Source organism: Astatotilapia calliptera, chromosome 4 (assembly GCF_900246225.1).
Source record: "Astatotilapia calliptera chromosome 4, fAstCal1.2, whole genome shotgun sequence".
Lineage (NCBI taxonomy): Eukaryota > Metazoa > Chordata > Actinopteri > Cichliformes > Cichlidae > Astatotilapia > Astatotilapia calliptera.
The window spans coordinates 9,405,269-9,693,626 of record NC_039305.1 but is presented as its reverse complement, the minus strand read 5'-3'; the positions used below and the strand labels follow the sequence as shown (position 1 = coordinate 9,693,626).

General features: G+C 38.2%; 10 protein-coding genes and 1 non-coding gene across 28 annotated transcripts; 6 read left to right on the top strand and 5 right to left on the bottom strand.

Annotated features, from left to right (window-relative positions):
* Positions 1–114,814: 114,814 nt before the first annotated feature.
* kdm8 (lysine (K)-specific demethylase 8) lies at positions 114,815–134,160 on the top strand. Of its 3 annotated transcripts, XM_026164493.1 has the most exons (9): positions 114,815–114,829; positions 117,165–117,276; positions 129,426–129,910; positions 130,646–130,818; positions 131,580–131,712; positions 132,279–132,329; positions 133,432–133,581; positions 133,681–133,773; positions 133,858–134,160. In XM_026164493.1, the coding sequence occupies exons 3-9, from the start codon at positions 129,449–129,451 to the stop codon at positions 134,020–134,022; spliced, it is 1,227 nt and encodes a 408-aa protein (XP_026020278.1). In that variant the 5' UTR covers positions 114,815–114,829; positions 117,165–117,276; positions 129,426–129,448; the 3' UTR covers positions 134,023–134,160. The 3 variants fall into 3 exon arrangements, with proteins under 3 accessions (XP_026020278.1, XP_026020277.1, XP_026020279.1); XM_026164492.1 differs by lacking the exons at positions 114,815–114,829; positions 117,165–117,276 and adding an exon at positions 128,059–128,149; XM_026164494.1 differs by lacking the exons at positions 114,815–114,829; positions 117,165–117,276 and adding an exon at positions 128,165–128,341.
* Positions 134,161–136,508: 2,348 nt separating this feature from the next.
* LOC113020475 (UNC93-like protein MFSD11) lies at positions 136,509–147,723 on the bottom strand. Its single transcript, XM_026164490.1, has 13 exons — positions 147,180–147,723; positions 146,748–146,803; positions 146,543–146,650; positions 146,382–146,461; positions 145,200–145,296; positions 142,462–142,520; positions 142,190–142,334; positions 141,210–141,259; positions 139,268–139,333; positions 139,058–139,183; positions 138,789–138,963; positions 138,567–138,702; positions 136,509–137,408 (listed from the first exon to the last, which is right to left on the bottom strand). Exons 1-13 carry the CDS (start codon positions 147,267–147,269, stop codon positions 137,256–137,258), a joined length of 1,341 nt encoding a protein of 446 aa, XP_026020275.1. The 5' UTR covers positions 147,270–147,723; the 3' UTR covers positions 136,509–137,255.
* A 1,983-nt stretch (positions 147,724–149,706) lies between these two features.
* ubfd1 (ubiquitin family domain containing 1) lies at positions 149,707–156,974 on the top strand. Of its 2 annotated transcripts, none has more exons than XM_026164488.1 (8): positions 149,707–149,782; positions 150,074–150,193; positions 153,124–153,393; positions 153,510–153,718; positions 153,798–153,863; positions 153,980–154,085; positions 154,164–154,246; positions 156,553–156,974. In XM_026164488.1, the coding sequence occupies exons 2-8, from the start codon at positions 150,178–150,180 to the stop codon at positions 156,661–156,663; spliced, it is 861 nt and encodes a 286-aa protein (XP_026020273.1). In that variant the 5' UTR covers positions 149,707–149,782; positions 150,074–150,177; the 3' UTR covers positions 156,664–156,974. The 2 variants fall into 2 exon arrangements, with proteins under 2 accessions (XP_026020273.1, XP_026020274.1); XM_026164489.1 differs by having other exon boundaries at positions 149,720–149,782; positions 150,083–150,193.
* Positions 156,975–158,454: 1,480 nt separating this feature from the next.
* On the top strand, positions 158,455–160,165 carry rmi2 (RecQ mediated genome instability 2). The gene is made up of 2 exons (XM_026164487.1): positions 158,455–159,120; positions 159,780–160,165. Exons 1-2 carry the CDS (start codon positions 158,832–158,834, stop codon positions 159,929–159,931), a joined length of 441 nt encoding a protein of 146 aa, XP_026020272.1. The 5' UTR covers positions 158,455–158,831; the 3' UTR covers positions 159,932–160,165.
* A 382-nt stretch (positions 160,166–160,547) lies between these two features.
* Positions 160,548–181,827, bottom strand: zc3h7a (zinc finger CCCH-type containing 7A). Of its 2 annotated transcripts, none has more exons than XM_026164485.1 (23): positions 181,631–181,827; positions 180,242–180,344; positions 175,775–175,814; positions 175,376–175,579; positions 173,570–173,728; positions 171,465–171,545; positions 170,149–170,202; positions 170,023–170,062; positions 169,584–169,927; positions 169,244–169,496; positions 169,113–169,147; positions 168,879–169,023; positions 168,581–168,739; positions 167,238–167,443; positions 166,496–166,596; positions 166,155–166,336; positions 165,929–166,002; positions 164,031–164,167; positions 163,843–163,948; positions 163,634–163,742; positions 163,410–163,543; positions 161,360–161,523; positions 160,548–161,270 (listed from the first exon to the last, which is right to left on the bottom strand). In XM_026164485.1, exons 2-23 carry the CDS (start codon positions 180,307–180,309, stop codon positions 161,081–161,083), a joined length of 2,985 nt encoding a protein of 994 aa, XP_026020270.1. In that variant the 5' UTR covers positions 180,310–180,344; positions 181,631–181,827; the 3' UTR covers positions 160,548–161,080. The 2 variants fall into 2 exon arrangements, with proteins under 2 accessions (XP_026020270.1, XP_026020271.1); XM_026164486.1 differs by having other exon boundaries at positions 164,031–164,164.
* Positions 181,828–186,280: 4,453 nt separating this feature from the next.
* pla2g10 (phospholipase A2 group X) lies at positions 186,281–190,954 on the top strand. Its single transcript, XM_026163671.1, has 4 exons — positions 186,281–186,402; positions 186,927–187,095; positions 187,775–187,881; positions 189,142–190,954. Exons 1-4 carry the CDS (start codon positions 186,366–186,368, stop codon positions 189,288–189,290), a joined length of 462 nt encoding a protein of 153 aa, XP_026019456.1. The 5' UTR covers positions 186,281–186,365; the 3' UTR covers positions 189,291–190,954.
* Positions 190,955–194,239: 3,285 nt separating this feature from the next.
* Positions 194,240–194,311, bottom strand: trnat-cgu (transfer RNA threonine (anticodon CGU)). Its single transcript has one exon. It is a non-coding gene; the product is annotated as a tRNA-Thr (tRNA).
* A 4,236-nt stretch (positions 194,312–198,547) lies between these two features.
* axin1 (axin 1) lies at positions 198,548–228,535 on the top strand. Of its 12 annotated transcripts, XM_026164472.1 has the most exons (13): positions 198,548–198,699; positions 199,535–199,620; positions 202,221–202,406; positions 207,793–208,764; positions 213,933–214,073; positions 214,696–214,792; positions 217,231–217,368; positions 220,515–221,053; positions 221,142–221,306; positions 221,493–221,732; positions 222,130–222,213; positions 224,992–225,141; positions 225,237–228,535. In XM_026164472.1, exons 4-13 carry the CDS (start codon positions 207,869–207,871, stop codon positions 225,361–225,363), a joined length of 2,577 nt encoding a protein of 858 aa, XP_026020257.1. In that variant the 5' UTR covers positions 198,548–198,699; positions 199,535–199,620; positions 202,221–202,406; positions 207,793–207,868; the 3' UTR covers positions 225,364–228,535. The 12 variants fall into 12 exon arrangements, with proteins under 12 accessions (XP_026020257.1, XP_026020262.1, XP_026020261.1 ...); XM_026164477.1 differs by lacking the exon at positions 199,535–199,620 and having other exon boundaries at positions 202,224–202,406; XM_026164476.1 differs by lacking the exon at positions 199,535–199,620.
* Positions 228,536–238,080: 9,545 nt separating this feature from the next.
* Positions 238,081–248,401, bottom strand: galr2b (galanin receptor 2b). The gene is made up of 3 exons (XM_026164468.1): positions 248,232–248,401; positions 244,597–244,979; positions 238,081–239,951 (listed from the first exon to the last, which is right to left on the bottom strand). The coding sequence occupies exons 2-3, from the start codon at positions 244,968–244,970 to the stop codon at positions 239,186–239,188; spliced, it is 1,140 nt and encodes a 379-aa protein (XP_026020253.1). The 5' UTR covers positions 244,971–244,979; positions 248,232–248,401; the 3' UTR covers positions 238,081–239,185.
* A 15,561-nt stretch (positions 248,402–263,962) lies between these two features.
* On the bottom strand, positions 263,963–271,383 carry zfand2a (zinc finger, AN1-type domain 2A). 3 transcript variants are annotated; one of them, XM_026164470.1, is made up of 10 exons: positions 271,196–271,383; positions 270,561–270,658; positions 270,373–270,467; positions 269,200–269,331; positions 268,966–269,117; positions 268,702–268,830; positions 268,517–268,592; positions 268,338–268,414; positions 264,435–264,565; positions 263,963–264,287 (listed from the first exon to the last, which is right to left on the bottom strand). In XM_026164470.1, exons 2-9 carry the CDS (start codon positions 270,613–270,615, stop codon positions 264,454–264,456), a joined length of 828 nt encoding a protein of 275 aa, XP_026020255.1. In that variant the 5' UTR covers positions 270,616–270,658; positions 271,196–271,383; the 3' UTR covers positions 263,963–264,287; positions 264,435–264,453. The 3 variants fall into 3 exon arrangements, with proteins under 3 accessions (XP_026020255.1, XP_026020254.1, XP_026020256.1); XM_026164469.1 differs by having other exon boundaries at positions 264,481–264,565; positions 271,196–271,382; XM_026164471.1 differs by lacking the exons at positions 263,963–264,287; positions 264,435–264,565; positions 268,338–268,414; positions 268,517–268,592; positions 268,702–268,830 and having other exon boundaries at positions 268,962–269,117; positions 271,196–271,382.
* A 10,965-nt stretch (positions 271,384–282,348) lies between these two features.
* On the top strand, positions 282,349–286,773 carry uncx (UNC homeobox). The gene is made up of 3 exons (XM_026163670.1): positions 282,349–283,037; positions 283,556–283,731; positions 284,538–286,773. The coding sequence occupies exons 1-3, from the start codon at positions 282,779–282,781 to the stop codon at positions 285,576–285,578; spliced, it is 1,476 nt and encodes a 491-aa protein (XP_026019455.1). The 5' UTR covers positions 282,349–282,778; the 3' UTR covers positions 285,579–286,773.
* The last annotated feature ends 1,585 nt before the right edge of the window (positions 286,774–288,358 follow it).

The window sequence follows — 288,358 nt, the reverse complement described above, 5'->3', positions numbered from 1 at the left end:
TAAGAGAGGGGGAAAAATCTGATGTGAAGGACATTTCGTTCTACTCCGAACCATTCTTTCATTGGCTGCAACCTTCAGCATTAGGGATCGCTCAGTGAGGGCCATCTGGTCAAGGGCTTCAGTAACAGATACATTATTTTTCAAATCAATACCACCACATCCCAGAAAGCACTGCTTTGAAAGAAGACTAATTTTGTTATCAATCCGTGTAGGTAATGATCCCATTAATTCAGTGTTGATTCATTTTCAGCTGAGTGGATATTAACCTTTTGCCAGTAATCATTAATTTTCTGTGGGAGAGGTGTGGTATGTTGTGATTGGAGCGCCATAAACAAACCAATTAATAGGCTCCTGACATTAGAGGTGCTTCATGATGTCCAGCTGACTTCTTAGACTCAAATGATTGATTTATTGATCCCTTTACGCCTCAACCACAAGGACTGCTAATCTCTCGCCCCGCATGGTAAATTTTGCAGAAGTGACAAGGGGGGTTATTTGTTCTGTTTTGCCGAGCCATGCATGCAGTTTAAATTATCATGCTCTGAATACTCATAGGTTTTTAGGCAGGGATTACTGTGCAACACCTGGTCACCACAACCCAGTGTGCCTCAAAGTAAGTGCAGTTAAACTGAGGGCACTAATTATAATCCTTTTAAAGTTAAAACATTTAAAGTGTTTAATTTTAAAAAGCATCCTTGTTATCTTCCACATGTTTATACACAGTAAATTCGCGTACACTGTCATTACACTACAGCTATTCATGCACACTCTTGCATAGTAATTAAACTCGCCTCTGAAGTGAATTTCTTAAAATATGCCTCTCTGACAACTCCCTGTATGAAAACCCAAATGTTCACGACCATGCGAATTTAAGCTCACACTGTGGATCTTTGCTTGGGATTCACCCTGCATTTCAATTTTGGATATTGCCTAATGTAATGCTGTGAATAACATTTAATGTGTGTTCCTTCTGTTCATATGTGCCACACTTCAGCTTATGGGCTTCCCATAAGAAAATCGCACTCACTCATTTTTTTACTGACTCTCATGAAAGACCGCTACAGCTAACAGGAGTCCAGTAAATCCTGCACCAAGCAGGGAGATTTACAGAAACAAGACAACTGGAGAAAAGGGTCCATAAACTGAATGTGCCATGAATTCTAAGGTCTGATGTATTGCTGTAAATTTTAGTAGGTATTGGTAAATCCAACATTCTGGTTGTACGTGCAGAAGAAAATGTTTATTGAATAAACTGATTTTTTTTTTCCTTTTGCATTAAATTATTTAAATGTGTGCAAAGTTTGAAGAAGATAAGGAACACTGTGTACTGTATGTCTGACTTTAAGTCATAAAAAGAGACAATAGCTTAAAGGAATCAGATCACAGTGTTTGGGTGGAAGAAGAATCGTCTGCGTAGGTAGAAGAAAGAAGTGAGTGTGTTGCTTAACAGCAAGAATTAAGACAGGCAGAAAGTTTCACACTTCAGGGAATCAACACCCAGTGGCCCATTGTCTAGCACTAATGAGGGTATTGTGTGTGTGTGTGTGGGGGGGGGATTTTATGTGTTTGTTTTCCAAATATTTTGCAACATAAACATATTATATATCTCAGCATGAAAAAAGTGGAAATATTATGTAAATATAACATTTTTTGAAAAAATGACTTAAAGTAATGGCCTGTCAGAAATGTAATATTTTGTAGAAGCATATTGTACCCTGTAGTTTTTTGAAAACATAATTTTTGGCATAAAGACGGACAAGAAGACAAGGGAAGCTACGGTGTAGGGAGAAAATACAGGCAAAACGTAAGTTGATCCATAGTGGATTTGCACTAATGAAATATAAATGAGAGATAAATATGTGGATATAGGTTTCCCACCATATTAAATTGAACCCCAGTCAAAGTTGAACAATGAGGCTGACAGCTGCATCTTTCCATCCTGTTTGATTGCTCACTCTCTCATCTGGTCATGACAACTGCTTACATTTTCTATCAGCACTAATCTAGCCCCTAATTGTTGGCGTATGATAAACTATCCACTTCACGTCTGTCAGTCTGGAGATAGTGTTTGAAGGAGTATGCTTGACCCCGCAAGTGGCAGGTATATTTCTTAGGTTGTGTAAAAGCATCGCAGCTCTGAATGCAAATGGGGCCTGAATCATGACTCGAGGCCTTGGGAGATGAAGAAACTTCACATCTAGCATTCAGTTTTTCTCTGACAAGATGGTTGAACTAAGGATCAAGTTATTCCTCCACCTTAAACCACGACTTTTTTTACATCTTAATTCAAAATGTTCATGCATTTTCTTTTCAACTCAAACTTTTTATTCCTGCTCTCTGGTCTCATAAAAGTGAACTTTAACAGACTTAATGCGTTTTTAAAATGTATAATGATTTTGCCCGTACATGCAGTAGGTTCGCTATCAGACTGACTGGGACTTGCCATTAAAATTAATGCAATTTAAAGCTGTGAAAAAGTCTTGTAGTAAATTCTTATGTAACAACAGAAGCACCTGTCAATCTTGATATTAGCAATCAACTCTTAACCAAAAAAAAAACTGTATTGTGCATTATATAAAATTTTCAAAACATATCACTGTTAGTCTGTTATCCTATTTCATTCTCGGTTAAAATTCTTCTTAGTACTTACTTCCACTCTTGCTTTATTTCTTGGTTGAAATAAAAAGTCTCTGTCAATGCTGAGAGTTGTGAAATACTCTTTAAATAAAAATGTGATTATTTTCATTGGAACAATATAAAGCTGATGATGACTCTGATTCAATCTTTTAGATGGTGGCAGCACGTCAATATGTTTGTTCACTGGACTGAATCTGTTGCAGCTACTGCATGCCAATGCTGACAATGCATAAATGATGCAGGACTCAAACTCATGTCAGATTTTTGCCTCAAGCAATCCAACTCCTAAGCAGAACACTTGAAGAGCAATACTAAAATGGGGTGAAAAAAAGATGGTTAGTGCATGAAAACATCATTAGTCTCCAACTAGCATTCATGCTCTTCTTAAAAAAACATGCTTGTTTATAGATAAAGTTATTATAAGATATTAGTTTTTTAGCATCATGAAGGCATCAGACATTGCCAACATGCTAAATAACAGAAAAGATGAATACAGCCTTTAAAAACACAGTAACCACTAGCTACTTCATTAGGTACATGTGTTCAAATATTTTTTAATGCAAATATCTTATGAGCCAGTCACTTTGTAGCAACCCGATGCACTTAGGCATGTAAACAAGGTTTGAAACAACAAGAATTGTGATTTAATAGACATCAAGCGTGGCACTGTTGTTCCCAGCTGGGATGGTCTGAGTATTTCAGAAACTGCTGATCAATTGAGCTACTTATAGCAGTGTATGCCAACAACACAACCCAAAAGATCAAGCTCTTGTTCCCGTGTGTGTGTTTCTTAGACTCATTGAGTTGAGAAGATTGAGAAGATTTAGACAGGTTTAATGAACCTACTTGAGATTACAGAAGCAAGTTGGTATTCCTGACCTGCTGTCCGTACTGTCAAACCGAGAACACTTTGTTAATGTTTTCAACAAATACTACCATTGCCCATCTGCTGGAATTTGTGTATTTTACAGCAAAGAGTTGCTGTCAAAGCCTGTGTTTTTAATCAAGAAAAAAGCGGATTCCCAGGAGATGCAAAGATTCTGCGAACCTATTGATTAAACTTCTTGAGAGAACTGAAATGGCACAAAGTATAGCACAGGTAAAAGCAGCTAGGAAGTATGGAGGTTTAAAGGTAAATCTTTCTACCTATAAAAAAAACACACATATTGAAGTAGAATATAACCCCTCTTCCTGAAAAGAGTTTGGACACTACCTTCATTTGAAAAGTTAAAAAAAGCTTATCATTTAATTGAATAGAAATGACAGCAGAAGAAATCATAACAGATAGTGAGAGTTGGAACTGTGCTGCAGAAACAACTGTGTCCTATAACAGTCCAAAAGACAACGCAGTGCAGGCAGGGACATATGGAGGAATGAGCTGTGGTGATCCGTAGCTAGTGAAATCACCCTTAGAGCAGATTTATTTGTTATGAAATATGTGGAAAACAGACCAGACTCTTTTATATTATTACAGTAAGCATACCTTGCAATTATTGTGCATATGCATAGCTTTCATTGATCTGCTTCAGCAGGATGTTGTTTTTTTTTCGTGCATAGGCTACAAGGTTAAAATCCTCTGCGCATAAACACCGTTTGTTGTTTGCCTGATATGCAAAAAGGAATATATAACAAAGAGAATATGCCCTTACAATGAGAAATAAAATCATTTAGAGTAAGTCTGTCAACAGTGAGCTGAATATAGCTCATCGCTATGAGTAAATGTCCAAAGGCATTTACAGTGTTGTGACTAGACTCAAATGGGAGCCTGCGGCCAAGAGCAGACAAACTAAAACATTTTGAAAACCATTTCAGCTTCTAAAAAATAAAGAACCCTTCAATATCGCACCTTAAAATGTACTTTATTTCCTGACCCATTTTTTAAAGGTAGCAAAAGAAAACAAGTTGATGGCGGTGGCTACCTGGGCTACCAAGGACAATGGTGTTATTATGTGTGTCACATCATGTGTACATGCACCAGAAAAAAGACTTGTTTTCACCCTGTGGGAAATGGTTAATAAATATACTGTAATAATAGCCTTCCATGTCACGATACAGAAATTAATAACTATTAACTATGTAGCACCATAGGGAAAATAAACACACATCCCAAACACACAGCCAACACAGCCTTTCACCTTCCTATTTTAACACTGACTCGCAGGCAGTGAGCTTCTAATTCTGAAGAATGTGATGTGGCTCAGAGTCAAACCCCATGAATATCCATTTGCAGTGCACATAGGTATAGTCATCATCACTAATACCAAGAGTCAACCGTTGCTTATGTAGAAATACCACAGTTTTAATTTCTTTTAATGTAACAACTATGAATAAAATATCATCCTCCAAAGATGAAAAAACACGATCTCTCAATAAACCAGACACCATCTCTTTTTTTTTATTAGTTTATGTGGCTTAATACTTCAAAGAAATACACTGAACATAATAAGGCCAGAAAAAAAAAGAAAATCTTCAGTGTTAAAAAGGTAAAAATATTAATAGTTACACAATAGTACATCAGAGAGAGAACATTACATAGAATGCATGTTAAAGCGCACCATTCCTGATATCATTTAATGAGCTTGATACAAAATGCGAACCCATTTCCCCGCTGTCCCAAATTACAATGGACTTTGATTGTAATGACATTTTCTTCCACTTTGAATGGAAATCAGTAAAAGAATGCAGAAATCATTTTACAATAGGTTGTAAAATAGGACAGATTATCCCATTAATCAGACGTATTTAGCAAATATTTCACTTTTTTTTGTCTCTGGAAACCACTGCTGTTAGCAATGTAAGTGTGAATCCGTGTGCATGTATGTTTAAATGTCTCTTTTTTTTTTGCGGAGGCTTACATCAAATATTCGTGAAAGAAGCACAAGAAGTGTCTCCGCTGTTTATCAGAATTAGACGTTCAAGTGCTGAGCTCTGTGAGACTCGTAGAACAAACTGTCCCGTGCATGGAAGAATATGCTTAAAATGCTGTTGTTACAAAATACTATTTTCATTCATGGCAGGAGTTTTACCTTCAGCAAATCAAGGTTATACTGAGCGACAGAGGATAACTCATCATCTGCTTTTGTGGAAGAAGTGTTCGCTCTTTCAATGACAAAACATCAACTCTCACTGGCTGCTGTGTGCTTTAGATGACGAGGTCAAAAGGAGATGGCAGAGGAGTCTTAATTAAAAGTCACTGGTGATACCACCCAAATTCAGCCTGTCGAGTCATTTCTTTACTGACAAAGAATCATTACATTAGATGTCAGAGTGGATCAATATTCTGACAGGGTGAGCTACCCCAAGTCCCATCTCTCTCTCCAAACCTGTGCATTGACTGTAAACCTTAAGCAACAAGAAGGATGAGGTCAAAGATTTGTTCAAATCAGCACCTCCATCCCCGCAGCTAAGACAGGGGGAATCACTCTTCGTTTGTTGAGGCAGGCTGTACCAGCGAGGCATCATTAAATTCCTTCTCACTGCTTATTGTGCATAATTCATATTCAGCCGCTGAAATATAAATGTTGCTGTGTTGCAGAAACTCTGCTAGACCGAGGCACAAGATGAGGGCCAGAATCAAATCCCAAGTGGGAATCCAGGTTCAAGGAAACGCGTACGGGTGAGGGACTCCTTTGGACAGTTTTTGGATCCCCTGCGGCAAAATCAATTTTAATGTTATCCTGAAACGCACAGGGCACAGGCAAACAAAGAGATCCATTTAACTGCTGTTTATGTGAAACATTTTCTTATTCGGAATATGCTGCGTAAGGAAAAGATCTCAGACAAATAATAACACTTTTTAGATTCCACATATTTCATACACAGCAATATATGAAAATGCATCAAAAAAGACAAATTTCAAGATATTTGAAATAAAAGAAAAACAATAAGTGAAACTGATGTTTGCTAAGATGTGTAAACCTAAATACTGATATGCTTAAGTGGTGAGCAGATGAACAAAATCTATACATGTGTAAAAATACTAAACTTTGGGAGAGGAAAATATGCATTTATCGAAATTTCACCTATTCCTGAAAAAGCTGGTACACAAAAGTGTAAATGTAAACAAACATAAACTTGTAACTTATGTTATATCTCAGATATTCATATACAGGAGGTCTTGCCTGACTTGTCATTAAAAAGGGTCCAAATTCTCTAGTAGTGCATCTAGGTGAGTAGCTACACCACACCAGTACAGTCATCAGTCCCACGCATAAATGGGAGTTCTCACCTCAGATGTAACTTTACTAACAAAGAATTCAGAAAGCCAGTGCCCCCAATTTAGCCTTTAATTGCAAAATGAATAATTATTTAAGGGTCTGGACAGGGTCAAGATTACGCAGTCAGATTTCAGAATAAATCAAAAGCCAATTTGTAAAAATCACTTCATAAATCACTAAAACATATTATAACAGCTGAAGCAGGATAACTACCACTAATTTTGGAAATAGAAGGGAAAGCTGCGATTATTGGCACTAGATCCAAAGAAGTGATACCACCATACAAAGTTACAGAGAATCAGATCACAGCAGAGAAGAGAAGTCTTATACATCCAGGTTATAGAATGCAGCTTTTTGACCCTAGTTAATCCTCACTTGCATCCTGTCTAGTACTGCCTGTGTGTAAATGGTAAATTGCTCCGAATCTGTAAAAGTTGTTGAGCATCAATGGTGCTTTCACAGAGGTGCAACTCACTCTTGACTTTGCTATATTCTCTGATGTTGGTTTTAAAAAGTGTACCCATGCAGCAATTTCACAATTCAGAAACGGTGTCAAAATTAAACTAAGCATTAAACAGCAGAAAGATAGATTTATCAGTCAGCCGGAGCACATAGCGGATAATTTAGAATGCTAAAGACAGATTATATATGATTTATGCAGTGGGCAGGGATTTAACTCAAAATGTATGCTTTTATCGGTATGTGTTTACTGGATGTGTAAATTAACAAATGTTTGGTTATGCTTTACCATAACAACTGTGCTGCTATTGAAGTGTTTACAACTTGTGTGCTCTCAGGGATCAAGGTTGCCTGGAAAAAATGTGAGGAGAATTTTGGATATGAAAAACAGCCAAGATGAAGATGACTAGTTGGGATACTTGGTAGCAGAGGTGTGGACTCGAGTCACATGACTTGGACTCGAGTCAGACTCGAGTCATTAATTTTATGACTTTAGACTTGACTTGAAAAAATGTTCTAAGACTTGTGACTTGACTTGGACTTTTACACCAATGACTTGGGACTTGAATTGGACTTGAACCGGTTTACTTGAAAAGACTTGATATTTTACCCCAAATATAAAATTTAACATGCATATTATATGGAGATTGAAAATGTGACGTCATTCACGGGTAGAACCGCAAAGGATTCTGGGAACTCGTGGCAAGCGGTACTAGCGCACGCAGGCTTTCAATTAAAATCAGTCACACAGCGATAAAAAGAAACACAAAAATGTCAAGAAGCCGTTGTATTATTAACTGCAATAGCCGGTCGCACGACAGCCACGGGAAGCCGACGGGTAAAGAGATCGGTTGTTATCGGATTACGTCGTTGAAGAGAAATTGTTCGAGCCATGTTTCCGAAGTAACAAAGAGGCGACTGGATTGCAGCCATTCAAAGACCAAATATAACGTCCCAGAACACTCCAGCTCACAGGTTAGTCTGCTCCAAGCATTTACACGAAGGTCAGTCTGCTGTTGTAGTTAATGCGTCATTTTCATAACATAATTGGTGATATAGGTTACAAGCAAGTCTGGCGCTGAACAGAAATTGTCGCGCTATGCTCCTTTATTTATTGTGCATAAATAGTGAATTGTCCTGACACAATATTGCGTTTCGCTTCTGTTATTATGGTACATTGACAAAAACATATACTTTTATTCACAGGATAAAACAGGTTTTTTGTATCACTAATTGCCCAGTACGATTACAGCATACAGTATTATTGTCACTGCTACATTTCTGTGATGCTACCAGAAATTATTTCCACTACTAATTAATTACCGTTGAGCTCAAAGGTCCTATTAATAAATGGTTAAGGAATGTGTATTTATGACGACAATTTGTGAGACTGGTAAACTTATGATACGTACGATGGTCTTTCGTTCTACACGGTGCATTTCAAGGTCCTGCACCCATCCGTCGGTAAACTGTACCTGGGCTTGTTGCAGTGACCTGAAGTTACTAAACTTCATGAGTGTATGCACTCACTCCAAGAACCGTATAATTATAAATATGCATATAAATATGCTAAGATGAGATAGCTGACTTCATCTAACTAGCAAATGTTTTCCAGGCTACGTTGGTGATACAGTTTTTTTTAATGTGTATGATATTTTTGTCATGCGATTTTAAAGCTGGTCCTACAACCGCATCCAAGAATAACATGCAGCGTATCTCAGAACTGTCGGTGAAAATTATTCTTGGAGCTAAGTTTAATTGAGCTGCATTTTAAAGAGGTGCAATTTCACAATTTGTGTATATTTTCTAAGTTCACTATTTTGTCATGTGTTGAGAAAAACACAGATTTTAAAATTACATGGTCTAATATTTACATTTAGCATAACTGCAACATTATTTTTTCGTTTTTTTTTTTTTTTAAAGACTGGAAAGGACTTGAAATTCAAAGTTTCAGACTTGTGACTTGACTCGGACTTTTACACCAGTGACTTGAGACTCGACTCTGACTTGCCTGACATTACTTGAGACTTGACTTGAGACTTGAGGATAAAGACTTGAGACTTACTTGAGACTTGCAAAACAATGACTTGGTCCCACCTCTGCTTGGTAGTACGCCCACATATACATTATATCTTCTAATACTATATATACAGAACTCTATATAGTTTAACATTTCGCAACTGCATTCTAAAACTCATTTTCTTTTCTTTTCTATATAATGTGTCAGATTCCCATGAGACTGTGTAATTTGTCTGCTGCGGTAACTTGTAGATCAATACAATGTTGATGTGTTCTTGTCTTATACACAGAAATCTAGCTCCCCCAGCTTTGCTTGCATTTAGGTGAGCTGCCTCTCTTTGTGCACTGATCCCTACAGAATGATTCACTGTCCTGTCGCTCTCCTACATCCTACCAAATCCTTCTGAGTTGGCCTGTTTTCAGCCCCCTGAAACATTATCAGTCAACAAGCATCGTGTTCACCATCAACCGTGAAGCATCATTTATGGAAACATTACATTTTCCAGCTGTTGGTGCTTTCCACTACCAAAATGAAAAACTTCCAAGAATGAAGTGCCACCTGCACCCAAAATAATGGACTGGAATTGTATCTTCTCGCAGTATTGTGAACAAAAGATTTTAGAGATTTGTTTGTGTCACAGGTGAATATTGTACAAGCTCTCACATGCTTACAGTAGTAGATTTCCAAGGTTTTTTTGGTCGTGTGTGTGTGTGTGTGCGCGCGCAAGAGAGAGAGAGACAGAAAGAGAGACAGAGTGTGAGAGAGATGGTCAATTAGCAATGGCTTTGAGAGCAGGTTACTTTCTGGCTGTAGCATAGTATTAACCATGGGAGTGCAGCTTGGTGTGGCTGATCCTATCTATGGCACTCATTCATTTTACCTTTCCTGTCACAACACTGTGGGGCAAATGCTTGTAATGAATAATATACCAGGAGACTAACAGCAGGCTAATTACAGAATAATGAATGAACCCCCATTTGCCTACAATGTCAGGAAAAAAAAGACTTGCAATATGCTTGAAATCACCCCTGACCATCCCTTGAGTGTAGTCACTCATGCTAGCATATAAGCAGGCTTGAGTGTGTATACAGTACTGTGAAAAAGTCTTGAGCCACTAGTCATTTTTTCATATTTTGCGAGGAAAATTGGAAATTAGAGCAGCAATTTATTGAAGCATGTGTTAACATGAATGGAAATCTATAGTGTATACTGCATGGTGGATGAAAATGTGACAGTACTTTTCTGTGTCATAATTCCATCAATTGTTGATGCAAAAATACTATTTTGTGCCTGTCACACTGTATTACCGTTAGCCTTTTTTCGTAGATTTAACATTAAAGCAGTAGGAACAAATTATGGTTTTAGCGAAAGGATGCTAGTAACAAAACGCCTAAAGAAACAATCTAAAAATTGTTCTTTTCCCCTTTTATGCTTTATGATTCATAGGTCAGCATTAGGTGATTTAACAGACAAAAAGAAACACACACACACACACATCCACATCTCAGGGGTTTGGTATGTGTGTGATCCTCAAGCTTGTCCTCTACTAGAGCTCTGGGACTTTGAGAGTTCTATCTTAGCTGTTCCTAGGACTGCAGTCTTCTGGACAGAGACTTCTGATGCTGTGCTTCAGATCTGCTGGAGCCACTCTTCCAGTTTCATGGTTACAGCTTCTAATGCTCTTGTGAACTTTACTTTCCACATTTGCTCCAATTGTTCCTTTAGCCCTCCTACTTCTCTATTTTCTTGTGCTCCTAATTCCATATCTTGCTGTTCGCTGGGATTGCCACATCTATGACAACTGCGGTCTTCTGCTCCTTGTCAGCCACTACTATGTCTGGTTGGTTGGCCAACAGCTGGTTGTCAGTCTGGAACTCAAAGTCCCACAGGACCAAAGTCCCCATTGTTCTCAATCAGCTTTGGTGGTGTCTCCCATTGAGATTTGGGGACTTCCAGTCCATTTGCAGCACAGATGTTCCCTTACACTATCCCAGCCACTTTGTTTTGTCTCTCAGTATATATGCTGCCCTAGCTTGCCTCCTACATCCTGCTACTTTATTTTCAGTAGTCTCCAGGTCACCTTTGCATAGCCTGCAACTTGGATCCTTTCAGATATAGGAGACTCCTGCCTCTATGGATCTGGTTCTTGGGCCTTTTCTTGTGCTGTCATCATCACAGTCTCTGTGCTGTCCTTTAAGCCAGCCTTTTCTATCCACTTGTAGGATTTCTTGTTGTCAGCCACATCCTCTGTCTATTGATGGTACATCCCATGCAGGGCTTTGGTTATCCATGACAGTTCCTCCTCCTGTTCTTCATCACTGTCTGTCTTCAGCTGCCCGAGGCACTCTCAAAACAGCTCATCTCAGATGTATTTGCAGATGCTTTGTGTTTCATCCTGGATTGTGGCTCTGACGTTCACTAATCGTCACTTTGCTTTTTTTCGTTACTCATAGAGCCTCAGGGTGCTGGACTTTTGGGTGGAGCTGTTGGGAGTTTTTATGTCCTGACATCAGTGACATCTACATCCTCCTGTGGCCAGCTTGTTTTTTTAATCTGGGTATCTGATCACCAGTAGAGTTTATTGATAATCCAGGTCCTCTAACTAAGGTAAAAAGATCTAACATCATCTAGTTATGAAGTCCTGACTAATTGACTGACCGTTGCCAGTGCATACCTACTGGAAAAGAACAGAATGAAATCAAAAACTCTATTTAACTTAAAGAGAAAGAATATAGAAACAATTGTGTTATCCAGTTTGTCTGTTGATAACCATATTCTAGAATCTTTTTATTGAAGTGTTTGTTTGGAGTAACATTTTGTAGATTTTAGCTATGCTGGGATAACATAGTGTAAAGCACAGTAAAGAATGATAATATTTTAATATAAAGTACATAATGCAACCAACTTAAAAACTTGTTCTTTTGTTTGTCATTTTGCCAGATAAAATTAATTTAACAAACTCAGTTCCAGCTATTAACTGTAATCTCAGTCATTCTAAAAGCTACCTCGCAAATTTAAACTGTGGTCCACTATACTGCAGTTTATTCAGACCCACAGGTGAGTCTGAGGGCGTCACAGTAGCAGAGCAACAAATGCATCTCCTTTGATGGGACTTTATGAGTGAACTAGAGGAGTCATATCCTTGGTTGTATAGCTGCCTGGAGTCTGGCTGCCATATTCATCCTCTGCTCAGTAGATGCATCTGTTATAGCAGGTGGCTGGGCATCATCTAGGTCAGTTACACTGATCTTTTCTACTCATTATGGTCATGCTGCTCAGTGTTGTTCCCATTGTGCTGTCGAATATGGATCTTCAGCTTCAATAGTAGCTCTCTTCTATTCATGTTATAGCTCAGAGCTACCAGGTTGTGGTTTCAAATCAAACAAATTTCAATATTAGATAAAGATACAATGAGTAAATACAAAATATACTTTTTTAAATGGCTAAAAAGTGGTAATGTTTGCTTTTACAAGTGAAAAACAGTGTTAAAGTGTTACACACTCCCCCCTCTCCACCACCACCATACATACATACATACACATACACACATAAACAAGTCACCCTCATATAACCAGTATATTATTAAGTCTTTTGAAAACATAGCCTTCATAGTGTGTAGTCATGTTTGTTTGACATATACAATAATATATCAAACAACTGTATCTAATATCACAGGCCTGCCATCCCTTATCACAAGACTGAAGCTCAACCAGTTTACAGGCAGAGCTAGAAGGTATTTGTATGTATGTGACTTTTTTTTGTCTCCTTTTGATTATTTCATTGTAGCTCAGACGCCATATGATTTATAGCACAGAGTCCAGATTGTTAGAAAAATTATTTTACTTCTCTCACAGTCTCAGCAAGGCACCTGCTCAGCACTAACGATTCAACCACCAGCATTTAAACTAAAGAAAGAACCAAATGCTACGGCTTAAAAAAAAAAAATCAATCGACATTCCTTTGAGTTCAGCAGCAGTAGCCATCATTATGAGATGGTGGGATATGGACATTTTGTGGCTAACTCTGAACATTTTGCAGAATAATTTGTTGAAAACATATATGTCATGTGGAAGAAAATCACTTTATGCATCCTGTGTTCCACTGGATTCGTGTAATAGAGTGAAAGGCACCATCATTATCCCAATACAGTCCCTGCTACACAACGGTCACATCAAGCCACTGCTGAGAAATTGAGTGTTTTGCTTTGTACTGCAGGCATAGTGTGCTATTCATGTTTAAAGTCCCATTGATTTAATTCCTGTCAATGAACAGTGTTCTTTTCAATCAGGCCTTGCTCTCTTATATTGGCCAATGTACTGCCGCTAATTCATGTTTGTTAAAGTCAGACCGGACTGACAGGCCTGTTTTGTGTTTCGCTGTGTGACCTAAAAAAAAATTCCCTGATAATGGAATCATAATTGCTCATGTTCTTGCCGTTCTTCCATGCTGTGCCCTGGTATTTTTGATCTAAAGTGTCACAATGATCTTTTAAATGTAAATTATTTGAATTATATCTTTAAAGACAGAGCATGAAAGAACATGGCAAATGAGAACCTTGTGGCTCAGGGGTCGACATTATTTTTCACCACTGACAAATATATATATATTTTTTTATTTAATTTCAATGTCACTAGGGCTTCTGTAAATCATTATCTGTAAAAATCTGTAAAAATCGTAAGACGCCTCGGTGCAGATTAGTTCAAATTAGTTTAAAAAAGCTACAAACAAAAAGGAAAAAATCTGTAAAAAAGTAAAGGGGTTTGTTTTGAATATTTAGTAAAATTGTATAACTGTCCAGATATGAATCACTTAAAGGTAGCAGAGCTGCTGAGACCTTATTCCAGCACTCCACCTCTACCATCATACTGTTGTACGTGCTTATTTTAAATCCAAAGGCTGCCATGTTTCGCATTTGCCTGAACTGGGGAACAGACTTTCACAGCAATGAATCTGCCTGCTTTGAAATGAGTGCTGAAGGCAAATTTCATAGCTTTTTCTCACCACAGTTTTTGCTGATAGTTCATACCATATGAAAGAATGTATAAATGTGTTGTTGTGCATACAAGTAAGAAAATGATTATTGTGAAGCTTATGCACGTTTCCAGTCACAGTTTCAGACTCTCATTCCTGCAACTCATCTCCTCCCTATCTCTGCCTCCCCCTGGTCACTCAGAGCTTCTTCCAAACCTCCATCTTCAGCGCCACTGCCACCAACATCTAGACTCTGGGTGGTCCTGCCCTAATTCCTGTCACCACTGGGATTCTGCTCTGCATCTGAGTCTAATTGCCAAATAGCTTAATTGAATTCTGTATCTCAATAAATCTTGTTGAGTTCTTCCAAATCATTTCTCCTTATTGAAATGCAAGTTGCAAGTTGGACGAGTACATGTTGAATGATGCCAGGCTAAGATGTGAAGTGTGTGTATTTGCAAAATAACAGCAATCCCCTCCACAGTAAGGTATCCTACATTTCTGAGATCCTCTAACCTGGACAAGTTTGTTTGTTTGTTTGAAGACCTAATGGGACAAATATTAATATTTGTCCAGTAAATTTATTTCAGTAATCAATAGCAAAAAAGAAAAACATGCTTTTTCTGCGTTAAATATTGATGCAATTAGAAGTAATTTGCATGATTCAAACATTATTTAATTAGTTTACGTGTTCAATTTAAATATTCTACTCCCAATATTTTGCACCTTAAGAAAGCAACTCCCAGAAATACATATGCATACATATGGGTCAGTCGCAAAAATGTCCCTCTACCTTACTCTTACAAGCAATGTTGTCACTCCGTTCGCTTTGTAAATACCAATGGTACTTTTTTTTTTTACATTTAAAACCCAAGTTGCACTGGTGCAATGTGTTAGTAAAATTGGCCCATAGTTTTCTAGATAGTGGTTTTTTTTTTTTAATCTCCAACAACAGGAGATAGAACTGAATGTTTATTAAAACCGACTGCACTATGAGGAGCAAATAAATGGCACCGCCTTCTCTAAGCCTGAGCAGAAATTCTCTGAGTCTTCCTGAATGTAACCAGCATGAATCTTTATCAGGGCACTTATTCAGGGGCACATTCCATTTAAGAAGATTTGGTGACAATTTCCTATCTGGTAATAGAAACAGAACTTTCAAAAGATAATGTGTTTTTAGAGAAAGGGAAAGTGAGATGTGTCTGAATATCATTAGTATACCTTCTGTATTTCCCAATATATAACATCACATTACAGTACAGTACATTAGAGTGTCCTTTTAGTATTATCTTCATAGCTGTAATCAAGGGTAGGTATGTTACACTTTTTTATAGTTAGCCATTATTACTGGCAGCATCGGCTTATTTTTCCCCATTCTATGTGTGCATTGGCTTTATCAGTATATACTATATGTTGCAAAAGCCAGCTCCGTTTTTTCAGATCATATTAGCCATACCAAGCATGTGTCATGACCATTTTTGCCTCACTAGCTTCTTGAGATCCTCGTGTAAGATCAGCTGGAAACTACTGGGACACAGTGACTGAGGACTGACCTTGTCTGGGACAATCTTTCAACGTTATTGAGCGGAGATGGCGGTGACAGTTGAGAAATGCTGTGTTACACCAGTGAGAGTACATCATTGGCTAAAATCGTCTTCATATTGACCTGCCTGAAAAGAATGGGCTCATTTTCGCTGTGGTCAGAGTGGCAAAAATTGTGATGGGGATACAGGACAACTAGAAACAGCTGGTGTGTGTGTGTGTGTGTGTGTGTATTTGTCGTATCTCGAGCGTTTAGCTTATCATGTAACTTTAGGATGTTCTTGACTTACTTGATTAACACAGCAGCAAGAAGTTTTGTCTTTGTGCCATAAAACAGATAAAATTTCAAGGCAACATGAGAGCTTTGAAAGTCTGATGAACCTTTTACTGATTATAGTTTTCTTAAGCTGTCAAAATGTGTTTAGAATGAAGGCCTCTCTCCTTATTAGTGACTGCAGATATTTCTCATGGAGATACACCTTGTCATTAGCTGGCAGTTTAATAGCTTTTGAAGTTCATTGTTTCTAGCTTTGAGATGATTTCACATTCTGAAACCTGTACTGTCAACATCATAGCATTTGCAAGTGGGTGAAGATAGGAATCCACAGCAGTTTGATTCTTAAGTTTTCACTGCATTATAAGCCCTTGTCTACTAAACCAAACTAGTATCACACAGCATCTTTAAGGCACTGTTTTTTGCTCTCTTCTCATCATGCAGGGAACTTTAGGATCATGCAGTGCAGTCTACACAAAAGCTTTACAATTCAATATGTGTACTTTGTTCAAAGAAATGATGTCCAGCATCTGTGAATGATGAAATCAGTTACAGTTGCAATGATATTTGTTTTCCTTTTGTCATATCCCAGGATGTACGATCATCAAATTTTGAAAAGATCAACCAGGTACACGAAAGTGGAGATATGCTTTGATGTTATATAAGGAAATATAAAAGGGAGGCTCTTTCTGCTGCCTAGACAGTATTATAGATTAAAACCTCCAGGAATCCCAGTCTAGACATGCAAGAACCAAACATGTACCTATATTACATATAAACAGTCATTTCAACTGTTGGAACATTTTGGAAATGTTCTTTTATCAGCTGTATATTGAAGATATTATTGTATTCTGTTGGTTAAAGCGTTGATTTACCCAGCTATAATTTGTTATTGTTTTTAATTTGAACTTTAATTTATACTTTATGAGAAATAGGGGAAAAACGTGATGTATTAAGGTAATTAGATCATATAATTAGTGGAGGAAGTCTACAGTTGTTGGTGGCAAAAGAGTGGTCAACAAAAATAACACAAAATACTGCGAGTTGCAACTGATAGAAGTTGTTTAAAATTAACTAAATTGTCAAATACTGCGTCCTGTGATCAGTTAATTTTCTTACTGTCCAGTGTAAACAGTACTGCAATTATATGACTTTTAATGATAGTCTTTGTTAATTCATTCATAAAATTAAGCACAGCAGTTATCTCCATGTACCATAACACACGGTAAATAAACTGATGTTGTAGTTGATGCTGATATAGCAGTAACAAAAATATTCAGTCAATGCATTGTTTCATTTCTCACACGTGTACATTTCCAGAAAAAAATCCGCACACAAAAGCCAATACAGAAATTTCTCCTTATGTGCTTATGTCAAATCTTCTACAACCGCGATTAGTAGTTTAGTATTTCTGAGCCCAGTTTTTTAAATTCTAGTGCCCTATAGGTCTGCATCACTGCCCCTCTGATCAGGGTGGATGACGGCTTTCTGTCCCGACTCTCTGCAGTACAGCTAGGGTGCTGTTTTCCATGTTGTTCTGCACTACTGATCCCTATAAAGTACAGCTTTGTGCCAAGGCACTGTGGCCAGAGATAATAGCTATTCCTTACAGGGAGGATAAGGAAGATGTGGGTTTTAGTTATTTAAACTGCATTATACAAACACACAGAACAAGTTAAAGGAATCTGCAAATGTGGCTGGTATAAAAGCCTTGCAACACTTATTATAAGATTATGGTTTCCCTGTAGTAGATCAGGTCAGAAAAGGTCTTGGGTTTAAAAATAATAATAATAACAAATGTCAGCAGTTCATTGAAGCAGCTGTGCATTGTGTTTTCGGTTACTCTGTAATTATGATTAATTAGTCATAAATTTGGTAAGACAAAAAATAGAGTATTATCAGCTATTCTGGCTTGCTGTGGATGTTAAACACAAGTTGCCATTACTATCAAAACAGACTTGAAACACAGTAAATGAGAAATATCATCAAAAGAATCTTTTATACCCCTCATGTTATCCTCAGAATGTGGATTAACTTAATTTCAGTGGGTTTGCACTGGCAAAAGTAAGTTGAACAACTGTAAATCCATCTATAAGTCCCCTTAAAAGTATCAAAAACCAGAGGTTAAGGTTACTGTGGCTTCATACATACTGTACACCCAGATAGAATCTGCTGAAGATGCTGACCTCATCTTTTTCTGAGCATACTGTAATGATTTTTACTTTAAAGTTAAGACTAAGAATATATAGCAACTGCTTTTGTTGACACTGAGCCTAAAGTCTGTCCTGCAGAGGCCGTAATACCAAATCCTCAGTAAATCCTTGAGTCCAATTAAAATGCACCAAAGAGACTGCTTGTTAGGATTTGGTTGCTATAAGGCAGCATTTGAGAATGAAATGCAGAACAAAAGTGCCATGAATTCTAATCAAAAGATAAAGTCTGAGTTGTGATTGTTGAGCAGGGTTTTTCTTGTTGACCTCTGTTTAACTTGTATGTTAGCTTTAGTTCTTTGGATACAACTTAAGCGTTGTCACCATGCTGTTCAATGAGTTACAGTCTTGGTTAAAAAGGCTACAGCTTTAATTACCCCTTAGTAATTATATGCTTTGTATGTTAAATGAAGTGAATCAGAAGCTATTAGAGGCTTTCACCTGCTGACATGGATTACATTACAATGAGAACAAACTTTACAAAACTTACAACATTTTGTCTTATTTGTCAATATGCAGGCAGCATTTAGAGTAAGGATTTACCCTTTTGTTAAAAATGATGACAAGCCTTTTATCTTTCTCATTTTTCTGCATTCAGATGAGCTGGGTCTGTTTGTGCTGTTGAGATGTTTAAAAAAACAGAAAATTACAGCCATCCGTTAAAGCAAAGTTGGCTCATGGTTCCTGATTGCAAAAGATTTAGTCATTTGCAATTTGTTGCTTTGCCTGTCTTGACGAGTAGAGTGGGGGGCGGGAAATTAGTAGTAGCCACCAGGCAAATCAAACGCTTCTGAATCTTTGGCAGTGGCAGGAAATCCTGTCAACTCTGCCAAACACACTGGCAGTAAGCCACCTATCATTTCCACATTATTTTCACCTTTTGAAGTTATTTTAAATAGTGGAATTTTATCATCAAGGCCAAAGATAAAATGAAATCAAGTACAGTGTAATTATGTAACTAACAGGGGCAAATTGCTAAGAATAAAGCAAGTTTGCTAAAAGCAAGAGGTCCTGTAGGTATAACATTGAAAAATAAGGATTTGTTGAACAACACATTCCAGTGTCCTGCATAGAGATGGCACGATACCACTTTTTTATGTCCGATACCGATATCATAAATTTGGATATCTGCCGATACCGATATGAATCCGATATAGTGTTTTTTAATCAACAAAACTGTTTTTTTAAATATCTTGCTGCATTTTGTATAAGTCCATACTCAAGTTTAAAACAACATAGTTCAGCAATACTGATCAGTCTAATAAACTCAAACCTACACCATCCTCCCTATTCTGGTATTTTAAAGAGTACTTAGCGTAAATATTAAGCAACCTAACTAATATGGTTCCAACTCCCAGCAACAAAAATAAATAAATAAAAAATAGGGAACCGCCCCTCACGCTTCACCTCATGATGCTTAATTGACGTAATCAACCTTAATTTGATGCAGTGTGAAAAAAAAAATGCACAGAAATCAATTATTTTTCAAGAAATATTAAATAGATTCAACATCTTTCTTCAACAAAATTGCAGACTGCACAGATGGTACCTTCCCAAAGGAAAAAGTACTATAGCTTACTAGGGTATATATATTAGACTTAATAGTCACTATATACAGTAATTGACTTGTCTGTGAAGGTTCTCAGTCATCCAGGTCATCGTAGTCAAAGGAGCTTGCAAAGAAAAGCGTCTGGACTTCTTTAAGTTGCTTGAAGACGTTTCACCTCTCATCCGAGAAGCTTCTTCAGTTCTAAGGTCAAATGGTGGAGAGTCCCAGATATAACCTAGTGGGAGTAACCCCCCACAGAGGGACAAAAGGACCCCCTGATGATCCTCTAATCGCCTGAGCCAAGGTGTGAAACTGGGTGTGGGTCCCAATCAGCCAGAGTTTCGGGTGTGTTCATTGTGAAACCTGGCCCCACCTTGTCATGCGAATTCCTGAGGTCAGATGGCCCAGGATGTGAGTGGGTGTTAAGGCGTCTGGGAAGGGATCTCAAAACTGGATTATAGATGGCAGAGAGTTGGTATCGTAAACCCCCGCCTCTGTTCAAAGATGGTCGCTCACAGTGGACATAGATGGCTTCTTTCACTCCTCTTTCAAACCATCTGTCCTCTCTGTCCAAAATGTGAACATTGGCATCCTGGGTCAAAATCAAGACACAAGAAGTGGAATCCTTCACTGCGCACTGTGGATAAAAACATCAAGTTCACCAGGGAAGACACAAAGGACAACTGTTTGCCTTTCCTGGACTGCGCTGTGCACATTGAAGAGAACGACAAACTCAACATTGAAGTTTACCGGAAGCCCACACACACGGACCAGTACCTCCTCTTTGACTCCCATCACCCTTTGGAACACAAACTTGGAGTAATTAGGACCCTACACCACCGGGCAGAACATGTTCCCTCTAAGCCTGAAGGAAAAAAGAAGGAACACACACATGTAAAGGAAGCACTCAAAACGTGCGGCTATCCTAGATGGGCGTTCTTAAAGTCAGCAAAGAGGCACAGAAAAGAAGATCAGACACCAGCGAGGGAGGATAAGAAGGACAGACGCAACAACATTGTCATCCCCTATGTAGCCGGTGTATCAGAAAAACTCAGGAGAGTTTTCTCCAAGCATGACATCCTGTGCATTTCAGACGCAGCAACACGCTCAGACAAAAACTGGTTCACCCGAAAGACAAAACGCCAAAACACAGACTTAACAATGTGGTGTATGCTGTACAGTGCAGCGAGGAATGCTCAGACCTCTACATTGGAGAGACCAAACAGCCACTTCACAAGTACATGGCACAACACATAAGAGCCACCTCCACAGGACAAGACTCAGCAGTCCATCTGCATCTTAAGGATAAAGGACACTCTTTCGAGGATGCCAATGTTCACATTTTGGACAGAGAGGACAGATGGTTTGAAAGAGGAGTGAATGAAGCCATCTATGTCCACTGTGAGCGACCATCTTTGAACAGAGGCGGGTGTTTACGACACCAACTCTCTGCCATCTATAATCCAGTTTTGAGATCCCTTCCCAGACGCCTTAACGCCCACTCACATCCTGGGCCATCTGACCTCAGGAATTCGCATGATAAGGTGGGGCCAGGTTTCACAATGAACACACCCGAAACTCTGGCTGATTGGGACCCACACCCAGTTTCACACCTTGGCTCAGGCGATTAGAGGATCATCAGGGGGTCCTTTTGTCCCTCTGTGGGGGGTTACTCCCACTAGGTTATATCTGGGACTCTCCACCATTTGACCTTAGAACTGAAGAAGCTTCTCGGATGAGAGGTGAAACGTCTTCAAGCAACTTAAAGAAGTCCAGACGCTTTTCTTTGCAAGCTCCTTCGACCATTAATTGACTTCTATTCATTTTACATCAAATTAAAACTTTGTGTGTCAGATAATTATTGATTAAAAGCTAGACATTTTAAATGAGAATAAGAAAGAAAAGTATGTCTTTGTGCCCCCTTTTCCCTGTTAATGCCCTATCGGCCCCCCTGGCTAAACTTTGCTAGATCTGCCCCTGCACAGTTACCAGCGTCAGCTACGTAGGAAAAGATCCTGGTGTAGAAAGTAATATTAAATAAATTCTAACAACAGCTAATCAAGCTTAAACGTGCTGCTGTTGTTCAGCTGCTGGTTTCCTCTTTCTGGTGCAAAGTGGGCCAAAAACAAACAAGAGAAACGGACTCGCGACAGAAAAGCCGATCAGCTGATCATTAAGCAGTTTCATGATTGAAGTAGCAGCAAGAAGAGGCAGTCGCTCCATATATCGTTTGTTAAGCTTAACGCAGGAATGCTTTACAAACATTCAGAGATGGACTTACACACTTGCTTTACTTCTCTCGGGGATAACTTTGTCGGAGATGAAATGCCGGGTTGCTAGCGAAGCTCCACATGCTATCCAGACCACCGACAGGTCCCGCATGCCACAGCCGCTCTATCACGTGATGCATACTGCTCCGACGTGCTAACGTTCTGAGGCGTGTTACGGCGTGTTGCAAGTTTTGTGAGGTGCTTTCGTGATATTTAATGGATCGGATTACATTTTTTATTTTTCTCCGATATCCGATCCAGTAATTTAGGTTAGTATCGGACCGATACCGATACGTAATATCGGTATCGGCAGTCGCTCCTGTGGGTGCCTTTGGTTTCATTCTAAACACTCTCAAAACTTACATATATACAGTACAGCACTTCAGAGTCACATTGCTAGCGATCAAAGATTTATGTAAATTTGAAAAGCTGAACGCATTCTGTACTGTACAGGATACACGGCACAAGATTGATTGACAATGATTGACAATTCACAATGAGTGAAAAAAAGAAAAAGAAAAGCCTGCAAAATTGCACAAAAAAAATCTGCGAAACCGCGAGGCTGCGAAAGGTGAACTGTGATATAGCAAGGGACCACTGTATAAGCAAGGTATTGTTTGGTTGACTTTTACTGAGTCAGTGCCTACATTTGAAATGTGGCTACAGTATATTGTACCATATCGTTAGCTTCATAGCATAATTGCCTAAGTCATTTGACTTAGTCAAATGACTTAGGCACTTATGCTATGAAGCTAACGATATGGCAAAAAGAAAAAGACATATGAAATATATCACCATGGTATTTTTTTTCTTCTGTTGTTCTATTCTGACACTGATATGTGTAATTCAATCACAATTGTTTGCCCCTTACACTGTTAAGGACTGGAAAATGATGACCCAAATGTAGATGCTTGGACACACTGAGTGAACCAAAAACACGCCTTTAATTCCATATGTGAAAAGTCCAGTAAGAAGTCCATATCGTTAGCTTCATAGCATAAGTGCCTAAGTCATTTGACTAAGTCAAATGACTTAGGCAATTATGCTATGAAGCTAACGATATAGAAATCTAAAGTAGAGCAATAAACAAAAGCCAGGCAAGAAAAACACAGGCTAGTAAAACTGACACTGCAACACGCTTGTCAGGGGAAATAGGATGGGTGAAACGAATCAACCATAACGAGACATGGGAAGTAAAATTGAAGACAAGACACGAGGGACAAGAGCCTACCAAAACAAAACAGGAAGTGACTGACTACAAACAGAGACAAGTCCTTAACATATAAGACTTTACATACGAGAAGGATGTAGAAGCTGAAAACCAATGAAAACACAGAAAATGACACCAAATAAACACTAACCAGAATACTGATATCAGCGAGCAAGAACAAAGGCTCACAATCCAAAGGATCAAATTCAAATCAAATCAAATTCAAATTTTATTTGTCACATACACAGTCATACACAGTACGATATGCAGTGAAATGCTTAGACAACTGCTCGTGACCTAAAGAAAAAAAAAGACCATGAATAGGATAGGAAATAAATATGAAAATTAAAATGAAGGGTAAATTTAACTAAGAAGGAATAAAATAAAATATAAAAATTAAAGTTAAAAATAAAATAACTGTACAACAACAAATTAAAATGAAGGGTGAATTTAACTAGGAAAGAATAAATAAAATATAAAAATTAAAGTTAAAAAATAAAATAACTGTACAACAAAATACACAAATACACAATATAGAAATGTATAAGAATATATGAGGAAATATAGAATAACAGTACTAAATGGTAATGAAGAAATATAATGTCCAGGGTTGTGCAATCCACATGTGTAAGTGTCTTGTGCAGTGCAAATATGCTTAAAGTGATTTATTTAAGTGACTTAGTGATAAAGTGATTTGATTAGATGACCACGCAGTGTAGTTGTGCAGTGGCCACTAGTGTAAACAAATGTCCAGTGTGTGTGTAAAAACCATATGTTTGGGTCAGTACTGTGTGGTGGTGTGATTGAGAGACCGTATCGCCTGCGGGAAGAAGCTCCTCCTCAGTCTCTCTGTGTTGGTCTTCAGGGAGCGGAATCGCTTTCCTGACCTCAACAGAGAGAACAGTCTGTTGTTGGGATGGCTGAGGTCCTTCACGATCTTCCTGGCCTTGGTCCAGCACCGCCTGCTGTAGATTGAGTGCAGGTCAGGGTGCTCGGACCGGATGGTGCGCTCAGCTGACCGCACAACCCTCTGTAGAGCTCGTCTGTCCTGCATGGTGCTGTTCCCGAACCAGGTTGAGATGTTTCCCTTCAGGATGCTCTCTATGGTGCAGGAGTAAAAGTTCCTGAGCACCTTGGAGGGCAGTCGGAAGTCTCTCAAGCGTCTGAGGTGGTAGAGACGCTGTCGGGCCTTTTTCACCACGGTGTTAATGTGACAGGACCATGACAGGTCCTGTGTGATGTGAACTCCGAGGTATTTGAAGCTGTCCACTCTCTCCACTGGCCACTCGTTGATGACTGGGGTCTGGTAGTTCCTCTCCTGCTTAGTGCTGAAGTCCACTATCAGCTCCTTTGTCTTACTGACGTTTAGAAGGAGGTTGTTCCTCTGGCACCAGTTCTCCAGATTCCTAATCTCCTTCAGGTAGGCCGTCTCATTGTTATCAGAGATCAGGCCCACCACGACGGTGTCGTCAGCAAACTTGATGATGGTGGTGGAGCTGGTAGTGGCCACACAGTCATATGTGTACAAAGAGTACAGCAGGGGGCTCAGAACACACCCCTGGGGGGCTCCAGTGCTGAGAGTGGTGGAGGCCGAGACATGTCCGCCCATCCTTACTGCCTGTGGTCTGCCAGTTAGGAAGTTGGAGATCCACTGACACATAGTTGAGCTGAGTCCCAGATGCTCCAGCTTGGTGGTGAGTGTGGAGGGAATTATGGTATTAAATGCAGAGCTGTAGTCTATGAAGAGTATTTTAACATAATTCCCCCTTCGAGTGTCCAAGTGAGTAAGTGATGTGTGGAGGAGATGAGAGATGGCATCGTCTGTGGAACGATTTGGATGGTAAGCGAACTGTAGTGGGTCCAGTGTGTCTGGTAGTGAAGAAATGATGAAGTCTCTGACCAGGCGTTCAAAGCACTTCATCACTACTGAGGTGAGGGCTACAGGGCGATAGTCATTGAGAGAAGCAGGGTGGGGTTTCTTCGGGACAGGAACAATGATGGACTCTTTGAAGCAAGTGGGGATCACCGACTGAGATAAAGAGATGTTGAATATCTCAGTGAAAGACACTAAGGAACATGGAAGTCAAATAGAGCAGTAAAGAATCTGAGACTTAACCACGACATCTAACAATAAACAAGAATTCAAAGTCTCTCAAAATTCAGAATTAATGGACCAAAACCCAGGACCATGACACTTTAAATTACACTAACACGTGAGCCTGGTACCCAGGACCATGGACATTTGCTTTGATATGTTTTCTCTAAAGAGAGATGCAAGCTGAACAACTTTTTTATATATATATATATATATATATATATATATATATATATATATATATATATATAACTATTTTTACATTCAGCTACTTCAATTAGGCTTAAAAATACTTACTGTGGTTTGTGCCATTCTGCATGTAGCTCTGTTACCATAAGCTGACCTTTCAAATGCAGACAGTTTCTTCTTGCACAATCACATTCAATTAAGAACTGGAAACATGTTCTTTCTTTGATGTTGTGTCATCATCTGTAATAACTTGCATATTACATAATGCATTATAGCATTATTACATTGCATATCACTTTCCTTTATGGTTTCTCTTTTGTTGTCTATTTTTATTTCATCCACGTTCTGTATCCTGCAGTGTATTTTGATGATATGTTGTTTATGTCCATCTCCACTGCAATTATTGGACTCTCAACAATTTGTATTATTTTTGTAGCCACAGTTTCCGGCCAGTTGCATTACAAAGTGATTCAGCTACAATAGTGTGTAAGCAAGTATAAGGAAAACATGTAGTACTTGAAAAACAAAACAGTTTTATATAATTGAGTCACTATTATCTATAGCTGTTTAAAGGAATAGAATGAAAATGGTAGAGCTTGTTTAATCAGTCTAATATCACGGGGGAGAATGTTGTAAAGGGTTGGTGAAGACAGATGGCACACAGTCCCCTCTGATTTATAACCCTGTCCTCAGGACAACCAGAAACTAGTGAGACGACCTGAGAGGTTTCACATGGGTAGAAATTTTGAAGCGCATGCAGCGTATTCTCCCCATGCCTCTAAATGCATTCCTGCATGTTTAAGCCATAATCTACAGCAGGTTTTTATAATATTTCTTAAGTTAAAAAAGACTGACCAAATTACTTTGTTTTGAACTGAAATTGTTTTCTTATTGTTCTATTGGTGATTTTTGTGTATTAAAAAATAATATCCTGGCAACAGTATCGATTGGAAAACACTGTAAATGCTGTTTTAGGCAACTGTCAGCTAGCCAAATGTTTAACAAATAATTAAGACACTGCAGCCAGTGGATTATTAAAATTTATTTCAATATGCAAGATCTCAGTTTTGAATGCTTGATTTCTCAACCCCCCCCCCCCCCCCCCCCCCCCCTTTTAGCATCTTTTTAAAAATGGTATCCGCTATCCTGTTTGGTGTATTAGCATCTAATTGCCTAAAGGCACTAAAACCTCACACACACACACACACACACACACACACACACACATATACACTATGAAAAATATCTTAATATCTTAACTTTTTTGTATTCACTGTCACGTCTACTTTATATAGCCTATAGCACATTTAAACAACAGAAGTTGATCCAAAGTGCATTAAAGACAAACACATTTACATTCCAGATCTCCAAAAACTCAGTTTACGTGAAAAGCTGAAATGTGTTATTCAATGTATTAACACACACAATAAAAAAATCTCAGTGATTTAGTGGTCATTAAATGTTTTCAGAATTATTAATAATGATTCATCTTAGACATCATGCCCTACTGCTTTTATAAGTTAAAAGCATCAGTATTGGCACTGTATTTATTTGTTATCGGATCAACTCCAAAAAGGTTAAAAGATAGCTTTAAAGGAAGCATACTCAATATTCTTCTTTTAGTGAGAATACCGAGTACGGTAGTAAGGTAAAGTATATTCAAGGTATTGAGCAAAAGATATTGCACTAATGAAGCAGATTTAAATGTAAAACCCCAAATTATATATTTATGTGTTTGAAACTTAGATATATAGTTTATTATTTTCTTCATTGTTATTAATCACAAAGGTTTTGCTATCGTCTTCTGCTGTGAAGCTCAAAATATAGCATTGTTTTTACTGTAAAAGATTTCAGCTTTAACGTTACAGGAAAAACACTGTATAGCATTGCTAGGTGCAATAATGAAATTCAGGTTAGCATTCTGTCTAAATTATCTTGAATTATGATAAGTCATTTTCAGTACTGTTGTACTTGCAATAGCTGAAATGATTAGCAGTCCTGAGGCAACTCTTTTATTCCAATTTTATCACATATATATAAGTTTAAATGGGTACAAAGGAGGAAGCTTTTACATCCCAGGTCTCACGAGATTTAAAATTGTTCTGTATGACAGACAAAAGCATGATAGGGACAACACCATTTTGATTTGTTGCTTTGATCAGTGAAGCAGGCGAGAGCGTTCAATTAAATATTTTACTTTGACATCTATCAGCAAAATGTAGTCCCAGGACTGTAGGCCATCATACACCAGATTCTTTTACAAGAGAAGATCTTCTAATGACAAGAAAGACATAATGGTTCTCTTATTGTCATCACACTTCATATGGCAGCTGAATGTACTGTCTTACTTCTAGTTTTATCACAGATATTATTTATTCAGCCTCGCCTCAGACTGTAAGTCTTTTAAAATGACTTATCTGTATTGGTGCTAGCTCCACATTTTTGGATATGATGCACGCTTGCAGATGCAGAATCCTCCACTCTGCCAGCAATCACTATACCACTTGAATACCATTTAGAATAACACTTTGTTATGCAAATACATTGCCAGATGGCTTAAGATCTTTTCCTATTTGAGTCCTACATGATAGCAATATTAACACCTAAAGAACAGTGTTTGAATCTATGATCAAACTCCTCTACCCTTTTTTTCCTGTTTTGTACTCAATATATATTATTCATGCATTTGTAATCATACAATCATGATGCTAATGCAGTTCCAAGATATTTGCACCATCATTAAAAAATGAAGGTGTCCATATGTAAATAGGCTGTAGGTTCTGTAAAATATCATTCAGGAAGAGAAGAAAGAAAGAAAAGTGCTAACCTTTGTGTGCTCTCGCTGCAACAAAGCTGTGCCAAGCTGAGGTTTTATCAAGCAGAGTTGAGGTCAGAGAAGTGTTGCAAAATAGTTTCTCAGTCAGTGTGAGAACGAACTGAGAGACATACATATAAATATATATACATAAATATACAAAATTTGTATAAAAATGTAAATGTAATTCTATGAAAGAAAAGGTTCATGTTAATGTTTGACTAGGATCATAACCATATGGACAACAGACATGACATGGAATCAAGAGAACACAATATAAAACAACGGCAAGATCCAAGAAGAAAGCACTGACAACACACACAACCAAGATACTCGTTTTTGTAAAAGCACTATAGTAAACACAAAAGTTACTATAAAGTTATTGAACAATAATCAGTGAAACATAGGCAGTGCAGTAACATAGAACAAAAAAATGAATGTATAAACAGGTAAAACATTTAGCATTTGGCCATACCGCTGGCATCTCAGCAGAACCTTAACACTGTTCCATAGGTCACTACACATCCTTGAAATAAGTGGACTTTTAGCTAATAAACTTCTTTGTAAATGCTACATGAGCTCAGAGCTCTAACAGCAGTCCAAAAGAGTGGGCAGAGCACCTACTTCTCTGGTCAGATTTTATTGTTTAGATTATGTTTATGTGGGCTGAGTAGAAATAAAAATTACACTATTAAATGAATGACACTATAAAACCCTGACTTCTGTGAACAGCTGCAAATAAATGCGGCAGTAAATAGAAGAATTGATTTTATTCTGTTTGTCTGGAACAGTCAAGTCTCTTCCTAAATCACAAAATTGAACCCGAAAAGAATTGGATGTTTCTGAGTGAATGGTTAATTTTCTGGATGTCAAGCTAGTGTCAGTTGCTAAATACTGTTGAACCCTCCAAGATATTTAGGGGGGGTTGTTTGTTTTTTCCATTAAAGACAAAAAAGCATGCCTTTTGTGGACAAAGTCTGTCATGTTCTAATTTATCTACATAAGTGCACTTAAATGCTTCTTCTTCTTTCGCTCCTCCACATGGTTTTGAATGAGGCGCTCACGGGGCTGTGGCTCCCCACACTCCCTAGCAGATCAGTACATGGAGAAACCTTTGGAATGCAAGCATGCTGATCCACACAGGTATGCACACAGGTGTACACACGGGTATTCACAGACGCGGACTACACCTTTCTTGGTTGCTGCCTCAAAGCACATTCTGCGCTGTCTATCTTGCGTGCTGCACAATATCGTTTATTATTTAGTATCTACTGATATCTACTGCTAGCTAGTTTATTGTGATGGTGCCGTTTTTTTTATTATGTTGCTCTTTGTTGTTTGCTTTCTCTTCTGTTTTTTTTCTCCATACAGGTGATCCAGGTGTTTTATTTTTTTTGTTTGTTTTTTTTTCTTTCTTCCCCCCTTCTCACCGTCTCTTCTCCCCTTTGGTTTTCTTTCTCTCCCTCTCTTTCTTTCATTCTTTCTCCCTGTCCTATCCCCCAGTCATGTCTGTCCCGTTTGTAGCAACTGAAAATAAAATAAATTCATAATTATAATAAAGGTCAATCAAATGGACCAATATGGCAAGGCCATGATGATCTACTTGGTAAAATAAATCCGCTTGGCATCTTTCTTGGCCTTAAGACAACAATTCTGATGGCTAAAGATCCAAACGGGACACAAAAAAAAAAAAAAAAAAAAAAAAAAGAATGAGGCACTCATTAGCATTTTATACTCCAACCGCTGCTGCCCCTTGAGGTGGTGGAACACATAGGCTCATATTATTTGCTCACTGTCAGCTGAGACTTCATTAAAAATCTAATTACAGATTTTAATTATAATCCTTGGATTATAGTTTTACATTATCACTTTAATAATCATATTCACTTAACTCTGTGTTAACATGTCATCAGAGAAGGAACTCGGAGTATCTGATAAATACAAAGACAGTAGCCTACTTTTGAATAATATACACTGTATGTGTACAGCCAAAAAAAAACCTTTAATAAATCTGTTGAGGAAATAATATTTTAAAATGTGTCAAATAGTTAGATGAAACTGATTAAAATTACAAAAGGTGACATCTCTGTTTTTAAATAACCAAATATTTTCTTTTTGAACTGTGTGACATGTTCAGCCATTGTTATTCTTGTTATTCTTATTCTCACTTATATCATGTATAAGCACAGAAGCCTATAAGTGAGTTAATAATGTTATAAGGCTGCAAGTGCAGTGCTGTTAAACTAAGTATCCCCCCATACACACACCCTGATTGTTGATTTAAAACATGCAAGTGTGACAAATATGTAAAGAAAAAAAAAAAGAAATACAAAATCAGGAAGGGGGCAAGTACTTTTTCACAGCATTGTAAATAGCACCAAGTGGATAATGACTGTTTATCCAGCAGATTTACGGAGAGAAAATAAATAAATCCAAAGGTAGAATTTGCTGTGAATGTAGTTTACTGAAAGTTATACTAAGCAATGCTGTGTCCACGCCTAACATGAGGGTAGTCTCCTGTGAGACAGTCAGCGGCTGGCTGTAACCACTAATTTCCCCTATCGTGCCACGAGTGTGTCGGCCTCTAATGTGATGAAACCAGCCGAGTGCAGAACACTGTATCAAACTGGCAGCGTGCCAGAGATAACACAGTTAGGGCAGCTGAGACGCTTACCCCTGTTGCAGAATCTCTTAAGAAAAGTTAAACACACCCTACATTTTTACACAGAGACAGCCAATCATGCTGATAACAGCTGAGACCTTAACACTGTTGCATATTCTGAGGCAAAATTAGAGAATAAAGCAGCTGAGGCATGGAGACACCTGGGTTCTTAGGGCAGAGTCTGCCTAATCTCTAGGTAGCTTTGCCAAAAGGGTTATAGATGATCTAACTGGGCATCTAAATGGAGTGCAGTTATGAGGGTTTTTTAAAAGCAAAAACAACATATAACAGTAACTCAAGGTATAGACGTTAGCCTTTTTAAAAATGAATTCTATGCCAGGTTGGACAACTTTCATCTGAGGTGATGTCCAGAATCCCAAAATCTCATCTTTTTATGACTTTCTAACTTTTAGCATTTTTCTGATACAATTTGTAATACAAAAAAAATTACAGCTTTAATCTTTTTTATTTGAAAAAATATATATAGACATCACATGCTATAACAGCGATCAATAGTTGACTTATTTCCGTTACAGCGTTACACCTGTGCAGCTCTTAATTAAGCAATCAACTCAGTCTACAACCTCTATCTAATGAATGACTTGCTATTTTTCTGTCTAAAACCATGATTATGCAAGTGTGGTTTCAATCACTCGGTTCCCCCTTTGCTTTGCTGATACTTAATTTGTATGCAGCCACTTACATTGCTTGCCCCTAGCAGAGCAGAGGTCCATATAATGGTTTATTCCAAGAGAGCTGTTTTGAATATTTCAAAGGGATGCAACAAAACCCAGAGAAAATTCGGATCTGTACAGATGGATTAATCAATGCTTTGGTAGCTCACAAAGGAAGCCTGCATTAAGTTCAAAGGGGGAAACTTGTTAGCCAAACACACATGGGGGATGCTGTATTATCTCTAACTTCTCCTGAGCTGCAGTCTATGCTTCAGGTATTGACATTTTTATGGACTCTTGTTATCGATCTGTGTGAAATGTAGAGTGTTTAATTAAAGAACAAAGTTATAATAAAAAGGAAAGGCAGTTCACATTTACGTTTGTCTTTGTTTTCGTTGCCCTGAAGTGCTAAAAGTGGAGTATAAAACAAGGACATATATCTCTTTTTGGTTGTATCCTCCTCTGAGACGCCCCTCTCAGAGTTTAACTGAGATCTTGTGCTTAATTATGCATGTAAAATGTTGTCAGAGGAGTTATCCCCAAAGTATATGATCCAGCTTTTCCCCTGTCACCGGTGAAACATAGGATCTATTAATTATTCTAAAACGATTTCTGCCACAGAAGTATTCACTCTAATAAATGACTATTGTTATGACACATTCAGGAAAAAAATGAAAGCGTGGTCAAATATCAAGTAAAGGATCTCTCTGTTTTCTTTTTTTCATTAGAACAGGTATTGTAAGATGCAAAGCTAGAATAAATTAGCTCAATAAGATTTTAAAGTAACTTTTGATTGATGCAAGATGATTTCACTCTGGTTGGTGTTGTGAATGACTAAAGCACATATCACCAGAAATTAATTTGAGAGGATCCTTTCATTTCATTGATCTGTATTCCTCGGCTGACATTTCTGTCTTAGCGAGCTAAATTTTCAGGCTCAGAATGAAGAAGTGGTTATTCTGAGAATTTATCTCTGCTACAGTTAATTTAGCTTCCTTTCAGACCAATATGAGGATGCTTCATACACTGTTAGAATGTTGGAATTAATGCTGGAATTAATGTTGTTAAATATTAGAATTGATATTGGAAACAGGGTGTGGTGTGGTGTGATTGCAATTATCAGTGAGAGTGTCAGAACACCTGCACTCTCACTAATATCGTTAAAGTTGTCATATAAAAACATTTTAACAGAAATACTGGCTCTCATATTTTTTTAAATGTTATCTTAGTATGTGACAAATCTGTGCCTCATGTTTTTAATCATTCCCAAAGAATAAAAGAAAAGCTTTACATTCAAAGAAAATATCATCCTACGCTCATTTTAAGTGCAATTCATGTGTATTGAAGTCATTTCAAAGGGTATGACAGCTTTAGAACTTATGCATGAAGCTCATAAACAAGATTGTGGCGTACCTATGGCGCAGTCAGATTTAGTACTCCAAACACGTCATACTGGAGCACAACAAGGCTGCCTAGCCTGAATGCTTAATTTGTGGCCAGTGGGATGCTTTATCCAGAGATATAAACAAGTGCAGGCCCTATTGCATGCACTGTCACGTGGGGCAAGCATGGGCTGAATTGTTAAACAGTATATGGAGCCTCCTTGTTAACCTCCAGAGCCAGATTCCAAGCGTTCATTCAAGAAAGACCCCAGACTTTGAAAATCAAGTTATGCATAGTAATTGAAATCCTAAGTCCAAGGATCTGGGTAGAAATATAGATTATGTTTCTTCTTTAGTTTTCTTTCTTAGAAACACAACAACAAGCCCCTGTAAATTCAAATGAGATGAACAAAACAACAAATAACAAATTAATAAGACACGACTTTCACTTGAGCATCCAGTTTAAAAAAAAAAAAAAGATAAAACCTGTCTTGTCTTAACCTTACAAATTAATGCACTCTGCATGACTGCATGGCCTGTAGTATTTCACTGAAGAGTAAAATACCAGTGGTTCAAGATAATGGGCAGAATGGGAGGCATAAAAAAATATCACTCCCGGAAAAGAAAGTAAAAAGTTAGAGCCTCCAATATGAAACTCACTGATGTTTGCACAGTTTCAGGATTTAGTATGTTTTAAATATCCACTCCTTGTTCCATGAAATCATGTGTTTATTTACTTTATAGGGATAAATATAAGACATAAGCATGGAAAGCTAATAAATAAAGCAGTCTTTTTCAATTCATGAAAAACTTACCAACACATCACACAGCCTACAGCCTACAAACAAGTATTGTTATCATTTTGCATCATTATTACTATGTGACTATAATACAATACAATAGAAATCATCCCAGCACTAATACATGTATTTTTACGTTTAAACATTAGATTTATTGTCAGTTGAGTTCTGTTAAGCTCGACGTATTGATCTTCAGAAGTAAGAAGGACAGCTGTCCAAAGAAGGATTTATAAAAGAAGACCGCATGGTCTCTACAGACACACATCTTGACTCACAGTGATAGAAAACCCTAACATCACACTGAAGGGTAACGTAGCTAAAGTCATTAAATAAAATGTCCTTTTAAGAAGTTTTCAGAGATTTGAGCAGGCCAATTGAAGTGAAAGCGGTTGTCATTTCTGGGACATTCTGTTGAGCCAACAAGGTGACAGATAAAGTCTCAATTAAAGATAACATCCATCAAGTCCTATCAGTCTTTAAATGCTATTGCATCACAGGCTAACTGACAATTTCTGAGAGGAGAGGGCTCCAGTATAAAACACACTAAATTATTCAGTCTGCAGATCACATAAGCCGAGTTCTATACAGTTTTAGCACATGCCTGACTACTGATGTTGAAATTGCTTAGAGATCCATTATTTTCTTTGGGTTTTAACTGGATTAAAACTGTAACATTTACAAAGCAGAAGGGCACTCTGAGAATGCATCCTCCATGAAGGCCAAAGGCAAGGCCAAGGCCAACACTGTTTTAGAGTTGGGGGAAAAAAACTCCACTAAGATTTAATGGGTTCGTTTGCCTCTGTCCCAGCTCTTATTGAGTTTCATGAAATTCAGTTTGGTAATCTTTCTGCAATTCTTCTGATACACCGAGAAACAACTAACCCAACAGCAATGATAACATACCGGTGCTTTTTTGTTTGTTTTTAACACATAATGGCAGTACAGACAGCTAGATGGCTAGATTGATAGATATTTTACATTTCACTGGTTCATTTTGAGAATGACAGACGTGTATAGTGTTACGACATTCTTGGACAACCTGTTTGGCTGATGGGAGAGTGTCTGCTGTGCTGTCTGGCTCTGCATGACATCATTCACACAAATGTTCCCTGCCAGTGGTGGAGTGTGCAGGTTTTCAATCAAATCAAACCTCACCCACTAATTTTACTAATCAGCATGTCTTCAACCAGACAGAGAAGAACAAATCAGCTGGTGTTGAATTTGGCTTGAATTGAAACCTGCATATCTTCCAGGGTGCAGGACTGGACCCCATTGGCATAGAGGAAGCATGGCAACACACCTCAGTGATCCATGGCGTATCCTTGTACAATGGCTCCACTGAATGTTACATTTGGTGCATTAAATTAATTTCTTGGCTGTCTCCCACGACTCTGATGGTGCTGTTTGATGGGTGTAAACTGACGTCTGTGTGTTAAGAACCTGTGAGGATTTACACTCAACCATTTCATCCACTACAATGTAAATTTGAAAAAGAAAATGTTTTAAGTTTCTTTAAAATAAAAGAATTTTAAGGATATCAGTTTCATTTGATTTTTTATTTTGCTTGAAATATTAATTATTTTTAATTTATCTAGAAAAATAATCTCTGAAAGTGATCTGTGAATCTGTGAAGCTCTGTAGAATTAGCAGAGTTTTTTTAAACATATTTCTGAAAGGTGGACTTGATTTATTTTTTTTATTTGATTCATCAGCTGTATCTTAACCTCCTAGGACCTGGCGTCCACATATGTGGACATCACATTTTGGGTTATTTAGACCAAAATACTCAAATTTGCTCTGCAAGTGCCTGATATCCACTTATGAGGACATTATACTGCTACTGTTCTATCAAAATTTTAAACGAATATACTCATTTGTGGCTCTCATTTTTCTTAGAAACAAAAATCAGGTAAAAAAAAAAAAAAAATCTGTCACTTCTTTGTTTTTACATTCATTGGGCCCCAATCGGCCCAAATATCAAAGAGAAATTAAAAATGCATGCTGTGGAAGAGTTCGGGTCTTAGGAGGTTAAAGGAGACTACAAGGTTGAAGTCATTGTAGTCCAGTGTGTACTGAGAGTGTCTCTCAGTATGCGATTGTTGTTCTAGTGGTGGTGAAATATTGAGGATATTTTTATAGTTAAAGTATAAAAGCTTTATAGCTTCAACTCTTTCAGGACTGTTGAAGTAGCATCTGTTGTACTTTTTATTCACCTTAACTGTCTTAGAAATCTGTCCTTGCCTAGAAAACCTTCATGTTGTGCAAGGTGTTATATACTATGTGTCTTGTCTGTGTGTACTCACCTGAACATTTATCCCCCTTTGCCTTCAGAATTTGCTTAATTCTTCATAGCATAGTATCAAAATGTTCTTTGAGTTATCCCTCAGAAACCTTGATCCATATTGGCATGATAGCATCACATAGTTGCTACAGATTTATTGGCTGTACATTCATTATGTGAATCACTTGTTCAACTATATGCCGATAGTTCTGTACTGGATTAAGATCTGGTGACTTAGAGAATGAATCATGAATAAATTGTCAAGTTCAGGAAGTCACTTGAACATGAAGTTTACATTTGGTCAAACATCACCAGCTGCTAGCATCTCCTTCTTCGTAGCCTGGTTATATTCAACAGTGCAGCATTCTCAATATCGGTGAAACAAGTTTTTAATTTCCACCTTTAGTACGAACAGTTTTCTTGCATATTTTGTACAGTACTGTGCTTTGATTAAGGCTGTGGCTCCCTATTTATGTACTGAATTGTCAATGGACACTGACATTCAGCTCTTGCTCTCCGACATGCCTGTGTTGTGTTGTTGTGGTATGCACTAGGAAGTGGAAACGCATGGCATCGGTAGAGCAATGATGCAACATAAGGTTTTTCTAACACGTAAAGATTTGTACCGGTGTTATCGCTAATGATCTGATGCCTATATATTTATTTAATAAATAAATATATAGGCTGACGAGGCGCCACCAGATGTCACATCACAAAAAGTATAATTCAACTGCTTTACAAGAAAAAAATTAATTAACAATATTCCTGCAGAACCATTATATGTAATCACTGGTTATTGTTATGAGCAGGAGCTTGCTGGTGCCACAGAATAATTACTGGGGAAAGTATCACTTATCTAGGTGCCCTGCTATCTATAAAGTGCAGGTAATTCATAACCATCAAGCTGAAAGTACATAGTTTTTATTGCTAGTGTTAGAACGTGAGCACTACTCAAGTACATAGCAAAGGTTTATATAATTCATGACTTAGTATTTTGACTTTATTTGAACTCAGTATTTATTCTCTCAGTAATGTGTTTTTTGTTTCATAACTGTTCTTTTGTATTAAAAAACAAACAGTGTGTTTCTTGAAAATCTAATAGTAGAAATGTTATCCTGAGGCAACTACTCTCTTGCAATCCCTTGACGTTAGCCCCAGTCTGACAGGCATGTAAAATATCTGTTTACATTATAAGTTGACAACAGTATGCTGACATCTCCATTTCCCATGTGACCACACGAAATAACCCTGTCAAAAGTATATTGCAGTCCATACTTATGACATTTTGTTCTCTTCAGTTGTACAAGGTCATCGGGGTGAGGCTCTAAACATGCTCTGCGGTGAGATGCCTTTGGTGAAACTTTAATAAAGCCTACAATCATTGATAGTGACTACAGTTTCCAGGCACATTTTTATCATGTTCAGGGAATAAATGGAAAAAGGAAATCTATTTCTGCTTAAGTCTAAGCGAGTATGGACCACTTATTCAACTCATGCACAAAAAGGAAAAAATAAAAATCTCCCCTAACAGCATTCAGTTCTGTGAGCTTTCAGTCAGCGTGTATTAGATTTATCACTTTCTTGTCCCTACACCTTCTTGATGCCTCCAGAGTACAGCTACATTGGTATGGGAGGGGAGGCCTAAGCTGTAACTATGACATCTTTCTTGGTGCATTATCTTCACACTCAATCTCCTTGGGGTAGATGGAGTGCACAGAGGAAGTGCTTCCACCAGTTAAGTCCTAACATGTAACCAGACATTGCTTTTAGGGGTCGGCTGTTAACAGGGTTGACAATGCTCTTTTATAGCCTTCAGATTGAATATTCCCCGAGTCTCCCACAGCAGAGGCCATGTCATTACAGCTGATAGTTCCATTATTTTTGAAAGAGCTGGCAGGAATTTTTATGCTTTGTATTTTCCCTGCACTTAATGGCTGTCAGTGTTCTTATACTTAGTGTACATACATTCACAAGGACATTTCTGGTTACCACAGCTGGTGTTCTGTGTGGTCTCTGTCTATATTCATATTCAGGTTTTCTAGAATACAACGGACATACAACCCACAGTTTTCTCTGAAAGTAGGAACCCTTAAGGAGGAAGAACAAATATCATGAATGAATAATAAAAATATTATAAAGTGTCACATGACCTCAGAATTGAATTCAATATTCTGAGGTACAATTGAAGACAGCCTCAATCCTGGTAGAATAGTTGATACAGTTCTACAGATCCAGATAGCAACTGTAATGTTGCAGCGCACCTGCAAACCACTTTGCAACTCATCTCCAGCCCACTTTCTTTAATGTTGTAACTTAACCATGTTAATTAAGCTTAAAAATGTTCTTGCTACCGACCTATAATCAACTAACTTAGGCTTTGAACCCATAACTGCAGTGTTAGTCTTGGGTTACCACAGAGAAGCACTGTATAAGTATCCTGCAGGTTGAGGAAAAAGGTCAACCTATGAATGTGTGTCAAAACTATGAGTAAAGATATGATTAACTATGCTGGGTGTTTTGCTCTTGGGCTATATGAGTTACGATTGGGTTGTTTCATAAATAACAGAAGTCCATGTTTAAGGATGGAGTAGACAATACACTGTGCCAAATGGCCCTGAGTTTCCCTTGTTGCCTCCTCTCTACTACTTCAGTCCTCCTCTTCTCTGCTCCAAATTACTTCCTGGAGGAGTAGAGGGGGGAAAAACTGCAGGATCCATCTCTGCTGGGTTCCTCTCTAATCTGTGAAATCAGCACAGGAGGAATGATTTAAAAGAAAAAGTACCCTCTCCCTGGCATAGTAGAAAAAAACAAACTACATTTCATCATGCAAGCCGACAATATCAGCTCATCCATCAACTGAAACTGATTTTTGTCTTTATTCAGTTATGTAAAGAGGAAAAAAGTGATGGAATGTGATGAAATTAAAAATGCAAAGAGCACGTAGAGAAAGAAGTGGGCATATTAGAGGAATGTGTAGGAACATAATAGAATGAAAACACAAATTTACACATCTGGCAGTGTACAAATTAGTTACAGGTCCTTGATGATGATGATACATAGTGAATGAGACTGTTTTTCCTTATAGGACTAGAAGGAATGTAAAGCAGCATAATTGTAAACAAAGTATTTCCAAATATTGCCTAAAAATACAAATTTGAAAAAAGATCATAGTCCTCTGGTTACAGTAAATAAATGAATAAATAGAGGGCTGAGGGTTTATTTATACTCTTTCTGTGTCATTTGTGACTTTCACAGAGGTATTTCCTCTTTTCTTTCTTTTACAAAGTTTAATTGAGGATGTTTGTACAGTATGTGTCTATACTGGAAACAGGACTATATAATTATAGCTAATATAAGGAGCTCTCTTATACACCAAATAGACCTTTTAAAGCCTTTTTAATGAGATCCATAACAAGTACAATTACATGTATTAATTGGCTCCATGTAAGAATAAATGAGAATGACAGCGTAATTAAAAACTATGGTGTTAATTTCCCTAAAGATAATGTACTATACGGTACATTCAAAGTCATTGATTTAATTGCTGAAATTATCTTCAGGCAGTTTTGCTGCTCTCACCTTAAAAGGTTACATGTGTGCAAGAAACCCTGAACAGAATATATTCAAGAAATATCAGGTTTTAAAATTACAAAAAGTGAAGAGAAATACACATTTTCCAGGTAAAAAAAATATATTTGGAAACCTAGATTCAGATTGCTAATGAAAATATCATCTTTTATTGATGCCATATACTCAATATTTAGAGTATCTGTTGAATTGTTCACGTAGGCATTAAAAAAATATCACGATCCAAGAAACAGCATGCTTAAAAGGCAGGACCGAGCACATTCTGTTCGTGATTAGTCTGATATCTATCGACTAATCTGTTTGTGTCTACACATTCCACATCATTTCAATTAAAATAACCCAATAGATAAGTAAAAGTAATGAGTTCTTTAGATTTGTGAGAGAGACAAAAGTCCAGCATATAGTGCTGTTTTCAAATTCCCCAAAGCCTCTTATAGAAGAAGAGACAGTCTTTGGAGAATACTATGCAAATCTTTCCACAGCGTGACTAGATCAAAAGTTGGGACTCGTCTGCTGTACGTTGTGAGCAGACTTTAGTGGAGAACAGTGGATAATTAGATAATTAAGCAACAGCTCACGTGATCTGCAGCTGCAGCAGCAAGGGGAGAGCTTTTGTCAAATCAAATTCCCTGAATGTTAATGTTATGCAGTTGTGCCCAGAAACTGCCAATGTTTGTCTGATTATCCACTGTTTATTGCCATGATGGGATTCATTTTTATTGCTACACAATTTCTCCGATATTACTGCAATTATTAACTCCTGGTGAGAAGACATCCGATTTGGACTTCATCAATCGATGAAGTGGCTGATATATATGTCCCACTAGGCACCTTCAGTACATACTACCTGTCTCATTAGAATCATAAACTAGAAAATCAAGTTTTCCAACATATACTTTGTTTTATGAAAGAGTGTCTTTTAACACCAACTGTGGTTTGAACTGTGAAGGTTCTCAGTCATCCAGGTCATCGTAGTCTAAGGAGCTTGGAAAGAAAAGCGTCTGGACTTCTTTAAGTTTCTTGAAGACGTTTCACCTCTCCCAATCCAGTTTTGAGATCCTTTCCCAGACGCCTTAACACCCACTCACATCCTGGGCCATTTGACCTCAGTAAATCACATGATAGGGTGGGGTAGGGTAGGTTTCACAGTGGGTTCATCCGAAACCTTGGTTGTTGGTGACCCACACCCATTTTCACACCTTGGCTCATGTGATTAGGCAGATGATCAATAGTGGGTCCACGACCCTGGGTTTAAATCTGGGACTCTCCACCAATTGGTCTTAGAACTGTAGAAGTTTCTTGGTTGGGAGGTGAAATGTCTTCAAGAAACTTAAAGAAGTCCAGAGGCTTTTCTTTCCAAGCTGCTTAGACTGCTTAATGTATAGGAATTTCTTTTACTTACGTATTAATCACATTATTTTATTGTATGATGCCTTGGTGCCACTGGATTTTAACAAGTCTCACACTCATACAGTAAGAAAAATGGTGGGGGTCTAGTAAGGAAGTTGGGGGAAGCAGACCACTCCACAGGAAGAGTCTTTTGTCTCTTCGAGGGCTCTGGGAGGTAGCAAGGGAGTGTGAACCTTAAGGTGTGAAACGGCTGTGTACTGCCTTTTGTTCCTGGATAAGGTATTTAACTGAGAGCCATGTTAGACTCAGGGAGACTCTGCTGACCGTCTGCCCCGCAGTCATGTAGGCTCTCCACAAGCTTGGTTGTCTGTTCTTTGTGTGTTTTGATTAAAGAATGTTAGCTACTGCTCACCGCTCATCTGCAGGCTTTATTTAAATGGAAAACTTCCACAACACTAACCAAGTAGGTAAATCTAGCCAAGTACTTTTAGTGCCTAAACTTATGTCCAATAAGTTTTTTTTTAAATAAACTGCATCTGAACAAGCAGTTAAAGTAGACGTGAAATACATGTAGGCTTATTTACACCATGGAGCCCTACTCTCATAGATTTAAATCTGTCTGAAGCTGGATTTAAGAAATAACTAATTAAAATTACAGTTTTTACAACATGTTTAGCACCATCTTATGCCAGTACAGAATGTTACGTCACTGGGTTGGTTGATTGGTTGAGGCTAATAGACGTACATTAGTTTATGTTAGCTAGCTAGTAACAGAACTCCTAACTTCATGAAAAACAAGGACACTAAAACCAAAAAGCAGGCTTTTTACTGCCACTGGCTGCAGCAATGAACTTTATGTAAAAAAATTAAGGATACAAAGTCCACTTTCATGCTTTGCATCTATAGCAGTAAGTGGTTATTCACTGTGGCTAGCTGAACTGAAATGGGAAAATCCACCTACTAATGTTACGGTTTGTAGAGCACTTTATGAATGAGGACGGTGTGGAGGAGCTTGTTTGAGCCAGGTGAACACAGCAGCACAAAAAGTAAAAAGTAAGTCTGTGGAATTCAAAAGATAGATCTTCTGCTCAACTGACAGCCAATCAGAGAATCAGATTATCACTTCAGACGTTAATGTAGGTTTCTTCTTTTTTCTGTTTTAATTTTTGTTTTATTACTTCCTGCAGCATGAGTGCCTCTGAATTTATTTAATGTTCACCTTAGGTCATATTAGCTGCTAACAATATGTGTGGAACTTATGTCATTTCATTAATTTGAACAACCAGAATCACTTCAAGGTATCAGTGGTCCTCACAGATTATCTCTCCAGTCATTCTTGTGTGTGTTATGTCTTGTCCTTATATATGTCCATTTGATTTAATGACTAGGGTTTGTTTCAGGATATTTTCAAAGTCTGTTCAGGCTTTCTTCATTTCACATTTCTTTTAAAACTGTAGCTTACTTTACTTCATAATGCATGTAACGTTTTAGTATTTATATCTATGTTATATTTTAATGATTGGTACCCATGTGTAATTAATGCTAGAAAAGATTTGAAGGTCAGAACATGCACTCTTTTCTCTTACTTGGTAGCTGCTACATTTCTCCTAGCATTTTGTGTGCTTAGTCTCTTTCGTCTTCTTTTTATGTTTATGATTGCTGCCACATATTGTTTTTCTTTCTCCTCTGAGCCTTTATACCTAGTTGTATGAGGAAACAATTCTTTCAGCTTGCTCATCATGAAAGTCTTCATATCTGAGCACTTTAGAGAAATGAATTGTTGTGTGGGTGGTTGCGGTACATAATTTTCATTGCTTAAAAATCAATTTGTGTTATAAGGAAGAGTGCATTTTCGTGCATTTTATAGGTACATGGTTGTGATTTAAAAACTGGTCACTGTTATATCTTTTTATGCCTAATAATGTTTTTTCTCCTAAAACACCTGGGGACTGAAATCTTTAGTAAATGACTCAAACAAGAGTAAATGGTGCATTTATTGGGAACCTTTTCAGCTGTGGAGTAATACATATTGGGTACATCAGAATGGCAGCAAAATGGTGTATCTACAATTGACTCAGAGTGTGTGTTTGTTTTTGTGAGGAACGTGTCATCCCCTGAAACAGTACGGTTTACTCAGGTATTGTATCTATTTTTACAGTTTTGGCAACATTAATTACAAAGGAGAGTACATAATGTAGTACAGGGCTGGACTGGACTGGACTGGGACACAAATTTGGCCCTGACATTTCTGATCACAAGCTTTTAGCAATGGCTCATGGCCAAAACAGCCATTCATTTGACCTGAATCCTTGAATCTCTCCCTTCCTAATTATGTTCCTCCATCTATTTTCTTACCATGTTAATTTCAAATTCTTTGTTTCTTCCTCACTTCTTCCCTCCTGTGAGGCCTGGATACTAGTTGTTGGTGATACTACTGTTCACAGTGTAGCAGCAGCCCCGACAGCTAACATGTCGGTTAATTTGACACATTTTGCAGGATCTATTTGTTTTTATTGTTTTCTCTCAGCTTTTCAGCTCCACCTTTCCCCACTTCTTCTATACTAAACTTTTTCTACAAGCTGTGTGAGCACCAGAGATGGGCAGTAACGTGTTACTTGTAACGCGTTACTGTAATCTGATTACTTTTTTCAAGTAACGAGTAAAGTAAGGGATTACTATTGCAAAATTGGTAATTAGATTACCGTTACTTTCCCGTAGGAACGCTGCGTTACTGCGTTACTAAAACCGTGATTTTTTGCGAGAATGTCTCATGACAGTGACGTAAGCGAGTGAGCCGTTGGTGACAACAGCTGTCTGCAGATCAACAATGGATCATATATCGATTGTGGGAGAGAGTATGAGCATGCAGCGTTTAAAGCATGGAAGTACTGACCTTACTTTGAGTTTGATTCCATAAAAAGTGACAAAAACATTAGCGTCCGTTGTGCGTGGGAAGAAAACTTTTTACAGTGAAAAAAACCCCTAAACTTCCAAACAAGCACCGAGTGCGCAACGACGTAATGGGAAATTCACAGAGAAACTCGCGGATTCTTCAACTGACCGCGGCACACCTGCACCAGGGTAAACCTCCGCCTACCCTACTCCTGCTTTACAGGTGAAAATAGAGCAACAGCACCGCTGAGTCTTTGACTTTATTTATTTTCTGCTGTGTTTTACTTGCATCTATTTGAAAGAGTGAGTGTAAACACAAAAAATATTTTATTTTATGTTTTGGAATGTGCAGAAAATAGGTTTAAATGTTAAACTAATTTATTCAAGTCAGAGAATGTTGCATATAATTACATTTTTGCTTGATGCATAAAGTAAAAAAATTAAAACTGATAAAACAAGTTAAAAAAAAGAGACGTTTCCATTTGATTACATTTTGTATGATGGATTATGTAGAAAAAGTAGAATTGGGCTGAAAGATCTATCGCTTTATCACCTCTTCAGGTTGTAAATCGTGTTTTTAAAAAGTAACTAAGTAACTAAGTAATTAATTACTTTTGAAAATAAGTAATCAGTAAAGTAACGGGATTACTTTTTTGGGGAAGTAATCAGTAATTTGTTACTGATTACTTTTTTCAAGTAACTTGACCAACACTGGTGAGCACATAGCAAAGGTAAAGGAGGGGACAGTCACATTAAGAGATGTGATTGAACAATCCAGTGTCAGTAATTAAAATGAACCAATAGGCTGATCTCAGTCCTTGTACGGCTGGTACACAGGGGTATTTCAGGCCTGCCCATCAGCCTAAAAGTGTGTCGGCCCACCGGGAAACTGCCCAGTATGCCAGAGTGCCAGTTCAGCCCTTGTATGGTAAATGCAGTACTATTGTGATGGTGATCATTTTTGGTGCTTGTCTTGCTGTCACTAACGGTATTTCATCAGTCTAATTATTTCACTGAGAACACAGCATTACCAGCTGTTGATATTTCATAAACAACGATGCTTTAAGGATCACATGCACTGGAATACAGAATTTCCCGTTGAACTAAGCAAACTTAGAAAATTTAAAAAAACACCCTTCACATAATCATTTCTAGAGACAAATGGAAATCGCACTGAGCACATTGTACTTACAAATCCCAGTTTACTATGGACTCCATTATAACTCATGTGTCACTTCTACAGTAAGACTCCTGCTTAGGTCCAGGTTAGGCCAATATGTTGATGTCACATATGCCAGGGGTTTTGTGTGCGTTATTTAAAGTCTGCCAAGAGGTACACAGAGGGAAGTGTGTGTCATCATCACTGCTGAATCTAGAACCACTTGTTTCACACCATATAACAAACCTGCCACCCCCTGCAGTGTGCGCTGACCAGCTACAAAGCACCGTCTTCCCAGCTGCTGCACAGAGCACCTCAGGCACTGTTTTGTGCCAACAGCCATCACACTTCAAACTGTACAGAGCTTTCTGCCCTACTGGCCCCAGCCTTAGCCAGCTAAGAGCATGCTGAGAAAGGATGTCTGCAAATGCTCTTTCTGCTCTGGGCTACTCTATAAGGCTCTGCTTACAGAAGTCATATTTTCTTCTAATGCTAAATGCATTGTCACATTTTCTAAATGTCCATCTAAATTGTATTTCAGTCGCATTAACAATGAATGCAAAATGAGGAGGCTCTATCAGAATAATGTATCGTATGAACACTTACTAGACAGCTTAATGCTTCTGTTCATTTGTGTAACCTCCTGTAGAGCTGATAATGAGGGGATAATGGGAATGGGGACACTTTTTTTGTGCAGATGTTCTGCAATTTTCACTGCATGCACTGATGATGAATATGAGGGGGGGAAAAAACAGTATCATGTCGTCATGATCTTTGCAATTACTGCTGCAATTTAAGATTAAAGTTTCATAATCTAATTATCATCTAATCTATACAGTCAACATTGTAATAAAGAACCATATTGACTTGAGCATTATTTAAACTGAAGTTCATTAGAAATTTACCAAATGCGTTAGGTTTAATGAAAAAAGAGGGGATAGAGAGGATGGCGGGGGCGGGGTAGCGTGAAATATGTATTGCCTCATCGTGGCATCAGTCATGTTTACTTTGCTCCTCCAAAACAGTGTTCAGGGACATCCTGCATACACTACTGGGTGCTCATTCACATTACATCTATATGTCTTGTGCTGAACGTGTTCTGCTATCCCGTTTGCGCTGAGAATTCCCCTTGTTTACTTAATTCTTAATTCTTAGAGTGACTGTTTACAGTCAGTTAATAATACCATATGCATCATTTAACACTCATCATTTGATGATTCCATGGTTCGTTGCAGGCGTAAAATGAGTGTGATGTAAAATGTCAGTGGTATTGGCAAATGCATTTTACCACAATGCTGAGTGATCATAGCACATTTTAAATCATTTGACTTGTATTTCAAAACAGTAGACGGTAATGTTTTTATTTTAAACAAATATCTGAGTCACATCGGGTCATTCTTGCATTTTTTTAAAAGCAAAACACAATCAATGGCTAAGGATCATTTTTTATGTTACAATGACAATATGTTACTCTGTGGTATAGTGCTGTCCAATACTGCAAATTTTACATATCAGAACATGACAAAAAATAATCTGGTCCTTAGCAGGTGTTAAAATTAGGTAAGTACAGACTCAGATAAACTACAAAACATAACATATTGCATAGTATGCAATGGTGTCATTATTAATTTAATAAAAATAAAGCCAAAATGTAAGTACATTCTTATGGGTAAGTAGTTAATTAAATGCACTTGACTGAAGTGTGAACACTACTATAAAAGCAGTGGTCTGGAACATTCAGGTACAGTACATATTGATGCAGTGCCAAGAGGGAAAGGCATCACCGGTGATGTTCAAGAAGCAGTGTCCCATCAGCCATGCAATGGGTCTAAGGCCAATTCCAAACAATCTGCAGTCCATCGTTCTACAGTGAGAAGATTATTGACAAGACAAAAACGTTCAATAGCAGTTTTCCAGAAAACTGCAAAAAAAAAAAAAAAAATAGAGAGAGATTTTTTGTTAGCATTTCAAATGTTAAAGTTCATGATGGTACAATTAGAAAAAACTGTTCAAATATGGCTTGTTTGGAAGGGTTCCCTGGAGAAAGTACCTTCTTTCTAAAAAGAAAGGTTGCATCTCAACGTAACATAAGTATTAAGGATTTTGGAATAATGTTGTTTTCGAAATCTGTAAATTAAAGATTTTTTTAAAAATCTCACCACTACATTAAAGTTGGATAATTACTGGAAAAATAAAATGGTCCTAATTTTTATTTTAGTTTTTACAAATTTGCCTACATAGATTACAGTGGAATGATTTGATTTAAAAATCATAATTAAAATTATGATTTCAGATTCATCTAATTAAAATTTCAGTAAATGATGCAAACTGACTTCATTTATTTCTCTGTCCTCTGAATTAAAATGGAGGTTTGCTCATCATGTACCTGTTGTCATGGTGAATTGTGGAATTGGAGCTGCACTGATGATCGTGTGCTTTCTCTGCTCACCTACTCACTTAATTCAGGATGAGCATACTCAGAGTTGGTGATCAAGTCAGAGTTTATGATTTGACTCTCCTACATCAAATAGAATCACAAGAAGGGCCATAATATTCATATCATGACCTGGTATTAAATAAATAACTTGTGTACTTTCTTGTTACCCGCACTGTGTGTGTGTCATGTTTTGGCTGTGTTTAATGGTGTCTGTGTGTTTATCTGTGACTAAACAGGAAGTGTTTATGTTCTGCAGAGTACAAATTGACACCCATATTTTAAAATTCCCTAGAATGCAACACTCAGTCGTTGTAGTGTCAATAACAAGCAGGAAAATAAGCTTGAAGTAAGAAATAAAAATGCTCGAGGTCATGTTTTCTCCTTAATAGCATAAACAATATTAGGTCTAAAGCTAAGTGTGTAGACAGCTGAGCTGATTAAAACAGAAGCAGGTTTGTTGTCATGCATACATGACATGAATGACTGAAAATACAACTGAAATGCTTTCTATGTAAATACAGTACAAAAAGATTAAATGTACACATTGTCTACTTAGGCAGAGTCCCAGTGTAAGTTTTGCAGTTACAAAGTCTGACTTCTTTAAATGTGCAAAGAGCCTCAGCCAGACATGGAGTCTGAAGTTCATTTGCAGTTTTCAGGATTTAGAAGTGTATAAATTATATGCCGTTTCCTACCTATCTAATCTGTACGTGGATTTATACAGAAGGTTTCTTATCACTTCTTTGCATGTGGGTACATTAATCTTAACAGTCACGTGACTGGGGCCACAAAATTCTGGCACACACAATAAAGCCCTCATGGCATCATATAAATGTCTCTAGGAATCTTTTTTATAGCTACACCATGTGAGCAATATATAAACCAATACACTATTGATTAGACATGCGGAAATCTACCTCAGTACATGATCTGAAATCTTGTCCTGGTAGGAAGGAAGGAAAGCAAATGAACCATAAGCCAGAATAAAGTTTTATGTAGCAAAAATATGATGAGTGACAATGTTTCCTGTTCTTGTTCAATAATCTTTTGAAGTTTTGTTTTTTTGTGATTTTCTGAGTTCATGTCGTTGATGATTAAGTATTTATCCCAGTAGCTGAAAATGTGTATGACATGTAGGTAAGAACAAGTTGACTGCCTCAAAGTGTTGGATAAAAGCTACCATAAGAACTGATACTCTCACTTATGATTCTAGGGAAATTGTTAGGTGTGTCAACTACGCACCACTCTGTGTAACACTCTGTAAAATAGACCAATCATCAGATCAACCCCTTGATGGTGATGCCCTGTGATTTTTTTTCTGATCTGTCACCTCAGTGATTAAGGTCAGACTGACTTTCCCAGCCAGTTAACACTTCTATCAGACTTTCTATGGCTGTAAAGGTCACAGCACTTATGATACTAAATGAGTTATCAATTTTTCTGACAGTCTCCTCTCCCTCACGTGCCCTCAGAAACCGTGACCACGCTTCCACACGATGAAAACAAAACATCATTAGCATCCCAAGGAACTGGCACAAGGATTACAGCTGAAGTTGTGCGATACAGTTGATGTAGAGCATGACCTTGACAAGAAGGGACCAGATGGCTCACCTATAACAAACAATCAGGGAACTGAACATATGTTTGCATCGTGACCTGGAACTGGAGACACGCCAGTTTTTTTCCTTTCAAGACTGTTTCTAAGAAAAGGATGTCTGGTAGGATGACAACCTGTAAATGTTAAGTGAAAGCTCAAGAATAGCACTTACTTCAGAGTAGGTACTTTCACGGCATAAAGGGAACCCTCGGTGACTTACGCATGCTGTAACTGATCCAGATGCCATTGTGTGTCGATTTGCTACCAAATAAAAGCAAAACTTTTTTTTTTTTTAAATGAACCACTGGTAAAATGGTAGCCATGAAAACAACACCTCTTATAGTTAGTTTTTTTTAACAGAGAACAAAACACAAATACGTGATGAGAAATGAGCAATGTGCAATTGAGAAAATTACAAAAATAAATGTAATTTTGATTAATCTGTGGAAAATGTAAAAACATAAATGATGTTCTACTACCTCCACAGATGGTAGATGGTTGTTAGCTATCAAATGGACATTGATAGTAACATAACTGTTTGGTCCACAAACAACTAAATGTCAGATTTCCAGCCCTACTTGCACATCTGCAAGCTGCTTTGCAACCTGCCTCTCCCCCAACCCAGACCTAAGCCATGCCTTTTCTTTTGACTGTGTCAGCCCTGACTGACATTTTAGAACCATCACAATCTAGTTCGCTGTGATCACACTTAGCTTTTTATGAATACAAATCCCTAAGTATATGTTGGATCATCTTCATCTTTCCAAGTTTACCTAACAAATGGACGTAAAAATACATTTCATTTTCCCATAAAAAATATGAATCCCTTGCTTATATATTATTTATGTTGTATGTTGAGAGACCAGAAATAATAAATAATCAGACGATGCATTTAAAAGTTTTAATGACAATAAAAGTTCATCAACAAATTATCTAGTAAATGTTACAATCTTACCTGACAGCAGGTATCCACAGAACTACCTTGAAACTCTTGTTCGTTCCAATATTTTTCAGCATATGTCCTGCAGCTCAGCATGTTCACAAAGTGTAAAAGGCAACTAGTATGTATGAGAGCTGGTATCAACATCAACTGAGGCAAGTCAAGCAAAGAGTTTGCAGTACTGAACTGTCTTTGCAGCAACTGCACACAGAACCCGGAGGGACTGCTTTCTTGCCTCTCATTGCACTAGTGAGTTTTCACCACATTTTAGGCTGTAATTCATCCATTTAATTGGATTGTTGTAACTTTTTTTAATATATAAAAAAATAAAATGTGGGAGAAGGGGAGATTTATAGGTGTAGACCTGCACACTAATAACTTGTATTTCTGAGATAGTCCAAACTGTACATACTGGATGTGTTCTTAGAAACACAAAAGTAGAAGGATTCAGTCTGCTCAAAGATTGCTAGCAAAGAAAACCTCCATCCATTTTATAAACTAGGCAAAGTATGGTTTCACTTTATGTTCTGTTGTTATACTGCTGTTAACCCGAAACAACCCAAATTTTATTGCTCATTAAGGGAAGATCATTATGCAGTAAATGCAACAAAGGACAGCGGAAGGAAGGAAGGACAAGTTTACTAGTCGAGATTAATTTGTTTACTTGCAGAATAAAACATACCCGTGCACTGTCAGCACAACAATGTTTATTTACAGCAGGGCAGGTGTGATGGGGCTCAGGCCTGGAAACAGGGCAAGATTGTGGGGTAAAGCAGCAGCACCACTAAAGAGAGGAGAAATGGAGGTAGGTCAAATACATCCACAGCCAGGTGTGCTAAAGCAGTGTCTCAGGAAAAGGAAGGTCTGTGGGTGAAAGAGGAGGACGTGTAGAGCGCTATGAAGAAAAAGTACATTAAATTAATCATAGGTGTAGCTTGCAGTATGATGTGTTACCTTTTTCACTGGCTGTAAGCTCACTCCTGGAGCTTGACTGTTGTATTCAGGAATAGTTACACTGATGCATGCTCTATATTATCCATAAGAGTTTCATTTGCACATATTCCACTATTTTTTTTTCTTAAGTATCTAAAACATTTCTATGTAATTTCTAAAACATCACAAGTGGTTTAACTGTTAACGTACTATTTGTGCCCATTGTTTCATCATTTACATCTGCTGATGATGATGACATTAAAATACATTGTTTTTATATTGTTTGTGTGGTCTTTGGTTGTTACCAGGTGCTTTAAAAATGGAAAAAGCAGCAAAATGCAACTTTCTCACAGCAGAAGATGGAGTGCAGATGTTGATGAATTGAGAAATTAAAGTGACAAAAGAGCTTTGAATCCAGGGTGTGCCGTTTTTTTTAGATAATTACAAAAAACAGACTCCTGCGACAGATTGGCGACCTGTCCAGGATGCTCCCTACCTCCCTACCTCTCACCCTATGACAACCACCCCAAAGGGAGAAGTACATTAATTTGATACTGTGTCATGAAGTTTTATGCATTCGGCTTTGCATTTCTTAGACCCTTAAAAATTGCTGATCCAAGGTTAAAGTCTGGGAATCAATTTAAGCAAAATTTATTCAGGACTTATTCTTAAATGTCTCACTTTTTTACTGGCATTACAGGTGTGCAGCTGTACAAGTTGTTACAGTGGTGCAGTAGTTTTTAGTGGAACTCATTTTAGTAACAAGTAACAAGGTTTTTGTTTTTTTAATTTGTTTGTTTGTTTCCAAAAGCACATTAAGTTCTAATCCATGTTAGTGACTGTTGTTACAAAATATTGGAATCTGTGTTTTCGTGACTTGGTAGAAATATAGTGAAATATATTAATTCTACAGATTTGTTAGCAGCACATTAATGCCTGGATGATACAGAACAACTGGTTTAAGACGGTCACAACTGACAGTCATTAGAAGATTTCGAATCTAAAAGGTCAAAGTCTGCAAAGAAGAAAAAACCTTATCTGACAAACGTCAGGCCCATGGATTCAAGCATCATGAGTTTTCTCTTCTATGATGACAAATTCGTGCAAAATTTTGTTTTCTGCTGTTCATGTCCATCCACCTCAAGTGTGGATATGTGTGTTCCAAGATTTTTCCGCTCGCACCGTCATGTGTGGTTATCCAAAATCAGAATATTGGACAGTTTCAGAATTTTTTTTTCCTCACTCTGACAATTAATGTTGATGAAAGCTCCTGAATTACATCCGCACGATTTCATGCACTAGAATACTGCTAGACTTATTATCATAAAGCATGGGCCTGAGCATTAACACTGAGTCACAAATAGTTGCAGGATACAGCCTGTGGTAAAAGTGAATTGAGAAACTGCTCAACCTTGTTCCTTGGAGACCACACCAACAAAGCCTTTTTGTTTGTTTGTTTTCTTGTATTATTTATTTATAACCGGTGTGGTTGCAAGGTTGTATTCATGTTCTAACAATGGAAAGGGTGAAAGGTGTTGATCGTTTTATACCATCCTGCTGCTTCAGTGACCTTTCATAAAGCCGAATGAACTGTAACTGATGGGGATATAACTGCACGTTTTATAATTTACAAGACTGTTCATGAAGCAGTCTTACAGCAGTGAGGGTTTGACTGGCTCCTCATGCTTGTCTATGTGAGTTTTTTCAGGTTAACTGACAAGGAATCACTTATTTATGTACATTTCCATAGAATTATCTGTCTTCACATGTATTTTAATTAGAGAAAATATACAATCATTTTAAAGCAAAGAAAGAGGAACATAAGAAAATGAGACTAATCAAATTGAGTTTAAGGATAAAAATCTAAAGATTCCAAGCACCATAGAAAGGCTGATAACAGGTCAACAGTTAGAATTACAGATAACTTGTGTTTTTGTTTTGTTTTTAAGTTTCAGCTGACATGCAGAGGCTTGGTGTGTCAGAAGATGATGCAAGTGGTAGGGTGACATGCAGACAGATGATCTGCTGTGGCAACTCATAAAGCAAGAAGAAAAAGAAGCAGAAATTGATGTACATGGATCCTTCTCACAAACAAGCAAATTAGTTTTCCAGTTAAATCTAATAAAAATTCATGTGATGATATAAATCCTCTTTCTCATGAGCAGTTTTTCATTTTAGGTCTAAATACATAAATACATAGAAGGGTTTACTTCTAACTAAGCAGACAATGAGTCTTTAGCACAAGAGTAAGGGCAAGCCTAACAAATCTTTTCAGTGATTAAAAAAAGAAAAACAGCAAAAAACAGCAAAGTATGCATGTACATTTTTTGTTACAAATGGTCATAAATTCACTTATTTTCATCTGCATCATACTACAGAACACGGCAGTGAAATGATCTCTAAAGCCGTCAAATGCTGAATGAAACAAATCAAGTATCAAGTCTGAGTTGCGGGTTTGGAATATCACCGTGGCTTCACCTGCATATTTTCTTGCTGTGTATGAGCGGAGTCTATGAATTTCTGGATTTCTTGTGTCCATTAGGTGCAGGTTTATTGATCGTCCTCTGCTTCTTTCCAATATTACACTGACCCAGACATTTTGTGTCAGCTCACATAAGCAGCTTAGCCACTAATGAGCTACCGCATCAATTGACTGTTAGATTTTATTCTAGTCTGCTGTTTCTATTTCTAAACTCAAGAAGTCATATTACCTGCATATTACATTACGATACCCTGTGCATCGGCTCTGAAAGTTACAGCTATAATAACTTTCTCTTTGAGAACACATGTACCCACTTGAATGAAGACACTTGTTGACATAATGCCTTCTGTAGAACCTTAATCCTGTCAATCACCCATCAACACTTAATCATAAATCGGACTGTAACCCTGAAACCAAACCTTAACCGTAAAACAGCTGTATAAATGAATGCCATCTAAAATGCTCAAACTTCCACAAAAGAATTGCAGTCTATCGTCTAAAAACCAAACTGTTCTCACAAAGACAGTTGTTTAAGCAAGCACACTCGTCAAACTGTCTGTTGATTGAAGCTGCCTTGTGTCAGTATTTGAAGAGAGCGTGGTCTGTTATTCATGTTTTGTGTGACCCGAGGGAGAAAAGAGTTCTTCTAAATGCAAAAGCACAATCATTTTAATGGAATAAATTAAACTGCTGTCCTGATTTTTTGGGGGGTGTTGTACATCTCAACCTAATTCAACATTGAAACATATTAGGACTATTGAATGAATTGCAATTTTCAACAGTTTTTGGTACGTTAATGCTTCTATTTTGTAGTTTTTCAGAGATATGATTAAAAAGAGATATTGCATTATTCACTATCTTTTATTCATGCATGGCAAAGATCTTACATGACTGCTGATCGGCACGACTGTGTGGTAAAAAGCTAATTTACATACATACGCTCCTGGGGGAGCAGATACTGTCTGCTGCATGTGAAGGAAGCTTTAACAAAACTTAATAATGTCTGTGTGTACAGCAGCACTCACGTATAGGAGTAGAGTTTATGGTCTCACTGAGAGAGTGAAGAAAGGAGAAGTGAAGAAAGTCTTCTTTTCTGTTAGATTTATAAGCTAAACCAAATTTCTGTGCTACTAGGATAAAATTAGTTTTTTTAAAATAGGGTTTTCTTTGTTTTCAAAGTAAGTTTTTGGATTATATCAGAGGATTCTTATCAAACTAACTGAATTGTTGGTTTCTGTGTTTTTTGTCTGGTTTGAGTTCACATGACACAACTGAACCAGTGCAACCACCAAGATATGCAGTTGTGGTCAAAAATCTGCAAACACACAGGGTTGAATATTATGGTAATTTTGTTCTTTTTCCAGGGTGGCAAACAGCAAACAGCATATGTCTTTAATGATTTTAAAAAACAGGAATTGGGTTCACAAGTTTGATTTAGTTTGGGGATTCTCTAATCAACAGAAGGTCAAAAGAATACATGTTTTGCTAAATGAAGCTGACACAGTGTCGCAGTCACATGTTGGAAACTATAGGGATTGTATAGTAACCTTTTGTATTTTCAAATAGCTAGGACATTTTAATCTGATAAAGACTATTTCCACATATTTCTTTAAATTATGACACTCTGATGATTAAGTGCCAAAATAAAAGTCTTTAAAATAATATTAGCAGCCTGTAGTGCATCAGTACCCTTTGCGAGTCACATTTGGAGGCGTGATCCAAGTTTTAAAATATTTTTATTACCGTGATCTTTGACCCTCTCACACTGTAAATATACTTGCTATTTTCCTCCCTTTTAAGTCATGTGGCCTGAACGACTGTGAACCCCCACAATATATTGTGTTATATAATGTTTTTTTCTCACCTTTGCTTAAACTTTCAAAGTGTCTAGTGACAATAAATCAGCTGCACTAATGCAAGTAAACTACTGAAATAAATTCAAATGTGTGTTTTCCTGAAGTCTGCTGGGAAATTAGTATTCTTGTGAATAATAATTTGTGTCCGGTGCTTGGTTTTATGAAAGCATCTTAATGTGGGCATTAACATTTGAACCCTAATGATTCTGTGCAGCATGAACTCATCAGGACATTAGACACTAGGGAGACCCCTTCAACCCGCTGGTTATGCTTATATGCTGTCATCTGTTGAATGCTGAGGAAATACACGAGGGGATGAAACTCCTAACAGAGATGAATATCTTAAAAGTAATGTAAGAACTTTATAAGAGCTTTTGGCAGTAAGGCCTCCTTTTTGTTTTATGTATTTAACAATGATTCATAAAGAAAATCAAATTCATATTTCATTTTATTTTTCCATTTGTTTCTTATCTTATTTACCTGGCACTGCATTAGCTGGTGAAACATGGTCGGTAAAGCCTCCAGTCCTTTGTTGCTGCCAAATGTAAATTAAAATGTGTCTTGACTGGATATTTGGGATATTTTTTATATACATGTAGTGTCAGCTTTATATGAAATTTAGTTCATTTCCTCAGTACAGGCTCGAGTGCTGGGTGCTCCCACCTTCTCTTATGAATACAGAGACACGGTGCAATGAAAGCAGCATGGGTCAGTAATGCAAAATGGATTGTGCAAAATTTATTTTAAAATTATGAACTCTTTCTTTAATTTACCAGCCAGCACACCTTATACATATATAGAAAAGTTCTAAATTTACACTTGAAGTAATTCTAAGATCATAACTAAGCTTTTTACAGCAGGATAACAATCCCGATTACACCTTTCATACCTGTGACCTATGACTCTCAAAATAACTTAAATAGGTACCACAAGCATTTTGATTCCTCCGTTTTTATCCCAAACCATAATCAAATAATTCTGCTGCCTAAACCTGAATGAACCACAACTGAACATGATAAGTCATTAACTCTTGTTTTCAGTTCATGCTGCTGTGGTGCCAAGGGTTCATGACTGAGCATCAGTAAAGGATGAGTTGGAATTGCATTACTTAAATAATTTCCCCCACAGTTATAGCAGCTACATAGAATATGTACTTTATCTCTCAAAGTTGTTGTTTGTTTTTTTGGTTAATGTAAATCAATCCAGGGATTGAGGGAACTCTTTTGGAGCTCAAGTTACTTTTAAATGAGCATCCCCCCAAAAATCTGTCTTTCTCTGTTGTCTGTTTTTCTCTCTTTGAAAAGCACATTTGAGCCATCGGTTTTGCTTTGGAAGAACTGGCTTTCTGCCAGTGTAGTAAAATATTAACAATTCTTCTGTTTCACCTTATTCTCCCCCTAACTCCTCCATAGACAAATATTGATGAGACTGTCTCCAATCAGTCATCCTACAAAGTCTACAGCGCTGTGAGAAGTACCTTTAACTGCAAAAACAAGCTTTCCCCAGGGTTTGCTTAGCCTGCACTGGATGAGTCATCATATCAGTCACAAGTTTCCGCAAGAACTCTATTTAATGCACTTCCTGTATTAAGTACTATTCATTTTGTCAGCTTTAAAATGATAGTGGGGGTAAAGAGCACCTTCTACACAAAGAGGAGGTTTAAATCTAGCAGCCCTTCTGCACTACCACAGTTGGCATTTTTTAAAGTTCACCAGAGCTCCAGTGGCTGCAGGGTTAGTGTGATGCAGATGCAGCCAAGCAGAACTCCACTTGGCACAACATCAGTTCATTCTTAACACTACCTGAGGCACTGCTTTGACAGATTATCTGGGATGATTTTACTCTTTTATTTAGTATTAAAACAATTAACCCTTGACTGCTGTGATTAAAATGGAATTAGCCTTTTAATTTCTGTTAACTTTAATGATGGCTGTTGTTGGCCAAGTCTGAGAGTCTTTTTGCACGTTGTTTTGTGTTATACATTGTTGTATTATATAGCAAGCAGGTCTGGCCTGGATCTGGTATCAAGCCGGCACTGCTGGCTGACTTCTGACATGATAAGACGTATGTCATCCAGATATAGGCCAGGCCTGGCGTAGATGGCACTGTTTATGCGATGGCATGCCATATCTGGCCCGATTATGGTTTGGTTTATGTGGCCCAGGCCCATAGAAAACAGGTCTTCCCTGGATCCGGCATCAAGCTGGCACTTCTGACTGACCGGTAGAGTGTATGCCATGTGTCATGGCAGAGTGTATGTCAACCAGATGTGGGCCAGGTCTGGCAATGATGGCACTATTTATGTTCCCAACATTTCAAATGCAGGTTTGAAAGGTTTGTGAGTGTACACTTTATCCAAAACCTCGTGAGCGTTTACTCATATTTACTACTGAGTGGCTGTAGCTCAGGAGGTAGAGCAGGTCACCTACTGATTGGAAGGTTAGTGGTTCGGTCCCTGGTTCCTCCAGTCTGCATGCCAAGAGTGTGACTGTGTATGAATGTAGTTAGGAAGTGCTCAGTTTAGAGAAAGTGGGTAAATGTGGCATGTTACACTTTCAGTAATCTGGGATAGTGAAAAGTGTTATATAAGATCAGTCCATTCACTGTCTGAACAGAGTTTTGTCATGTTACTTTTCCACTATTATGCACATGTTGTTATTACATGGCCTAATTAAGGTACACATTAGGCTGACATCTAGGGCCAGAGCTGAAACTGTTCTGGGCCAGCACAGGGCCACCAGTGTGTTTGCAACTGGCCTTGTACTGGCCCATGTGTGGGCCATCTCTGGCAAACCAGTTCTGGGCCACCAAAGGGCCGTCAGTCTTTGTGGCATGTGGGCCATGTGTAAGCACATTGTGTCAGCCAGATCCGATCCATACCAATTTTGCTATGTGGGTATGGTTTAGTGTTGTGCAAAAACTGCACAAGGCCTCAGCAACCTTTATGTTTCTGCACTTGTGCTGCCGATTTAATAAATGCACACATTCTAGTTCATTCACTTTCTAACCAAGAATTTGATAAGAAAGTTGATTCTGCAGAGTAAATGTGAGTTTTGTGAGTTTGTCCAAAGGTAACAAAATTTGCTCACTATTACTACATCTGTTATCAAAGCTTGCTTATTTAATACTTACAGCACTGAAAAGTATAAATGATAAATTGATGGTTACGGAACATTTTGTTAGTATTAGTCTTTTTTTTTCTTCACTGTGAGATTGTGCAGCAATCAGCTGAGACTCCAGGAAGTTACTGTTCTCAGCCAAGAAATCTTTCAGCAAATAACCCACTACCACTTTAGACAGAGCCAAACTATCCATTTTCCCATTTCAGTTTTTCTGCTAAGCTGCTAGAACTGCTAGTTGCAACTTCACATTGAACTGAGAAATACTAAAGGGATAGTTGTTGTTCCCAAAATATCAATCTACTTATTGACATTGGTTGCACTTCTATGGTAAAGACACTTTCCCCGAACAAATACGCCTATACAATGAGGTTTATGGAGTAGTGTAAAAAAAAGAAACCAATAAACTTGCAGTATATTTAGTACTAGGTGTATATATATATTTTAAGCCAGAAGCAACCTTTTTCACTTTGCTGTAAGGGGTGTTGTTAGTGTTTCCCCCAAGACAGGGCTTTCTTACAATCTGCAATTTTCTTGTCAGTTGTCTTGTTGCCTTTTTCTGCAACTGTCGGAACTCCAAAATTCTGCCATAGCGCAGATTTAAGGTTTGACAGCAGCTCAATTTCAGTTTAACCTCAGTCTCCTGCAGGTTTGTCTGCTCTATAATGAGTTCAGCCAGGCTCACTGCGAGACTGGTGACCCATGTTAGGACTTAGCTAGCAAACTAACAGATCTTTGCTCAAGCATCAAACGGAGTTAAGCAGTTAGATCATTCAGACATTAAAATTGGGAGAAAACACTAACAATATCCATAACATACACCTACCTAGTGGTCTGTGCGATTCACTGAGCGTTGTTTAAAAAGGCAGAGTGTATGTATTGCTCAGCATGTTACCTGATTATAAACAGAGCAGTATTCTTTTTATCTGAATGGGATGTACAAAACTTTATGTTTTATGTCTCTATGGAGGAGAAACGCAGGCAGGAGGCCTGACTCTGGGTCCCCTTGAATGAGCTAATATCAGAAAAGGAGAGATAATGAAGCTGTTTTGTATATTAAATGAATAAGAGAGCATCACTTGGGTGCTCAGATGTTTTTCACTGAGTGATATCAACAGAGGTCATTTTGTGAATCCAAAGACATTCGGAGCAGAACTGTACAATGCATCATTATGAGTGGATAACATGGTGGCAGACATCTCAGTATCTCTACAAATGTGAAATTAATTTTAAAAGGAACACCATCTGCTCTTGGCAGCTTATTTAGTCCATGTGATTCTCACCTCCTGGACAAGTGTGTAATGGTTTCCTGTTGGAGGAAACAATGACCTATCCATTAAAAGGCTCTTGGTACTTCTGTGAGAAGAATACTCCTATCATACTCACTGATAATGTTTTCCTCCAACCCCTAGATCCACTATAAAGATGTACGAACAACAACAAAGGCTGTGTGTGCTCTCTGCTGTTGAATTTGTCATGCGCCACTGTTTCAGTTAAGAGGGTCATGATAATTACTCCAACCCGGTTCCACATGTAACTGATGCTATCATGTGATCTTGTGATCCGTTACTAATCTTTAAATTCAGGCGCAAACAAAAATCAAGAGGTTTTGTGCCATGAACTCCAGTCAACATTGGAAGTGTTGTTATTTATAATATAAAGTCTACATCTTGTGTTCAAACTCAGTCTCCATGCTGGTAATATCAGATATCAGAAACATAGCTGAAATGGTGGCAACAATTTGGAGATTGTCTGTGGTTTTGTAATCTTTCATGCGAATGCGTAGTCAGAATGAATGGTGACAGGGTGAATAAGCAAAGGATAAAGAAAATGGAAAGATCTGCCAATTTCCCACATGGGAAAAGCAGTGCTCATTTTCCTGGCTCCTACCTGCTTGCACAAATGTAGGTGGTGTAGTGCTTTCTCTAGTGTGTGCTTAAGCAGAACATGAGGTACAATGCATTTCTTTGGCATGAATGAAACATGCATTTGCAAGAAAATGTCTGTGAGCAAGTAGGGGTCTGTCATACAGTTTGTCCAAACCAAATCTTGTGCTTTCAAATAAGGCACTGCCTTGGGCAGCAATTGATGACAGCTCAAAGTGATGTCTTAAAAAGGTGATTTAAGCCCAGTGTAGGTATCCGTGGTATTACTCTTACATTAAATCTCAGCCATTGGGACAGATGGCTTCTTATAAAGAAACATCAAGTGTATCCCAAATGTTCTGGTCACACATTTTTGTAATTAAAGGTACTGCTCTACAATCTGTCCAGAGGACCAAATATACAGTATATAATGACTCACAACCTCTGTTGTATAACAATCTTTTTGTTTATCTTCAGCTCTCCCACTTACGATTGGTGTGATACTGAAGGCCAACAAAGAACAACTATCCTTGGTGTTTGAGGCAGGCAGAGCTGAACTGGAAACCATGGCAACACAGTGCTTGCCTCTCTAATCCCTTGGCCCTGCCAGAGAGTAGACAAATACCTGCGCATGCCCCGGTCTATTCAACACCTGCATAAAAGAAAACCTTCCCATTCTGCACGATATGAAAAAAAACACAAGGGAGAATGGTTTTGATGGACTGTATCTCTATATCACACACACATGTTTTTTTATCTGCTGTCTTTGGTGTTTTTCATAAAGCACTGACAGTCTGGATACACATTTTCCCCCTAATCACATGTAACAAAATAGCATTTACCTAAGCATCTCCAGATGATTTTTATTAATAATAATAATAATGTATACTTTATTGATCCCCTTTGGGAAATCCTTCTCTCGTGGGGCCACCACTCTACCTACTGAGATAGGTAGTAAAAGTGGATAATTCCTGAATATTAAGAATCTCCTTTGCAATCGTGCCCTATAGGCTTAGATAGGTAGCTTTAATGTACATGTGAAGTAGTCTGGCTCAAGTGTCAGTAAAGGTGGTCGGCAAGCAGCCTCAGCAGATATTTCGGGTTCCCAGAGATGAGCAATTTATTTACACTAAACTCAATTATACATGAAACTCCCCCAAATTAACTCATAACAGAAAACGAAAAACACATGGCCTAGGTAACCCAACTCGCCTCTCCTACCTCATTGCAATCAAACTGAGACTTACTATATATAGGGCTGTCAATTTACCTTCAGTTAGTCTAGCCAGTACCACCAACTTGGTTAAGAAATCTAAAATTCAATACAAATAGCTCAGAATCACATAAAGCTCACTGTTCTCCTGATTAAGTCATTTACACAGCTAACTGGCTTGATATAAGAAAAAAAAATACACTTCATAATACTGAAAACAAAGAAAAGGAAACATTCCTACTGAAAAAACACCCCTCCTTTTGGTTTAGCCTTTATTCAGATATGACATCACTTCTGTAACTTTACATGGTCTGCCACTTTGTCACCATGCTGCTGTGGTTCTTAAATGCTTCTACTTTGTAACAATCTACTTGCAACTGATAGCTGAATATCAACAAGAGAAGAAATTTCACAAAGTGACTTGTTGCAAGGATGGCATCTTATTACATGCTACATGTGAAAACAGTGAGCTTTTTAGAACAACCTATTCTTTCACAAATGTTTGGAAAGGAAGACTGCAAGGCCGCGATGCTTGATGTTCTACACCTGTGACAATGGGACTGAAATCTGGATTCAGATATTAAGAAGTGTGTCGCAATACTATAGTATAGCATGTTTTTTTAATGGTAAACTGATAAAAGCACAGAGAAAAATGCCAGCACCACAAAGAAGGGTCCTGTTAACCACTGTAGACCAGGCTTACGGAAAAAACAAAAGGGGAAAAAAGATTTGTGTGGTATATGGATGCTTCTTTTCAGGGTTGTTTTTACATTTTAGCTCTTTACATTTTGTATAGAATGTACATGCTATAAAAAGCTGCTATAGTTTAATGAAACTGTGAGCTATTGCTATAAATAGTAGATGAAAATCAGCATAAAAATATGTTGCTGGTGGAGATCAATTTACAACGTTGATGAAAAAGTTTATTTTAAACCTGCATCATATCCACATTAATTAAGAACTATACTCTAACTTATCTGCAGTATCTCACACACACGTGCACACCTTCACACACCAAGCTAACTTTTGCACATTACTCATAGTTTCGCACAATACTCAGTATTTTGCACATTTCCACTTGTTTCTATTGTCTGCCTTGTGTCTGTATCATTCTGTTCTGTCTACTGTTGCACGGTCTTGTCTTGGTTTTTTTGCAATTTTTCACATTGCACTTTATGTAGTCCTGTGTCCATCTGTTATATGCCATATGTAGCACCAGGGTCTCAGAGAAACGTTGTCTCGTTTCACTCTGTACTGTACCACTGTACATGGCTGAAATGACAATAAAAGCCACTTGAGTTGATTTGACTTGAAAAGTTACACCCTATCTGACATATATAAGTTGATGTACTGTTTTTAAAGGATAACGAAAAGTTATGCTTTCACCCAACCCAAAAGTGTAGCCATTGGATGTGTTTCGAAAACATTGGGGCTCTATGCCATATGGGAATAACCTTAATCAGTTGTTGCTACTTATTAGTAGCATAAAAGGAAAAAATAAATTAAAAAAACACCACAATTTTTCCTCTAATAAGACAGGGAGAAGTAATGTGTTTTAGCCGGTCACATTTATCTTTCATATTGTCTTGTGATAAGTGAACCAGAAACTCATTTTAATATCAAAGAAATGATTTTTAAAAAAATAGACGGTTCCTTGATTTGTGTCTTGAGTTGATGTCCTTGAACCTTTTTTTCCCTCTCTTTTTCTGTCCATTATTCAAGATGGATAGTGGATAATGTGATGGACTGTGTAATTGCATCTGTGATAAATAATTAGTGCAAAATGGCGCTGTTAGCAAATTCTAATTAAAATTCAAATGGTGAAAAAAAACGATGGGATTGACTTACATGACTTTACAGTGTCAACATGACCCTCTGTGTGGAAACACCATCCAGGCATGGAAGATGAGTGTCGCAACAAGAGGACCAAACAGTTTTGAGCACCATTTGAAATTTAAAGTAGCTATAAAAAACTTTTTTTTTCCCCCTGTGTTCCTTTTCTTTGTGTCTCTCCCATTCTCTAACAAACATTCACATCAATTCTCTGACAGAGTTCAATGTTTTCACTGTTTCTAAACACACAAACCAACAAAGAAAGTTTCTTCACAATAGGTAAATCAGCCCACCTTTACCCTTATAATCAAAATGATAAAGGAGGCACAGACAGTCAACTATTTCATCAACTCCAAATAAAACAAGAAAACAAAAAAAAACAATCTAAAAGCATTTCAGATTTTGCATACAAGGCTATCTTGAGTACAGCAGATAATTGTAGTTCAGTCATGCTGTAATTAGCAGTTTGCAAATGTTTCAATCAGTTTTGTCACTCATTTCGCTGATTCTTCCTTGTGCCAAGATTGTATTAGGCTCATGTCATGGAAAATATTAATTCTCTGTAAAAAACATAATTCATAACTCTATCATATGCAATACAGAAGAGTGTTTAGATGTGGATAAACCTCAAGCAACAAAGAGGAGTAAAAAAAATTTCAAATAAAAAATAAGACACTGTCCTCGAGCTTTAGTTGTTTCAGCGATTACACATTATGACACAGATGTGTTTACATTAAAGTGACACAGCCCTCTAGCAGCGTGCGGAGTTATAACTTTTTCTCAGAGCAAAGACAGAAATGGTGAGATGGTGCTTGCAATAACTTGTTGCAAGCACAATCAAGTGCTGTTTGTTCTTACCATGATGTTTAAGGGATGAAAATTTTAAATTCAGTAATTTTAAAAAAGGTGTTTTGTTTGGGTTTTTTTTTACACAAATTGTGAGCTTACATAAAACTATGACACTATTACACTGGTAACTGTAAAATATTAGTTATTACATCATTACAAAATGTTAAAACAGGGACATAAATAAAACATGTCAATTAATACATAGATGTAAAATGAAAAGACAAATAAAATGGCAAATTGGAGTGCTGAAAGAGAGAAATAAGCATGCATGTTTTAACACTCAGCCCCGACTTGGCAACTGAGAAAAATGTGCATTCTCTAACCAGTTGCCAAGTGGTTGCTGAAATTACTCTGTGAAATCATCTGAAAAGAGGGTGCTGCATTAAAAAAGACAGCAACAAGTCATGGGTTGCTTTAGTCGTGGATGCATGTGGACGATTGGAAGATATCAGCTTCTCTAACACTCCCAAAATTGATGGTAGCCAAACTTGAAAAAGTGTGACCCAAACCAGAGAGAGAGACTTTTCACTATCAAAATAAAAGTTGTCTAACCAATAATCCAAAACACCCAGCTTTTACTTAAAGGTCTTAAAACAGTCTTGGTTTCTGGTTTTAGTTGCACACGTTACAATTTCACAACCACTTATAGCACTTTTCCACTAGTACCTATTTACCTCAACTCGACATCGTTTAACTTTGTTTCAATTGAGTACCAGCTATTGCGCGTGGTGTTGTTATAGCAACACAGCTGAAATTCCATTTGTCATTTGGGTGTTGAGGAAATGGCTTCGTGCTGCTGCTGTGTATCGCTTTTTGTCAAACTCAGAGATCACAATGTTGTTTTCTTGTGTAGTAATTTCCCTTGTTGTCAAGTTTCAAAAATGGTAGTTTTGATTTTCATGAATGAGTTGCTCTTATGACTCATCAAGTGACACCACTGAAAATTGGTGGCATGCAGTCTGTTGACATCACATTTTGTGCCTCAGCTTGCTTGAAACCCTGACTGAGTAGGTAATAAAAAAGCACCTGGTACCAGGTATGATCACCTAATGGAAAGCCCTAAAAGCTAAGTCGAGCAGAGCCAAATAGGTACTAGTGGAAAAGGGTTATTATGGAGTAGTTTGGCAGCAAGCAACTTCCAGCAATGACTCAACCACTGGTTGATATCCTTTTTCTAGTGACTGGGGCCTAGCAACTGATTTCACAGCAACTTCCAGCATCTTCCAAAAACCACTTGCAACTATCTTCATTTTTTTTCCTAGCAATAGGTCACCAACCATGCAACACAGAGCACCTGTATAAAAAAGCCCAAAGCCGACTGTACTTCCTCAGGAGGCTGAGGTCTTTTAACATCTGCAGGAAGCTCCTGAGGATGTTTTACCAGTCAGTGGTTGCTGGAGTACTTTTCTATGCTGTGGTGTGCTGGGGGAGCAGCACAGCAAAGAAGGACTCATCCAGGCTGGAGAAACTGATCAGGAGGGCTAGCTCTGTGGTCGGCATGAAGCTGGACACTCTGGTGACAGTGGCAGAGAAAAGGACATTAAAGAAACTGATGGACATTATGGACAATGCCAGACATCCTCTGCACACGGCCATTAACAACCAGAAGAGTCTGTTCAGTGACAGGTTGCTTCTCCCAAAGACAAGAACTAACAGACTTAAAAACTCCTTTGTCCCACACGCCATCAGACTGTTTAACTCCTCCCTGGAGGGGAGAGGGAGGGGAAACAGGAGGACAAAGGAGGGGGGAACAACTAAGCTGTAGTGCCTCTTCACCTCACTGTGCAATACCTTTTGTGCAATACTTTTGTAAATAGTCAACAGTGCAATAGACTCAATACTTGAAATGTGCAATTCACTTGTATTTTTATTTTTATTCCTATTTATTCTATTTATCCCCTTCGTATATTTTATTTATATTGTCTCTGTATTTATATATATATATGTGTGTGTGTGTGTGTGTGTGTGTGTGTGTGTGTGTGTATTATATATATATATATATAATATTCTGTAACTCTGTAACTTCTGTCGGTGCTGTGCTTTTTTGGAAATCGAATTTCCCAGAGGAACCCACCCGAGGGATTAATAAAGTTCTATCTAATCTAATCTAATCTAATCTAATCTAATCAACCAGTCTCTAAGCCTGTCTCACTGATGACCAGTGTGATTGGACTGGGTATTAGTTAGTTGAGTGAGCTACAAACAAAGTAATCAGGTAACTAGGGAGTTTCTCGTTGTTTTCTTACAGATGGGCACAACCTCATAGCCTGTCTGACAAACGTGCTGCTGAGTAACAGAAATTCTGTAACATTACTTTATAATTTTGCTACTACATAATAAAACAGTATAATGTTTGGGAGATTCTTTATTGAGTTGATAAGCTGATATTCTGGGAGTATTATTTAAGTGGCTAATAATGGAAGGTCAAAGAAGATAGGGGGGCAGGCCATCCTGCCTGTGTCAAAAAGCAAGACAACTTATTACTTGTGAGTTCTGTGATTATAATTTACTAAATGTTATTTCTGTATGCATAACAAAGTTCAACTCACTACCGCTTGAGTGCTCTGGTTGATATAAACAAAGTAGTGTAGCAAATCACCACCCACATGTCTCTTGCAATCATGATAGCAAGGGCCCTCACTCCTGTAATCCTGGCACAGCCACAGCGGTGTATACCATCTGCTACCAGACTTGGCATGTCACCTGCAACATCTGCTGCTTGACCTCTTTATAGGTGACTCTCAGTTAAAGAGTGTGTCCTCTCTGCTGGTAATGTTCCCTCGCTGTGCTGTCCTGATCATATAGTAACAGATTACACAGCAGCCGATTCACCTCAGACTGTTTTAGGATTAGGCCTCATCTCAGTCTGCCCGACCCTGCCACTCAGCGACACTGTCATGACTTTAATTTCACTTTTGCTTCTTTCATCAAAAGACACAAATCTAAATCGAGTAGATTTCTTGACGCACGAGGGAGAAAACAAGACACAACATGTGCACAGCCTCACGTTTCCACTATAACACTCCACCCGCTGTGTGTTCAGCACATTGATCAGTTACAGTGTTTTTCACTCCGACGTTAGCGCCTGCAAGGTCGGAAAAGTGTGACAACATTAGAGGGACACACAGGGAGCATATATTGTCCACGGACATCACATGCCAAGGAGATGAAACTTAAATGAATGGAACAGCTGCAATTTGCAGAAGTGAGGCTCAGTGTGATTTTGTCTTGATCTCTGCAGCAGAGCTGACAGGCAGAGGCACAACAGCTTTTTGTTTGCCAGGTCACAAGATGGTTTACAAGGGAAGCACATCCACCACTAATGGAATGAATAAAATGATTTATTTAGTATGTGCTTCCAGGATATTTGATATGCTTGGCTACGTTTAGCCCATAGCCTCATCATAATGAAACAGCAAGCAGTCAGAGTTGCAGAAAAGGCATCTTACTGGAAGAGAAGAGAAAACTCCGCCTGAGGCTCTGTTAAATGATGCTCCTAGTCCACAGTCACACACTCATTTCTTTTCTTGTCAATACAATGCTCAGTGGCAGAAAAGGGGAAATACATCACTGTATCTGATTGCAAATTAAAGATTTGCTTAAAACAAGTATCATCCTTATTGCACACTCGCATCCATTCTTATTAAAGTGCTATCAAAATGTTCAAATAACCAATTAAAGTGAAATAATTTGAGATTTTAAAAATGCACCAAACAATATTTTGATAAGTGTAATAAATAAAGCATGAAATGCCCTTACTTTTAGTCTTAGTCATAGCCACACATCTATGGGACTATATGTCAACTTTATTTATGACATAAAACAAACTAAACAGAAACTAAAAGTATCACCAAAACAAATAAAAATAAACCGAAACTAAAAATGTTTAAACAATCAAACCTAAATGGAAACGTGCAGACTCATTTTGGAAACTAACTGACACCAAACTGAATTTAAATAAATGAATACAAAAATAATCAAACATTACTCTGGCAACAGTCATGTTGAGAACTTGGTTGCTGTCAATACTGCAGTTATTTGCTTTTAAAGAGAGGAGAAAAAAGACCAGAATTTTCCACCATGGTTTTTCAATGTGGTTTCTGGTTACAGTTTTGTTAGCAGAATTGTGTCCAGAAAATTCTGGACATTCATTTTTATGAGTCTTTTCCCCCTTGACTCCTCTCAGTTGTAGCTTCTATGGGTAATAGTATTTTTTTACATGGCCTACAGAAAAACAGAAAAGGCTGTAGAGGAACTGCTTCTGCTTTCATCATTTTCCTTTTCTCTCAGTCCAGACTGTTCAGGGTCCTTACTGGCTCAAATTAGCTAACAGTGTGCCTCAGGGGTCCGTTTTTGGAACAGTTGTTTTATCTTTATATGTAGCTCTAATTGGCCAAATAGTTCCTAAACACACATCAGTGTCTTGGTGTAAAATCTAGTAAACTTTCAGACTGTACATCTTTAAAGACAGTGAAAGTAAGCTGGAGACTATGGCCTTTAACCAGGCACAGTCAGAGAATGTGTTACTGTATTTTTTTATGTGTTGTATGGGTTATGATTAAGCCATAACGGAGAAATATACTGACCAGTAACCTTTTAGCTACACCTTCCTTACTAGATTACTAAATTGGACTCCATTTTGCTTTTAGGGCCACCTTAAACCTTTGTGGAATAGATTCAACAAGGTGCTGGAAACATTCCTGAGAGATTTTTGCTCCATACTGGCATGAGAGCTTCACATTTGTGAAGTAAATCTCCCATTATACCACATCGAAAGGTTGGATGGAGATCTAGTGACTGCGGAGGCCATTCGAGTATAGTGAACTCACTAAGAAATCAGTTTGAGATGATTTGTGACATGGCGCGTTATCCTGCTGGAGGCAGTCATCTGAAGATGGTGACACTGTGGTCATTAAAGGAATGGGTATGGTCAGGCTGTGGCATTTAAATTATGCTTATTTGGTACTAAGGGCCAAAACGTGCCAAGAAAATATCCACCACATCATTAAACCACCAGCAGCAGCCCGAATGGCTGATACAACACAGCATGAATTCATGCTTTCATGTCATTTATACCAAATTCTGACCCTGCCATCGGAATATCACAGCAGAAATCAAGACTCATCAGAGCATGAAGTATTTCTGCAATCGTCTGCTTTCCAATTTTGGTGAGCTTTTGAGAACCGTAGCCTCAGTTTCCTGTTCTTAGCTGACAGAAGTGGCACTTTATGCTGCTGTAACCCATTTGCCTCAAGATTTGACATTTTCTGCACATTTTGGTTGTAAAAAGTGGTTGTTTGAGTTTCTTCCGCAGGTTGTATTGATGATGTCTACATACCAAAATATACTTAAACGTACGTTTGTGTGCTTATCGAGGTCCCTGAAATCCCTGAAAAAACAATTCCCAAAAGAAGGTTTTTTTGTTAATACAGAATCAACATTAACAGCACCTGACCAGCACTGGAGTCAGAATGCAGCCTCAAGGTTTATGGCAAACAAAATTTTAGAAAATCTCTTTCTTATGTGACCTCTCAGTCCCCCTTCGGTTTAGTACTAGCCAACATCATTGACCTTGTGTTGACATCAGAACCACAGGGAAAGTGCTCGTCTGGTCCGAGGTCAGAACAGAGCACCACTGATGGCCTTTGCCATCATGGCGCGCAGGGTTTCATATTATCTGCTTGGCAAGCTCGGGCTGTCGCAGCTTTTTTGTTTTCTCGTTTGGTTGCAAGTCTTTCTCTCCATTTAGTGAGTTCTTTTGCACATGTCTTAAACATATATCCCTGTATATTATAAATGCACTTCATCTTCTTCAGGCAGACTAGAAATATCATATTCATGTATGCGATCAGTGTAAGCTTCATTACTGGACCTTTTACACCATGTTGACATTTTTAAATCAGTGTTGTACAGAAATGAACTCTTCTTGCTTCAAAAAGCTTAATTGTGGTCTATTAGTGATATTGTAGTGTTATGTTTGCCCCATTTGGTAGCTTCATTTATTGAATATTAAACATAGTACAGTACTAATATTTCAGATTGAACTTGATCTAAAACAAATAATTTGATACAATCTTATAAAAATTGATACTGTTAATCCTGGAAGTTAACAATAATTACTAATTTAGCTAGTTTTTTAATTTAGCAGTTTTTTCTTATTTATAGCTTTTGCATGATCTTCTGGGAACTATTTTTTGGGAGTTACATCACATGAGAAAGGCTTTGCTTGGAATCAAAATAAATAGAAACACGTTTTCTCTTCATTTTATACATTTAGCACAGAGCTATTTATTGATGATTATTTGTTTTATCTTAACATCCAGGGATTCATGCACATTTTAATGTCCTGTTGTCAAAAAAGGAAAGGAGTTTCCCACATTCACAGCACAGTCCAATCCAGTTCACAAAGAATACAGAAGTGCCATAGCTCTTGTGTTTTGGGTAGCTCCATGGCTTCCTGTTATTAAATATTGAGCAGCAGAACCCTAATTCCTGCTTGGAAAGCTGTTCATGAGCAGAATAGTTCCTGTTAAATCTATCTGTAACACCAGGTCGGTTTCGCAAGGTGCACAGTTTCACCTCTGTCAAACTGATCAATTCATGTGTTGTGCTGTTTTATTATTCATTATATGTACTCTTCCAGTTATCATTATATTGTTATTTAAAAGTAACCCTGTCTGACATTTTTAATTTTCCATTATCGTCTTTTTTTTTTATGTATTCACTAATCATAAAACTATGGCTTCCTTCTGGTGGCAGTAACAAGCTGTAATTTTTTTTCTAACTGTTTGCATACTGCCTTCCCCTTCTAACACTGAGCAGAACTCTATCTGTCTGTCCACAGGGATCCTCCTGGCACTGCCTCATCAATAACTTGGCTTACTGACAGCGTCTGCTCGCTGACTACAAAACACAACAGCAACAAATTAAATTCTTAATGAGTGCAACCTATCACTAATGATGGTGGAAACTCAATGCAGTGCTCCGTATCATTTGTCAGCAAATTTAACTAAATGTACTACAATATATGGCAATTAAAATTTAAAAATAAGTGGTAAATTATTCATTAACATGGGAATACTACTGTTGCTTCATTCGAGTGATAGCAAAGGCATGCTAAATGCTCCGCTGGTTGTATTGTGCTTACTAATATAGCTATTTTCTAGTTTTTAGAATTAGTAACACTTAAGTGAAGTATCTTGAGGAGCAAACAGACAAAAAGAAAATCTTTTCTAAGATTGTAAACAGTGTTTTCCAGTATGTTTTGCAGAAATATTTACTTTCTATGGTGGGACTATAAGTGACTTGACTTAAGACAATTAACCAGTCAAAATAAAAGTTAGTGAATCCTGTCACCCTGAGGTATTCACTCTGGTAAATAGTCGTCAGGTTTATTGTAAGTATGATGCAGAGGACATGGATCCATTCATCAATAGTTCAGAGTATGAACAACAGTTATAATAGCAAATATGGCCATAACACGTGGTCAAACCTGTTAACCTTTAAATGCAGATGTTTGGGGGTTTTTTAATTCAAAGAATTTGTGAAAGACTGAGTAGTTGAAAACTTGAGTGTGGTTCTATAACAGGACAGAAACAGTACAGAGTGGGGTCACCAAGTGTTGAGGATCATAGCATGTACATCACTAACATTTTTCTGACTCAGTAACTACAGAGTTACACACTTTTTCTGCATTAACATCAGCAAAAAAAACTGTGTGTGCTGGGAGCTTCATGGCATGAGTTTCTATGGCTGACCAGCTCCTGTAGGTATAATAAATTGGTGGCCCAGTACTTTTGTGCATACAGGTTGAATATCAGTTCTGATTAACAAGGAATTAACAAGAAAAGGAAATTTGTATGAGGGTTCACAGTTCTGTAGACACAGTACATTACACAGTAAACACAGCATACAGAACAGGATATGCCACTACCAAAGAAATCCCAGCCACTGCCTTTCTACTATAGGGTAGATCATCAGGTATTACAGGTCTTTCAAAATAGTCATATAACCCCGACCAGGAAACCACAATCCGATTTTTTTCTTTGCTGTAGTCTAAAATGTGTTTAACTTTAGTTATTATATCTTTTTTTTTACCACTTTAATTCTGATGGTGGATTCAGATTGAGTAACAAAACATAAGGTTTCACAGGAATAATACATACGTGTATATACTCAGGTGGATTTTTATCTTGAGAACATCAGGCTTGCTGTTTCTTTACTAAGACGCTGCTGCTGATTTAACAAAAACGTATTAAAAAAGAACAAGCCCTTTGGTGTGAGGCAACCAAAAAGGCCACAATTACCGGTCGAAAACACATTTACAATAGGATGCAGAATTTTTATTTCTGTCATCAGTGAATTGTTTTAAATTATTCAGAGGAGTAAATGAAGAAGAAGCAGCCGCAGTGGGCTGTCAGAGGAATAGCTGCAGGCGACAGGATGCACACTTCCAAACCATGAGCAAGGAAACACACTTAACTGTTCCCTACTGTCGTGTTGAAAACTGCTTACTTTGTGTGTAGCATGAAATCAGAACACATTTGCAATCATTTCCAGCTGGATTCTTTATTAGAAAAAAAGGGAAAACTAAACTAAAAACATGAGTTTGTTTGTTGTTTCGCTTTAAGCAGATACACTAGTTGCTCTGTTTTATTCCAACAGCTGCTCGGTGAGCATTTATTGTTGTATTAAATTGCACATTCAGTCTCAGAGGTTACAACTTTAAGACAAAAAGTATAGCCATTGCTTAGGATAAAATTCACACTTGATCACAAATGTGGAGTTTCTGATGGATTTTTTTTTTTTTTACAGATGTCCCTCACACACATAATATTTTCCTTTGCAGCTTTGCAACAAATCAAGGATGTCTCCCCTGTGTGACGGCACACAGGCTTCTGGAAAATAACATGAACTCTAAAGAAATGGTGCCAGCTTTGAGATGAGGCATAATCACAGTTGTTGATGCAAGAGCAGAGCTTGCAATTCCTCTGTTCATTAGAATAAAAAAAACAGAATATACATCAACTTGACACAAACAGAAGTCTTACAGTCTGGCATAATTAATCACTCCCTGGCACAATCTAGATCTAATGGGCTATCCACATTGTAAACAGTTTATCATAAGATGCTTTGGAGATGTAAAACTCTGCACAAGCATAGCACATGTGAAATGTCTTTGTTATTGCGTCAAAGACCGAAGAAGTAGGAGGGAAGCTTTCCACCGACAATGTCGTAAATAAATCAAGTGGGGGGAAAAAAAGAACGCCACAGAATTAGCATGATGTTAAAAACATGTTTTCAAGCTTCCACTCTGGTGACTGTATGATTATCTTTCTGCAAGCAACATGAATACAGTGTGGAAGAGAATCATAATTGATGTATCCAGCATTACATGTAGCACGGGTGAACCCATAGACTGCACAGTAAGTGCTAGTGCATGATTTCTATGACAACCTTGAACTGAGAAGTGTTCCTAAAACAAAACAAAGATACATTATCTTAAAAATAAACTGAAAAGTACATGAGACATTTAAAGTACCCACACTGCTGGAAAACATTAATGGTGATGTGACGTGTTTTGAAGACGTATGTGCTTAACAGTTGCTGTTAATAGTCGCTGGACTGATGAGAGGGTGCGATAGATGTTGCGTGTTGCATTCTTCAGGGGACACAAATCAAGCTTCCATTGTAAGCTCGTCAGTCATTGCTGTGTTTTGGCAAAGTGCTCCGCTCACACAGTTGGATGCTGGCAATACACTTCCGCTGTGTCAAAATAATGATAGGACACTGCAACATTTTAGCCTCATTATGAATGTTCTTTTTTTGTCTTCGGTTGCCCTTCAGCAATCCAATGCACAGACACGGAAGCCAGAAATGCATTTCATAACCAGAGATTAAATTATAATTTTAAATGTCTAATTTAACATGTTTGCATCATATGTATATTGTTTTTGTGATAGGAAAACTTATACGCTCATACATTAAAGCATGGTGAAATTACATGAAAATATCAGAGTGCTAGAATTAAAATCTTCTCCAAATGTCAGGGTTTTAATTGACTCTAAAACATGTTTGAGGTCACACATTCATTTTATATTCTTATTCCTGTGATTCAAAACAAAATGTATCAGCTTGAGTGATGAAAGAAATTAAGTGACCCAAACGCTGCATGTAACTATCTTTGGTTATTAAATCAACTGAGAGATATTTAATATGTTCAAGGATTATTAAAAGTGTATTCATTAATTAAAAGTTACTTTTTTTTATTTTAATCAGATAATGTATGTCAGTTATCACATTTTTCTTTCTTTAGACTAAAAATTCTTATGGACACTTTAAGCAATATTAAGATAAATCTTTGAGCAAATTACGATTAATTAATCTGGGCAACATTATTAGTGTCTGAAAAGGCAATGTTAATAATAAATCTATGTAAAATGGACATATTGAATCAGCCTGTTCTTGTTCTTTGGATGTTACCTAATGCTTTTGTCACACTAGTATGGCATGGCCCATTTATGCTGAAGGTGTCCTTTGGCATCTGGGTCCTGTCGCATTGGGTTACAGCTCTAGTGACACTGTAACTCCCAATTCATCAAAGAGCTAGTTTTAATGTTGTAAACAGGAGTATTTGACCCAAAAACGCAATCTTTTCATAAGCCTAACTAAGTAGTTTTCAGGGCAAAACCTTAACAGCAAGTGTGAAATGTCCTTTATGTTTGTTTGGAAACTATACAGCAGGAGCTCCATGGGCAGCAGCCCAGTGGGCAGATTCAGTTACTGTGCTTGCCAAGTGGCAAATTTATTTACAGAGCGAGTGAAACCAAAAGTAAAAAGTCAATGTCAAGAGAAACAAATCAGGAAAGCTTGGAAAAGCAAAATGAAGTGTAAAAACAAAACAAAATTAAGTTCTTCTGGCTTCTGTCACACAGACTCTGTGACCCGCTTACAACCATGGGTCTCTAAAGAAAACATGTATTGCCAAACTGGTTGATAAGTGTTTCTTAACTGTCTGTGACATGATTTGCTTAAGTCCAAGTCATGCAGGACTACATACCAGTCAGTGACCCCCTGGCAACGTCTGGTTGCTAGGGGTGAGTGGTTGCTGAAGGTTGTAAGCAGTCACTAGGTGGAATTGGTTGGAAGAGGTATACAGCACCAAAAAATCTCCTTGCAATTGTTTTCACCCATATTGTGCATTGAAGACAACAACTTGTCTCCAAACACTTGCCAACTTCTCAATGAGTGGTAGTGAAAGTGTGAATCAATCCTCTTTTAAAGCATGTTGTTAATGCACAACTTTTACTTTGAAAGCATGGGTTCTTTGTTTCTAGTTTACGTAGCACATACATTCCAGTAAATTCTGTCAAATTCCAGCACAACTGCAAATTAGTTAGCCTCTTACATGCAAACTAGGGGTAACCACTACAACCTGCTATCAACCAAAGCAATGGCGAGGAGGTTTGACATGAGCCACATACTCTAAAGTTTCAATGTCAAGGTTCAAAGCTATGCAAAAGTATAGTATGAAAATGATCAGTTAGAGCTGGATTAAAGAAACTAACAACTCCCACAAGATTACATTCACTGGTGCCAATTTATTTATTTATTCTTGTCTTTAGATGTTCTTCATCATAAAAGCATTTGTGACCAATTAGGCACAAGTGTTGTTTATTTGCAAAAGCAGGTAAACATTTCTATAAAGTACAGACAATGTCAAGTGAATGAAGTGAAGGCACTATCTGAAGATTCCCTTTCTCTCACAGGTAGCACAAAATAGGAAATGGTACACTTCAGTTGGAAATGCTTCATTTGGCTTAGGTGATGGAGCTGCCTGAGTAGACCATGCAGGAGAAAGTACACATGATGCCCTCTCACTGTCTGTGAATTCACCGGCCTATTACCTGCACTATTGTCGCATCAACTTTTGGACATCATGCAAAATTTGCACCACCAACAGGTAATGTAAAAATTCAGCACGTGTATGAAATTAGCATTGCTAGCTGAATTCAATTCTATAGCATTGCTGGACCAAGCAAACAGACCGGAACTTCTTCTCAACAGAGGCGGAGCCAGACATTTGAAACACCCGGGGCTTAGCCCTAAAGGGTAGTATGCATGTGGGATTATTATTTTAGAAATGACTGAAAGACTGAAAGATTAATAGGCTCTGTTTTGAGTTTTGTTCAAAAAAGAATGACTTCATATAGGAAAAAAATATATCACATATGCAGGACACCATAAACTAGTTTTTTAATTAAGCAGCAAGGCAGAACAAAGTCGGGCCTGTATCAAGACACAAGGACTAAACCCCAATTCAACCAGACCAAGAACTGATCTGGAATTAAAACAGGACTACAACAGTTCAAAATCAGGACTACTGAGGACTTAACCAAGACAGAACCAGAATCAGAACTAGATGATAGTAGCACTAAAAATCATCATAGACCTGCACTACACTTATTTTTTAATTCTACCAAAGTCCACTATTTAGACTGAGAAAAGTTTATGTAATTATTTAGCCTTGTTGTGCAAACAAGCCTGCATAACTTAATATAGAATTTGAAAAATAACAAACCTAAAAAGAAACACTAGGTACAAGATACATGAGTACCTATGATACGGTGATACTTTTGGTAAACAACCATTTGACTAACATGTGTGTCTCACCTGCTCTTGTTCCATCTCTGTTCTGTCCTCATTCTCCTCCATCTCCCTCTCTGCTCCTCTCTCTCCCTCTTTGTGCTGACAATCATCAAATATACAGTTGAAACCAGATATTTACACACTCTTCAGATAAAAACACTTTTTTAATTGTAACATCAAATCAGACTAAATGTTTATTTTTTTAGATTGATAAATATAAAAAACATTTGTTAATTTTAAGAGTAAAGAGATAAACTGTCTGTATTTCTTAATTGCAAATGGCACCAAATTGTATTCAAAATTGAGCCACACTTATGGAGCTCCACAGTTCTTTTCCTGGTGTTTTGGTTGACATCTCTTGATTTTCCCATTTCAAAGAAACAGGCTGTGTTTTGCCTTATATGCATCCACAGCTGTGCTACCAATTTACTCACATGGACTCTGCTAACCTATCAGAAGCTTCTTCAGCTCAGAATGGAATCGTCTGGAGTTTTCTTATTAATTAACAATAAACTTAGTGTATATGTACTCCTAAATTTGATGAAAGTGATAAAAAATAGACAGCTCTGTCTCTCTTTATTCTGACATTTAACTAATTCAAAAGATATTTCAATATTTATCCAAAACAAAACAAGTTTACTCTAAATTGATGTTGTACAGTAAAAAAATGTTCTTGTGTTTTCCATAAAGTGTATGTAAATATCTGGTTTAAACTGTGAATATACTGCTGTGTATTGAAATTCCTCTTGTTTTGCATAGAAATATACTGAACAACATAGTAAGCATAATATATAAAATAACATTTACCTCAGTTTTTTTCTTTGAAAGAAGCCTCTAATGTCCATTCTTATATTTCAGTACATAACTGAAACCGATTTAGTCGGGGAGGGTAAGAACTGAAAATATGAAATAAACACACGTAAGCTAAGACTCTAAAAAAATAGCATTTGTTCTGCTTTTCATTTCGCCATTTGTTGATTCACTTGAAGAGCAAGTAACGTAATATTGGTCAAGTGATCAGTTTGATATCAATCTTTCGTGGTTCACCGTCATATTTACATTATTTGTACGGTACGAATGATTTGCTTTGGTACCTGGTCAAACTTAAGCTCTCCTTAGTATGGCTAGCTCCGTTTCTCCAACAGCGCACACAGGCAGCAGCTGCCCCGCCCTCTCGCTCAGTCGCTTAGTGCCTGAGCTTGGATCATACCAATATCAGGGGGGATTCACGCACAGTCGTAAATTCCCTCAGTGTGCACTATGTGCTTCGAATATTGTGTGTACTTTTTGTTTTATACAGTTGTCAGCCAGGCATCTAACTATGAAAAAATTGCACTCCAAAAGACCCCGGGCTTCTGACAAAACAACCCGGGCTTAAGCCCAGTAAGCCACCCTCACGCTCCGCCCCTGCTTCTCAATTCAGAAAGCAAAATTTTACAATATTTTCATTCTATGTCCCAAGTTACATATCTCTGTCAAAGCACTAGTTAATAAAAAAAATTCTCTTCAGCATCTGGGAAACCTCCAGGCAGCGTGAGAACATGTGAATTACTAACTGTCTCACATCTGTTTGTGAGATTTTTCTTCTCAGAGGAAAATAAAAACAAGCCATCAGTCTGCCATCTCTATCTCTGAATTACTTCTAAGTGGCTGCTGTCACTAACGTGCACACTGAAATGCCACAACTTACCGATCAGCACTGATTTTAGAGAATCACAAACCGCTATAACAAAGTGAGTTCCTCTCTTGCAACATTTGTTTTTCTTCACCTGTTACTGGGCTAAATTATCTGAGACATTTCTAAGACAAGGAGCTGATGCATTCATGAGTCAGTGTGGTTGTTATTTAAATATTTATACGTCCCAGTTTGGAAAAAAGAGTGCTCTCCCACACAATTTGTGACTGGCCAATGTGTGCTTTAAAACTCACTGGATCAGAAAAAATGAGCGGCTAATTAGACTGCTGTTGCTGGCATAAGTTGCACAGTCCCATTGATTCCTCCTTTGGGGTGGGAGTTTCTCAGTAGGAATCACATGCATACACTTAATATTTATTTGAAACTGTACAGCTGGAGCTCCACAGGCACCAGCCCAGACAGGCCGATTCAATTTCCGTGCTTGCAAATGGAAACAGGATTGTCCAAGTGGCCAATTTATAGACCTTTCTGAAGTCCAGAGAGGCTGTGTACTTATAAATCACTGGATGTATATATAATTATGTACTTTGCGATGAAAGGGATCATCCCTCTTGGCATATTAAACATTTTACTGCACTACAGCCTCTCTTATCATAGCCTTCACTGTGGTTGTTTTGGACCCCCTGTCTGCACACACAACTCAAAAATGGCATCACTGGGAAGCCCATCTGGAAAACCTCTTAGCGCAGATGATGAGCTGATTTGAAACTTTGTCGTCTTGTGAACAAGAGAGAGAAGAAGTGCCACATTCAGAGAAAGCCAAAATCACAAGCTGCAGTTGGGCTTTTTTCCACTACCTTCACCCTCACGAGCCAAATTTCAGCAACAGTGGTTACACAATTTGTTTGACGTCACTTTTTGTGAACTTCTAACAATTATATTCCTTTCTGGGGCTGCAAGATTACACAGTTTCAAAGTGTTGCCTGAATACAACAGAATGTGTTGAATTCCCACACCCACAGTCCTGGAAACAAAAACACACTTGGTGTATACCTACACATACAAAAATGCGCACATTTTTAGCTATTCCCCATTGTTTCTTCACTTCCAATATCGCTTTTAGCTCAAAGAGTAGAGGAGTAGGAATAGGTGTTTGCTGGATCAATCCCACACTGACACAAATATAGCAGATAAAGTAGGTTTCGACTTGAAAATTTGACAACTAAAATAATTATATTCATATAATTTGATATTTTTAATATTTTTACCATTTTTTTTCTCCTACTGAATGAAGCTGGGAGTCTTGTTAGCTTTGTATTGGAAGCATAGAACAACAGCAAAACATTTAGTCTTAGATGACTTTCAGTGTGACTGAAAGGGACTTCAGATGACTGTGATTATGATCAATTCATCATCTATTGGGTTTTACTTGCTTCTTATAGAATCATATACATATATATATATTAAAATTTAAGGGCATGATGATACATGTGCTATATATTAAGCTTGGCTAGCATAGCATTAGAATACACAAACCACTCTGCTGCCTTCACCTCTCTTAAAGATGGTCATCTACTGTAAATCAATAACCCCCCTCGCTATCGGCACGACTGGGAGCTGACTCAGCCTAATTACCCTCTGGTCCGACCTTTAAATCACACAAATGAGAACAAATAAATAATGACTAGTTAAAGTACCTCTGTCCTATAGCGCTCCCATCAAAATGGCCATGTACAAATGAACTGAAAATTTATGGAAATGTAACAAGCAAGAGAGGAGGGTCTTGTGTTTTGGGTGACAAATTGAAAGCCATTGAACACCCTAGAACTGTCTGCCTGAGTGCCAAGTAAGACAGTTAATCTCTACGCGGTCCTGGCCACTTAATTCCTACTGAAATGTGGCACACTCACCCCTCTCCTTCCTATTCCCCATGTTCTTTTTCCCTTATCACTGTAATTTGGTGTGCAGTGACAATGGGGAAATTTGACAGAGCTATTGACAGTAGCTATTCCACAGTGGGCTAATAACCTCAAGATTTCAGACAATGAGGGGAATATTAAATAGGATTATACTGTGGCCTGAACAGAATAATACAGTAATGACAGGAAAAAGGACTGATAGCATGGTGTATTAGGGCACCATCACCCCAGGTGTGTTTCTTTAATTTATTTTATGTGATCGTTTGCTTTTTTTTTTTGTTCACAGTTCAAAGATAGGGCTTTCCGTTTTAGCCTGAGTTAAATTAATCACCAAGGACAGAAGATTCAGTCTTCACAAACTGTGGATGACCACTGTTTAACAAATGATTCGACTGTAGCGGTGACTCACCTCTATGAAGTGTAAGGAGTACCCGGCATTGCCTGTTGTACCTTTCCTGTCACCATGTCTCAGATGATTAATAATAATAACGTTTAATGAAATTTGCACAGTTGTCCCACGTGCACAAACATGCACAAGCACGCGCAATCTAACACTGGCTAAGCTCATATCGATCCTGCTGCTGTATGATGCCTCTTTAATGAACTCAGAGGAGGGACTGCAGTTTCATTACTTAAGTGTTTTGCATCAAGTGTGCGATAAAACTCAACTTTGCTCTTCTAAATCTAAATTTTAGAATGAACCAGTGGTGGATAAAATCTATTTAAAATGTGCCAGCAATGATCACTGCTGGTGTGATAGCCTATGACTTTGTGTGAATCTCACAGCTTTCCAAAGTCGGCAAACTTCACATATTTCAAAGCATTGTTTTGACAAATCTGACATCTGACAGCTTTATTAAGGATTTCTGGGAATTTTCTCTTGTGCTTGTCTGAACACAACATGTTCTGCTTTAAAGCTGCTGCTGTAGTACACATTGATCTGTGCAGAGGTTGTGAACACTAACAAGGGCCAATCAAGGGTTCTTGCATTATGGATATAGGATATTTGACTCATATGGAGAGCTAACAAGATCCTGGAGTATAAAAGCTCTTGGGACATGAACAATCCATTGTGCTCATCCATTAAAAGTTGGGAGCTTAATTACTTATTTTATATTTTAAAGATTATTTAAAAAAAAAAAGCACAATCTGGTACATCCCAAAAAAGTTTGTTGGCCTTTTGCTTTTACTTAGAGTGTGTTAAAGTCTGTACTGAAATTAAATCTGCAGTCAAACACTACTAAACACCTGGCTTTAAGGTTGAATTTATAGCACTGAGATTCTATGTTATTAACACTAGTGCCATGCTCACTGTACAAAATGATTACAGCTTTCCATCCTTGTTTCTGCACTACCATTAAACTATTCGTGGCTGATCTCAGTTTTACTGAATCTCTGATATAATTTGCACACACATACTCTACTGTTTAATTGATATGACTTTGAAGGGGGCTCATTTTCAAGTTCATTCAAAAAGACTTCTCTCTTCTAAAATGCAGAACCTTATTTTCGTTTCCAGCTCCATGAACTTGTTCTACCCATTTAATTATTTTGTTCAACTAAACTGCTGAACTGTGTATTAAATAGTTAAAACTAGCTCTACCTTACTGAATTAGACTGGGCTCTGAAAACTCCTTCCACCATTGGTCACAATACAATGTTAAATTATCTGCATTCGATTTACATCTGAGTAAATATGAATTTCTGTTTGATAAGTTGTATAGAAACAGTTCTGACTACTGTAGCTTTATTCATTTAGCAATCTATTAATAAGGTCCTTCCCTGACTTACAGTTTCTCACTAACAAAGCTGATGACGCTGATTGCTGGGTGTCATTCTGTGGTGACAATGCGAGCTGAGGCTCTCATTCGCCCTGTGGGTCATTAATAGCTCCTTAGGAAATGTTGCTGCATGGTTCTCATTTATCCATTAATCCTCTTTAATTAATTCTCTTTCATTTACCTTCGTTAGAAAAAATTAGTAGCACAGGTTTCACTTAATTTGACAAATGCTCTTTTGCTTTATCCCTTGATGCTCGGTGTGCAACAAAGTGTGTGTGCGCGCGCGTGTGTGTGTTTGCAGCTTAAGTGACAGGACGATTAGTCTGAAGTGACTAAATTGAGTCATCTGAGAAAGTTGTAACCAAAGTAGGAATTATGTTTTCAAGATTTGATGATGGAGCCTCCGATTGTTAATCTTAATCTAAACACTAATTATCAAGAAACAGAAGATGAAATAAGTTTGTTAGTCAGCAGGTTGCTGGAGCTGTCCTAAACTGTTTGCCCTCCAGTACATTTTGTTTTTACACCACAGAGAATCCTGATCCTTTGAGCTCCTTGTCTCTTCCCCAACATTTATACGCTTTTTTTTTTTTGTAAAGCTCGAAAAGCAGTCCCAGAGGTTTCAATTAGAAAAGTGTGGTGCATCTGAGTGTATTCACTTTAATAGCAGAGTGATCTCCCGAGTGTTGTAGAAGGGTACTGGTGGAAGTGTTCTCTGTCTCTAACATGGGTTAATTGGGTTTCTTTCAGCTTCAGCCAACAATCGTACATTGAAAAAATGAAGGAATCGTTTTATTGTGAGCTGTACATATTGATGTGTTTCTTCTGATCCACATAAAGAAAAACCTACACTGTTCAGAAGTGAGGTCGCCAGCGCCATGGGTATACTTCACAAAGCTGCTGACGAGTATAACAATGAAATGATTTTTGATACTTTTTTACTCTTCTCACACAGAGTTGCATTCTTATAACATTTTTTTTTACCCAAAGTCATAGAATCCATAGCTGAAAATGAATGTAAGACTACAGATTATTCACAAACTGCCATGTATTCATACTAAGTGTCGGTTACTGTTGACTTTTGGCAAATAAGTGTGTTTTCAATGTGTCTTTAATTCTACTTCGGATTAAGAAACACTAAACTGGAAGTGCGTTAAACTGAAGATAAAAACTATAAATATAAAAAGGATAAAATTATGTTTTATTTTGAAAGCTTACATTAAATCTGAGATTGCAGTTTTAAGTTAACAATAAATATAAAGCAAATGTTGAACACTCTAAATTAGCTGCATTAATACAATCATAAATTGTAAAATAAATAAATAAAAGTGATTCTTTAGTGGAAGCTGTGTTAAAGCATAAATCAGTGTAGTGTTTTAAGAGCACATAAACCTACTGAATGGCCTGTGTTAATTATCAGGCTCTCCATCAATTGGCAATGAAAGCAGAATATGAATATAACATTCGTTCCGTTGCGGCAGAACGACTTCATCAATAGCGCTTGTCCATTTTTCATGATGAAGTGGCAAATAAACTTCCAAAATGGACTCCATTTTCCCTTGTCTCCTCCTTACCTCTGTCCCACATCAATCATCAATGCTGTCATCATAAAGAAAGAAAACTGAGTGAGAACTGAAGGGTGTCTTTAGAACAGGGACCAATAGGAAATTGCCAAACTTTATCTAGATTGTACCTCGAGGTGCTGTAGACTTTCTAATGCTAATAAAAATAGATGACGACGGTGTTTTAAGTAGCAAAAACCGGAGTGTCTGACAAATGGAAAGACTGCTAAATTACAGATAACCTCTTGTTCTAAGATGAACACAGGTGGCAACAATACTAAGTTGCATATGTTTAAAACAGGAAATAAGACTGAATATAGTTCTGAAAAAATGCTTTAAAAAGAATTCTTATTCTATTTCTAATCCTTTGGAAGCGCTCTGGTATCTGAAGCACTTTTTTTTAATTAGTTTTATCTGAATTGAGGCAAATCAGAAGAAATGTCCTTTACCCAGTTTCAAGTGAAGTGGAACGACTGGTGATGGAGTTGTAGCACTGATGGAAGAGATACAAATCTCTGTTAAAGGCAGACATTCTGTATTTACTGCTCTCACTGTAAATGACCTTCTAGCATGACCCCCGCTTTTGTGGCAGGATTTTGAGTTCATTGTCATGTTTGAAATGTTTTATATTTTGTTATTTATATTTGGGGGGGTTGTGTGTTGTCTTGACCACTACTTCAAGGTCAAGGTCAGACGTCACGCTTTCTGAGAATGTTGTGAATGTGATAACTCAAGGAAGGTGTCACAGAATTTTTAAATTCATACCATAGGTGCATCTACTAAAAATCTCAGATGAGTTCTAATCCTGATGATCTTGACCTCAAGCTCAAGCTCAGATGTCAACTTTTATGAAAATCACCTAGGATTTTCAAATTTATACCCTGGGGTGAAACTGGCGGCACCCAATATTTATTAGTTTTTATTAGTGGTGTGTTGTATTTTGAATTCTGTTTGCTTCCTTTGCCTGCTTTATGCAAATTTTCTCTGTTTTCATCTTTATTACCTTAGAAGAGTTTTTGTGTTTTGTTTAACTCTTAGTAAATAAGAATTTATGCTTAGATTTTCTATTCTTGCATCCTGGACTACTGTTTGATTTTATCAATATTCTTGTTTCATCTGGTTTTTCTTTATCTTTTTTCTAGGGATTATTTTAGTTCTTTGTTTCCCCGATGTCTATAATTTACTGTGCAAAGTGTTGTTGTCCTGCCTCTGTCTTGCTCTGTATTTATGCCTCAGTAAATTGGGACTTCCTTTTACACTACTTGTTGTTACTCTTCTTTGGTTAGTACTTGTTCTTTACTTTGAAGGTTTGTTTTCTATCATGTCCCGTTTCAGTTTTACTTCCTGTCTGTTTTCCTTGACTGTGTTCACCTGTTGTTTATCGTGTTCAGCTGCCTCTCATTTCATTCCTACGTTAAATCATTGTGTGTGTGTGTGTGTGTGTGTGTGTGTGTGTGTGTGTGTGTGTGTGTGTGTGTGTGTGTGTGTGTGTGTGTGTGTGTGTGTATAAATAGTCCTGTTATTCCTTTGTTCAGTATTGCTTTGTCCGTGTAGGCTGTGTGCCACTGGCTGTGTATTTTGGTTTCATGTTCTGATTTCTTTTGGGAATCCTGCTTTTTTGTTCCTTATTCTTTCATGAATTCAAATAGTCTGGAGTTTTTGTTTCTTCTGGACAATGAGCAATAAATTCTTACTTGTTGTTTTTACCTCAGACTCCTGTGTACCACACTTGGGTCCTCAAAAACAGCTAATGCTGCGCACAGCTCACTGTAATACCTCCATGGATTTAAGGATGTTGCCTCCACTCAAAAGCTGCCAATTCTGAAAATAGGCCAACATTTCAGATGCATATGCTAGTCCAGTCTATATTTAACCATGTCTGCAGTCATAAGTTTTAAAATCATTATCTTACACTAGCTGGCAATAAAAGTTTAAATTGCAATATCTCCTACCATAATATAACAATAACAGCAAAGTATAACACTTTTTTTTAAATGCTAGAATTGTGAAGTGCTTCAAAATTACTCAAAGACAGGCAAGAAATAAAACTGTGAGCTTTTTAAAAAATAGAATAGGGTGTTAATGTACAGCATCTCTATAGAAAACCTAGCTTGATATTATGAACTTGGCTATGAATAACAAGTCATTTGACGGGTTGTTGCAACACATTTTTTGCTTTTCAGGTGTCATTTCAGGCCATGTGCTTTTGACAGAAAAACCACCCTGATCCTTTTAATTCCATAAAATAACACCGAGAAAGCTTAAAATGTTGACACATGACACATGAAAAGGTAACTGAAGTGGCATACCATTAATAAAAATAACATGGTACACTTAATGTTATACCTTATAACACACTGGCATGCAGTAGTGTATTTTAACACAATTTATTGCCATTCTTTTTGTCATGTACTCAAGATTTACCCCCTTAGCAGTATTTACCCACATAATGAAGAAGCAAAACACAAAAGTTCATGTTATAAGCAGCTAAGGTGTTGGATGGCACACAACTTCTAGCAAAAAGACAAGTAAGCAAGCAAGCAAGCAATTTATTTATATAGCGCTTTCAGATCAGCCCCCAGCTGAACACAAAGTGCTGCACACTTGACATGCCAGAAACGATACATTGAACAAGTAAAAAAATAGAAATAATATAAAATAAAGAAAAAATATTTTTAAAAAAATAAGATGAAAGTAATGTCTGGCTGTCTCTGACTTTCCATGTTTTATCACTGTTTGGTTAGAAATGGAAACAAGACTGTGATTATGAATTTATGTGAAAAAAAATCATATTTGGAGTTGAAATATCCACTTTCACAACATTAATCATGCTAAAAGGTGAATATCACCTATCTGTGATGAGCTCCTCAGACATTTCCTCGGTTACTATGGTTACCTGTCCTTGGTCACCATGGTTATGCGTCCCACAACTGTGACGAAACAATCAGAGCACTATTGCTTACAGTCTCATGGTTTCTATTTCAGACACTATGGGACTTCTTTTGACTCTGGAACGACCGTCTACTTTGAAAGATGATGCTAAAGAGGTGCAGTGCACTGTTCAAGCGTTAGTATGTGACGACCTGGGTGTGGAGAACAGGTTGATTTAAACGTCTAGCAGCATTAGCTCAGTGTCTGAAGACTATGGGATAATTTTCTGTTAGTTTGTCATTACAAGGATCACCTTTCACACTTCACATAGTCATTGCTGCCAAACCCAGTGACTGTTGCACCTTTAAGGAAAAAAGGCAGCACAGTTTTGTAGCACTAACTGTGATTTATGGAGATCCAGGAGCAAGAGAAGGTGGGAGTCATAATACAAGGACACAGTGAACAGTTTGTAAACAAGCAATCTGATAAAACTGATATAGCACAACATTTCTGGTGGTTTTACATAGTCCTGGTGTCGTTTTGTGAGCATTAGTGGGTTTCATGGGGTAAAACTGCAATTACATTTTACTAATTACATTTTCAAGCCCAGGTAGCATCTGTGGAGACCAGTTGGCTTTGCCAAAAAAAAGGCTACGGCTGCTAAACTAGAATCATGCAGCAAGAGAGTAGCTGCTGTACAGGAATCTACAGCTTCCCACACAGAACAGAAGTTGAGAAACAATAGATGTCAGAGCAGCACCAGAGACTTCCCATGGTGCAATAAAACCACATGAGCAGAACTGAACACTGACAATAAAAAATAGAATCGATGGGAGTGCTTCACATTTCCTATTCCATTGACAGATTATTTCATGGATCACGGCAAACAAAACTGTGGCTCATTCAACAGAGGGAGTGTCTCAGCTCCCATTCTCCAATATGCTCTTTTGATTACTTTAAAGCTGACGCTGTTTAAGCTTTTGTCAGGAGTAGAATTAGACAGACAGCACAGGTCATGGGAACGTTGCAGTCTGACATAGTGCAGATGCCAAAAAAGAGACAGGCAGACGGGGAGATTCACATAATCTAAGTAATTATCAGACGTAAATGAACAGAAAGTGCAACCATCTCAAACGAACAAAGTGATTTCACAGATCACTGATGCCCTTTTCTGGAGATGGCAAATTAATGGCTGCACTATATATTTTTCCTGTGCTGTGCAAGTCCTCCGGAGTGCAATAACACTGAGTGTAAGGGCTTGCCATCAGAGAGGTGAAATCGTTTTCTGCCCTGGACACAGAGTAAAGTGAATGGGGGAATTGATAATGGGATTCACTTAATTGTAAATTAACAGAATCTTGTTAATAGGATTCTGTTAATTTAAGATTTGTTTCCTTATTGATTAATTTACTCCTTTTCCCCCCCCTTTCCTTTTTCTTTTGCTGTGTATGTAAAATGATGTTCAATGATAATTACCACCAACCTTAAATTACGAAGAATTGACTCTGTAGCATATCATTAATCAAGTTGACGATCAGGAATAAGGATGGAGATTTACTACACGCTCACAGTTGTTGCCAGCAGCCATAGGTAAAATCTTGGTATTTCAAATTGGTATTGATGCAGTGGTGTGAGTGTAATACACCGCTGCATTGATGTATTTTACGTTTAGGTATTTTTCATGATCGGAACATATGTGCATTTCAGATAAGGGTATAAATGTCGCTGTTACTAAATGACAAAGGATCTGGAGGAGGCTCTTTAAATACAATCTATTGGATTAGTTTGGATCAGTTTGTTCAGTCAATACACAACAGTAAATTCTGAAAACACTTCAGGTTAGAACAAGCAATTTAAATCTTTAGAAAATCCTGCTGGGAGCATACAATTTATTATCCTGTAGAAGCTGACTCTTTGAATCTGTATCAACATAGTCAGTGCGTTACAGTGCATTCTGTAAAATTTAAATACTGTTTGTCACAACCCACCATCCACAGTCTTTTCCTATTCAATCTTGCCAAACTGCCAGGGTGAATCATGGTTTGTTTGTATTTGTACGTTCTGGCACACAGTCTGGAGGTGTTAGCGGTGGAGGTGGGGGCAACAGGTACTAGCAAGAGAAACAAGTTGGAAAATATTTGTGCACTAGTTGTGCCTGAAAACATGTAGGGGAGGTCCTTCTGAGAAACACATCACCCTTCAGTATTGACCCACACTCCGGTTGCCTTTCACAAATAAAAAAAGAAGAAGAAAGAAATACTGCTATGTAGGGTTTCCATGCATTAATCCCATCAGTGGTATATTTAACAAAGATTAAATAAGTTTCAAATGATTGATTAATCGATGTCTACAATAGTTTTGGGGTTTTTTTTGCACTATAACTATAACAGTATAACTATATAACTATAACAGTGTTATAGTCTAAATACAGATATGCTACTTATATAGGGATTTTTTTTCTTTTGGGATTTTTTTTTGTACCTATGTTGCACCAAATGGCAAGCCAAAACTACAACTTGTGTTCGTATGTGTCTAAGATAGCCTCTACAGAAGCCTCCGGGAGGGGGCATCTAAGTATGTTTTCACAAGTGCACAAGGTTTCTTCTATTTTGCAATAAGCTCCACAATTCTCTAAATGTCCAAAAAGCAGTAGTTGCCTGTGGTTACGGTCTAGGCAGCCCAACTATTTGTTAAAACATTGCAGATATGTTTATTTTCCAAGTGCCTCTTCAGCTTGCTGGCACCGTGTTAGCATTAGCCAATATCCAATATTTTCTGAGACATGATGCAAGCAGGTTGTGGGCATGTTGATATCCCAGTGCAGCTGAAGTGATGAGACCATAAACTATAAAAATCATAAACTGTAAAAGATTTCTGGTTCTTTAAGTCTATAGGAACTTGATTTCTGACCTCATTAAACACTTTTGAGGTTAATAGTTTGATATGCAAGTTTTAACTGAGGATAAACTGAGACTTCGGGTGGGTATAACTTGAATGATAAGCACTACCATCCAGTGTCTAGCATGCAGTGTTTCTTGGTTTCTCAGTCAGCCAGTCTCTCATCATGTCTGGTTTCTAAAACAAGATAATAAACAAAATAAACTATCACAACTATGCAGATGACACACAAATATATATCACAATGTCACCAGGAGACCGAGGCCCTGTACAGGCTCTTGGTAAATGCATTGAGGAAATCAATGACTGGTTGTGCCACAATTTTCTCCAGCTAAACAAAAACAAAACTGAGGTAATAGTCTTTGGCGCCAAAGAAAAACGATTACAGGTCACCAGAGAACTTCAATCTATACATCTAAAAACCACAAACCAGGCGAGAAATTTGGGTGTAGTGATGGATGCAGACCTAAACTTAGAAAAACACATTAAGACAATAACAAAGTCAGCTTACTATCACCTCAAGAATATATCAAGGATAAAAGATCTGATGTCTCAACAGGACCTGGAAAAACTAGTCCATGCATTCATCTTTAGTAGGCTTGATTACTGTAACAGCATCTTTACAGGTCTACCTAAAAAATCAGTCAGACAACTACAGCTCATTCAGAACTCTGCTGCTCGAGTCCTCACTAAGACCAAAAAAGTGGACCACATCAGTCCAGCTCTGAGGTCCTTACACTGGCTGCCTGTCCGTCAGAGGATAGACTTTAAAGTTCTGATGCTGGTCTATATAGCTCTGAATGGTTTAGGACCAAAATACATCAATGACCTCCTGACCCAGTATGAACCATCCAGATCCCTCAGGTCATCTGGATCCGGTCTTTTATCAGTTCCCAGAGTCAGAACCAGACACGGAGAAGCTGCATTCAGCTTTTATGCTCCTTATATCTGGAACAAACTCCCAGAAAGCCTCAGATCAGCTGAAACACTCAGTTTATTTAAATCCAGGTTGAAGACTCACCTGTTCTCAGCTGCATTTGAATAAAGCACCAAATCCACACTTTAAGCTTAAATTTCAAAACTTACATTTAACTACTGATTTTATCTACTGTTCTGATTTTATCTGTTTTGATTTGATATACTGTTGTTTGTTTGTTTGTTTGTTTGTTTGTTAATTAGTTAGTTAGTTTATTTGCTTGTTTTATTCAATTTTAAATCATGCTTTTTATTTGTTCTTGTTTCTAATGTCTCTGTAAAGCACTTTGAATCACCTTGTTGTTGAATTGTGCTATACAAATAAACTTGCCTTGCCTTGCCTTGCCTTGATGAAAAGGCTCAACTTGAGATTTCACAAGTGGACTTCATTGCTGTGTCCATCCTTTATAAATAAACTTTTTTTTTTTATACTTGTGCAAGCTTTATCAGTTGTTTCTACAGTTTTGCTTTTTATCTTGTTTTTAAATAGTACTTCATAATACAGCTCACAACAAGGGCTGTCATTTGCCTAGAATTAAATGGAATTTCAATGGTACTTTATATTAAATTACAATATATATTTATCTACAAATACTTACCAGTACATACACGCTAAAATACGTTTTTACAATAAATCTGATATTTTTAAAAATGATGTCAGACAATTTGACCCCTTAGACTGAACTCTCATATTTCATGCTTCTTTCACCACTAGTCCCAGCACTGTCTGTGAATTCATCCATGTAACTGCTTCCACAAGTTTCACATCCAAGTGTCCATCTTCACAGGAACGGACCACACTGCGTATTATGTTTTTTGCAAATTTGCAGCCACTATCCGTTGATGGCATGACTCAGAGCAGCCTCCATTTCACGCATTTGCATCTGCATTAAAAAGCTGAGTCTGTTTCCGACGTTTTAGGATTCGACCAGTTAAAACTGGGGTGGTGACGTCATGATGTGGAATCATTTGGAAAAGAGGGATCTTAAAAGGAAGTTTTAACTGACTGTAAAAAAGAATTAAAGTAACTACAGTAAATTACTTCCAGTTCTTAGAGCTCACTGGTTATTTTACACTTTGGGTTTTCTAGACTGGGTTAACTGGTTGTAGCTTTATAGCCTATGAGCTGTGCATACCTGTTATATGTAGTGCTCAGCTAGAAAGAGACAACATATATTTCCCAAATGGCATCCTGTACTTTAAACACCCTGCAAGGGTTTAATAAAGTAAAACAGGATAATCTAGGGGCAGTCTGGGGCCTGAGGTTGACTTCTTAAACACTAAGTAAGACATCAGTGGCTATAAATCACAATTACTTTCTATTAGTCTTGACTGTTTATTTCTACAGTTCATGGACTGAAGCAACACATATGAAAGGGCAATAAACAATGATATATATGTATATATATACACAGCAGCCAATCTATGTGTGGACAGCTGCATATTTCAAACTGTTTGTGCACTAGTGTCATAAGTCTGATTACTCCATCACTGCAGATGTCACGACAGTCGCCATGTCAGAGAGATCTGGGCTTGAAAACACCCAGAGCCCATTGTACACAGACAGTAGAGGAAGATGCTTAACAGAGTGGTTTCAGAGGGGTGTGAATGTTGAAGAAGAAGACTTACTCAGGCAAGCATAATGCCATATGTCATATTACAGGGAGAAACCTGGAAAAGTCATCTAAATTTTTCATGTAAATTGTTGCCTGTTTTGACAAACGCAAGCATTTAATCTGCCTTTTAGAAAAGCAGAAACAAACAAATAAAATGTAATTTGACATTTTGAACTCATTTTTTACTAACAATAAAAAAGTATGTAGACTCGTGGATTTATGACATGATCAGATTAAAAGAGAATCAGTCCCACATTAGGGACCAATAATTAAAGAGTAGTAGGTGGAATATGTATCTACAAATAGGTTACAATTTAAATGCTATTAAATGCCAGCTGTCCAGGACAGCACCCCAGCAAACTTAACTTAAGAAGAGACCCCTTCATCATCACACCCAAGAATCCCAAAAATGTCATCGCAAGATCTGCAGGTAACTTTTGTAATTACTTGCATCCTAACAAAATGCATTTGTTGTATAAAAAGCAAAACAGAACCCAAACTACAATTTGCCAGACAAAGACTTTCACATCTTCTAGATTAACATGCTCTAAGCATTATTAGGCCACAATAACACTATATGTTTTGTGCGTCCAAAAAAGAAAAAAAAAAAGATCCACATACCCAAGCATTTGAAGCATCGTGGTTTTTAGGCAGCCTCCAGTTACGGATTCAGCTTTTATTTCTCTGTGATATGAAAAAAAAGTCCTTGAAGATAATGTGGGTTCTTATAGAAGTTTAAGTTGAACCGGACTCTTTAAAAGGATAATGATCCTGAGCACACCTGCAGATCCACAGAGGAATCCCTCTAAAAAAGAAATGGAGTGTTATGAAATGGCTTAGTCAAGCAAAAAAAGAAAAAGAGAGATGTCCAGAATTAGATGCCATTAAAATGTAAGGCAATAAAACTATCAAATATCTTGCAAGAAAAATTCCTGCAAGCGAACGTTACAAACTGGACAAAAAAATTTAATGCAAACATAATGATGTTTCTGATAAGGGGAGCATGCCGGAGTTCTTGGGGCATGTTTATGTTAACAATATTACATCTTTTGCTTGATAAATGATAGAAAAGCCATTATATAGGGTTGCCCAAATATATATATATATATATATATATATATATATATATATATATATGTATATATATATATATATATGTATATATATATATATGTATATATATATATATATATATGTATATATATATATATATATATATATATATATATGTGTATATATATATATATATATATATATGTGTATATATATATATGTGTATATATATATATATATATATATATGTGTATATATATATATGTGTATATATATATATATATATATATATATATATATGTATATATGTGTATATATATATATATATATATATATATGTATATATATATATATATATATATGTGTATATATATATATATATATGTGTATATATATATATATATATATATATATATATATATATATATGTGTATATATATATATATATATATATATATATATATATATATATATATGTGTATATATATATATATATATATATATATATATATATATATATATAAAAAGAACTGGTAAAGATTTCTTATTCGCAAAAATTCAGTCCACGATCACTTTAGTTGATGGTTTTTCACTGCACTTTGAAGAACATAGGGCTCAACAAACAACGATAGTGAGGGATGGAAACTTTGACAGAAAAGTGGACACTAGTTTGATGTGTTGAAATGTTATGATTGTACATGTAACAGATCTGTTGTCAGACACTTCTAAGAGCGCCGCATATGACTTTAGGCTATTAGCTTTCTTTGGTTTAATGTCTTTGATACCCAAGCTCTGAAGCTCACTTTCGTCGCGCCTTACCTGTGAAACTGTCATGTTCTTGAGGTTTTCACAAAAATATTCTAATTCTAATCATAATTGTATGTTATAAAATAAAGTAAAATGTCATTTGGTATCAATTTAACTTGTCAGACTAAGACAAAAAAAAGACTCAGAATTTAAAGAAACATTATTTAATAAGTAACATGGTTTTTTTTGTCATAGTGTCCTTTTCCAATTATTCTGCCCTGTCTGAGGAAAACATTGATTACTTCTCTGAACCTTATTTAAGATTTTGCCCAAGGGTCTAGAAATGACTTTAATCCTCTCCCTTTAGTCTTTTTGAAAAGCAAAACAAAGGAACTGATTTGCAGCCTTTGAGATGTAAGCCTTCTAATCAACAAAGAGTCCAGTAAATATTCTGGCCTTTTGATAGCATCCACACGTCTTCCTTCAGCACAAAACAATAAAGTGCTCCAGTCGTTTGATCAAAATGATTGGTCAGAGCACACGCGTGCCACCAATTATTTTAGCCAAGGTTAGGAACATAAAGGAGAGGGAGATATCTGTGAACCGCTTCCCTTCAAACATTCGGCTCTCTGTACGACACAATTTTAGTGTCGTCTAAGAACCTTCATTTCAAAACGCTACTGGAAATGATCGGCTTAACCGTACAGCCTTTTTATCTTTGGTCTGCTCAAATTCCAGTGTAATTACACACACTGAAGAGACAAATCACAAAATTAAACCTACACGCTGCCACCATCGAAGGTGCCCTTATCATTCTGTTCAAACCAGCTCGTACTGCAGAACCGGGACTTCTGCTGAGCATCACCCAAATGAAAGAGAAAAGGTTTTAGCCGCCCTCACAATTAGAAGGAGACACTGAGCTGAGTTTGGCTTGATTGCCCGAAGTTATTAGCTCACGGTAATTAAGTCTGCATTATTCTCCCTCTGACATCAAAATGATTTTTTTTTTCAGTTCTCTGTCATTGCAGGCCGGGCATTTGCTGGTCTGACTGGTGGAGATACCCATGAGCCGACCCTGTGAGGGGATGAAGAAACAGAGCCAGTAGGAGGAGAGGGGTTGACACAGAGACGCGGCGACTGTCCTCAGCAAAGTTGAAAACCTTGACTGTGACTTCAAAGGTCTGTCAGTGTCTCAGCAAGATTTTGATTAGAAGGCTGTGGGATTAAAATGCTGGCTCGAATTTAAGAATAAAAATGTGTCAATGCTATCAGTTTGTTTATTTGAAATTTTTAGACCTCAAATAATTAGACTCTACTTAGCTGAACAGATAAGAAAGGCCTTCTTCTTCCTTAACAATGCATGAGAAGAGTGAGTGCCCACACTCTGTTTGAATAAAGCAAATAGATGTGAAATACAGGTTTAAGAGTATAACTGTTCCTTCTAAATCTTTAATGCTGAGAAGTGAAAAATGCATAACAAATAATTGATATCGTATGTACCACAGTAAGTCTCACCATTCGTAAGTTATTAAAGTCCGAAGGATAGGGCGACTATAGGCAATTAAAACAGCAGCATTATTGCTGACACCACCACCTCAGCTGGGCTCTGCGGATTATACTCCTGATTTTTTTTTTCAGAGGAAAAAAGATGACTACAAGGATACTTATGGCTTTTTGATCTGTATTTGGCTTGAATATGACTTTGTAATGGAACTTTACTTCCTCAGAGAAAAGAGAGAAGGACCTCGACTGTGACAATGTTTCCAAGACGTGCTGTATTTAAATAAAAGTCATCTTAGCCAATATAGGAAACACTGGACCCATGACAGTTTTGCATTTATAAACAGAATTGCATTGGCATTCTCATATAAGTCTATGTAAACATCCAGACTGAAGCTGGAGTGGAGGAAATTGAAGTTGGGATACTAAAAAAAAAAAAACAGCAACGCAAACAACATGAATATATGCTGTATATTTTATCACTGGTTCCATACCTTGAAAGTGCTCTATAATTCAGTTCTTGACTCTTGCAAGTGCAAAACCCTTTTTCTGAAAGCGACAATAGTATACAACACATAAGTCTCCCAAAAACAAACAAGGCAAGTGCAGGAACATATGTACTGTAAAATGCACTGGAGCCGCCGTGGGACTGCACAGGCTCTACTTGTTCTGTCAGAGCAGCATTGTGCTGGCTGAGAAGTCAGCTAAAATAAACACAGCTTTCTCGTCTCACAACTCTGGTAAAAGCTCATAGCCCTTTATTAATTCAAGGGCCTTTACTGTGTTTTTTTGGATGACTCCAGGTTTGCCTGTCAGTGTGTCTGTGGGTAGAAATAAATTACAAGCACACATGGAGCTCTATGCACCAATATCTGCAACCTTATAGCCCCAAATTTGTTTTCCTTTTTTCTCTTTAGCAGTAAATTCAACACTTGTTTTTACATAAATGTGTAAATCACATTTGATTTTATTGACCAAAACTGGGCACCACCTGTGTATCAAGCAGCAGGTCAGATTCATTGTAGTACAGAATACAATAACAGCATTTAAGATTGAGATACTTCAGTAGTTTCTTTTCATATATTTGCATATAGAATTTACAATGTACTGTGCATCTACTTGACCCAGTGTGAGCTTATAAAATACAGCTTAATGAGCAGAGGCTTATGGTGGCCCAAAGGTTAAAGCAGCAGGCAAGCAGCAAGTTAATGAATACTCGTTGCTTTTCACTCATTCGCCATCTTTGAGGTGCCCTTGAGCAAGGAATTTAATCCTGCTGAGTAGCCAAGCCTGAGACTGTGGGTGCACTGTAGAGCCTCCAGGCCTGACTGTGCAGAAGCTGTTAGGCAAGCAGTTAAAGTTTAAATATTTGGTTTGTAATTAAAAATGTGTAGATTTTGTTCATGTCACTGCTGTCACAGAATTGTCTTTTCTCGTGGATCCAATGGGGAAATTATTCTATTTTCAGTCTCTAATTTTTGTTATCAAGTTAAGTTATTCAATGTTTGATGTATTTTTATAAAATATATGCTTGTTGGGTAGGCAAAATCCACAGGAATACATTATTAGTCCTTTCAGAAATTCCATTTGCGCCTTGTGGTGAGTGTCAAATATAACCAAAAAAAGACATCACAATTACATACATTAAAGACACTAACAACAAGAAAGTGTCGCAGTCATCACCTAAATCAAATAGTATGTGCGAGTGACACCTATATCATACCATATCATATATCACCTGGATTTGTTCAAAGGAGTTATAGTATAAGTTATAAAAGACCTCTGGGCACAAGATGTTCGCAACGCGGGCACACTGTACCTCCGTCCCAATGAAAGTAAGATGTCACCATAAATTAGGTGTGATGCATCATTGAGGGTGTCTGGCCCCTTTCCCACCATACATAACTCTCAATACTCAATACATACGATGTTGTTGGAGATCTGCAGTCTTATTGCCCTTGTTTACAATCCTATTGATTTTGTTCTTAATAACCACAGAAAGTGAAAAATACCAGGAAATAAAACTAAAAGTTTAAATTATCTCTACAAATTAAAAAAAAAAATATGAAAGGAACAGCATACGTCTTTCTACATCAAACTGTCTTAACTTCCACATGAACTATTAATGCAAAATTGCAAAATGGAATCACAAAAATCCAAACTTGAGTTTGAAAAGAAAAGCGACTGGACTTCTTTGAGTTTCTTGAAGACGTTACATAGACCAGTACCTAATGTTTGACTCCACCACCCTGTGGAACACAAACTTGAAGTATTTAGGACCCTGCAACCGCATGCCGAAAATGTTTCCACTAAGGCAGAAGAGAAAGAACAGGAACACACAAGGAGTGCTCAGACCTCTACATTGGAAAAACCAAACAGCCACTTCAGAAACATTTGGCAGAGCATAGAAGAGCCACCTCGACAGGACAAGACTCAGTTGTACATCTGCACCTAAAGGGTAAAAGTCACTCTTTCAAGGATGCCAATGTTCATATTTTGGACAGAGAAGACAAAAGAGGAGATGAAAAGCGGAGTGAAAGAAGCCATCTATGTCCACTGTGAACAAGCATTCACAGAACAGATGGGGTGGCTTACAACACCAACTGTTTGGTACCTATAATGCAGTTTTGAGATCCCTTCCCTGACGCCTTAACCCCCACTCACATCTTGTGTCAGCTGATCTCAACAGGTCACATGACAGGGTGAGGCAAGGACTCAAGGATGCAAGGTCTGCTGATAATGACCCACACCCTTTTTCCCACCTTTCCTCATGTGATGAGACACATGATCAATAGTGGGTCAATGAGCCAATATAAGGACAACTCCCAATATGGTTTCGAATCTGGCACTCTCTTCCAGTTGGTCTTAGAATGAAAGAAGCTTCTCGAATAAAAGGAACATCTTCAAGAAACTCAAAGAAGTCCAGTTACTTTTCTTTTCAAGTTCCTTAGATTCTCTCTATAACTATTTTTTTTAACACTGACCTTTTGTCAAAACCTTTCTGAAAAGTTACTCAGTGTTCAAACGTCTTGATGCATTCTCAATCATCCAGGAAAGTAAATATCAGTGTTCAAATATATTTTTAACACATCTCGAAACACCTCAAAGAAATGTCGGAGTGATTGTCACAAATGTGTTGTGTTTTTTATAGCACTTATGTGTAGCTCACAATTTTGAACTGAGTGCTTCCTAATGGTAAACTTACAAACACGTACTTTCAAATTGAGAGGAATTGTATAAATAAAGATCAAATACCGTCATATCCTCCTGAGAACCGAGGAAAAGAGAATCTTCCCATTGAACTTTTTTCTGATTTCCTTCCTCTTTGGAGGTAATAGAGGCCACCCAATCAATGGAAAACCCAGGATGTCCTCTATTTAGTACATCAGGACTTGGTAGGGCAGCTCAAATAAAGTCAAAGATATAGACCAAGAACAAATGTCCATTACAGAGCACATAAATGAAAAGGCTAGTTTTTAGGAGGGTATAATTTAAAAAGCAATCCAAGAGGGGGAAATAAATGTGGGATTGCTGTTTCTTTGCTCCCATAATCAAGAAATATCACCTTTCTACATTTTGTCAGGATACTGTAAGGAATTGTGACTTACATACTTGTGACAACACTCACAGTCAGGTGTATTATAATACTGCTGGATCACAGAACACCCTAACACTCTGGTGCACCAGTTGTTTTGTTTCCAGTTCTGCTGAAATCCCTTTTGTCATTCACCTCAGCCTCTGCCTCACTCAACCTGCTGTCTCTCTGGCTCAGAGTGACTTGGCTAAATTAGTTAAATAAACCGGAGAGACAGCGCGAACACCACAGACCGATTGTTGTTTGCATAGTCATCCTGGAACATGGCATTCTTAGTCTGATCTTTTCATATCACTGCTCTGAAGCCACAGAGCTCAGAATAAATTTGGCTATAATACTGATGATACTGTATTGATTTCAGTTAGCTATATTTGCTATTGAGATCTAAAGTTGTTGTGCTTGCGAGCTATGCACTCATATTTACTTGATGTGTAACTGTTATTCTGGCAGTTTTCCATTCCTGCTATCCAGCAGTTTGCAACAAGAATCGACAAAAAAGGGTGACAGATAATAACAGGATCAAATCTTAATCCTTCAAAATATTTTTGGCAGACATACAAAAAAGTCTGTGGCTCTTCAACAGTCCATTTGATATAGCTGAAAATCCCCTCCAGCGGTCAAAGCTGACAATGTGAACTCTCAACATCACAGTTGTAGTCCTATTTCACAGTTAAAGTATGTGGAAAATCAGGCCAAAAAACCTTCTAATGTGCACTGTCTGAATACTCAGAGAGCTCTGAGTGGATGACTTCACAGATATTTGCTTGAATCTTCACAGTTTTTCCTCCTAAAGTGTAAAAGTTGTGGAAGAAAATCTGACCACAATCACATCAAGCAATCAGTTGATATGAATGTAACTCCATCTCTCCAGCTCTCCAGGGCAAAATACAATACTGACACATTTCTATCCACACACTGTTGCAATAAAAACCTCAGAGAGCTGTTGTTTTTCTATAAGCTTTGAGCTGAGGGAGGTTTGAGTAGATTCTTGTCTTTTGCTGTAAGGATGCACAGCCTGTAGAGCTCCAGGTGCCCAGTTACTTTGGCAACATGAAGCGATAGAGCTGAGGAGATGGACTCTCCTGTTTACTGAACATTTGCTACTGAATGCGTTGTCCTGTCCACCCATGCATTATATATTAAGACTGGTGACCAAGATCCAATACAAGATACATTTAGCATGAAAAAAGGAGTGTTAAGTAAAGCCCAGTGACAAATTCAAGGAAAAAGCCTGAAGCCTTAACCCTTTACATTCAGTTGAGCCACAGTGTGTCTTATATACTGTGGAGTTTGGTGCCATGTTTAAGCTAGATCTGTCCTCTTAGAACAAGTTCTTCTAAGGGAAGATCTAAGGACACAAAGCTAGCTCTTTAAGCTACATCTGTCCCCTTGTTCTAAGGGGACAGATCTAGCTTAAAGATCTAGCTTTGTGGGTCTTTTCTCTTGAGTGACGATCCTTATCCTGTTATTATTCATTTCCATCTCTTGTAGTATCACAATACCCCAAAACAAAGGGCAAAAGCGGTCATGCAACATTGTGCTGAGAATAAAAAGTATGTGACTCTTATGCCATATAGCCTTCACAATCACCAGATTTCAAACCAAGAAGCATCTACGGATAATTTTAGAATGATTTGTCCCCCATCATCATCATAAATACCCAAAATAAACATTTAGAAAGAATGGTTGTGCATCACTTAAAACATTTGAAAGCTCAATTTTACTATCTTGAGTACATTTTCTCTCTTTCTGATCCTTAACTTAGCTTGGTATTATGCAAATTGTTTAATTGGTTGTCATATTCAATACATTGTTTTTGAAAGTGGTTTTCAGTGCAGAGTAGTTCATTATCCACTCATTCAGTTGGCTACATAATCAGAGTAATCTGAGGATCAGACAGTATCTGCTCTTTTTGAATCAGTCGCTTTCAGCTGGATGAGAGGAGGATTGATCAAGCCTTGGAATCCATCCAGGCATCATGTAGACTCTATGGATGACTCCTCTTAATCCACAACCATCATGCCACACCGTTTCTAGCCTTTGCTGCAGTCTGTGCACATCTGCAATACCCCAAGAGACTTTCACAAATGATCCTGTAACAGATCCCTGAGCTACTGCCCTGTACATCCACCTCTCCTTGGTGGTCCCACTCCCCAGGGAGAGATGTCCTGCAAAAACCACTCAGTTATTCAAGGCCTAGAAATAGGCAGGGTTTGTAAAAACACCGAGTTGTGTAGACATCTGTTTGCAGACAGTGTGTACTCCTGAATGAGTAAACACCGTGTACATCACTCCTAGCTGTGCTGCTGAGCTCTGATACTTTGTCATCTTCACATCACCGAATTTCCTCCGGGTGGTCTCGTGGGATAAAGTCACTTTAGGCACCTGTGCTGATATTTTAGACAACAGCCCAGTGTTTGGATACATGGACACTTTGATGGGAATTTTAGCTGAAAATCCTCCCACAATTTGAACTGGGTGCATTTAACAACATAGCTGAGCCTCTCAGATGTGTCTTCTACTCTGCTTTGATGATAGTCAAGCCACGCTATCCTTGCTGAAAGATCTCGCCTTCAGCACCTGGCTGTCACATCAGTGATGATTCTCTCCTCCCAGTGCTTAGAGCTTTAAATGTCTTACAGCCGTTCTCCTTTGAGGCACACAGGGTATAATTGTCACTCAGTAGGAGAAGTTGAAGAAGCTGAAAAAGTCAGTATAAACTGAGTGAAACATGAGCTCGGCATAGTGAGGCCTGGCCTATCAGCGCCAATAACAAGAGAGCTTATGGTCCATCACATGCGTCTGTTCTGCACATGCACCTTGCTCCTTTTTCCTACAATGTTACTGACTTGTAACTTCGTACTGCTAAGGCACCTCCTCTTGGACAAGTTGTCAGAAGAACCACTGCTACCTGTCGATCCAGATACACCTGGCTCAGTAGCTGAATGCCATGCTGTCATCTTACTTGTAGTATTCTGAATTCCCAGATGGCTGGATTCTCCCCACTCCCTTCTCCCTATCCCTTCTATAAAGCCACAAAATCACCCAACAATGCAGTTGCACCCAACAATGCACCACCACACAGTACTGACCCACACATATGGTTCTTCTTACACACACACTGGACTTTCTGGACTTTGGTTTTGCACAACACTGGTCACTATATTCTTCATTTCCAGTTAATACTTGTACAGCTGCTGTTATTGTGTATATATTTATTTAGATTTAGATTTCTTCATACATTCTTATATAGTTCTATATTGTGTATTGTGTATTTTGTTGTACAGTTATTTTATTTTCAACTTTAATTTATATATTTATCTTTATCTTATTCTTCCCAGTTAAATTTACCCTTCATTCTAATTTGTGTTGTACAGTTATTTCATTTTTAACCTTAATTTATATTTTATTCCTTCCTAGTTAAATTTACCCTTTTTAATTTTTCATATTTATTTCCTTTCTTATTCATAGCCTTTTCCTTTTTTGTTTTCTTTAGGTCACGAGCAGTTGTCCAAGCATTTCACTACATATCGTACTGTGTATGACTGTGTACGTGACAAATAAAAATTTGAATTTGAATTTGAATTTTATTTTCTCATTGTTGCTATGTTGGATCTTAAGGGGGACCCCTGCATTGTAGCCCACTACTGTTTGTTGAAGGAGTTTGCCACTGGTCTAAAACTAAACTAATCTTGACATTACATAACCAAGGTTTCCATTGATAATGAGTAATATCAGCTCAAAAACCTTCAACTGTAACAGTTCCTGCTCATCAACATTGGAATTAGCAGTTTTTTGGAGGCGATAATGACATGCAAAAATCATGATTGACACGCAAATTAATAAACAGAGATGTACTCAAATATTTTTGTTGCCATTTTAAGTCAAATTTGTAAACCTAAAGCTGCATCCTAAATAAAATTTCTACAAAATGTCTTGCATGTCTGAGTTAGAAGCATTGGAACCCTCAAGCGTTTGTTCATAATGTCATCTTTCTTCATTGAGGGGGGGGGCAATATCATACACAAGCATAAATAATATATTGTTTTTAGTTGTTGCAGGGGACTCGGAGAGTGCAAACATGACATATTAGAAGCATTGCAGTTTGTACTTGTTCTTGCTTGCCTCTCACAACATGACTATTTTCACACATTCACTTCTGCACAAGGGGCTTCTGTCAGAGTTATGATACCAAACAAGTTCAAGCAAAATTCTTCTGAGATACAGCGGGATAAATGATGTCCAAATTTCCTGCACTGTATTCCCAAACAGACTTGTCTTGCCTCTCTAATCATCTATGAATCAATATACCAGGAGTGCCAGCATGAGTCAGTGTGCAAAAACTACATGAAACAGAAAAATCACTTCACTTTTTCTTTGCTTTGATACTTTTTAGCCTTTGGTCTGTTTGTAATGAGGGACAGGTGTGTGTTATGTACCATATCAAAAAATTGTATGATTTTTATTTCTCTACAGCAGCATCTAATTTAGGAAATGTTGAATATATTCAATTTTGATAGCTCCAAGTTTTTATGTTACAGTGTCAATATTGCATCACATTATCTTAATTTTAATGCATAAATATTCATGGTAATATGATTTAAAGACAGGTGAATTACTCTAGCCTTTAAAATTTTTCCAGTATGTCATTTAATGCATTTTGCAAGAGCGTGTTACTGACATGTACACTGATTTGGGTAGAAAAAGTACACCTTTTGTGCCTCCACTGAAATTGGGAGGGTAAGTAGCAGCCAGGTGCTGACCAGAAGCACTTAATTATCATCAGCAAGTGTGAACTTTTTGGCTGGTGAGGCGTGTGTTAACAACAATGCCACAATCTTTCCAGCAGCAGACGTCCATTTAGGCGTAGCACGCAGGTGTGTGTTAACAACAATGCCGCAATCTTTCAGGAGCAGACCATCCCAGCAAATTCACTGCAAGGTCAGATGCTCAGAGAAATTGAAAAAAATGGGGGGGAAAGAGCTATATCTGAGACTCTAAAGGCCTGAGATAGCTGGTTAAATGTTAAAGTTCATGACAGTGCAGTTAGACAAACACAGAACAAGTGCGCCTCGTTTGGAATGGCAGCCCTTTCTTTATTACATGACTATATAGGTAAACCATAACACATGAAGATAAACACAATGAAAATAAAGTTACGAATTCCCCTTTTATCATACAGGTGTATATCTAACTGAACAAAATCTTGCATACTAGTTTTTAATTATATACTTATCACATTGTACCCTGGGATTTTTCCAAGGGTACAATCTGAGATTAAGTCCAAACAATAACGCATCTGAAACCTTTGTCTGGATTTTTTATGATGGTAGTTTGAGATGGAGTGAGGGGGGTGGGTCCACTACCACAATGGCTGTGATAGATGCAGTTTCACTCCCATGCTATAAGGCTCATACTTACTCACTGGTTTATTGCAGCATTTGGTGCTTTCTCGGAGGCTGCATCGAATGATGGAACATGCTGTGTGAGATAGATTTGCTCAGTGACCCTCTTCGTAACACTAATGTTCATTACTAGCTAATGTGAAACTTTGAAGTTCCCCAGATGGTGTTGGTTGTTATTATTCATGCTCACTGTTCAAGCTTCATGACCTGTAAATAATATTCTAAACTGTGTTGTTTTCAAAGCTGAAAGTAGGGGAGCCCCGCCTTTTCAAATTTTCAAGTGTCAGTTTCACTGGCTCTTTTAAATACATAGCAACACTGTTGCAGGCGAGCAAATTGTGTTTACTGTTTCAGTGCCTTATTTATTTATGGGATAGTCACAGTAAACTGAATGACTTTAATTATTCCATGTTGGATGGTGGCACAAATCTGCACTCGCAGAGAGCGAGAGTGTGCAAACACCAGAGCATGTAAACATTAATAAACGTTAGTGCACCAGCAAGCCCACTATAAAGTAAAGACGACGCATGAATACAGTCAATAAGCGTGACAAAACTGAAACGATGAGAAGATTTAAAAAACGTAATTCCAGGTCACATACATTTTAATCTTTAGGCAGGAGGAAAAGAGAATACAACTATTAAATCCCCTCTATGCTCTAAATACTCCACAGGCTATACACTAATACACTCTGAAATGAACAGTTTCAAGCTGAAGAGCACCAAGTTCCAAAAAAGAAGCATAAATTACAAAGATGACCTTTAATTTCAGAGAAGACGTAATAGGTTAAATGTATCAAGTTAAATATACCTATTTATTGAGTCATATTGCTCTGATGCTGATGTTCATGAATCATTAATCCTAAGACAAGACTTAATTACCAATGTCAGTGTGGAAGAAACAACACCAGCAATAATATCATGGCGAAAACTACATATGTCATTGTCAGCTAGTAAGGATAAATGAGCACACATTACGCTGCTAAGAGGTATTTTTAGCTTATAATAACATCAGGCCTGGGCTTTGCTTAATTTGCCTAATAGAAATAGGATTTCCGCTGAATGTGAGACCCTCCTGTTAAATGTGCCAGCCAAATTTAAGTAGACCAAGTATGCATATTTGGATTTTTCTAAAGAGGATAAAGGTTGAGAGTCAGCTCTCGTTTCTTATCAGGGTTTGCTGGTCATGCTATCTGCCACTATCTTGGTCCCATTCTGGCCTGTTAAATGGATTACTGTTAAATCTGTTATGTTTTGGGTGGCATATTTAGCTTATCACTTGCTGTGAATTTGAGCTGTTGAATTTCTCCGCATAGTAATTTGGATGAATAAAAGAGTCTCTTTAGTATGCAGTATGATGGCTATTAGACTAGCATTACACCTCAGGAATCAGAAAGAGAGCTACTGATCCTGACTGATCCTGTGCTCAGGGCTGGCCTCTGCTGCCAGCACAATGATTCATTCCCTCATAAGCTACATTTATGCAAAGGATAATATCTGAAGATATAAATCCAGATTCAGTATATTTAAACCTGCAATATTTCTTGCAAAGGCCAAACTCTGTTACAGCTTTAACTGTATAGCCAGAGTTTTACCTGTGTTTTATTGGCTTTCCAAACAAATTAGCTGCTTTTTAACAGACAGCATGTAGTCTGTAAATCTGGTAATTCTGCTTTATAGAATCCTGAACCTGAACAAATTATTCTTCCAGTAAAAATAATTACTCTTTTTTTTTTATTCATTGCAATCCTCCTTTTCATTTTTGTTTCCTCTCTTCTTTGTTTAAACATCTAACTTGCAATACAATTTAAAGTCTTTATAGCTTTTATCAGCTTTTATCAGAGATGGGTGTTACAATGCATGTGCACATCAATCACTTCAGCTGAAATTCCAATGCAATGACAGAAACACCTGCAGGAAAAATTGCTATTCCAACACTGGCTTCCAACACTGGCTACAGCTAACCTGCTAACCCCTCCTCCCAAAAGGAAGATGAACTTAAAACATGAAAGACAGTGTGACAACATGTCAATATTGCATAAGCATACTTACAGAAGTATTATCCCTTGCTTTCCATTCTTTTCTTGGGTGGGTAAGCTGCTGCATTTTAACTAACTACACTTTACTGCAATATAGGGAGTATATTTGCTGTAGTGGTTGGATAAGTTGAGTAGATGATGAAACAAAGAGGTGTGTTACGAAGCTAGATTACTGGGTTAGTGAGGTATCTTGAGCTTTCAGTTTTTAGTGTCACACAAGTGGCTCTTTTTACCTAGTTATGTCATCATAGCAACTTATGCTGAACACATAACCTTGTCTTGAGGAGTTTTTGTGTTCAGAGTTCTGCTTTAACTGTGGTTTGAAGCACCACATTTCACTTTGCTTGCTTGTTTGTTTGGTGTATTTGCAGTGAAGATTCTCTGTTGAAGGAATTATAGATATATACCTGTAGAGGCTTACACTCTACTGGTACCAAATGTGTGAGAGAGTCGGAGGAATTCACATGTCATTTATGCAGAAAATAAATGTTTTTAATGGTTGATCTTAACAGATCTGTCTATTTATGGGCTTATATTACTAACAATTAAACTGGCCAAAAACAAATATCTCACATGAGTGCACTGACGTATCAAAAATGTATGTATCAGAACTGAAATTTGCAGTTTTCATGTTAGAAATAAATGCTAGAATGAACAGCATACAAAATAAATATACCAATTATAGATTAATAATTTCTGCAAAATTGCTCTCTTGACTGGGTTTCTCTTTGTATTTTCATAATATGAAACACGCTTCATAATATACAGTGTAATTTGTTCGTTGGTTAGCCTGCTGTTAACTGTACTGAGAAGGTCAGCTGGCTGCAACTAGGGGTAATTTCTTCTCATTTTTATATAGGGTGTGAAGTGCTAGTATAGTGAGAGGTGGAGGGGAAGGGCTGTATTTTCAGAATAAATTAGGTTTTTTGTTTTTGTTTTGGGCCAGAAGTTCCATTCTAGCTTCTTGCCCATGGGATCATTAGTAATGTATGGCAAAGGCAGAAAAAGAATACAACAGGCTATTTAATAATAATTGAAAATACTCCTTTCAAACAAAACATATTTACTATACTGTGGTCTCAAGCTACTCCTTATTTCTTAATATTTTACTGGGAGAATGCAAAATAAATGAAAACAGTCTGAATTCTCTTAGGCAAGATGTTTTGTTCTTTAAGTAGTTGTTAGGAAAAGTTCTCCAAGATTCTTGAAGGATGTTCAGAGATCTTTGGATGTTGGCTGCCTTTTGTTTTCTGACAAGATGAACTGCATGAATAATGTTGAGGTCTGGGCTCTGGGGAGGCCAATCAATAACTGACAGGTGTCATTCTCAGAAATGAACCTGTTGCAAATCAGACACTTTCCAGATGGTATTGCATGGTTGATCATGCAGTACCATAAACCAGCTGTTCTTCACTAAAACATCCAAGGTGTACTCTCAGTAGCAGAAGAACAATACAAGAACCACCAAGACTGAAGATGGAGCGATACTGGAAGAGCATATAGGAGGATGCAACAATGACAATAATGCTCAGTGGCTAGTGGATGTAAGAGTGGACCACAGCAGCCATCCTGAGCAGGATACAGTAACCATCAAAGTAGCAGACATCCAAGAAAACGGTCCTGACATGATCATCACCTACTGGCAAAAGAAGCTAACTGCACTTCATGAGCATCTGGCAGCACAAACAAACAAGCTACTAATGGATGAAATGCACCCGCAATGGCTAACTGAATGGCTAACCCCAGGCTGGCTATGCAAAGATACCCCTGAGACAATTCAGCACATAACAACGGGCTGCAAGACGCTAGCAGCCAGGGCATATCTAAATCCATAAATGGCTGGCAGAGTATACAGCAACATCTTTGCCCAGTACGACCTACAAGTCCTGAGGTCAAAATAGGATATGCCCCTAAGGTTGGTTGAGAACGACCAAGCTAAGATCCTGTGGGACTTCCAGATATAGATGGACAAACTGGTGATGGCTAACCAACCGGGCATAGTAATGGTGGACAAGCAGAGGAAGGAGGCCATATTATACCAAGTGATAGTGACCTAACATAACATAAGAAGCTCAAGAAATACCTAGAAATACCAAGGGCTGAGACAAGGGCTAGAGAAGATGTGGAGGATGAAGGAAACAGTAGTCTCCATGGTAACTGAAGCACTCGGAGCAGTGACCTCCAAGCTGGGCAAAGTGGCTCAAGCAGATCCCAGGAAGCTCCCAGGGCTCTGGTAGAGGACCCGAGCTTGAATGATAGGACCGCCCATATGTATGTGTACTCATTAATCTGTTTTACAGATTCACAGATTAATGCATGTGGAATGAATTTAACGCTTTCAGTGGATAAAAAAAAATAAAACAAAAAAGCCTATATTTTTAATCAGAATTGTAGTCAAAATTGAGAAAAAGAGAAAAAAAAATATTGAGAAGAGACACAGCTGAATGCATTGGAAGTCTGTTTCCAAAGGATGAACGGTGATTTTCCAAAATGGTTTTCCAAAACATATTGTGGTGACAGACATATCGCTGCCTCAACTGTGTTGACACGTAACATTTTTGTGTATTTATCATACCTCGTTGGACATTTTGGCCATCGGGCACTCTGACACATTCTGTGTCAATGTTTGTAACAACATACCAGATATGTTTATTTAACAACAACTGCTCATTATCTTAGTGAAGCTAACGGAGAAGCCACAGTAAATAACACGCCTCTGAAAATTTGCATGATCAAATGTGCAGCAGAGTGACAGACAAAGCAGGACTGAATTGTTTGTTTAAACTACAGTATAATGCCTGTTAAGGCCTGTGAGCTGAACCACACCAGTGATTTGGTGAGTTGTATTTGTTCAGTCATTTCATTGTAAACTAAATGAATCTATTTGCTTTCCAGCTCACAGATTCTCCATTTAATATGTCCGACCATCTGTTATAAGAAACATGGCTGATTTCAATCTCTTCATGTTCATAAAGGAGAAAGCGCAAACAATTAGCCTCATATTTCCCATTCATCCATCCATTGTCTATACTCAACATCCTCTGTCAAGATGCAGCATTGGTCAAAAGGCACCGAAAACTCAGGATAGGTCAGCAGTCCTTTACAGACTAACACAATTTCACACTCACATTCACACATCTGGGAAATTCAGTGGATGCAGTCAACTTGACCTGCATGTCTTTGGACTGCAAGAGGATGTTGGAGCACCCAGAGGAAAAGCTGTGTGAAGTCAACTCAAGTTTATTTGTACAACCCCAATATCACATAAAACGTCTCAATGGGCTTAACAGGCTCACAACAGCAACAGTTACCCAACCAAGCCCAAACTCCCAAAGACAAGAAAAAAACAAGTAAAAGGTAACCATCAAAGGAAAAAAAGAAGAACCCTTATGAGAAGAGAATGAGATATTCTCCTTCCTCTGACAGCTGGCATAAAAAAAGTGCTGTATTATAGAAAATGGCAGGACAGAATTTAGATTTAATAGAAACAGAAATGAATAAAATAGGTAACATGCAAATACCACTCAGAGAGCTTCACAGTCATTAGAGAGCCGACATGTGGATATGATTTTTGCAGCCCTTTCAGGTAAGTGGCTACTAAATCATTAACACCTTCTGGTAAAAGACTATAATTGTAAACTACACTGACCCTAACTATGGTTAGTGGTTATTCATTTGCGTCATCAGGCATACTTTTAAAGTCTAAAGATTTTTTACAACAGGGAAAGTGTTCGTCATTGTAGACCAAAATGACTGAAGATTACAAAACAGTAATGGGTAAATGTTCCGGTCTCAGCAGGGGACATATTTTGCAAAAGTGACTTCAAAAAGTGTAAATTTTGAGTACAAAAAGATGTTTGTGGGAGCAAGTTTAGCTCTCAGGGTAAGAATGCAAGCTTGAGTCTGATCTGAGGCTCTTGGTTCACCTCACTCTCTTCCCATATTCCTGTCCACTATTTAGACAAAACTGGCCCAAAAATTATATATACATTTTTTAAATGGATGTTTAGAGCTATTGGAGATTATGTATCGGAATTTCAGGAGCAAGACCACGCCTCCAAACACGCTCCTTCCGGTTGTCATCTATATAGGTTCCCCCAGTTCTGCAAGCTGTTCATTCTCGTTTATGTGCCCCACCCTCTCTCCCTAGTGAAATTTAAATTACATTTCAAATGAAGGGCAAGTTATCTGTTTGGCTAGCAAACTAGTGGTGAAAAGTGGTGAAAAACTCTAACCAGCTTTCAGTGCTCTTTATATGCTGTAAAGCCTCCTTCTCTTGCTTATCATCCATTGTGTACAGAGATCCATCTAGGCTATGCATCTGTCTAGAGTTATGCTGCATCTGTGCCTCATAATTATTAATAATTAGCCAAAAACTGCAAGAAATAGTTAATAAAGTTCATTTGATCATTTTGGGTTCTAGCATGAGAAAGGCCTTTGGTTGGCTGAAATATGATTTATAAAATTTGAATTTTGATGGCAGGGCACATGCTCTTATTGTAATCCCTTGCAATTTAGCAGTATTTTTAATGAAATATTAAACCTTAGCATAATTTCTAAAGTGATATGTTTGCATCAGTTTTACAAATTTAATATCTTTGAGCACAGAAGAGAGAGTCCATAAAAAATAACCCCATAGGTTGTTTGTCCAAGTTCCTTATTATGACCCACAGTTACATTTTATTGTGTCAAAGCCTACTTGTGGGTATAGTAATTATGTTGAGAGCAAAGGAGAGAGCTGTTATAAAGAGCTACATTTCAAATGTTGGCACATCAAGTTAAATCAATAGCTTGACAAAACATTGAACTTTAACACTCGAAGTGGCTGCTCATTTTCTGCTTCAAAGCTGTAGCTTTATTCTGTTTACCAAGACCACGGCATGACCTTATCTATCTATTTATTATTATAACAAGGATGAGACCAATATTATGAAACCTATGGTGCTTATCAAAGAAAGGGACAAAAACCCATTTGGATATTCAGTTTGGAGAACCAGTTGGCAGAAAGAAGATACACATTCGTTCTGTTTATAGGATTGAAGAACAAAGTGCAGGAAAAGATCTGACTCATGGATTTAAGACCAAGCTTTGAATAATACCTCTGCTTAAGCAACTAAACCCCAAATTTCCTGCAAAGCATCTATTGTGTTTGTGTGCTAGATAAAAGTGCATAAAACGAAGTGCTGTGTGAATTTAGTCTAAAATTGCTTTGAGTACTCAGTAAGAGTTGAAAAGCACTATATGCATCAATTTAAGCAAAAACTTGCTTGAATAAATTTCTTATTCTTCCTAAGACAGCAAAGTATAATGCACACAATAAACATGTATTATTATATATTTTTTAAATGAAGATTTCATGTATCCTTCATTTTTACAGAGCCATAGATATACTAATATTATTATATACAAGTATACAGTTACATATTATATAAACCCATTATATTAATATACTAATTTATATATAGAAGTGTTTATGTACATTATAATATTATGTTCAGCTGTTGAATGCAAAACCCCTTTGCATTAGATACAAATACTTCCTTTGACCTACTTATCTTACTGCAGCACTGTTTAATTTATTCCTCCCTTCCTTAATTTTCCTCAATTATTCCATCTACATTTATTTATTTAAGCCATTTAACATGACTCAAGGAATTACAACTCCTAACACATTAAATATAATGCGCAATGATGCAAGAGACACAGGAATGAACTGATTTTCTCAAGTCAGATCTGAACTTTGTGCTTTATGTCACTGTAGTGCAATCTTCTTTCTCGTGTGCAGCTTAATTTGACATTGATTTTTAAGCTTATTCATTATGTGACGGAGCTGTAGGCACAGCTAAATCAAACAAACTAGGTTCTGTCTTGACATATATGATCAGAGCTTGGGAGGCCAGACACTAGATGGATGAAAGGCAAAGCATCAGTGGTGTCCTGATGTAATGGTGTGAGCATATTTATACTGCATGTATTAACACATTACACACCTGTAATATTCTCTTTTATTTAAAAATAAAACATATGTGCAGTTACTGAAAAAATAACTTTCCAGCTTTCCTTTCATCTCACCGTGGAAGACCCATAGGAATTTTGCAATTATGCAGGCTGTCAGGTACAGTTCAGGCCACGTGGATACATCTGCAGAATAATTGAGATGCCCTTATATGGAGCCCTGTGGATGTCAGCTGCTCCAGATCTACAAATATCATGAGTATTCAAATGCGTCAAAGAGCACCAGAGAATGACAACTTACTACAAATTGAAAGTTTAATGGCCAAGCATTGTGATGCAGTTAGAAATTGACATCAAATTGTCCGGGCTTCCCATGGATCACTCTGACTGAGAGTAAAATACAGAAAAGACAAATATCTCTGAAAGGGATTCTTCTTCCTTATTTATCTGAAAGCGCAAAATGAGCTGACAGAGTTAGCCATTAGCTCAAATTACACACAGGTCTCTTCAAAGAATCACAGCTACTTAATACAAAAGGCTGATGTATCACAATATTGTCGGGATTGTTTTAGTAGTCAGCTCTGGAAAAGATCTACAGCTCTCATCTGAGAGAAGACACTTTTCCAACAAAGCATGTCTAATTTGAAATAGAATGAAGGGAGGGGGAGAGATTTCAATGAGCCAGGAAATGTAATGCATCTGGCCCAGCACCTTTGATGGCAGTCTATCAGCTGCAATATGAATGTGAGGATTTGTGTGGCCATTCATGTGTCATACTCTCCAGCTGAGAAAGAACGCAGCTTTTATATTACATGGGTTAGCACTTCTACAGAGATCACCTCGGACCTGCTGGACATTTTCCCTCCATATCCTCTCCCGCATTGTCACTGCTGTGCTGAGTGAAGTCAAACAAATATCACCTAGATTATCCAGATGAGAGAGGAAATAGCAAATATAATCTTTGATATTTGAGTCGGTTAAGAGCCGTCATGATGTCATCAGGTGGCAAATTATGTATTTTTTTCATGGTCAGTAAATAGTAGAGATGGCACGATACCACTTTTTTATGTCCGATACCGATACCGATATCATAAATTTGGATATCTGCCGATACCGATATGAATCCGATATAGTGTTTTTTAATCAACAAAACTGTTTTTTAAAATATCTTGCTGCATTTTGCAAGTCTGCAAGTTCATACTCAAGTTTAAAACAACAACTACACTAAAGCTATTCTGTTATACCTGTATACAAAAAAAATATTTCATAGTTCAGCAATACTGATCAATCTAATAAACTTAGACCTACACCATCCTCCCTATTCTGGTATTTTAAAGAGTACTTAGCGTAAATATTAAGCAACCTAACTAATAGGGTTCCAACTCCCAGCAACAACAAAAATAAATAAATAAAAAATAGGGAACCACCCCTCACGCTCCACCTCATGATGCTTAATCAACGTAATCAACCTTAATTTGATGCAGTGTGAAAAAAAATGCACAGAAATCAATTATTTTTCAAGAAATATTAAATAGATTCAACATCTTTCTTCAACAAAATTGCAGACTGCACAGATGGTACCTTCCCAAAGGAAAATGTACTATAGCTTACTAGGATATATATATTAGACTTAATAGTCACTATATACAGTAATTGACTTCTATTCATTTTACATCAAATTAAAACTTTGGGTGTCAGATAATTAGTTATTAAAAGCTAGACATTTTAAATGAGAATAAGAAAGAAAAGTATGTCTTTGTGCCCCCTTTTCCCAGTTAATGCCCTATCGGCCCCCCTGGCTAAACTTTGCTAGATCCGCCCCTGCACAGTTACCAGCCGTCAGCTACGTAGAAAAAGATCCTGGTGTAGAAAGTAATATTAAATAAATTGTAACAACAGCTTATCAAGCTTAAACGTGCTGCTGTTGTTCAGCCGCTGGTTTCCTCTTTCTGGTGCAAAGTGGACCAAAAACAAACGAGAGACAGACTCGCGACAGAAAAGCCGATCAGCTGATTTAAGCAGTTTCACGATTGAAGTAGCAGCCGGAGAGCGAGAGGCAGTCGCTCAAGCTTAACGTGGGAATGCTTTACAAACATTCAGAGATGGACTTACACACTTGCTTTACTTCTCTCGGGGATAACTTTGTCGGAGATGAAATGCCAGGTTGCTAGCGAAGCTCCAAATGCTATCCAGACCACCGACAGGTCCCGCATGCCACAGCTGCTCTATCACGTGATGCATACTGCTCCTACGTTCTGAGGTGAGTTATGGTGTGTTGCAAGTTTTGTGAGGTGCTTTCGTGATATTTAATGGATCGGATTACATTTTTTATTTTTCTCCGATATCCGATCCAGTAATTTAGGTTAGTATCGGACCGATACCGATACGTAATATCGGATCGGTCCATCTCTAGTAAATAGTAGACTCATTTGTAGACATGGTAACAGCACCAAAGTTGATTTAACAAGAAAAATATGGGATTATTTTCTGGTTCAAAATAGCACATTAAAATGAAGCAAATGACACTAATTCACATGTTAGAAGATAATTCTGCCTAATACTTCTTAGTACACTGAGTTATATGAGAATATTAATATCATTCTTTTGTCAGTGCCGTTGATCTGTAGCTATGAGCCACAATCAGCTAAAGCTAACACAAACCTCAGTCTCTGATAAAGACATGCTAACTGGTGTAACTTTTTTGCACCACGGACCAGTTTAATGTCAAACAATATTTTCACGGACCGGCCTTTAGGATGTCGCGGATAAATACAACAAAATAAAATGATTTGACCAAGACAAAAACTGTGGTATTTTGTAAATATAATACTAAACACAAATTCACTGTGTAACTGTTAGCAGCGTCCTCCTGAAATGCACCAACAACATTGAGAGTAACATCCTCCTCTCTGCCCCTTAATGCTCTCTGGTCGCTATGGTAACACGTAAATATTTCTTTCAAAATAAGACACACAACTACAAAACAGAGTTAAAACCCTGAAAACCCCAGAAACCATAAATTTCAAACCCAAGACTCAACTCTCGCAGCCTGGTACCAAATAACTCATGGACCGGTACCGGGGACCATTATTTAAAGAAACTTTGCAAAATATGTATTCTTACATAACATGTGTTGTATTGCAGTCAGCATACTGACTACAACTGTAGCGATCATTTTAAAGTCTCTTTGGACTGGAAACACGTATGTCCTCATTAAGATAGTGATTTATGAGCGTGTGTGGTAATGTGAAAGTAATGTAACGAATAGTGTACCAAATTACTGTCTTGGAGATCAATTAATTACTCCCAAAAATGTCATGTTTAATGTGTAATACTTTATTTTTGAGTAATGACCATTGTATAGCTTAAGAATATTCACCTTATCAGAAACGTTCTCAAATTTTCAGGGACAGTTCATAATTAAAAGCTATTGCACCCGAGTTAGCTTGCTGCTAGTTTGAACCTGTCGAGAATAATTCAAGTTCTGTGCAAAGATTACGAAATCCACACATTCTAATAGAAATCCTCTTCAAGCTCTAATAGCTTCTTTTGTACTTGCTTGAAATTACCTTTCAAGCAAGTACCTTACCTCACAGACAGAAAAGGGAATTGGGATAGACCAAGCATTCAGACATGATGGCTGCAATCTGGCAATTCAGGAGTGCAAATGTCAAAGGGCGTTTTGGTGCAGTGAAGAGCATGCAGGGGCCGGAGCTTCTCGAACAAGCAGCATAGCCACTCACCAGTAGTGGGAAATAGAGGACATCTTGCCAGGGTTATGACTTCAAACATGTAACAGCCTCAGCAGCTTCAGGCCAAGGGAACAGATTGCTCCAATTACAGCAAGCCTCACGCACCAGATTCCCCTTGACACATGCAACGGTCTATTGGAGTGGACTTAGGGTAGTGGCATGTTGCTCTGGAGCACTGGGGGCCCACATATCCCAATGCCAATCTGTATTCTGTTTGAACCCGCACACATCTCCTTTTAGCCCTGCTTTCGTTTCAGATTCTGTTCATACTGGCTGTTTTTGGCTGCCAGCACAGGTGATTGGCACCTTCTTGCTGAATTTATAACAAAATCAATTCTCTAACAGCATCCCTGAGCACATCAATCTAAGAAAGATGCTTTCTACCCCCTCATTTTCAGCTTCACAGGCTCAGAGTGGTTATAGATGAATCCCTCTGTATACTCATATCGGCTCTGAGTGCTGTGGCAGTGCACGACTTTAATTGGCAGCATCAAGTAATGCACAACATGTTAGGAGCTAGCAGCATTGGGAATCACCTTGTTAATTGAGGGCCGCAGTTGAGAGATTGACTAATTGATCAAGGCCTTTACAAGAGGTAGATAATTCATGGCGGCAACAGTGCAAGGGGAGGAGCCTTGTCAGTGATGATTCATGTGTCTCTTGGAGGAGAGTTGGTCTCCATGGTCTCTTTTGTTCAGCAGGCCCAGTTTGAAGGGGATTGTATCATCAGCACTGCCTCATAGCTGCTTGCTTCGCCCTCTAAATCAGAATTAAAAAAGGTGAGGCAGGTGTTGATAGGTTGCCACAAATGATACAGTGTTGTATGTCTGTATGCTTCCCCAGATGGTTGCTGCACTCCCTGAGCACCATCAAGATACAGGGAAGATGTATGGTCCTGTTGTAATGAAAGCATGAAGGGACCTCAAGTCACAGAGGAAATGTCTCCATCACACAGGTAGGAAGGCAATCATGCCCTTGTGTACTGTACTCTGGGAAAAAAATGTGGCAACAATGCCAAGCATATAAATTGAAAAAGAGGCAGAAAAACCTCCGATCTTCAACCTTGAACTGAGTTGTGATTTAAATATTAGCTTGTCTGAAGGCACTTGTGTTCTCCTGTTAGAATATGCACAAACATGTATGTGTGGCAGGGTGGATCAGTGGTACTGCGGTGCACTGGTTAGGGCTGTCACTCTAACAGCAACAAAGTCCTGGGTCTGAATCTGCTGGTCGGTGTTTGCACACTCGTTAGGTTAACAGGTGATTCTAAAATTTGACTTATGTGTGAATAGTTGTCTGTTTGTCTGTGGTAGCCCAGTGACTGCCTTTGAAACCATGAATTGAAGAAACTGGATAGACAGGACAATAAATGTATGATGAGAACTCAATGAGATTTATGAATGCAGAGCAAATGTGGGGTAATGGAAGATAATATTTTAAGAAACAGTATGGATTTTTGGGGGTGCATGTTGGAAAATATGATATTCTATATTCATCTTTTATTGTCAAGTAGCTGTAGAAAGCTTGAATAGAATAGAATAGAATAGAATAGAATAGAATAGAATAGACATACATGGATATAGAATAGCATAGAATTATTGACTAACAACAAACTACTGACTTGTTGTCAGTCATTAATGTTCTGTTTGATTCATCCTGATAAGTCACAGCTATTGAATCGTTACAGGGGTAATACAATCTACATAGTTACAATCTAAGAGTCTACTATTCTTGTACCTGTAAACATAAAAAAAGAAAAAAAGAAGACAAGAAAATAGAAACAAATAAATGGCTGGCAGATATCTTCATCTGGGGTGTTTACTCTAAAAAACTGTTAATATTGCATTATTTAACATGTAATTCATGATATACTAAACGTGCTTAGTAAAATATCCCTTGTATTTATTTCAGGATTTATTACATGTTTTGTTGACATTAGGAAAAATATTGGAAAAACAGCTTTACCAGCCTTATCTATTGAGGTGCAATCATTTTATGAATGAATCACTGGGGAAATACATTTTGACAGAAGAAATCAGATCTGCTGCTGTTTTTTTTTTTTTCTCTCTCTCGCTGGTTTGAGATAGTTGTGAGATATGCATCATTCTTCTTCTCATCCAACAGCCTCTGCTATTTATATTTTCTCCCAGAGTCGAAGTCATCATGCACTTCCAGCACAAATCAAGCAGGGTTGGAGGGTCTCCAAATTTAATTTTGTGAGAGTGTCTCAGGAGAATTCAAATAAAATAGATTTTTTGCACAGTGGTAATTTAGGCAAGATTAAGATAACAGTAACTTGGTGCTTGCTGCTAAAATTGTAGACAGAGCCTGAATGTACTATCAATTTATTTTTTTAAATATGTTGTTTATATTTTCTGAGTATTTAGATTTGTTTTCACTGCAATAAGTAGATGAGTATGTATAAATGTACAGGCATATATGCATGTATTAACTCATGCATGTGTTTTATATTCTTTATGTAAAATTAATATCAATAGTTTTTTATTTTATACGGATAAATTTAATTTACTGATGTAAATTACTATCATAATGATTGCAGTGACCACACAGGCATATCATGCATGTATAAATACAAAAAATGGCATTTAATGCTGGCAAAATGTAATACAGCTATATTTTACCTTGTATTTTTATCCTCCTATTGTTCACATCATTATATTTCAATATAATACAGGGTTTAATTATATTTTCCCCTTTTCTAATTTGGGAGAAGAGTCATAAACTGCACTGAAAAATGAAATAAAGTGAACAGCTTGAATTATTTCCATGATTTCACACAGACTCTGCAAATGTGCAATATTACCATAATGAATCCCAATATTTCTATGTTTTACTTAGCATTACCATCAGGATTAGAGAAGCATATCAAGGGAGAGGCTTGAGTGTGAGACTTTAATCTGTCTAAGTTAAAACATAACCTAGTGAGGCTTGCCAAGTTTGCCTGGAGTCAGTGAACTGCCAAAGCTTTCACATCCTACAAGCAGAGGATTCATCACATGCTTTCAACTGCAGAAAATATGAAAAACAAAAAAATCCTTCCAGTGGCCAGACAGGCAATCAAAGGTTTCTTCCTGCTCATATTTTAAATTTTGTTTTGTTTTTTATAAATAAAGTCAATAAAGTGCAATAGTCAGAGCTGCTGGTAATACTGACTTCTGAATTATTAAACTATTTTGATGTATATTTTAAAAAAGCACCAGTTTACTAATACGCAGTATTCTTTGATGGGCAGTTAAAATGACTTTGAATTCAATAAGATTTTGCTTTTTTAATTGTCAAAGTCAAAAAGACAATCAAATGAAAACGAATTAAATTGCAGCCCAGTGGCTATGCAGGACAGATCCCCCCTCAGGGCAAATCTTCTCAGAACTAACATAGAAAGCTTATGAATTGCTCTGAGTTTGATTTCAAATGAAATGTAAGAAGCTTACAGAGGACAAGACGCCTTCAGCCAGTTCATCTGTGTGGTGTTCTTTCAGACATTTCACTGATCCCTCTTTGAGAAAATTTGACAAAGAGAATAAGAGTAACACATTTGTCAAATTATCTAATTAAGGATTAAAGAAAATGTAAAGTCTAACCCACCTGCCTATGGAGCAGTAGAGGATGTGCATCCTGTTTGCCAGTCCATCACAGACTAATACAGAGAAGCTGACAAACACTGACACTCAAGACAGTGCTGAGTTCACACCTGCTGGTCATTTGGGACCTTGCACTTTCTACCTGTGGCTGTGTTGGTTTTCTCCAAGTGCTCTAGTATCCTCCCAGAATCCAAAGACATACATTAGTTTAGCCACTGCTGCCGCCCAACAAATCTGACAAGGCGAGAAAATGTGCAAAAGTGCTTTATCATATTTTATGTCAACTAACGTAAAATACAGAAGTTGTGGATGGTTGGATAATCTGACATTTCGAAAGACCAGTGCTACAGCCATTTCAAACAAAGCTGCAGTTTCCAAGGTTACCAGAAATGTAGCTTTGTAGGACTTGAGAATAGATCATAATTTCTCTTGGATGAGGAGCAAAAAGAAGAAGAAAAACTTGTAATAGGAAATCTGTGAAAGTCTGCTGTGTCGGGTGGGGGGGGAAAGGTGGAGGGAAGCTGGGAACAACTGGCCACATTTTGTCTGCGCTCTCCTAACTATCCCTGAATAAGACAATAAAAGCAATATAAAGGACTGCATCTAGACACTCACACTGGCACAACGTGTACATTAAATGGGTTTTCAAGCGCAGCTGCTCAAAAAGAAGCAGTTTTCTAATATGGAAATTTTTCGCTGTATATTTCAGCACGATAACCCCGGACATCCAGCTCATTCATATTAAAGATTCAAAGAGGTCAGTGTGTCACAATGTGAACACTGAACTTGGATGATGGATCAGTACCCATTTGACAGCAGGATGTGATAAGAGCCCCTGGGTATGCTCAGAGTTGTTTCTGTGTATTTGTTCATCAGAGAGGCAGGTGGTTGAAGAACTGAATCGCTTTCCTCTGCTTTATTTGTGTTTTTGTTCCGGCTCCCACACAACATATAATGCAAGGAAATTAATATTTTTGCAATCTGAGCAGGATGTTGAATGATGCTGATTATAAAAAATGATTATAGCGATGCAGATGAATAAACGGAGGCTTTCCTCTCATATAAAGCATCTCTTTCACGCATGCAAACCCAAAGTGAAATAATCCATCAACACTTCTGCTTTCCTAAATCAATACAATGTGACAACATTTCTACACAGTTACAACCAGGACTATTGGGACAAAGAACACCGCTCTGTCACTGAATCTGCCATGATACATTTTCCTCTCTTCCTCCTTATTTACCGAGGCAGTTGTTTGTGACAGAGACGGTGGCAGGTCACAGGTGCCATGAAAATTAACCATCTTCTTCCCTTCACTGCAAACAAGTGTGAACATTTACCCTCCCTTATACTGAAATAGAACTTTGTGGATGCATTCTCCCGAAGCATTAGGTTTCCGCTTGTGCACAAATGAAGAATAGACTCCTCTTCACAAGTGGAGGTGACTGCTAACCCAGTTGAAGCAGGTAATGTGTGCCAAGGTCAGACATCCACAACTTTTATTTGTTCACAAACCACCAAAAGGCATTGTTGACTTGGTGCATGCACTGTTATGGAGTCTCTGAGTGCATGTATTTTCAATTCTGAGTGCCTTTCTGATCTTCTGTAACCTTTTTCTAACACGAAGAAAAGGATAAGGGATGTTTCTGGAACCTGTAATAGGTACAAAAAGCATTCTCCTGTTTTACACGGAGACACACAGGAATAAGCGACTGTGCATCACAGTTTTGGTCTTTGGATGGAATTTGTTTTTTATGTTCCAACTTTAATTTTGCCAAATGCAAAACAGGAGAAAGCAGAAAAGATTAAATACTTTGTTAATATAACTGGATGCATTCAAGTCGCGGTTGAAAATGAGCAGAATTCTACGAGTTCTCAATTGAAAATGATCTGTTGACTGCATGGGTCAACCATAATATTCATAAACCTGAATAAAATCATTGTTCTGTGCGTTGAAAAGCGTGAAGCGATGAAAAAGATTTTGAGAGTTTTCTGTGGTGTACATAGCTATTTTTTTCCTCTTTGTCTTGACTCGCTTTTGAAGTCTTAATCTCTGTTCTACAGCCTCTCTCTCTAATGTTGGGGGTGTCGTTCATAAATCTGACCTGATGAAAAGCCTTTGGAGTCAAGAATTGTCAACAAAGAAAGCATGACATACGCAACTATCTCTGTTTCCTCTTTGCATACTAAATTGTTAAGCCGTGAAGGAGGAGCACTTTGCTGCCACAACACTGCTCTCTGCTGGTAAATGAACTCCTTGTGTTGGACTGACCTTTGAACATTTGCAGGCTAGAATAAGGAGAGATTAAGGAGTCGAGGTTGTATTTGTTCAAGAAAACGGCTTAAAGCTGCAAAAGAGGTACGATTTCCGGGCAGAAAAAGCAAAAACCTCCTGAAATCATTCCAGTCCTTCAACTCTTCATTGTTAACCTGTTATTAAAAATGCATATTATTCACATTTGCATATGTATGCACTGAGAGCAATCAATCAAACCAGTGTCATTAACGTCTTTTTTCTCTGTAGCTCAGAAATGCAGTACATCAGACATGCACTGTAGAACATAGGCAAATGTGTTGTCCTCATTTACAGATTATCCACATTGTGACTTGAAGATTTAAAGGCTGCATAGCAGTGGCAGTTTTACTAATGACTCGTAGGCTCTCCAGCTGCAGGGGCCTCCAAGACATTTGGAGTAATATCACTTTGTTCAGATGCTACGGTTGTATGTATGAGCTCTACACCAGCACCTTGTCAGAAGCTAAGAATTTCCTGCAGAACCCCTGGAGGTGACCACCCACCTCGTTTTAGCCTTGTTAAAGAACCAAAGGGAAATCATATTTCAAGATGATACCCTTTCTCTTCATATATACTATGCTTATTACTGCATCCAAGAAAGATCAAAGCTACCTAAACTACCCTCAGAGCTTGCAGCCCACTGAAGATTTTTCACAGTACTAGAATAACGAGGTGAAGACTGCTTCCACTTTTATCTCCACCTTGCTTACCAAGTGAGTCATATTTGTCAGAAGTGAATCTTTTTGGCCAGAAGTGCCATGCTCTTCTTAGAAATGCACCGAGGGAAGAGTTGAAAAAGGGGGGGGATTTTTCAAGCAGGCAAACACATTCAGTGTCATTATTTTTTTCTATTCCAATGAAAGGTTGAAACGGTATATTTCCCCACCGCCTGGTATTGATTTGCGTATAAGCATCACCCCAAGTTTCCATCAATAATCAAACATGACCAGTATCAAGTGGTGACTGAGGAAGCAGAGTAACCTGGGGACTTTCCCCCTTTCTGTCTACCCTGAAACAGCTGTTTGAGCTCTAATTAAAGGGAAGTAGCAGGTGTCACCTGAGCCCCAACTGCAGGAGCACACCTGGTTGCATTAATTTGATCCAAAGTGGTTTTGACGGACTGTCTGCACTCTAGCGTCCCACAGAAAGCCAGTGGAACTGAGCACCTATTTGGAGCATGTGGGCAAGAGCGCTTCGCTAACACTGCTTTGTGGAGGTATGCCAAGCTGGCAAGCCCATGTCTTCGCAGTGACCCAGGGGACGGCTCTGTCATCCCTGCCTCTGACTTACCAGGAACATCTGTAAGTGAGCAGCCCTGCAACGCTGACCTGTAGTCACACTGAGCTGACGGCCGGGTGTGCCAGAGATAATTGTCTGTGGAAACCTCCCCGAGGCTGTAAAGGCAGCTTGTTTCAGATCTCCTGATGATTTCACAGGACATTTAACTTTACACCTCTCATTTGTTACCTCTCCAGGGCATTTCCAAATATCCATTACCAGGTTTCCAAGGAATGTAGCAACCCTTAACCTCTGCTAGCTTTTATGTATGCATAAATTGCCTTGGGGATAAATGTGACACTGAATTTGGTAGTTGTGACATGATGTGTTTTCCTGTGCAAGGTTAAGCAAACAGGTGACCTCTAAAACTGAGCAGTGACAAAAAAAATACTCATTGTGAAATTACAGATGCAATATTGTGTGATTTCTCTGACACTTGAATTGCCTGATGAAATTTACATGACCTCAGAATGAAGCTGCAGCGCTTCAAATGGGTACTGCCTCAGGTCATGCTGCACTCTCTGTGGCAACAATTTCTTTGTGCCATGATAATACATTAATTTCATGAGTCAACAGGCTACGACTGGCAGTTTGTGTCAAGCTAAACAGTGTTTAATTGGATTCTGATCCATGGCAACACCACCGGAGGCTTGTTTCAATCTTCCTTTTTTTTTCAGCAGCACCTGGAGCGTAATGGTGGTGATTACATCCCTCCTGTGGTGCCTTGGTGGTTCTACCCTCACGGCCTCTGGGAATATGCTGCTGACAGTCACGGTCCATGCTGCCCTGCTGCCCTGTTTGACTGCTGGCAAACCCTGAGCTGCTGCTGCTGAGATTTTTTGTTGTACCACTGCTGAGACAAGCCCAGGTTCAAAGGGAATTATGATAATACAAACCAAATTAATTGTTTACTGCACAAACCCGGGCACAGCTGAGATTCCAAACAATGTATCAGGAAAGCCTCCTACTTGCAGAGGCATAAAATTAAAACTGTTTACTTGGAAAGAAATTGAATTAAATAAAGCTACTTGGAGAGCACTTTTATGAAATGAAATCATTCAACTTGACCAAAAGAGGAAACGGATATAGAGTACGTGTATTATTATTACGTTATTATATTAGATAATATAATATAAATCTGGTGGTAATGTAATTCAGAAAAATTTAGGTGCTGAAATATGTTATAAGGGACTAAGAACACTATAAAATAATTGAACTTTTTAGGAAAAGTGGATTAACTTTAAAAAACAAAAACAAAAAAAACTGAAGTGTCAGAAACAGTTGTTTACAAATCAGTCTTACCAAAAGGATCTGGAGCTTTAGATCACATTGTCGTTTTCCTTGGTAAATCCTGTATCTTCATCTGCAAATGAAGATCATATAAGATGACTTGAACCTCAACAGAGCTCCTGCAGTCTTTCTAAAATTATTTGACTTATCAGTTGTTTCTTGAAAAGAAGACTACAAATCCAAGGAAACTGCAAGCCGAGAACTGCCCACAGGGTTGTTGTTGAATTGGTTCAGACTCTGTTGTGCTCTGAGGAGTTGTTTTTGTTTTGCATCTGTGTGATTGGTTCATGTCGCTCTGGGCATTATGAAAGGTTGTGCATAAGTTAAACGCATCCTCTAGGAAGCTCAAATGAATAAATGGATGTGTCCTGTTGTGGTTCAGGTTGCTAGTCTTACCGATACAATGATTATGTCATTTTAATGCTTCCAGATTCAGCAACCAAAAAATGTGTTAAAAAAATAAAACTAAATAGTTAATAGCACATTTTCTATGGTTTACGCTTTACTAACGGTGGTATATTCCCCTGCTTAAAAGAACCACTGCCATTGGGGGATGTTGTTGCCATGGAGAGCATGCTTGGTCTTCAAAGACGTTAAGTTAGGTGGCGCTACCAGATGTCTCCTTTATATGGAACTGCACAAATATATGGAGACACTGTATATCATTTTGGGCAGCTTTGAAGGGAATTCACTTTTCTAAAATCTGGATTTTACCCAAACCACGTGAAGAAAACAGGGAAGGCATTTAACTGTAGTCAGATTCAGGTTACCGTGTGTTTTGATGCCAATGCTGGAACAGAGAAAGCCACTGATCAATCTGGAAGCATCAAAATGACATAATCATTGTATTGGTAAGACTAGCAACTTGAATCACAACAGGACACATCCATTTATTCATTTGAGCTTCCTAGAGGATGCATTTAACTTATGCACAACCTTTCATAATGGGAAATATAGTTTTTGTTATAGTTTTTTGTTTTCTGTTTTGCATAAGGGGAGATATATTGCAATGTGCAGTGTGTGTGTGATAATTGGTTAAAAAATGCTGAAGCAGGCGTGCAAATCTTTTTGCTACAGGATTATTAAGACTATCACACGATGCCATGACAACACACTTGAGTTGCCTTTTGTGCTTTTTGGAGTGAAGGTGTTGTACAAGTTGTTTCAAATAAAATATATGTTTCCTTAACGTGCTAAATGACAATGTGACCTGCATAGTTATTATTTATTTTGTTTTAATTTTTTAAAGTTAAATTGCTAAGATGTTCCACATTGTCCACACAAACAGTCTTTGCCCTAAATTTAATTGTTAGGATGAGCAACATGCTGTTGGTTTTCCTGACATGTATGTGTTAGATTACATATCGGTGGACTCACTAGCTGAAATCAAGAAATCTTTTCAAATCAGGTGTAAAAAAAATATTTTGAAATTAAATTCCAAGATATTTTCTGAATGGCACGCTCTAACTAGGCCCTGGGAGGAACAGAGTCATGGGCCTTTCCTTCTACATAAAGAAGAGAAAGGTTGCTGACCCCTGTCGATGAAGTGTTGGAAGGACGGCCTGCACATGAAGTCAGTGCTGTGAGCACAGGGAGGAACAACAGTGCTGGGCCTCTGACCTTCAGCCCTGTGCTGTCTTACAACCAGAGTCAGACACATCTGAATAATACATCGACCTCTCCTGCTGGGACCACCCTCACTGCTCACACAAGCAGAGGTTCAGAAACACATCATTCACATCCACAGTGTAAGGTTTGTGTCCCTCGACATCCTACACAATAGTGAGCAGAGCTGAGGTTTGGTCCAATATTTATTGCCTATAGGAACTTATCCGATTGAGTGGCTTTTTTTTTAAAATCTTCGATGCTTGTTGGCATATTACTTTATTTTTTTTAAACCTTTAACATTATTACAAAAGGTCATTGTTTTAGGCAATTGTGCACAAGTATCTTGTCAAGCACTCAAATACTGATTTTCTTTATTCTTTTAAATTTGTAATTACCTGTTTTTGCAATTAGTCCTTTTAATTTTAATTTTAATTTTTTTGGGAAAAGCTTAAAAAGCATAAACACAAAGCCTTTTTTGGCTGTCACAGTAATTTCTCACCTCCATGCAGGAGGTGAACAAAAGATCGAGCAATGAGGATTCTGCTGTTTACACTGTGAGAATGAATAGAAACATCTGAAACATTTTAAAATCCCCCGTGATTCCTGGAAAGCCACGCTGTCTCTCTCTTGTTTCCATCTGCTTTACATACAAGAGCGGCTGTGCAGTTTGCACTGAGAGAATATTTGAATTTCATAGAGTATTTGACATTTGATAATAGTGCACTGTGTTTATAGATTCTACACTTCCCTGCCGAAGGTTTCCTATCATGCTTGTTCAGGCTACATACCCCCTAAAAAAGCAATATAACTGCCCTGCCCCTCCAAATATCTCTGTGTGACATCAAAAAGACAAATCCAATTATGGTTTCACTTGAGCTGATAAATATCAATCATCCTTCTTGGAATATCTGTGTTTACATAAATCGTTTCGAGCAGTGGGAGCAATTAAAAGGGAGGAAAAACAAATAGTTGTGTGCTGTCATTTAATGTGACAAAAGAGCTGGGGTCTCACTGCAAGACAGTCTATTGACTGGACTCTGTCATTTCACCTGTTAAGCCAAATTTATAATTGTATGTAAATGAGGTGGTGCTGTCACCAGAGCGCTGTTTCATTTTAACTGAGCTTCAGAGCATCTGGTTAATCATCTAAAAAGACAGAAATGAGACAGACACAGGTTTTAAATAGCCAGTAGTCTGAGAGGTTGTGAGCAAAAATGTGTGTGTAGGAGTAGGATATGCGTGGGAGTGTGTATGCTTGGCAGGAAACTGGCAGCACATGACAAACAAACAGGGGTGTGCAGTGCGCCAGCTTGACTTGGAGAAGGGGAGGGTGGGGGGGTCGCAAAGTCCAAGGACTTAGCAAAGTACCATTTAATTCAATGCCATCCTGCCTTTGCAGTGGGACTGTAACCTCACGGGTTAGAGGAAGTGCAGATGCTGCCACCATCTACTGGACCACAAAGGGAATCCCAGTTTCTGCCTTTTGAGAAGGAAAAGAAAAGGCTTAAGTTCTTGAAAATAAATAAACCATAAAAGCAATATTTTGTCATTAATAATTTGATGGGATCAGTTTTTATATACAGCTTTTAATATCTACACTGCAGCGTGGAACCAATATGTTTAGCTATTCGAGTTTCCTCCCGGTGTGTTTTTGTTGTGCCACAGGCGTCAGAGCAGCGCGCGCGTGTGTGTGGAGTTATTCCGTAATTTCACAGATATTATCGGATTATTGGTGTAAATGGCTTAGTAAAAGGTAAATGTGGCATTTTAGGGATTTAATTTGAACTTAAATTAAGTCTCCGTGTTTACGAGTCATCGTGAAACATTGCCGCCAAAACGTTTTTCACAAGTGTGCAAAATTCACAGACTGCTAGTAACAGGAAAGAGACGAAGAATGACAGAAGGAAGAAAGGGATAAATATGGAAAACTAAATATTTTCATGAGGTCTGGTCCTCTATTTCTGTGTCCATAAACCTGTTTCAGGTATTAAGTGCGTTGCGTCATAGCTTTAAATGGGAAATTCCCGGCAAGCTTTAGTAGCAAAAAATAGGAACATTTATATTTATAGGAAAATATATATCTCTCTGTGTGTATGTGTAAGTAGCCACGTTTTAAAGCTACAGCCTTGCGTTCATGTTACATCTTTGTTTCTTGTGAGATTTTGGGATAAAATTGAGCATAGAGTGAATTGCACTGCGTGAGTCTAATCTCCGAGGCTTTAACGAAAAATATAATTGGCTTTCTCCCGCTGCTGCATAAAGAAAAAAAATGAATGAGATAAAGTTCACTCTTTGCTCATACTTTGATGACTTCCATAATGAAATCTCACTGAAGGGACTGTAATTCCCCAAATATCCTAAGTCGTTGGGGTTTCCATTGGATTTTTGGGTTTGCTGCACAGCCCATGTGACTGTGTAAAAATCAGTTGGAGTGCACTCCAGGGTCGTGGATGGCTTAGGCATGTGGCATATCAAATGCTTTCTTTGTTTAGTCCAGTCTGCCTCTGAGTTCACAGGGCTGCGTTTCTGTACTAAAATGAATCAGGCCCTCGGAGTTGGCTGCCTCCTGCTTTGGCATCATCTCCAGCAACACAGACCATCCAAACGCTGATGGAGTCACATGGAGGCGGAGTTGGCGGCTCCAGCAACAATGCGGCAAAAGTGTTGTTTTCATGCATGTGTCTCGCCCCCCCCGGTTCTGGCTCAGGATGCCCTCACCTGTGTTCTGTTGTTGCCAGTTTAGTAATTAGTTGTATACATCTGTTTCACAGCACCAAAGAGGCTGAACAAGCGTACTGTGTATTTGTGCGACAATGGCAGGCTGTTTTAACAGTTGGTGGGCTCAATAACCAGCTAAATACATAAGGAGTCATTAAATTACATCCCTCCCCTTTAAAAAAAGAAGAGTCAGTGAATTGGTGAAAGTGAGCCTAAATCTGAGCAAATTTAACTTCTAAGTGCTTCATTATAAAAACTTGAGTTGACACTTCACTGTTAACCCTGACTCACTTTCATTGTTCATTTCACAGTAAAAGTAACGACCTTCTTGTCAATGGCATCGCTGTGGTCAAAAATCTCTCCAGTACTGCCTGCTAATGAAGACCAGTTTCCACTGAAATTCAGTGACAAAGTGGAGCTGAGTGTGGTGGAAATGCTGCAACAGTCCAGGAAGCAGTTGTACGGAGACATCACAAGTTCCAGCCGGTTGCTTAATGCTCAGATTATTTTGGACATTTCATGGGAGAAGCTCAACACCGGAACATGGCGGCATGTGGACAAGGAGTGGAGGCGCGTTTACTCATATGGCTGCCTCTTCAAAGTGGCGGCACTGTGTTGTGAAAGTCCTTCCGAAGACAAGATCCTGGAGGCTGTTCGGACTTGTGACATGGGTCTAATCATGGGCGCGGCCATCATGGGTGATATACTTCAGGTTATTGTTCGGATTCTGCAAAGTCACATAAGGACATTGAGCTCTACTAAAGAAGAGGATGAGAGTGAACATGCTGAGGTCAAGGTCAGCGATTTTTTTTTTCTTTCATCTGAAATGCACAATTTTCTGTCAGTCCTTTAGTTTATTTAGTAATTACTAACTGATAGTTCTACTTGTGAGAAAACATTCTTGTACATTTCATTCAACCTGATTCAGAGTTCGAACTAATAGTGACTGATGGGGACATTTCAGAGTAAATCTTCTGGACGCTTGGAAAAGAAATTCCTCTGTGACCTTCATTTTGTTGCACTCCATCAGATGTCACTGAAGATTAAGTGCAGCAACTTTTCAAATGTCAGGTCACTTTGTTTAGACACCATCTAAATAGAGATGGAGAGTTTAGTGCAGGGCTGGCAGGATTTTTCGTGCTTTTTTTCCCCTTTTAAAAGCTATCATCTTAAAAAAGCTGTTGAAATAGTCTACCCATCTGTCACGAGCTGCACAGTGGGGAATGGGGCTGCAACTAACAAGTATTTAGAAATGTTGTCTTTAATTTGTTCTTGGTTAATCAGGGCAAGGAAATGGTAGAAAGTAGCACCACATTTCCCAGAAGCTTAAAGTCATACTATGATTAAATTGCCTGCCACACTTACAGTACAAAAGAACACTGAAATCAGTATAAGCTGGAACCCAGAGAAGACTTAATTGATAGTTGTTTACTCACATATGTGAGATATAATCAAGGACTTGTTTTTCTTATCGTTTTCCTCTAAAGGTTGAATTGATTTTTTTTTTTTTTCATTTTGAAATCATTTCCAGAGAATAAAGATTGAAAGCCCGCTTGTCTCTGCAATCAAAGAAGAGTCGGCGGTTCTCAGGATAAAGTGTCCTTCACTGGAAAGTTTCAAAACAAACTTCCTGCTCCCCCTCAAACCGGTGATTTTAGAAGGAATCATCGACCATTGGCCTGCTTTCAACAAACACCCCTGGAGGTTTGTTTGTACAGAATGTATTGTTGTTCAGTTCATGATTGCTATTTGTATTAATTAATTGGCTATTATCAATCATTGTGGTTTGCATATTTTTGTCCGGATGACCTCAGCCAGCTGTTTCCCCCAACTATGAACCAATTTACTCTCATTAGTATGCTAATCTCAATCATGCACTGAAAAGGTTAAAGTCGATTTGTAAACCACTCTCAAAATTGTACATTCTGTCTGTGACAATAAGCTTCACAGTATTACCATGTTTGCGCTCCTCCACCTTGGTTAAATGCAGCACTTACATCCAGTCCAGCCTTGTAATCAGACTATTTTACACTTGCGGCAGCAGCAGAGTGCACTTATCAAGCTGAGAGGACAGAAAACCTGAAGGACTTTGGTACAGAGAGGCAGCTGACATGTAGTATGCAGTGTGTATCACTTTGATATCTATCTGTCATTTCCTTAACTATGTGAACAAATAGGGACAACAGGTCTGTTTACTCATCTCTGCATATGTGATTCCTGACTCTCAAGTCTGACACCAGCGTCTGATATAACTTTCTTTCAATTTAATAATATCCTTCACTGTCCTCCCTCTCATTGCTCACTCCTGACAGCAGCCTATTCACTCTGGCATCTGACATACAGCTTCTGGCACCTCAGTCACATCCTGACGTGCTTATATATAAGATGTTTTGAAGCATCGCTTGAAACCAGGATCGCCACATTTATGTGTGACTCACTCAAGTAACTGTCTCCCTCTTGCAAAGCATAGAATACCTGAGGTCTGTGGCCGGCTGCCGGACTGTTCCTGTTGAGGTGGGATCCAGGTACACTGATGAGGATTGGTCACAAACGCTGCTCACGGTCAATGAATTCATTGATAGATATGTTTTGAATAAAGTAAGTGCATCTTGAGCAAGTCTTTAAATCACATTATTTATATCAGTGGTCCCCAACCTTTTTTGCACCACAGACCGGTTTAATGTCAGACAATATTTTCATGGACCGGCTTGAAGGTGTCGCGGCTAAATGCAACAAAATAAAATGATACAACCAAGACAAAAACTGCAGTATTTTGTAAATATAACACTAACTCAAATTCACTGTGTAATTGTGTAACTTTATTAGCAGCGTCCTCCTGAAATGCGCCAACAACATTGAGAGTAACACGCTCCCCTCTGCCCCTTAATGCTCTCTGGTCGCTATGGTAACACGTAAATATTTCTTTCAAAATAAGACACACAACTACAACACAGGAAAAAGACCCAGGGAAACAGAGTAAACAATAAGAACCCTGGAAACCATAAATTTCACACCCAAGACGCAACCCTCGCAGCCCGGTACCGGTCTGTGGCCCGGAGGTGGGGGACTGCCGATTTATGTGAATGAGAGAAAGAGAAGACCTTGGGATTTCTAACATGATATCTGGGCTTTTGTTGTTTGTTTTGTGTATCAACATTGAACAGGATGGAGTGAAAGCTTTGGGTTATTTGGCTCAGCACCAGCTTTTTGACCAGGTAGAGTTCAGATTTTTAGTTTTGAAACACCAAAATAAAAGTGAATAATTTTGTCAGTTTAACACTTACTTCTTTAAAAATGACATTTTCAGCACTATAAAGAACGGGATTCTTTTTCTAGCTGTCATACTAACACAAGATTGCTTTTAACATTAGTGGTATTTTTTAGCAGTAATTTCAACATCAGGGCTGGATAATTAAGATCAATTTTTTGGACTCTATGATTAGATTAGAAGGATCACAGCCACAGAGTCACCATTTAGACCGATTTTCACACAGCATCTATATTTTTTTACATTTCTTGGGGATTTTATAGTGCCATGTTTCTAAATGAAACATTTATTTTTGATGTGCAAAAGCTTTGATTTCTTTATATATCACTTGGAAAATACAAAGTCTGTGCAGTGATTTGTTGAAACATCTGCAAACATACATGGGAATACAAGGTAAAAGGCAAAAACCGAGATTATACAATTCTGATGAGCTTGAAAGTGAATATGTGGCACAGTGTGAACGGTCTTAGGCAAGCTTTCTTGTAATTCCTTTAAGTAGTCTTCATGAACAGTTCTCCAGGCTTCTTAAGGACGTTCAAGGCTCTTCTTTGGATGTCGGCTGCCTTTTGTTTAATTCCCTGTTAGGATGATCCTACACTGTTTCAGTAATATTGAGGTCCAGGCTTTGGGGAGGCCAATCTGTGACTGATATTTATCAGGCTGATAAATATCTCTGGGCTGTAATGAGACTGAAAATTCCAATAAATAAACAGACTGTTTGCAGACATTCGGGTGACTCTCTGAGGCTGTACGGGAGCTCATCAGTAATAGTTAAGTAAAAACCAACCTTATGGCAGAATATCTGTGCCAGTTTTCATGGAAATCCATCAAGTATTTATGAATATTTTTCAGTTGGAAAACTATGGTGGATATACTGACAAAAAGAAGTCGTGCATTTTTTTTAGTTTGCATGGCAGAAGGTGGAAAAATAATTAGCAATTCTTTTTACTTGCCAGGAAATGTTGGCAAAGTTCTCATGAGAAAAAAAGATACTATTTAGTAAGTAAAATTAGTCTTAAATGCCCTATTACTGTTTGATTATACCTTAGATACCAGAGCTCAAGGATGATATCCGCCTCCCTGATTATTGCTGTCTTGGTGAAGGCGACGAAGAGGATATTACTGTGAATGCGTGGTTTGGTCCCGGGGGTACAGTCTCTCCTCTTCACCAAGATCCTCAACAGAACTTTCTGGCGCAGGTGCTGTTAACTGTAATGCTTTATGAATTAAATTAATGTCAAAGGTTGATCATGTGATAACAGTTTCCTTACCACATGGGATTCCTTCTGTATATACAGGTAGTGGGAAGCAAATACATTCGCCTATATTCCCCCGAGGACACAGGCAAGCTGTACCCTCATCAATCACAGCTGCTTCACAATACCAGTCAGGTAGGATTGACAGTCCATGGAGATAGCACATGTCGGACGTGCAAATGTATGCAGTATTTCCAATTTCTGACTTCTTCCGTCTAGGTGCAGGTGGAAAATCCAGATGCCGAGCGCTTCCCGGAGTTTGCCAGAGCTCCGTATCTCGAATGCGTGTTACAGCCTGGAGATGTTCTTTTCATCCCTGTCCGACACTGGCACTACGTCCGCTCCTTAGAGCTCAGCTTCTCTGTCAGCTTCTGGTGGTCGTGATTGCAGTTTCCAAATAAAAAACCATATAGCATGTGTGTAATGAAACTAGTTCAGCCTGATTTCTCCTGCTGTTGAAGAAGGTCACTGGAGAGCTTTTAACTAATGTGAGGCTAATAAAAGTATTAGGACGACCTCTGATTACAAAAACCTTTGATCCATGAACTATGCACACACATTGCTCAATGATTACTTTAATTGTGCTGCTGATGATTGCAACATCTATTATGTGGAAAGCGACCGGCAGCCACAGAAAACAACAAATGAGCAGTTAAAAGTGTTTCTGCTCATTTCATTCTGCATATAATTTACAGAGGGTTGTTAGTCATCTAATTTGATAGGGTATGTTTCTCTTTTCAAATTGGCTTATTTAATTGTGTTCTCAACCTTATTCCCACAAATATTCTCAGATGTGTGATTTCCATAATTCATCGAAATGAGGCAAGTCTTCAAATTTAATAACCAAGTGAGCTACAGGTACAGAAATGTGGTAATAAACACAGCTCTCTGGTTAAACTGACAGCCTGAGCTAATCAAGCAGGTCACAGATGAAAATTAATAAATTAAATGAATTAATCCCCTGGGCATACACAGACTTTGAAATTAAAACCATCTCATTGGTAAAGTACTTTGACAGCACAACTCTTGTTTGGCACCAGAAACGCAAAACCTGACAACAAAGGGAGCCGCGGATTTCAGACCTCTGACAAGCCACAGTCGTGTATCCTGTAGGTCCTGTTCAGTCAAGCCTGGTTATTACAACTATGATGTGAGGAAGTGACAAAATTAAGCAGATCTGCCCTAATGTGCGTGTTTGATCTGGATTGAGTCAGAAGTAGCGGCGTTTTGGGAAATCAAGGCAGTGTCAGACAGGTGAACTTGAAGAGTTGTGGGGAATGCTTTGATAAAGCGCTGTAGCTCAAGGAAAGGATATATAATAGACACTTTTTCCTTCAGTTTAAGAGGGTAAAAATACAAAGGAATTGTAGTTCAAAACAACAAAGTGGCCTCAACAAGCTAAAATATTTTTCTGAAAACACAAGCTATATACTGTCTGACTCCGAAAGTGGTTTTGCCAAAAAAAAAAAAAGCATAAACACTCATGTGAAACATTCCTTTGAACATGGTGGCTTGTGGGCATTCATTTATGCACAGCTCTCTTGAGGTCCCCCCACAGCATTTCGATCAGGTTGAAGCCTGAACTTTAACTGGGTCATTGCAGCACCGTGATTCTTTTCTTTTGTTGTAGATTTCCTCCTGTGCGTAGGATCATTGTCCTGTTACATGACCCAGTTTTGGCCGAGCTTTAGCTGTCAGACAAATGGCTTCACATTTGCCTCTAGAATACTTCAGCCTACAGAGGAATTCGTGGATGAATCGATGACTGCAAAGTGCCCAGGTACTGTGGCTGCAAAACAAGCCCAAATCCTCACCCCTACACCACCACGTTTGACAGTTAGTCTGAGCTGTTTGTGCAGATGTGCTGTCTTTGGGTTTTCAAACCTTTCAAACAAGCCACATTTGTTCAGCCTTCTTCTAATTGTACTGTTGTGAACTTTAAAATTCAACATAACTGAGCCCTTTAGAGTCTGAGATGTAGCTCTGGGATTTTTTTTGCAGATTCCCTGAGCATTGCACAATCTGACCTTGGGGTAGATTTGCTGGGATGTCCACTCCTGGGAATATTGTAGCATTGTTAACACACACCAAACTTAAAATGTCTGTCTCTGGGTCAATTAAATTCTCCCAACCTACACTGCAGTATTGCAATGTTGGTAAAACCAAGCAAAAGTAGTTTTAATATTTAAAAATATGAAAGTTTAGCTATGAGGCCTCTTTCCCTTTTTTGTTTCTGTAGATAAGGTGGCATAATAAATAATGCCCCCTGCATTAAAGATGCCAGTGTTTGGCCTGGTTTCTGCAAATTTCAGGTAATAGACCTATCCAAAGTTGGTTACTTTCCTCACAAGCTTATCTCTCCAAACTTAATAATATGAACCCTGCCAGGATTTAATTCTGTAAGTAAATGCCATACACTTCACTTAGCCCTTCAGTGCTTTGTTGTTGTCAAGTAAGTGGCACAATTGACTTAAGATCACACAAAACTGCTTACTCTCATTATAATGTAATCAATACTCAATTACCAGTGAAATAATGTGGGACCTCTGGGCCTGTAACCCTTTCCCTTAAACTTAGACCTCGCTTTCGCCTTCTTTTTGATTAATGGCAATTGATTTTCAAATAAATCTGGCAAATCAGGATTAGATCCATTCGATTTACAGTAGGCAATAGACAAGTTTTAGTGAGAAAATGCTGAAACCCCAATAAATCTGAAACACAGATTTGGAAAAAGCTCAAGATTATTTCTGTACAGATATGTAATATAAGTAGCTCAATAATGCCACATTGTTTTAAGAGCCAGAATTTGTGAATTGGAATGAAGAATGAAAGAAAACAACCCAAAAATTAAAGTGCAGGCTCTCAACTTGTTTACAGGTCACATGTAATTTAATTAATACACATGAGCACATTAATGTTTATCTACAGATCAAACCTTTTGTCAGCTGTTACCACTTGCCTTGACTCTAACATTTGCACCGCTGACTTAAATGATGATTTATAATAATCATGTAGACCACAATACAGTCTATACTTGAGCCCCCCCAGTGTTTTAAAATTTATTCAGCAAAATTGGTGAAAACATTACATTAATATGCAAGAATGTAAAAAAAAATGAAGTGATTGTCAAGCATTAATTAGTGTCATCTATTCTTGTCATTATAAACAGCACTAAACATCCTGCAGTAACGCTTTAGATTCATAAATTAACTTCAACAATGGCACCGTTATTACGAACATGAGCTTCCAAAGCAATGCAAAGCAGATGATAAGGTAAGTTATTAAAATTCCATATTAAGACCACGTGCAGTACAACAGAGTAATAGAAAAATAACTTTAAAGATGTCCGATGACCACTTTGTAGAGTGAGAGGAAAAAAGGATTGTGCAAAGTACAGTGTAGACTTGTAAGGCAGCTTGGTTTCAGCTATGGCATCAATTCAAACTCTCGTTAGTGTCAATGCTATGTGAATCTGCATGACCCTCGGTGCTTCATTATAGAAAGAGATTTTTAAAAAGCGCTTCATGAAATGAGATTTTTTTAAATTACAGGATTTCTGATGGCCTCATTTTATCCTGAAAATGAGTTTCAGAAAGCCATTAATGCTGAGATGAATCCTAAAATTCCTGTATATCTACAGAGAAGTTCTGCATCCTCTCCACCACGAAGAAGCAAAGTGTTCCAGTGAAGCCCAGGATGACCATCAGCAGGAGCTGCCACATCAGCATGATGTAACCGCTGTAGAAGAACGCAGCTGCTGCACAGACAGACTAACAAGGGACAGACAGATTTAATGTTGTTGATTAATATGATAAAGTGCTTTTACAAATCTAATAAACTAAGTTGCACAAATTATTACACAAAAATATTACGTTTTCCAGCTTCACCAATCACCCCCTCAAAGTCATATCCTTGAGTAGCACAGCACAACTTCTGTAATGTCTGCTATTTTCAGATCATTGCCATTCTAAACAATCCAAACAATGACCCTTCAACTTAAGCTTTATTTAGGAGTAGTGGAAAAAGCCACAGTGAGCAAAATGTGGCCAGTGGTGAGTGACGATAATGGTGAAGTGGCCAAAAGGGTTCCTGTATTTTCAATTTGCTGTCTGCCAGTGCATGATATTACAGGCAAACCACACCATTCAGTTCATTTTCACATGATGCTCTCCCTCATACACCACAGGATATTATACTGTCGTAGAAATCCTCATAAACAGTCTGAACCTAAATCAACCATAAACATGCTCCTGAGCTGACCCAATGCTCCGTCTTAAAGTTTGGATTCTGCATGCGTTCCACTGTCAGTTTGGGTTGGGGTTTATATCCTGATCCCCATAAAAGTCTGAATGTTTCTCAAGTGGAAATGCACATGTGGGAGAGGTGTGGCCTACAGAGAGCATGAAAAACAGCACCAGCACTGGTAGCAGTGCAGCGCTGAAGATGGCGTTGAAGAAGAGATGAGATGTGTTTAAATCACACGTGGTTTTCATTTTTCTGGGCAGAATCAGAGAGCTTTAAAAGACACTAAACATACTATTACTTTCAAACTCATGAACCCCACTTTCAGATTTACTGTTAACAATTTCCCAGTAACAGCAAAATCTGAGCTGGACTTCAACTAGGTGGCACAACCATGTCAAGATTTCTCAGTTTGTTTCTGTTCATTGCATTGTGGTGTATTTTCCACGCCTTGACAAAATCAAAAAGATTTTTTTTGAATAGTTATAAAGCATACATTAATTTCTAGAGCTTAATTTTCAATTCAAAAAAAAAAAAAAAGGAAGAAGGTATGATATCCAGCATATCTGCCTTTTTTCTTTGTACTGTGACTTCAGGTGAATTTATTTCACTTGGAAGGAACACATTTTGCAGCAGCTTTGGTCCGCTCTGCTAACAACGTCTGAGAACTGGCAACTCAGGATTACCTGGATGAATTTAAAAATGGCGAAAGCCGGCGTGCTTTCTTCAGCATAAACATGGCCTAATATGCTGTAGAGCTGTGTGTTGAAACAGCTGTCCCCGAGTCCAAGCAAAAAGCTGCACAGCAGGGCAATGGATACACTAAGAAAGAAAAAGAAGAAATAAAATCAAAGCATAATCTCAAACAGTATTTTCTTATATGCTAAATTATCATAAAAACTGGATACCTTGGAGTTAGATATGGCTTCTTTAGGGACGTGGTTTCAAAAACAATGGGGGCATCATCAGGGATGTTAAGAAAGATCAAATAGAAAGCAACAAAATGGGCAACCATTCCCAGAAACACCACAGAAGTTCGTCTGAAGCGGCTGTTCTTGCACAACAATCCAAACAAACCCCCACCTGATGGAAAAGGGCATATTCTGCATAAATCAATCAATCTGCACGGCCTTGAATGACTTTAAATAACTTTGCTAAGAGCAGAAAGTGAACGTACCTACTATTTCTCCAATGCCTACAACAATCCCTGAGATCCCAATCAAGCCTTTAGCTGCTTCTGCAAACTGTGCAGTTGCTCCGATACACGTCCCATACACTCCACTGTAAAAAGATAGCTCAAGGCCTGGAGAACAGGAAGTGCATGCTGTAGCTGCAGGCATTTTTACTGGAGGCTAAAATATTTAATATGCAAAAGCATTTGACTTACCGCTGTACGCCATGCAAGGACTCAGAAGAAGGGTAGTTTTAGTCTTCAGCAGTTGTAGGATGGTTTCTAAAAGGGAGAGTTACAACACAATGATTTAAAATGCTAATAAATGCCGTTCTTCCACTAATACAATCTCCTTTAGCTCGGTATTGAGCTGAGAATTTAACACAGTCCAATGCAGAAAGAAAATATTCTGTCATAATAAGCCATATATAAATGCTAATTTAAAAAAAACAGCCAAGAGAGACTTGGCTGTTAGAAAAATTCAGATTTTAAAAGAGGAAATCCCACTAGGCTTGTTTATATATGCCTGGATGGCCCTTCTTGACATGAATCAGCTTGCATCTTTGATAAAAGCTGATACCTTTAAGGCAGGTGTGCACGAGTCTAAATGCACACAGAGATACACGCGAGACAAGGTGCAATCTGATCATCCAAACAACTTGAGGCTGCACTGAAGGCAGGTGCAAGTGCAGCAGCAGAGTTTCCAGTTGACAAACAGATAGAATCTGAAATAAACTAACGCATAGGCAGATTCTATGTACTCTGTTGTAATGCTAGAAGATTTTTATCCATATGAAAGCGATTTTCGCCTTCAAGAAAAACAAAACCGCCTGTGAGTGCCTGCTAGTTTCACAAAAAGAGCAATGAAAAGCAATGCAAATAACAGAGAGGGAAAGGGAAAATAAATACTTCGGTAGGAACTTACATTCCTTTTGAATGCTCAGTATATCAGATGAAACCCATCTACAGTGCAAGGGGGGGGGGAAACAGTGAATAGCTGTACAGGCAGGAATTTCAACTCTTTGGTTCAATATTGGCTGATTGCCAGGAAATCTGGATGTACCCCTTAGGATTTAAAAAAACAAACAAACAAAAAGCTGATATATGTTCCTTCGTACAAACAGGAAGAGAGAACTACAGTGTTGGAATTTAATGACTTTGAAATGTCACTGCAGTTATCCTTACAAATATACACTCAGCGGCTACTTTATTAAGTCACCTGTTTGTGTACTCATTAACGCAAATATCTAATCAGCCCTTGGTGCATAAATATGTAGACATGGTCAAAACTATCCACTGAAGAAGAGTGATTTAAGTGACTTTAAACGTGGCATGGTTATTAGTGCCAGATGGGCTGGTCTTTTAGAAACTGCTGTTCTACTGGGATTTTTCCCACATAACCATCTCTAGCGACAAAGGGAATAGCTTGAAATAGAGAAGGCAGATAGAGATAGATAGATATAGAGATAGATAGATATAGAGATAGATAGATATAGAGATAGATAGATATAGAGATAGATAGATAGAGATAGATAGATAGATATAGAGATAGATAGAGAGAGAGAGAGAGAGAGAGAGAGAGAGAGAGAGAGAGAGAGAGAGAGAGAGAGAGAGAGAGAGAGAGAGAGAGAGAGAGAGAGATAGAGAGATAGAGAGATAGAGAGATAGATAGATAGATAGATAGATAGATAGATAGATAGATAGATAGATAGACAGATAGATAGACAGATAGATAGATAGATAGATAGATAGATAGATAGATAGATAGATAGGTAGGTGTGTGTAGAGCTCTTTATTTTCCTGTGAAAGAACATTTATTATCCATGCTGTCTGTCAGGAATATATTCAACAGTGTCACTTTTTCACTCTTCCAGCATGAATAAAACAGATTATAAAAACCTTGAATGAGCTCACAGTATCCATTTAGAGCACATTAGTCTTGTTACTACACAAAGTTCCTTATGTATCCATATATACAGCACATATGGGATTTTCTCAATTACACTTTGCACCAGCATGCATTTACTGCATTCAATATGCACATTTATATGGATGTATAATGAATCCAGTAAATGTATGTAAATGAGCAAGTATCATTTTAGCAAAGCTCGTTAGGTACGCCTCAATGTGGCTTTCCAAAAGTGCAGATAAAACTTACTGAACTCCGATTTAGTATCCTGCATGGCAGTGTTCGCTCTGTGCTTGTACCTAGACAACAACAATTAAATCAATAACAACTTCCACAACACTGAAATTAATCAACAGAGATAAACTGCATACACAGACAATCTCAAACGTCCCTTCAACTAAAGAACAGGTGGAGGAATTTAAAAATCAGACAGTGGAAGGATTGCTCCCGATGGCATTCTTTGTTATTCTGTTGGAATCATTGTTTCGTTCCAGACTTGGCTAATAAACACTAAAACCCATACATGCATCACGCATACCCATAACTGTTTTTCACACACAGCTGCTGCCACAAGAGTGCTGGAAAGAGTATGTTTTGCTAACAAGACTTTTAGTCTCATGGTTTGTTTTTTGCGATGGATGTTTGTGAATGATACATTTATGGAATGTAATTTAATTTTCCCTATGACTTTTATTTGCCTTTGATGCAAGTTTTTTTTTTTTTTACAGATTTTTTCCCCCATCTTGTGATTTCAGTCAAACTTTGTTCATAATTCAAGACATTAAAATTTTAATATGCCTTAAAAATGTTGAAGGTTGGGGTCTTTAACTGCTGTCTCTCTCAAAGAGAAATGTTCTGTCTTCTCTTCCCCAAATCCGCCTGATTGCGCCCTACTTAAGTAAAGCGCTGTGATTAGACAAGACTCTGTCAAAATTGCATTGATCTAGAGAAAAGGATCAGTCCATTTTTTGTGAAGGACAAGAGTGATTTATAAGTCTTGTAGAAGAGCAGCAGTAAGTCAAAAAGTGGGTGATTTAAGAAAAAAAAACCTGTTTCGTGGGAGGTCTGAAAACACCTTAAGAAGGTCAACTGGATTAAAAAGGACATTTTTGGCCATGTTAGCCGTTGTGTATCCTATCCGAGCAGTAGTTCAGACACTTTATGTATTCTGAGTCATTCTGTGGGTCTGCAGTGAAAAATGTGTAATTATCTAAAGGATATTCATTTACATCGTGCGAGTTGAGAGCAGTGACTGCCCTTCCTCTTCAGAGAGCATCTCCTCTTCATGATGGCTCTTTCTCAACACCAGGAAGCTAAGTGTGCCGAGGATGGATATAACCAGCAGGGACAGAAAAATGTTTCTCCTGCTGTTGTCTGAGACAGGAAGATTAAAGTAAATTGCTTAATGAAAATGTGCTAGAAATATTAATAACATTAAGCTGGAGCATACTCAAACTAAAGAGCATTTTCATGCCGTTAAGTTACACAAGTTTGGCCTTACCTGGTATTTCTGTTCTTCCATTCCAGTCAAAATAAATGTAAAGATTACCAAACAACATGCTGTCAAGACAAAAAAAAATGGTGCAAAGAAAATAAGTAAAAGAACATTTCTCAAACAAAGCAGGGATGTACTGGACTTGCTGATAGGTTAAATTCTTGTTTTCCTTTATTTTGATAAAGTTAATAAACCGCCTCCTCCTTAATTTCATGTTAATAGGTATGTATCAACTTCCACATATATGCCAAGGTTTCTCAGCTAGTTGGTGCATTTTAGCGAGATGCCATTTATTTTAATGTTGTGGCTGATTGGTGCAGCTATGCTGCATGCCAAATTATTTTCATTTCACTGTCGTCCAAATATAATTTATTGCGTACAGCACCCTCCAAAATCTCCACAGCGGCATTCAAAATGTACTAGGTGGACAAGGACTCTACTGTGGATGAGCTGCATTTATAGATGTAAAAATGATGCTGATAGAACATCTGTGTCTGATCATGATGGTGATTTACTGAGAAAATAAACTAAAAGATATCATTTAGACTATACTTCCAAAAGTATTCGCTCATCTTCCTTCACACGCCTATGAACGTGTGAATTCATAAAGTTTAATATGATGTCAGCCTATCCTTTGCAGATATAACAGCTTCAGCTCTTCTGGGAAGGCTTTCTTTTTACAAGGTTTAGAAGTGTGTTTATGGGAATTTTGGACCATTCTTCCAGAAGTGCATTAGTGAGGTCAGATATTGATGTTGGACAAGAAGGCCTGGCTCACAGTATCTGCTCTAGCTCTGTCGGATTGAGGTCAGGACTCTGTGCATGCCAGTCAAGTTCTTCTACACCAAACTTGCTCATCCGTGTCTTGGTGGACCTTGCTTTGTGCACTGGTGGATAAAGCAAGAGGCCATCCCAAAACTATTACCACTAAGTCAGAAACATAAAATTGTCCAAAATGTCTTGGTATGCTGAAGCATTAAGACTTCCTTTCATTGAAAGTAGTGTTCTCCTGACAACCATCAAAACCCAGATTTATCCATCTGATTGGCAAATGGAGATTGCCACCGACTTCCACATTGTTATAATACCACTAACAGTTGACTGTGGAAAATTTAGTATCAGGGAAATATATCCTATCCTATCTCCTATCACAGTATCATGCTGGAATTCACTGAGCTCCTGAGAGTGACCCACTCTTTCACAAATGTTTGTAGAAGCAGTCTCCATGCCTAGGTCCTTGATTTTATATAGCTGTAGCCATAGAAGTAGTTAGAACACCAGAATGAAATTATTTGGATGTGTGAGTAAATGCTTTTGGTAATATAGTGTATATGTATAAATAGGGTAAGGAAAAGCTTCATGGGGACGCATTTGTTTTTGGCGTTTGGTAAGGCAAATACACCATGCGAGCCAATGAGGAACACAGAAACTCCTTCAGAATTTATCACAGTTATCACAGTTTAACCACTATTGACTTTCATTATTAGTTCAGTTAAACATTCTCTTCTCTGCTCTCTGTGCAATTTATTATGTGTACATCAAATTTTATGCACCAAACCTCTCTGGGCCTTTCAAACCTTAAAATAGTGACCTTTAATTAAAGTGCTCCCATTTGGACAATCAGAGTAATTAAAAGAAAAGACCGTGGACATGGTGTTAGCTGAATCATTTGAGAAATCATGTATGATAGACAGAAAATGTGGAGAAAGTTTATTTACTGGCTGGATCAAACACTGACTTTATAGGCATAATAATCTGCATTTTTGCCTCCGAGGATTCTTCTTTCGTTTTTTTGAAGCTGTTTATTTGCCTTTCACGGTTAACACTGGAATTCTGTGATCTATTTCTGTCTTTAATTACATATCTACCTAAACTAAAAAATGTAGATGAGCAATTAGTCTGTCCCAGAGCCACAGCAATGGATGAAAGGAGTTAGTCATGAAAGATAACAGTGATTTTCAGTCGTATTCTGTGTTTGTGTCTGCAGGCTGTGAAGAACTGATTCATAAGTTTACTGTGGCAGTGATCACCACTGGAGAGTCAGATTAGCATTGCCCTATTGGGAGCGTTGGCACAGGTGACAGCCAATGTTATTATTATACTAATTCAATTTGCATATTTTAACAAATACAAATTAGTCGTCCGAGCCAGTGTGCGAGAGCAATGGGCCAAATGGAGAAGATGAAAAGACCATAACTGTCACCTAGCGAACTTTAAGAGGCTTTCATGTTTTTTAGATTTTGCAGAGAAACTTATGACTGGTTTAAAGAAAAGATCATTTATAAAATGATCTACTAAATATTTCTTTTTCTTTGTAGTTTGCACTATATATTTTCGAGCTGAAAATACAGACAGAACAAAATGTTGGCAGCTGCACTGCAGTTACACCTTTGATCAACTGGAGCAGCTTCATCAAACAGCAGAACAAAACGATAACAAGCGAAAACACGGTGATCAGTCGTGTTTTATGAACCGGATGTACTGGTGGAAATAAATATTTTGATGCAAGTTCAATTAATTGTAACTTTGGGTTTGTTCAGAGCGCAGATGAGCAGGAAGACTGTTATATTCTCAAATAAAACATTACTATTTACTTCACACAGCCCAAAGTTAAAAATTCTCATATACAGCGTGATGCAAATGAAAACTAAATCAATGAAATGAAATGAAATACTCTCTGGTTTAAAGAAACTTTAAAATGTTAAAGGTTTGTCTTTAAAAGACACAAAGACTGAGCTCCATACCTGCACTGTAGGAGAGCCCAGAACATTCCAGTGTTTCTGTTGATGGTGGAGGCCTCTGAGTTTTCCACCAGAAACTGTCCTTGAGCTGTCCAGAGCACTGAAGGAACGTGAATGAGGGCGGGTCATTGAAGTAGGAAAAAAGGTCAATTAATTGCCCACATTAATAAATATATAATTTTAATTTTTTTTTACATTGTCAAGTAATGCATCATACCATACAGTAGCCCTAGGACTTGATAAAAATTCATTGCTCTGCAGTGATTTGAGGCTGCATTAAAAACATTTTTTCTTCATTTTTCCAGCACATGCTCAGCATGAGGTCTGCTTTCTCTGTATTTCCGCTAACATTTACAAGCAAACCAAAGGTGTTAAGCACTCTTTACAGAATCAGCCCCTAACCCATTTAAGGTCTAATTTGGGATATACTGTTTATGTTCATCATCATATCCCAGCCATGATAATCCCTGTATGCATGATTAAACTGCATTTGGATTTTGGCACAGAAATTGAGCTTGCATGGACTGCAAAAGCCAACAACAGCCACCTTCAAGTATTTATGTTTGCTGAAAGTCTTCATCTGTTACTACACTGTATCCTGCCTCAGTGTTCATACGCACATTTTAGTAAGTGGGCTGTGATGTGATGTATGTGACAAAGAAAACTCTGAAAGGTGAATATTTAAACAAATCAAAAATACAAATATATACTCAAAAATTAAACATAAAACATGAAAGCCTGAACTGTTGATACACGGCTTTCATGTGGTTTATGCCAAATTCTGACCCCTAGCAATGTCGCAGCAATGATCAGTCCAGGTAAGACTGGGTTATTTTAAAGATATTTTATGCAGAAAAAATCAACACATTAATCGATGATGAAACTGATCAGTTGCAACCCAGCTGTGAAAATAAAATAGCCAGTAAAAACACCAGAATAACGACCAAAAAAACCCGTCCAATCAGTAATTGTTGACATACTCAGGTTTCAAATTTATATTAATAATTATTCAGTTAAATAATGATAATAACCGTACTGCAATGTTTCACACCCTTCTGTATGTCTTTTAAACAGACACTAACTCTCACTTTGTATATAATCTGCATGCAATTGCAAGCATGTATTCAAAGACATTTAAAAGCCAGGCTTGAAGTTCCAAAGACAGTTTAGGAGAGAGCGACTTACTGGCTGCTCCTATGCCGATGAGAACGGAGGTCAAGTAAAAAGACCATGTCGAGGGGACGATGAACATCGCAATGTAACCACTAGAGAAAAACATAATGATGATGAACATGTCTCAGCATCTTTGTTCGTTTCCTTTATGCAAACAGCACGTCAGTATTTACCTGTACAGCAGGCCGCTCAGAAACATGGTAAATTTTGGTCCAATAACTGTAACAATCATTGGTGCAAGCAGATTGGAGAACGAGAAGACTCCATAGATGATTCCAAGGCTGTAAAGTGGGGGCAGTAAGTAGCAGTAAGTAAATAAATGCAAGTTGGTGAACTGAACACCAGCATTTTTCCCCCTGTTTCTCCACCATGACCTACCTGTGGTACCCACTTCCAGTGAAAGTAGAATTTCCCAGGCTTTTCACTACAGTTTGCTGCAAATAGGAAAAGAATAAAAGTCTATGTGAACCACAGGGTTAGAATTTACATATTAAGTCACAGTAATGTCCTTAAGTCATTCATAAGATTTGATTAGTTCAGTGATCACTGAAGAAAATTAGAAACACGAGATGCGCCTCATATAGTCCTTTGGCTGATCTGTTTCATACATCCCATGAGGCGGTTAATTTTTTTTCTTTAGAAATTACTTTAAAAGCTGTTATGACAAGAAAAAAACGTTGTTGTATACGAGCAACATAAATGAACCTCCTGTCTCTTAAATACAAATCTCAACTCAATGCGCTGTCCTCTAACATTCTGGGGCAAAGTAAAAATGAAATGTAATTTAAAAAGCAAAGTTTACGAAGTTACCTCAACATTTCCACAGGTGGTGAAGGCGGTGAAAATAAACAAAAATCCCACACCCAAAATCACAACGTTGAAAGTCCTTCTGTCTGCCATGGCGTCTTCTTAATCGCGTTAAATCAGACACATTTTGAATTCACTGCAGACTCGCGATTCAGTAGCGTCGCTAAGTTTGTACTATAAGCCTAAAGCCTCCCATGTGCACTCGCGTGGATCCATTTCAGCAGCTGCGAAAATAAAGTTCACTTCACAAACTTGTAAAGTTCGCGTTTAGTGAGCGAACAGCGGCCGGAGATGAGCGGTGTGGCGTATATGCAGACAGTTAAAGGAGCAGCACTGTCACGAGAACACGTCTCTCCTATTACCCAAAGTACGCATGACAACTTGTGACTTAAATTAAAAGTTGCTGGGGATTTTTTCTTTTTTCTTTTTTTTTTTTGAGATCTTCCTTTTACTGTGACCTCTTCGTCATGGCTTTCGTCACTCTCCTTTTCGCCTTCAGTTTCTTCTTCTTGTGCAATTTGCGGACATTTACACGCATTTTATCTTTGCTGCCTTCCAGAGGTGACCAGGAGAAACATTCCCCGTGGGAAATAGATGACTTTTTATTGCGCTATTACGCAATAGGAAAAAGTTTATGGAGTACATGTCCCTTCCACGCATAAGGACGTTGGAGTGGAAAATAGAGATTAGTTCGCATTGCATCCTTATTACCCCTAAATATCTCATTTTTGACTGATCAACACAATGTTTTTGCTATTGTATTATAATTATTGTATTAAATCTAAAAGACAAAAAATCCACACATCCACAAAAAAACCAAAACACATGATCAAACAAAGTAATCCAATACTGTGCAAAAGTCTTGCACCATTCATTTCTTCCTATTTTGCTAGGAAAATGGATAAGGGGCGGTTTACGGAAACATTCTGCTGACATACAGGGAAATACACTATATGAGGCAAAAAGAGAGTTCACACAATTCTAAGGAGCTTAAAAATCAATATTTGGTATGACCACCTTTATTCTTCAAAACAATCTGAGCTTTCTTAGGCAACTTTCTTGTTCCTTTAAGACGTCCTTAGGAATAGTTCTCCAGGCTTTCTGGATAACATTCAATGCTCTTCTTTGGATGTTCGGGGATTTTTCTTCCGGTCTCTTTACAGATGATCTCACACTACTTCAATAATGTTGAGGTCCGATCTCTGGGGAGAGCAATCTACGACCGATTGTCTTCAAATGTGTGTTTTTCTATCCAGGTATACTTTTACTGCATTGCTGTTGTATTGGGGATTATTATCATGAGGAAAAATGAAGCCCCTGCTATCATCTACTCTCGAGATGGTATTGCATTGTGAATAAAATCCCAACAGTATTTCTCTGCCTTCATAAATCCATCAGTTTTGACAAGATTCCCAATATAACAGAGCCTGTAGATTTTCTTTATGCTTGCCACTTCTACTGTCCAATCCATTTTTTTAAGGACACACTGCACAGTATGCTGAGATATGCCACGTTTTCAGCTAATAGCTTTTTGGGAATCACTATGTTGGTGTAAAAATACTATCTTATGCCTGTCAAACTGTATTTTCTTTAGCATTTTTCATACATTCAACTAAAGAAATAGGAACAAGTGATATTTTTGCAACAGGCTTTAGTGAAAAGAAGTGCCTAACTATACAATTTGCTAAGTTTTCTCTTATATGTAGACACAACACTGGTTCATCTGTTGAGGTGCTCTGTGTTATTGAATGATGGAATGATTCATGGGTCAGTGTTGAGTGCTTCAGCAAACAAACAAACAATTCCTCTGAAAATCAGATACAAGGTCTGGACTATAAATGTGCGAGAAAGCAGACAACGTCCAAAGAAATACTTTGAAAGACCTTCAGAAGGCCTGGTAGAACTATTGCCACTTTAAAAAAAATTACAAGCAAGTCTGGCTCCGTGGAAACAAAATATAAAGAAATAGCAAGTGACTTTTGCACAGTACTGCAATCAGGGACCAAAGCAGCACATAAAAGAGAGAAATTACTTTCCACACTGTGTAAGAGACTGTAGAATAACCACAGCCGCAGTTTTAAAAAGGTAGAAAGTTCATTAAGTCTACAGAAACTGTTAAAGTCAGATTATTCATTGTGGACTAATTATCCAGCATCCGTGACACTATTTCAGCATGAAACCAGTAACTCATATCTATGTATATATGTATATATATATTACACTGTAGGTTAATGTATCAAAAATATTTTCATAAGTAAGATATGCATGTTGGTACGTGTTACCATAATATAAAAACAGTATCTTAAAAAATATTACGATCCTGTCCAACGCCATCAGTTGTAAAATGAGTTCATGAACGCCATCTGCTTGGGGGTTTTTTTTTCTTTTAATTTTTACTTTTCCATAACTGAAAATCTTGTGTAAAAGAGTTGGCGAGGTAAAGTCATTTTAAATTTCGAACCTTTACACCTTTTAAGGAAAGACTTAGCCAATAGCCATTGATTAAAGTGCCACCTCCCGGTGTCTCCCTTGCTTTCACAACAACAAAGAAACGAAGCCAAGCGAGAGTATTACGTCTCTTCACTTCCGTGTCCGTTATCTTGGCCGTATGTACATTGGACTGTTCGTGCTTGAAAAAGTGTTTTGTTGCCTTTATGTTTAGCCATAATATATCGACAGTAGCGTTAGCTAACCTGTAACAGTTTTTACAAAAACAAGAAAAAGTTATCTTCAGTTGTTTCAGCGTGCGCATGCGCATTTCCATTATCCCTGTTTGCCCACGAGCTAACTGAAACTATTAACGTTTAAACTTTGTTTGGTTGCGTATAGCTATATTAATAATGCGTTTTCAAAATAAATGATTAAATTGTTTCTGTTTCTACGTTGTCACGCGCGAGTGTGGACAGAAGAACAATTTTAGCTGTTGTTTCCTGAATACTGGACCCATCCTGCTTCCTGTAGTATCTTTGCCACAACCTACAACGGATTGTACACAATCATCATGGCGACGCAGGATGGTGAGTATTGAGAAAATTCAGCAGTATTTCAATAATATCTTTAAATTGAGCTCATATAATGTTAATGAAATTATACGTACCTCTAAATATACTGTAAATATACTGAACTAATAATGGACATTTTCGTCTTTCCGCAGGGTAATTTTTTAACGTTCACTAGTGTTGCGGCTAGCTAATGTTAACGGTTGCTAACTACCATTTACATTTAGCTGGATGTGTGAAGCACTGCGGTTAACGTGATGTCATTTAACATATGTTTTTTGTTTTATCAAGTTAACTTAAGCTGTTAAAGACTTAACTGTATAGGATTAAGTATTGTAGCGATCAAACACTAACATACAGCCTATTTACTTTACTAGTTTTGCAGTAAGGCCATTCTTGTTATGAGATGTGTTGTTTTGCGAGTGCTTATTGTTGTTTAAAAACGTTTTTCTGTTTTCTTTTGGCGGCTATTCGCTTTTATGTATCCCATTTCTCAGCACACATCGAAAGACTGCTTACTAGAAGCGGTGGAAAGACCTAGAAAAACCACGAGGGGGAAAGTGGTTAGCAGATAAGACTAAATTAGACTTCGTTACATCTTTGTTATTAACTCATAATAGCTCCATACATAATTGCTTATTGTGTGAAACTATCGGGAACTGCACGAAAGTGAGATTCTTATTATCTCTCTCTCTCTCTCTCTCTCTCTCTCTCTCTCTCTATATATATATATATATATATATATATATATATATATATATATATAAAATAAAGAGTATTAAGTCAACTTCTAGTTTATTGATTTAAACGCTTCCAAACACGTCGATGTTTTGTATTATATCAAGGTAAACAAAACAAAACAAAAGTCTTATTTAAAGTTGCAAAGTAGACATAGATATGATAGGTAGCTAAATATAGTTCACAGGAATGTATTTTGTAAGTGATAAAGGTGAGCTGGGTTTCCCCGTTTTATTTTGTTTCGTTTTAAGCCATTGTGAGTAAGCCGTCTAGGTTCAGCCTCATTTAGTTTTATTGTTAGTTTTTAATGAGCAGAGTTTTGACACTTAGTCACTCAGCTATTTCACAACTATTTTGGTAAATTATTTGTGTTAAATACAACCTGCACAATTGTATGTAGTTTGAGTCTTCCATGGAAAGAAAGCATTGCTACCTTTCGCTTAAGTATACATATATGTGTTCTGCCGCAGCAGATACAGTCTGATTCTGTGGGAAGCGCCACATTTATCCCAGAAAGTCAAAATACATAATAAACAACTCAATTGGCACTTTACTCCTGGAATTTTTAGGACTGTAGCCTCTTTGTCAGCCAGTCATTTTTCCTTGATATGCTTACCAACAGTCTTTCAAAACAAGTCCTTCAGTGGAAAGAGCTGTGGAAAAAAACTTAAGTTCAGCATCACAGCTCTGTTTACGTTTAATCTGAGTCACTTCCAGACTAATTGACATTGTGTTAAAGATGTTATGGCTGCATTTTGCTATAACCAACAGCAAAAAAGTCTGTTGTAAACTTTGCTGCAGTTTGCAAAGAAACTGACACGTCATCCAAAGGCAGTAGGTTGACATGAGGCTTTGAGTTCGGACAAAACTGGATTCAAGCTTTGAAACAGATATTGATATTTCGGTGGACGTTTTGTGAAAAAAATATCATGATTTGAGGCTGTTATCATTCTTCAATTGTTCTTGTGCAGGGATTAGCAGTCGACATACAGTTAGTTGAGATAGTTCTATTTATCTGCTGGTCTGCTCATAGATTGCCGTTATCATTTTGTTATGCAATGACTGGGTTAAACTCATTTACTGCAGATACTAGCATTTCATGTCTTATTAATTTACGGTAACAAGGCTGGGAGGATGATTGTTCCCCCCCACTAACAATGAGAACAATAGCCACAATTTCTGACAACTAAGATATCATCACTATGTTAATCTTTCTGTAAAAATCTGATATTATATATGTATGTCTGCCCTAATACTAATCTAATTCATAGGAGACTGCGACAGTGCAGGTGGTTTTCATTTAAGGCAAGGTGGTCAACCTCCAGCATAAAACACAAGAAACACTTGTAATAAAAAAGTTCCCTGAAAGAAAGACATTTGTAACAAATGTCACGGTAGAGTGAATATAATAGGAATATCAACATTTTGGTCTGTTGTTATTTTTAATGCAAAAAGTTTCTTTGTTGTAAAAGAGAGACAAGTGTAATCATCTGATAGGCTGAGACAACACATTTCTTTCTCTCTTTAGAAAACTTTGTGGTTGTTATTGTGATACATTGTTTTTTGCAGTGCTGTTGCTGGCACTGACGGCCTTCCTGTAATCAGCTTCTGTTATGTGTGTCTTTTAACATCTCTTTGGTGATTATGGTGAATGTGATTAACTATAACTGGGAGTTTCCCTTCGCTAGCATAAAAAGATTTGCCTGACAGCACTCATTTGAGTGACCAATAACCAGAACAATTGGAAAGTCCAAGGAACTCAGGGAAGATCTAAGAAGAATTGTAGATGTACACAAGTTGTAAAGGTCTCTTGGAGCCATTTCTAAACAACTGCAGATTTGAACATCATTAGTTCAAACAATTGTACATTAGTACAAGTTAGTCAGATGTGTCATTACTTTGCTGAGGGCTGGAAGAAGAAACAAACTGGAAATTGGTTAAGATGCTCTAGCACCCAATTATTATTTTGTTATTGCCATTAAAGATGTATATTGTACTATCATTCGATCTTGGAAAAATAAATTTTCAAAGAAATCATTAAAATCCCCAAATTACCACCACATGTGAGTGTATGGAGACCTTTGACCACATCTCTATAGGCAGTATCATAATGCATAGGCACTCTTATATGGAAAATTTGAGATATAATAATTTAAACTTGGAAGGGTTACTTTAAAGGAACATAAGTCTAAGATTTCATTCTTTTCCAGGAAGTGAAGAAGTCATAATGGAAACTGAGGCAAAACCAAAAGAAGCTGAATCACTAGGTGAAGATGTTGAAAAAGGTGGTGCAGAAGCGACGTCTCACACAGATGCAGGAAACTCCACAACTCAGGACTCTAATATTAGCAATGGGGATGATACAGAGGACAAGGAAACAGTGGACTTGAAGATAATTTGGAACAAAAATAAATATGATCTGAAAATTCCTGTTGATAGCACCGGAGCCAAACTAAAAGAGAGCATTCACTCACTCACTGGTGAGAGCCAACAGCATACATTTCTTCTTTTAAATTAATTGTTACAATGAGTGTTGTTTAGCAACGCATAAACAATAAGAACTCAAAGATAGTTCTTTCTTTCCTTTTTATTTTAGGTCTTCCACCGGCAATGCAAAAAGTGATGTATAAAGGATTGCTTCCAGAGGACAAGACGCTACGTGAAATAAAGATTACAAATGGTGCAAAAATAATGGTAGTAGGATCTACAATAAATGATGTATTAGCTGTAAATACACCCAAAGAAGTCATCCAGCAGGAAGTTAAAGCTGAAGAAAACAAGAAGGAGCCTTTATGCAGGCAAAAGGTTTGATTTGTCGCCTTATTGTAGAAAGAGTTTTTTTGTTGTTTTTATTTGTCATTTTAAATCTGCACTATTATCTCAGCAACATAGGAAAGTTTTGGACAAAGGTAAACCTGATGACATCATGCCAGCTATTAAAGGAACAAAGGTAAGAGGAAAATTAACCTGTTATTAGCTGTAGATAAAGGTGCTTTTACAGTGATACAGTGTGTTTGAATATACACAACTAAACACAACTGACAGCTGTCTTGTGCCGCTTAACAGGAACGATTACCAACAGTGCCTTTATCCGGAATGTATAACAAATCCGGAGGAAAAGTTAGACTCACATTCAAGCTGGAGCAAGATCAGTTGTGGATTGGAACAAAAGGTAAGATTATAGCTAACCTACTTTTGCTAGCTGCACTGCACCATAAAGATGCTGATAATTTAAATTTCTCATCTGCAGAGAGGACGGAGAAAGTCCCAATGGGCTCCATTAAAAACATAGTGTCTGAACCCATCGAAGGCCATGAGGACTATCACATGATGGTAACTATCTTTTGTGTGGTAAAAAGCTGGTGTGGCTGTTCACTAAAGTGACTGAACTATGTGTGCCTCAACGATGGAGTCACTGTAATAGAAGGTTTTCAGTTAAAAAAAAGTTTCTTTGGTTGGTATACTATCCATTTTTTTAAGTAGTGATGTAATGACACTTGTTCCTAGCTAGGGTTAGGGTTCTTGTCTTTTTAAAGTGCTGTAGCGTTTTGTCTCTTGTTCTTTTGATTTGCGAATAGATACAAAAACCCCAAAAGGGTCACTTACAGGACCCTCAACACATGTCTCAGCTGTGTTCACACGTGACGGAGAAAAGGAGTGGGAGATTAACAGAGTGTGGTGGCAGCAGTGATGTGGGTGCTGTACTGGTCTGTTGTGGTGAAGAAAGAACTCAGTGTGAAAGCAAAGCTGTCTATTTACCAGTCGGTCTACGTTCCTACCCTCACCTATGACCTGTGAGCCCTGGGTAGTGACTGAAAGAATAAGATTGTTGATACAAGTGGTAGAAATAGGGCGAGGAGCTTGGTCACAGTGTAGAGCCACTTCATATCAAAAGGATACAGTTGGTCATTTGGGTTGAATGCCTCCTGGGCGCCTCAAAGGAGAGGTGCTTTGGACATTTTCCACTGGGAGGAAGCCCCAATGTAGATTCAGGACATTCAGGAGAGATTATGTCTTCTGCAGGCTTGGGAACACCTCATTGTGGCCAGGGGAAGAGCTGGGAGAGGTATTGGCGAGAGGGAGGTCTCTATTTAGACTGGGATAACCATTGGAAGATGGAGGACCCTCAGACAGTTTAATACTCATCCTGTCATCCTACATCTTTCCTGTCCAGTGTCCATAATAGCCTGACAATAGATCTCTGGCTAGCTACAGTTGTTTCTTGATTGTTTGTTTTTTTTATATAAAATGTTCGTCAGGACATGGTATATCATCTTTAGCTAACTAACAGTATTGCTAATTGTATTGCTGCAAGTCTCCTTCTTCATCCAGTTATTGCTTTTTATTGTTGCTTTTTATTGTAATACCTAGTCAAACAGCCACATTGATTATTTTATTGGAGATTAACAAATCTGAAGTATTTTTCACTCTCAGGAGTATCTTGCTGTTCTGGAGTCTTTGTACCCAGAAATGGCTAACAACATCAGAACGAGCAGATACTTTGTGTGTGTATAGAAGTGATCAATACACCAAAAAAGACTTTGAGACCAAAGTATGTCTCTGTGTAATTTTGTTTGAATTCCATAGCAGCTTCACATGAGTGCATCCAATCAAATAGTATAATGTCTGAGCACATATGAGTGGGGCTTTGAGGGACTTCCCTGGTATTGAGCTTTATTACCACCTCATCAGATATCACCCTCAGTGTAACAGATCTAAATGCAGATAATGTTACAGCTGTAGAGCAGAGATATTCAAATGTATGATAGTGGAGTCAAAACAATGCTTTGTGTTGTCATGTTTTTGGCTCAAAAATGAAAAGTGATGCCTGCAGCTTCCTCCGAGTTTGTTTTTGCATCTCTCAACAGTTGAAAACATATTCAAAGCAGATAGACGAGGAGATGGGAATGATTTAAGATAGAAGAAAGATAAAAGCCAAACATTGGATTTGGTTAGCCAGGTTGTTTACTTTAAAATAAAAGAAAGATTCAGTACAGTGGCTGTTTTTAAATTAAGCATACTATATCATATTAAATTGCAAAATAACATTTTAGTGGATTATAATAAATGACGCTTTGTGTTGAAAGGGCTTCTAAGAGGCACTGCGCACACTCAACATGTTAGTACTGGGTTGTACCCCATTTTTCCTTTAGAGCTATCTTAGTGGTGCAGATTCAAAAAAGTACTGGAAACATTCCTTGGAGATTTTGGTCGATGTCATATTCAGTTGACAGCATCACTCCAACATTCATGCCACGTTCACTATCTCTTAAATCACCTTTATTCCCAATTCTGGTGCTCGGTTTGAACTTCTGGTGTTAGTCTTGGCCATGTTTATGTGCTTAAATGCATTGAGTTGCATTAGAATAAGTATGCCTGATAAAGTATCCAGTGAGTATGTATGACAGTAGACATTTAAGGCTTCCTGAAGTCCAGATTTTTGTGTCTTAACATCTGTTCATAATGCAAGTGGTTGAATTTTATTTATTGCAAAATAAGTTATTTTTTCTATAAATTAAATTTGCTTTTAAAATCTATACAAGACACAATGTGTTTATTTATTCTCAATACATGTTTACATTTGCAAATGCCTCTGAAACCACTTAATGTACTTACCGGTTTGTCTTCCACCTTTGCAGGCTTTTCAGCTGGGTCCAACGGAAGCTTCGCAGTATTGGGTCTACTGGGTGCCTGCACAGTTTGTCGATGCAATCAAAGACACAGTCCTTGGAAAATGGCAGTATTTCTAATGTGCCTCTTTTTTGACAATGATGAACTGGGATTGAGAGGAGATGATAACATGAAACTGGAGTCAGCAGTGTCAGCAGTTTAAGGAACCTCTTGGAGTGTATTCCAAGGACACTGACGGATGCCTGTGGACTAATCATATTCTTTTTAGGTTTAAAGTGCACTATGTGGCAGCATAACATTTCTCAGCCCTGTTGATCATTCAAGGTTTTCAGCAAATCCAAGGGAAAACAATTACAAAAAAAATGTACAGAAATTGCTAACACTTTTCTTCAGTTATTCTTAAAGAAATAAAAAAAAAATATTTAATGAATTGAATGTGCCAGATCATTGCTGTCTGTCTTCTCCATTCAGTATTAAATCCACGCAAACTTCGTCTGCATTATTTTATTTTTCCAAGTTTTACACTTAAGAACAGATGCAGTTCTTTCCAATTCTCTTGGCAAAAAACTGCTCGTGCTGTCTAGTGGAATAGAGGCTGTGAACAAGCAGCAATTTTCATGTCCTGCCACAAATTGTGAATTAGATTGAGGTCTGGAATATGCCACTGCAGAACCTTTAAAGTCAATCCTGTGCAGTTTTGGCTTTCTTGTTGTGGGTCATTGTCTTGCAGACAAACAAATCTCCAGAGTAGCAGCTTTTTTGCAGACCGCAGCATGTTTTCCTCCAGGATTTTGCTCTGTTATTAGCCCTGCAGTGATGTGAAGTGCTTGCCTTGTATTAAACAGCCAACAAAAAGTTTTATTATGGACTTGAAATGTTCAGACTTCCTAACCCTTAATTTTCAAGGAAAAGTTACACGATGAGGGGTGGAAGTGAAGCTGAATCTATAAACCACATTATGCAACTTTCTCAAAATGACTTATTAGTCTTGTCATAGCGGAGGTGAGTTGCATAAATTCTAGTAATAAACTCATTTGTCATGATTATTGTCATGTCCAGAGTGGCATTATGTAGTGTTCATTAGTCTTCAACACTTTTTGGCAGATTAATAAACAGCTCTGTATTTTTAGGAGCTGAACAACAGCAGTTGTTGGTATGTTTAATTAGTATTAATTTGTGGTTTTTCATTTTGTTTATTCAAGCAGTGTTTTTCCACAGTAATATTAATCAGCATCACTCACCCCTATAATATGCAACTAAAGCAGTTGTTGAGACCCCCCTCCCATGTGGCTTTAGTGAATATTATGCTGCAGTTAGAGCTATTCCTATGCATCAATGGAGTATGCATCAGATTTAAATAACAAAATGAGCTGCTCCTTGGACTCAGATGTACATTTTTTTTTCTTGGTTTCCCTTCTTTATTATTTTTGATTAAAGTATCACAACCATTATAACGAAGATGCATAAACTGAAGAAATCAAACACAAATTCAATTTAACAAATTGTTTTAAAGCCATATTTTGCAGCAATCTTGCATAAATTATAAGGGCAGGGATAGCTCAGTAGGTAGAGTGGTGGCCCCATGGAAGGTCGGGGGTTCGATTCCCCTGAACAGCTACCCTGAGGTACCCCTGAGCAAGGTACCGTCCCTACACACTGCTCCCCGGGCGCCCAGTGGCTGCCCACTGCTTCACTGAGTGAATGGGTTAAATGCAGAGAGGGATTTTCCCCACGGGGACCAATAAAGTACACTTTCTTTCTTTCTTCTTTTCTTTCTTAAATGGCTATCAGTATTTAAAAGAAAAACAAAAATACCAATGGAGACACTTTCTATTTTGTCCATTTTAAAAAACATGTTTTTTTTTAATATAGCTTCAGGATTGTAAACATACACTACTGTACATTTCATTCATTATCACAGTTTGCCAGGCTGATTTCTATACAAGGTTTTAGCTCTTTATCACAGCAGACTAAAACTTTGTAACATTCACAAATGGACCTGATGCCCAGAGATCCCCCCTGTGATGCTTACAAACAATACGGAAATGACAGTTACACTAATTAAATGTGTTTTATCTGTGAATTTCCCCTCTATCATATGCTGCCTCCTATTCACCTGCCTGTGATTGAAGTTCAATTTTGATGCTTTTACTCTGAAGAAATCAGGCGAGGACGTGTTTTATTGCCGGAAAAGAGTGCTGCCACGACTTCCGCTCGTGGGGAGGCGGGAAATGAAAACGCTGTCGCAAGTTGTCCGTCGCTTGACGCCAGCAGCAGTCTGTCAGTGATGTCCAAAGTAGAGAAGACAGACGTGGAAAGGACACGTCCCCCGCCTGTTAAAGTGCTGTCGGGACAGCTGAGGGCGGCAGGGAACTGGGGCACCGCTGATAGCGGGGCCGGCTGTGTAATTAGACTGGGCAGGGGACGCTCTTTGCCTGTCTCGCTGGTGTGGATGCAGGGGACTGTGCTGGAAGTCCAGCAGGACAGAGACACCGTGCTGTTGATGGATGAGACGGGGACTTTCATTGTTCAGGGTGTTAACAACATCCCCAAAGGGAAACCGTGCTTGTCCCAAGGTAACTGACCCAGACCCAAGCTAGATTCTGTTTCAATCCACACAGAAGCTAAAATTTAATTACACCCCCCCGAGAACAATTATTGGCTATTAGGCATATATACCGGTAAGTGAAAAGAAACTGCTTTTGTTGCTTAGTCATTATTATTGGGACCAATTAGAAAGGGGACGTATATTCTGTTTGGTTAGAGAAAAATATAGCTTTGTCCCCATTTACTGCATTTTTATCTAGTGACAGAATCAAACACAAAATGACATTACATTCTAGGAGTTATTATGAAGTATCTTAATAGAAGAAAAAAATCAACAGGATAGACTCTTTTTTAATTACAAATAAAAAGTAGAACTACTATTGTTAATGAACTCAGACCTGTATTTTAAAATTCTAATACGGTTTTAACACACTGCAAGTTCAAAAGCTGTAGTTGAACAACAATTTTTAAATGAGATCATTTTCACTCTAGATATTAGTGGCCTGTTATTGAATTCATGAGAATCCTGGTTAATGTGAATATTTTCATCAGTGCACAGCTTGTTAGGCTGAAAGGAGAGCATTAATCCTAAAATCTGTAGCAGCAAGCTGGCAGATTTATCTCTCCAACCACGATTTACCGTTGAAATCACTGTCGGTCAACAGTTCACCACTTGCTGTTCTTACAGGGAAATATGTCATGGTGATGGGCATCATTCAGGCGATCTCACCAGAACCAGCCATCCGTGCAGTGAAGATGGCAGACCTCTCGGAGCTTGCTGCACTTCACAGACGTATGTGGAAGCTTGAGGTGGATGACCTGCAGCAGGTGCTGGCTTGAATGCTGGGCTGAAGTGCTCCTCCTTCTGTAGCTTGCTACATACTACTGAAGTGTCAAATGTTACCTCAGCAGACTTAAAAGATGACTTTCCTTTCTGCTGGACTTGTTTGATGGAGGTCAAGTGATTAAGAAAACTGGTGTGTGGCTCCTAATCCAAAGTTGTCACTGGAGCTGTTAGATGGATAACTTAACCTTGACCAAAAAAAAAAAAAAAAAAAAAAAACTATCTTCATTGTACTAGTACCGTTTTGAGGTTTTGACTCTTTTTCAGAATACCTTTGTTAAGTAAACATGGTCAAATAACTTTTCAATAATGCATCAGGTCTTTATTAAAACACTGCATCAGTATTGACATGAGAGTTCAAAACTCCCCATTGTGTATAAAGCCATCACTGAGGATTGCTCTGAACTTGTGTTTAATGTAAATGATTTTAGTTCAACTCTAACAATGTTACCTGTAACATACAGGCTTGTAATATATGGACCATTATAAGACAATACAACAATCAACAATGTATGAAACTGCTTTCATAATGATTACAGTGAGATGGACACCTTTTCTGTATTTAGTTACTGGAATTGGGCATGTGTATGCTTAAATAAAAGCCATTTCAAAACAGATTAAAAAAGGAGCTTTATTTGGTGTGGTGCCCATTACATTGGTAACACTATTAGATAAATGGAAAGTGAAGATGACCTATGCTTACTGATTAAAATAAAAGAATGTCAACTCAACTCTTTATTTAAGTAATTGATACTTAAAACAGTAAAAGGTCATTAACATATACAAACTGTTTGTGGGGGAAAAAAAAATTTGTTTAGGTCAACTGTAAGAATCTGAACATGACTCTGATCAAGGTTTACTCATGCTTCCTCCCTCCCCACCATTTTCAGGTATGACAGAATGGTGCACTGCAAAGCTTCTGGAAAGTGTTTTAACACTCAGTATTTGCTTTTAATGATAACACTCCTGTAATTCTGATCAGAGCAAACAGCCATCATTCAGGGGGCCTGTCCTGTATGCCCTCCTTTAAAATCATGCTGTGATCAGGCTATTTCCTGTGCACGTCAGAGGCCCTCAAAGATGACCTGATTCGAGACTGAATACTGCATCATTTGCAAGTGTGCATGAATATTGTGATCACGTCATTATTTAATGTCTTTAAGCAGAAAACTGTATTTTCCAAAGTCATTGTCATTTGGTGCTATAAGATGGTCTTTTGTGGCTTTGGCAAGTTTCATCAAAAGGAATTCCCTGCGCTCCCTCCATTCTTTTAGTTCCTGCTCCCCGTGAGCCAGCTTACACAAGTCATCCTCTGTGCACGTGCCTTTGAGGAACCTGCCAAAGAGTGACAGCAAATGTCAACCATCGAAAACAATCAGACTCGTAACAAGACACATAGTATGCGTTGTTTCTGATAAACCTACCTCTCACAAACTTTGAAAGTGCCTGTGGGAAATCGATACTGCCAGCAATTCTGATCATCCTCAGAGTTGAAAACTCGTTCTTTGTGTTTTTCTGAAGTGATATGCTGCTGCCACTGCTTCTCACTGTTGCAGTTTTTACCACAGAGCCAACAATGATTGCCAGCCTGCAGAAACAATTCCATTTAATTAATTAACAAATAAATACATTTTAGAAATTTCACAAAAATATGCAGAGTAGACACACTAGATCCAACTATTTTCTGCTTCATCAATAAATAGCACTAGGAACAGAATAACATTGTTGTTAATGAAAACACTTTCATGAAAGACAGGATAAATGATGGATTTAGCAATCATGGTATCACCCACTATTTGGCGAAGCCCTGTTACATAAAACTTTCACACTGGCCATCTTGTTCAATTAAAGCTGGATGCGACGAGTGCCGTCCGAATAGGATTGTAAAACCATATGCTAATTGGCTAACACCTATTCAAGCAGAAACCCTGGATAATTGCCACAATGCTTAGAATAACCAACATTTCCAAAAAGAACTTAATGTTCTATACAATAAAACTTAACAAGTGACAGAGCTTGTTGAACTCGACAAGAACGCCTTTTACAGAGGTCAGCTTGAAGGATAGTTTTCCATAGACTTATACAGGATTTGACCTTTGACCTCAATAAATAAAAAGGCACATTTAACGAAATTCAGCACTGGCTTTGCTTCCAGTTAAAAAAAAAAAAAAAAATTAAATAAAACATTCATAATTCAGGATGCATAATTACGGATGTTGCCACTGAACAAAGCCTCAATTACATTCTACTGAATAGGACACAAATAGACTTTCCGCTTATAATTCTGAAGTATGCTGCCTGGGGCGCATGTGTAGCTAGTGGATTATAATGCAAATTCTTTATATACGAATCCACACAGCCACAAAAAAAAATACAGACATCCACATCCTCATAACTCAGTCTAGTCTGATGACTAATTTATATCACACAGACTATAGCGATCACACAGACGCAGGAAATATAATCCAGGCAAAAGAGTGTACTTAAAGTAAGCACAGGCTTGTACTCCAGTCCCCACATAGCTATTCCTCTCAATTCTACCCCAAACTCACATTCTGTTTAAGGATCTATGCCCAAGTATAATTCTTACTATTTCAGCTCCCATTTCGATCGCCCATTCACTCTCTCTTTCAGACACCCCTTCCAAGTATGTATGAACACAATGAGATTCATAACTTTATGCACTCTTTGGCTTAACTTAATGGGGCGATCGTGGCTCAAGAGTGGGGAGTTCGCCTTGTAATCGGAAGGTTGCCGGTTCGAGCCCCGGCTCCAACAGTCTCGGTCGTTGTGTCCTTGGGCAAGACACTTCACCCGCTGCCTACTGGTGGTGGTCAGAGGGCCCGGTGGCGCCAGTGTCCGGCAGCCTCGCCTCTGTCAGTGCGCCCCAGGGTGGCTGTGGCTACAATGTAGCTTGCCATCACCAGTGTGTGAATGTGTGTGTGAATGGGTGGATGACTGGATATGTAAAGCGCTTTGGGGTCCTTAGGGACTAGTAAAGCGCTATATAAATACAGGCCATTTTACCATTTAATTTGGGCAATTTTTGGTCCACGCTTGGGCTTGGTTAACCTTCATACTACCTATCACACCACACCTGGGCCCAAAACGAAAAGCGAGCCAGGACATAATGCACAGCGTTAAAATGTATTCTGGCATGTATGCATCACTCAGTCCAAGTACACTTTAGTGTACTAGTCGATTAAAAACTGCTAACTTATCTAAAAGGCAGAACTCACCAGGAAACAGGAATAATTAGGGACAATCTAAAAAACAAGGTGAAATAGCATCTACACAAATACCATGTTGTTATACATTAATGAAATAGGAATGATTAAACTACCAGGTAGTGTAGTTTACTTGCAAATTAGGGAAAGAACCACAATTTAATAGTCTAGCTGCAAACATCCCTGAGCACAATATTAACTAGATGCCACTGAGCTACATTTCATATCCACTAACTTATCAACTCACCACTTCCTCTGCGTAGTCAGTTGGCATGTGGATCTGTTTCCCATTTTCTCTGACTGAGTTAGTGGAAGTTTCATCACCCCAGCCAGGCCTTTGAGACTGCAGCCATTGCTCATAAAGTTGATCCATATCTCCAACTAAATGAGGGGATATAATGTGTTTGCCACATCACATTCACCAATTAAATTTTACACATTAAGAGAGCCAATCGCTTCAACAAAACTCACTGTTGTTTTCCTTCATGTAGGTCCAAAGGTCTCTTTCTTCCACACTGTGAGCAAATGTGCAGTTCCCAATGTACTGACACTTCTTGCCAGCTGTCACATGCATGCAAATCTAAACAGAGACCAGAAAACATTTGGTCTCCATTATTCGAAATCTGAATATATTATATGTCTGGCAAATATAAGATGGGAAGACTGTGCTGGAAACATACCTCAAATTGAGATGGAATGGGTTTTTTGGTTGGAAGCGGTCTTACAGTTGTCCACTTTTTCCTTTCATGGGAACTTACAAGCACCACCCGCCTGTCTTTTGCCCACCTGAGACAGAAAGACAGCGTGACTCAATAATGACATAATGGATTGTAGTCCCCCACATACACAAAGACATCCAAATACTTACGTGTGTCTTGCCTTGGCTGTGCAATACTTCTTGTTTTTGTCAGCTTCACTTAGTTGGCCGTTTCTCCAGCACTGGCCACAAACAAACATCATCTTCAGATTCGGAGGTCCAAATCTTCTCAGTGCACTGGGAAGCTGCTGATTATATTTTGAAGGACTTGTTAAAATCTGTGACTAAATATAAATTTTCCCTTCGCGACAATGAAACAACTAAAAGAATTAAAGGAATGTATATACTGCAAGGCTAATGACAATGGCAACAGCTTAGCGTGGGGAAAATAATTACAAATTCAGCAGCAGATCAAGTAAGTTGGCTCACTTACAAGGAAATGAACAATGTGTCATGTTTGTAGTACTGTCATTTTAAAGGAAAGAATATCAACCACAAATCCATAAAAACCACATTACATATAAGTTATAAACTGATTTGGATATCATTGAGTAAAATAACACTGAATCCCCAAACAAAGCATCTTACAGCTTGGTGGAGAAACCCCTGTTTCAGCCTCTTGTAGTTGGTCACCAGGTTTGCACACATCTCAGGAGGGATTTTGGCCTACTCCTCTCTATAGAAGCTGTCTGAATCCTTTAGGCTTCTTGGCTGCCAGTTGGCAACTCAAAGCTTGAGCTCCCACCGATTTACTATAGGATTTAGCACTAGAGACTGGCTAGGCCACTCCATGACCTTAATATGATTCTTTAGCCACTTCTTTGTCTGTTGGCAATGTGTTTTGGATTACTGTAATGCAGGAAGACCCATCCACTACCCATCTTCAGTGTTCTGGTTGAGAGAAAGAGGTTCTCGTCTCGCCTTCTCTTAGACACTTAGAGGTTCACTGGCAAACTTAAGATAGGCCTGTACATGTTGATGGTCTTTCCAGCCTTGTGCAGGTCTACAGTCTTGTCAGTGACATCCTCTGACAGCCCTTTGGTCTTGGTGGTGGAAAGGTTGTAATGGAAGACATTTCATAGCCCTTTTCCACTAGTACTTACTTGACTCAAGAGGTTTTCCATTTCAACGGCGCACCACTTAAATGTGCATCGGGTCATTATAGCAACGTAGCGAAAAGTCCTATGACGTCATTTGTATGCAACACAAACACCACAACGATGGAGATGGCATACCTGCTGCTTGGTGTATGTAGGGACCATGGTGTTGTTTTATTTGTAGCAATTTCCCTTGCTGCCGGGTTTCAAAAATGGCCGTTTTTATTTTCATAAAGGAGACGCTCTCATGACTGATCAAGTGACGTCAATCAGTGGCATGCGGTCACATGGTCGGATTGCCTCAGATTGCTTGGAATCCCAGCCAAGTAGGTACTAAAAAGGTTCCAGGTACTATCACCTAATGGAAAGCCCTTAAAAATGAGTTGAGTTGAGCCGAGCTGACCCAAGTACTTACTAGTGAAAAAGGGCTCTCTGTGAGAGCACAAGTATCTGTAACTGACTAAATGGCTGTTTGCCCAATCTGTGGGAGTCAGAATTCAGTTTGGGCTGTAGGGTATCAAATACTTATTTCACTCATTGACACGCAAATCAATTTATGCAATCGATTTTTTGTTTTGATTGAATTGTTGTCTCCATTAAAATGAATATACCATAAAAATTAGATACTGTTTATTTCTTTGTGAGCAAAAAAGAAATTCAGCAGAGCATCAAACAATTACTTCCCCCACTGTACTTTAATTCAGGGCAAAAAACGGTCTAAAATACGGGTTCTTCATTTCCTTATTGTTAAATGTAAAACAGAAATGTTTTACACTTAACCCTTAAATTCATATGTCAGAGACAGGAATTTTCCTTTGGGATCAATAAAATTCTTCTTATTGTTATTTTATGTATGTTTAATGTAGAAATACCTACTAGAGAAAGGGAAAAACAAACAAACACTGGTTTTACCTGAGCTCCCTGCAATGAAGCTGTTGCATTCCAAAACTTATTAGCCTCTTGGACAATGTTTTCGTGAGTGATACCTGTGTAATCCAGAAAACCAAATATCCATGTAATTTGATTAATTTTTTAAAAACATAGCATTTAAAATGACAATCTTTTATGGGAAAGAAAAGGGAGCATTTCAGATGCAATACCACCCAGTTCTTGTATCATTTTCAAAGAATAGTCTTACCAAGCTCGTGCTGCATCATCCAGACCTTCAGCTCGATGAGGCTGTGGGCGTAGAAACAGTCATCCTCTCTCACGCAACCGTACCGGACTTCGTGGCGACAAAGATCCAGCTGGCAATGGGGACTCAAGGGTCTTATTTTGGAATACCGGACTGTATTCTCTTTCAAAATGTGGACCAGGCACCTTCAAAAAGAAACAGAGTGATCAAACTCGCAATCTGATAATTCTTATGTATTTCCAGAATATCTTCATATTCTAAGATCTAAACACTGTAAGAGTAAATCCTTTAAGTCACAAATAAAATGAGGATGGTTTCATGTGCTGAAATGGTGATTGACTTACTTATGATCCTCAAAGTCATGCTTTGTCACAGGATGAGAACAAACTGAAGGGTCATCTTTGTTGGTCTTGCTGATTATTCTGGGTTTGTGGTCAAAGCACACCTGCAGAACAGCACATTTCCCATAAAATATCTGTTTTAGGCATTAAACTAACATGACAATAAACTATATATACACACTTTTATGCTATACACACTTTGATCACCTATAAAACGTGAGCAGCATAAAAAGTGTCTCTCATTCCATTCCAATGAAAATGAAAAATATATTTACTACTGTGGTTAAATGAGCCAGTTTATTCATTTCATAAATGTCTGCATTGTTTTCTGCATTTAACATATTTGAGCAAAAGAATCAATTTACAACGAGGCCACTGCTTCAACTCACAAGGAAAAAACAAACAAACAAATCCCCACATGGCCACATGCAGCAGCACTACAACACTATCACTACAGTCTATGAGATGAATGCACACTGATAGATATCCTACTTCACCATCTGTGCATCAGCACATTTATTTGAAACAAAACAGTTTCGCACCAAAACATTTAGCATAATATTAAATGTGAGGATTTTTCCCCCTTGAATTTGTATTTCCAATTACTTTTAAAACACTGAACCGAAAATATAAATCTTTTTAAAGCGAAGATTTGGCACTTTAATATAACTTAACCAGAAGTACTGGTCATGCCTTGCATACATCCACACTAGTTTTGGATAAGACACTAAATCAAAATACACACCCCACAGAGAAACATGAATATCCCATGATGCTCCTGCAAGATCTTGGGAACAGTCAACCTGATGTTGGAGTTTGGCCCAAAAGGATCGAAGAGCAGTTCTCTGGAAATAAATCCTTTCCGCTCCAGAGTCCAAACATCAATTTCTTCTTGGCAGTATGCAAATGTGCAGTGGCCAGGATACAAGCAATCTTTTCCAACAGCCACCTCTGCAACACGCAAGGTCACGTTTTATTATCACAAAGAGTGCTAGAAGCAAAGTCAGTCATAAAACATGTTACAGATGTTCCTCTGAAGATAAATGTGTACATGTTCAGTAGGGATAAGTAGGTAAAATAAAACAGGAAATAGCAGTGCTGTTGCATGATTTTTTCCTGCCTTGCTTTTCTGAGTGAAAGGTACAGAGAGGGAATGGGGCATATTGTTGTTGCTCCTTTAAGCCAGAGGCAGACTTAGTCACAGAGCTGAACTGACATCTGTGTTCATGAGAAAGCCAGTGTGGGGGGGGGGACACGCTACACTAGACACTGACACTGTTGTAGTACACGTCATGCCTCTGATTTCAGAATGCTGGCAACCTTTCTGAAAACGCACACTGGGACAGCATTACGCCACATTTGTTGGTTTTAGTGTAAACAAGCAAAGAGGGAATGGGACCTACTAAGAGGGATTTCTCATCTTATTCAGTCTCTGTAAAAAGGTGGTAAATGATTCGAGTTTAAAGTGGGGCTATTAAGCTTTTCCTTATTTTCTATGTCATGTATACAGTTAAAATGGTGGATGATAAAATAAAATACAGACCAAACTTCTATTTGGGAGTGGCGACCAATCAGAAGAAAGTTTAAAGACAGCGTAGCCTTAAAAGGGAGAGGAGCTGAACTGGTAATTATATGATAATTAAGGTTTTTTTGCAAAGTTATCAAACAATAACAATGCGGAGCTGAAGATGAACATAACAAAATAAGCGCAATGTAACAATGCAAATGTGCAAAAAGAGCTTTGATAATTCAGGTATTTCTTGGCAAAACAAACGTAAATTAATGTTTTGATTTAGTGTAAAGGAGGGGAACTCCAGGCCGGTGTCCTGCGGGTTTTAGATATCATCCTGGGTTAACACACCTGAATCAAATAATTCGTTCATTACCAGGCTTCTGGAGAACTTCAAGACATGTTGAGGAGGTAATTTAGCCATTTGAATCAGCTGTGTTGGATCAAGGACACATCTAAAACCTGCAGGACACCGGCCCATGAGGCCAAGAGTTCCCCATCCATGCTTTGGGGAATCAACATAAATAAATGAAACAGGTTGTGAGAAAGGCATTTACACTAAAAATAAATTAACTAACCTTTGCAAATGTAATAAGGTCCAACATATTGAGTTTTTGTTGGTCTGGGTCGAATGAGTTTCCATGTTTTGTCTGGCAAATGCTTGATTCTGCCAAGTAATACATCCTTTTTGCATTTATGGTCTTCCGTATGAAGTGTGTAATCCAACACTCCAGGCCCTGTGAATAGAGAAAATATGAAACAAGTTGCACCAAACCCTACTTCCCATCCCATCCTCAAAGACGGTGACAAATTTGAGCTTACAGCAGAACAAAAAGCAGACAGTTAAATAAGTGTACTGTCAAAACAATTCCTCACCAGTTTTGACATAGCACACTGAACAGGCTTGTTTGAATTCATGCGTTTCAGCTAGGGGGTTCTTTGCTAAATCAACAGCAGCAGGGAGGCCTTTTACATCAGGCATACCCACAGCCATCCCCATTGGGGTGTGATTATTGTTGATCTGTAATAACAAAGAAAAACAATGTGATATGAGCCTGTAACAAAGATTGAACTGATGATGGTTCGATATTATTGATAAACAGTAATTACCTGTGGAAGGAATCCACTTGGAGCATAATCTGAAACTGTGACAGTAGGAGGGGAAAAAATGCTTATTTGTGTATCTGATACAGATGGAAAAATAGTGATCTTAGCCCAAGTAAAGAGGTGAAGTAGCATACCTGGTTTAAAGTCTGATATGCTGAGACTATCCAGAGAGTCCAGTGGTGGTGAAATGGGGTCAAAAGTGTCCATACCAAAATACGCACTTGACCCCGATTTGTGATAGAGAGGCGGCAGCGTTACAGTGCACTGATGTGGACCACTGGGGAGAAAAGGGTTGATGTGCGATGGCATCAGGAATGGACTTGACATGGAACTGCCTGAGGCAATACTGGCAGGTAAAGGAAGAGGCCCCTTCACCGTAGGAATAACCTGACAGAGGAGATTAGGGAAAGTCACACGTCTGTTCAAATATAAACTCACTGTCTTATTGATTTGCCAGGGATTCTGCTAACTAACCATAGTAGATTCGGGGCCAGCTTGGTCCAGAAGATCATCTAGGTCGTCCCCAATGATGTCCGTATCAAAATCTTGACTAGTATCAAGAATTGGGTAAGGCTTACTGGCTCGGCACCCATTTACGAATGTGAGTGCAGGGAGGGGATCGGACGTGGATGCAGACACAGGTAGGGCGACAGATTCGAAGCCTGGAGGTTCAGATGAGGGGACAGATGAAATATTGTTGGTAGAGGGGAGTTCATCCACCACTGCTTCATTCAGAGGTAGGTGCACTGCCACCGGAAGTTGGATGGGAGCTGGTCCTGGAGTCAAAACACTGCTATCCTGGGTTAACTGAGGCACTTCTAAAAAACACATAACAGGATGGACAGATTGAGTGATTTTAGCCCTGGCATCTTTTGATATGCAAATAAAAAGGTTATCAAGGACCAAAACTTACCAATTTCTATATTTTCAACCGAATCTGAGCCATAAGAAAACTGGAAAATACAAATTGTTATTGATCACCTTGTGTCTTGGAAAACTACTGCTACATATTTTCTTTTGTGTGGCTGAGGTTGCTTACCTTGTCACATGACGCATCTTGATAACTTGATCCTCTCAAAACATTCAAGGCAGGCTGTAAATAAATAAATAAAATCTTTTTATGAATTCACTTCCTTATCATTCGATTAACACAGCAATTCATTGAAAACCACCTCCATGAATCAGAGTGGTTTTACTTGTTTTGAGCGTAACCGGGGACCCATTATGCTCCAAGCTGGGGTTTTTTTTTGGACAGAGCAGTTTTAGCTCCTTTTCCTTTAAGCAAACTTTGTTCTGAGTGGCTATTCCATTGTGAACAGAAAGTCTAAACAACAGGTGGTCAGGTGGAGTATGTGTGGAGAGCAGGTGTGGGCTCACAGACAGGGACAACTGCAGTAAGCAAAGCAACTGATTAGCATCACATTAAGCCAAAAGTTGTAAAATCTGACTCAAGCTTAACTTTTAGTGCACTCTGAATCCTGAGCTTTTGGATTGTAGGGATTACACGTTTATGTCAAATATTTTAGCTGCCTTAAGTCTGACATCATCATCATTTCCAGGTCCAAACTCAAACAAACACTGATATCGCAGAGTTAAAATTGCCCTAACTTGTCAATAAAATGTTCCGTGTGGTTGCTCTCCCACGTGTTACGATAAAGTTTAACATCCAGGTATCCATGAAAAAGGGGCTTTACAGGATTGAAGTGTAACAGAACCTAAAGTCAGCAGGAAGTTAGCTTGCTAGTTTCCATCTAAAGTTGATCCACCTTGTTCTGACAGAGGGATTTATAAATAAAACAAACAAACAAAAAAAACAAAAAACGTGCAGCTCTGCTCTCTCTTTGAACATCAATGGAGACTGAAAACTAAACAGGAATGGAGGATGAACGTTAAGTTGAGTGTCCCTGTTGGGCAGAGACAGATGCAATCATGTGGCAGTGAAAAAGATGCTGAAAACAGACCAAACTTCAGTCAAGAGAATGCCTGTGATGATCGATCCACAACACAGGGTTAGTCATGCACCTACTGAGCCTCAGAGATATTCTTTTGTGAAGAATAGTTACATCGCAGGGTTTTAAAAACTAAGCCTAAAGATGTGATGCATATGAACTGTGCTAATGAACAGCTAGAGAAGCATACAACAATCACAGGAATTTTTTAAGGGGTTTGTTTATAAATAAAAAAAATATACAGAGCATTGCAACATGTAAAAAAGAGAACAGCCTTAATGAACACAGTAGGAGCTTGGACCCAGAAGCAGGGTTTGTAAGTCATTGCTTAATTAGCGGATATACAAAAAAATAAAGAAAATTCTGAAAAACCTAACAGGTCCCCTTTGTCATCATACATCCATACCTTACTCCTCACATAAGCTTTACGGATTTTCAACCCCAAAGTTTTGGCAAGGTCCTGAGTCAGCTGTGTGACACTGGAGTCCTGGGGAAACAACACAGGACAGTTACCGCCTTTGATTCTTTATGTTTTACAGCTATTAATAATCTCCTACATCCTATTCATGTTAAATTAAGATTTTTTTTTTCTCGAAATTTTTCACTGCACTATTTTACCAACCTGGAGAGTCTATCTAAAATTAAATCTGACAGATACCCCCCTCCATTCATAGTATTCTATACAAATACATGACAGAAACATGGTGCAGTTGAGACCACTACTTTATAAAGCAGAGCTTCTTAAAGCATGGCTGTAATACAAAGTCTTCCTGACATTTTTTGTATCCAAGGTTACATTTGCAGTCCTTCAAGCAAGCAAATTTCTGTACCAGAATGCGTACAGAGGTTAGGGGAAAGAAAGGGTGTGGGTGGAGGTGGACAAAAATTTGGCTACAGACCAAACTTTCTTCATTTTTTATATTATCTATGATGATTCAAAGTGCACATGTAGAATTACTACTTTTATACCTTTCCTACAAAGATCCAGTGAATGTAACAGCACATGTTCATACTTCTGGTATATGGTTTATGCAGCACAATACACCTTTTATGAAAACAATCTCTAACTCACTATAACAAAATCTTTAAAATCTCTGTCTGCAAAATACTCCTACACGATCAAGAGTTAAGCAGACAAACTTGGCATACAGGTATGTCTGCCCCTGAAGGTGCTTCTCTGTCATATAGGCCATGTGGCCAAGCAACCACCTACCATTAGGCTAAAATGACCAATTACTGGTGATTTATGCTTCTGATACGTCGTAACCTCAAACTCCTATAAAAACCCTATGGTCTCTGCGCTCTACAAAGTCTACCTGTGGAAGTCTAAAGCAGGCCTTTGTTATGGTCAGGTTTTTCCCCCTTCAGGGGCTAACATTGTTGTCCCTCACGCTTTTCCACATCTTTGTATATTTCCCTCGTATACGACAATTGCCACGATTACCCTTCAAGAATTTGCTGACATTTGTGAATCCTTATGTTGATGCTATGGTTGCTATTCCTTTTATTGAGAGGATGATTGTTATCCTCTCATTGATAAATTCAAAAAGTGCAGCAAAAAAGCAGATAGGAGGAAACAATGATGAACAGGCCAATCACAATATTTTGAGGCTGTGCCAACTTGACATGTAGCTACATTTCTCGGGCGGCGTACGTAAGGCTATGCCGTTTGAGCGGTTTGTAGTTACGACATAGATGGCGTATTTTTCCTGCTGAAGCATAAATCCCCAGAAAGAAGGGAGACCCAGGGGGAAATAAAGTTCCAGCATTTTATTTATTTCTCTCAGCTGGGACACAACCACAAGATAATTAACACAAAGCACCAGCACAAACATAAATACCTGCGACAATGTCAGCCATTTATGTAGGTTTAGTTGTAAAGAAACTGTAAAGACTCCCCACAGAAATCTAAGTCAGGCCTTATTAGCATTTATGCACTCGTAACACTTAAAGCAGAGTATTGTTTTCATTTCACAGCATTAAGTAGGAATAACTCAGTATTCATTTGAATCCAATTTTATTTATATAGCACCAACATTAGCCACAAGGTGCTCTATACTGTAAGATAAAGACCCTGCAAGAATACAAAGAAAACGCCAACAATCAAATGACCCCCTATGAGCAAGCGCTTTGGCAACAGTGGGAAGGAAAAACTCCCTTTTAGCAGGAAGAAACCTCCAGCAGAACCAGGCTCAGGGAGGGGCGGCCATCTGCCACGACCAGTGGGGGTTGAGTGATTTGGCAACATTTGGTAATTTAAAACTTCTCCTGAGCTGAGATTTGAGCACTATTTGTACGAAAGGAAGAGAAATCAGTAAATTAAGATGGCAGAAAGCAAAACCGATTGCTAATTACACTGAAGACCAGGGTATATCAGTCTATGAAACTTTCTTAAGTCCCGCTCATTTGCTAAAGCAGTCATTTGGTGTATCCTCTATATATATCCAGTATGAGAATTACTAGCTAACTTGTCCATGACAAAAAAAAGGTGGGGTGATTGGGCCTCCTTACCTGAGGCACTGCTAGAGAGCATTTGGCAACAGCCTCATAGGCCTCTTGATGTCGCCCCAACTCTTTCAAGGCTCTTGCTTTTCTGTACAGAGCTCTGTAGTTGCCCTCATTCAACCGGAGAGCCTTTTCACAGTCTTCTAGTGCTTGGTCATAGAGTCCCTATGGAAAAAAAACATGTTACATAGTAAGAATACTGAGGCATGGTCTGTGTGCACAAAACAAAAGTTTCCTGTGTCCTAAATTGAAATTACACGTTCAGTGAGTTGACTCAGGTAAGGGTGTGGTGTGTTGTTTTTCCTCCCTGAAGACAGCAGAGTGCTTTTACTGCCATGTAACATGACTCAATACAGGCAAACACACTAACAGGAAAGTAGGGTTGATTTTCCACCAGTTTGATTTACTGGAACCCAGTCTCTCCCATTACTAAGTTACATTTTGATGAATGAAACCTACACCTTTCTGGTGTATTGTTATATGTTTTCAACTAGTTTCAAATGGATTTAATACATGACATACACTATAATTTAATATCTTAGAGCAAGACTAGCCATTTCTTAAGATTCTTTGTCTTTGTGCTAAGCAGTTGCTATCTGTATTTAGACTTGAGAGGTATTACACTCACAAAGAAAGAAAGCAAATGAGCATATTTCCTAAAATGTGACATTTTATATATATTTTATTTTTTCTAAATGCAGAGTGTTGGTAACAATTTAAATCAAAGTTAAAAGCAGCACGTGTTATTAAATCACTGTCCAAAATCGAATCAATCTAGTGTCAGCTTCACCAGTACAGAACAGAACTCTTGGATGTGTTTTTATAAAGACCAAAAATATATATCTGGCATAAATCGACCTGGTTATCAAAGTTAAACACCCCACATTCAAGAAGAGATATGAAAAAAAGAAAAAAAAAAAAACCCCCACATGTTTTCAGAGGAGCTAAGCACAGGGTTAAACAGGGGGAAATATAAACCGTCTGTACAGCTATCATCATGAGGAATGCAAGGACCCTGGACAATATCATGGATGAGCTCAGAGCAGTGATTAAGTTCCAGAAGGAATATGGTGAGTGTAGTATGATGTGCTCCAGAGAGACATTGCTACACTTTCTGGACTGCATTTAGACTGTGCTGAGCCCCTGGAATGTGTCCATCTTACTTACAGAGGAAACTTTCTCCTGTCAATGCAGTCTGAATTCAAACTGAATTCAATCTGAACACACTGTTTGTATTCCTTCACTACCAAATTGCTCTGGCAATCAGTTGAGCAACCAAATTTGGCACACAGATAAATCTTAAACCCATTAAGTTTCTTATTTACATGGCAAATAATGACATTATCATGCTGCCTAGCAACCACATACCACTGGGTTAAAATGACCCATTTCTAGCATTTATGCACCTAAGAAACCTTATTAAAACATTCTGTCATTTTAATTTCACAACATCTTCCCATCCACAAAAAATTGAATAGTGCATGACATGTGTCATAGCAACCATCTACCAACAGACTACAATAACAATTACACAGCAGAGCAGGGGAGCAACAAAAAAAAAAAAAAAAAAAAAAGGGCAGTAACTATATTTAACTGTATCATCTCAATATGATTAAGTAAATCACTTTGCCAACAGCACAAACAGACCAAACAATAAGGTAGCTTGTTTTTCACATCCAAAATTTTAGTACAGTATCTTATCCTTAAAGTTTTCCTTCTCACCATTATGCATTTTACTAACAAAACTAATATGTAAAATTTAAGAGCAAAGTTTGAAAGTGACTTGTGATCAATGTCGTGCTCACAACTTACCGGAACAATATTTAGGTATGCCGCAGCTCGATTTGCATACAGCTTTTCTAGTAAACCTGTTTGAACACAGATATCTTCTGATTCAGCATAATCTGCTATATTCAGTGCTTCAGTAAACATCTCGATGGATTTTGTCCATTCTCCTTCCCTAAACACGTCGTTTCCTTCTCCAAACAGATTCCACACAAGGTCCTTTATGAACACCTGGAAAATTTAAAACATACAAATAAAACAAAACATACAAAGTCCAGTAATATAGTAATACGTCTTTACACAGATGCAGGAAATTACATGTTGCCTTTTATTTTTTTTACCCAATAAATTAAAATAACGTCAAATTTGTTTAACTCAAATTTTGATGGAACTGGGTCACCGTACATTCAAATTTACACTGCTTACCTCATACTGCTCCTGACTCCCAGGAAATGGAAGGGTTGATCTAGAAGAAAGAAATAAAAATGAAATTACAAAGTGCCAGCCATTAAATAAATTATGTATGTGTGAGAGAAACTGTAAATTACATTAATTACGCTGATCTTTTTTACCCTTTTTTTTTTTTTTTTTTTTAAAGTAAAACATCCTAAAAACTGTATTGAAACCAAACCATCCATTTTGTAATCGGAAGGTTGCCGGTTCGAGCCCCGGCTCGGACAGTCTCGGACGTTGTGCCCTTGGGCAAGACACTTCACCTACCGCCTACTGGTGTTGGCCAGAGGGGCCGATGGCGTGATATGGCAGCCTTGCCTCTGTCAGTCTGCCCCAGGGCAGCTGTGGCTACAACTGTAGCTTGCCTTCACCAGTGTATGAATGTGAGAGTGAATGAATAGTGGAATTGTAAAGCGCTTTGAGGGGTCCCGAAAAGCGCTATATAAATGCAATCCATTATTATTATCATCATCATCATCATCATCATCATCATCATCTACTGGTTTGGTTCTGACTGTATTGTTAAGTTATACTAAATAGTAGTGACTGCCAGGAAGTAAAATTGTATTACGATTCTAATCAGGGTGTGGTTTATGTCACAAGCAGTTCACAAACCTACATTTCATTTAGATGTCAACACAGACCTACAGTCATTATCAAGCTTAATATCATCAACAGTCATCAATTATTTGATGCAATGTTAAACTAGCTGGATAAATTGCTACACTAAAAGGTTCCATTGTGCCATTAAATGCTATCATGGAAAAGTTTGTCTTTTTTTTTCTCAAAGGCTGTTTTCCACTACAGCTGCTGCCTGGTATGTAGAGTTGCATTTCTTCTTTTAAACAGTGGAGTAGGAGGGCGATATATTCTAGGCAGTCCTTTCAACCAAGGCATGATGAGCTCCTCTGCATACAACAAAATACCACTTTGCTTGTTGCCATGTTTTTGAACAATTAAGTATTTAATGATTCGGTGTGAAAAAATCTAAGTGGCAGACCTATTTCATTCATCTTTGTCAACTTTACACACACAGACTACATCACAGTGACGGCATTCACCATAGTATTTTAAGTATCACTTTTGTTTTAAAACAAAATGCCCTTGGTGGATTAGATGAAATGAAAAGCTAAACTGCTTTGCTCAGCTCTAAAACAACATGTGGTCATAAAGGAATTCTGCCTGATGCTTGAATACGAAGCTAGAAACAAAACTGAAGTAATACCAGTAATCGGCTGTCTCTCTTACCTCCAACTGATATTAACAACCCAATGAGATTGTGGTGGACTGTTAGTTACTCTTAAAGGGGGGGTAGAAAGACAAGATTTTATTTTCAATCTGTTCCTTTACAATCATCCAATGGGTATTGTGTTATCTGACTTTAAGTATTTTAAGTAGCGGAATTTAAGTATTCGGGGTCTTGTTTGTGAGTCAGCAGAGAGGGGGGCGCGAGATCGACAGACGGATTGGCGCTGAAGCGATGCGGACACTGTACCGGTCCATTGTGGTAAAGAGAGAGCTGAGTGTAAAAGCAAAAACTCTCGATTTACTGGTTGACGTGCTTACTTTCACCTACAGTCATGAACTTTGGGTAGTGACTGAAAGAACGGTATCGCAGATCCGAGCGTTAAAAATCAGCTTTCTCCAAAAGGTGGCTGGCCTCTCCCTTAGAGATAGGGTGAGGAGTTTGGCCATCTGGGAGGGGCTCAGAGTAGAGTGAAGAGCAAAATAGTGTTTAAAAAAAAAAAAAAAAAAATAGTGTAATATCATATGAAGAAGCCATGTGCTACATGCTTAAAACCTCAAGAAATGTATTTATATTGTGTGACAGGATTACACTGTAGGGGGGACGTCAGGGATGTCACCAGAATCAATACTACTTATGATTCCATACCAACATCCACAGGCGATGTATGCACAGAGGTGGCCATTCTTCTGAAACTGAAGAAGGATACAAGTGTTCTAATCTAGCCAAACATGCTGAAGTAGAATACTAGAAACAAAGCCCACAAGCAAAGGGAAAAATACAAATGGGACAGCAAAAACTACACTTGGAAGATGGCAAGTAGTGCAGCTCTGCTCCAACTCAAGAAAGGCAGATTCAGCTATGAGAGTACTTTGCACTCAAGGGTGGCTGACAAAGGGATAATGGTTCACTCTTAAAAAGCAGTGTTCAAATAAACCAAACCTTCCACGACACAATGGAGCTGTGATGTCAACTCTGAATGATCAGATTTAGGGCGTTAAGTTGGTGCATTGCATTGATGTCTCATTTATGTTAATGTTTGTACGATAATGTTTAGGTTTTTACAGTAATGTTTATGTTAGCTTACCTGTCGGAAAACTTCTCAGCATGATGCTTGCTAAGCGAACACTATGTAAATTTTGTTAGCCAATGAGTGATACGCAAGAGGAAACAATTAAACAGAAGTAGCTACAAACTTAAGTCCCCCCCCTCACACATTAACATTTCTTCTGAATAGTCTTTCACCTATCTTTAGGTAGTTAATCTGTAGGTTGGATCATGTCAATAATTATTTAGTTTAATTGACATTGAACACTACGCCATCTGAGAAACTATGATATATAACTACATTTCTGATAAGTAACAGTTTTTTCTAATTCTGTTTTACTAGTATTAAGATGAGTTTCCAGGCTTTGCACCTCTCAAATGGCTGAAGTAATGACAGCGAGCATCTTTAGGATGGTTATCAGCATCTGGGAACATCATCTCAAAGATAAGAGCAAGCGTCACTCCAGAGCATGTTCACTGCAATCGTGAATTCATGAGCTGGAAAGAAAATCTTTTTGATTTAATTTAAACCCTAACTTATGGACAGAAGCCGTTTTTAATTTCCTATTTGCACATTAACTTTGGTTAAATCCTACTAGCAATTTAATTTGTATTACTAACCTTTAGTTGCAGCCCTAATGCTGATGTAACGTAGCTGTAATATTAGTAGGCTATTCTGCAAACATCCTAACATTTCAGTCTGTATTCTGTCAACACAACATGCATGCATTTTAAATAAAAGATCTGACTCCATGTTTTACAACAACTTTTTAATACATATTTTGTTTAACTACATAAGAGGATCATTTTGTTTGAGTATTGAGAATCATGCGATTCTATTGAGTACTGACTACTAAATGTTTTGGTATCGTGGCATCACTATATATGTTAATGTCAATGATACCCAAATTCAAAGAAGGAAAAAGTGAGTCAAACTGATGTTAAAAAAATGTATGTATGTATATGTAAAAATTCAAAAGTAACTTGTTTGAATACCCAAGTAATCTAATATTCTGATACAAGGATATAAACTATTATTGTCACTGATTCCTTTTGCCTATGAATTTTGAGCTTTTGTACCAGCATGTTTCTCCCACTGTTTCTGCCTTAACCTGGAGTAATGAGTCAATGAACCTCACCTCTGACAACAATACTGAGGAGAGTTGTTGAGGATCTCCTGAACCTAAGTAAGCACAGCTCATTACTCAAATTTTCTTTGAAGTGGGTGTAATGTTGTTAATGACTCGTAAACTTAGCAAATAAACTCTCATACGGTCTGACAATGTAATCAAAATGTGAGTGAAAGTCAGAGTGTTTTAGGACACTGGCATAACATTAGCTTACAGCCATCTATCGTTAGCTGTCCAGAGACAGAAGGGCTGCAAGTCTGATGACAGCTAGTGACAATAACTTACTGTGACAACACTCATTATAAATAAACATTATATAGAGTTTTCTTTTGTTAGATCCCTAATTTGAAATCAAGAGATTTCCTCCTCACTTCAAGCCTTGATGTGAGGAGGAAGTCGATAAGGTGGAGACGAGGGAGGAGGCGGATGAAGAGAAAGATGATGAAAATTTTAATGTACGAATCTTAAAACATAAATGAGAGATTGTGGTTTTGCAGACACGTGATCGCTTCCCATGTGACATGAACGTTTCGGCCATTTTAGATGTGTAGCAATCCTGACACGTCAAGTAAGTGAATAACCTACTAAACATTATTATGCTAGAACCCTATGTTTACTTTTAAGTATGGCAACTAACGTCAGTTCAGGAGTGGGGAGAAAGAGGATGAGAGCAATGAGCAGGAGAGAGTAATGGTGTAGGAAGCAGATGAAGAAGAGGCAGTAATATAAATATGAAAAAAAATATATATATACAAGTTATTGGATGTGATCTCTACCGGTTATCACATCTAATGAGGCGGACAGCTCTTGAGCAATATGCACATGACATCACATGCAAAACCATAATAGAATGAAAAACCACACTTTCACAGACCCTAATTTTTTGTATGTAAACAAACCAATAAGATGATTATCAGATTATCAAAATAGTTGCCAAAGCTGACCAAGACTAACTAATAAATGGCTCAGGAAAACAGTCACACACTGAAGAAAAAGAAACAAACCAGGGACACTTACTGGATGAACTGGAGGCCCTTTTGAATCTCCTGCCAGCGGGTCCTTCTGTCCAGACACGCTCCAGACATGTCTGCGTGTTTTGTCCCTTTCCCTCAGTCAGCACCTGAAATTGTATCAGAATCAGAAGATTCAGTAGAGTCATTTTAAAATGACAGGTGAAAACGAAATAAATAAAAAATTACTTCTCATCATTGACTGGACACGGGCAGATTGTACTAACTAAAAAGCTCCTTTGCTCAGTGTTAACCGTCAGTATATGATTTCAACTTATCAGGGGCTTCTTTGCCGCTTGCCTTCCATTATTTCTAGCTTCCGCATTTAGTAATGACGACATGCTTTTAGTTCCGGAAAGTGACGCTAAACATTTTGTTAGCTTGCGAGGTAATAACAGTAACAACAGAGCAGATACGGGTTAGTATAATGTAGAAGCCATAGAAAGCTACAAAACCTACACACCTGAAGAGTTTGACAATAAGCAGAGCCGTTAGGACCCATTTAAACTTAGCATCTGGAATCAAGCGCTCCATCATCGGATAGCTCATTGCCTCATGTAAATATTTTTGGGTTTGTCACGAAATTCATCAACACAAAGTGCACACTGTGTGCTAAACAATGTGCACAAGTCTTCGAGCATTTATCACCTTCTGACAGTACTGCGGCCACGGCGCATAAACCCGGTAAATGAAGCAGTCAACCCTGGATGGTCATAAATAACATGATATCACCTGTCATTTCTAAACATTTTCAAAGGCACTTCTTAATTGTGGTTGCTAATCGGAAGAGAATATGGGCTGCTACCGAGTCATGCGGACGGTTATACTAGCTTTAGACAGTCACCCGTTATGTTCCATTAACTTAACAGTCGGACCGAAATTAACTTCATTATTGCAGTGCTTTTGTGTTTAGACACGCTTTTTTTTTCTTTCTAGCCACTAAGCACTCTCCTCTATATGAAGACAGCACTGTGTGGAGAATACATTTATTTCAACAAAGTTTTACAGGAGAGGAGGGAAAGCGCTTCGTGAATATGTCCGATAATGGGCGCATAACAGTTAGCGCACGTGTGTTACCCGCGGCCAGGGACCGTCCAGTTCTCACCAGCCATCACCATCGGCTAGCAAATATTAGCAATTTTCATACTGTTCCAAAATATACCGAAGTGATACAACACACGTCTTCTATGTATGCAGAAATACGCGGACGTTACCAAAAACACGACGCTACTCGCCTAAGTTTCTAGGAAGTAGACTGAACCTAACAAAGCATAGGCATGCCTAAGTTAAACTAGTTCCTCAACGCAAACAATAGCGAGGTGTAGCTGTTTAGCTGTAGCTAACACACAATAAATATCAAAGAAATGGATAAGAAGTAGCTGTCGTTCACACTTACATGAATGAGTCTTTATTCCGCACAAACCTTACATCGGCTATCTAAAGGGAGGGAAAGTGATTTTTCGTTATAGCTAAAAGAACTTGGCTAAATGTGGGATATCGCTGAAGGCCGCCCTTTGCTTCTTTTTCTGCTCTGATGCAAGCGAGCGCAAACATCCAGTCCATTAGCTCTGGTGCCCCTACAGGCACTGAAAGGTTGTAGCAAGTAGGATTTAGGTGTGTGGCGATTAATAATAAGACAAAACACGTGGATATTTGTTTATTCTTATTAGCAACAACCTGTCCAAAGTGTACCCTACAGCTAGAATAGTCCCCTAATCATTGGAATCAGTGTAGCTTACAGAGATAAACTTTTATGTTTTAGACTTAAGGTTTTTTTTTGTTTTTTTTGTTTTTTTTATCTTTTTTGTTGTTGTTGTGATTTTTAACCAATACATTAAAATATACATATGCAGAAATTATAGCTAACTGTATAATCTGCATATAATTTTACAATATATTATATAATAAACTGATTGATTCTTTTTTCTTTCTTTTTTCCCCTTCTCTCAATCCATACATGGGGCTCACCATAATTCTAAGATTGTCAGTACTTCAGACTCTCTCTAATGCATATACATTGGCAAGGCACCCACTTTCAATCTCCTTACAATCTACAAAGCACAACATTTCAGACCGCTGAGCCCGAGGCATCCACAGCTCCTCTCCATCAACCCTTGTGCAAATCTTTCTTTGACAGCGCGTTTCCTCCTTGAATTTATCAGCACACAGAGCATTTAAAAATAGAAGTGTGGCTCAAAAACTAGAGGGAGGAGCCCATAAGAGACTTTCATGTGATAGAGGTAAAATAAGGTTCACTTTTTCTCGGAGCAACCTGCAAACAGCTCAAGTTGAGTGATTTGGAGACAAAGTTGGAGAGGCAAGGTTGGGGTACTCTGGACATGTGGAGTGGAGGGATGGTGGTTATATATTGAACAAAGGACATTGTATATGGAGCTGCCAGGCAGGAGGAAAAGAAGATAAGCACAGAGATTCATGGAAGTGGTAAAAGAAGACATGTAGATGATTGGTGTAACAGAGGAGGACATTAGGGATAGGATGGGAACAACTTCAAAGAAGAAGAAGAAGACTAAAAAGCAGTTTAAAAAATATGTTACTCTGTAAATGAAAAAAAGAAAAAATAACTACTAGTGGTCCACTGCTTCACATTGAGCTTCACACTTATAAACAAACCAAGCTCGAAGTTACTTTACTAACAAAGTCTGCACAACACACTAATTATTCTGTTTTTGTAAAGGAAGAGGATGTGATAATATATACAGGAAATTCAGGAAGTTTTGACCACAAGTAGTACACCAATATGTGTGTGTGTGTGTGTGTGTGTGTGTGTGTGTGTGTGTGTGTGTGTGTGTATATATATATATATATATATATATATATATATATACACACACATAAAGTGTGTGTGATAAGGACATAAAGTGGTTTTAGTGTGTATATATTAAGTGTTGGTTGATTAAAAAAAAAAAAAAGACATAGCTGCACAGATCTTTTTGAGCAAGCACACAACCTGTTATTTGCTTCTTTTTCCCTTCCAAACTCAGTTGGAGAATTCAGGAAATTTTGACCACAGGTTGTCAGCAGGGCAGACAGCGCACATTTAAATATTTAACATTTAAGACATTTTCTTTGTTAAATAACAGTAAAAAGCCAGTAATCCTCTGGTACCATGGAAACCTTCAAAAGTGCCTTCATCTTTCTGCAGTTTCTAAATGATGACTAAAATGTCAAATTCATTATAACACCAGTTTAGTAACTCACAGTAACATCTAGTCATTCATCAAACAAACCCAGGTTTGTCCTAACTGGGTAAACTGTAATGTCTGAACCAGGATGAAATGCTGTTCATGTATTAGTATTGCTTCCAGTTTTAGGGAGTTTTATGATAAAAAAAAAAAAAGAAAGAAAGAAAGAAGAAGAAGCAACACACTGAATGTCACCATTGTGCTTAGTGCTATTTGACTCATTTTACATTTGTAGTTTGCTCATGTTTAACATTAACATCTTCAGCAGTGTGCATTGAGCCTGATGGGATCCTACTGCTGGCTGGATATTTTGTGGCAATGGCTACGTTGAGATAAGGCTGATCGGATAAACAAGAACTGAAGGATGTGTGCCTCAGGAAGCAGTCTGCCAGGTGTAATAACTGCCAGGAGGAGGCGCTTATCTCATATTGTGCAGAAGCATCCCCGAGGAGCCGAATCACAAAAGAAGTGAAGAATACTGTATGTCTTAGCTATCCTTTTTATGATTTAGCTTCCCCGACATTGGCACATTATTGATGACGACAGAGTCAAGTGTGACAGATCTGGAAAAATACTCTCAGAAAAACATAATAAAAAAGATGAGAAGCAGTGATACAACACAGTGCCATTTTCAAATCGGGCTTGAAATTTGTCATTGAAACAATTTCAGAAGTTAGACACTTGAAGTGCTGCTCTGTAAATCAAACAGACAATAATGATAGCTGCAATATATGCTGAGAGTTTTAAGCAGTGAAAGCCTCTTCTGTTCTCCTCACTGAATTGTTTATTTAGAAAAAGAAGAGTGACAGATGAGACACATGAGCACATCTCTTTATAATTAAGGAAGAAAAGGTATATTATTAGGGTTTAATGACCGTAATTAGCTTGTCTGGTTGCAATTGTTGTGAAGAAGTGGAGACGTATGAATAATGATGTGCTGTTTGAAAGCTTCTATACCTTAAGACGGTGATTCTCAGCCAAGGGTAATTGTAACTTAGATGGTGCTTTTGTAGTTTCCAAGGGATAGTTGAAAAGTTGCAATTGTGTGGCGTTTAAAAAAATAAAACAGATAGTGTCATAGTAAAAAGAAAGCACACCCTCTTTCAGTTCTACATTTTTACATGTCAGGATTAAATAAAAATAACTGGGTCCTTAAAATTAGGAAACTACAAAACATGACTCATTACACAAAATCGTTATTTATTGAGCAAAAACTGAGCCAAAATGCAGAAGTAATGTGTGAAAAACTAAGTACACCCTTCCATAAGAATTAGGAGGCGAAATAGCAGCCAGGTGCTGCTAATCAAATGCACTTAATAACTGATCACCACCAAGTGTGAACACTGTTAAGAAAAGGCAGAGGTTTTAGCAGTTTGCAGGTCAGGTGTGTTAACAGCTAAGGGGGGATTTTCTTTTCTTTTCTTTCTTTCTTTCTTTTTTGTTATGGCTGAATCAGAAAAACATTAGAAATGTACTGTAAAGCACAAGTTGATTAAAAAGAAAAATGAGTCACCAGTGGACAGGAAGATTGTGGCAGTGTAAAATTGATCTAAAAGCAATAAATAAATAGAAAACAATTAGCTGAATAACTCCAAACAATACATTTAAAATAGCCAGCTGAAAATAGAAAATGATTGGATAATGATCCTATTATACATTGGTAGATCATCTGGCAACAAAAACTCGAATTGTTCAGGAAAAATATTGAAATTATGGAATATGGCCAAAATGTCCAGGTTTAGCTTACAAATACTAACACAAATGCATAAGTATGAGTGGACTATACAATGACTCTTCAATAGTATTGAAATGACTGTTTAAGTTTAAAAAGTTTGAACTCATTTGGAACATGTAGGTTCAGTGGGTTGGGAGTGCTGGAGCTGATCTAAGACATACTTTTATTCTCCAAGAACAAATATTTTATTAGTTTTTATTTACTATTGTATGGAGACAGAACATTTAAAAAGCTGAAAATAGTGCTCTATAATGCCCGAATTACAGCTCTTCCTGTGCCAAATGAAGTATAAGACAGTTCAAAATCTTACATCACACTCACTTCGGTGAAGTGAGTAAGATATGCAAGTTACAACAGGTGTCAGAACACTTGACCCACATGTTTTGGTCATGCCCAGCTTTAATAACATACTGGTCTAAGATTTTTAAAACACTGTCAGAAGCACTTAACATCACTATCCAACCCAGTGCAGTAACGGCCATATTTGTTATTACAGATAGAAGACATTTGACAAGAGGGAAAAAGAGGGAACAGGGAAAAAAGACATAAAAACATCATTGCTTTTATAACACATTACTGCTTTGGTTTGGTTTGGTTTGTGGATGCAATTCATCCAATTAGAAAAAAAAACCCTTTCAGAGGGTCTAGGGACAATTTTTTCTTTGTCTGAGATCGAGTGCTAACATATTACGGTAGACTTAAAACCTTTCCCACCTAGCAGCCCCTGATGCTCCCTATGTTCTGAGTGAGTGGGTGGTATTGCTTTCCAAAGGCAAAGGAGGGGAATGTAATAATGATTATATGTCACTGTCAACCCCCCAAAAAAGCTGAAAATCTTTTTTTCTATGTTTAAAATTCTTATAATAACGATAATAACAATAATATGTGTCTTTCCATAAAACTTCGACTCATCTTACACCTCTAGAAAATCTAAAAACAGAACATTTTGTTTTCTCAATATTGCAGTGTTAATGCTAAAACGAAAGAAAAACACAAACATTGATCCAACTTCAATAAAGCACTAGGGGGAGCATAGATTCACAAACACTGGATTAGCCTCCAGCCAATAGTTACGCTCAGGAGATTATTCAAACAGCATCTATAAAAAGCTCTCCACTCCTTTCAATGTTACACTCAGAGGGTGGAAGTGAAGAGCACTTACAGATGAGATTTTTAACTACCTGTTGCATGCCATGGCAGTATTTTATCGGATACTTCTCCTGCTATCTGGTAAGGTGATTATTTACTTTAAAAGAGAGCTCCACAGGGAAGCATAGTGAAAACTACACGCTTAAGAAGTTATTTCAAGAGGTAGTCAGTGCATGTTTGAGGGGAAAACTACCTGTGTTTACACAAGAACAGTGATTCAGTGAGCACTTGAAATGGAGCAAATTGTGTTGATTTTGCTGTAAAATAGTATGTGCTTGTCTGTGATTTTAAGCCTTAGGTATGGTGTTCAGGGAGAGTAACAGGAAAGTCAGTCCTCTGAGTACTGTTACCTATTGCAACGGACATCTGAACATTTCAATTCCAGCTACAGAAAGTTTCTTATATCCTAAATCCAATTTGCAGATACATTTTACAATATAAAGCCAGCAAATAGCAGCACAAACGTCTTTGCAACTCTTTAATGTATAATTTTATCAAGATTGTGTTGCATACCAAATCACTAAAGCATATATAGTACATGGACCGGTGTAGGGACAGAGAGATAACTTCTTTCCTTCTCTTGTGTTGTTTGTGTCTCTTTGCAGTGACTGTGGCCTCTGCGGCAACACGCAGATCGCAGCGGACAAAGCGAGGGTTACTTGAGTTGGCAGGAGCAATCAAATGCAGCACCGGGAGATCTGCTTTGGCTTATATGGTGTACGGATGCTACTGTGGTCTGGGCGGCCAAGGCTGGCCCAAGGACAGGGCAGACTGGTGAGGCAGCATTTATTATCACATTCCCTTAAGAACCTGACAGAAGAAAATACAAATTGGTGAGGATAGTATATCTGGTCACCTGAAGATAGCGCACTCCAAAATGTAAACAGTCAGCTGACACTATATATAACCAACCTAGGCATTACACTTCGCAAAAAATATCCTTCCAAGTACTTAGGTCAAGTTTAGCCTTTCGTCGCAGGAGGAGGAAATAATGTGTACATATTATTTTCTCCTCCTAAATGCCGTTGGTTCTTCCCAGTCTATCCACATCCTGATGTGTACGCATAGTTTCCGCTTCTGAATGAGTCGAGTGAACCACAAATGCAGTGCGACGGGATGGAAGGAGGGAATGCTGTGTAAATTCAGCAGACTCACACGGTCCAATACTTACTCCAAAAATTCCACACCCAAATCCTAATTACCGTCTCCTTCTTTTCCTTCTTAACCACAAGACATCTCACCCCCTCAAGCCAGTTAACTCCTAACTATCTGTTGTGAAAACTCATGTGGTGATCCTGCCCTGCCTTTTAAATAGTCCTGGTGTGATTTAAACCACAGCCTTGCAACCACCCACCTACTGTTTTCTTTACCCTGCCTTTCCTAGATTGAGATCGGGCCGAGTTCAGTTTTCAAAATAATGGATTTATCATGTTGTTAATCTGTCTGTGTGCAGGTGCTGCCACAGACATGATTGCTGTTATGGAGATGCAGAACGTCTTGGCTGCTATACAAAATTGAGTCAGTATCGGTGGACCTGTGAGGACAAGACAGCTGAGTGTGGTATTGCGATTTCTATCATTCTTTTGTTTTTCTTTTTGCGATCCATGATTTAAAGTTAAAACAGCTGATGCTCTTATTAATTCCATGGCTTTGAATTTTAGGATGTTCTTCACTAAGTCCAATTGTACTGAGATTGAGATCAGTACCAATATAAAATCTTCCTTTGCTACCCCTCAATGTCTCCTAGATGGATTCACAAAAGGCAGACAGATAGCTTTAGTGTAATCTTACTGACAAACAGTGGCAGAAGCACACAATTTTGAAAGGAATGCCCCAGCGGAGACCATTACTGACATTGCAGCGCTGTTATTTATTCATTTTATTTTGAAATTGGTGGTCAGATGGTCATCGCCCTTGATCACTCACTCTTATAATCAGCTTAACTGCCATGTGGGCACCTGCACCTTCATGTTTATGCCACAGAAAGGATGAGGCTGCTCATGCTTTCCCATAGTGAAACACAGAAAGCAAATAAGAAGACAGTTGATTGGAGAAAAGAAGGATTTATCCAGGATATCTTAATGGCATAAAGCACAGTATTTGCTTATCAAAAAGACCAGCTGTCAAACCCCCCCCCCCCCCCCCCCCCCAAAAAAAAACAAGACAAAACAAATATTTTAGAAATCTGTCAAAATCCTGTCTTATCTTAAAATTGTTTTGTTTTTTATTAGGCAAATAGGAAACTGAATTCATGTTTTTATACCTAGCACACTGGGTTTCTCCTAGAGGTCAGAAATGAATCAAGCATATTATTCATTCACTAAATTTTTTTCTGTTTAGAAATAACTGTAATTTGGCATCTGAATCAAAAAATAATAACATGGTTTTTGTATAACAGTAAACTTGGAATTTCGTGGATAACAGCAATAATTATATTTTCACATAAAAAATCTAGTTTTGACTAAAGAACTTGCACTTACTGGCAGATTAACCATGACAGAAATATATAAAAAATGATTTTGGTGATTACCAAGAGTGTTAATTTAGGTCAGCTGTGTCATAAACCTTACTTCGAGTGTTGGTCTGCTAAATTTATTAAGCACTGTACATTATTAGGTTTAAACATGACCCAAATGGTATTTATAACTGGTTACTGAACTTCTCTAATTATAGACAAACTGCTAAAAATGAAACAAAAATATAGCTGGAGTTCTCCAAATGTTTGTGTACGTAGCTATGAAACAGCAAACGTAAAAAGAGATTCACAATGTTAATGAAAAATTGACTGAAAATGAGTGAAAATCCTGTTCTTCATTGCAGATAATTTGAAGGACCAATGCGAAAAGCTGCTGTGCAAGTGTGACAGAGATGCTGCCAAATGTTTGAGAAAAGCACCTTTCATTCGGAAATATGCACTATGGCCAGATTTTCTATGTGGCCATGAGCATCCTACATGCAATATTTACTGACACAATAAATACATCTTTATGTGTCTTATGTGCCTTTTCTTTTAATATACGCAGCGTTACAGTAAGTCAGTCACTCTGCTTTTGCAGAAATTGTTTTAATAAAAAACACAAAACGTATTACAGTAAATGAACACCACCTATTTTCTTTCTCGAGTCAAATAGAGGGAACAATCAAATACTCAGACCTAACAATAGTACTTTTATTGGCTAGCATGTGTTACTGAACTGTGAAGTGGAGTGCCTGCTTCATAACAGTGAAGCTGACTCTATGCTTTGGGTGTGTTTTTGACTGGATTTCATTTACTGGAGTTAAAAAAAAAAAAACTCCCCACACTTGAGCTAATGGTGAGGGTTGTTTTCTTTATATTTAAAATCTGCTCTGACACGACTTCCTCCACTTTTTTCCAAAGCCAGTGAGGGAAAAGTCTCAGCAGCAGCGCCAAATTTTATTTTTGTATTTATTACTGAAAAAAAAATTTGAAACCTCTTGCATGTTTACTTCCTTTTAAGGTTTTAAAATATGGTCACAGTTGCATGTGTTTTCCTATGATGTGTACAGATTACCTCATAATCCCTAAATAGCTACCAAATGATTTTGCATGTGCAACGGCCTGAAGCCTCTATATCCACTTCCTGGATTCGCGGTTAGGAGAATGACTCAGCTGCGGCAATATTTGGTCTGTGATTTGATTGTTCATCTAAGGTATATAGTGACTCAGTCTTTTTATTTCTCTCCTCCAGCTAATTTGAGATTGTTAGAATATTGCGTGCTTTATTTCTTAATTAATGTACCTACCACAAGTACACACATCTGCATACCACACAGGTTACTGATTAAAAGATTTACATATTTAATTTTAAATTTTTCTTTTCATAAGGGTTAAAGGTGATCTCAGGTGATTTTGTCTGGGTTGCCATTAGGAAACTTTGCTTGCAGAATCTTATTGTTTCTTCAATGGTTTCCTTTAGTCGCTGAAATAAAGAAACTTTTTTTTTTTTTTTTTACATCTTCAGCCCTCTTCATAACAGGAGGCTATATGTAAATACACTGACACATTTGATATTCACCTGTAGATGGAGCCACATCCACAGCTATGCAGGCATCTTTACACATCCAAACAAAGCTCTTGTTAGTGCTTCATAATGATCAGTAACATGTCACTGACTCAATAAAGTATATTAACTAAAAAGCATTAATGTTTTATGTTCTCTTGGATCCACAACTGGTGTTCTGGTTTTGGGACCAATTTTAGATAAAAGGGGTAAAACTTTATTTCCTCTCTGATGTCCAGTAAAGAGTATCTCAGCCAGTAATCAAAGTAGCCAAAGCTTTCTTCAACGTTACTTGATCTGATGTTATCTGATATTACACTTCTGTAAGCTTGGTCAGGGAATTCACATAGGAAACACGTTTTCTTTGAATTAGTGCAGTTCAGTTGTGTGGGCTGAAATGGGAGATGACGCCAAAGTGCTCCACCCAAAGTCCCGGACTGGAATTAAGAATCTGGGTCACAGCCCAAAAACACTTGTGTGATTGTGTCCAGGCTTGGCCATGTGTAAACTCTGAGGTTAAAGAAGTCATCTCTATCCACCGCATGGCAGACAAAGTGACTCAAAATTCCACTCTTCTTCTTTATTTTTTCCTTTTCCTTTTCATCTGTAAAAATGAAAAGATAAATACTATGAAAAGCTTCGGTCGCACTGGTCTGGTTGCTACAGACGGTGAATGAATATGAATAAATATGTAAAAATAACACTTTTAGCCATTATAAGTTTCTGAAGAACAAACATTTTATTCCGTTTCTCTTTAAAACACATTTTAGATACACTGTAAGTTTTAGGTAGTCATTACATTTAAACTGCCGAAAATAATGTTTCCTTTAGCGCATACAAATGCAAAACCTGGTCTTAGCTGACCCTATATTAGCATCTTGCAGAGCAATGTGGTCCTCTTGAAGAAATCGTGCATCGACTCATAGCATTTAAATCCCCAAAGGAGAGCTGACAGAATCTGCTCCATGCTAATTGCATTCTTTAATCAACTGTTTGGGTCCCCAACGGAGAGCCAGACGGCACGCAGTGAAGTCTGGCTTAAAGGGCGCAAAACATAAACAACAAACAAATATGTGGATATGCCTTGCTAGACTGGAGGCTATCCACATGCTATGTCAGATGATTTTGTATTCATCTAATTCAGTGATGATACTGAAGGACTTTGATTTCCATAATACAATTACCAACTGAGATCCGAATGTAAGAGCAGGTTGAATGGGTCACTTTCTCTTGCCTTCACTGTATAAAAATCTCTTTTGAAAGCAGAGTATACAGCCCACAAGGAAATCAATGTGAGCGCAGCCTAGACCTGCTGCCAGTCTGCCACGTGCTACTGATTCCTTTGTTCTCCTCCTCCTGTTTTACTCCTGTTATACTCCATTTGTGGTGTTTTTCTTCTTTCTAAGGCTTAAATTGCAGAGGGCAGAAAATGAATTCAAAGGGATTCTATTACAGAGATGATACAGCTCTTCACATGGATTATTCACAAAAATAATAATGTTTATAATTAGGGAAAAGTAGAATCTGTAGAAATCTTAACAGTCCCTTTGTAATAACAACCTGCTACTTAAATACCATGTGTCATTATATAAGCAACAAGTAGCTGAATTTATTCAAGTTTCAGCTTGGGGTGGCACTTTTTATATTTGGAAATACAGCCCTGACTCAGCCCTTTTAAACTAATGAATGACTCTGTGATTCTGTGTGAAGACGCATTTTCAAAGTATTTTCCTCCATGTTTCTCCACACAGCCTCCACCTGTGACGGAAAACTCTAGAGGGAAAAGCGATAAACATCTGTCATTAGGCAGTCCAGAGGCTATTTGAGCTTACTAAGTGTCTTGGTTGTAGTATCTTACTTACTATATTAGGATTTTAAAAGCTGCTGTGAAAGCCAAAGCTATTTTGAAGGCGATAATTGCTTTTCTGATCTCATAGGCACTAAGGTGAGACTGTGTCATTATGCGTACATGCTGGTATATGTCATCTTGGGTGACTAGTATAGATCTTGAGCTGAATCTTGAATTAAAAGCATTAAGCACAAGGTTGAAGGCAACAAATCTTAGGATGGAAAAAACGCCCACAGCATTATATACTTGGATGGATGTAAGTAAAAACTCATCTTAGAAAATTTGTCGTAAACATGTTCCTGAAAACTTCTGCTCATAGAGTCAAAAAGACATTTCCACTTCACAATCATGACAAGAAAACCCTCCAGAACCAGTGAATTTGCCATGTGATATTTTTTAGTGACAAAGGTGCTGATTTAGGACCAAGGAAGTGTAGCACTGAGTCTCAGTGATTGTAGCCAGAGTCTGAAAATCAGCCGTCAGCGGTGTGTTGTCAACATCACTGATTAAAGCTTTTGCAAAGCACTGCAGCATTTTCCAGTTGTTTTCCTTCTATCACCTCTCATTTCACAAAGGGTCACTTCAGCACACAGAACGTGATTGCAATGCAACATGAACCAGATATGAATCATTGATGCTGCAACACGAAGCGTTACCCAGGAAACTGCACTAGTCTACCATCAGTGGTATGTTTGCAGAGCATAAAAAATACAAATATATATTTTTGAGCTAATGAAATGTTTTTGGGGAATAAAATGTACACTCGTGATGTCATAATAGTGTTCAATAAGAAAATGTGGATCTCTGCTAGAGCTGTTTAAACACATGGGTAAATATGCAAATCTACTACAGATTTTTCCATTTCCATGTAATCTTCATCCATGGCTCTTTGCAGTTATGCCTTGCATTGAAATGAGTTCTCATGATACTGATTGCGCCAGTAATTTGATCTTATCCCAAAATTCAAATTAGAAGGTGTGATGTCTCTATACACATAGAGACATCACACCTTGTCCAGTTACTTTTGAGCCTTTATACATTTTTGAATGCTCAAAAGTAACTGGACAAGCTAATATAATTTTAAATATAACGGGCTATATATAAGTACTCAATGACTGTCTGAAATGTAGAATCCATAGACTTGACTAAATGCTGCATTTACTTCCTTGAGATGCTCTGCTAGGCCTTTACTCCAGCCTCCCGCAGTTGCTGCTTGTTTGTTGCTCTCTCTGCCTTTGTCTTTGGTTTTGTCTTCAGTACATGAGAACAATGTGATATTGAGTTCAGACCAAGTGACTGGCTTGACTATTGAAGAATATCCTGTTTCTCTGTCCTTAGAAACTCTTGGGTTGCTTACGCGATATGTAAGTATAGTCTTTTATAATTAAGAATTTGATTGCACGACCTGTTCCCATGAACAGATGCCAAGTACCTTTTATCTGCTTGTAATGGAATTACAAAGTACCAGGTCTCATTTGTCAGTCAAATATCAAAACCTTTTTGAAAAATATGTATTTAAATTCTTAAACATTCAATACAATACTTTCATCAATGCATTATTTGAAATAGATGAAAATATGCACACCTCGATTGTTTCATTTAAAATTTGCCGTGGTGATGTAAACAACATGTCCAAATATTTATGGACCTTTTATCTATATAGGAAAGAGGGTGGATTCTGAATACATTTTGTAACAAATTGAATTTAATTCTGTCTCAGAGCTGATCACAGTGCTATGTGACCAACATGTGTTTCATTGAGAATTATTGAGCAGATATGGGGTACAGAATTTCAAATTTCATAATGTTGAACTGCGATTTTAGTTTATAAATGACAAAAAAACATATTTTTTTAGTTATCAAGCTCAAGCCAAGTATTATTTGTACAGTATTTTCAATGTATGACAAGACATTAATGCAAGTATTCAACATCCTGGATTACAGTGGCTAATTTTCTAGCTATATACTGTTTGAAAAATAATGAAAAAGGTCCCAAATGCAAATACTCTCACAAAAGTTAACGTTTAAAAGTAATTAATACTACAAAAGGCACGGACGGGGTTCGAACCCGCGATCTTCGGTTTACGAGACCGACGCCTTACCACTTGGCCACCGCGCCTGCGCTGTGTTCGTCATCAAGATATCATTTAATAGTTATAAGAATAGCTGTAGTTTCATTGTGAGTTTATATTCCATGACTTATTGTGGAGAGCTGCTACTTCAGGTCTTTTTCCCACGAGACAGGCGCCATTATGCTGCTGAGATAAAACATGCAATCGGTACAAATGTATTGTCGACATTTGGCCACAAGAGGGCACTGTTCTCTACTCCATGAAAACAAGATCGGTTTGTAATCTTTGGCAGGCAGAGGTCTCTGCTCTCCTATGACTAGTGTTAGCAACAGAGAGCTACACAGAAGGTAGGTTTGCTGTTGTTGTTACTCTTTGTTACTCTTTGTTTCTGTTGAAAGCTACTAGAAATGGTGATGTTGCTACACTCTGCAAAACTAAAACAGTACACAATGTAGAATTGAACTAATTTAAGCAATGGGGTCAAGCAAAAGTAAAGATGATGTTACCTGAAGGTTTACCCTTCTTATATATAAATAATTATCTTATTGATAAAGTTATTTTTCTTAAAACAAACAAACAAACAAACAAACAAACAAACAAACAAACAAACAAACAAACAAACAAACAAACAAACAAACAAAAAACTGTTATCAAACAATGTATAAAGTGTAAGTGATTGAAATAATGTCTGCAAGCTCAGGAACTCAAAAACATTGTATTTCCCAGCTTGGCCTAACAGTGGTGCTACAGAAAATGTATGATCAGAACAAATCTAAATCGAATCCAATTTTGTGCACTCCTATTGTTTTAGTCAGTATGGAATTGACAGAGATGGACATGAATGAGAAGTAGCTACAAAAACCAGTGAGCTGCTTGCAATTCGTTGCTAAGGAATACAAGGAATACAATATGCATGAAATCAGACTGCAGCTTTCCACAGTATTTCTTTGCAAAACATCAAAGATGAATGCTTGGCCGAGCTGCTTTTTATATTTTATTTTATCAGATATGCTAGAGGCTGTTTGAAAAATGAATAAGACTCATTTCCAGTGGGAGTGTGTTAGCAGTGGAAACTGCAGATGTAGAGTACTCACCTTGACCTGCTTATAGCACATACAGCACTACAGACTGAAAATTGGCTTTCTGTGGAATAAAAACACACAGGTAAATTGAATTCAGAGTGCCTTGAAACGTGCCAGTTTCTTTCTGTGCTTTAGTAGACCAAAGCAGCAAACTTTCATCTAAAATAAATAGCAAAGTACTTAAAAACAAGAGTGTTACATTTATTAATATACTAATATATTTTTTCAGACTGTGAGATTTTTTTAAGTTTCTCAAGTATTTAACAAAGGTGACTGTTGAACTACAGTTCCCATCTAGGGAATTATGTGATTTGATTTGGATTGCATGCTCTTAAGATGAACTTTTATTGAGCAGACTGTAACTGTCTTACGGGCAGGTTTCTACAATAAAACCAGATAAGTATCCAGCATTGAATCAAAAGGATTTCAAACTGCTCAAAGGGCCTGTGGTTTATTTTATAGCTCATAGATGATTTTTTCCCTGGTCTTCTTTTTCAAATCATAAACCCCTGCAACATTACAACCTGAGAAATAGAATATTTTCCAGTGTAAGATTACAGTGTGCATTCTTCTTTATGAAGGAAACACCAAGTATCTTACTCCCTGAGAGAATAAGTAGTATCACTGTAGCAGTCTGTTTAATTATTTATTGGTCTGTTGCTGTGAGAAATCCTATTTTGCTATGCTGCCTGTGAATGAATACTCTTTTGCCCTGAAACTATGAGAATATTTATTTATTTATTTATTTTTTGTGGTAAACAGACAAGATTTTTTTTTCCTCTAGACTGAAGCACATTTGCTTTGTCTGAGTTCTGGTAACTGACAGTAAGTGGACAATAAATAAATATAAAAATAAATAGTCTGCACTAACCTTCTGGTTGTTTTTCTATTTTACATCTTTAAGCATTTTTATGGCAGTCACGCTAGACTGGTTTTGATAAAAAGTTGTTCATTTCATAAAAAAATAATTCCCTGTATATTCTTTCATATTGCAGAGATCACAAGTGCTAACCATGTATGCACTATGTTTAAAGTTTGCACTTGTACTTTAGCAGAAAGTATGGAATAAAAGAAAGCCAACAAATTGACAAATTCGACCGAACCAGAAAGTTATCATTCTTGTTTTGATTTGATCGATATAGTTATTAACCTTTTTTTTTTGTTGTGGCAGAAAAGCTAATCAATTGCCTTTGGTGCCTTTAAAATTAGTTTTATAGAATTAGTTTGAAGTCAATGTAAAAGTGCCTCTAGATGGTGATGGCTATTATTGCAAAAAGACTCCTGATCCTGTAGAATTTTATCAGAAAATATTTTTTTCTGTTTGGCCCGTTAAACACTTCCCTGCTGTGTTTATGCACTCAGTAACTTATTTTGTGTCACACTAAATAAAAACCTAAATCTATTTTGGAAATTTTGGTCATGCCGTGGCATTTTCTCCCCACTCTCTGGCTAAGGACTTGTTACTAACAAGCTATGGCCAATGAGCCAATGAGCAAGTGATGTTTCAGACACGCCTGTTCTTATCACATCTGTTTTCCTGGAAAGGCTGATCTCAAGGCTTCAAAATGGGACTTCACAAACCAATGGGTGACATCTCTGTAGCTATTTCTATCTTTTATAGTTCCTTAAAAAGGGCTACGTCAACACGAGTTATTTTAAAGAAAGGATTTTCTGTTTTCATTTCATCCATGAAAAATGCAAAGGAAGTGCTGTCAAGAACATCGTAGCACATCAGGTGGTCAACTGTAGAAAAGTGCTGTCGAGAATACTGTGCACAGTCTGAAGTTAAAAATTAGATAAAAGCATGCACAGTCAAAGCTGATGTTGACTCTTATTTTCCTTGTCCATGCATAAAACGCTTAGAGATGTTTTCCTTAATAACCATGTACATGCAGAGCATGCACATTAGCACCACCATCACGATAACAGACCTTCATTAATCCCTGAGGGCTTCTACTAAATGCTGTCAATACATTGCTCCTTTGACTTATCAGTAATTGCAACCATCTTTGGCTGCGTGTTGATACTTTGTAGCTGCTTCCCATCACTGGGGGTCACTGTCACAAGCAAGTGGCCATGGAGAAGAGCAAAGTTATACAAAAAGCTGATGTGAAATGAAGTGTTAAAAAGAAGGAAAAGCATCCACTGTAGCAACCAACTGTGCTTTTTGCTTTTTTGTGTTTCCACTGTTTGTGGTGAACTCTTCTATTCCTCCCATTTCTGTTATGGCCCAATTTTCAGTCAGTCAGCGCACGTTCATTGACTGAGCTTCATACTGTTAGTTCCTTGGAGAGCTGGATGCAAGCGTGTTTGCGTAAGTTGCGTAAGTCCCTCTGCATAGGCAAATACTTATGGAAATGAAGATACATGCAGAACCATAAAATAAACTTTAGAAGTGCAGAAGTATGTTAGATTACCTCAATAAAGATAATTGTTTCCTCCGTTTTTTGTAGAAAATCACATAAAAAGAGCACTAACCTCTGTTAAAGCAATACACAGTAAAGTTACTTGGACAGCTAAGCGGTTGGAATTTTGTTGAGAAAAAGAACAAAGTAACAAAGTGATAGTAATTTTGACAGATTTGCACAAATATGTTTTTTGTTTTTTTTAAATAGAGCAACCTAAATGTAAGTTTTAAGCGTAGATAGTGTAAATTAAATGTGATGAAGTGGCAGCCAACGCTGCAGGTCTCTGCTGGTGTAGTTTGAAGGGAAAATTGGTCATTGTGCGAAGGGTATGCCGGATTTGACCCTGGTCGCAAACAGACATGCAAGTGTGAAATCCACTTGAAAGGTAAGCAACTGATTAAGCTGCATGACAAAGGGAATATCATCTCTCTTTCTCTCTCCAAATATTCTGTTCACCCACATCTCTTCTCTTTTCTTTGCATTCATTTGCTTATTAACGGGGCTGTTTCCACCGCCTTACACAGCACATACGTGTAAGTTTAAATAACAAATCCTCTCATGGCTGAAAAGCCTGCAAGACGTCTAAGAAACAATTCAATTTGACTGAATACTTATATTTCTCCCTCTCTCTCACTCTTTTCCTTACTCCCTCTCTCTCTCTCTTTTTAAAATTTGTACAAGCAATTAGGTGCACGTCCTCATGCCTGTTGGGTCTGTTACCATAGCTACAATACCATTGTGCATGCAATCATCTGGTCCTTGTTTCCTCCAATAGGGTCGCACGGCTAAAGCTGTAATATAAAGTAAAGATGCTCATCTTTCAGCAACACACTAGTAAGAATCATTATGAGCAGAAAGTATTGTAGAGTGGCAGACAGGGGACTGCGCCCAGTCATGGCGGACAACAGAAATAAGATCCGACGAGCCAAACAGCAGGAGAGAAAGGTGAGAGCATCTACCATTTTGAAATTCAACTCCTTTCATTGTTCATTCAAAGAGTTTGGTGCAACAACAGTGACAGTAAACAATATACGGCTTTGCATTCAAGCTTTGAAAGCCAAAAAGGAGCAAAAAAGAAATGTCACTTTAAATGAAATGCATTAGCTGGACGAAAGCTGGCAGATACAGTCTTTAGACTTATAATTGTGTCCGAAGGTTCTTAAGTCAAACTGAGCTTCAGTTGGTGAGATCAAAGAATTTCAGCTGAGCTTTGCTTTAAAGGAACGATGTTCTTTGTACATTTCATATGACGGAATAGCTGAAAATAAGGGGGAAGAGACCCAAAACATTAAAACAGATTTGAGGCTTAAACGATCTGAATCCTGAATAAAAATACATGAATTTAATTGTAGTTACACAGATGTGGCCTAAATCAAAGAGAACCCCAAAACACATCAATCAGAACATCCAAAGAAAAGATGCATTCAGGACCAATCATGGAGGAGCTTTGAGGCCAGGCTTGTTGAAATCAAAGGCCTGAGAGCAGAAATATGTTACGCGAGCTATCCATATAAGTCAGAGAAAAATAAATGCGGTCAGTTCAACTGCAGCTTGGAAAAGGACAACAGCCAATGCAGCATGTTCAAGCTGCTCCCCTACTGGGCGGCCCATGAGCCTGTCGATATGGTGGTTTGATGTTGGATGGAAAATAAGAACCCCCCCACAACAAACAGAGGGCTGGAACAGAGAGACTGGAACAGAGAAAGAGAGGGTAGAAAGGGAAGAACCATCGACAGATGGACTCTGTTGTGATTAAAGATGGCGGCTGTCTTTACTGCAGACTATGAAGGACTATACTCGATGCCTAGAAAAGCGGTGGGAGTAGTCTGCGATTCAGCACAACAAAACCAAGAAGCACACAGTAAGGTAAACCAGCAGGTCTAATGTTTGCTTTGGAATCTGTGAGGATGAAAATTGGTGTTACGTTCCTTTGTCTTGTGTATCGTTCCCTTACGTCTGTTACCGTCTTTCATGTCTGTGCCGTACTGTTTTGTTGTGTCAGCCCTCTCATCAAAAGCAAAGCACATCATCTGATTTGACCAGTGAGTGTGTATCGGATGACCAGACAAGTGAAGACCACGATAGATTGAACACTTAAATTAATTTGGATTTCTTCCAGCCGGCTGATGTCTGGCAATGTATTTTCGCCATTTGGTACATGGTTCTGCATGTATGTCTTTGGTATTATATCACCATGGGAAATGTAGGCCTTTTAATAAGCTTTATTTTCCCTTTTTCTGGGAATATGGTGCTCTGCAAGCTATAATATCCTGCAAAATAAACTCAAGTCTGCAAATTGCTCAATCCTCTGTGGCTAATCCATTCCAAGACTTGTTAGTCATGATCTATTCAGCCTGGACAAAGGATATCAGCAGGACATCAGAATACATTTTCTGACAGTCTTTTGATATTACTCTTTGGATCATTTCCAGAACTTAAAACAAATACAGAAAAGCTTTAATATTCGTTCGTCATATCAACGGTTTTGAATGTTTTTAGTCCATAAGCCCCGCGATTGCTTTACATTATAGTTTTGAGAGCTTTGAAAGATGCATTGTCCTCTTCGTTGTTTCTTTTATACTTCTTAACTTTTGGCAAACTCTTTGAAGACAGCCAGCTTGAAAAATCTTTATTGTGTGCACTGAAAATGGGAGCTTCCATTTAAATATCTTAATGTGGCTTTGTTCATCAGAGAGTCTTCAGCAGAGATAAGCCTGTTTCAGCCAAAGCCTACAAAAGAGCCTAAATCCACACTGACAGGTGGAACAAAAGAATGCATAAAGAGCTGAACTGGGAGACATGAAGTTGTCCTCTGGTAATGCTTAACTGCAGCAGTAATTTGAGAATATTTTAAAATATGAGAACAGTTTTTAAAAGGTAGCTTTGTAGGGTTGTGAAAAAAAAATCCCCCCTGCAAAGTACAGAATAGTGAATGTGCATTTTTAGAATTTAGTATGAAGGATGGGTGCATGCATAAAGGAATTAAGAATAAAATGTAAAATCTTCTCCTTAAAGGTTTTATACAAGTGTGTTTCCATAACAATTCTGACACAAAGTGCTTATTTTACAATAGGTTTGCTGATTTTAGTGAAAACTTGTTCACACTTCAGAGTTAGGCACAGAGAAGCCTCTTCTATTGTTCCTCTGTGCACTAAGCAGCTTGGCCGAGCCAGTTGCTTGAGGGTTATTTATTTGTAGTTAAAAAGAAAGGGAAGAACATTTTTTTTGTACAAATTTCACACCCAGCTGTTTCAAACTATCAAAGAGGTCCAGTTTGAAAAGCCTTCTGGTTACAGGACTTCTTGAGCTTATGTTTTTAAACCTTTTCACTGTTGCAGTTATTTACAGTTTGTGGTGTTATGTTTTGGACAGCATGCCAAAAGAGGTCAAAGTGTGAATTTGTCTTTTATGATAAAGCACACTTATTTTTAGGGACAGTTCTATGCAGAAAGGCACATTTTATTTCTTGTTAATTGCTGAAGTTAAAAGCAGATAACTGACTTCTGGGAACCATCAAATCTGTTAATTTTGGGGACTTTAACCTCCTCTTATTTACTTTAACTGTAATATGAGAAATCCCTCTCTGATTACTCACAGACACCTCCTGTACAATCAGGAGTTGTGCAACCAAAACTGGCACACAGATACCTCTTGGGCATCTGAAGGTTCTTATCTATATCAGATGTAATGTTGTCATCATATCATCTTAGCCTGTTACAAAGTTGCAAGACAATGTGACAACATCATTACATGTGGTATAGATAAGAACCTTTAGATGCTCAAGAGGTATCTGTGTGCCAATTGTGGTTGCACAACTCCTGATTGTACAAGAGGAGTTTGTACAAACGGGGAGATTTATTTACGGTAAGATTGTTATTCATCTTTGAACTAAAGGTGGCAGCAGGGCTAAGGTTAGAGAGGATGCTATATTGTGCATGGTTTGCCTGCTTCTTGATTCTTTGACCTACTCCTGTACTTTCCTCAGTGTCAACTTGTGTCAGTGGTTTTTGTAGTGCAACAGATCCTACTTGGGTGGTGACTAAGAAAACATCTCAAATTATCTCAGGAGGGACTGAATGACTCTTCTCTCCAATCATTAAACTGTAAAAAGTTGAGCTTTTTAATTCAATTCAGTTTTGTTTATAGGGCACCAAATCACAACGCCTCAAGGCACTTTATAATCTAAAGTAAAGACCCTACAATTTTATAGTTTTTTACAATTTTAAACTATCGGTGTAATGGACTGGGTCATTGTGTTGGGCATGAGGCCACCCTACCCTAGTGTTAGGAGCTTTAGCTTTGTTTTTTCAAGAATATTTCGAATGTAGATCAGTAATGGTTTTGGTTTCAGATATATTGCAGCAGAAACATCTTCAAATGAAAATGTAACTGTTCCATAATGTTGAACTCCTGCATTTTTTCAGTTATGTAGGAACTAGTCTTAACCAATATTTCTTTCTTTTCAGAAGCAAATGGATGGCAATGGCAAACCATTATGGCGACATTCTGCTTCAGCCAGGACTTTCCATTTCACGGGGGTGAGAAGGGCTTTACCTTTGCAGAAGAAATGTGTGCTGAGTAACAATACAATGGAATCTTCAATAAAAGGATGCACTACTGGAGGATGCGTGAGGAAGTCAATCAAACTCAAGGTAATGCAGGTGGATTTGCTTGCAGATCTGCCTTTTCTCCATCTGTGTGTTCACCAAATATAAACATGTAGACCCAGAAGCTGTTGACCCTTGGAGGAGAAAATTTCCAGTTAACACTACAAAGGAGTATACTACAAAAGAAGTTTGACATAGCAACACTTCCTTTGCGCTAGCTGGCTTGACTAAACCTGAAACTCTCAGTCAGTGATAAGGGGTATCTTTCAACTTTCTCCGTTAAACTTGGTTTTCTGGTTCAGGCTTTGTGTGTCCTGACATAAAAGGAGGCGTTTCACTCGCCATATGACTTTTCTTTTTCACAAAATGATTCCAATCGTAGACATTATCAGGTCATGATGATTCAAAAACAATCCGACAAAAAGTACAACACTACTGGAAATAAGCAAAGAGAGTAATGCTGCAACAAGAGCGTTAAAATAAAGATTTTGACTGGAGTTCATGTATTTATTTTAAAGCTGATTGCACTCTTGGTGCTGCTGGTTGTTTTTAATTGGATTTTTAATTGGAGCTTGGAAACTTTAGATTAGATACAAGTAACATCACATGTTACTATTCCAAGTAGCCCACTAAAGGGGATATTAAAATAGCTTTAGTAATGTACGCCTTAGCAAGTTGCTCATGTAAAACTCTGACTTTAAACTCATCATCGCTAACCCATTGATCTTGCTTCATAGTATACTCTCAAGTCTCCAAAAACAGGTACAAAACGCAAGAACCCATAACAAGGCAATGTGATAACAATAAAAAAAAAACTAATAAAATATACAATAAATAAATAAAATGGTATGCAAACCCTAGGATAAAATGATTAATTTGTCAGTTAAAATAAGCACATAAATATGTTCTTATGTGGGACGATTCCAGAGTCTGGTGGCAGAGAATGGTTGCCTTTAGATTATAGACAAGACGAAGAGAAATTGTTGGGATGACCTTAAGGAGCAAAATATGGAATTAAAAAACCTGTAATAGTTTTGTGCAGCTGATTCATGAAGGGCTTTAACAATTAAAATGTTTAAAATCAGTTCCTTATTTCACAGCTGGCCAGTGAGTAAAAACAACAGTGATGCGTTGTCTTATAATACTATAAGACTATAATACTATAGCCTGGCCAATGCAAGATTTTTAAGGCCAATACTGATATATGGTCATTTACAAATATAATCAGCCATTTTTTTCCCTTTCAAACATAAACAGATTTGCCTATCATTTGATAGGAGTAGTTATTCACGAGTCCTTATTAAGATAACATCACAATGCTTGATTATTGTCACAGCAAGCCATGGATTACTTGTGTACACTCTGTTTACGCTCTGCCCGACTCTGCTCGGACAAACTGGTTGTTATGATTGGGATATTCCAAACAAGTGTTGCCAACTGGGAAGTTACACAGTGCCCCCTGGCTGACAGACTATGCAACATCTCCCATCTTATATTCATCGGCCATTACAAATTCTGATATCGATATGTCACGAATATGTGCAGGGATTTACAGTTAACCAGCTGAGGAGTGACAAAGGTTTGGATAACTATTTGTATTAGCACTTGTAGTTCGTAAGAAGCTGTTCTTCACAACATTACCTGTTTGATTGTTAAAAGCTAAGAATGAATCCATAAAAACATCAAGATTTAAACTACAGATCTACATATGTGACTAGAGGACCAAATTATTTTTGTTTCACTCAAAGAAAGTACCAGTTAAAAAATTGACAGTGCTGGAATTATTCTGATTTGCTTTTGGAAGAAACAACAATAACACAGAGTAACTGATGCTATAAAGAGAGAACTGTCAGGGTACTTAAAATGCTTAAACTGCTTCTGCACAAAATCAATTTTGCCTCGAGGAGGCTGCAGTGCATTGGGCCTTTTTCATGTTTTATGTTGCCCGCATAAATATTGTAAGAACTACAGTTCACACTTGAAAGGTTTCCAGGTTTGAGCCGGTGTTTGGAGTGATACGTTGAGACAAAGTGTGAAATGTTTGTGTTCTTGTTGTATACACCTGTATCCTGTTATCCTACTCTAGTTTTTTTTTTAATGATTTCATGTAATTACTTACTAATCAAAAACAATATGTTATTATAGTGTCCCACTAGCTTTACATCTTAGGCTCAGTAAAACAGTGTGACAGCTGAGGAATTCAAATGACACAATCAGTCAGCAGCTGCACATTGGCTATTGCAAACTGCTTATTATATTTGTTAATTCATGCATTTCAGTTTTCTTCATAAAGACACTCGAACAAGATCTCTTTATCCCAGTTGCTTTAAAAATACTTGCAAAAATTGCATTTACACAGAAAATGTACCATATTTTTTTGTGTCATGAATAATGAGGCCAGCCAGATTCATTGTTTTCACACTATTAGTATGTTAAAGTTTAGCTGATGGCCTCATCATTATGTGTTATGTACCGGTACGTTTGATGTCTGCTTTATCAGATGTTCTAGCGAAACTTCCTGGTGGTAAAAGTTTATGATAAAGGCCGCCTGAATGCAGCACATAACAGGAAGAGTAAACCTTTGCTGATTTTAACTGATCAAAGCGGCTCTTGTAGAATAATCAGTAAAGTCATCTGATGCAGTCTGTGGTTGGAATGAAACCTGTAGACTCTCTGACTCCGAAACAAGTGGTTGCCCAACCTGCTCTGAAGTGTAGTCTACTCTTGCTGATAAGTGCTACTCATTCCCTGAAGAAGTTCTTTAGTGTCTTTTGTGGATACATTCTGAGTCTGTGTCATGGTTTCTGCCTGGCAAGACACACTCTGACAAAATAAGGCTCCTCAAACCCATTAAGGTAAACATTTGAGCATTTTTGAATCTTTATATATACCAGGGATTAAAAATCAGGGCAACGCTGACATCACAGGTTATCATACTGGCTGTAGATCTGATGTGAACAACAAAAAAACGGCTTTTCAGCTTAATGTGCACAGTGATGCTGATGTGTGTAGCAGTTAATCAGTCGTATTGCACTGCGGTTTTATTTTAGGTGGACTTTTTAAATGTGTTGTTATGTCGTATTTCTGTGCATTATGCATGAATTTTCATGTATTTCACCACTTGAAAGAGAGAGAGAGGGGAGGAGGAGGCGGGTGGAGAGGAAAAATCGGTGTACCACATGTACCGAAGCTTAACACCGGCAGTTTGTGAAGTGAACAGGCGAGGCGCTGTGCATCATCTCCTGTAGCCTCAGCTCCATACAGACAGTGAGAGACAGCCATGGAGAGGCGGAGAGCGGGCTGCTTTCTTTGTTATTTTTAAACTCTTGCAATTCGCAACAATGACACTGTCGGCTGGGACTCGTGTCGGTCCGATAGCCCGATGCACTCGCAAGCAGAAAGATTTTCACCGGTTAAGTATATGTCACTTTTTTTAATGGCTCCCCCCTTGCTCAGAGATTGGGATTGCGGTAATCGGGGGGGAAATATACCATCGCTTTGCTTTGCTGATTGTAAATGTGTTCGGAAATGGTTGCTGGGATTCCCTCTGTGTCCTCTGACGGTAGGGGAAATGTTTACGGGTGCTTATGCTGTGTGTTTAGTTTAGCAGCTGTTAGCGGGTACACCACAGATATTATTAGTGTGACAAAGTTGTGCACTTGTCGGTCGGCTGCTGATAGGCCTGGCTCGCTCTCTCCCTCTATGTGTGTGTGTGTGTGTGTGTGTGTGGAGTTTGTTTCTGGCTCCCCTCCCCCACTCGCTGTCGTTCTGCTCATTCTGGAGAGGCCAAGACATGGATGTGATGAGAGGCTCACTTCAAAGGAACAACCCAACTGACACGGTTTCAGAAAAAAGGGTCATTTTTCCCCCTGTTTTAACTCGACTCTGACCGGCGGAAATTGTATGGAATCCCTTCTAAATATACCTCCGCCGGAGCCGCACACCTGAGAGCACAGAAGGTTCATTTATATATTAATACGCGGATGCATCGTCTTTACAGGTAGCAGCAGTTTGCCCGGGTGATTTATTCCTACCAGCATCGTTAATAGGCCTGAAACGCTCGTTTTCTTGGAGGGGAGGGCTAATTTTCATTCCAGCACATCTGGCCTGATGCACAGTGCACGTGCTGCTCACACTCCAGGGCTCTGCAGCGAGCAGAGCCGCTGCTGCCAGTTTTGTCTTCATACAGCCTTTGTTCAATCAGAAAGAAAAGATTTGTATCAGTACTGAACCAGACAAGAGAGTGGGTGTGCCCTAAAGGGAAGGGTGATCTTGCTACAGTAAACCCACCTGTCATTTGTTCTGAAATCATAATTTGGCAACATTTATATTTAATCCTATTAGTCAACAAGTAGGCTGCACTGGGATTTCGATTGGGAAGTGATTTAGGCTGAAGTCAGGGCTATTTGCGTTCAGCTTCTCTACCCGTGATTTGGATCTGCTTGCAGCTGTCAAGAAGTAGTGGATATGTAGTGGAGCTGCTGTGGATATGTGAATTTAAAGGGTCAGCTGTGGCTGCATTAGACCTTAAATTGAATCCTGACACAGTATCTGGGAAGCTTAGCCATAAGCTAAGCAGTCCGGACTGCGTAGAGGTGGAGATCCGGGCTCTACGGTGTCGTTCCTCAGCAAAAAAGCAGCACACTTGGTTATTACACAAAGACTAAGATGTGTCCTTGATCCCTAAAATCATTTGATACACCATCCCAGGTCCTTCCCTAACACCAGGGGGTATCATATAAAACGAGAATATGGCATAAGGATGTAGAATGTGTCATTTGCAGTACTGCTATGTCAGCTAGTGGGAAATAGACTTGGGCTGCTTCATTATCAATTTAATTTTGTAAACCCCAAGTGAATTTTCACCCTTCCAATACTAATTTGAATGAAACTGGAATAGATGTGTGAGCTAATGATATGCATTTGCTACACTGTATTCATACTGCTGTCTAGTAAAAATACGCCTCTAGACTTTCGGCGCATATTAAAGGCCTAATAGCTGTAGATTTCGATTTCTGCTCAGGTTTGCAGATTGAATGTCGAATATCTGATCCTAGCGCATGAATGCTTTTCTTTCACTTTATGCTTTTTTGATTATAAAGTACCGCTGTACTGATTTTTACTGTGGGTGTGTTATTGGACATGACTCAAATGTGAGATCAATGTGCTTTAGGGCTTTAGAGTAGTTTTCAAAAGCTGACACAGAAATAAGTGATATTTATTTACCTGCTTTAAAAAAATCCGGCAAAAGAAAAAGCCCAAAAACCACATTGGTATTCTATTGATTGTGAATTTCTCAGTGTGGAATAAATTGTATTGTAAAAACCTCAGAGCAATGTTACACTGTTAGTGCCCTGTCACTGAGTAGCAAAAGACTGCCTTTCTATGACGTGTTGAAGCTGCATCTCATTATAAATTTTCCTCCTTGCAGGAGTTCTTTTGCAGTGGCATAAGTAGAACTCTGGATCGAATAGTTGTGCAGTGTGGGCTCTACGGGGACGTGGTATATGGATGCTGGGACTATGAGCATAAGCGACAAACGGGGCTACTTAGCAGACCTAGGAGGCAGCTTCACTGAGGATGCTCCCAGACCTCCTGTCCCCGGTGAAGAAGGAGAGCTCATATGCAGTGATGGTCGCCAGCACAGCAACCTCAGCTTCTCCTCGAAGAATGAGAGCCTCAAATGTGAGCCGTCTGTGGCTACACCCAGGCGATCTGACTTGGACCTGGGTTACGAGCCGGAGGGCAGCGCTTCGCCAACACCACCCTACTTAAAGTGGGCGGAATCTCTTCATTCTCTCCTGGATGACCAGGATGGCATCCTGCTGTTTAGGACGTTCCTCAAGCAAGAGGAATGTGCAGATATGTTGGACTTCTGGTTTGCCTGCAGTGGTTTTCGGAAACTTGAAGCCAGTGAGGTTACTGAGGAGAAGAAGGTGAAACTGGCAAAGCTGATATATAAAAAATACATCCTGGACAACAATGGGATTGTCTCTAGACAGATCAAACCAGCTACAAAGTCCTTCATCAGAGACTGTGTGATGAAGCTTCACATTGATCCTGCCATGTTTGATCAGGCTCAGACTGAAATACAGACTATGATGGAGGAAAATACCTATCCATTATTCCTTAAATCTGACCTATATTTGGAATACACACGGACAGGGGGTGAAAGCCCAAAGTTGTACAGTGACCAGAGCTCGGTTTCTGGCAATGGAAAGGGGCTATCGAGCTATTTACCACCTTTAAAGGAGTATGAGGAATGGAGATGCGACCAAGGACCAGAGGAGCTGCCTGAGTGCGACCCCACGCCAAGCAGCCGTCTGACTCAGAAGCTGCTGATGGAGACGGCACAGCAACGAGTTGCCAACAGCACAAGATTCCAGGACAGTCACGAGTACAGGTAAATCCTCTGAGCAATCGAAAAAGCTTCACTTCAGTTTTAGCTGCACAGCATTCCTCTGAAAACTGCTGAATTAGAAAAATAAAAAAGCCCTGAAACTGCACACCAGCACTTGGGCTGATGTGACTGTGAGTGTAGCTCAGGAGATGGCAAAGACTGTGTGTGAAGAGAGTTTTAAGTATTTGCACTTATGGTGGTGAACAAATCTCAGAAGATAATAAGGCTGCATTACCGACTGTTTGGAGGTTGCAGCAGAAATCTCTGTGGTGCTTGTGAGGGCGCTCTAATAATCATGTGTTTTGCTTAGGCACTGGAACAGACTTTGTATTGAAAGAGTCAAACAATGATTTTGTTTAAGGAGGAGTTCTCCTGAAATCATTGACCCTGGAGTTTGTAATCTTTGCCTTCCCTTTCCTCTGTATATGAGGGCTCCATAATAAAATATTGCAAAAATCCTGTTTGACTGTTTAGTCTAGAGCACCCAAACATTTTTTTACTGTTAGCCAGGGCTGTTAATAGATTCTTAAAGTAGGGATCCTTTTTGAATTTTAATTCACAAAAATATTAAAATCTTCACAACAATATGACATGTTGGAATGCACAATCCTATATGATCTTTTTTCAGTTTACACATCTGCTACAAGCTTTCAGTACATTACATGGTCAATAGTGCAGCTTAAAGTCAAAGAAAATATGCTAATAAAAAGTGGAATGTGTTATGTAGAATTGGGACAAAGTTCATTTTTTGTATTCTGAAGCACATCAGCTGCATACCAATGTCCAGGTCTACAAAGTCTTGGCTTTTTAGCGCCAGTCAAGTGTTGAGTCGAGGTGTACTGTTTTGTGTTTGCCTGTCATGCTCCTGCACATGCTCTTGTTGTTCACAGTATTTATTCCAGTGCTGATATTTCTGATTGCATTGTTAACAGCTGAACAGAACTGGTGGTTTATTAAATTACCTATAGCTATGTGCTGTTATATTTGGTAATGTCTGCATGAGTGAACTGGAAATGCCCCGGAAGACCAAGTCTGATTAATCAAACAAGACAAATCTTCACTGATGCAACACTTGGATTTCTTTCTTGTTCTTTTTTTTTGTATAGGCTGGCCTTAGGTTGTTGGTAATCTTTTCCTTGATTTTTAAATATGCATAATAGTGCAAATAATTAATAGCTTGGAGCTGTATGAAGGGAAAGAAAACTTTGGTTTAAGGTTGGTTATATTACAGAATGTACTGGATATATGTGGGTAGATCTCAGTGATATTTTATGCATGGAACCTTTCCAACATACAGCAGTCGAGAGACTGGCAGAAAGAAGTGATATTTTATTGGCTTTGGTAGGTTCTGAGTATTTAGACCAGGATCTAGATGATTCAAAGGCAAAGGAAATTATAATCCTGTTAAATTAAAAAAAAAAGCAGCTTAGAAACAGAAACTTTGTTACAAGGGCTGATAGGAAGTCAACTTCTAAAACTTAGTGTGAACTAAGGTTACGGCTTCAGCGGAGGGTTAAGGACTCTTGCAGTAAAAATGGCCAACAGAAGCATGTTTGGTGTGCGTCACTGTTGAAATCTCACAAGGAGCACTTGTAGCATTGTTCGGTTATTGCTACAACGTAAATAGCTACATTGTAAGACTTTAACGCAATTGCCTAATTTGCCTAATTTGCTGTTATGTATAATTTTCAATTTGCATCACTGTCAGACTACAAAAATGTTGCCATGTTTGACCTCTGTTCCTGCAGTAGCAGCGGTATGATGGTGGGGAGAGGAATTTACATCAGCTGACGAACATAGAATACCTTACAGATAGAAAGTTCTCTGTTGCAGCAATATTGAACACAGCCCTGTACTATGTATCTGTGACTGAAAAAATCCCGATAATCATTTGGTCAGTTAAATAGCGTGAGCATGACTACTACCCTTTCTTTCCAAATTCGTTCACTGTGGGCACCTAGACTCTTACTAGCTGATATCTGAAGATTGCAGAATGCAAAAGGCTCTGTTGGAGGATATGAATGTTTGAAATCTTATCCAAAATATAGAAAGGAACAAAAAACAAAAAAAGCTTCTGCCGCAGGCATTTCGGGCGTTTGCTGGTGAAAATCTACACGGCAACTGATAAAGAGGTTTTAAGTTGTGATTGAAACACACTTGTGAGCTTATTTCCACATCATTATTTCAGCAATCAAGCATTTGGCCAGAATTACAAAAAAGCATTTCATTTTTAAAGCATCACCCATTGGGTTTTTGTGAAACTAAATTTTACAGCAGTTTTGTCAGATCTCTTCAGAGACAGGCAACAAGAGACATTAAATAGTCTTTCAGAACAGCTTTAAGAAATCAGATGACTTGAAAGAGAATAGCCTTTAAGTGCGTTAATGTTTTGGGAGATTTTTGCAATGTGAACGAGTCAGATTTGTTCTCATTAAAGTTAAAGTTATATTTCAAAGGCACGACTTCACTATATTTGTTATTTTCAATGAAAGTTGTTGTTGCCTCTGAGTAATATTAAAAGCCACCCCACAACAATCACCAGGCTTAAGTAGAGTTGAGTTGCACATGGAATAATAATATTAGTCACAATTTTTATATTGTGTAAGTTAGATAGAGATACTGAGATACTGTATTGCATTTTTCAAGTTAAAATCTTGAACTGCCAGTGCCACCCATGCTTTCTTCCTGGCTGGCAAAGAATGCTGAAATGCACATGTTTCGAGAGCTATGCCTGAATGTATCGAAGAGACGAGTGTTCAGTGTTCGGTGACAGAGATGGTTCGATACGACTAATGGCCCTACGCTCATTATCGCGGGTGTCGTGTGCTGATTTTGACGTAGCTTCGTGTGTTGCATGCCAAAATCTTTGTGGCGCTTCAGCCAGTCAGGTCGTGTACCTCGCCGTTTTTGAAACCGGGTGCCAAAGCTGGGTTGAAGACACGAGTGTACGATCGTGTCGGGTTTTTTACGGCCACTTTAATGATATTCCAGCACAGAAGCTCAAAGACTTACAGATATACAGAGGAAGATTTTGCAACTTTTTGAAAACTTGAGAATTTGTGAATTTGCCAAAACTTTGCAAAAAAACAAAAAGTCAAATCTTTGCTTCTGGTTTTGGCTTATTTTCCTTGTATATCAGTATTTATGTGCCAGTATTATCTGAGTTGCAACACCTATCATTCAGGAGAATACTGCAATTTGAGACAATGTTACAGTGGCGAGAAAAGCGACAATTGGGCCGGGAAAATCTGGCCTTAAAGAAAGCATCTATGTACCCAGTGAATGACTATCATTGAACAGAGGTGGTGGGTTAAGAAACCAGTAAACAGATAACACCTTTTCTTCTTTCAGTTGTATCAAAACTGTTACCACATACTCCACAATTACCAGTTTAAAGGTTTTGATAGAATGCAATTTTTATACTTGTACTAGCCCTTTGCTAACCTGGCGTTCTAATTATTCATAATTATAACATATTTATAAGCTAAATGTTAATGAAGTTGAGTGCAGTGATTTTGTTTTGAACTCTGGCTCTTAACAAGGAAACTCTTAACTCTCAAGGGAGACCTGGCCAAGATAGGCAGCAGCAGGTGTCTCACAGTTACAGAAAAACATTTATAGAAATGTTTTCTAAAAATGTAAAAGGTTTTAAAAGAAGTTTCCCTAAATTTCATTAAATCTATGAGGAAGAATTGCATCTGGATGTGTCTGACATTTGACTGTCCAATACTCTGGTATTGAATTTGAAGAGTATGGCATGATGGTGCAGCAGTCAGCACTGTTGCCTCAGAGCAATAAGATCCCTGATCAGGCCATCTGGAGTTTACATGTTCTCCCAAAGTACTCCAGCTTCCCCCGACTATCCAAAAGCATGCACGTAAGGTGATCCTATAATTGTCCGTAGGTGTGAATGTGAGCGTGAATGGTCATCTCTGTGTTCCTGCTGTGGACTGGTGGTCTGTCCAGGTTGTACCCTGCCTTTTGCCCTATGACAGCTGGAATAGGCCCCAATGCCCTGTGACTCTGATTTGAGCCACAGGGCACACAGGGCATTTGAGTATTTTACATGCTGAAATGCTATCAAAAATGCTGTTGCTAGCCTTTCTTGCTCTCTGTTGCTCTTACTTTACTCTGGTTGAGAGCCTGTTTGTGTAAGCCATGCCAAAGAGATAGAAGTGCGAGTGACAGGATATTACAGCAGCAAAAAAATAAATAAAAAAGATAAAAACCTTTTACACTGTATGAACAAACGGAGTCACTCATAACTCGCAGTTAATGGCTGTTTATGGCCTTTGAAGCCTCTGCTTCCTTGTGCCAGACATTTTTCAGATGTGAATCACTGGCAGTCAGGTGGCGCGAGGGGTCAGGAGGGGTCAGGGGATTGATATAAACTAGCATTAGGCTCACTGTCAAACTTGGGAAAACACTGTATAGTATTTGCAAATGACCTAAGTTGTGTATAATTGGTGGGCCTATATGAACTTAAATCCAATCTCACTTATGCCAACAATGGCAAAAAATTAAGCAAATATGAAGAATTAAATCGAAGGACTCTCATGTTCTCCTATCCTCATTCCTGTGGTTGAAGATAGAAATCTTCATCCAGCTACAAGAGCTGCAGGTTCTGTTATAATAGTAGAGCTTTCTGACAGATGGAAAACATTTAAATGAGTATGTTACAGAAAATAAATAGCAGGAACAAATAAACTCCAGAATGTAGTGACATAGAGTTTATCCATCCTGCTTACTTCATCCTTACTTTGAGGCAAACTCAGTTTAAAAAAAAGCAAGATAAAATATCAATCAATCAACAAATATTCATTCATGTATTGATTTGTTTTTATATGCAAATTGTATGTCCTCTGCTCCTTTATTCTTTGCTTCAAAGTTGTGAAGACAGCACACTGCTGCCTATACTGCACAAAAAACAAAACAAAACTGACTTCTCATTAATGCACTCAGTTCAACTGATTCTTGGCCTGAAGGCTGGTGTTTTACAAGATGTAGCATTTCTAATCTTGTTTATGTTGGTATGTTAACTACCTTAGAAATCATCCAAAAAACTTGAGGATGCCTTTCATATCTCGTTCTACTTCTGTTTGTTACCCTTTTGTCACCATGTCCTGTTTTTTGTTTTTTTCTTCTTTCTTTTTTTCCCCTCATTTTTCCAGGCATGCACCATGTCGGGAGACAATCAACCCGTACTACGTCAACACTGGCCATGTTATGGCTCCTGCCACCAGCGCCAATGACAGTGAGCAACAGAGCATGTCCAGTGACGCAGACACCATTTCCCTTACAGACAGCAGTGTGTATGTATTTTGGCTTCATCCAATCATCCAAACATTTCACACACAGTTGTACCAGTTAAAACAGGCTATGCAGGTTACAACTTTTAGGGGAATGACAGTTTTACCTTCACCAATAAAATAGACAGGATCCTATTATATGTGGGAATAGTATATATTTTAGTGCAACTTGGATTTCAGTGTTTTTAAGTCATTGCCAGTTGTGTGCTTTTGAATGAAGATATGCAAAATAAAGACTTTTAGTTGCAGATATGACACTGGGGAATTCAGCCAACGAAGCTTCAAAGCATGCACAACTGCACAAAAATGTTTTTGAAGCTGAATGGATTAGAGGCTGTTATCAGCTAACTGATCCAGGACTTCCAGAACAGGAAAAAAACCCCAGAATGAGTAATATCATATAAAATGACACTCTTCTGCATGTGATATGTGACCATAATGTGCAACGCCGCTTGTGCAGAAGGGACACTATTAGCCTGTGAGCATACCTGTCCTGCTTTACGAATTAATCACTATCTAGGTGTTCATTTTAGGAACAAATTCTGTGAAAAGCTTTCAACTTCAAAGCTGCCTCTGTTGTTTATTCATGAGCATGTTTTATGAAAATGTCTTTGTTTAATTCCAGAGATGGGGTTCCACCCTACAGATACCGCAAGCAGCATCGCCGCGAGATGCATGAAAGTGCCAGAGCAAATGGGCTAGTGCCACTACCTCATATTCCAGTGAGTTATTCATGGGTTATTTCCCTTTTCTCTCCATTTCTGCCTCGACACCTTTAGCTGTCGGTTCCTGGCTTATTTTTTTCTGCTCCGCCATTGGAGATGTGCATATTTAAGCTCTGCTGTGTCGCGGGGTCCTGTGATGGAGTATAAGAATAGCTGATGGTGAAAGAGTAGTCTGTCTAAATGCAGCTTGATGCTTTCCTAAGCTGCGTGCGCTTGAAGCCTAGTAGACATGAACCTTTCCCTGTGACAGCCTGATGCCTCCCTCTGCAGCTCCTGCTCTCTCTTGGTAGGAAACTCGAGCTCTAATTAGGCCTTGGAGTAAAGCGTCAAATTAAAATGCCTCATCCAGCCTCTCATTAAGATGTAAGAATTGACTATATAGAAGAGCCCAAATCTCTACCCCTAACAAATTACTCTTCAGTTTTTTTTTTAATAAGAAAAAACAGAGATTATGTTTTAAATATGTTTAAAGAAGAGTCTCTTGTCAAGTTATTTTTGCACTTACTGGATTCAAATCGGGGGCACAGTTTGAATAGGTAAGATTGCAGTGTAATTGCATACACTGACAGGAGAAGAAATTGTACACTTTACAAAAAATCCCAAGACTAAAGTTGCAGTTCCTGTGTAATTAAGTAGAATTTCAGTAGAATTTATTTTATTTGAAATGACAATGTAATTATATTAACATACAAATACTTAAAGGTAGGTACACTAAAAAAGCAATCAAACAAGGAAATAAATTAAAGTGGTGGAAAAGTGGAAGGAAATCATGCAGTACTTAATATTATTTAAAACCTTATTTAAAAGAACAAAAAACAACATTAACTGTCTTTCTAAGGTGTTGGGCTAATACATGCTGGCACAACAGCTTTAGTGCTCATTGGTGTTAATTCTCGAGGTCCCAGGAACTCTACTGGACAGTTCTCCCAAAGCCTCCATTTAGAGTTTTTGTGACTGTGGTGTGTTAAATCTGCAGTCGGTTAACAAGGTTTAAATATGCCTATGGTAAAAGCAGTAGCATATGTTTTACATCATTTTGATATTCATCCCAACCCCCACAAGACCTACGCATGACTGTCTTTCAATTCAGCAGACTACTTCCATCATGACAGACATGAAAGACGAACACCTGGAAAAGCAGGGGTCTAGTTGGGCCCAGCTATGCCAGAAAAATGCTCCCACAGCATAACAGCTCTGGTGGATCCCCCTCACTGTAGGGACCAAGCATTCCTGCTTTAAATTGAATTTGTCACATATCTGTAGAATGAGGCCGTTATTAAATCTGGTCTAAATCTCTTTATGTCCTCACAAAGAAAGACACCTTTATCAAATATATGTATTATAATGTAAGTAAGTAAAATAATGTAAGTGATGTATTTCTAAGATAACTGTGTTTATGAGAAAATGTGATTTGATCTTTATGTTAGTTAAATATATGAACTACATTGCCCTGTTGTTTTTACAACGGGGCAATAGCCCTAATCAGTGCTAACAGCTGACCTGATTAGCTATTTTTGTGGGGGGGGCAATAATGCACAATGAACATTCATTCTTTAATTTATTATTCATATCTTTTTTTTGCACTTTAAGGTTTACTGTGTTGTGTTTTTTTTTTTTGTGTTTAGTGCCGACATGGGACAGTTTTCCAATTTCGTTGTGTTATTGTACGAGGTATGACTGTGCAATGACAATTAAGAGTTATCTTATCTTACTTTTATGTCAGAGAACCTCCTTAAGCAGCACAAACAATAATTTTGTGCCATTTTATTCCAACAAAACAGTTTTAGCTCATTAAAATTATCATTAATATTTTTAGTTCATGCCTTAAAACTTCAATAAGATTAACGTCTTGTCATTCATACTTATGTTCTTTCTGTCATTGTCTTTTTCCATTAGTCAACCTCTCCTAAGGTTGTGCTGCCCTGATATTCTTCTGTAAAAGTTCTTTGTACAATATGGCAAGACACTTGTCAATGAAATATTATTAACTGAATTGAAGACTAAATGATTCAGATACCAAACTGGTGAGTCCCTACTGCTGGGGAGCAAACCCACATCTTCAGAAATAATTACTGTTAATACTTATTTTAAGGTTTTTCATGGTTCACACCAATCAGTCTTGAGCAAATACTCAGACTTGCAAGGTTAAGAGTATTTTACAGCAGTGAATGAAGCATACTGAAAAAAAGCCCATCAGCTTTAGTGATATTTAGTGGTAAAGTTGTGGCACATTTGCTAATACTTAAATTTATTATCCCTTTGGTGTTTTTAACACTCAACACCATCTAGTTTAATGTCTTCCTGCTTATGTTTAAGCACTTTAATGTGATTGCTGAAAGGATGTTGGAGGCCAAGGTGGGAAAACATCCTGGGACTGCTGAAGTGGCTTTGACAGTAATGCAGCAGTGCTTACATTTTGACATTTCTTTCTCCAGCGCCCAAACCGGATTCCAAAGGATATACACGTGGAGCCAGAAAGGTTTGCTGCAGAGCTGATCAGGAGACTGGAGGGCGTACTGAAAGAGAGGGAGGCTCAGGAGAAACTAGAGGAACGACTGAAGAGAGTACAGTTGGTATGTTCTCTCTGTTTTCTGAAGAAGCGTATACTATTGAAAGAACAATCAGAAGCTGTATTTTGTTAATTCTGCCTAATTTATATGAATAAGAAGCATCCTTTAGCGGTTTCTACAGAGGTTCAGGCTCAATGGAATCACGTGTTCACTGAATGACCTCTAATATAGTCTCAACAGTGCAGAGCTACTGGTTACACATTCAAGTCATGTGAGGAAGTGTTAGGAGCTGAATATTGCTACTACTGTGTAACACAACTGAAGAATTTTAGTGATGAGGGGATAGGGGAAATTAAAGTATGAGTTCCTAAAGTTAAAAATGCTTTGGGGCAAAGGAACAATTCTTTTTTATTTGCTATATCATCAGTAATATGTCAGCTAATAATGAAAAATGCAGTACAGTGACCTAAAGAACTAAACTTAAAACATTTTTTTCATTTGCAAAGCTTGAGTCAGAGATTGTTTGTGATTGCAACATGAAGGGCTGGTTTTAAAGATCACATTTAAAGTCCTCACAGTGCAAATGGTAAAATCAAAGAGCTCTGTTTTCCCAATTTACTAAGTTTGGTTTACTTTAATAAAAGAATACTTGAATAGATTGTGAAAGCTTATTGAAAAGCAGATTGCTGGTTGAAGTGTAACAGTAGATTCTACCGATGCTTATTTCTGAGCCAGACTGTGAGGTGTGTGCTCGGCCGTTGAGCTTTAAGTCTTCAGTAACAAAGGAGACTTAAATCCACCTGGCCTTAATGAAATTAATGAGGCCAACCATTTGAATAGGGAATAAAAAACATTATGAATCACTTGGAGAATTCTGTCCTTGGCCTGTCAGCAATCTGGCTTTGTCTGTGAATCAGATGGAGCACCTGCACATTCCGCCACTTGTAAGCCTGGAACAGTGAGCCGCCTGTTTGATGTCACTTGAATGTTGATGAAATGGTTCCTGAAACCACAAATGAAATCTCCCTCAGTGTACGGTGCCAAGTATTAAGTCTCAAGGCAGGCAATTTATGTGGGTAGCTATGAAAGGAAAGAACGTGCCATCACGCAGCTGAAGGTTTGGCCTGTGGAAACGGGAGGCGAGGACGCCATTCATCAAGTAATACTTTGGAAATGTGAGCTTGGGTTTTAGCTTGTAAATGAGGATATCAGAAGCAGTAAAATGTGATATAGTTATGGTGTCTGTAGCATAAAATTAGATTTTTAAGGGTGTGCCATCTTGTTAAAAAATCCAAAATCTGATTCCATGACAATGCAACTTTTCAGCTTTCCACAGCTCCGTCATGCATTCTGCACAAAATTTGATTAGGACTTCACATAATGTAATTATTGTACGGAGTAAGCAAATTATCGGCAAAAGATTGTGAGCAGGGCTCTCATTGATTCCTCGAAATATCTGCTCGTCTCTTCTTCATTGTTCTGTGTGGATTTTGTGGGCTCGGCTAGCGCAGATATCCGGATGGAACGCGGAGATGTAAAGAAACATCAATTACTTAAAAACTTGCCAAAAAATACTTGGCCTGCATGGGTCATATTTTGCAATACAGCTGCATCTAAGAAAGCCGTGGGCATGAGAAAGTTAACTGCGTGTATGAACAGGCTGAGTTTCCTTTTCACACAGTTGGAGTAAGAGGATGGCGAGCACAGAGGCAGCGCTCAAAAGATGGTTTGGCATGTTTACAAGTGGAGATCTATTGAAGGTTGATTTAATTATTGACATAGCTGGCATGAAAGGTTTGAGCTTGTGCTGGTTAAAAATGAAAAGTAAAATCTGTCTTTCCATATATACATATTCTCTCCTTTACCTTCTTTCTCTGCCAAAATGTTCCCACCCTTATACAGGAGGCAAAATAAAAGGCGTATGGTGCTCATTTCTCCACCTACAATAAAATGTTTTCTCTTTATCCAAATTTCCCCGGGAAATTATGATGAATATATTATTATCAGGGTAAAACTGAATGCTTAAGGTCTTTACTGTCACCCTGGACAACCTACTGGCATGACTGTTGAGATTACAGGGGGCAGTAGGATTACATGATGACTGTGTCATCAGTTTTAACCACAAGTCAAGAGCCGTTGTTGTAAATAGGTGCTCATTTTGGTTTGGTGTAAACAACATGTGTTTGAATAGGTGGAGAAATAGTTTTAAAGTGCTCATGTAAATCTGCCCTTTGCTTAATGCTGCTTCGTTTAAATAGCCACGGGGCCTTATTGTATAGTAGTGAAGCATGCTAGTGCTAAGCTAAAATATCATTCACATCAAGGATTATGTGGAAACAAGTTAGAAGAGGGGAAATTATATATCATTCGTGATCCTGTCATGATCGGTAATCTCTGATAGGGATTTATTTTTTCAACCACGAGTATCAAATAAAAATGCTCGAGCTCAAGTGTGGATTTCTAGAGACATTACACTCCTAGAAGTTTACATTAAAAAAATCTAGTAATGTTTTATGATGGTTTGTTATGTCAGTATTTCATTTAGAATAAAGTATTTCTGTTAACAGAGGCGTGAGATCCTGGGCCATATAGGAATAACAACATGACCATGCAGTTCTTGACCGGCATTCTCCGTTCACTCTTTCCGTTTAACATTGCACGTCCTGCACTTCCTACAGTGCCTGCTTATCAAAACCTATTATGAAAGCCTGCAGCACCCCACCCTTTAAATCCCCCTGGAGACGAGTCTGTCAGAGAGTTTTGTCCCAGTCAGTCAGCGCTCGAGCTGTAGCAATTCTGCTTGTCATGACACGAAGCCACAGAAATATGCTATTTGGATGCTGAAACGGTTGTATTCATAGATTGTCTCCAAACTGCTGCATTAAGAAGGAGAACACACATTTCAACTTAAGGTTAAACCTGCCATCTTCAGGTTGAAATAAGTACTGCAGCTGCAGCCTGGTGGAATAGCATCAGTTGTGCTGATAGTGCACATGGAACACAGCTGGTGAATAAATAAAATGCACATTTACATATTTTGTATTTCTTTGCTATATGATTTAAACATTCATTGTAATCCATGCTACGAGTATATATACATTATTTATAAATTAGGTTAGCCTTTTTTGTGTTTTCTTTGTGTTATATGTTGTGTTTATCTTTATTTAGATTTTTATTTCAAGGTTTTATCTTTTACATTGTGCGTATATGTGTTTGTGCTAAAGGAAGAGGAGGCTGACGAAGTCATGATGGCCACAGCAACATCATTATCCAGTCACAGGTTCCCCCCTGGTGCTTATTCACAGAATTACAACCCTCGCTATGCTGACAACACCTACAGCGCTCCTTTTGTCGGAGATGCTCATGAAGAAAACCCAGAGAGCATCTTGGACGACCACGTGCAGCGAGTCATGAAGACCCCGGGCTGCCAGTCGCCGGGAACCGGCCGTCATTCTCCGAAGTCGCGCTCACCAGACGGTTTCCCAGGGATAAAAGGGATTGGGATGCCAGGCCAGGGTAAACATGCATCCAGGCACGGTTTCAAGGGAGAAACTAGCCACTTGTACCACCACAAACACCATGGCCACCACACAAGCGTGGGCAAGCCCAAAGAGCAGGTGGAGGCTGATTTAGTCACGCATGTGCATGGGAGCTTTCCCTGGAGCACCGAGTCAAGTCATTACGGATCAAAGTCTCGCAGCTATGCAGACGGCATGGGATCCAACCCCATGGACTATGCAGGGTACATGTAAGGAACAAACTAAGAAAAACTGAATTCACACATGAAAAATACCTGTTGTTTTCTACTTATCAGTTATTTATTTTCTATTTTGCAGCGGCAGAGGTGGCACACAGTGTAAAAGAGCATCAAAGAGAGGTGAGGAATTGCGGCCTTATGACATGCCGGGGCCTGGAGAGGAGATGGAGAAAAACCAGAAGATCCTTTTGTGGCTGATGGAAGGACAGAAAGAAATGGTTCAGCATAAGAGAAGCCCATATGGGTCAGTGATTACCTTTTATTAGAAAACATAATTTTTTTTCCTTTTTTTAAATTAAATAAAACTAAAACATTTTAGACATGTGCTCATGCCACTACGTCACCAGTGCACAAGTAAAGCTAAAATATGCTAAAATAAGCATGTTTCTTTATTTTATTAAATAAATTGCTGATATGTTTTTTATCATAGGAGCACCACTGGGTCCAAAAGGACTGTTGGACATGAGGGATCCCGCCTCGGCTCAACGGGGTCGATGCATCCGTGCATCAGTGGTCAGCTGCGGAACAGTGTGCAGCCGTCTCACCCTTTCATCCAGGATCCCACCATGCCGCCCAACCCAGCTCCCAGCCCCCTCATTCAGCTGGAGGAGGTTTGCCGGCGACTCGAGGAGGAGAAGATGAAGTCCGGAACATTGCAGCCTAAGCAAAGGTAAAAGAACAGATATGACTCATGTTCACTTGTTTAGTTCTTCAGTTTTTCCAAAGAATATAATATTCTGCCATATCTGTACCCTGCTCTGTCGTACTTGTGACAATTGCTCCCCTCTTCAGCTCTGGGAGCTAAGTCATTGCTGGCTGTCAGCAGATAGAAATCTCAAATATATTGTGAAATACAAAGAGATTTAAAAGGCACAGACAAGCTTGTGTAAACGGTTTGAAAAGGGTTTGCATGTCACAGACTGTAATTTATATATATTAGTTAAGCCACAAAAGAGAAAGCCAGCCCTTTCCCTGTTATCTAGTGAAAATCTTTAGCCCGTGTGCCTCTTTTTTTTTTTTTTTTAAGCTGGTCTGTGTCTAACCACCGGGGTTTTTTGGTCTCTCAGGTATGTGCTGGAGGTGATCCAGAGGGATCGCACAGCAGTCAGGCCCGTACAGTTCCCTCAGCTCAGCGAGCTCTCCGAGCCCGAGTACGTCCACTGTGTTCCACAAATAGCTTTTAACATTGTGTGCGACATGTTAAGTCAGTGGAAAATAATGGACAAATAGCACTTTCCTGCAGTACTGCCCTTTTGCAGGATTATTACTGATTTAATAACAATGGTTTTACTGTTAACTGTATGTGGCAGAATATTTTCATGATCTAAGGTTTATCATTTCCTCAACTGCTCACAAATAAATTGATCAGACTTGAAGGCTGAGATCATCAGATTTCTTGGTGATTAGTTTCTGTGAAGACCAAAAAAAAAATTAGGTCACAGAGGAAGTAGGAGTGTATGTTTTCTCTGTTCCCGGAGCGGCAGACTAGCTAGAGTGTTACAGAAAGGATCTGTTTTTGATGTTATTTGAGAAACATGTATTTCTGTTTGATGTCTGACTGCCTGATAGCTGCCTACCAGATGAGGAAGAGCATGAGAACTGCAGATGAAAGAAAGATTACGTGACACCACCTCCTGAATCCTCCTGTTAGATTTGCGAGGTCTGGCATTCGTTTACTGACCGGACCTTTCCGTAACTCGAGTACGCACCTCTAAAAAAATTACTTAAAGATGACAGCAAAATTGGAATACAGAAAATATGAAGGACAATAGGATAATAATAATAATAGTATTTAGGAATTATAATTATACATAAATCTAAATTATAAATATAGAATTTCTGATACTTTTGGTGAGACAGCTGTGGGCTGGGGCGTATACTGGAAACCCTGCATCACTGGCAGTATAAAAGCTGGGCGTAGCCACTGTTGTCACTTATTTTCTTCGAAAGCGTTTTTGTCATCACCGTCTTAATATTTTGAAACTGAACTTGTTATTCACGATTCATTAGCACATGAGCATAAACTGGAGAATCCACCAGTCCTTTTAGATGGGCCGTATTTTACAAAATGAACTTTATTCACTGTGACCCAAAATGACGGAGCCTCTAAACCTGAGGTGTCAAACTCATTTTACATTGCGGGACACATACAGCCCACTTTGATCTTAAGTGGGCCGGACGAGTGAAACTCCGCCTTCCTGTCAGTGTAAAGAAATTCCATGTCCGTTTTTCTACACGATAACGAAAAGGCTCCTGCGACAAAGAAAGAAATCTGTCTTGACTCTTTGGACTTAAATTGTAAGAAATAAATGTGTAAAATTACAAAACAAGTTCTGTTAGCTCATTGCCCAGACTGTCCTTTTTTTCAGCTGTAGTCGTAAAAAAATGTCTACAGTAGAAAGTGAAAAGCAGAAACTATTCTGTCATTTGATTATTTATTGTTTAATTACTTTGTGTAGTATGAATGGCTACAAGGGAGGGTTTTATCAATAGGAAAAGCTGCAAAAAACATGAAAATACTGTTAAAAGTCCAAAATGTCTGCTTGTGCTTGTTTGTGGTGAGCAGCAGATCAAACAAGTTAAGAATTATAAGAATTATAAATGGCTTCATGATGCTCATTTTACATTTTGCTCCTTTCTTCACTTCTTCCCGACACTTTTGAGTTTGCTTCTGTGTACCTGGCCTGTATGCCTATACTGGCTGGCTTCAGAACGTCTGCACCCCTTTCTTGTTTCACATAAAGGTTTGCATGTGATTGGCCGGATGGTGTGCCCATCAAAATAAAGTCCCACTCCTTCCTGGATTCTCAGCAGGGCTGAAGATTCGGCTCGCACATACCAATGGGCCATTAATAATTGACATATGAAATTATCTCACTCGCCTGATACAATTATATCCGGCCCACGGGCCATATGTTTGACACCGCTGCTCTAAACTCATCAGGAAAGTGTTTACTGAGGTCAGAGCTGAGAGCAGTTTTACCTCAGATTTCTACAGATTAGATTTTCTTCATTTTTGAGACTCGGAAGCTTTTATGCTCTCTGTGCTGTGTGCTGGTATTAGATTATTTGAAGTGTCTTATTAAAGAAGCTTAAAGGCTAGGTTCTCACAGAAATTCTGGAGTCATAAGTATCTTCTCTCTAATCTTTCTGTGATTTCTAACTAGATTTATGGATGTTTACTTGAGGGAGCATGTTTGAGGTGGATAATGACATCTTTGGTAAATGTGACACTGAATCCAAAAGCATGCGTGTCGTGTTTGCATGACCAGCTGTGACTCACAAGGATGAGGATTTTGGAAGCAAATTGTGAATATCAGGCTTAATTTGCATCCGCAGTTCTTGCAGAAAAGAGAAAATCATGCGGCAGAGACGTATTAATACGAATGCATCAAAACCAATGTATGTATCCTATAATGAAAGCTGTGTGTTTAGATCGATGGAAAAACGGCCACCTGCATTTTGCCATCTGTTAGAGGCCAGATGGATGCGATGCTATGTAAATGCACTCCTACAGTAACGTGTTGACTAATGATAGCTGCTTATTCATTGACATCTCTCAGCTGTGATTATTGGCCTTGATTCATCATGAAATCACAGGCTATAAATTGCGGACAAAAATCAGTTTATATCTGAAACTTTCCGTAACTTGAATCAAGTTATACAATTGATCAAGTTTGTAGCAAAAATGTAAACCTCCTTTCCAGTCCATGAATTCAATTAGTCTTTTTTTCCCCTGTTCTTCCATCTATTGCTGTGATTTTTTTGAGTAACTTACAATTGTCACTACTCTAAGTCTCAGCAAACTCTATTCAAAGTAGACTTTTTTCCCTCTGTGTGTCTTTTAAGTGAAAAATGTTTTACATAGCTTTGGACATGAGAGAACTTCAAATGTTCTAAAAAAAAAATCCTCTCTTTACTCTTTTCAGACACAAAGCTACTAAAAAGCAGCCATGTGAAAACATTACTGTGGCGTACTACTTCTGTGAGGAGCTGATACCTTACAGGACTTCTGTCAAAGGGAGGGTTGTCACGCTGGGCCAGTTCAAAGAACTGCTAACAAAGAAAGGAAATTACAGGTGAGACTCACGGTGCTACTGGGTAACATGTGGGGTGTCTTCTGGTATCAAAGAAAGTCAAGTTGACCTTGTATTATTATTTTTTCTCTTTTTAGGTATTATTTCAAGAAGGTAAGCGATGAGTTTGACTGTGGGGTGGTGTTTGAAGAGGTACGTGAAGATGACGCTATCCTGCCCATCTTTGAGGAGAAGATCATTGGCAAAGTAGAAAAAGTTGACTAAATTTTAAAGAGGAGAGAGCCGAGTAGCCAGTGTATGATGGACTGAGGAGCAAGTGGATGGTGAAGAGGAAGTGCTTTACAAAGGAGAATGGATAAGGAGGCAAGAAAAAAGGTGGATCCAGCATCAGAAGATTATAGTAGTGGTCATTGACTTCTGTATCACGGCTGCAGTGAAGTTGGACTTGAAGAAGAAAAATCTCATTTTCTTTTTGGAGTGTAATGTAGCATTGTAAAGTTTACTAGAAAACAAGAACAAAAAGTGCTACTAATGCTACGTATTTTTGATAATGACTTATCAAAGGGTTTGCTTTCTAAAATAACTGCACTTGTAATTTTTATATGTATTGATACCAGATGTGTACAGTTTGTGTTAAAATACAGCAAAAAATTTCTATCTATTTAAGTATTTAAATTGCTACTTTTAAGCCTAATTAAAGCTGAAGCGTTGCCCCTCGTGAAGACGATCCGATTCCTCGATAGGGCTGATTCTTGTTTGCTTTTTTTCATTAATTGTAAGAGCCCTCTGGACGCTAATGTTTGTGACTTTAAAGTGCTTTTAATACTTCACTTCTCAGAACTTTATTTAGAGGCATCAAATCAGACTGCTTGTTCGTTATATTATATACTACTGACTCGGTGTAGACCTTCTTAAGAACCCATTCTTGCAACCCAGTGTAGGAATTTTATTAATGTATTTAAAAATATATTTAAAAAGTCCAATACAGAACAGATTATAATGTCTGTCTTATGGCTCAGTCACACATGAGTAAAAGTAGGATGGCAACCTTCTTGCAACAGTTTGATTGCACTGAATTTGTTTGCTGTTGGACTGCAAGTAGTTATGGTCACAAGCCACCAGTGGTTTAATGTGTAACACCCTCAACCTGTGGGTGACCACTTTAGATCTCCTCTGCCATTTGAACAGGGCCAAGCAGTAACGATTTGAGTTGGACTGACTGCAGTCACTCTTAGATTAGCAAAGGCTGACAAATATCTGCCATTTGATTTATAAATGCAGACTGCAAACATATTCCAGTCGTTCTGAGTCAGTCTTGCTGCCTTGCATCATTTTGCATTAGGGGACTTGATAGGTTGTCAAGCACCCATGCTATTTTGCAGTTAAATTACTGTCCTACAGAAACTATGTCACTATTTTTGCAGGAATCTGTGTTTCATATCTGTGAGGTTCTGGCTTGACTCTGAATGTAAGTAGTTAATGTGAATTTCTGTGTATGTTGTTGGAAACAGATTTTCTCTTTTTGGCGATTTATTGCGTGCCAACTTGACCCCAACGAAAGTTGCTTTAAAAATGGCAACTTACTACATCTGGTTGAAGCAACCGTTACAAAGGCAACAAGACCACAAGTTTATTGCATGTGGCTTCAATTAATTTTTTTTGTCACAGTCTCTCAGCCACTGTTTTCCCTGGTATAGGTGACTGTAACAGAGAACAACCATATCCTCCATACATTTGCTGTATATGGCATGTAAGTGTGGCTTATTGCTATGTTCTTTAAGATTTGTCCATTACATTGCTTTTATCCTAAATTAAACTTAACAGGTGAAAATGGATGCAATAATAGTGACGAAAAAGTTGTGATTAAAAATCCCAAGGTGAATACCTATGCAACTTGGTTTATAATTTTGGTTACTTAACAACAACAAAAAAAACATTAGGCGTTGCGTTTTTTAAGTCAAAATAAGCACATTAAATAGAAAAAAATATATAATTAAAGACTTCACATATCTGTCAGGCTATAAAAAGTCAGTATCAATAAATTAAATAAAGCCAACATTTGAAACGGCACGAGATTTTGCAGATTTTTCGTTCTAATTATTTATTGACTTGTGTAAAACTGATATTACCAGTTAAAATTCTAACTTTTGCTTGTTTGAGGTAAACAAGTTTTAATTTTTTTTTAATTTTTAATTTTTAATTACAGAATCTATTTGAACATCGTGATGCCAAAAAGCATCTCAATATCAATTTCAAGTTTATTTTTTGTCTTTTCAACTTTGAGGTCCGTAGTTGGCTGGTAAATTAATAAGGGACTGCACTAAGAGCTCATGTCTACTCGATCGCCTTTTCTAGCTTATAACAGTCACATATTGTGCCTGACAGGATGTGTTTATTGACGTTTAGTAAATTTGCAACGGACACATTAAACCAAAGAGGAGGAAAAGGAGGCAAATGCTCATAAATGTTGAAGCCTCGTTTCCAAAATAGCTGTAAGTGAAAGCCTACAGAATTGATTTGATTTCAGCAACTTGCTTCAAAAAAGATTGGGCAGTTTCATAATATACAAACATGTAAAATGTATTATCCAAGTAACAGGGTTTAAACCATTTAGGCTTTAATATATTTGAATAATACAGTTTAACTACAGTGGTGTTTTTCCACCTGTTTGTATTTTCTGACTTTTTGATTATGGCACCAGGTTTATACTGAAATATCTCACACAAAAAAAGTCAGCTAGAGTGTCTAAGGTGACATTAAGATTCAAGGCCTCCATGTTTTATTTTTTCTTATTTTCTGTTCTTCCCCATTGTGCTGAAGCAGTGTGCTCTAATGAGTGTGTATTCCTTTGTAATGGAAAGACCCGTGGGCCTTGAATTCAAAGTGCTGTATTGTATGCGTTGTTGCGTAGAACCTTGTGTAAAGAATGCCTGCTTTTTTTTTCTTGACATGCTGCTTTTTTTAGATTTCTAATTTAAGTCAGTTTAATATATGAAGTGCGTTAGCCTTCTGTTGTCGTTTGCCTGGTAAATTGTGCATTTAACAAATTGAAATTCCCATTTATTATTTCTTTTAAAATATCAACTCTATCATCAGTCTTACTGTAATAGTCCCAGAAGTGAACTTCTCTTATTTAAGATCAGTATGTGGATAACAAACAGCAGAGTGCCTTTATTGCTATGCTAATGATGTCTTTAGTGTAACTTTCAGAGGGATATGGGGACGAGCTTTAATTTTGCATTGCCATGAGTTTAGTTCAGTATTTGTAACAGTTCCACCTTTTAATGTAAATATGTAAAACTTAAATTGCCCCTGACCAGCAGCCCAACTGTCTCATTCAGTACCTTGGAGCGGTTTCTGTTCAGTGACTGGCATGGGAACCATTTGAGGTACCAATAAATACTTGCAATAAAAAAGCACTTGTGTTCAATACAAATTGTTCCGTTGCATCTTTATTTGCTGAATTGGTTACGTAGTAGTGAGTGTTGTGGCACAATAAAATTTGTAGCCGTGCTAGGAAATGTAAAGGTTTTGTCAAAATTTTCCCAAGTGCTTTTGGTCAGATGAGATGAAGCGAGAGCTCTCTGGGCATAGAGACGCTACTTACATTTGTCGTTGTTTTGACTTCCAACATGACAGTGACCCAAAACATATGTCGCTCCCGGTGAAGAACAGCCTCGAGAAGACCAGAGTGAACATCACTGACAGCCCTGCACAAAGCCCTGACTTATTTATCTGTGGGGTGAAGTGAAGGTTGAGGTCCATGCCAGAGAACCACTAAATCTGGGGGATTTGACGAAAAAAAAGAGTGGGCTAGGATTGCTCAGGAGACGTGTGGGAGACTTGTTGAAAACTCAAATGACTGCAGGCTGTCATCCCCCCCCCCCAAAAAAAATACACAATTGACTGTTAGCATCAGTGAGGCTAAATGTAAAAAAAAAAAAATCCTTGCTCTATTTAAAAGTAATTGGGGAATACTTTAAAAATAAATACTTCATAGGGTTGCTAAAAATGCCTTACTATTTCTATAAGCTTTTAAAGTGCAGCACATTCTGGAGCTACACCTTAAAACAAGTGCTAACCCAGGGATAAAGTAGGCTAAGACACAGTGATAGGGGAAAAATCACATTAGCTAATTTCTTCCTCCATCACAACTATGCAGGTTGAGCTTTTATTTGTTGTTAAAACATTTCATATTGTTGTAGCTTAAATTTATGATCTTAGCGTACTGACACATGCAACTGTACCCATCTGAGTCATGTCATCTTTCAACCAAATTAGAGGTGTTGATGGCTTTTGGAGCACTACAGTACTGCATGATACACATCACTAGAGAACAATTGTGCCTTTGTTTTGGTGAGTGTGGTGGTGGTAAGAATTTTAGCATTTGACTTGTCTGTTTCTACTCATTAATTATCAGGCTTCTATCTTTCATATACAACCTATGGTTGGAGCTCCAGTCCATACGGATGGAGTGACCTGTGACACCAATGAGCAGGCCCCCAGGATAATGATATTTAAAATGTAAACTTACTTTAAATAGCTAATTACATACTGAATATTAAAGAGACTGGATATTCAACCATGTTTTGTGGAAAAAGGCCACGGAACCCTTTGACCCCATAGTTCCAGTATCCTTTAATCATTACCCTTGGGTCAAACCACATTGATCTGTAAACTTGACCTCTATTTTGATCCCAGCCACAAATTTTGTGTCTTGGAAAAAAAATCTGTCCACAGACATATACCACTAACCACACCTAACTTTTTGATATTTACTGCTGTTGTAGTCATCTCCAGACCCATATTTTGCTGCGATAATCAACATGCATAGACGCACAGACTCATTAGGTGTAAACAACCCTGTCCACACTGTCACTGCTGGTAATCATACCATGCTTCAGATAGCAGCAGCTTGGTACAACTGCAGTGTTTTGTTGCAGACTGTAGATGGCACTCACAGGGTGCTGGTAATAATAGATTTGCTGCACCTTATTTTTACATAATACTCATATTCTTCCAAGCCAAATGGTTAGGACAAGCATATCGGATGCTATACACGAAAAATGAACGGTGGCTCAATGTGTTTACTGAGTATAAAGAAAGAAAGGATATTGTGGATGTGAAGAAATCAGAATCTCGCCGGGAAATCCTGCTGAGCTTTGTTCACCAACATTAGAAGATTACAAGAATGGAGGATGCAAACACTGCTCAGTTCAATTCAGTTCAAAGGGGTCTTATGGGCATGAAAGTTTTATAAAGCAATATTGCTGAGGCTTTAGGATATAATTTGGACAAACATATGGATTGGAAGCTACACAACTACAGTGAAATAAATTTCTGTGCACAATTACCACTGATTCATGTGAAACGTATTTAGTGTGTATAATATGTTTACTTGTCTGAGAGAGAGTGAACAGCTGAACCAGAAGATCTCCTCACACATCTCAAACTTGGACCAAAAAGAAAAGAAAAGAAAAGAAAAAACCCATTTTACAAAATAACATTGAAACAAATCTCCTGCGAGGAGCAGGTAGCAGAGTTAATAACTACTCGCTCTCATTGCTAACGATGGGTTTCCTGCATAGATTACCAGGAAGTGCTGTGTTTGTCACTTTACACATAAAGTCTGATCAGCATTTTATATAATGGAGAGTTAAATGAACATGATGCTGAGAGCAAATAAGGCAATCTTTGCTGATGCAGCCATATTGTTAGTTATGTTGCTGTGGTTTATTATCATATTTGGGGAGGTGGGTGGGGTGTGGGGTCTTTTTAGGTGACTAACATCTCCTGATTCAGTTAAATAAACGAAAGTAATATGAATGGCATTATCAATCAGACTATTTCTCTGCTTTTCTCTTTCTCTTTGTACTTTTGTCTTTCTAGTAGAAAACATAAAAAATACTATATGGATATGCATTTGTGTATAGAACAGTATGCAAATGCTTTTGTGTATACAATGCACAATAGCATTGCGGGAGTTTTGATGTGATTATTCACCTCACCAAGAAACTACATGACAAGGCTACACTTGATCTGTCTGAGCCAGTCTGACCTGAAAATCGACACTATACTTCACTCTCCTCCTCCTTTGAGTCATTTTGCCCATTAGTCTGTAACCTTACTCAGTGAGTCACTGGGTTTAAATGTTAAGGAATATATATGAATATATGTGAGTTGGTCTGCAAAGGCTGTAAGACTGTAGTTACATGGCCTCTGTACAGAAAGTTAAGAGAAACTAGTTTCATATAAGTTAATAACATTTAAAATGTTCTGATCACTGACATAAATGCACAAAATGTCATCATGAAGTCACCATTATGTCACCAATTGAAGTTATACTGAAAATAATCAGGTAGCAATTGAAGAAATAAATATTTTGATAATGATTTCACTATCAAATAATCAGGCAAACATTTGATTCATATTGTTTTGTCATTGATTTATACAAGTTGCCTTCATTATTTTTCTGGAGTTACATGTCAGCTACTCCAGTCCTTCCTGGTTTGAGTAAAAGCGGAGTCAGAGATCAGAGCTAGTTCTAATGGATAGGTCAACAAAATAGACCCAAACACCCACTCTGACTGGATGAGGGAGAACTACATTCCTTTATATCACATTTATTTATTGTTGCAGTGGTTTAACCCTTTGCATTTAAAATGTTTTACTCCACTAGTAAACAGATTAAGCTGGTTCTTATTTTTTAAGGTCTTATTTTGTTAACCATTATTTTTGTGTAGTTCTGTGCATTACAGTTAGTTTAGTTAACTTTTTATGATCCCACTCTTAAAATGCACTTATGTTCATTATGTTTATGTATTATTTTTGTCTTTTTCAGGAATAATAAAACCCACATGTTGAAAGTAAGACCTTCTGCCAGTATTTCCTTTGAATACTTGGGCCCTTACAAATGCAGTCACCAATGTTAGGTACTCTTCAAATGACTATATACACTACACATGAGAATGACGCATCTGCAGCAAGTGAATTTTTATTTTATAACTGGATGTTGTTGAATTCAAATTTAACCCTAAGTTTGATATTTTTCCAATACCTAGGGTCATTAGAGAGAAATCAATCTCCAGATCATATTTTATGTCTTCAGCCATTTTAATTTAGATTTTAGTGTTTTATTTATTTATTTATTTTTTAACATTGCCCTTATGATGTAAGATTATGGATTTTTCCATGTCTTTGGGCTACTAATTGCTGACTCACGGACTCTTGCACTGTTTTATAGTTACAAACAACTCACATTGGGTGATATAATATGTTTGTATTCTTAAGCAACCTCTAACACAAACTGCAGAGTGGTTTCCAAAGCAACCATAAAACCAACACAGACACTGTCAAGGTTGTCAGTGACGTAAGTATAACTTTCCTTGAATCATTTCCAACCTAAGAGGGCTAATTTGTGCATCTTTCTGGCATGAAGCATTATCATTCACTAAAAAAGACCCACAGTGATCCCACTTTGTAGCTACGCACTTAGTCATCTGCAGGTAAGAGGTGTTTTTTTTTCTATTAAAGCATTGTTCCATCAGGAATAGTACACTAGTCTACTACAACAAAGAAGCTGCTGAAAGTGTTGACACTTCTGACATACAGAAGGCAGAAAACACCACGGGTGTAAAATACTTTTTACAATAAGTATTTTACACCCGTTGCTGTGATAACAGCTATTGAAAAATTCTGGCAGTCACCAAAAAACTGTAGATTTGTGTGTTTGAGATTCTGATATAAAATATGCTTCTATTCTTCTAATATGCATCTATCTATCTATCTATCTATCTATCTATCTATCTATCTATCTATCTATCTATCTATCTATCTATCTATCTATCTATCTATCTATCTATCTATCTATCTATCTATCTACAGACACCAGAATAAGCTGTTCCTGCAGAGGGAATAAAACGTGTATAATAAAATGATGTAAGAACTGCAACAGTGTCTCACTGACTAAGGAAAATTAATTATTCTAGACATGTGTAAGAACATGCACTTGTTCAGTCCCAAAATATAATTTGATATATTGCGTTGAAAAATGCCCTTTCCCCTGATATTTATATATATTTGCAACAGATTGATACTATAATGTAGCCTCTCTTGTTCCGGCCTTCCATTAAGGATTCAAATAGCTGACAGTGGCTGTATCCCAATTCAGGGTCTGCAGCCTTAAAGTACGCATTTCAAGGCCGATTACGTCACAGCGGCGCGCCGAAGGCTGTCCCAATTCAAAGGCTGCTGGAAATGCGGCCCTGAAATGCGTCCTTCATTTCCCTGAATTTTAAGGCTGTGGCAGTGTAGACTTCGTGGCCCAACATATCCCAGAATGCATAGCGCGGCGGTGGGTGTGGATAATTTTGCTGAAAAAAAACGGTGGATGAGGGGCAGCCGAAGAGTAAACTTTAAGTAAGTACTGAATATTATGTCACTTATTTATGTGCAAATGTTTAATAACGAAGAACATTAAAACATTACTGTTGGCCACATGTCGGCAAAGTTATGTGACATTAGTGACGTTTGTACTAACTTGATTTTAAAGCCTTTTATACGCCGTTCAATAGCTGAGCTTAATCTTACAGAGAATGATCAAAGCTCATGTAGAAAGAAACAAACAAATGAACAAAAGATTTTCTCCTTCATTTCTGTTAAACAAAGCTGTATGAAACGTTTCCAGCTGTTAGTATCATGGTTGCTAGGCAACCTGGGCAGCGCAACGGAGGCTAGACCGTCCCATTTCACAAGCCTCGCACTTCCGGCCTTAGCGGTCTTTGAGTACGCGGCCCTTGAGGATCGTTGAGGCTGCGTACTTTAAGGCTGCAGACCCTGAATTGGGATACAGCCAGTGTCTTTGTTGCACTTTATTATCCATGATGTACTTACCATTGTGAACCTAACAAATCTTTTAGATCGCTCAGCAGACATCTGCAGCTAAGTCTTGAGTGTAATGCCTAATGCCTCTACAACATCTTTACAACATTCCAGTGTACTGACTGGTTTACCACTTCATTGATTCATTAGTAGCTTTCATTCAAAATGCAACATCGCCTGTAATGCCTCTGGCTTTGCCCTTTATTTTCACTGAAGCAGTAGTCTCTTGGGGAACTCCTCTGGCATGCTGTATGTGTATGTTAATATCTCTTACTCCAGCAGCAAAACAGTAATTAACAATATACAGCAGCAAGTGAACACAGTGGAAAACCAAATCGATTTTTTTGTCCCTGTGGAAGAGGACAGATATGGGCCGTTGAGTTTCTAAGCTTGCTGGAAAAGACGTTAACATGCGGCATTTGGGAAACTCTCCTTCAAAATTAAATTAAAATACAAAAGTAAAAAATGTGAAACAGTAATATTCTGCTACAATATAAAGTGAAAATATCTAACTATGAATTCATCTAAAATGTACAAATAAAAAAAGCAGTAGCATTCTTTCAGGGCAAGCAAGCCGAGCAATGCTTGCCCATTGAAATCGAAACATAGACATCAATTAAAACCTACAAAGTTGAAAGTAATCCCTGTTCTTGCATATCTACCACTGATCTATCCTAAAGCTTGTTGCTGGTTTGCATCCGTCATTCATATTTTGTGGCAGCCACTGGAAATCTGTTGCATCTTTTGTTCCCATATCTGTTTTGTTTCATTTAACAAAAGCTGGTGCTGCTCAAGCTGTGAGGTCAGCGGCCTTTCTGGTTGTTTGTACACTCTGTTCTTTGAGAGGAGACTGATGGGAGACTCACATGCCAGCTAAGCTGCTGCTGACTCTGCTTTTACTGCTCTGAGATCATCTATAATCTGTGCTTTGTGTTGAAACAGAGATAGCATTAGCTAGTAAACAAAAATGTAAAAAACTGAAAAATAGAATAGAATAGAATAGAATTCAACTTTATTGTCATTGCACATGCACAGGTACAGGGCAACGAAATGCAGTTTGCATCCATCCAGAAGTGCTTTAGTGATATAGATATATTACAATATATATTAGCAATAATATAGATATGTGAGTATATTACAGAAATGGGTCTATTATGGTATGTTATAATGTACACGGTATGAAGTATGTTGTGAATATTCTATAACTATAAGTATGTACAGGCTGTAGTGAGTACAAGCTATGTACAGGATATGAACAGGATATAAATATGAAAAACTATACAGAATATGAAATAAATAGCTTTACAGAATCTGGGATATACAGCTATACAGAAATAGGAACTATGCAAGTTGTAAACAGTTGTAGGATTAAAGATTATCGAATGTACAGAATGATTATTTACACAGAGCTATACAGTAGTGCAGTTAAGATAAGTGAGGGTGTAGATAGTTTCTACAGAGGCTATATAAAGTGCTAGTGGTTGTGAGTGGTGGTTCAGTCCATGTTATTATTGTGTTTGAGGGTACAGTTGTCCATTGTGGGTGTGTGTATGTTCAGTCCATGAGTTTAACGTGGGTCAGATGTCAGGAGGCAGAGTTCAGGAGTCTGACAGCTGTGGGGAAGAAGCTGTTCCGGTACCTGGTGGTCTTAGTCCGGAGGCTCCTGTGGCGCCTCCCAGAGGGCAGGAGGGTGAAGAGTCCATGTGATGGGTGACTGGGGTCTTTGATGATTTTCCCAGCCCTTTTCAGACACCGCTTCCTGTAGATGTCTTTTATGGCAGGAAGTGGTGCTCCGGCGATGCGCTGGGCAGTTTTCACGACCCTCTGCAATGCCTTCCGGTCCGAGGCAGAGCAGTTCCCGTACCAGACTGTTATACAGTTGGTCAGGATGCTCTCGATGGTGCAGCGATAGAAGTTCACCAGGATGTCTGAGGACAGGTGGTTCTTCCTCAGAGTCCTCAAGAAGAAGAGGCGCTGGTGAGCCTTCTTGACCAGCTTGGAGCAGTTGGTCGTCCAGGTGAGATCCTCGGAGATGTGGACTCCCAGGAACTTGAAGCTGCTCACACGCTCCACAGCCGTCCCCTTAATGTGGATGGGTGGATGTGGGTCAGCATTCCTCCTGTAGTCCACGATGAGCTCCTTGGTCTTCTCGGTGTTAAGCAGCAGGTTGTTTCTGTCGCACCACTCAGCCAGACGATCCACCTCCTCCCTGTAGGCGGCCTCATCGTTGTCACTGATGAGGCCAATCACCGTGGTGTCATCTGCAAACTTAATGATGGTGTTGGAACCATCAGCAGGTCTGCAGTCGTGGGTGAAGAGGGAGTAGAGGAAAGGGCTCATCACACAGCCTTGTGGTACACCGGTGTTCATTGTGATGGTAGATGAGCAGCGGTTATCCAGCCGGACATGTTGGGGGCGGTTGGTCAGGAAGTCCAGTAACCATTTGCAGAGAAGAGACTTTGCGTAAGCTTTCGCTTACAGATAAGCTTGCCCAACATGTTTAATATAGAGAAATTAGTGTGCAGGTTGATGATTTAAAAAACTCCTTTAGCATGTTAACAATAAAAGCCTTGATAATGGAGAGCTGACAGCCACTAACGGACACCTGATTTTTAATGCATTATAAGAGGTTGAACACAATGTAAACTGCGCTACTTAAAGTCGGTTATTTAAACTGAACATTAACCCTCAATAAAGAAATATTAGTCCAGATAAAACTGATGGGGAAAGTTTTTTTTTCTGCTTTTTCATAGTTTGGTAATACTCCTTTCACTAAAGGATTATAAAAAGCAATACGTCCAGAACTCCCCATTGTATGTAAAAATGGTTCACAAAGCTGAATACAGCAGCTAATATAACCATCATTGCATAATTAAGAATATTAAGTAAAATATTTTGGATTACTAATAGATTTCTCAAAACATACATTCCAAACATAATCTTACAATCAGATTTGTTGTTATTTTTCAAAAACAGTCATTTGCAGTATAGATAGGGACAAAATGCATACTCTTTTTGTGGATTTTGTATCAAAAATGTTTTACAATAGCAGACCAATCACTAGATCTGACAAAAATCTACAGAAAATCCTTTACAGAGCTTTTTTGTGGCTGTTGAACATTTACCCGTTTACTTCACAAACCTCTAACTCAGACAGTTTACCAAGTATGGCGGGGAAATTTTGCATGGCTCTAATTTTAAGCACCTACTCATGTTCAGTTGAATGGCCTAGATGTTAAATATTCTTTGAGCTGCTTAATGCTAAGTTTTATGAAGTAAGCTTCGCAGTAAATGAAATATTTCTTCGCTGAGTGGACAAGAAGAGCATTTGAAGATATTCAACACAAACAGTTTAAAGCTACAGTGAGTGTTGCAAAAGCAGAATTTTTTTTTCTGCTTTTGCATTGGAGAAATAAGAAAGAATTCTATTTACCTCAAGTGTTAAACAGAGCTCCTTATGTAGTATAAAATAAGCAAAGACAGATGGCACTGACCTAGCATTTTTGTTGGTGGCAGGAGAAACCAGAGTACCTTGATAAAAAAAAATACGAAGATGCAAACTCCACACAGGTTTGAACCCAGGACTCTCTTTCTGTGAGACAATAGATCTAACCACTGTTCCACCGTGTGCGAGGTAACCTCCTGGAGCTTATTTTGCTACAACAAATAACCTCAGTACAGTTTCACAGCAGAAAATAGTTTATTTGTTTTTAGGTGTGATACACATTGTTTTAAATCACTTTGATAGATATTTATTTAAATATATTTTCTTAAAATGTACAACAGAGATATACTTAAGTAAGCTGTATACCATAGGATGGGATGGGAAAGTATTACAGCAAACACATTTCAGTATAATTTTGCAAAGAAACGTGTTGCATCTTGAAAGAAGTGCAATCTTTCAAGGTGAAAACTGCATCTCGCACAACCTGAACAGAAGACAACAAAGAAGCTTTGTACAGCTCTGAGGTAGGAGACAACCATACAGCAACACAAAATAGGGACACCCTGTGGGTGTGCTTTCATTTGGAAAAATAAAGCAAATGTATGATAACCAGTTCACAGTTTTTTAAATACACAAATAAAATACACTTAATACATACATTTTAAAATACATAAATCTCAATATATAAGTATGCCTTTTGAGAAACATATTTATTTAAATATAGCATTTCACACCAAACATGCCATGAATTTGTTAATCACAAAATACAATTATAGCAATAAACTATGCCCAGTTTTTTTTTTAAAGATTTCTACCAACAACTGCTTGGTATCAAATTTTGCTGACACCAAACATGTTATTTTTACTTAACATGTACCACCTGTCAATATCTTCAAAAGACAGAACAGCATCTTCATGCAAAAATACAAAACAATGAATCCAAATAACATTCTGCTCCACTTATGGAGCCCTAATGACTTGGAGGTTGAAGTAGGTCAAAATGTTGTATATAGTGCAGCTAAAATTGAGCTAATGCCGGATAAATGCCATATTAGGGCTCGAAGCACCTGAACACGAAATCTACAGTTGAACATGGTGTTGGAAATGCTAATGAATCCCATAAGATGGTCTTTATATGGAGGAGGAGCACTGCTTTGCTGTGCATTGCCATATTTCTGACTTTGATGCCTGAGCTCTAGAGGGACCCCAATCCTCCATGAAAAAGCTTGTTTGAAGTCAGAAAAGTAGCATATAGTGCTGACTCACATGAAATTCCCTCCCCAGTTGCCAACGTATTAATATTTTTTTTTGGGGATCAGGTGAAGCATACCATAACATTATAGGACAGGTTCTGTGTTGGTCCTAGAAAGTGTTAGGACAATATGAAGTCTCAAACATTGTGACAAATGACAATATGAGGTAAAGTGCAAACCATGATTAAGGCAAATAGTGAAGACAGGGGAAAGTGAGAACATTTCTCATTTAGCTTAACAATAAACATTTCTAACTTTCTAAGTAACAGGAAGTTGTTTTGGGATATAAAATATATGTTTAGGTAAGTGATAAAACAAATACATTTCTGTAGTGGACTAGCTTTATGCTCCTTAATATCTTGTCTCTCCAAATATGAACAAATCCCTGTTCATCTTTTTTGCCATCAAAAATATGAATATATGAATAGTAAATTTTTAAACATTAGCTTCAACGTCTTTCACAAAAGGCAATCTGTGCTGAGCCAATTTAGCCAATCTGAACCAGTTGTCAAGTCTGCTGCTGCTGAAAGGGCAAATTCAGGGACACGGTGGCTTCTCTTGGCTCTGCGACTGGCCTGTTGATCATTTCACATTCATTCTGTCGCACGTTCTCCTCGTTCATCTGTGACACCTCCGTAGAGCCGGCTTCAAACCCAGGCACAGTGTTGGCCACATGAACCACGTGAACCTTATTTCTCCCATGCTTACTGAGGATGCAGCTGAACACCTTCTTGAAACCTTTGCGAAAGTGTTTGGAGACCAGAGCGTACACGATGGGATTGACACAAGAGTTGGCGTAGGCCATGCAGTGAGAGAGAAGCCTGAAGGCATATGTGGTCTGATTAAATGGGAAATCTCCATACAGGTAACACAAGATCACCACGTGGTACGGCAGCCAGCATATACAGAAAAGTACAGTGACGATGATGATCATTTTGGTGACTTTGCGTTTAGCCCTCTTGGATTCTGACATGCCGTCCAGAGGGTCAACAGCCGTCCACAGGTACTTGATAGTTCGAGTGTACGAGAGGCTCACGATGAGCACAGGGATGACATAGCCAAACAGGAAGGTGCACGTATCCAGCACCTTACGATTCTGCTCCTCCCAGCCGGGGATACACACAGTGCTGTTGGCATAATCAATCAGGTCATAGTAGCTGAGATATGGACCCGCAAAGACCAGGGAAAGACCCCAGATAACTACCATGGCAACCACAGCATTACAAGGGGTTCTTAGCTCCCTGGAGCGCAGAGGATAGCGAATAGCCAGATACCTATAAAGACAAGAAAATAACATGTTTGAGCTATAATCTAGACTGCAAAATACAGAAAAATGGGGACAGCAGGTTAAAAACTTTAGTAATTAAGTCTGAATTTATAACTGTATAAGTTAAAATGTAGAAAGTGAAAGATTACTTGTGACTGCATATCTTTAGTCTATATAGCTGTAATGTACTTTAAATGTTTTAACTGTAATAATACAAGAACAATACAAAAACAATACAAAACAGTCAACATATCAAAAGCACTTAAGGGAGAAAAACAGCTCACATGAGTGTGTGATTATGTTGCATATGTGTCCTAAATTCTTGTATATACTCATGGATAATATAACTGACAACAATGCATTACATTTAATTAGATTTACATTCTGTAATATTTATTCTTAATTTGCAAAATAACCAGTAACCAAAGCTGTAAAACCAATTTTGTGGAATAAAAGGTGAAATATCTGAGCTTCAAGAAGCTGAAATCAATGACTTGTCATTTTATCATTGTCTTGACCTATAAAAGTCACTTGAAAGCAACAGTTTCCTCAAAGAATAATTTCAAGGGCAACAAAATAATGGAATTTTATTGCACACAGTCACATGTGATTGTTCAAACACAATTTTCCCTAGTGTGATTGTACTATAAATCCAGAGATTTATAGTAAAGATACCAGCTTTTTGGCATATTTTCCAATACAGCACTAAAAAAATAAAAGAAACACTTTGAAAATAAATCAGATCTCAATTGGGAACAAAAATGAAATCTACACTAATATGAACTGGATAGTGTATTATGAATGAAAGGATGCCACATTATTTGATCAAAAATCAACCTGCAGACGGCTGAAGACAATGAAAATCACAGAGGATAAAATGATGTGACACATTTGTCCATTTTACTGAAACTTCATTGCAGCAACTCAAACAGGTACTTAGTAGCTTGTAAGGCCCACATGTACTTGTATGGATGCATAACAACATTGGGGCATGCTCCTAAAGAGTTAATGCACGGTGTCCTGTGGGATCCTCCTCCCAGATATGGACCAGGACCCTCAGGTGTTCTATTAGATTTATGTCATGATATCAGTTCCTTTATTCTCCGAGAACTGCCTACATACTCTCACCACATGAGGCTGGGCATTGTCACATACCAGGAGGAACCCAGGACACAAACCAGTGCAGTCAGACCATCACTGACCCATCCAAAAAATGGTCATGCTGAACAATGTTACAGGCAGCATAACGTTCTCCATGACTTCCTTCATGTATGTCCCATTTGCTCACCCACCTGCTGTGGGAAAGGATAGGGTGCCAGTGGTGGACTTGCTAGTTTTGGTATTCTATGGCAAATGCCAACTGGGCTACACAGTTCTGGACAATGAGGAAATCTTAAGTTATTTCTGATTGGTCAGAGAGATTCACTCAAGTGTCCAGCTGAAGGTCATTTTGTAGTGCTCTGGGTGTGCGCATCTTATTCTTACTTGCACAAAGAAGCAGATACCGACCCTCTGATGGCTTAAGGAACTTCTACGGCCCTATCTAATGCTCCTAGAGTAACTGCCTGGAATATCATGCTCTTGTGCTTGACTGTGCTGGGAGACACATCAAACTTTTCAGCAATGGCACATATTAAAGTGCCATCCTGGAGGAGCTGGACTACCTGTGTGACCTCTGTAGGCCCCAGGCATCGCCTCATACCACCAGCAGCAACAGGGACCGCAGCCAAATGTAAAACGAGACTGAAAAAGAGTCAGAAAAGATGTGTAGGGAAAAATGTCCCCTCTAGTGCATCTCTAAGTAATTTCATTGACAACAAAGCACCTGAAATTGATTAACCACCCTCTCTGCTACTTAACCGACCAGATCAGTATCCCAGAATTTTAACTGACTTGATTAAAAAGTGTCTCTTTGATTTTTTGAGCAGTGCAGTTGGATCCTTTGAGTAGGTATTATTGTAACAGTAGTGCCACCTATACATTCACAATGAATTCACTCACACTGAAGTTTTGTGGTTGACTGGTAATCATTCACTTACTCCACTGCTGTTTGTTGGTTCTACTGAATAAGACACCTTAGAGACAGTAATATCCAGAGAGAGGGCTTTTAGGCTTTTTCAGTAAGACGAACTTGCATAAATTGTAAAACAGCAGGAATAACAGAAAACATGCTTGCTGTGCTGTGCTTTTGATTTTACTCAGCAGGTAGGAGATGAAGGCGCAAATCCCACAAGCCACTATGATGCTTTCAATAAAAGCTGTCTCTTTCAATAATCTTACAGCATACTGATTATCACATATTATCTCTGCAGTTGGAACCTCATCATTTCTTGGTTGGTTAGTCTTTAAATATTTGGCATATTTAACATGCTGCTTTATGTGTTATATGTTCTCCAAGGGAGTATTTTGCCAAAGGCAGGAATTCTCAGAAAACAAAATGTCCATGTCCTTGCTTTTCACATTTGTAGGACACTTCAGAAAGCCCAGTAGAAACTGAGAAAACAGCCTTTCTGGTTTTTGAAAGCTCAGTGAATTGGGGCCACGGTGTTTTACATTAAATTCAAAAAGCAGTCACTTTGAACCTGCTGGTAACTTGAAACCTCAGTGGTTTTGAAAACTACAAGTATTCAGACATTACTCTTTAGTTAAATTGAATTATCTTTACAAGGATTAATATAAAACAAATGGGTCTGTTTATGCGCTCATGGCAGAAATGAACTCTTTATGTATCCAAATAATGTTTTACTAAATTTAAACAGAAACAACATTTATGAATGATTCATCTGTGAGCCTTTTTTAATACATAATTCTGCACCATAAAATCAGAGAATACATATTATCTGCCTGCAGATAGCACATTCAGCAGCAAGTCATCCCTTTACACCGTTTTGTCTGTGTGTGTGTGTCAGTGCTGCTATTCCCCCAGGCTTATCCGTGGCTTAATTTCTGCTGGGGATTCTTGGTGTAAACTGTAACAGTTAGCTTTTTCTATGCGATGTTGCTGTTTTTGTTTTGTTTTTCCTTAATAATCAGTGAAAGACAAAGGAAGAAGACAGGACATGTTCATTACCCTCCCGACTCAGGTGTTACTGTTCTTTTCCACACTGAGGGGGAAATGACTATTGAATCCTCTGGAGTGTAAACACAGCCAGTGTGAACAGAGGGGTCTGCTGGAGAGGGCAGCTGCACACTTACAGCTCATATTGACTGATTATTGCTGCCCAACAGCTATAATGATGGCTTACGGCTTATTCTCCGAGGGATATAATTTTTAGCTTCTGGAGTCCATGTTTAAACTCCAGATGCGAAAAATGCATTTGTGACCAATTAAATGTGTAATATTTCGCAGACATTGCGGGAGAGTAAACAAAATAAAGCACAACAAAAAAATTAACAGCGTGACCATGCAAATAAAAGCTTTCTCAATGCTTTCCTTAGGGAGTTTTGAAGGCTTATTGTATGTCCTAGAAATGAAAAACAATGGATTCAGTCGTTCAGTTTTTCCCAAAATCTTGGCAGATTGATGTATTTTTTTCTTCCTTTATTTAAAACTATATTTGTTGTCATATTTGCAATGTGGCAGGTGGAATATCACATTTTTCATCATTTACACAGGCATTTTTCATCCCACCTTTAAACTAAATTTGTATTTGAGCCCAGATATTTGTGCCCTCAATACCCTTCTCATTTCCTCTCTTTAATAAATTTATGTCCTTGCATTAAATAATTTCCTTACATTAATAATCCATGCCCTTGCTTGTTTTTCTCTTCTCCTTTCTCTTAGATATAAGACGCTAGAAAGCACTGGCAATACACATTGGCATCAAAGACACTGAATGTCTTAGATGTTAGAGAAAGAACATGTCGGCTTTTAACATGTTTTGTGCAATATCCAAATGCCTACATTTAGAGTTTAACAATAAAGGACAGACTGTGAGAGACACAGCTATAGCTGTTGATTTGATGGAAGTAATTTCTGTGTACAACAAGCTTGAGGCTAATATTTTCTAGATTAAAGAGAAATATGTGAGTGTGTGATTAATTAGGTTTATTTTAATTTCAGATCCATTTTTTTGTGTTAAAAAGTATGTGCCACCTGAGTTCCCTGAAAATTTATGTTGACACCAAGAAAATGACCAACAGCTACTCATAGTTTGATTAATAGAATATTAGTAATGAATAATATCATTTTGGGTGATATATCCAAGCACAAACATAGAGACAAAGAAATACAGCAAATGCTTAAATTGCTGTGGCTCAGACTTCGGTGGTAGATCTGCTAAATGAAACGTAGGTGGTTCGATTGTGTTTTCTTTTTCTTGTTAGCCAAAATGATCGTCCTGTTTAATAAAACAGAGTATTGCAAGGCATGTTGCTAACCAAGCTAGCTAGTCTTAGCTAGCCTTAGCTGATAGAAAAATAAGAGCAATAACAACGAAGTGGCAATAGCCAACATAGCAAACTTCACTTCAAAATGTTATCCACAAATGGGAGATGTTATATATAGGCTATGCATTTATCAAGCAAATAGAACAAATATGATTGATTTCAGATTCTTAAATATGATAATTTGCTAATTTTTCTGTTCTTTGTGGGTGAAATTTGCTTTAGATGTTCGGTATTTCAGCAAAACAAGTATTTTGAAGCAATACCTGTCAACAGACACGGTGGCCAATGTGAAGCTGCTGGCGTACATGGTAAGGTTGATAAAGAAGTGGACGACTTTGCACATGAAGGAACCGAATACCCATCCCTCCAGAGAGTAGATGGTAGCTTGGAAAGGAACGCAAAAGATGATGAAGAAGAAGTCAGCCACGCTCAAGTTGAGTATGAACAGATTGGTCGTGTTGTACGCGACCTGTCCGCTTCGCAGCAGTACAGCGAGCACCAAACTGTTGCCAATGGTGCCGAGCAGGAATATGAGAGAGAAGACCACTGACACAATCACACTGGTGGGGTTCAGTTGATAGCTTTCAGATACATTGGCCTGCCCTCCCGGCCAGGTGAAATCCTCAAAGTCTGACATTGTGCAGGTCTGGAATGAGAGAAGAAAGGAGACAAATGTTAGACACCACTATCTTGGTGGTTTTAGAGTCACTTCTGTGTACGTCTTAAATCCCATTAACTGATAACACTGTTGTCCGAGCCAAACCCTTTCTTATCGGCTTATGCACTGGTGGTCGATGTTGACAATATGATGAAGAGGTAGTTTCTTGACAAGTTATTTACAACTTTTCAGAGTATGCAAAAAAAAGGCTGCATGCACCAGAGGATTTTTTCATCCAAATAATCCCTAGTTGGCTCATGTTACATGTATTAATGAGACAACAATGAAAGGCTGCTTTTAATTGGATGATGTTTTTGACAGATGTACTGGGAATATTTTGAGTGTTTAATTACAAGAAATTTTGCTTTTAAATGTTACAGGATGAATTTCAGTGGTATTGCTTATTTTATTCCCTTTATCACAGCATTAAGTATTTTTATTAATCTTTCTAGGCTTATTCATGTATGGGAGACTTGCAGTTAACAGTTTGCTGCTGTTTAATCATACATCACATCTGCTGGTTTTGAATATGAAGCAGGTGGTTTTCAGTTTAGTGGATCAATCCATTAACAGGTGCTGATTGAGTAATTCTCCTTTGTAATTCAAGGAATTTTTGCAATGCTCACCGGCAAAATCACTCTGTGAAAATCAGAAGACCAGAAGCTCATCTCTGCTTGAGGGGATTTGCTCTCAGGAAGATTACATCAGAAGGGATCATCTGTTCATGATGACAAATGGTGAGCAGAGTTTTTTTTTTTCTTTGTGTTTCTTTCAGTTTTTGACCAGCAACAATATCATATTAGAGCTTGTGATGTGCTGCAGTTTCATAAAGTGATGTCTCCAGTGAAATCAGGGTGCACTTTCGGCCATTTTTGGTAAATTGTTTTGTGACAAGTGGCGCAAAATAAGGACTTGAAAGTAAAGAAGTGCTCTTAATTGTGACTTAGTGAGACATACATGAGGTAGTCTCCAAATGTTTTATTCAAGCCCTTTTATTTGTCTGATTTCAGCTAGATAAAAATGTTTAATCAGCTGTTTTTAATTATTATTATTCCCAGCTGTCATTTAATAATACTATTAGCTTCTGGTTGTCATTAAAAAGAATGCTTGCTGAGTACATAAGAGCCTAGAGTTTGCTTTGTGTGCTTTGTCCTTTTGGGCCATAAATATTTAATTCAGAAAATTCTGAGTACCATTATAGGTAGCTGGAAACAAATACACTGCTTCCAGCTATTGGGAATACTAATTTTTCTACTGAGTGAACTTCAAGAAAACACTGACATTGGTTCCTAATAAGACATCACAAAAGAAATCAATGATTTATCATCTTTTAAGGATGGGCTGAAAAAATATTTTAAAAAAGTCAATATTTTCCTTTTAATCGTTTTTTTTTTTTTTTTTTTTGTAGAGTATGCCATTCAATTTGAGCAAAATAAAAAACACACATAAAGCCGATATTTTGAACAGATTATTATTTTCTTAACAATTTATTTATTTGATTGTTATGCCCGGCCATGAAAGCGACTAAAGACAGAAAACCATCCACATATTTGTTGACACCCATCTTTGTCTACCAAGCTCAAACTACAAACATCAAAATCAAAAGAAAAGAAGAAGAAAAAACATTTTTAATAATAGATTGCATTTATATAGCACTTTTCAGGGCCCTCAATGCACTTTACAACTCCACTATTCATTCATTCACTGGTGGAGGCAAGCTACAGTTGTAGCCACAGCTGCCCTGGGGCAGACTGACAGAAGCGAGGCTGCCATATTGCGCCATCGGCCCATCACCAGTAGGTGGTAGGTGAAGTGTCTTGCCCAAGGACACAACAACCGAGACTGTCCGAGCCGGGGCTTGAACCGGCAACCTTCCGGTTACAAGATGAACACTCAACTCTTTGAGCCATGATCGCCCTTCCTGAAACTGGAATCTCCCTAAAGAAGGAAAACAGTTGGACTAAATTGAAGCGATGTGAATAAAGGTTGCTCATTATCCTACCTTAATCAATTTTTTTTATGAAAGACGTGGTGAATGATTAATGCTTCGAGTCTGTGGTAGCAGAAAACTGCTTGTAAAAGAAATCACTGAGCTTGGGTGAAATTACAGCATGGACACGTTCTGACTGCAAATGGACAGAGTGGATTTTAATTTGGCAGTCTCCTTATAAATTATGAAGAAATCAATCTTCTGTTTTTTTAAAGAGAGGGAAGCAAAATCAAAATGAAAAAAAAATGCTGTTAATGCAGATAATAAATCGTCGTATGTTGTGGCTTACTTTGACTCACTCTCAGCCTTTTTTGCTTTTATGTATCAGTCCTCAGCAAGCTGAAGATTAATTATTGAACATTGCTATTAAACATTCAGCATCCTTTGGGTATTACACTGTACTGCCATCTACATCCACATAATCAAAATTGTGACAGAGCAAAATTAGGAGATATACTGATTACAGTCAGTGGCAAGTAAGTGGAACTTAACGTCGTGAGAGGAGATAAAGTAATATATCCTCATTAACCTTACAAAGAGACAGGAGTATAATATCAGCTGGTTGTTGCTGCAGAGGTATTTTCCTCACAGCTTTGAGTTCATGCCAGGCTTTAACTTTCTCAAGCATGGTGAAGATGAGTCCCCTTCTTTCCCACTAGGAAAGGTAGTTGGGGCTGATATTACATTTCCAACTGCAGAGGGATATCTTGGCTAAGACTCCACTGAGCAGGGAACATGTTTAAGCCTCAGTGGAATCGCAGAAAACAGAGACCCGTATACACGAGTTTGATCGTCTCATAGCAGAGCGTGCAGTACCTAACAGGTTGTGAAATTTACAGACTGTGGTTGAACTGCAGACTGAATTTTCGGTGGAGAAGCAATGAAAATAGCAGAGCTAGAGAAAAAATAGAAGTGCGATGGGGATGTAGGGCAGCCTGAAGCAGACATTGCCAAATGCGGCTTTATTGTGAGTCTAAAAATAATGACCACAGAGAAGACATTGCATCACTGGATTTCACATCATTATCAATAAGAAACAGAGCTCGACTAGAGTATGTCATTTTAAATCTTCATGTCCGGCAAACTTTAAATATCAGCAGAGGGGCTACAACATTGTTGCATCCTATAATCAGGTGATACAAATATGCTGATAAATATAGACCGCAAATGTTCTATACATACGAATGTTTACACTGCATGAACAGCAGAATTAGCATGCAGATCAGGCAGATGCAGTATGATAAACCTACCAGATGGGTGGACAGTATCCAAAGCGTCAGTACTCCTCTCAGATTAGGAATGACACTCCCAGACCCTTTCTGTTGAGATGCTCATACTCTTTGCTGTGAAACCTCTGTTCTACCAATGCACACTGATATCTGCCTCCCGTTGCTGGTATCTTACTCTTTCTCCGCCCCCCCCCCCCCCCACCACTCTTTCTCTGGTGAGGACTCCTCCTCCACATTCACTTTAATGTTCACACTTCACTGCAGAAAAGCATTGCAGAGCCAAGGTATGAAGGCAAGCCGCAGCAACTGGCGGTCTATTCATGCTCACTGTAAAATCAGGGGGATCACTGACAAATAACCACAATAAGTGGCAGTGATAGCCCGTCTCTAAAGACTACTCTGCACCCAAGCCAGCCTGCCCTCAAATGAGGTGCGGGTCTTAGCATTTAGGCTTTACCCTATCTTACAGGTTTGTAGCGAGTTTAGCTGAGGGGGAGAACAATTCAATTTACTCAATTCAAGAGGGAGCAAAGGGAATGCAGTATTGTCAGTGGTGGAAGTTGAATTATTGGGTAAAGTTAGGCCAACATTAGGTTTTGATATTTAAAGGGGTGTAAAGTCAATAGGGAATGCAATCCATTTTACTGAATGGATGCTGCTGTGATGTCACATGACCAGTGTCAGAGACTATTTAACTGCAAGTAATTAAACAGAGTTAAAATTAGTAGTTGTTTGCTGGATGTTGGACTACTACTGTTAAACATGAATTTGTAAAGCTGAATGTGAATATTTCAGGTTTTTTCTAGTTACAAGTTTTAATTTTTGTTATTTTGTAGTAGTTTCACAGAGGTTGTTGCATGTCGTTTTAAAAGTGTCCATTAGATGCAGTGCTTCCTCCTGATGGATATGTACTTACACCCAGCGAATATGGGGAAAATGTACTTATTTATTTTTACTGCACAATAAAAAACAGAATGGTCATTAAATACACATAAATAATACTGCACATGCAACATGTAAAACAAGGAAATTGAGATTTTTCTGTATTATATGTAGTTCTCAGTTTTATGCTGGTATTATGAAGAGAAACATTTGGAAGAGCCCATGTTTACTACTGCATTATATTTGCTTTTAACTGAGAGACTGAGCTTGTGACCTAATCTGTGTTCCAGCTGTTTTGACCAGTAAAACAGTTTGCAGTCTCTCATGTTGTAATGTCTCTTTCAAAATGCCCCAAATGTTTTCGGTGGGTTACAAGTATATCATATTGAAAAAAAGCATGCAGGTATAAAACTGTATTTTTGCACCAACGAGGACAATCCCAACATTCCCGTTATGGTGTGCAGCGTACGCATTGCTGTAAATGGAGAGACTCTTGAGGGATGGCTGTTATGAGGAAAGGCAGCACAGAAACTTTACCAGCAGCACATATCGTTGTGTTCCTCAACTTTCGGTCTTTTACCCATCTACAACCATCTACAACCATCTGTAAAAAACACGCCAAAGACTCTATCATTGTTTGGGACTGCATTCAGCCAGTGCTGTTGGGGAGCTTGTCAGAATTGATCCCTGTTTTCTTTTTTTAGCACAAACTCCCAAACACATGGCAAATGCAGTAAAAGCATACCTAGATAGAAACAAAAATACACAATGGAACATTATCAGTCATGGACTAGCTTCCCCAGCGCTCCAGACCTAAACATTATAGAAGCAATGTGGGATCATCTTGACATAGAACAGAACAAAAACCAGGCAACTTACAAATAATAGCTTTGGATATATTCCTCAGTAAGACTGGAGAATCACTCCTGAAAACCTCTTAAAGAAATTACAACAAAGCTTGTCTAAGAGAGTTCAGGCTGTGTTGAGGAATAAAGGGTGGTCATCCAAAATTATTGACTTGCAAGGTCGTTAGAGTTGTGCAAACTGTTTCAATAAACCTATGTCAAAATTTCCTAGCAAAATATAAGGAAATGAGAGGTGGCTCAAGACTTTTGCATAACACTGTAGTGTTTAGAGATTGTCTGTGTCAGACTTCTGTAGTTCTGCCTAATGTTTTACTGTATGCATTCATAGCCAATAGTAGGTGTAAGTGCTTTCATATCACTATGCATGTTTTATATCAACATTACTAGACAACTGCTAACAAACAAACAAACAATAAAAACCATAGATAGAATCTGATTCATATCAGGTATAAAATTAATGCTTTGAGGGCCAGTAAAGGGTCGAGTTGATCTGATTCATTCAAAATGAAACGGGGGACCAGAACGACTCATGCTGCAGGGAACAGGCACTCATGACCAATATCGCTTATTACTCATGGCGAGTTATGATTCATTTAGTCACAGCCAATACAGTCTGCTAAATAAAAAGCCTCTTAATGACATGTTGTCTGTAATACTACAGAATGAAACATCTGCACATCAATCAAATTTTTTAGTGTTTGTTTACCTGATAAAATAATTTACATTTTATTAATAGCGCTGATTTTTGGGGGGTATTTTTGTTTGTTTGATATTGTGATGTTTTATTGGTTATATTAAGGGTAGATATGGGCTCCTCATGTTTCCTCTTGTTCTTTTTCGCCCGATCAATTGTTCCTCTGGCCACCCATCCATCTATCAAACTGACAAGTGTGCACTCAGCATTACCCACTGCCTCTGCCACCTTTTATAAACAAACCACAGCACATGTCAGAGGGAGTATGGATTACCACTACATGTTACAATGAGGCCAAACAACTTTTATTAACGGGCTGAATTTCACATTGTGTATTTACACACTAATTAAAATGCAAACCCAATTAAACTATTCAAGCTTTTGGGCATTGTCATTCCTACGTCATATTGAGTAGAAAATCAGCAGGATCTGACGTGGGTCTGCCCTCGCTGTGCTGCTTGGAGTGAATCAAATAACATTCAGATTCTATCCCAGGAGCATCAATCTGACACATTTCCACCTCTTCCTGTTCCAAACACAATCTCTGACAGTCTGTTTTCACTGCTGTCAGCCACCATCCATCAAGGAATTACATGAAACCAGGCTGGACCAAACGTCTGGGCACATCATCATTTCTACACCTGTGGATAAAACACACACACACACACACACACACACACACACACACACACACACACACACACACACACACACACACACACACACACACACACACACACACACACACAAAACTACCTCCAGCTGCATCCATATTTAAGATGACCATCCTATATAAAAAATGAAGGTCAAAAGAACAGCCAGTGAAAACAGCTTAGTTTGGTCAATGTTGGATTGTGCTCTTGGTGTAGCATGGAATAACATTCAGAAATACCTCTAGGTTTTGTTTTATGTGAGTGTTTCCATGGCAACAGCATGGATCTCTATGAAGTGACACACACACGCACAAACCCACCGCCCCCAAAACAGGACGGATTTCCACCTAGAACACGAGGACTAGAGTAGTGTGACATTTTACAAAGTGGTCTACGAGGAAATGCAATGATTTTCTGAATTATTAAAAGTCAGTCTGAGACTAACGATAGCCAGCATTAGACATTTCTTTGTAGAATTCAGCAGCGTTGTAGTAAAAACACAATAACCTTTTTAGCGTTCACCCTTGACAAGCAACTCAAATCAATCAGGACTCGTTCAATTTAAAAACAAGGGGGCGCACCAACTTATTAGTCTTCTGCTGAAGTACAAAAACAAGCGTTCAGTATCGATGTTTTACAGTATAAGTTATTTTGCGCATTGTTTGTATGCTGCTGTGATCCTGCCTCATTAGTCCTTGCTCAGTGGAGAAGATCAATTACAGCAATGGTCTCAGAGGAAATGAGAAGTGCATATAAGGTGAAATGTTAAACTCACATTCACACCTTGACTCTTGATCATTGGAGCGTTTATATTTGCTGGAGCCTGCTTTGCACAGACTGGTGAACCTGAACTGTGTCTGCACTGTGCAACTAACCGAAGCTGGTAATGGAAGAAGCACTTTGATGCAACCAGTATGCAACTTTAAAGACAGAAAACATACAAAATCATACAAAATCCCACAGAAGTCCGGTCAGTTGGAGCACAGGTGATTCCAAAATGTCTCCCGTGACTGATATTTGGTATCATAGGAAGTTCTGCTGCACACAGTTTTACTTATTTTTATCACATTATTTGTCATTGTCAATCAACTAGCTCAGAGTTTTTACCAACAGGAAGTAATGAATTGACAGCCAGCTTATTCAAAGCAATTTCAGCACATCAGCCAGGGGGGCTTTACTCAATATGTAATATTTGACAGCAACACATTGAATGAGACTGAACTGGATGATGGTGCAGTGATTTTGTCTTTCTTGTCTCTCTTTGTGCACAACTTTAAACTCTTCTGAAAATGACGCATCATATATAACAAGAGGAAAATCACTATTAAAGGTGAAAAGTGGAAATTTACATTTTGTTCACTGTTGAATTGTTACCAATCACATTTGGGGCCAGTGTTAGCTTGTTCTATGAGCTAGCAAGCTCGGTAGCTAGCAAGTTCTCATTTGTAGCTGAGCTGCTGAACATAAAGAAGCCGGACTGGTGACAAAAATTGGGAAGAAATGTGTTTTAAGCGACTTTGAATGTGGCAGGGTAGATTTCCTATTCTCCTGAGCGTGGTAGAAATATTCTTGCATCACCAGTAAAAGTTGTGTTTTTGCACTTAATATCAACACTGCAGCATGTCCATGGATAGAGCCTGGTCAGTGTTCTGAATGTGGCTTATTTATTAGCAAGTCACAAATATTCAACAATGGCTTTACAGATTACAAGTTTTAGAGTTTTATTACTGTTTACATGGACTACCACCATCTTGGATTGTGAAATTGGGGTTGGTGTGACTGCTCTAACGTTCGATATTGGAAGTCTATCTTGAGGAGAAATTACTGTACTCAGAAATTATGACTTCTGACTTCAAATAAAAAGCATGAATATTCAAGAAACTGCTACTCTACTTGGATTTTCCCACAACCATCTCTAATACCACATGAGTATTGTTGCTGAACATTTACGACCACTATGTATCCATTTTCTGACGACTGCTTTCAGCAAGGTAACACTTCACGTCTTAAAGCTCAAATAATCTCAAACTGGTTTCTTGAATGTGAACATGTTCACTGTGTAAAGTCCTCCACAGTTACGATCATACAATCATACCTGCTATTAATCTCTGTCTCTCTTCCACAGCATTTATCCTGTTTTCCTTCTCTCACCCCAACCGGTCACAGCAGATGGCCCCGCCCCTCCCTGAGCCTGTTTCTGCCGGAGGTTTCTTCCTGTTAAAAAGGAGTTTTTCCTTCCCACTGTCATCAAAGTGCTTGCTCATAGGGGGTCATGTGATTGTTAGGTTTCCTCTGAATCTATTATTGTACGATCTACTGTACAATATAAAGCGCACTGAGGTGACTGTTGTTGTGATTTGGCGCTGTATAAATAAAATTGAATTGAATTGAATTACGAGATATTCATTCTGTAGAGCATGTTTGGAATGTGGTGGAGATATAGCTTCATGCCAACAAATCAGCAGCAAATATGTGATGCTAGCATGCCAATATGGACCAAAATAGAATTGGAGCAATGTTTCCAGCATTGCAAAAAACAACAATAAAAAAAAATTACTCTTAGATGTTAAAAAGGAGCACCTTTTCCACTTTCTCTGTTTTGTTTTGATGGTAAAATTTCATATTAATGTAATGCTACCAGCATGGCTTAAGGACTGTCAGTGGTCAGCCTCAGTTGTTCATTAGGCTTTTCATTCTAGCATCATTAACTAAGATGGTGAATATGGTAGCTTGTCAGTATGCCCCATGTTACCATGGGCACTTCATTAATGAGGCCATAGCAGTCTCTGTGGGTTATCAGCCATAATTGATTATTGATAAAATGAGTCTAAGAAAGAGAGGAAATGTAGAGCACTAGAATGTCGTAGTACATACAGACGGGGAAGCTAGCCACCCAATCATAAGATAAATACATCAAAACACCACACTAATAAAATGTGGCACAGCAAACTATATCACCATCAGGAAATGGCAAACACTCAGCCCACCACTACAGAGAGTGAGAGGCTAGATTAAATCAATTCTGAAATGGCAAATAAAATGGCAAGATAAAAAAAGAGCTGAAATACCTGATAGTATATTAACTCTAAAGTAAGTGGCAGCCTGCACTCGGTAAACAAACAGGACACTGTCACGGATTTGTTGGCAATCATCTCTTTTCAGCTTCACTACAGGAAGAGTTATGGGAGAACCATTAAATCAATACTAATAATAAAAAAATACAACGCCACCTCTAGAGCCACCATACAATAAAAACACTAAAATTAATACAGCGAGTGAAAGGTTTGGCTTTCCGAAGCCACAAGCATACCAAACAATCTCAGCCACGTGAGCTGACTTTATTGTGTCTGTGTCTCTCACCTGATTGGTTATTGTCTCCTGTTTGGTTCTGAGTGTTCCCAGGAGACATTAGCATTTTGCTCAAAGTGCTGGCCAAGCTACAATTTTAGTCCTCTAATAAGCTTATGGAATAAATTACCTTTTACTGTGAAAGTACTTTTGGTACTTTTTAAGTGAACGTCAAACAACACTTGGGCTGTGTAAAGTACATTAAAGAAAACAGTGTGTTGCAGTGAATCCTTTATGTTTGAGCTGTTCAAACACTAGAAGTTGTTTTACCAACTCTGCTGTGTGCTCTGGGACTGTGAGCCAGAGGAATTAGAGATGAGAAAAGAAATTGAAACAGAACAGATTTCCTTTCCGACTGTCCTAATTGCTTGCTTCATGAAAAGACTAATCACGGTGACAAAATGAGGGTAGATTGCAGACTGAAATAATGCAAGGATTGCAGTGCTCCCACAGGTCAGTCCAGGTCTAAGCTACACACTATATATGAATATCCTGTTGTTGTCATAGAAACCGGTACAAATGATGTCTCATCTGTACTTACTGTTTAGTGCAACACATTTGTCTTACTGTGCATCTGGCAGAAGTGTTTGGTTTTTGTTCTTTTTCTGTCAGGCTGTGCTGAAGCTCTGTGAACAGGCTTCTCCTTCAAAGGGACTTTTTTTTTCTTGAGGTCTCTGTAGGTGACAATGTTTGAACTTTTGCCAGGTTTACTTTCTAAAAACTGGCATCTTAAAAAATGATATCGATCCATGTTACATGCTGTGTTCACGCCATGGGGTTCAAACTGACTGTGAAAACAAGCCATTGTTTGACTTACTTGCAACAGGCTAATTGGTCGCATTACAAACAACTAATTTTCACCACTGTGCTGTAAACACATCTACTGTTATTTATTCAAGCATCCAGTTCAGCTTTGATGTGATCCAAACTTAATGTGGTGACACTAAATGACTGTGTGGATTTTGGTGTGATTTAAGAGAGAAGTCAGTAGTGGCTTGTTCCTGCTGCGAGTACAGTTATGAATGATAAAGGATCATTATTTTTTCAATCCAGTAGTCCCAATGATGTTGAACCTTCTGCTCCATGGAGAATCTGACTGATTTAATTGATTAGCAAAGAGAGAAAACATTCATTAGCCTTAGAGACACCACTTCAAACAAAACATCATCAAAACAACAGATGCACATCTCTTGTGATGTCATGATGAAAGGACTGCTGCTACATAATTAAAACACTTGAAGAAGCAAGAACAAACAATGGAAAGCTGATTGAAAAAGAAGACCCAACTTTTGTCACTGGAAAGAAGACCATGAGATAACTCAGATATGGTTTTTGTGATATTACAAAGTGAAACATTTCAATTAGTAATGTCATAGCTAACTCGTGTCCTGCAGTTTTGAGATGTGTCATCAATCCAACACAGCTGATTTAAATGGCTAAATGACCTCCTCAACATGTCTTGAAGTTCTCCAGAGGCCTGGTAATGAACTCATCATTAGATTCAGGTGTGTTGACCCAGGGTGAGATCTAAAACCTGCAGGACACTGGCCCTCGAGGCCTGGAGTTCGAGACCCCTGCATTAGAGTATTAGCATGAGAATTCATTAATGCAAAAACATTTCCTGTTTACCCCAGAAAGGTAGGCATATTGGTCTGTCAATGAAATTAATCTATTTATTTGTTTGTGTTGATTCTGATGTACCATTGTTGAGTTCTCCAGATAAAATGTTTTTAATAACATTGACATCATCTGGTTCTTACCAGTAGGGCTGGGCCATATCATACCGTTCACGGTAATACCGGTATAATGTTGGGCAACGACAAGAAAATGAAATATCGCGATAGAATATGGGTAAAACGCGCATGTGCAGTGCCTTTGTTTTCATACGCACATGAAAAAGGCACTTCGGCGACGGAGAATGACAAGGGCGAAAGCAGATCGTTGAATAAAACGGATGAACCAGAATTGGTTTGTAAAAATGCTGCAACTTCAGTGGTGTGGAACTGGTTTAGCTTTCGTCCGTTAATACCGTGTTTTTTGGAAAATACGGCACACTTAAAATCAATCCTTTGATTTTTCCGAAAATCGACAGTGCCCCTTATAATCCCGTGTGCCTTATGTTTGAATTCTGGTTGTGTTTACTGACCTCGAAATGATTTTATGTGATACACGGCGCTCGAAAATCTGTCAAATGTTTTAGTACGACTTTGCAAAGCTACGAAGCCGCACCGCTTGATGGATTGTCGGAGCATTACTGCTATTGTAGGCAGAAGCCTCGCGGAGTGATACGTACTGTGCTTCAACATAATATTACCGTATTGCGTGTGTATAACCTCTTTTTCGGTTTTGTGGATATTATACATGGTTATGCTGAGGATATGTCGGCCAATTTCCACTGGAAATGCCTTTTGGTTAAACTGTCAGCAAGGAATTTGCATTTGCACTGTTACGTTTTTATATAACTTTAATGCAAAAAACAGCTGCTTGTTTAAGTGAAAATACATTGATGTTTTTTTTTTTTTGCACTAATAAAATTGTGGAGTTGTAAAGTATTTTGTCTAGTGTCAATTATATTGTCAGTTATATCGTTATCGCAAATTTTCAAATCTATATCGTGATAAATATTTTTGGTCATATCGCCCTGCTCTACTTACCAGGTTCTAAAATTAGGGAAATATCACCTCAAATAACCAAGAACATATAACATATTACACCATATTTAACAAAAATGAAGCCAAAATGCAGAACCAGTGTGTGGAAAAACTCAGTACACTCCATGATTCAACATCTTGAAGAATCGCTTATTGTAGCAGTAAGCTAAAGAAATCATTGTCTGTTTAACTATATCAGTCTCTTACATCATTGTGAAGAATTTTGTCCCACTCGTTTCTTTTTTTTTCTTGCATGACCTTAATTCTTTCATAGATTTACTGCTGCTGTCTTTGAAATCACTGACCTGATGCAGGACCCAACTCCAGTGAAACCTCTGACATCTGACTCTAGAATACTTTGGTACACAGAGAGTTTATGGTTGACTCAGGATGCCCAGGTTGTCACCCCTCCACCATCATGTTTGACGGTGTTTGTTCTGATATGCTGAGTTTGGTTTTCATCAGATGTATTAGGTTAGATTAAAAAAAAAATAGTCCTGTTGCTGTGCATTACAACCAGGCATCTCCACTTTGCCTCTTCTGTCCAAATTACATTTCTCCAGAAGTCTAGTTTGTGCAACTTTGCAAACCTAAGCCATGCTGCCATGTTTTTTTTTTTTTTTTAAAGATAAGAGGCTTTCTCTTGGCAACCATTCAAAACAAGCCATACTTTTTCAGTAAGCCATAACACTGTTATGAACTTTAACATCTATCATGCTAACTGAGGCGTGTAGAGTCTGAGATGTAGCTTTGGGTATTGGACAATCTGAAGGTAAATTTGCTGGTAAAATTGGCAGCTGTCTTAATATTTTTTTCACTCGTGAATAACCTTTATCATTACAGAATGATGGATTTCAAATTGTTCAGAAATGGCTTTATAACTGTGCCCATATTGATGAGCAGCAACAGTCACATCTTTCAGTTCAGTGCTGATGCCCTGCTTCCTTGACATTGTGCTAACACACACCTGAATGCTTCAGACCAGCAAAACTACCAAAGTCTCTGCTTTTATAGAGGTGCTCACACTTACAGATGAATTTAGATTTTCACTGCTTTTACATTTGGCAAGATTTTTAATGACATGCTGTAATATGTCATTAATATGTCATGCTTTGTTGTTCACCTGAAGTTACATTTACCAAATTTTAAGTCCTACATAAAAAAAACAGATACCTTTTCATGTTGTGATACATAAACCCTAAAAAGAGGGTGCATTTTATTTATCATATGAGGACAAAGCAGTGTATCTGCATAGTTAGTTGTTTTTTTTAAAAACCAATAACATGAAATTGCTGTTGTAGGTCAATTGATATCTTAAGCTTGACTTCACACTTAATGATCAGTCCCACACTATGACTTCAACAAATCTATGATCAGTCAAAGTAAGAGGTACAAAAATGTCAGAGCTTACAAAAGACCTTCCTGTTATTCTTTAATTATTTCTTTGTGGAAAAACATGCATACGTTGTCTAAAACAATTTATTCTGAGATATAAATTAAAGTGTGCCCAAGCGTCTCATGCTGTCTTCCTTGGACTGGCTTCTTATTGATCATAGTGCAGTGTCAAGGCAGGCACTCCCCTGGGTCCTTGGACTGACTGAGATATGAATGTAGTGTTGGTTAAATGAAAAGCACAGATAATTACACACAGAGGTACAGAGCCATAGCACAAAAGAAGGCATATCAATTAATGGGAGCTGAAGTGGAAAAATTGGCAGCACTCAGAAATGCCTCAGCAGTTTTTACCAATCTTCCACTAATGCTCATCCATATTTTATGCTTTGAGATTCTATTGAGTGCTTTTGTTATATTTTATAGTCTTTTTCCATCAAGCTGACAGCAATCACACTACCAAGATGACTGGGTCAGATCTGTTAACACTTATATTTAGCTTAACAAAATGCCATAGGTCTGCAAGACATCACATTGACAGACAGGCACACGATAATAGCTGTGCATGTCTCTCAGATTAGTTCAGCTCAGATTGTAATTTGTAACACGACTGAAACATTTGTTTGTGATGCATTATTGTCATTCCTGTTGCAGAAAGGAGATATCTGTGTGTATGTGTGTGTGTGAATCTGAGTGAAGGGCGGGGCAGTATTTATAGTGGCAAGACCTTTGAGTGTTGTTACACCTAAGTAGAGTCTATGCTGCTGCTCTTTGTGTAAAAACTTTAATTTAAAGATGACCTATGTTTGAGTGACATATGTCATTAAAGCGCTGCCACTTTAACAGACTAATGAAACCAGAAACTGGCTTTATAAATCTTTTAAAGTGGCATCATATAATTTTGTTTGAAAGGGGCTTAAAAATGTAATTTTATGTATGACGACTTCCAAACGATTGCATGGTGCTTTAAAGAACATTTGCATTTCATGTCACAATACATTTTAAGCTTTTGCATTCTCCCTTGGCTCTAATTATGAAGTTGTGTTTTGCACCCTGCTTGTATCTGCCAGGCTTTATTCTTGCACACTACTCATCTGTTCAATGACAAAACATGTTACACTGTGGAAAAGAATAATAGCACTCAGCCAGAGCTCTTTCTGTCCACCGTCCCACTTTCAAACCTTAATGAGTGTCAAGTGTACTTAATACCTAGAATAAAATTACTCTGACTGAGCTTCAGAGCTCTTGGTGAGCCTCTAGCTCCCGGTGTTTAATGGCTGAAACTAATGTTTTTCTGCTCAATGACACGTTGTTCTCAGAGAACAAATATTCAGTAAAGCATGAACTGTTGTTCCTGTTTTGAAAATAAAAAATATGAAGCTGCTATTCTGTTCTGCTGCTCGAGTCCTGGGAATAACCAACTGTGCCAATTCAGCTAGCAGTGTGTGTGACTGTGCCAACTGTGTCAGCTGTGCAGGGCTTATGGTTTCTTTGTGCTAAACAAGTTGCACAGGTGCTGGTGCTGCTGGTAAACTAGCAACTCAAGTATAGTGAAAAAGCAAGTTCCTTAAAATTCAGAGTATGCTAACCGCTCCCGAAGCAAAATCCTAAAGAGCACTTTGCTTTGGTTAATCTGTTTTACACACATATACATATGCACAAATTCTAATGTTATAATGTAGAAATAAATACCCTGAATTTCCTACTTATATTAGATGTGCATTTCAAAAATACATGTGGAAGCACCTTGCAGGTTTGGAACTTTTCAGCAGAAGGTTTTCTGACCCCTTAATCTCACAACTTTTCCATTAGCACTGACACAACAAGGCCACGTTTTTGCCCGTTTTCTTGTTTTCCTGCTGTGCTGTGAAATAACATTTGTGATACCGGGAAATTGGAGACTCTTACAGATTTATGTTTTCCTCCTAGGCTATAAAACTCCAGCTGGGAAGCATGGCTCCATCACTCTATACATAACAACATGAGCTCTTATAAATGCATGTGTTTGGTCTTCCTGTGATCCTTATTACCTGTAGACACCCTTTGGTTTAAAATGATTATATTCCTGTTATTGGGAAATGCATATATGTAACTTTTATGAATTTATGATAACAAACTGAATGGTTATTTTTTGTTTTTCACTTAAGAAAGGGAATCTTTACTTTTAAATTTTAATTTACTTTATTTTGGACACACACAGAGAATAACAGCGCTACTGACAAAACACGATTAGTAAAACTGACGCATGCTGAACCACTTGTAAAGTCACTCACTTGATCCATGATCGCATTTCGTGGCAAGCAGAGCTGACTCATTTTCTCCCCACAGAGATAATCTTTACCATTTACCTAGAAACAGTTTGTCAATTTCTCTGCAACAGACACAGCAGCACTCCAGCAAAAATCTCAAAACTTCCCCTGAATCAACAACACAAACGAGATCATGTCTCCATTTATTACCGAGATTAACAACATAATTTGTTTTGGCTCTCTTGATGGATGCTGTCGTGTCTGAGAGCCCAGGTGCATAAAGTGTACGCCTCAGAAACCTCCATTGTGACCTGGAGTCAAACCAGGAGAGACAAGGGCAAGGAGAGACGAAAAGCTGCTATTGTAAACCTGTCAAAGTCTGAATGTTTTCCACACCTAGAGAAATGACCTTTAAGAAAATCCCAGTGAGATTTCTATTTTTTAACATTGGGTTTTCTGCTTTCCCTCTTTTCACTTCAAATTTTACTCACCAGTTATCATGAAAGTAGAGGAATGTGAGAAGGTTTGTCTGCTTTAGTTGTTAGATATCCCAATCACCTTACTTAACAAGTCTGACAATCTAGGGAACAGCCTGTCTTCAGTTTCCACTTATAAAACTATTTACAATGACGCAAGTAGAATCTCTCCTTTTCATAATTATGAAAGTCGTTTCCACCAAGGCCACTGAGACTGCTATCAGGGAAACACAATTATGTTTGACAGTGTTATGCAACCATCTACATTTAATATGAAGCAATTTGTGCCCTTCTCCTTTGTGGCTTATGTAGAGATACTCACTAATAATGTTTAATAATAAGTCTGGAGAGGGAAAAAAATGCTTAGCTTGTTTGCATTTCTCTGGTATAAAAAGAACTTCCAGTGGAGAAGACTGGACACATGGATTTATTGCAATTAAATGCAAAAATTACATTACTGTTGGCTAATAAGGTTGACTGGAATATTTCAAATAGTAACAATTTGGTATTCCTTACAATAAATTAATTGATTAAATTAATGTTGTGCATAAAATGTAGGTTTTAATGTGTGCCCCAAATCCTGTACAGCTGTTAGCATCTACATTAGCTTAAGGAAAATGACTTTCCTAATGAATATGTAAATTTATGCGGCAAGATCTTACAACTGATCAGACCTTCTAGTGGCTACAAAATTTAAAAAAAAAAATCATCCAGTGTTTTTAACAGCAAAGCATGCTTTGAATAACCACAATTGGCTGTTTGCAGATAGCTGAAATTACAATTACGATCTATAAGGGATTAAATCACTGCACGATGTAAGTGATGCATGCATAGATATCTAGTGCATCGTGCAAAGTGTGAAATGACTGAGTAACCATTTCACTGTAATAATAATAATTATAGTTTTGTGACACATGGTAAACGCAGTAGGTTAAAGAGGTCATGTCCAGCAGCTGTTCGCCCTTCAGCCATGCTTATTAAATATTATTATGTAAATTGCTTTGGGCAGCTAATATCACAACACTCTCCAACACTTCATCTGCTGCCACATAAACTGAAAAGCTTAGTGAGCTTTTTTTTTATCCTGACTGTTCATGTAAATGGCAGCAAAGGAAAAAAACAAACAAACAACAAAAAAACATTAAAATAGTTTAAAAAAAGTTTTCTCAAAAATAAAGAGTTTGTTTCTGACTAACAGTTGTGGGATAATAATCAGCCTCCTATGGAAAGAAAATGAGCACCATTTATGATGCCTTACTGCCCTCTGCTGTACAACACCTGAATAATTGCTATAAGTAAAAGAGTATAATAACCAGTGTAACCAGTTCCATTCTTATATCTGTATTTTAAAGATTTGTCAACAAAATTTCCCACATCCCAATTTACGTTGCTCAAAGAGGGATAATCTCAGGTACAGCAGGCTACCCTGATAGTGCAGCAGCAGTGAAAAGTGCATTTATTATACGCTGCTAATTACACTGCTGTCCACATATTTTTATTCATCCAACCTTATCTAGCCATTGTTCACAAAGAACATTACACTTTTAAACATAATGATTAAATTAATGCTTGCTTTAACTTCTTATGTAAAATACAGAGCAGCCAAGACCAGCATGCTGTTAATTATTTGCACGCATTTTCACCATGGTTTGCATTAGACCTTTATTATGGCTGCTGAAGGTCTGAAGGTCAAAGCATTGTAAAATAAAGTCCTTAATTGCTTGTGGTAATAAAATTCTCTGTAACTTCTCTTTAACTTTTTTTTTTCTTCTTATCTTCTTAATGAAGTGAAACAGGGTGAAAAGGCTAAGATTGGAGCTGAAGCCTATCCCAGCTACCACAAGGCGAGAGGCAGGGTACACCCCAGACAGGTCGCCAGTCTGTCGTAGGGCCAACAATCCAATTTTTGGTTCAAATCACCATTAACATGTACAGAGGTGGTCAGGAGAGCGGTAGAACAGTGAGTATCTACAACCATTTGTAAAACATAGTGGAGGGTTGGGGCTGCACTTCAGCCAGTAAGTGTTTATGAAAGTAGAAAAATATAGGCAGATTTTCATTGACCATGGAAAACCATTTGGAAAGTGTTTGGCAGAGTCTTCATTTTTCAGTATGACAATGCAGTAAAAGCACACCTAGAAAACAACACACAATGGCACATTATAACATTATTTACAAATGACAAGAAAGCTTGCCTGAGAAACCAAATACTCATTTTCAATCTTAACATACTCAGTTTTCACCTTTTAAATTGTATTTACATGCACATTTGCAGACATTTCAATAAATTGCTGCCACCACTTCCCCATTTTCAATATATAAAGAAAAAAGGAATCCCTTAAGACTTCTGCATAGTACTTCATAATTAGTAAACCTGACCCAAATTTAACAAACTCTACCCTCAACAGCTAAAAGGCTTTATAGATCACTTGACAATTCCAAATCACTAATGGATTCAAATGGACTTACAGATTAGACCAAATAAGAGCCCATCTTTTCCAAGTGCAAGTGTAAATCTGAATTAACTGACAAACTCGAGGGTTCAGGGTGCGTCTTTGACATAATTTATTCAATAATCATACATTTTAATATAATGGATTCATCATGATAGCCATATAAAATATTTACAGAGCAAATCATTTGTAAAAATGACAGATTCTGCTGGAAAGTATATGTGCTTATATTGTAGAAGGCGGTAATGTGTCAGCAACTTCCAAGAGCGAGTATGTGCCACTGAAGAATCACTGATCCCGGAAAGTGACACCTCACATGTGCAGTTTCTAGGAAATAATTAGCACAGCTTGAAGTCTAAAATGGTGATCTGAGATTAAGAAAGGCTGCAGGTGGACTGTTTGGAGTCTCTTCCCTAAGCAAAGAGAAAACAAAGTTACAAAGATTCACCGCACTTGTACACGTCACATGACAAAAAATGTATTAAAAAGCAATTTGGTCTCATCTTCTACCAAAAAGACTGTTTAAAAAGGAAGGGTTGCTGTGACAACAGTGTACCTACATGCGTTCTTGTTAGCATGCTACTGACGGATAAGCTTTCCTGGTACCTGTTGTCTCTGCTGTTGGCGTCTGTATTCTTCTTCACTGGCAGCGAGAGCCTGAGCGAGAGCCAGATCCTCCTGCTCCTGAGGGCTGAGACACAAACAAGAAAATGTTAGTGGGGAGAAAAAAAAAAAAAAAACACATTGGAAGGACTGAGAGAAATTTGTTCAAAAGAAGGAAAGAAAAAAAAAAATAAATAAATAAATAAATGAAGAATATAATTATTATATGAAGCTGATTTTCCTGGCTCAACATGGACATTCAGTCCACACGCAGAGATGCAGTTAAAGATTTTATCTTTTTATTTCTATCCATTTTTAAAACTAAATCAAAGTCCACGTGATTTTTCCTTGATGGAAAGAAAACATTTTTGCTGGGCACCAAAATTGACCTCCCCCAAAGACAAAGAAAAAAAAAAAAAGTCAATGTTTGCATAAACACATTATGCAGTTTTTGTTATGGACTTAAAATTCACTGCTACTCTGCTGATCTGAACCAAGCCCATAAAAAAGGTCAGCAACTCCATAACGCGTCATAGCACCATGAATTTTACATGAGTTTATGAAACATCCTGCATCATGTTGTAGTGAGTCATGCATTAGTGAAGCATCAATTGTGTATATAATTTACACCACCATACATTACATTTTATAAACATCAGGTCTGCTAAATAGCTGTTTTGGAGTTTCCTATCATAAGTGTGAAGAAGCTAATGATTGGCCGTGTGGTGAAACTGTCTCTGTCAATTAAGACCGCTTGTTTAGGGGAATAAACTTGCAGCAAGCAAAGCTGAGGATTCAGTTTCCTTTAGCAATTCCAGGAAAACTGTCAAAACAAAATTTTTAAATATGTTCACACCATGTAAGATAAAAGGAAAAACTGCAGAGCACGTTTCCTCCTTTATTAAATCTAATAAACCATCTCTATGGTTAAGATATGACATTAGATATTATTGCTTTCTATTACCGAGTTGATTGGAGGACTGAAAGTCAAGAGATGTATGAGAAGCACATCTCAGCCACACTGTGTGCGTCTCACAGGCTATCTGCTACTGGAAAAATGTTTCCAAGTGGAATAATATTTCCATAATGCACATAGATATGAGTGTTATAAAATATTTAAACCCCATAGAGGATAATGCAACAGCGATATTAGAGGATAAAATAATAGTCCCCTCTCAACATATCTGACACTCAAAAGCTGCTTTTACACATTTACCTGAACTTTCCTAGACACTGCATGTCCGACACATTTAGATCAGGCATTAAACAGTTTTCAATTTGGCAGCTTGCGCATACCGAGTCAGTGTTATGTTCGACTGAATAAATTTGTCAATTATCTGGTTGGTTCACAGTCAGTGAGTGGTCATCATGTTTCCTGTCTGTCTGCTCGAGTCAGGCAGTACCTTTACCCAAACCAAGGTATTTCAAGTAATTAAACACAGCTGAAGCCGACTCTCTGCCGCTCTGACCTACATGTAAGAAAGGACTTTTGAATTTATGTGTGAAAATAGACAACTACTACTTTTGGCTGCTCCCTTTAGGAGCTGCCACAGCAGATCATCTGCCTCCATCTCACCCCATCCCTAGCATCTTCCTCTGTCACACCAACCAGGGCTCTAGAGTGCGACCAATTTGGTCGCAAATGCGACCAAATTTTTTAGTGGTGCGACTAAAAATAAATATTTGGTCGCACAGGTGTGACCAACTGTTCCGGTAACAAAAAAAAAAATCTCTGTAACTCTCCGTGTGGTCAACAACCGACACACATTATGCCCCTATCATGGACTAAACCAATCAGAGATAGTCAGGGGCGGGACCTCTCTGATTGGCCGTGGTCCAGTTGAAAGTGCAGGTGGAAGAGAGAGGTGAGTAGCTTGAATAAAGCGATATCAATTCATTAATGGATTCCACACAAAGACCTAAACACGGAGCGGACCCAACACATCAGAATCAGCTTCGTCTTTCTCGGCTTTCTCACCCGACGGCCCGAACACGGACACGCTGTCGGAGCTTAGCGATTCTTCGGGTCCGCGCTGTGTCTTTTTGCGCTGATTCTGAGCTGCAGGTTTTGCCTCTCTCCAACCAAAACTCACCGAGCCAGCAGCAAAAGAAGCAGCAAACTGCGCTTCACATTTGATCAATGTCGTCATGAATTCCCTGACTTTTGCTGTTTTGCTTCCACCACGATAAAAATCACACTTCCTGCACAGCTCTCTCTCTCTCTGTACTTCAGGAACAGTTTCCCGTCTCAAATCTGTTTTCTGCATTATTCATTCGCTTATTACCCACCAGTCTAGCGTTGTTTACAGCGCTTTTTCTTTTTTCACTTAAATGACCTCGGACAAGAAAGCCTAATTTCTGCTGTTCAATACTGAAGAAATTTAAATTTCTTAAAATTATGCAAAATTGCAGAATATTGCAGAATATTTTTAAGGTTATCTGCTATAAAAAGCCAGACCAGGAAAATCTCCTGTGTTTTATTCTCAGATACTTTCACACAAAGGCATCTGCAGTGATTTTCACAATTCTGATGAAGTCTCATGTGTATCAGTACTGATAAATGATCAGAATTATAATATTTCTGACTGTCTGAGGCTAAATTGAATCAAATCAGGACTTTGAGAACCGGAATTGAATGGATTATAGAAATCAGTGATGATACTCAGCCCTAGTGAGCAGCCTAGGCCTGAGAGAAGTGGATGTAGCTGTGGGTAATAAGAAAAGATGAAAAGAACTATTGATAACTTTTTTGTTAAGTTAAGGCCTGATCTATCTGAAATTCATAGCCAGTGCTCTGACACGGTGCCATCAATATTTGAATGCTGAAAAAGCACAGTGTATCCAGAAAACACATTATATGCTGCAATAAATGCACTGCCCAAGCGTCCCCTCTCCCCACGGCCTTTCAGCAGCAGACAGCAGCAAACAGGTCGTCAGAGGAGAAGATGATGATTAAGTTGAACATTTTCTACAATATTGACAAAGCACTTTAAGCACAAGTTTGTTAGTTAATAATTTAGAAATTAATATTGTCTGTATAGATTTCCCCCCCCAAAGAAAGTGCACATGTAAAACTGCGGTGTTAAGCGATGCGGTTGAAAAATTTGAGTGCGCCTAACTTTTGTGCCGGTACGCCTAAATTTTTAAAGTTAGGCGTACCGGTGCGCCCATGTCAAAAAGTTAGTCTAGATCCCTGCCAACCCTCTGCATGTCCAACTCCACTACATCCTCTTTGGTGTTCCTCTTTTCATACTGTCTGGCAGCTCCACATTTAACAACCTTTGTCCAATATATCCACACTCTGTACTTTATCCAGACCATCTCAGCCTTGCCTCACTAACCCAGTCTTCAAACTGCCCAACCTCAGCTGCCCCTCTGATGTACTAATTTCTAATCATGCCCAGTCTCACTACTCCCAAAGAAAATCTTAGTATCTTCAGCTCTGCCTCTTGTCTTTCTGTCCAAACCATATATGCTAGTAAGGCTCTTGATGATTGTTTTATTCAAATACAAATTCAACTGCTAGAAAACTTTGGATTTTTTAATTTGACCACTCCTTGAGGAACGTCACATGAGGTTCATTTCCTTCTCATCAAATGCAAAAAAACAATACAACCTGATAGCCATGGTACCATAAGAGCACTTGTGTTTGCTGATTCAGTCTGATTCATTAACATTGTTTAACACTTAATTTTCTCCGTTTGCCTTCCCTTTCATTGTTGCTCTCAATGACTTTCTAAGAAGCAGCACTTTTAAGCTGAATGTCAGTGAGAAAAACACTCCTCCATTCACACCAGCACAGACATGAGTGGCTTCAAGGGGGGTGAACAATTTTGGCATTCGGAGAAAAACATACTCACCTAAGTGCTGGCGCAACTGTCTGCCTTGAATCAGCCAAAGACATCTCCAAAGCTCTTTGTAAAGCCTGTTCTTCTGTCTGCAGTGAGAGTACAGCACCACACCTATGTTTACATTGACCAAACTTTTTTTTTTTTTTTTTTAAATTAATGGCATCATGCTGTGTAAACAATATACATACCAGGCCGGCCTGAAATGATGCTGATGGTGGTATAACATTCTGAGCTGAAACTGAAGTAGAAATTCGCTGGGCAGAGCTAAAAAACAAAATTGTGCATAAATAAAAACAAAAAACAAATCTTAAATTACAAACATTCCCCATTTTCTCTGACACCTTTAAATTCAATACGAGCTAAAAACACTCACCCAGTGCTGTGACTTCTGCTATTTGCATTCAGACCATTAGAAACAGGTCTTGTGTTTCCTGAACTAGAAGAACTGGAAGTAGAGGCAGACGTGGAGGAAGTACCTTGGGTCCTCATTAAAGCAGCATGTCTGAGACATCAGCAATTAAAAAAACCAAACAAAAAACACAACAACAACAAGGGGAAAAAATCAGTTCAAAGGTCCACACTGTCAGATTTCAGATGAAAGAACAGCATTATCGATGAACAGTTCAACGGTACTCACCCAGATTTGGACAGAGGTTTCCCGTCAGTCTTACAATCGTGGTCTAGTGGGTGACGGTGTTTAAGACAGTAATTTAAACGACACTGGTCACAGGTAACTCTTATCATCTCCTTCTGCTTACAGCCTCCTTTCGAGCATTTATTTGTGAAAATCTGAAAAAGAAAACATCGTCAGTTATTACTTTGTGGATTCTAACTGGCTGCTGGGTAAAACACAAATCAGTGTTATACTAACCTTTCTCTTTCTTTGTGCGGGGTCGGATTTACAGTCCCGATCAATGTGTTCACCAACTTTAATGTCAGGCATCTCTCCTCTCTTGACAGGAATGGGAGTGTCACACAAAGGGCATACTGGTACCTGGATATCCTACAGGGACAAATATAAGAAAAAAAAGAAAATATTATTTAAAAAGGAAACATGATTACAGAACACCAAAACAGTCCAGTAGATTACTGTGTCTACTTTTGCATTTCACTTCAGTAACTGCTTAAACTGAGGGGGAGGAGAGCCCTGGAGTCAGAGCCAGTGTCCTGACAGCATGGTAGGTGCTTATTGTTGCTATGTGGAGAGTTTATTTCATTTTTTGGCAATATTTTTGTTTGTATTTATTTATTTATTTATTTGTTTGTTTGTTGTTGAGGGTGAAATCAGATTTTCCCTGTCTTTTAGCCTTTTTTTTGCCTGGATCCTGCCTCCTTTTCATTCAGGAATTTGTTACAGTCACCTGGCAGAAACAACAAAAACACCTAGTGGAAAAGGAGACAAGGAGGCAGAATTTCCTATAAATTTTAAGACTTTATTACTAATTAAACTCAGAGATAGACAAGCTGAAAGAAAACAAAACAACAAAACTCTGGACGCAAAGATTAAAAAAATCAAAGCACTCTCCCCTCCACAGAGGAGGAGTAGACAGACAAACACTGAGCTACTCCCTCCCTCATCTAAAGTACTCCCTAACCTGATTACTGTGTGGAGTCGGCTGCAAAGAGCAGCACCTAATGCAGGTGAATGAGGGTAAAACACACACAGGAAAACTACAGCAGGCCCTGCTAAGGCCACAACAGTTACCACAACCTCTCTCACTAACTGTAAACATAACATCAATTGCAGCCACAATAAGAACAAAAATGTGAAAAGCATGAACAGCATTTATCATGATGCAAATAAATGCTAAAATATACATTTTTCTTAGACTCTAATATTAGGTTGAAATACCTGAAAATCAGGGACATTTAAAACTAAAGGATTTTTAAATGATCATTTCTCTAATCTTGTGTATTCTTGCCCAGTAATTACATACTTTAAACAGCAATGTTGACTTTAATGAAATTTATAAGGATGTTGTAACTAAATAATAATAAAACATTTTCAACAAAGCAGTAAATCTGTACTTTAGGTATCGCTTACCTTTTTGTAGGATGATGTGCATTTGTGATTTGCATAGGTTATGTGATCCTTGCAGAATATCTCTTGACAAGCATCACATCTCATAGGCAGAAAATCTGTATTGTCGACAAAGTTATTATTATTAAAGTTCCAACCAAGCCTCGAAACGTAAACAATGGAGGGAACATGACTGTGCGCTTTAAACTCACCTAAACGTTTGCAGGTCTTCTCAGAGCAGTGCTCTCCTAAATCTGGGAACTCCATCTCTTAAAGCTACTTTTGAAGCAATATCCTGTGAATTTCAAACCTAAAGGAAGAGAAGGGAACATCTCACGGTAAGACTGGTCTTTCTGTACGCCAGCTAATGTTTTTATTGTGATAACATATGGTTACGAGTCCCTGATCTACGATGAGATTGCTAAATTGCTAGCCAGAAGCTAAGCTAACTTAAACGATTAGTTTAGTTACATAACCAAGTTTCTCTCAAGCTGGTTGCGATCTTGTGACAGCAAAGGGAAAAAAAATGTCCGATATTGAATCAGAATTATAAAATATTTTCAGCTGACGCTATTAACGCTTGCTTGATATAATAACACAACTACTTAGCACTTAAATAGAGCTAACAAATAAGCCAGTATGAAACTGTCTGTAAACGTCGAACAGGTGAAACCAAACAAATTAGCTGCATTTGTTTTAGACTAGACCTCAAAAAAAGGCGTAGTAAACATGTTTAAAAGACAGCTGTTTTGTTCATGTTTATGTTTGCTTAGCTGTTTGCTTAGCTAACAAAGCTAGCAAGGTGAATCTGACAGTTAACCTTAGCGTTGGTCTAAATTTCACTCACCAGATTCCGTTTTCCTGTCGCTCTGCTGTGCTACTGTAGGAGGCAATAACGTTATCTTAACTCATCCACCTTAATTCTGACTTTGTCGGTCCTTCTTGGTAATAGTTTCACGGGTGATCCCTTAGCACCGACATCTGCGTGCTGTTATGCTCAGCTGGCTGTTTTCGTCGAATTTTGATGTGTCACGCACGCTCCTCCCACGTCACGACGTACTCTACGTCAGAGAAACACGTCATCCTGGGTGTAGTTTCCTAGAGCTGAATCACAGATGAAATGTCTGGAAGGATCCACAGTTTTACTCACTACTCATGATGACTGTCATTTATCTGGACGCCATGTAGCTGCTACAAAGAAATTGGTAGATTTTATTATTTTTTTAAGAAAGTTAAATGAGATTATTATTGTTTTTATTATTTTAAACAGGGGTATACAAACACTGCTCTATTCTGACAGTTTTTTTTTTTTTATTTCACAGGAAGTGGTGTGACATTCTTAAAAATATTTTTTAAGTAGGTGAAACCACAGGCTGTGAGTGAAACAAAGACAAAGCACAGTATCAGATTGTGTCATAGCATATCTACCTGGCAGACATGGCAACATGAGCGTTTTATATATTTGCATTTACTCTCGTAAAAATGAACAATCTTCAAAAGAAAGAAACGTAATAATAAATGAAAAAGTTACACTGTGATTTATCATGAAATTCTAATGGCTTTGTACCAACATATACACTAACTGAATGGTAACACTAGTGTCATATAATTATAAAATAAACAGCTATAAGCATACAAAGTCATTCATTACAGTATTCTGCATAGCCTATTTCTATGAACTGTACCAGTAACAATCCTATTGAAAGCTTTTGCTCTTTTATTTTATTTTATTTTATTTTATTTTTTTGGTCTTAAGAAAAGCCCAACTTGGATCTTGACTGTGCCTACCAATCTCTTCCCTGAGACATTTTCACAGCTTTTTAACAATATGAAACAACCTTCAGAAGCTCTACTTAATGTAACAAATGGGATACTTTGAATTTGATTGTGTCCTGTATCAGTTTGTCTGCTTTTCCCCTTAATTTTTTAAAAAAGAAGAAAGAGTTAAAAAGAGTTGAAAATACTTGTAATTTGTTCCTGGAATCACTAGGATCTCTGGCAAACTGATCACCACATTTATATCAGCCGGAGAACCAGGTTACTTTTATTTTGAAACATTTAACCTGAAAAGCTGTTGCCTACAAGTCACAAAAACATGTGTAACCTGTTTGAATTATGATTTTATGATGTGGAGACCAGTGCAAACTCTACATCTAAAACATTATTTAAGAGGAGTGAAAAATTAGTTTGTGGTTTTAAACTATTTCCCAAACTGTGATGAACAAAGTATATCTTGCCATACTTTGTTTATTCAGCTCATAGAGCTATAACCTAAATAGACACTGAGCGAAGAAAAACAATGAAAACCTTTAACAATCACATTAGTGCTGTGTGTAGAGTAGTTGGAGTTCTCATACATTGCAGGATGTTATCTTGTTCACACCGACCCATAGTGGTCACAATGTGTAACTGCTCCACAGAGAATAAGGACACTGTAAGCCAGCTTAGTAATAATAGTGGTGGCTTAAAGTTTGCTTGAATAATAACCACCTTAATATTGATATTATGAACCCCAGCAAAATGTAATGCAGTTGAAAAAAAAGGGACCTAAATAATAATCTATCAAGCATTCTTCACATCTGTGTGTAAGAACACCCGCTTCTCAGGTTCCCTGTAGCTCTGGCTAGCATTGAACAAAAGACTCCCATGTGTTCCTCTCTTGAGTGCAGAGAAACATAATGACACTTAACATCTCTTCAGCATTTTCATTTTCTGAAGCACATTATTTTTTTTCAGGCAAGCGATGCAGTCAAGAACACTTTACTTGTCAGGGGCTATTTCTTTCCCCAGCCTTGTATGTACTTCCAACACTTCACAGTCCCTGCCAGCTAATTGTCCTTGAAAAAAGGGTTGTATCTTAATTAATTTCTCACTACAGTTCCCTTTGTCTGGCTCCTATTCATCAGTTGAAGTGACGCGTAAGAGTGAATCATTATCATAAATTCGACATAATAGTCTAAAATTGAGTTTCACCTTCTGGGCTTTTCCAGAGCCTTTCAACTGTATATAGGTGTTTGTTGAGTTTCATTGCTTTTATTCACAGACAAGGTCAATAGAAGTCAGAAGTAAGAAAGGGTGTAACGAGGATCTTTATAGGACTATATTATTTACAAGACCATTTCTCCTGAGTTTAATACCTTTCCAGATATTTCAGACAAAACTGTTTAATGACATGAAGTCAAATTTATATTGGTTGTATGTTTAGTAGGAGTTCATTTAGTGTGAAAAAGCAGAATGTCTCTCATTATTTCTCTTCCTTATCTGCAGGTTAAATCTAGGCTGAAAAGAGTAATTTGTTACTCTTCTGTATGCATCTCAGGATATCTTCTTCCTGCAGGCTGTGAGGGAAGAAGGAAACAGACTTCTGAGATTGTTCCAAGTCATCAGTAAATAATCAAGTTTTACATTTTGTACTGCAGCAGCATTCTGCAAATCTTTGTTGTTAAAGACCAAACTTGTTTTCTAGAAAAGGGACACATCCTTACATCTTCACAAGTCCAAAACATATTCATTAAAGCACTGTAAATTTTATCCATAAAGAGTGGATTTTTCCAGTGGAGTGGGTTATGTTAAGAAACTTGAAATAGGAGAGCAATGGGTTTGATACTAGATGTTAAGGATTATCAGCATATTATCCAGTTCCTGTCATTAAGTCGTATTTGAGGTCTTGGATCCAAACCTTTTGAAGGTACAGAGTTTTTTAAAAGAAATGTGACACTTTTGTTTAATTTTTGATCCCCTTGTTTGACTTTGTTGATACTGAATGCAGTGTATGTCATGTGTTTTCGTTGGTTTATTAATGGATGAATGGATGGATAATTGGCAACACAGATTGACAAAGAAAAGGTGGGACAGTTAGGGTGTTAAATAAGGTAGACAGGAGTACTTGGAGTCCAGGCATATGTTAAGAGAGTTGTGACAAAGGCAAAGAAAAAAAAAGGCTTGCACTGAGTTTTATGTAAGGCTGGACAATAAGGAACAAGAACAGGACTTGTATTGACTGGAAAAGCTGTGCAGCAGGTTAGGGTGCTTAAAGATAAAGATGGACTACTTTGAACCAAATAATTAAACTGAGGTTCCAGTGCAATAACTTTTTTGTCGTGTTTAAGTTTTTCATTGCCAAATTGTACAAATTAGTGCAACTTATTAGTGTATGAGTAGAATTCAGCTGAAAAGACATGAGGACTTTATTGGGTGGGGCTTGACCCCTGAGGCCCATACATAACAGACACTGGAGAAATATAGAAATGGTCAGAAGGAGTTGCACTGTGTCTTTGTGGATCTAGAGAAAGCATAGGATAGAGTACTGAGACAAGAACTGGTACTGAGTGGGGAAGTCAAGAGTGAGAGTTATCCAGGGCATGTATGAGGATAACAAGATAGTGGTAATGTATGTGGTAGGAGTGACAGATGTGCTAAACGTACAGGTGCAATTACATCAGGGTTCAGCTCTAAGCCCTTTCTTGTTTGCAGTGGTGATGGATAGGTTGACAGATGAGATCAGGTAGAACTTTCCATGGACTACGATGTGTGCTGACAGCTACTCATACAGTAAAGAACAGGTGAAAGAGAGCCTTGAGAGTGGAGGTATGCTTTGGAGAGAAGAGGAATGAACCTCAGTAGAACAGAGTACAGTAAAGATGCAAGGACTAGAAAAAGAGAAGGTGGATGATTTTAAATAACTTATATCATACCAAACCAAAAAACAGTGCACCAGAGATGTGAAGAAAAGAGAGCAGGTAGGGTGGAGTGGATGTAGATGAATGCCTGGGTATAAGTAGTAAGAATAGAAGGAAAGGTTTGTGAGATGGTAATGAGACATAGTGAGGCCTATTGACCAACAGGATGTCAGTGGAAACTGTGCTAATGTTAGAAAAGGGAGAAGGTGTGTTTGGTATCAGGGGGAGAAAAGGAAAAGCAAGAGTGTGGAGGTGAGAGTACTTTAAATGTCGGGACTGTGACTGGTATATATACCAGTCACAGTTTCCAAATATTTATTTATAAGTGACTTATGTATGTATGTATGTATATATATGTATATATTGTACTATTCTTAGTTAGCGTATTGTCTGTCTTGTCTTAATGTTGGTTTAAAATGGAGCACTGTAACAAAAAATAATTTCCCCCAGGGATCAATAAAGTATTCTGATTCTGATTCTGATTCTGATTGGTAAAGTAAATTGAAACCCTGTATAATGTATGGTTTGGAGATGGTAGCACTAACATAAAGACAGGAGGCGGAGTTGGAAGTAGCAGAGTTGAAATGCTCAGATTCTCATTGGGAGTGACCGAAAAGGACATTAGAAATGAGTATATCACAGGACCTGCTAGGGTAAGAGGTTTGGAGACAAAGAGGCAAGGCTGTGATGGTTCGGACATGGAATAGAGGGATAGTGGATACATAGGACAAAGGATGTTAAGACAGAGCTGCCAGGCAGAGGAAACAGAGGGAGACCACACAGAAGATACATGGATGTAGTGAAGGACATGCAGAGGGTTGGTGTGACAGAGGAAGATGCTAGGGTTAGCATGCAATGCAGAAAGATGATTTGCTGTGTCTCCTTAATGAAAGCAGCCAAAAGAAGAAGAAGAAGAAGAAGAAGAAGCAGAAGAAGAAAAGGAAGAAGACTATTAAAAAGGATTTTGTGTTTCATATGATGTTTCACAGCTTTTTTATAATAAGCCTTTTGAGATAGGAAGAAAAAAAAAAACTCCAACAGGGAATAACAATCATCCATACTTTGGTGTTAATTATGTGCTGTATTCAAGGTTTGGCTAAAATTCTCAATTTTACTATTGTTTGGTTTTAGCTAACTTGATTTAGACTGAATAGGATTCATAATACATGCCATTTTGTGGTCCTGGAATTACAGTTAAGTGTCTCCCTGGCAAATTGATCATCACAGATATGATTTGTCAGCCAGAAAAATATTTTAGTGCTCTCTATCTTTTGAAATATTCAACCCCAAAAGACTCCTTGAAAGTAATGCAGTTCATGAAAATGTGTGTAATTCAGTTTTATTAAAAAGTTTTATAGAGCCATATAATAATAATTCCAATCGACATTAAATATTTAAATCCAGGACCAATCATCCAATCTTCTGATAATTTGCCAGGAATGGATTCCTAAATTTTAGTTTGGACTGTTCCCTATAATGAGTGAGCATAATGTAGTGAAATAGACTTTAGCATTGTTTTAGATGGCACACAGTTTAAATCTTGCGCAAAATGATGGCTTAAAATGTTAATTTATCAGAGCAGAAACCCTGTTGGTTTAATTCCCCACTAAGTGGTGTCTTTGCAGGTTTCACCAGATGATGGCAGCAGGATTCTTCCACAAGCTGGCACTCTCTGGGTTAAGGGAGATCCACAATTCCTGACACAACAGTTACACTTTGCAAATGCAATGTTTTTTTGTTTACATGGTCATAATGACTCAGAAATCCAGTCATTTCTTTAATGATTCAAATTTCCAACACAAAGACAAAGAAGTTACACTAAAAAAGACATTCGCATGATAACAGCAGCCTATATTTTACTGCATTTAAAGCTTCTGTAGTTCGAATGACTGACCAAATATCTCCAGTACTTTAATGATTTACACAAATATTTAAAAATGTTGTGTGTATTTGAGATCCTTCATAATTACAGCATAATTATTTATAAAAGAATCAATAAAGGAAGCGATCTAAGTGACATCAGTAGAAATATTTCCCCACTGAGATGTTTGTGTAGTAGGCGAGTGGATCACAGGGTACTGACAGAAGCAGTTACACAGCTTAAATATCTCTGCTGTTCTACAGCACCTGCCTCATAAGCTGCCAAAGCTGAGGCCAGATGGCACTACTCTGAAAACACCTGGTGCTCTGCACACATCCCTTCCTCACACATTGTGGACTCAAACCTCCTCTTCTTCTGCTATTGTTCAGGATGCAGTTAGATTATCAGTTGTATTAGAGGATTACAGCAACAACTCAATAGAGGATTTGAGAAATACTAAAGTACATCTAAAGAAAAGAAAAAGTCTTAAATCTCTATTCTTCACTCAAAATCTGATGAAACGTCTTCACCTAAATTCAGGCCATCAATATTTAATAAAAAGCTATTTAAAAAGTCAGCGTTGTCAAACTTGTGTGCTTTTGACATTTCGAGCTGTGGGCTTATTAAGAGATCATAGGTCAGTGACATGGTGAGGAATGTGTTTCAGATTAAATTGCACCCATCTGTGGTATTTGTTTTATTTTGTGGGATTTATCTAGATATAGTGAACCTCTTCAAAGGCGTCTTTATTATTTTTGTGTGTCTGTCCACTACCTACCTTTTGCCAAACAACTGAAAGTGACCAGCCACTAGAGGGCACAGCAGGTCTTATTATCCACCACTAACGCGTCCCTTGAGACGGGGTTTTGGTGGAGCTCTGATGTGGGGTCAAGGTGGCCTGTAGGTTTAGAAATGTATGGATCCATAGTGTGTAAGTGTATAAACTGTGTGAGAGGAAGGCTTGTAACAAAGTAAACCACATAGAATGTGTGAGCATGATTGTATTCATGGAGAAAATACCAGCTTGATGAGAAACACAATAATAACAGCAAGCAAATTTTTCAAAAATCCTTTGTAGAGCATGAGCAGTCTTAAAACATGCAGCTAAAGTTTGTCGAGCAAACATTTGAAAAGCTCATATTGAGCTTCAAAATGTATTTTTTTCGCCTTGTTTATCCCCAGTGTAGTTCTAGTGAATATCTCTGGGGTTGTTTTTTTTTTTTTGTATTTTTTTGTACAGAAGCAGATGGCCGGGCTGCAGAGTACAGTCACCGCTCTCTCTACCAGCTCTGCAGCGAGGAAACAGCGAGGGATTAATGGCAATCCTGCCATCACTTCCAAGTTGGCTTGTAAAGTGAACAAGCCTAGCAACTAGTTAATATTGGACGGTTAAAAAATAGCTACATGTCTGTGGCCTCCACTCAACTTTATCCGCAGTTTTTTATTTAATACTTTGATTAGTTGTCAAAGTTTGGGGATGCGGCTCTTGAGCAGTTTACCTGCACAGCATGTAGGCAGAAGGTGAGCTGAAGGGCAGGAGCGTTTATTTATTGAAGTTTTGGAGGATGCTGCTTCAAATCAGACAAACCCATCACTTGTAAGTACAAGTCTTAAGCACAGCCAAGCACAGAGGCTGCACTGACTGCAATAACGCACACGGTGACAGGCAAACTGCATGCATATATGCACCTATTCACATTTTCACCCATCCACACCCATTTGGGATTATACGCAGGGTGGCTTAAAATGTGGATAGGCTACACTTTGTCATATAACTGTAGAGTTGAATTATTAGATTGAAGTTGAATAATAAGCACTGAGTCAAACAGCACACCCTTCATCTGCGGAGCTGTAATTAACGGGGGCAAAATGCAGGCGATGGCGAAGGAAAAAAAAATGCAAATTATTCTGCACAAAGGCTCCTCACAAATTGGCGTCACCATTTCTCAAATTATATCATTACTATATTTTGAAAATGTTAATCTGTTGAGCGGATTTCCCGGGGGAGTTGAGTAAATTAGTTCTATTTCCGAGACTGCCTCTCTGCAAAGGCACGGCAGCGACAAGCACCTCTGATTTGCTGATTACAATTAGACTCCCCAGTTTGGGCTCCTTCAAGCATTGATAATTTTCGGCATATTAAGCACGTTTTAGCAAAGGTGATAAGTCAGTTTTAATTGAAATGAAATTATTATTCTAATGGAAGTTTGGTTATTATTATTAGGAGGCACTAGTCATTCTAGCTTCATTTTTAATATATAAATGCTGGGGAGTAAAAAAAGATTTTGAAGGGCATTAGGGTGTCAGGATTGAATGAGGTAATTTGAAGGGAATTACTTTCTCTTCTATCAGAAATGAACTGAATTAAAAGTCCAAATCAATCGCTTTCACTTCTCCATTCTACTTTGACAGCGGCACAATTACAGATAATTAGATGGGAGGAAACTTTTAATTGTGGGATTAGAGGGAAAGAGAATTTGTAGGATCAGAGGAAAATTTCTAGGCAGAGTTTCTTGCTTAAAATCGAATCAAAGGATTTGCGAGCTTAAAATGGCAACCAGCTTTTTTTTCCTCCTGCTGTTTAATTGGAATTGCATCTAGTTCATCCAAATCATCCAAAACAATTAATTTAGATTTAATTCTATAATTATCATCAAATCGAATAATGTGCAACCTAATTTAGATAGTTAAAAATTAACGTGCGTGAAGTTAATTGAGTAATTAAACTCCTAAACTGCTGCCTATTAATTTGCCTGCCTAATTAAAAATGAATTTGATTCTCTGCTACTAAAGTAGGCATCAGTGTTGGATGGGCATGTTGATAAGGCCTCTGTCTTTTTTGGGGTGAGGGGGGTGGTTGGGAGGGGATTGGGGTGTATCATTTGAACACCTATATTAAGTTGGCAAGCCTATGAATTTCAGTTATCTGGTTATCTGGAGTCAGGTGAGTGTGCTGCTGCAAAATCCTCTTATTGGATGCTCAGCCAAACAGACAAACAACACACAAAGTTGGCATTAAAGAGCCTTATTTAGGGAGGGGAAGATAAAGTGCAAGTACACAAAGTTAACTTCAGGTTATTTAGTTAAAAATAATAACTTTAATGGGTGTAAAACTCTAGGCAAATATGCGTCTGAGTTCCTATAGTCTGCTCGCTTGGTCCTTTGATCCCTTGATTAGAGTATGACTAGTAAATGAATGAGTGGGCATGGGGAGTTTGTGTGCTAAGGGGAGTTTAGCACTGCCACTGCTGTTTTTCTTCACCTAATTCATCACTGTGGCGAGTAGTTGATTTACAGCCTATAGCAGCCACCTTAAGAGCACCCCTAAGAGAATAAAGCAACATTTAACACTCCTATAAATGATTTAAATACGCGAGGATTGATGCAGTGGTAGAATAAAACTATAAGGTGTGCGTAGCTCCGAGTATATGGCGCTCATATAAGAGGAAAAACACACTCTCAGGGCTTCAGTCTGCGTGACTATTCTGCTATTAGCCTTAAGAATGAATTTAAATATATTACTAAGGGTTGGGGAGGCCTTTTGTCATTGAATCTGTGCATAAGGAAAGAGACTAAGCCTCAAAGTGAGAAATGAGCCATCCATAGGGAAATATCAAGTAGCAGGAAAATGTCACGATAATGTTGAGTTGCTTTAGACAGAGCAAGCTGTTTTCTACGTGTAAGTGCACACCTTAGGCTTGTCAAGTGCTGTAATTTACAATTATTTTTAAAGGAAAGTGTTGAAATTGCATTAGTGTGTATCTGTCAGCCTCCCCTATTTACTTGTCGTGGAATTTATCTTCCTGGATAGAAAGTTAATCAATTAGTTTATAGGCCCTGTGCACTTATTGATTCAGATCAACAATACATAAATGCAATAAAGATGTTGTGTCCTGTTGTAACAAACGGCGTGGACATATAAATCAGGAAGACAAAAAACATTAATATTTTCTTTTTCTTTTTTGCCTCTGAACAACTGCCAAAAGGTCCAGTTGTAAAAAAGGTAACAAGGCAGGGCAGCGTCGCGGCTGAATGCTGGCCTTGTTCGCCTTATTATCGGGTTAATTAAAGCTAGAATCTGACAATGTCACCCGTTGTAGAAAAACGGATTTGAATGCAATGTCTCAGGAGACTGTGTCAAGGGCTGCTTTTCACTGAGCTCCTGTGTGCGCCCGAGTGGGGGGAGTGGGGGGGGGGGTGGGGGGTGCAACCCATATATATGCTTGGGATTGACTAAAAGCAATTATTGAATTTTAGATGTTCAAAAAAAGGGGAATGAGCGGGGAGGAATTATTCATAAGATCTTGGCCATGTGCGTTAAAATTAAAGTTAAAATACAAAGAGAGAGCGCTTCAAAGACAAGCCCACCGCTGCTAAAAAGGAAGATGGATAAATGGGCGAGATCATTTCTGAGGAGTTCATTAAAATGTAGAGCTACACGCTGAAATACAGAGGGTTGTTATTTGGGCTTGGGGGTCAAGTGACGATCGGATTATATACTTCCTCATAATAATATTAATTAAACAATTTGCATGCTAATAGGGTAACAATTATCGCAGCTTCTGTTGAGAGATTCAGGTTATTACAACATGCCAATCCGGGTGCCAAGGGTCAGGGAATGAGTGGGGTGCGAAATTTCAACTCTGATTAACATTATGACAGCGCCAGACTTGGGATAAATAAAGTCGAATTAATTATTTGAAAACCTAATGAGCAGATAGGATTTAGGCTAGTCACATATTGAGTGCCAGGTTGCACAAGCAGGGGAGCTTTCCACTTTTGTTTCCTGACATGAAATGTTGTGTATGTTTGTATAGTGCACATATGGGACTGGCTTTTTTTTTTTTTTGTTGTTGTTGTTGTTAATTCTGCTCGCTTGTATTGTCTTTGATGTTAAGCAGTAATCTCTAGCAGCTGACGCTTTTATTCATATAGTTATGTATTTTGTTCATAAAACCCTGGTCGTAATCGAAGCTTTCGCCTTGTAACAGTAAAAGTATTATCGGTTGACTTTCACTTTGCGCCTTCAGCTACCCTTTAAATACACCCATATTTCCAACAATCACCCTATTTGTTTTACGCCCTGCAGGTGACCTGTCTGAGTATAAAAGGTTTAGTGCATTTAAATGATGATCCATACCTAACGTGGGGGGTTCCTCTTAACTCAGTGGTTCCCAAAGTAGGGTTTAGGGACAATGCTTGACCCCCACTGTCCGCAGAAAAAGGATCAGCCATCCCCAGGATCGGAGGTCTTTTTTTAATTTTTACTAATATATATCTTTTACTTTATCCCCATCCTTTGCACTTCATACATGCAAGTAAAAAAGAGAAAGAAACAATGGGTCAAAAAATAATATCAGCAAACATATTTAAAGACAATGGGTCTACGTGATAAAAAATACATATATATCATTACTGTCGTTATTATTTAATCAGGTCTAATATTTATCTATCTGCAGGTCCTCTAGTGAACAAAAAGTCTGGGATCGAGCCTGTGGCCTAATCTATCCGCCTGTAGCCTTTTCTTCCCGGCATTCAGTGAGCCCTTCCTCCCGGTGGGTCCCCCGTGTAGTTGCGATGTAGTTCTTATCAAAGCCCTCCTGTCTTGTTGTGACAGCTCTGATATTGTTTATTGAGGTGGATGTCAGCTTTAATTAGCAATCGATACGGGGAGCGTTTGCAGAGCGCGTCTCTGACGTCAGAGTCCATTACCGCTTTTCATTGGGTCTCATATTCCCAGAGCCTGGGCTAATTATTGGGAGGTTCATGTGGATAAAGTACAGCTCATCGCTCCCTTCACATCATGTCCCCTACTCGTTGGCCACACTCACTGCATGCTTTTTAAATTCCCATCACCGGCCTCCAGACGTCGTTTCCTTTTGCCTGCGGGATGATGGACAGCAGGATACTGGATCCACCTCACGCCCAGTTCGGAGGCTCTCTCGGCGGGATGGTGGGCTTCCCGTACCATCTGAGCCACCATCACGTTTACGAATTAGCCGGGCATCAACTTCAATCTGCGTCCGCGGTTCCTTTCTCAATAGACGGATTACTTAATGGTTCGTGCGCGGCTTCAGTGGGTAATTCCAACCCCCTCTTGTCTTCGGGTTGCGGGATGAATGGAGATAATCAGCAGTACAAACTGACAGGTAAGCCACATTACACAGCACACAATAACCTCCCATCAATGCTGGCTTGTTGCACAGAGACAAAAAACCCAGAAAGAAACAAAGACAGGATGTTGCGATACAAGTTGTCTTCTTCATCGCGTGTTTAAAAGGCGAGCAGAACCTCGCACACAGGCACAGATTTGTCTTCTTCGCCCCCCGACTTCATTTCATTCATCGAAAGCTGAAGATGCATCCAAGGAAAACAATGTTTCTGTCAGTCAGTAATCACTGGAGCAGGGGAATGCCCGTGTTAGTGTTTTAAGCTTTGCTTATTTATTTATTTATTTATTTAAAAGAAAGAATTGCGTGGAAGCTGCAACACACACGTGTGAAATGCTGCAAATTTTCAAATGAGACCATAATTTTCGGGTCTAAACTTTGCAAAACCCTTTACCCGTGCATGACACCGACGCTGTTAAAAATATACTAAAATGTGACAATTAAAAGAAAAAAAAATACTTATCCTCTGTTTACATTTATTCTCATTCTGCTGTCAGACTCGGGAGACCCAGACAAAGATAGCCCTGGCTGCAAGAGGCGAAGAACTCGCACAAATTTCACAGGTTGGCAGCTGGAGGAATTAGAAAAGGCTTTTAATGAGAGTCACTATCCGGACGTGTTCATGAGGGAGGCACTGGCTCTCCGGTTGGACTTGATAGAATCAAGGGTTCAGGTAAATACGTATTTATTTTTATGAATCCGAGTCGTGACTGTGAGCTCTGTCTCTCTGTTATCTCTTTGTTTACGTTTTATTTATCCATGATAAAGATTAGGTTTTCAATTTTAAGCTATACAGAGACAGAAAGTGTAACTCAGTCTTTCAGCAGTATGGGGAAATTTGGGAAATAATATAAGCTCTATTATATGTAGGATATGTTTTTGTAATAAATAAAATATTTCACAATATGATTGTGTTTTTTCTGGCATTTCATAAATTATGTTAGTGCATAAATATAATAATAACAGGTTTCTTTAAAATAACAAACAAGTGATGAAGTTTTAGGTAATTATTTGGGGGGCAATGTTGGCTTATATTCGTCATATATGTTAAAATATAACCAAAAATAATGAGATATAATAAGACATGAGATATATGTCCCTAACATACCTGTTTTGTTTTGTTTGTTTTGGTTTTATTTGATTATTTTATTGGTTAAATTTTTGAAGACAGCCAAGTAGAAGTTTGCAAAGTTTGATCGTATTCGAGAGTTTACCTTGAAAAATATTATTTGAAAAGTCTTCTAATGACCCACACTTCAGTTATCATGTAAAACCAGAGCTTTTTATTTAAAGCTATTTGGATGTAATTAAAGGCCTAATTAAAAAGCTGCACAGAATTCAGCAAGAGCGAGACATAACCTGAGTATTTGTTTAATTACCATATTGTTAACACACCGGCGATTTTGGGCCTAATTAACTTCCCCTTTGCAATGACAGACGTGCTCATTACACACATGTTCACCTTTCTTTTCTCCGCAGGTATGGTTTCAAAATCGCAGAGCCAAATGGAGGAAAAAGGAGAACACAAAGAAAGGTCCAGGTCGACCTGCTCACAACGCCCACCCCACCAGCTGCAGCGGGGAGCCCATGGACCCGGAGGAGATCGCCCGGAGAGAGCTGACCAGGCTGGAGAAGAAGAAACGAAAGCAGGAACGCCGGCTGCTAAAGTCCCAGAACAAGCTTGTTTCTGGGGATTTATTTCACACCCCGGGATCAGACAGCGACAGCGGGGTGTCGCATGTGACCGACAGTGACCACAACACAGGCCCACCTTTTGACTCTGTGGGGGGAAATCAAACGCAATCGAGCTGCGACCAAACACCTCACTCTCTCCAGAGCCAAAACCACAACCAAAGACACTTGGACAGGGACGCTGGCGACTCCGAGCTGGACTCGCCCGACCCCAGTCACGGGCCAAGCCTGTGTTCCAACAACAGCAGAGCCTCCAGCATGCAGAAACTCAACCCTTTTAGCGTCGAAAGCCTCCTTTCGGACCACAGACCGAGACGCAACCCCGCGGCCTTACCCTCCTCACGGCCTTTGATAGGGAAGGGACACTTCCTGCTCTATCCCATCACACAGCCGCTTGGATTCATTGTTCCTCAAACTGCCCTGAAGACGACAACAGCAGTAAACTCTGACTGTGACACGCCGGCGGAAAGAACCCAGGCTCACGTCCGCTGCAGCGTCTCTGCGAGCTCTGCGGGATGTACGAGCAGCTCGCCGGACTCTGCAGAAACCACGCAAAGGGCACAGGTGGGATCAGAGGCAAAGACAAATTCACCGCACACGAGCCCGCCCAGGGCCGCCTTTTCCACTGGTAAAAGTACTCAGACCTCGGTTATTTGCAGCGATTCGACTTTCGCTCACGAACACGGTTCACAGCTCGTTGAGTCTGTGGATGCAGGCAAAAAAGAGCATTTAGAAAACAAGGATCACCCCAGCAGCTCCGAGTCTGTCCTCAGTGACTGTCCTGCAGATACAAAGACAGACTCTAAAGAACATGTCGACATGGAATAAATGAGCAGGGGGGGTTAAAGAAAAAAAGAAAGAAAAACAGCAGAACCATATCGATATAGCCCCTAAACTACACATTTCATTAGGCCAAAGGTTAACCAGAATCTACATCTTTGCATCTAATTTCTAGCCCCCCCTCCCCAGCTGATATTTTGACAATGTGCTCTCTCTCTCTCTCTCTCGTCTCCTTCTCTCTCTCCCAATCTCTGCGAGTGTGTATGTGTGTGCGAGTCGGGAGTCTATAGATATCCTTTAATGTGTGATAACTTGTCAAGAAAAACAAAACACGAGACCACGACACCAACAAAAATCCTCAAGAGCTGTAAGAAAGGTATTATACTATTTATATATGTAAGGTTTTTCTTAAATAAATCTATTGTATACAAGCACCTCAAACCGTGTGAGACCTTAAATAGCAGCACATCCAGTGCAGGACTACAGTAGGAAGGGCTTTCTTAAGAAATCTCATGTTGTACTTTGTATATTGCCTTAACAAATTTATTCATCTATAAGCCCCCACTGAAATGAGGTTACGAGCCTGAGGCGAAAAGGACCCGCTCGACTCCTGCAGAGTTTTGATATGAAAGTAATTATTTTCCCGGTGGCTACTGCAGGGGGATTCAGTTTATTTTAGCTCAAAGGGGGTTATAATACATTACCGATTTCTAGTGATATGAAATCACATAAACTTCCAAGAATAATAGAATTAGCATGAAAAGGCCTGGGTGTCAAATTGAAATAGGAAAATAATAGCCCTGGCAGCTGGGAGTGTGTGTGTTTGTGCATATTGGATAGAAGATGGGGATTCGTGGGGAGGCATTTTCATGAGCTTTTTTTTCTTCCTCCTCTCCCCTTCTTCTTCTTCTATCTCTCTCCCCACTTTGTCAGGGCCCCTTGTAGCAGGGCTATATTAAGATAGATGTTCGATGATATCCCTCATTGTTCTGTCGCTTTACATTGATGTTTCTGTGTTATCAGCCTATTGATCATGCGTCGGCTGTAATAGGACGGGCTGAGGCAAACGTGCCTATTTACAATAGCAGAACACATTTGTTCTAATAGGGTTGGTGTTCCCCAGGGATGCCGTGCAGGATCTGGGACATCTGCTCCCTTTTGCAATATTAGCAGTGTTGACCACAATATCAAGACGACCAAAGGAAGAAATTTCGAGGCGACTGTGTAGCAACATATATATATATATATATATATATATATATATATATATATATATATATATATATATATATATATATATATATATATATAATCTTTAGACAAAACTACAACAAAAACAACAACAAAATAAATCCCGTCCAGCTATATGTAGAGTTGCTGGTTCACTATTAAGAGCCACAAGCCCTTTAGTGTTCTCTTTGGGTCTTGATTTGCAAATAAATTGAAAATAAGAGGGGTGAGCTTTACATCTGAGCCGGCGCAAATGAATTTCTGAGCCAGTGTCCCTTTCAAAATATTTACATAAATTTCAACCCATGCAGCTGTTTGCTCTAGGAAGCAATGTCTTATTAGGTTGGTGGGGGGCAGGGGCAAGCGCAGCCAACATGGCACACGCAGTGAACACGCACAAGATTAGGCCTGCACGGCTCTGGGTTAGAGGTGTATCTCTGCATGGTGTTTATAGTGCTGAGATGATAGATTCCACATCGATTTTGTGCTTCTTCTTTTATTATTAATTTATTTTACATTCCGCTATTAATCCCAGTTTTGAGGGGAGTTTTGCAGTGTTTTTGTATGATGCATAATGGATTACATTTTGCGCGTTTCCGTTCTAAACTCTGACACAAATGCAGACAGAAAAGACCAAACTGCAACCACTGCGATTTGGTTAAAAAAATGGTGTATTTACTAAATTGTGGGATAACCGAAGCCAATTTGAAATAACCCCTAAGATTCTTCGGTGTGTGTTTTTCCATGCTACTCTGAGGCTATTTGGGACGTATGCCCAGTTCATCCATAATTCATTAGCGCACTGAATAGGAGTATCGCTGGCTGCACATTGGTGGCCTTAAGGTGAAATTAGCGATTTGCTTAAGTAGTTAAGCTTTTCTTGCCTGAGAGCTGCACGCTGCATGATTCAAGACAAACTATCAATCGATATGCCCAGGCAGCCTCCAGGAGATGTGTCGTCCATGAATCATACTTTATGAATTCAATTTATACCCGGAGAAATTTTCAATTTGAACGCCGGATCATTATGGGAGAGTGTAAATTGTTTTTGCTCTATTATGCATCGGACGCCATCATTTTTCTTTCTAATTACGGAGGTGTCAGGTCGGGCTGTCATGCAGACGCTGATTTTCAATTTAACTGATCATCATGCATTCATTTTCCCATTTGATAAATCTGCTATCTCGAAGCTTCTCCATGCCCGGAATGCTAAAAGAGAGGCACAGATTGGCAAAGTAATAGGGGCCTGTATGCGGCAATAAGTGCAGATCAGGCAGCTAATTTAGCACCTCCTGGTATTTCCATTTCCATTTCTCATTTCCAACTCTCAAAGGAGGAAAAGCAGCCCAAAGGCAGAAAGCTGGTAGGCTTTTCATATCGGAGAAAGACAGAGAAAAAAAAAATCTACCAAAACGGCTTGTTTTCAGCCACACATTCCCTAAATTAGGATATCAAGCTTAATTAAGGCTAATAGAGTTTTCTCAGTATGTGTTAGTTTTATTTAATAGAAACAAATTTGCGCAATTAATTATGGCCGAGATATTAAGAGTCTCATTTGCAGCATTCGAGCTGCAGACTAAATCAGCGTCCTCAGAAAT

Excerpts from the sequence above, each read along its gene's own strand:
- galr2b (XM_026164468.1), bottom strand. The coding sequence starts at position 244,970 with ATGTCAGACTTTGAGGATTTCACCTGGCCGGGAGGGCAGGCCAATGTA. Across the intron at positions 239,952-244,596 it reads GCCACCGTGTCTGTTGACAG|GTATCTGGCTATTCGCTATC; the intron begins GTATTGCTTCAA and ends TTGTCTTTATAG.
- zfand2a (XM_026164469.1), bottom strand. The coding sequence starts at position 270,615 with ATGGAGTTCCCAGATTTAGGAGAGCACTGCTCTGAGAAGACCTGCAAA. Across the intron at positions 268,593-268,701 it reads AGCAGAAGTCACAGCACTGG|CTCTGCCCAGCGAATTTCTA; the intron begins GTGAGTGTTTTT and ends TTTGTTTTTTAG. Across the intron at positions 264,288-264,480 it reads GCCAACAGCAGAGACAACAG|GGAAGAGACTCCAAACAGTC; the intron begins GTACCAGGAAAG and ends CTCTTTGCTTAG.
- uncx (XM_026163670.1), top strand. The coding sequence starts at position 282,779 with ATGATGGACAGCAGGATACTGGATCCACCTCACGCCCAGTTCGGAGGC. Across the intron at positions 283,038-283,555 it reads TCAGCAGTACAAACTGACAG|ACTCGGGAGACCCAGACAAA; the intron begins GTAAGCCACATT and ends TTCTGCTGTCAG. Across the intron at positions 283,732-284,537 it reads TGATAGAATCAAGGGTTCAG|GTATGGTTTCAAAATCGCAG; the intron begins GTAAATACGTAT and ends TTTTCTCCGCAG.
- kdm8 (XM_026164493.1), top strand. The coding sequence starts at position 129,449 with ATGGCATCGCTGTGGTCAAAAATCTCTCCAGTACTGCCTGCTAATGAA. Across the intron at positions 129,911-130,645 it reads GTGAACATGCTGAGGTCAAG|AGAATAAAGATTGAAAGCCC; the intron begins GTCAGCGATTTT and ends AATCATTTCCAG. Across the intron at positions 131,713-132,278 it reads ATAGATATGTTTTGAATAAA|GATGGAGTGAAAGCTTTGGG; the intron begins GTAAGTGCATCT and ends AACATTGAACAG.
- rmi2 (XM_026164487.1), top strand. The coding sequence starts at position 158,832 with ATGTCCAAAGTAGAGAAGACAGACGTGGAAAGGACACGTCCCCCGCCT. Across the intron at positions 159,121-159,779 it reads GAAACCGTGCTTGTCCCAAG|GGAAATATGTCATGGTGATG; the intron begins GTAACTGACCCA and ends CTGTTCTTACAG.
- zc3h7a (XM_026164485.1), bottom strand. The coding sequence starts at position 180,309 with ATGTCTGGAGCGTGTCTGGACAGAAGGACCCGCTGGCAGGAGATTCAA. Across the intron at positions 166,003-166,154 it reads GATGATGCAGCACGAGCTTG|GTATCACTCACGAAAACATT; the intron begins GTAAGACTATTC and ends TGGATTACACAG. Across the intron at positions 163,743-163,842 it reads CCATTCCATCTCAATTTGAG|ATTTGCATGCATGTGACAGC; the intron begins GTATGTTTCCAG and ends GTCTCTGTTTAG.
- LOC113020475 (XM_026164490.1), bottom strand. The coding sequence starts at position 147,269 with ATGGCAGACAGAAGGACTTTCAACGTTGTGATTTTGGGTGTGGGATTT. Across the intron at positions 145,297-146,381 it reads CATCGGCATAGGAGCAGCCA|TGCTCTGGACAGCTCAAGGA; the intron begins GTAAGTCGCTCT and ends ACGTTCCTTCAG. Across the intron at positions 141,260-142,189 it reads CTGCTCTCAACTCGCACGAT|GTACAAGCACAGAGCGAACA; the intron begins GTAAATGAATAT and ends GTTGTTGTCTAG.
- axin1 (XM_026164477.1), top strand. The coding sequence starts at position 207,869 with ATGGATGCTGGGACTATGAGCATAAGCGACAAACGGGGCTACTTAGCA. Across the intron at positions 214,074-214,695 it reads TCCCTTACAGACAGCAGTGT|AGATGGGGTTCCACCCTACA; the intron begins GTATGTATTTTG and ends GTTTAATTCCAG. Across the intron at positions 214,793-217,230 it reads TGCCACTACCTCATATTCCA|CGCCCAAACCGGATTCCAAA; the intron begins GTGAGTTATTCA and ends TTCTTTCTCCAG.
- pla2g10 (XM_026163671.1), top strand. The coding sequence starts at position 186,366 with ATGGCAGTATTTTATCGGATACTTCTCCTGCTATCTG. Across the intron at positions 187,096-187,774 it reads CCCAAGGACAGGGCAGACTG|GTGCTGCCACAGACATGATT; the intron begins GTGAGGCAGCAT and ends GTCTGTGTGCAG. Across the intron at positions 187,882-189,141 it reads GGACAAGACAGCTGAGTGTG|ATAATTTGAAGGACCAATGC; the intron begins GTATTGCGATTT and ends TCTTCATTGCAG.
- ubfd1 (XM_026164488.1), top strand. Across the intron at positions 153,719-153,797 it reads AGCCTTTATGCAGGCAAAAG|CAACATAGGAAAGTTTTGGA; the intron begins GTTTGATTTGTC and ends CTATTATCTCAG. Across the intron at positions 153,864-153,979 it reads CAGCTATTAAAGGAACAAAG|GAACGATTACCAACAGTGCC; the intron begins GTAAGAGGAAAA and ends GCCGCTTAACAG.